At 49.6% G+C, this 255978-nt stretch overlaps 1 protein-coding gene across 4 annotated transcripts; it reads right to left on the minus strand.

The window, feature by feature from the left end:
• Positions 1 to 13598: 13598 nt before the first annotated feature.
• On the minus strand, positions 13599 to 241649 carry GRK5 (G protein-coupled receptor kinase 5). Of its 4 annotated transcripts, XM_037804840.1 has the most exons (16): positions 241395 to 241649; positions 135768 to 135863; positions 86395 to 86507; positions 73325 to 73402; positions 45364 to 45464; positions 43246 to 43338; positions 38312 to 38375; positions 37125 to 37265; positions 34530 to 34720; positions 30320 to 30357; positions 28795 to 28884; positions 27294 to 27502; positions 22240 to 22377; positions 17269 to 17406; positions 16529 to 16660; positions 13599 to 14046 (listed from the first exon to the last, which is right to left on the minus strand). In XM_037804840.1, exons 1-16 carry the CDS (start codon positions 241444 to 241446, stop codon positions 13948 to 13950), a joined length of 1773 nt encoding a protein of 590 aa, XP_037660768.1. In that variant the 5' UTR covers positions 241447 to 241649; the 3' UTR covers positions 13599 to 13947. The 4 variants fall into 4 exon arrangements, with proteins under 4 accessions (XP_037660768.1, XP_037660769.1, XP_037660770.1 ...); XM_037804841.1 differs by lacking the exons at positions 73325 to 73402; positions 86395 to 86507; positions 135768 to 135863; positions 241395 to 241649 and having other exon boundaries at positions 43246 to 43342; positions 45364 to 45431; XM_037804842.1 differs by lacking the exons at positions 38312 to 38375; positions 73325 to 73402; positions 86395 to 86507; positions 135768 to 135863; positions 241395 to 241649.
• Positions 241650 to 255978: the final 14329 nt, after the last annotated feature.

Below are 255978 nucleotides of genomic sequence, written 5' to 3' on the forward strand. Positions count from 1 at the left end.
GTCTCTAACCCGCCTTCCCCGGGTTCTTCTAGGGCCTCAGTGGGCCCGAGCGGGTTCCAACGCCGGCAGGAGGCCCGTCCTGGCTGCAGAGGACAGTGGGGAACCCAGGTCTGCCTGCAGCGGGGAGCACGGCCGGGGGTCCCGCTGACACACCCTGAAGCTCTTAACGTGGTTTTAGCCACTGGCTTCAGCTCAGAGATGGAGCTGGAAAGAGCTGGATCTACCCCAGGAAATGAAGAACACTGGGGAGTGTAATACGTGAAGGTAAAAGAAGATAGTTTTTCTTATTTTTAATTGCTCTGAAAGATAGCTGATTTTTAAAGCAAAAGTAATAACAATGTATTGTGTGATTACAGCATGTGTAAAAGTGAAACATGACATCAGTTGCACAAAGAATGGGAAAGAGGAATTGGTAATACACTTTAAAGTTTCTTTCATTACACTGTAGAGCAGTATAATACTATTTGAAGGTAATTGCAGATTATTTAAAAATGTATATTGTAAACCTTATGACAACCACTAAGGCTTTTTAAAAAGAGGTATAAATAATAAGTCAATAGAAGAGTTAAAGGGAATAATAATAAATGACCAATTAAACCCACTAAAGGCAGAGACAGAAGGGAAAAGGAAAAAAGAACAAATGGAGCAAATAGAAAACTGCTTACAAGATGGTAGAATTATTCCAACCATATTCATAAATCCTTTAAATGTGAATGCTCTAAAATACCAGTTAAAAGGCTGAGATTGAGAGATTGTCTAATTCAATAAATAGGACCAACTCTCTGCTGTTCCCAAGAAATCCACATTAAATATAAAGTGATTTTCACAAGCTTGTCGAGTATATTTCCTACTATTGGCTGAAAAATCTGCCCCCCTCCCCCATTAGTGGCAATATTGTGGGGAAGCTACTGATAATTTCCAAAATTGCTGACAGGCTGGGATCAGTTCTCAAGACTCTTCCCCACTCAGATGCAACCTGCTGCCCCAAGAGGCTATGAATATTTTGAAAGCCAAATCCAGAATGCTGATGGTGATGAGTGGGGGTTAAAAACATGGGGTTTTGCCAGGTATTTCATCTATGCTCTGTCACTTCCCAGGGGCTTATCCCTGACAAGTTATTTTACCTCTAGAAACCTCTATTGCTTTATCTGTAAAATGGAGACGATAATAGCACTGCTGCAAGGGTAGTGGATTGAGTGTGATGACACATCAAAGATCTTAGTCTGGTGCTGGGCAATCAATAGTCACTGTTGATATTATTCTTTGTCCATATCATATTTCTCCTAAACACTTTTACAGTACAGATAGAGGTAGGGGCGGGAAACGGGGGTGCACGCTGGCACAATTGGTGCCCAGGCCATGCCAAGTCCCCTCTAGCCCACAAGGGCACCCTAGGAAATCTGACTCTGCCATTGGTCCTCAGCAGCCACGGAGGAGACAGGACGGGAAAGAGGAAGTAGCTGGGAGGAGCCAGGCAAGAGTATCCTGTCGCCCTGCATTGCATCAACGCCAAACATGTGGCGAGCACACTTGCCTCTGGTAATCTGGCTGCTCACCATCTGCACTGAGCGCTATTGTCTGTCCAGATGGTGTTTCTGCTGAAGCCAACGACAAATGTTCTTTCAAGTTAGCAGGAACTTGGACAACGAGGCTGGGAACAGCTCTGTTCCAACACTCAACAATGAGTCCAAACCCAACATCAGGGTTTCTGGCTTGGCCTCATGTTCTTGATGATCACTTTCGCTGTTATTTTTTTTTATGGGGGGTGGATTAGGGAAGATTATAAGTCTTTTAAATGTCTCCCATGTGCCAGGCCCAGTGCCAGGCAAGTACACGCATTCTCAGATTTGAAGTTGGCCTCAGTTTCTCTATACAGTGACGTTATCGGGTGAGACAATCGATGCCTCGTTGAGCTTTGGGTTCTGGCATTTCCTGTCTGAGTGTGTGTCCTTCTGAAATTACTGCCTGTGGTTGGGAAGAGCAAACAATTTCTTCGTTACAGCAGAAGTATAACCCAGTGATGATGCATGCAAGCTCCAGAGTTTGAACTGCCTGGGTTCAAGTCCCAGCTCCCCCACTCATGTAGCTGGGAGAGTTCAGGCAAGTTACTTACCCTCTCCAAGTCTTGATATCCTAATTTGTGTATAGTAAATGTAATCAGCCTTCACCAGGTGGTCGAGAGGGTCAAATGAGATCATCTGCATTAAATGTGGATCACAGCACCACAGATTGTAAGCCTGACAGATAATAAGCTATTAATATTATGCATTGAGTATGGCACTGAATTTAGTGTCTGGAGGCTTCAGGGGAATCCCGGGCCTACTGCCAGTACTGCCAATAACTCTTTTGGATAAACTCTTCATTGTGGAAAACATCAAATATACCCAAAGGTGGAGGGAGAAGTATAATGATCACCCAATAAAACTGTTTTAGTTTCCTAGCTGCTAAAAACAAATACCATACAATGGGTTGGCTTAACAACAGAAATTTATTGACTCACAATTTGCAAGGCTAGAAGGCTTGTTTCCTTCCAGGGTATCTTCTGGCTGGCTGACAATCTTTGGGGCTCCTTGACTTTTCCATCACATGGCAGAGCACATGGCGGTGTCTTCTTTCTCTTCCGGGTACGACTTCCAGTTTCTGGCTGCTCCCTGCGGCTTCATCTCTCCGTCTGACTTTCACTCTGTTTATACAGGACTCCGGCAATGTGAATTAATGCCTAACGCGATTAAGTTGGGCCACACCTTAACTGGAGTAACATCTTGGAGAGATCCTATTTAGAATGTTCCACACCCACAGGACAGGGGTTGGGACCTGACCATGCCTTTTGTGGGGGACATGGTTCAACCCACCTCCCAGTTTTGACAGTCAATTTATAGGCAATCTTGGTCCACATACACTCCCCCCCAGTCACCTCGACTTGTCCTCCCTCACTTCCCAATTGTTTTGAAGCAAAAGCAAGACATGATATCATTCCATCCTTAAATAGTTCAGTGTTTATTTCTAAAAGATAACTCATTAAAAAGAAATGTAACCACACCAAAACAATCCTTAACACTATCAAATATCTACTCAGTATTCTAATTTCCTTGGTTATGTCATAATTTTTTACAGTTTATTTTCTGAATATGGATCCAAGTGAGGTCTGTGCATTGCATTTGGTTAACCTGTTTTAAATCTCTTTTTAAAAAATAGTCTCTTCTCCCGGGGATGAATCTGGATCCGGCATTGTGGGATTGAGAATATCTTCTTGACCAAAAGGGGGATGCAAAATGAGACGAAATACTTTCAGTGGCTGAGAGATTTCAAATGGAGTCGAGAAGTCACTCTGGTGGACATTCTTACACGCTATATAAATAACACCTCTTAGGTTTTAATGTATTGGAATAGCTAGAAGTAAATACCTGAAACTACCAAACTCCAACCCAGTAGTCTGGACTCCTGAAGATGATTGTATAATAATGCAGATTACAAGGGGTGACAGTGTGATTGTGAAAACCTTGTGGATCACACTCCCTTTATCTAGTGTATGGATGGATGAGTAGAAAAATGGGGACAAAAACTAAATGACAAATAGGGTGGGATGAGGGGGGATGGTTTGGATGTTCTTTTTTTACTTTTATTTTTTATTCTTATTCTGATTCTTTCTGATGTAAGGAAAATGTTCAGAAATAGATTGTGGTGATGAATGCATAACTATATGATCGTACTGTGAACAGTTGATTGTATACCATGGATGATTGTATGGTATGTGAATATATTTCAATAAAACTGAACTTAAAAAAAAAGTCTCTTAATTGAGGTATAATTACATACTGTAAAATGCACAGATCTTTAATGACCAGTTTGATGGGTCAGTTGAGGTGATCCACATTAAATACAGCCACGTGACCCATGCCCCAATCAAGAGCTGGAGCAACACTAGTATCCCAGAAAGCTCCTTCATCTCCCCAGCCAGTCTATCTTTCTCCACCCCACAGAGGCAACCTGTTTCTGATTTTTCCCCTACAAATTAGTTTTGCTGGTTTTTGCACTTCATATAAATGGGATTTTGCAATATGTGTTCTTTTGTGTCTGGCTTCTTTTGCTCCACATACAATTTTTTGAGATTCATTCGTACTGTGGTGTTAGTAGTTTATTCTCTTTATTGCTGCGTAGTATTCCATTGCACGGATATACCACAATGGGCTTATCCATTCTGTGGCTGTGTCCAGGGTGCAATAAACATTTTGACCCAGACTTTGTGTGGACATATATTTTAATTCCTTTAGGATAATTATCTAGGAGTGGACTTCCTGGATTGTAAGATAGGTTAATATTAATAAGAAACTACTAGACTGTGTTCCACAATGGTTGCACCCTTTTACATTTCCATCACGAGGAACAAGAGTTTCCATTGCTCCCCACCCCTCACCAACAGGTTAGCCTTTCTACAGGTGTGTAGTCACAGCTCATTGTGGTTGTAATTTACATTCCACCAATGACTGAAAGTCTTGACTGTGTATGCATGTGCTTATCAGTCATTCTTAGATTCCTTTTTGGGAAGTGCCAGTCCAACTCTTTTGCCCATTTTTATTAGGTTGTTTGTCTTTGTATTATAAGTTTGTAACAATTCATTATATATTCTGGATGCAAGTCCTTTGTCAGATATATGTATTATGTATATTTTCTCTCTGTCTGTGGCTTGCCTTTGCATTTTCTATACAGTGTCTTTTGGTGAGCAGAAGTTTGTGACTAGTGATGTTCTGTTTATCAAGTTTTTCTTTTATTGTTAGTGAGTTTTGTATGTGTTTGGTCTAGGAAATTTTTGCCTACCAACAGTTAACAAAACAGACTCCTTTATCTTCTTCTAGAAGCTTTATAGTTTTAACTTTTACATTTAGGTCTGTAATCCATTTTGAGTTATTTTTGGTGAATGGTGTGATATTTACATCAAGGTTCAATATTTAAAATACAGATATTGAGTTGATCCATCATCGTGTGTTGCAAAGATTTTCTTTTCCCCATTGAATTTCTTTGACACCTTTGTTGAAATCAATTGATCATATAAGTGTGCTTCTCTTTCTGGAGTTTTATTTGGTTCCATTGATGTAGTTGTCTGTCTAACAACAGTATCTCACTGTCTTGTTTACTTAGCTTTATGCTAAGTCTTAAAATCTGTGGTATAAATCCTTCAATTTTGTTCTTCTTTTGCAAAATTGTTCTGGCTATTATTCTAGGTCTGTTACATTCCCATATATCTTTTAGTATCAGACCACCAATTTTTACAAAATAACCTGCTGGGGTTTGTTGATAATACATAAAAATACAATTGATTTCTATATATTGACTTTGTATCCTGAGACCTTGCTGAATTGTGGCATTGTTTTGTTCTGTTTTTTTCTTTTTTTTTTTGTAGATTCCTTTAGATTTCCTTTGTACGCTATCGTGTAATTTCCAGGTATAGATAGTTTTATTTATCCTCTCCCAATTTTAATGTCTTTTATTTATTGTCTTACCTTATTACATTGAAGAGAGCCTCTAAGACAATATTGTCCAGAAGTGGTGAGAGTGAACATGTTTGCCCTTTTCCCTGGGTTAAACTCCATCACTATTTGGCTGACAGATGGGACTTGGTTCTTTCCCATTATTTAGTAGTTTTTCAAATAACATGTTAGTTCTCTAGAACCCTCCAAAGGTGACTGATGAGGTTGTTCTTTTTTAAAATATTATTTTGTATATTATTGTGAACTCCTGGATCTAAATGTATTTGTTTTAATCTTGAGTTATTATTGTTACTAATGCTCAAATTGTCCCTTTTGTGGCCAATGGAAACGCTTTCAAGTTGGGACCTGGGTGCCTTTGACACGACTCTAGTAGTTTTGATAGCTTCCTTGTTTTCTGGTATAACAAGCTGTCCCATGCTTAAACATTTCCTTCCCCAACCATTTCTCCAAGGACCCTGTTGCTTTTAGTGGGAAACGGTATTTGGAAAGTCACAGTCTGGACCCCACGGTGCTGCCTGCTGCCAGATTGGTCACTATTCCTAAAGGATAAATATTTTTTAAAGAAAAATTTTATCTTGTGTTGGTTTAAATGACTTTTACAGAATTTCTTTGATTTATATTTTTATTTCCTTACATCAGAAACCTTTGTTCTTAACGACATTGACGTAATTACTTGTTTTACTCTGTAATACATAATAGTTGCAGATAATAATGCCCAAATTATTGCTAACAGTATGATTAGTGAAAACAATTTATGATTTTTTGGCACTTCTTTTTGTCCCTAGGGTAAGCCCCACTGTAAGAATGCACAGTCACATTTCTGTGCTTTAAAATCACTTGGGAATGTTCTTTGTATAATTATCCTACCAACTGCATATACAGTTCTGTTTCATTTTTCTTTTGATTGTTAGGGATTTTGAAAATTTAATTTTATTTCATAATTATGTAAGACATTTGCATGCTTCCAAAGTCAAATCTACAAAAATGTACATTCAGGGAAGTCTGGCTTCTGTCCCAGTCCCTTCTCTCTCTCTCTTTCTCTGTGGTTTATCCTTTCATTTTGAAAAATATATGGCAATATGATTCTGTGTTGTATCCCCTCTCTCAGTTTGTAAGAAAACCGGTAGCCAACTGTACACAGCTTTTTCCGTTTGCAGATGAGAACATCCACCTCTTGGTCTTTCCTTGCCTGGCTGCTCTGAGGCATCAGGAGGTTTTAATGATATGAAAGCACTTTGTAAACCAGTAGTTCTCTAACCTGAGTGTGCATCCGAATCGCCCAAGGGGCTGTTAACGGGTTCCTGGACCCCAGAGTTTCTGATTCAGAGGGCCTGGGGTGGGCTCGAGGACTTGCATTTCCCAAGGATGCTGATTTGCCTGCCAGGGGGCCAGACTGAGAACTCCTGGTGTAAGCGCTCCTTAAGGCAGAGCGAATTTTAAGTGTTTCTGAACAAAACATGCGCACCTCACAAGGCGGGGCCGGAGGGGAGGGCAAGGGGAGTGTGGTCCTGGTTTAAATCAAGACCACACCTGACTTTCTGGTTTGCAGTTCAGAGGCCTTGCTGCATCAGGGAGCTTGTTGGAAATGCAGAACTCACTAGGCCCCAGATCTACTGAATCAGAATCTGCATTTTAACGTCCCCACACAGGTCTGTGCTCCTTAAGGTCTGAGAGGTGCTGACCTTACTCTCCCGTGCCCTCTGGTTCATTTACCAGTGTCAGCTGATGGCCCCTGTGGTGATGTGAGGATTTATGGACCCCAGAAGATCATGCTCTTAAAGTTAATCCATTCTTGTAGGTATAGACCTATTGCAGTGGGATCTTTTGATTAGGTTATTTCAGTTGGGGCCTGCCCCAGGTGGAGTCATTTAGAAGAGGATGGAAAACAGAGAGAAACACTGAGAAGCTGGGAGAGGACACACACACAGAAGCTGGGAGAGAAAGCCACAGAAAACAGAGAGGCAATCACTGAAGCCAGAAGCTGGAAGCAATGAAACCCGGAAGAGAAAGAAAGACCAGTGGACATCATGCACATCTGACAGAGGAGCCTAGGATCGCTGGTAGCCTGTCTTCAGAGAGAAAGCATTGCCTGTTGATGCCTTGCTTTGGACATTTTCACGCCTCCAGAACTCTAAGCTTGTAACCTAATAAATCCCTATTGTTAAAAGCCAGTCCATTTCTGGTATATTACATTTTGGCAGCTTTAGAAATCTAAAACAGCTCCCTAGGGCACAGACTCCACAGGGCAGGGGCTTTCTCTGACTAAGACAGTGCTGTGGGCAGGGTAGTTGGCTCAGTAGGTCCTTGTTGACTGACTCAACAGGGAGCGAGAACTCGCCCTTCAAAGCCAGCTGGACGGCCTCTTCCCCAGGGCTCCTCCTGAGGCAGCAGTGCCAGGCCCCGTGACGAGTGCCCAGGCCTGGGCAGGTTTGTCTTGAAGAAACACTGGGCTAAGTGGTGTCCGGATCCCTGATCCATTGCAGCCCGAGTGCCTAGTCCCAGGCCCCCAACTTGCCCCTTCTGTTCACAGCCTCCAGAATTGGCAGGCAGATCCTAAACCCCTGTAGCAACCCCAGGACAATGACCTGAAGCTCCTGGGTGCCCTGGGGATGGTCACTTCAAGCCTTTTCTGGTAATGAAGAAGCAAATCCATGGCTGTCTGGAGTGAAGAGGAGGGAAGGGGCCCTGAAAAGAGGGCTGTGAAGGTGAGGGATGGGACCCCATCCTGTCAGGGCAGGGGCAGAATGGTATAAATGGTGAGGTGGGCCGAAGGGGCCTGGGTTGGCCTGTGCTGAGGGTCTGCAATTTCTCCCTCAGATCACGTGTCCCATGGGGAGTGGCGGCTTTTGTCCACCTGGGAGGCTGGCTGGGGCCGTGGAGGTTCCTGGGGTGGTGAAGTGGGAGAAAGTCCCAGAGAAAGAGCTCCTGTGAAGAAGTTTCCTCTCAGCTCTCCATGGTGGAGTGGCCTCCCCGCTTCAGAGGCTCAGGGCACTCCCCACCCCTCCATGTTCCCCCATGAAGTCTTCACTCACTCACTGTTGTCTGCTCTGCTCTTCAGCTGACTGGGTTTCCCTGCATCCAGGAGAGGCCTTTCCCAGTCACACCCACTCCTCCTGCCTCACCCCCACTGCCAGCCAGCCCCTCATTTTCTCTCTTCAATTCTGAAGAGCACCCCCAAATAAGCAGATTTGGCCCCAACACTTTCCTCCACTTAGACAAGAGCTAAGGGGAAAATATGGTGATCCCAATCTTCTGTATGACATCATGTAAATGGCCACCCAGAGCTTCACCAAGAGTCGGGGCAGAAATGAGCCTCCGACCTTCGACCTTCGAGCCAGTCCTGCTGGGAGTGCGTCTGCTCCTGGGGACAGGGCCATGGCAGTCACCTCTGTCCCGGGCATCACACAGGCCCTCATGGAATCCTCTAGTAGCCCCAAGGTACAGGTGTTGGCCCATTTTACAGATGAGAACACTGAAGCACAGAATCAAGTGAGCTGCTTCAGGTCCTACTGCCAGTAAGGGATTGTCTGAGTCCAAAGACCTCCTCATTCCCCCACTGAGCCCAGCCAGTGGAGAGACTGCAGAAGCCGCCTAGACTGGGGCTCTGGATTCCAGGGCACCGTGGCCGCCCTCCCTTGCTGGACTGAAGTGCCCATCTCTGAATCATGGTGTCTTCCGTGTAAGATGTGCCAGGTGGCAGGTGCAAATGCCCTGTCCAGCATCAAGGTGCTAGTTTTGACTGGGGCCTTCTCATCCTGCTCCTGCTTGGCACCGGGGGCTGGAGAACTCAGAAGCCATCTACTGGGGTTGGGGCAAGACGCCATCAGGCTGGAGAGGGTTCAAATCGTGCCCTTAGGCCCTTCCCACAGGGCCCTCTGTAGGCAGTTTGGGGGGTGGTCAGTGTGGGGACCAGGTTTGGGTGGGGCACAGGGTGAACAGAAAGGGCTGCAGCGACAGGTAGCAGCATCGTGGGGGTGCACGGTACATGCAGAAGAAACAGAACCAGAGCTCAGCAGAAGGAAAGAGAGGCAGTGTTATTTTCATTAGGGAATTTATTTCTCTTAAAAAAAAAAACAACAAAAAACAACAGTGGTTTGATCTAGATACAGCAGCGCTGTGACGTATTAGACAGACTATACAACGATTCAGAACAGCAGGAGAACAAAAGCTGTTATCTTCAGAAATGACTGCATAAATGGAACTATTTTCAATCACCAATGTTAAAATTTCCCTGAAAAAAAGAGGAACCTTTGGATACTAGGATGATTATTATTTTAACGATATCAACAGCCACTAAGCTCTTGTAATTGACATTTGCTTTTGATCTACTATGAGAGTGACTTATTGAAGGGCTTATAGAGTCTTCTTTTGGGGAAGTGTCTTTCCCTCCTAGGGAGAGCTAGATTTTCAAATGCTTTAAAGTATTGTCCCCAGCAGGAGCCTTTAAAGTCAGACCAGATAAGACACCCTGTGCTTGTGCAGGTGCCCGACCTGTACACGTCTGGGCTTCAAAAGCGGGTTGGTTGGTTGGTTGGAAGTTAAAGCAAGTGCAGAAGTTGCTTTGGGGACGAGGCTTCACTCTTGTGGTCTGCTGTGATCAGAAGAAGAGAGTTTGTTGTGATTCTTGAGCTCATGCAGCTCTGTTGCTTCAAAACATACAAAGCTTTCATACCCACTGTCTTGCCATAACAAAGGATAAAAGTTAGACGGTCCTATCTCAGAGTGTTGGGCACGGAAACGGCAGACAGCCCAAAGAGGTTGCCCTTGAAAGGGTACAAATGTTCATCCAGATATGCAAACACAGACGCAGCCCCAGAGGAGAGCCAAATGCCATCCAGACCGGCGTTACCTCTTTACCTGGGGAGACTTCGGTTGCCCAGGAAGCTGCCGTTCCTTGGCGAGGCCTGGGACGCCAGGCTCGAGAAGGACATGGTGTTTCCTAGAGGCTCCCTGAGGCGCTGCCCTCTCCGTAGAGAGTCAGTACATGGGCTGGGCCAGCAGCTCACTTGGAAAAGGAGGTGGGAAACCAGAACGAGGACCCAGGCCTCTCAGGAAAGGACCAGGCGTGGAAGAAAGAAGCGCTTCAGCACTGGGGCCGGAGCTCCTCCGGCTGGAGGGAGAACCTCGGCCATACGAGGGCTTACCTGAGGGCAGGCAGGGCAGCGTCCATGTGCTTGTCCCCAGAGCTCACTGCCACCACTTGTCCCCGCAGCGTAGCCTCCCTGCTGCCTGCCCACCCTTCCGAGATCGAAGGTTCCATGTTAGGAGCAAGGCATTTCAGAAAAGAGGCAAACCCTCCTGTGGCTGCTTTTAAGATACAGTAATGATATCCATACCCTAGAAGGCTAGTGTAAAAAGCCATGTTCCCGGCCAAGGATGATGAGAGAATGAGTTTATGTCTGACGTGGATGCCATCCTCCCTGAAGGCAGGGGTTGGGTCTTTGCGACATTATGGGTGACTCTCAGTTCCCTGAGGGGGCCCGAAGTGTGCTCAAAGGTTGTGGTGATCACGGCACCCACCCCTGTCCCGCTGGGGACAGCAGCTTGTCTACTGAAAAGTGGAAGCAGAGACGCTTCTCCAAGACCCTGCGTCTCACCTCAAAGGCACTGAGCCAGCTAACGTCCGGAGAGAAAAATGTCACACTTGGAGAAAGAAAGGCTCTTCCTCAAAGAGCTCAAGTACATTAAAAAAGATTTCAATCCATTCATTGTCCAAATAAACCTCCTCCCAGACAGGTGAATGGTTGGGAAGATTTTTCTTTTTGTTTTGTTTAAAAACATCTTTAAAAAAAAAAAAAATGCAGCTATAGAAAAGAAGAGTGGAGTAACAGTAGGGTGGGGAAGGGATGGGGACAGAACCTGTGATGCCTCAGGGACTTGGTGGATCTGATCTTCAGGCACTGCTCTAAATAAGGACTTCCCTTCTCTGTTACAAAGCAATGGGCAAAAGGAAGAGGAGGATTTAAAAGGCCAAGTAACGCCTACCCCATGTCCCCTGGACACTCGCAGGAGTACAGGTGTGAATGAGAAGGAAGGCTCAGGTGATCGCCAAAGCAAGGACCTGTGCTTTAGCATCATTTGAGCCCTTGTGACTCAGAAACACAGCAATCAGATTTATGGTTTCTTTCTTGTTTCTGGGGGATTCTCTACTGAAAATGGGGGGCATTGGCTCTCAGGCATGAAAAGTGCATGCTTCTCAATGCCAGTCCATTTAGTAAGGGTTGAGTGGCTATTAATTGGGCAAAAAGAATAACTCTTCTACGCAGGAGGGTCAGATGGACCTTGGGCTAGTGACTGTTCTGGGCAGGGGACCGTCCTTCTTTTTCTTATGAAAGGAGGGTCGGCAAGAGCTTGAGGATCTTAAAATAGTGTCCAAAGCGATGTCACTTCCTTGGCAAAAACTGTATATGGCTGTGGGCATTTATCCTGCAGTTAGCCCAAGAGGCAGCCTCATGAGACCATGAGTTGGTCTTGAAGAAAATAATACTGTGGATTAAAGGGATTTGAGGGATGCCCAACTATTTCTTTTCTCCCATTTGTTTGCAAAATTACCTCAAAATCTAGCATTGGCAAAGTTTGGGGAAAGAGCACGGAGACACCTATGGGGCTTGTGTACTTGCTCTCTCCTCCCAGAAGGTGACACCCCAAAGCTGCCTGCCTCACTCAGAGAATGATGTTTGGGGTAGTCACAACTGAACCCCACTGAGGGCAGCAGTTCTCACAGTTCAGGGTGCATCAGCATGAACTGGTGAGTATTTTAAAGATGCTGATTCCCAGGTCCCACCCCCAGAGCCTCCCTTGCAGTAGGTTTGGGGTGGAGCCCAGGAATCTGCATTTTCACGAGAGGTGCTGATGCACCAGGGCAGGGCCTACCCTAGCAGAAGCCCTGGCAGCTGCTGGGTGGCTGAGCCCAAATCTGAGGCAGAGTCAGACCCTGGGGAGGCAGGCAGGCAGAGGAGTGGGCAAGGCTCTCCCTGGCCTGGACGGAGGCGAGGGCCATGTGCTCCTTGTCACCAGAGGGAGGCAGCAGGGGGAAGCCACTGGCTCCCTGGGGCTGGATGACCAGGCTCTAAGGGCCCGGGGACTGTCTTCAGAGGCCCTGGCCAAGCAAACCCACCCTATCCTTTGGGGGCTGCTCGTGCCTGGAACTGTGAGGAGCCCCACCTCTCCCTGGGACGTGGCAGTGAGTTTGTCTTGAACTTCTTTGGTGTCTAAGCCTCTCTTTGCCTGGAGAAACCACCCCATCTCCATGTTGCCTTGGCCACTGATCTGTGGGGCTCTGTGACGCTCTCGAGGCCCGTGAAAACTTAAGGACTCGCCTGCCATCTCCTCTGGGGTGTCTCTGCCAGAGACGTGTTGTCCTCTTTCCTGCAGACCCCATGGGATGTGCACGCAGGGGGTCCTCCAGGGTGACCCCACTGACTCTTGCTTCCTCGTTGGCTGTAAGGGTTTGGGACACTTGGGGTTTCATGACTTATCACCACTATGCCCCCCTCGAAAGTAAAATAAAACAAAAAAATTCCCTAAATGTGAGCCTCTTGAAAACTTATTGGCTTTAGGAGGCAGGACCTGCTTAGGAGGACAAAAGACCAGGGACCACTGGGCTGGAGGCACCCAGCTCTGTGCAACAGCCGCCTTCCTGGAGGAAGAGGAGGCAGGGGTGGAAGTGAGAGCAGTGTGGTGGGTCACTCAAAGAAGTGGACACTCAACAGAGCCAACCCGGGTGACTCCACGACCCCTACAGAGGACGCTGCAGCTGGGGGAGACGTCCCAAGTGTGTCTGAGCATTTAATTCAGTATATTATAAACCAACAGAATGGTGGTATCAATGTGAGGGAAAGGTTATGGAGATGGATGTAGGTAAATACAACCAATCCTTTAAAGGTGAAATGTGAATCATTTTCTACATTTAATAAAAACATTTTCTCATTTGAGGCTCTGGAAGTCTTAAGTCACATTTTTTTTTCTTTTTTTGGTAAATTCCCCCTCCCCTCCCCTAAAATGCCTTAAAACACATGGCTTAACAGTGGCTGCACAGAAAATATACACCCTCAGAGTCTGACTTTCATTTAAATACAAATATACAAAATGTAAACTGAGACAATAGAGAAATTTACAAAATTTTTCTTTAAAAATAATAAAGACAAAATTCAGTTCTAGTTATGACGCTATTAAAATACGTGCAAGTGTCATATCCAAGTGGATTTCTATTGCAATGTTTGACAAAGACAAATCCGATCCACACCGGCTTGAGGGCCACCTCTGGAAACAGACCTGAGTGGAAATTTCTTTGAGAAACCTCGAGGCTCCACTTCGAGGGAGTCTGACGGCCTCCCTCCCCGGCTCCTGGAGAGACACCCCGACCATCCAGCCAGAGCGGACGCTCCCCTGGTCATCAGTTCCGCTTCTAAACGAAGGGTTTGAGCTGGTTGCACTGTGGACTGCAAAGCCAGAGCTGAAACTAGCTGCTTCCGGTGGAGTTTGAACTGACATGGTTTGAATTTATGTGGTGGTTAGAACTGGTCTTGGAATTGGGCGAACTCTTGGAATTGTTCTGATGCTGGTGGAGGTGAAACAGAGAGAGAGAGAGGAATGAGTCAGTCCTGGCAGAGTCAAGCCCTGGGGCTCACCCTTCGGGGGACTCTGGAACGGGGGCCACCGGACAGGGCTGCTCTGACTGGCTCCCCCTCCTGCTTTTCGTTGCCTTTTGCCTGGACCCCCTGCAGACCCAGATCCAGAGCCCCCTCCTTGGGGCAGAGGGCTTTATCTGGTGCCTGGGAAGAGCTGTGGAATCCATAGAACCCCAAGTCTGGGAGCAGGTGTTCCCTCCTATAACCTCTGTAGTGTTTGACCCTGAAGGCCGGAGTTAGATCTCCCGGGTGCGAGCCTAAATCCACCCCCTCCCAGCTGCGTGGCCTCGGGCAGGTTATTTAATCAACAGTCCCCGTGCGGGTCGGTGGGGCTCAGAGCAGCTTCTCCACGGGGTTGTTTGTTGGGAGGATGAAATGAGGTCATGCATGCAAATGGCTTTAGCAAAGTGCCTGGCACTCCAGAAGTAGGAGCTATTTGCTCTTAATTCCCGGCCTCTCCTGGTATCCCACGGGCCCTGGAAGCTGCAGGAGAGGGAAGGAGAGAACAAGGAGCGCGTGCTTGGTAGATGCTAGAACCAGGGAATGTGCTCGGAGCCACCACCTTCCACCTCGCTGAATCTATCCCAGTTTTTCATGTGGGCAAATTGAGGCTGGGAGAGCTTCTGGAAGGACCTCACAACCAAAACGTGGCAAGACTGGGGATTTGAACCTGGGTTGGTCAGACCCCACAGTGAGTGCCCTTTCCAGGACGTAGGGTGGTCCCAGGGGGTTCTGCCGCATGGGGGAACAAAGGGTTATTTCTTCCTGGAGTTTCAATTTGACTTAACGGAAGCATTTAAAAATTATGCTTTTATATTATAGGATATATTTATATGATAGTATATTATAGAACAGGATGTGAAACCTTCAAGGAGAGGTTATAGATAAAACCACAGTTGGAGGCCCCAGTCTGCATTTTCTTTCCATGTGCCTTATCTGTGTCCCCCACCCTGTTACCCCAGACTCTTCATGTGTGTTTACCAGGTGTGTGACCCTGGGAAGGTTCCCTGAACCCTCTTGGCCTCAGTTTCCTTATGTGGGAAATGGGGAACTCTCCCGGTATTCACATTTCCCTAGAAGGCCCGGGGCAGGGACCCCGGGGGTGTTGGCCAGTGCCTCCCCAGTGCCTAGAAGGGAGCCTGGCACACAGCTGGCACTCAGTCCCTCTGGGTGAATGAATGAATTGTTGGATGCAGGCCCAGGCTTTGGTGGGGACTCAAAAGCACCCAGCACTGGGTGTGGGCCCCAGCCAGGCCCCTGCCATCCAGGAGGGAGGGAGCTGGGGTCCCCGGGGCCTGGGGACTGACCAGAGCTGCAGAGCTGCTGGGCAGGGCCAGGGGCCAGGCAGCCCTGGGGGGCACCTGCCTCCTCTTCAGCCTCTGGGGAGAGAGGCTGTGGCCTGGCCCCCGTGGGAGAGTCTGATTCATGTGTGTGCGGGGGCTGGGAGCAAGGGACGTGGGCAGATCTGGGGGGAGGAGGATATGAGGAACTAGGTGGGGTGCTCCTGGAGGACCAGGCTGAGGGGGGCTCTGCTGTGGTCCCTCGTGGCTGTGGGCCCCGGGGGTCTCTCGCTCTCCCAGGCCTGCAGGCTCTTTGGGGCAGGTCCTCGTGGGTCCCACACTGCCCCTCAGCCAGGGACAGGCTCTGGGGGAAGCATGTCTCTTCCTAAGGGGCAATGCCTCCTCCAGCCACCAGCTGGAGGACACAGTGCCAAACTAACGGGGACCCTGCCCCAGGAGCTTGACGTTTGGCAGGATCCCCTCTCCAGCTCTGTGTCTCCCTGCTCTGCATTATGTTGGCTCTTTACCTATATAAGCTGAGTCCACAATGGCCACACAGGGCAGAGGCTCTCAACTGGGGGCGATTCTGCCCCCCAAGGGGACACTGGCTGTGTCTTTTGGTTGTCACAAATGGGAGAAGATTGCTACTTGCATCCCACGAGTAGAGTCTAGGACGTTGCTAAACGTCCTGCTCTGCACAGGCAGCCCCCACCAGGAAGAATTAACCGGCCACAAATGCCAATAGTATTGGCAGTAAGAAACCCTGGCGTGGAGTAGACGTTATCGTCCTATTTTATAGAGAAGGAAACAGAGGCACTAATTTTCCAAAGCCTGTGCTTCAGCCACTGGGCACGCTGCCAGTTTCTGCAGGCCAACTGAGCTGCTGTTATTTCACCAAAGGACATTTAGGGAAGGGCTGGCCCTGCCCCTTCCGCCCTGGAGAGCCCCTCAGGTACTCAGGACAGGCTGCTTGGCCCTTCCATGGCTACTACTGCTCCCCACTGCCCCCCTCCCCAGAGCCCCACAAGTCTACAGAACTCTGCAGCTCTGGTCTCTGCTGCAGACTTTTCCTGCTTCAGGGATCCCCAGGGCTGAGGACACGCCGGGCCTGGGGGGTTGGTTGGTCACTCACCTGACGTTTGAAGATTCTCTGGAGCAGCCCTTTCTTTGGTGGCTCTGGAAGGTGACTTCTGTTCAGGTCTGGCGAGAGGGTACCATGAGGTCCAAACACGTTCAGCTCCTTAAAGCATTCTGTCTCTATCATCTGGAGAAGTGAGGCAGACACAGGTGGGTCAGGGGCCACGTCCCACCCCCTTGGGAGGACAGGGGTCAGGGCAGCAGAGCCTCTGGGGCCACCCCCAGCCCCCAAGTTGGTTTCTGAGCCACGAGCCACCCGCCCTCCATCCAGTAACTTGCCCAGGGGCCCTCATCTTCCTGCCACCAAAACCACACCCCCATCATCTCCTCCTTTCTCTCCCCCAGAAGCCCAGGCCACCCCATGTGTTCTGGATCCCATCCCCTCCACCTTCTCTGAGGTTTCAGCCTCATGTCAGGCCCCCGCACCTCACCCCATCACTCCTTTCTATGAACCAGATCCAACAGCCCTCAACTTACTTGATCCCATGTCTCCCTACAGCCAAGGCCCCACTTCCCAAAAGAGTCATCTATATGGGCCATCCCCATCACCTCCCTGTCACCTTCAACGCCCTCTCAGCGCACTGGCCCAGCGTCTCCCCTCACACACCCGTGGCCTCCCCTGTGGCCTGACCCGGCAGCCACTCTTCTGTCCTCATCACATCCAACCTCTCAGTCTGACCCGGCTGACCGTGCCCTTGCCCGCGGAGTGGAGCGGACACCCCCTGCCCTTCTCACCTCGTTTTGCCATGGGATGGACACGGAGCCCGTGGAGAACTTGGAGTAGAAGTCGTCGTCTGTGTGGTCCAAGTTGACGCCTTTCACAGTGGAGAACTGCTCGATGTCCAGCACGTCTTTACAGTACACAGCCCGGGGCTGAGGGGGACAGGGGCTCGGTCACTCATGGCCCTGCCCATGACCCAGGCGTCCCTAAGCTGGGTGCACCAAGCCCCAGGTCTGGGGATGGGATGGGGCAGCAGAGGGGATGTCTTCCCCAGGCTGCCCTCCTGAGAAGCCGTGATGCCTTCTCTCGGATCTGCCAAGGGCACCCTGGCTGGGACAGCGCAAGAACTTGGGGTGTCTGATTCTCTGTCCAGTGCTCGTTCCTTCCCGCAGTTGCCCCCTCACACACTGCAGGCCACCCCACGTGCTCTCTCCAGGCTGTGGTGACACAGCAGGCCTGTGTGGGAAGATGGAACAGCTCCTTCACTCAGCTCACACTCCTCAGAACCTCCAGGGACCCCCAATCCCCATCAGATGTTCCTTGTTACCCAAAGTCCACCTAATCAGGAAGGTGATAATGTTTTCAGAGTCATCTCTGTGGGGATAAGGGGCTGCACCAGTCACAGTTTGGGGTCTTTGGACCTCTGGTTCACTCCTCAATAGAGAGAATTGATGCCGGCTACCCAGGCCAGGCAGGGGCAGGTGAGGGGCTCTCCCGGATGGCTCTACCTTGTGGGGAAAGCACAGGAGATGGCGGGTGTCCCATTAGAAGGCAGAGAGGGGTAATGGTTGAGCACCTCGGCTCTGCAGCCAGACAGACCTGGGTTGGAGGCCCAGCTGCAAGGTTTAGGAGCTTTGGGAGAGTTGCCTGGCCCTTTAAACCTCAGCTTCCTCACCTGCAAAATGGGATGATGCCCCGTAGAGCTACTGTAAGTGCTGGCACAGAGCCTGGCCCTGTAGGGGTAGCTGCTGTTATCACAGTGGTAAGACCCTTTATCTCACTCTCCATCAAACACGCCCCGGGGCCTGCTCTGGGCCGGGGCTCTCGGAGGTGAACCTGCCAGGCCCTGCTCCACGGCTGCAGGGAAGGTTTCCTAGCGGCTGTGGGAGTCCGGGGGTCTGGTGACGAGGACTTCAAAGGGGAGGCGGCCCCAGGTTGGGTGAAGAGGGACCCAGACCTGGCCATGCCTCCTGCCCTCCTGTCTTGTCATTCCCTGACAAGGAACTAATTCAGCACTGCTCCTGGGCCTGACTCTTTCAGGGGCTCCTCAGGGAAAAAATCCAACAAATCCTGCCTTCAGTGGCCTCCTGTTCAAGGCAGGAGTAGGAGGCTCCAGGCCACAGCGTCCCCAGAAGGCGAACGGCTGGGGTGCAAGCCCAGCTGGGCAGTGGAGGGGCAGGGGCTCCAGCACTCACCGTCCCCGCCACCGTGTGTCCTGGAAGGTCCCGGAGCCCAGGACATGCACGACTATGGAACACAGCGGACTTTTAGGTGGCTTCAGAACTGCCCACGTGACACGCAGGAAGTGCAAAATGAAAACGAGGGGCCCCTTGTTCAAAAATTAAGAATTTAATGATGGCCCGAGGCCCCGTGGGAACGCACAGGCCGCACCCATGACATGCAGATGGACATTAAAAACAACAATGACAAAAAGGACAGTAACTCTGCATTTAAAAAATCTGTAATGGTGATGAAGGCACAACTATATGATGGTACTCTGAAGAGTTGATTCTGCACCATGGATGACTGTATGGCATGTGAATATATCTCAATAAAACTGAATTAAAAAAAAGAAAAGAAAAAAAATCTGTGATGGAAAAAAAATGATCTAATAAAAAGAAATCAACATTTCATAGCTACTCTTTCCTTTGATAAGTTTTTTTCTGAAATACATTTACTTTGGTTTAAAAAGAGCCAGTTGACATTAGTCACAATTGCCAAAAGAAAGATGATAACTAAGGGTCAATCAACTGATGAATAGCTAAAGAAAACATGGTAGATACACACAATGGAATATTATGCAGTCATAAAAAGCAATGAAGTTTGATACATGCGACAACTTGGATGAACCCTAAAGACATCATGTTGAGTGAACTGAGCCAGACAGAAAAGGACAAATATCATACAATCTCACTGGATATGAAATAATTACAATAGCCAAACGCATAGAGTCAGAATCTAGAATAAAGGTTACCAGAGGCTGGGGTGGGGGTAGGGAATGGGGAGTTAAGGCTTAAATTATACAGAGTTTCTATTTGGGATGATGGAAAAGTTCTAGCAATGGCTGGTGGTGATGGTAGCACAACATTGTATATGTAATTAATGGCACTAAATTAAATATTTGAATATGGGTAAAAGGGGAGATTTTAGGTTGTATATATGTTACTAGAATAAAAAATTAAAAAAAATCCATGGGATTGTACAACACAAATGGTGAACCCTAATGTAAATCGTAGACTACAGTTAATAGTACAATTAAAAAATGTCCTTTCATCAAGTGTAACAAATGTACCATGCCAATGCAAGGTGGGAATAATAGGGAGGTATATGGGAATCTGTATTTTATGTATGATTTTTCTGTAAACCTACAACTTGTCTAATAAAAAAAATTCTTTTTTTTTTTAAAAAGTGCCAATGGAAATGAAAAGTGCTAAGTAAATAACAGCAGTCATGATATCTGACTTTGGCAACAACCCTGAAGGTGTGGTGGGAGCAACCACACCTGGAACGATGGGCTGGGTCCCTGGGGGACCTGGGGGGAGAGGCAGGACCCGGGGACAGAGCCCCTCCAGCTCACGGGGGCTTCTGGCTCCAGGGCTGCAGCCTGCACCCACAGGGGGCAGCCCGGGAGCCCCAGGGCCTCGGTCACCCAGAAACGGGCCCACGGACGCCAGGGGGCGCCGCAGGACTGGGGAAAGACGGAAACTGGGATTTCTGAGCCCAGCGCGCGCAGACCAGGCACTGTGAGGGGCTCTTCAACCCAGGCCTCCTGGTGCCCCCGCGAGGTGGCAGGTCGCCCTGGGGTGACCAACCCTCCTGGTTTACCCAGGACTCCCCACGTGCCCACCGGGCCGGGCACTCCGGGCAGCTGTCACCCTGCTTATCGGCGAGGCCACCGTCTCGTTCTGGAAGGCTCTTCTCCAGCTCTATCCCTGGCAACTAACTGCTCACAGAAGCCACCCCTCCTTCCCCTCGTAAACTTCTGTTTCAGGGGCATTTGCTCACATCTCTTCTCCTCTTCAGACTATAAGTTCCATAAAGGAAACAGTTGGGTATGTTTGGTTCACCGTGGGGTCCCCCTGTCCTGGCACAGCCTGGAGCAGGCCCGGACGTTGAGAAATGTTTCCTGCACGAGTGACTGATCTGCTGCCGTCACCATAGCAAGAGGCAGCCCAGAGACCACAAGGCAGATGGACTTCCCACACCCCAGCCCGGCTGCCCTTCTCACCGACATCCATGTGCTCACTCCAGGTGGTTCCCAAGGAGGCTGACTCATGGCCACTCCCACAGACCCTCATCAAACACACACACACACAGCCCTGGCTGGTGGCATTTCCCATAACAGTGGTTCTCAGCCCTGGCTGCACGTGAAATCACCTGGGGTGCTTTGAAGGCTCCCAACGCCCAGGCCTCACCCCAGAATCTCCAGGGGGCGGGGCCCAGGATTAGTAACTTTAAATGCACCCCAGGAGCTTCCGAGGTGCAGCCAGGGTTGAGAATGAATGCTGAAATGAGTATTCTCCCCACCATCACTGAAATTTACCTGTAGGTTACATTTGAAATGACTTTTACTCTTTATATTCTCCATGGCTTCCTTGTCCCCCAGAAAGCACCCCCTGGCCACCCTCACAACAGCACCGGTTACTGCACAGAGCTGTAACCAGTGGGTGTGGGTGCACTGTCAGTGCAGCACCCGTCACCCTTCCCAAACCCGCTGCCTCCCTCCCGCCCTCACCTACTGGGGGTACCAGAGTCCCGGGTGCAGCCCTGCCCCCCCCATGCCGTGCTGTGCTGGGAAACCATTAACAACAGGCAGGAGGGGTGAGGGGGGCCTGGCAAGGGGGAAGCCCTAATTTGTAGTATTTGCCAATTTCCATGGTGCAAATACTCCACGACGGCCGATTTCATGCTACCAACATGACGCGACTGCACATGGAGGTGGGAAGAGGGGCGCACGGTCACGAGAGGAAACAAGCCCGGCTGTGGAATCCCGCTGCCTCCTGGCCTCCACAGCCCCCAGCACCCGCCTCGGTCATGTGTGAGAGCTTTGAAGGAGCAGAGGCCCAAGCAGACCTTCCTATCTTCCGACCCCTTGAATGCACACGGTGCACACCCCCGACGCCGCAGTACCACTCGCGGGGCCTCTTGCAGCGCCTCTTGCAGCGCTGACCTACAGCAGTTCGGCCCTGCCCTGGCCTGGGCTGGCTCCCTCGAGCCTCCAACACGGGCCCCTAAAGTGAGCTTGTGCTTCGCGGACCTCTCCAGATTTTCAAAGACCATTTTGACTTCACTGGATTCCCCACCTTGTGCTCTGACTTGGGGCCTTGGCTCGTTCATTACTGTACCCATTATGCCTAGCTCAGAATCTGGTGCATACAGTAGGTGCTCAGTGAGCACTAAACCGAACTGACTGTGGTGCTCCTTGATGCTCTTGAAAGCACTTCACATATGGCTCTCATTTTACCCCTAAAATATCTCTGGAAGGTTGGGGGTGGGTATCACTAGCCCCATTGGATAGCCGAGGAAACCAAGGCAGAGAGGAAGGGATTTGGATGAGCACCCAAAACTCCAGACAACCAGTGTGGCACTGCCTGGCAGGAAGTTCATTTGCAACATCTAGCAGGTGGTGGCTGCCAGTAAGGGGCAGTAGCCACTCTTTGGTCCCCATGAAGACATCTCGTCACATTCTGCCTGAGCTGGCTTTGGGGCAGCGAATGGAGGACAGCTCTGGGAAGAGGCCTGCTGGGGGATGGGAGGCTACTCACGTCTGGAACGAAGGGAGGGTCCAGCATCCCAGCTTCTAAACGCTTGAAATTCATATTCCGGAAAAAGGGGTGTCTCTTGACTTCGGCAGCCCCCTCCTCCTGGCAGCCCAGCCTCTGCTTCGCATCTTTGGTGAGCAGCTGTGATAGAGACAGTCCGTGAGGCCTTGCCCTGAAGGCCTTTCCTCTTGCCCCGAGGCCATGGGGATCAGGTGAGGGGTCAGGGCCTTTGGAAGCTGTGGTCAACTTCCTGTCAAGCATGAGTCCCTGAGCCCTCCCAGATGTCCCTCCTCTGGCCTCCACAAAGCCTGTGCCACCCCCAGGTACCCAACGGACCCTGCCTGGTCCAGCTCAGGTCTTTCGTTGCTTTCTAAGCCCCTTGGTGCATTTGGTGACCACACATTCACACTGTGGTTAGATGCCTGCATCCCCCACGGTGGGAGCAGGGACCACGACTGGCTGCCCAGAGCCCGGCACAGAGCAGGCACCTGCTAATGTTTGTGGAATGAATGGATAGAACAGTGACACCTCTTCTGCTATGGGTAAGCGACAAAGGGTAAGAACTGTCTGTTGGTCTTTCTCATTCATTCACTTGACTCATAAGATCATTGCAGACTAGACCCCATTTGGTGCAAACCCCCGCACCAATAGAGGATGCTCAGGGTCTTGTCCTCATGCAGCTTTCAGACTTAGGGGGAGCTCAGTCACGTGCAGAGGCCACTTCCTGTCAGAGCAGTATGGACACAACACCATGGCTCAGAGGTGTGCAAGTTAGCTGCCAGCTGGGGGGTCGGGGGAAGCTTCCCTGGAAAGGGGCATTTGAGTCGAGTCTTGCAAGATGAATCGGCTTTCTAAAGGTGGACAGGTGGAGGAGGTTTTCCAGGGGAGGGAACTGCCTGAGCAAAAGCCTATGGTAGAAGCAAGCAGGGTGTGTTTTGGGAGCATCAGGTCTTTGGGTTTGAGTGAAGGATGAGGGCGTGGGGATCGGTCAGTGTGGAGGGGACTGGCTGCAGGGAGATGATACAGAGTCCTGAAGGCCAGGGCAGGAGATGGGCTTTACTCTGGAGGGAGTGGGGAGCCAGCGATGATTAGGTGGGGGAGTGTCCTCATCAGAACTATGAGCCAGGAAGGTGACCAGGAGAGGAAGAGACAAAGGGAGAAGGTACCCAGGCAGGATGAAGGTGAGAATGAAGGGGCCAGTGGGACAGTCACAAGGCAGGGCCTCGACTGATGGGGGAGGGGTTTGACCAGATGACCGCAGGGTTTCAGCCCCTCTGCTGCACTCCCAGTACCCCAGCTTTGTGCTGCTTTCTTCTCCTCTACCCCACAGAGCACTGAACCTTGTACACAGTTGATGTCTACTAAGTGTTTGCTTTAAGGTGGGATGTCCTGCATTTGGTGCATAGCTACCAATGGCCCCCATGGAGCAGACCCTGTGCCAGGCTAGGGCCACAGTGTTGAGAAGAGTGGACAGGCTGTTCTCCTGGAGCTTGGGGTCTAACCACTGTCAAATCACCCTCTTGACAGGTGCCAGGAAGGAGGGTGTAGGAATGGGAAAAGGGGTGATGTGATAGGTCAGGGAAGGCTCCCTGGAGGAGGTGGCAACAGAGTGGTGGTCTCAAGTGGGAGTGAAAAGTATTCCCAGCAGAAGGACCAGCACATGCAAAGGCCCTGTGGAGGTAGGGGCCATTGTGGCTGAGCAGAGAGAGGAGGGGAAAGGGGTGTGAGATGAGACTGGAGAGGTGGGCAGGGGCAGGCAAAACCACCTTGGGGAAGCAGCAAGGAGGCTGTTGAGCTGCACTACAGGCAGCAGAAGGCACTGAAGCATGGCCTTTGGGAACTTTTCTCCCAACTGGTCTCACCAGATAGGGGTCTTCTGGGGACCGCAAACCCTGACCAGGTCCCTGGAGGAGGTGGGAGCCAATGGAGAAATGAGATGCCCCGAGTGACCTAACAACTTCTGTGTCCTCTCACAGGGGGCCTCTGGGAGGGGTTGACGGGAACTAGTGCAGGTTTATAGCCAAGCTGCTCCTACCCAAGGGACACCACCACCCCCACACACACCAAGGTAGGAGCACGCAGAGGGGCAACCCCAGGCTTATCTTTGAAGGATTAAGCTGTGAGTTCCACCCTCACGATGCCACCCATTAGTCCCCTGACCACCCGTTTGCCCGGTGGGCTGGGGGCCCCAGATTTGGGGCCTACACCTCAGTCTCCCTTCTCAGATTTAAACAAAGGTTTAAGGAATATGACTCTGCTGGGCTGGGCTGTCCCCATTCCCAGAAATCCCAAAGAGGCCAGGCACCTCCTGCAGGGCTGATCTGCCGACCTACAAGGGCTGTAAAGGAGGGTGATAAAGGTGGGGGGGTGGGCTGGGTGAGGGGCCACACTGGCCAATGGCTCCTGTGAGGCAGGAATGTCAGCCTGTGCCCAGGGCTTCTGCTTTTCTCAAGAGATGCCAGAAAATCCAGATTTTTATGTGAAATCTCTGTCTTTAGTTGTTGGCAGTGAACCCAGCATTCTTTTTGTAAAACCCCACACAGACTGTGTGTACACCCCCGACACCTGCCTGGGTGTGTCCACGGCGTCAGGTGAGGAGACGTGCGGCGTCCATGGCAGGAGAGGGGAGGGATGGTGTGAGCTGGGCTTCCTCGAGGGGCAGGGGCTAGGAATGTGCTGGAAGGATGGTGGACTGACCGGGTCCAAAGGCAAGAAGGATGGGAGGGCAGGCGAGGGAGAGGCCAGCAGAGGGGCCCAGCAGGTGCTCAAGGCAGGCGGGAGGTGAGCAAATGGGCCTAGGGCTGGGACCAGGGGAGCGGGCAGCCATGTGTGGATTTCTGAACCCTGCGGCAGGGGAGAGGGGCCAGAGGCTGTGGAGGTGAAACCGGGGACGGGATCCGGGGCCAGAGACTGGCTTCCTTGCTGTCTCAAGAGTGGCCTTCGTAGGCAGGCAGGGCCGGAGCAGCTGCCCCCAAATAAGCCCAGAGCCTGAGAAGCAGCCCCATGGTTCTGGGTCCTCCTTTTTACAAGACATCCGCTCCAAGCTGGTGTCCAGAGCAGGGGAAGGAGCAGGCAGGCCCGGCTGCTGGGCCAGAGGAGGCCCAAGACCAGAACCCCAAGACCCAGGGTCATTTGTAAAAGAAGACAGAGCAAGGCCAGGTGGCTTCCGCTGGAAACGGACAACTGGGATTGCGGACGTGGGTCTGACACTTGGTAACCCTGGGCCCAGGTCCACTCAGAACACAAGGCTCGGCCGCCCACGTTCCCTCCGTGGCCACCAGGGGGCAGCAGAGGAACAGCAGCACCCAGGCCTGGCTGCAGCCGGAGCTCCCAGCCCCAAAGGCAGGCGCCAAAGGGTGTGGCCAGCAGCCCTCCCTGCCTCTCAGTTCTCCAGGGTCCCCCGGGGGCTCTCAAGACCTGCTTCTGTGAATTCCTGACCCTGCCCTGGGGACGCTTGGAGATGTCTTGGCCAGGACTGTGTGGTCCCCGCTCCTTCCATCCCGTGTCAAGTGTGGCCACACTGGACACCTCCAATGACCTACCCAAGGACTTGCTTGACCCTTGGTTTTTAAAAGTCCCCAGGACCCCACGTTTCCATTTCCATTTCTCTGACCTTTGCTGCATCATTCTCCTGTCCCCTCTGGCTGCGATGTCTACCTTGTCTTGAGGCCCTGGGCTGGTAGGCGAGTGCCTGGCTGCATGGCTGGCGAAGGCTGCGTGGTTGGGGTGTGGGACCACCCGCCCCTATAGCATCTTTCACACGCTGAAATGGCCTATCTATGGCTCCTTTTCTTTTGGACTTGGCCACATGGCCAATCTAGCCCCAAATCCTTCCTCTCATAGCCCTAGGCCACGAGAATGAAGCTGGTAAGAGGAAGTGGCCAAGCAGGCAGTGGAGGCTGCAGGAGAGGGGCCTCCCAGATGGTTCCTGGGCCCCTGGCAATGCAGCCTCAGGTTTCTGGAAGTGGAAGCTTTGCCACTTAGGATCAACTCCCCAGGGCTGCCACCTCTCCAAACTCCATCCTGGGTGTTTAGGTGCACGATGAATCCTGCCCCAAGGCCTCTGTGGATTCCCACAGGAGGAAGAACAGAGGCCCCACCCGAGGCTCTGCTGCCCCAGGTGCAGTGTCCTTGGGGAGAGGACACCTGCGGGCTCATACGCCCAGTCTGGTGCTCGGGCCCTTCCTGTGTGTCTCAGGGGACAGCTGCCTGCCGTGGGGGTGCTTGCCCAGCCATCCTAGCACTACAGAAGGACGCTGGGGGGGGGGTGTAGATGGGGACCTGGGAATCTGAGACCCAGGTGAGGAGGAAATGGCCATGTCCCCACTGAGCCACTGGCCCTATGTCCCAGAGGAAGAGCCCGAGGGCCGGTCCAGGAGTGGGCACTACTCCCAGAGCCAACACTTTCGATGGCCCCTGTCACTCCTTCCTCTGTCTGGCTTCCCCAACTCCCAAATCTGGCCCTGTCCACCAGCCTGTCTAACCGTGGTTGCTCCCTACGTGTGCCCTGCCCATGGTCGGGTCAGATCTCACTGTCTCTAGACGCTGTCCCCCAGATCCCGGCCGGCAGCAGGGACCAGCAGCCCAGGGAGTGGGTTGAAAACTTGTACAAGATTTAAAGAATGAAAGCATCACCATCATTACCTGCTGCCCATGGCCCCAAGCCTGACCTCTGAGATCCGGAGATGTGGGGATCAGGAGGCCCGAGGTCAAAGGCAGGGGTCTGCCCAAGGCCCCTTGTATCTTGGGGACCAGCTGCTGACCTCCCCCAGTGGGGCGTGGATGTGAGGGTGCTGCACACCGTCCACCTTAGCGCCCTTCCGTGGTGCCGGGGGCTTCCTCCCCCACCTGCCCCCCTTCACCTGGATGGAAGCCTCCACCGGTTACCCCAATCTGCAGCAAGTGCTGGCTTCCCTGGCTGGGTGGGCTGCAATGCCCACACCCAAGGAGGCCCTGACCCCGTCCCTTAAACCTGTTTGCTGCTCCTAGCTGGGGTCAGGGAGGGGAGTCGCCCGCTGGTTACCCACCGAGGAAGAGCCTGGCTCCTGGGCACTCACCATTTTGCAGATGGACCTGGCCTCCTCAGAGAACTTGTGGGAGTACACCTCCTCGGTCTCCAGGACCCGGCGGTCCACCTCCTCCCGTTGCACCTTCTCCTTGCGCCCGCGGAAGGGTGACTGGCCCTCGATCATCTCGTAGATGAGGCAGCCCAGGCCCCAGTAGTCGGGGCTCAGGCCGTACCTCTGGTTGTTCAGGACCTCTGGCGCTGGGGGCAGAGGCAAGGAGTGAGGGGGGCAACACAGCTGGTGGCAGGACGGAGTCTGGGCACCTGGGCCAGGCGGCTGATCGTGTCAATCGGGCCCAGGGCATCCTGCACCCGAGAATGATGCTGCAGCTTACGGGAAGTCTGGCCGTACGTGGCTGGGATGCTCCAGCTAACCCTGGGACTGTGGCCTCAGGTCCCTGACTGCAGTGGACAGCGGCTGCCTGTTCTTGTGTCTCCCCCACTGGAACGTGCACTGTCTCACTTGCCACCGTGTCCCCAGCAATGGAAGCAATGCACATGTTTGTTTCAATGAATGAAGGTGTGTTCTCTCAAATTAGAGCAGGTGATTTTAATCTTATTTGAACTCAGACAAATTTAAATTCTAAGTATTGTTCCGCCATCACCTTGATAAATGATAAATGATAAAATGAATTCTAGAAGTGCAAAAAAGATAGTTTCATGGCATCAGTCAGGCCATAAGCATCTGGAGGCCAATGTACCCACACAGGCATGGGTATGCACACAACCAAGGCTGTACAGACAGATGCAGGCCACACGTGTGTGCAAAAGGAGACAGATGCAGACACATGGGATGCACACACAGGCACGCTGACAGATCCACCCATCCATCCACCCACCAATCCATCCACCTATCCAACCACCCATCCAACCATCCACGCACCCACCCACTCACCCATTCATCCACCACCCACCCACCTATCCATCCATTCATCCGCTATTCCTATCATCATCATCATCATCATCAATCTGCCTTTCTCTCTATTATTAGCATTCACATGGGTAAACATAGACTCACATATACATAAAACACACAGCCCACAAGTAGCCAAATGTCATAAAACCTGAAAAGGACCTTCAAGCACTCAGCTGTCCACACAAGTCTGGCCAGAGGGCAACCACACTGGAGCCCCTACTTGTGAAGGAGAGAGCGGGGCGTGTATGCCTCCAGCTGGAAGGGAGATTCTAGGGGATGGGACTTCAGCCCTGTCTCCTCCCTGCAGCCCCCAGGATGGGGGGCTCAGGCAGGCTGGGAGGTAGGAGCAGGGGGCCCATGATGGTCCATTCTGAGTCTCAGTTGGTGACACAGCAGACATGTGCTCCTCTCCTTGCTGGGTCCCCCAGGAAGGAATGCCCGACAGCCCATATGGACAGCTGCTTCAGGGCTCTCCCCACAGGGCACCAGCTGTGTGCCTGACTCTGACCCCTGACCCTCGCCACTGGCCCGGCTTTGAGATGCTGGCGGGGTTTGGCGTGTAAGCACCTGTACTTACCCATGTAGCCAACAGTGCCCACCCGGCCACGGATCAAGTCTCCCTCGGGGATCTTCACAGCCAGGCCCAGATCCGAGATCCGAATGTGGCCTGAGGGAGGAGAACGGGGTGAGCGGGATCTCCGGTCCATTCTTGTGTGACCTGGGCAAGGCACCTGACCTCTCTGAACCTCCGGGTTTTCATCTGCCCGATGGAGATCCTAATCTGCCAGCTCAGGGGTTAGATTCCAGGTGCTAGAGGATGTGGGTAAAGGTTTACTTTTTAGATGTAAAACATAAAGATCCAAAAAAACAGCTGGATGTGATTGGCCTTCAGCCTATCTGCCTCATAAAATGCCTTCACGGGCCTCTTGGAAGGCTGAGGTCATGAAGTTTAAAAGTCCTGGCCTGATTCTGGGATTGCTTCATGGGAAAAATGTGAGATTTTCTTGACATTTTGCAACATTTGCTTCCAAGGGAAAAAATTATAAAGCCACTTGGGAAGCAACTCCCTGCCCTGCCTTGTTGGTCTTTGGAGGGTGTTTGTTTTGCCCTTTGGAGAAACCAAAAGGGAGGGTGTCTTGGCCTGGCAGGGCCAGGGAGATGCAGTTGGAGCTGACAGTCCAGGGCAGACCCCCAGAGGCCGAGAGCATGGTGCTGAGAGCTGCGCCTCAGGCCTTGTCTTGCCTGGAGGCCCACCCTGGTGGGGTCATGGCCACAGCTGAGCCCACGGGAAGGCCACTGCCCCGGACACCAGGGTCCCCTGCCCGGCTGCAGCTGTGTGGATCCCAGTAGCTCAGTGGCAACCTGACTAGGGCCTGAAATTGGGAGACGAGCAAGAAGGTTTCCATGGGTCACGCAGCGGGACAGCAGTGGGGGGCCTGGGCTGTGACCCATGGGGGACAAGAACCCCGAGTGGGTCCTGGGCCTGCTCCCTCACTCTCAAGGTCACCACGGCCCCATCTCCTCGGCCCCTATTCCCCACCTGGGTGGCCTGGGGCAGGTCTGGGCACAGTCGGGAGGGGAAGCAGTTGTGAGGGGGTGACTGGCTGCGTTTAGAGCACCTGCACCTCCCAGCAATGCTAACGTGTGGATCCTGATGCAGAACGCATGGATACAGCCGACAAAACTGTACCAAGACAGCCGACAAGGCCAGGTCTGCTAGGCTATCTCCTGGGAGTCTCACCACCACCCTCTGCTCTCTGAGGTGGGCTGGGCAGGGCCCGAGGTTTCCATTTTACAAACAAGGAAGACGAGGGACAGAGAAGTTGCATGAAACTTGGGTGATTTTGCCCAGGATCTCTGGAATTCCAGATTCCTCATTCAGTCTTCCCTCTTTTGGCCACATTGCCTGTCCCCTGCCTTCCCCAGGTGCCCAGGATTGAGGAAAAGGTGTGGGGTCCTCTCTCCCGACCTGCCCAGCCTCCTACCATGGGCCTCCTGCACCCACCTCTACAAGCCTCTGGAGGCCCTTTGTGCCCCCGGGGCTGGCGTGCTCGCCCAGCTACAGAGTGGGCAAAGGAGCCCCAGGCTGCCCCCTGACTTACCGTAATCGTCTAACAGGATGTTTTCAGGCTTCAGATCTCTGAAAGGGAAAGACAACAAGCATCTGAGTCTGGGCATCCTGGGCAGCAAGGACGCAATGGCCTCTGGGTTCACTGTCTTGGCCAACCCGGCCTGGGCAGCCACAGGGCGTTTTCTTCCCAACCCTTGGCTCAGACCAGCTGGTCTATCTCTAGATCAAGGCTACTGTCTCTCCTTCCAGCAATTCAATAAGCAAATGCTGCTGTTTGCCAAAGGCCCCTTCCTGACACTGGAGAGTCACTGGGGAGGGGGTTTGGGAAAGGTCAGTCCTGGCACCTGTCCACACACTGAGACCCCCAGGACAAAGGGAAGTTTTGGAAACAGATCCTGCAGGACAGACCCTGCAGGACAGACCCTGAGGCTTCAGGATGCCTGGGAGGGACTGAAGGAAGAGCAGAGCATGGGAATGAAGGAAGAGAAGTAATTGGGGTCAAAACACCAGCTATGAAAGTGGGGGCTGAGGATTGTAAGGGGAGAAGATGGTCATCCCCAGAAGAGAGAGTCCTTTGGAGGGGCCCCCAGGAAACTGGCACGTCCCACAACTCCAGCTACAGACGGGAGAAAGCATGGCGTAGGGGTGGACTGGCTCATCCTGTCCCTAATGTCCTTCTCTTTGACGACACAATCCTGCTCACAAGGAAGAGAATCTCTCCAATCCCACCATGAGGGAAGGGCCAGCAGAAGTCTCTGGCTCTACTTATAAGGGTTTTCTCTGTAAGAACAACAGCCAGTAGGAGAGTGGGCAACTTAGGTAAACCATTGGGCAAATGAGTGCATGGCATTTGGGTTGAGGCTCCAGTTCTCTACCAAATGGTTCTGTTTATTTAACTGATGGCAGCTTTCCTTGTGGAGAGTGGTTAATCTGTCCACATCCAGTGGAGCAGCCTCGCAGAGTGATAATTGGTGTTTGCCTGTTATTTATTACAAAATACTTTGGTTATTTAAATTGCATTCTTTTGATGTGTTAGCAATTCCAAATAAAGGCAAAAGCCATCATTGCAATAAACTGGCGGCCACCCGGGTGGAACACAGCTCACTGGTGGGCACTGGCCAGAATACAAAACCACGGAGAGGCCACGGCAAGCGATCAGCGCCAGGGAGGAGGCACACGGTGGTTCTCTTCCTCCCTAGACGAGGACTTGGAACTTGGAGTGCAGTTGTTTTTATTTTTAATTTTTTTTTTTTTTTTTAAGTAAAAGGCAATCACGTAGAGGATTCTTTTTTCAACCCTCAGGGAAATTTTTCTGACTCTCTTTTTCACTCAAACGAAAACAAAACAAAACCATAAATGGTGAGATGGTGTGGGGCAGAAAGGGTATGTCCTTGAGACCATTCCTTCTTGCTTTCAAAACCTTCTTGGGCTCCCAAGATCATCTCTGCTGAGAGCTCTGCCCCAGAAGTCCTCAAACGGGGTCCATGTACCCGGGGTCAGTGCTGACAGCTGGAAGGGTACGACGTGCTGGGTCGTCAAGCCCATCCTGCTCTGTCCTGGCACCATATGAAGTCCCCCCTTCCACCTGCCCTTTCTCAAAACTCTTCTCCCAATTTACAGAAGACGAGTCCCCCCACCCCACCTCCTGACTGTTACTGTTGTGCCCTGGTCCAGGGTGTAAAACCCCAGGGCCCCCCTTAGGGGTTGAATCATGTCCCCAAGAAGATATGCTGACGTTCTAATCCCCAGCACCTCAGAACGTGACCTTATTTGGAAGCTCAGGGTCATTACTGATGGGGTCAGGTGAGTGAAATGAGGTCGTTCTGGAGGGAGGTGGACCTTTGATCCCTGGGCTGCTTTGGATATTTTGTGTCCCCGAAAACTCCATGTTCTTTGATGTAATCTTATGGGGACAGGCATTATTTAGCCTTGATTAGGTTGGAATGTATTGATTGAGTGTTTCCATGGAGATGTGACTCAATCAACTGAGGGCAAGACTTCTGATTGGATAATTTTCATGGAGGTGTTAACCCACCCATTCAGGGTGGGTCTGAATTAAATCACTGGAGCCATATAAAGAGCTGACAAACAGAAGGAACTCGGAGCAGCTGTGAGTGACATTTTGAAGAGCAGCTGCAGCTAAGAGAGGACAAAACACCCCAAGAGCAACACTTTGGAGAACGCCGTTTTGAAACACAACCTGGGAGTAAGCAGATGCTAGCCACGTGCCTTCCCAGCTAACAGAGGTTTTTCCGGACACCAATGACTTTTCTCTAGTGAAGGTAGCCTATTGTTGATGCCTTACTTTGGACACTTTATGGCCTTAAGACTATAACTTTGTAACCAAATAAACTCCCTTTATAAAAGCCAATCCATTTCTAGTGTTTTGCAAAACAGCAGCATTAGCAAACTGGAACAATCCCCTATCCCTCATAAGAAGGAAATGTGGACACAGACAGAAAGACAGACAGAGGGGGAGAACACCATGGATTGCTGGCAAGCCACCAGCCAGAAGCCAGGAGAGAGGCATGGAGCAGATTCTTCCCTGAGACCTCAGAGGGAGCCTGGCTGTGCTGACACTTCCAGCCCCCAGAACTGTAAGATGATAACTTCCCGCTGTTCTAAGCCACTCAGTTTGCAGGACTTGGTTACGGCAGCCCCAGAAAACCAAGACAACCCCAAAGGAACAATGAGGAGGGTCTGCTAATGATAGTTGGACTGGCAACTTAACAGAAGAAAAGATTTTAATACTTAGAGCCTTATATGGCCCAAGGAAAAAATGTAAAATCATATATACATACACATACATATTTTTGTTTCAAAAAAGTATGATGATGAGTAGAAGACTTACAGGCAAAAATTCTATTACATGATGATAATATTCTGTGGGAGGAGTGCAGAAAAAAAATGATAGAAAATTCCTCACCATTGAAGAAGAGCTTGTTCCTGCATTTTTTTTAGATAAATGATGGTGGGAAGCAATTTGCTACAGCTATTCGATTCCACGGAATACCTTTAAAGGTATGATATAGCCATTCAATCCAAAATATCAGTGTGTACCACTATTTAAACATATGATGAAATATTTCAGATGCTTACTTAAAATGAGTGAGGGGGCACACAGCTTTGCAAAACTCTTTAAGGAAGGCTGTGAGAGAAGTCTGAAGACACTGTTTACAGAACCTGGACACCTGCTCCTACGAAGTCCAGTCCCCTGTGGGACTGAGATCAGTGGGGAGTGTGCCAGTTTCAATGTATTACGTACCCCAGAAAAAGCCATATTCTTTGATGCAAACTTGTGGGGCAGACATAATAGTGGGGATTAAGTTGGAACGTTTGGATTAGGTTATTTGCATGGAGATGCGCCCCACCCAACTGTAGACGATAACTGATGGGATATTTCCATGGAGGGATGGCCCCACCCATTCAGGGTGGGCCTTGATCAGTGGAGCCACATAAATGAGCTGACTCAAAGAGAAGGAACTCAGTGCAGCTGTGAGTGACGTTTTGAAGAAGAGCAAGCTTGCCAGAGAGGAACGTCCTGGGAGAAAGCCATTTTGAAACCAGAACTTTGGAGCAGACGCCAGCCACGTGCCTTCTCAGCTAACAGAGGTTTTCTGGATGCCATCAGCCATCCTCCAGTGAAGGTACCCGATTACTGATGTGTTACCTTGGACACTTTATGGCCTTAAGACTGTAACTGTGTAGCGAAATAAACCCCCGTTTTATAAAAGCCTATCCATCTCTGGTGTTTTGCATTCCGCAGCATTAGCAAACTAGAACAGGGAGAGATGGCGAAAGCGCCAGACAGCTGAGGACGGGGTGGGTGGGTGGCCGGAGTTCCACCTGGCTGCTGGCTTGTGGGTGGTGACCTTGCTTGAGTCTTCCTGGGGTTGATTCCAGAGCCCACTCGCCAGGATGCAGAGAGCTTCTGGGTGCCGGGGTGAAGGACCAGGTAGTAATGGCCCGTTCTCACCAACTCTGAAGAGCCCTAGTTTGGGGACATCATTTCACATGCGCAGTTTCCCCAAACTTTGGAGGTGAGTGGCCCACCTGGCGTACCTGTCAAAGGGGGCCCTGAGCTCCCAGGGTGGGAGGATGCAGTCCCACTCACACATCTTCACCCATGAGGGCATGGCCAGGTCTGATTCCCAGGCGAGGAAGACCACCCCCTCGAAGGGACGGAGGGGACGGCTTCCCACTCAGAACTAGATGGGAGAACCCGGAGGCAAGTGGCTCACCTGTAGACGGTGTTCTCTCGGTGGAGGTCTTCCAAGCCACACAGGATCTCTGCTGCGTAGAACAGGGCCCGCTCCTCCTCAAAGCCGGGGTTGCCCATGTTGTAGATGTGGAATTTCAGGTCGCCCCCGTTCATGATGGTCAGCACCAAGCACAGCGCATCCTTGGTCTCGTAGGCATAGGCCAGGTTGACCTGTGTGCAAGGGCAAGGCCCAGGTGAGGGTAAGGGAGCTGCCACCTGCTGCCTCTTGGCCTCCTCAGGATCCCTAAAGCTGGAGTGGGGGGCAGGGCAACTGCAGCAGCCTCATCCCACTGCCAGGGACCAGCGGCCTCAGCTGCCCCTGCTGCTGCCCCTCTTGGCTGATGAAGGAGGACTCGTGCCTCGCTCCTTCCAACCCAGTAGTTCCAAGGTGAGGAGGCAAGGTGGTGGGGACAGACTGGAACCCTGACCCTTCAATGATTCCACAAAAGCATGTGCACATTTGTGCTGGTTAAAACTGAATGTTGCCTTGTTGGCTGGTCAAGAAAAGCTGGGTCCATATGCCCTTCAGGGTGGTGGGGACTCAGTATTTCAGGGACCAGTGGGAGTGGGCTGGGGAGGCGGCCACTGGGGCCTTGCCAAGTGGAGCACAGCTTGGCAAAGGCTTTCTTTTCTTGCCCAGAAGACAGACCTGGTCCACCTGTCGAGGGGATGCCAACAGAGGCCAGGTCATCTAGTCCCTTTCTAGAGTGTTCCATGATGTCCATGCCCCTAAGGCATCATGCCTTAAGGCCACAGGGTGACGGGGAGAGGCGGGCAGTGCTAGGGTGGAGGTAGATTACACTGGGCAGTGTCCCTCCATGGAGGGAGCCTGACAGATGAAATCCGGCCACCATGGACCTTGGGGATGGGCTGGGCCATGAAACTTGGCTGTAAGCATCAGAAACGGCAATGATTATTTCTGAGGAAAGAAGACAAGGTGGCAGCCAAAGGCTGAGTGAGCTCATGGGAATTGTGCTTCGGCCGCCAACCGCTGTTGCCTGCCCTTCTTCCTCCCACACCTGCCCAGGAGATCACTGAGAAAGGCTCAGGAGGTGTCACTGCCGGGGACCTCCCTGCTGGGGACAGTGGGTGGGTCACAGTAAGGAAGGTCCAGCTGTCAAAACGATGGCCCTTAAAGAAGTGCCACCCCGAATTTGTCAGGCACACCATCCTTTCCCTGAGCAGGACCCCTCACTCCTCCCCTGAAGAACACTCATTTCCCATCAAGAGCCACCACAGCCGTCAGTGGCGAGGGCTCCATGGGCAGCATTGAGACTAGGAAGGTTCCGGGCTCAAAGATGGCGACAGCTGGTGTTGGCCTCGCCCACCTCCTCCCGCATGGTGCCATTGCACAGCCCACCCCTTCATCCTGGATGGGCTGGGGGCTCAGGAGGCAGCTGGAACGAGACCCAAAGATGCCAACTTCTCTCCCCTTTGAGCTTCACTTAAAAACCACCCCCTCTCTGGAAAACAGCCAAAGTGCTAGTTGGAAAGTACCTCTCCGCACTCATGCACAGCTGGTGGGTGTGTAAATCGGGGCAACCTTTATGGGAACCATTTGGGAACGACTGCCAAGTGGAAAATGCACACGCCCTCTGACGCAGCAATTCCTACAGACAGACTCACAGAACTGTGTCAAAGGAGTGGGGAAGGACAGATAGCACACTGTTGTCTGCAATGGCTCGAAAACGAGAAATAATTTCCATCCGTGGGAACTGGTCACACAGAGTATGGTTTACCTCTTCAGGGGAAGGAGATATAGTTTAAAAAAGAAGTGGCTCTACATATTTGGGTATGCATAAAGAGCTACATTATAGCGGGGGTGGAGGAGAATATTGCCATATACCCCAATTAAAATGCAGGAATAAAATATGCCTGGAATGATTACTTAAGGTAGGAGGCTGTTTGGAATTTTACCTATGCATATATCACTTTTCATAATGTGTGGCAGGGACTTTTAGAGTTGACCAAATAACTCATTTTCCAGCCTCCCTTGCAGTTAGCTTGCCCCTGGCCTTGGCTAGTCTGGCAGTGGACCGTGGGAGGAAGTGATGAGTAGTGTCACTCCAACTGAGGAGCTGAAAACCCTCCAGCACTCACTCTCAAGACTGCAGGTGGGGTAGCTCTAAGATGGAGGAGGGTGGCCCAGTCTGACTGGGCTTGAGGTGAGGGAGAGGTAAACCTTTGTTGTTCTCAGCAGAGCATAGCTTAGACTGAGCAACACAATGTATGTAAACAAAATGGCGCCTCTCTAGGGTACCGACACACAGGTCCCCACCAAGATGAGACCAGCTTAGAGGGGTCTGCGGAAAATAAATCTCGACTGGCCCCAGAATGGACTTGTTCTGTCCACTGAAGCATTTATAAGGTGGTCATGGAGAATAGAGGCCATGGGCTCACATGCAGAGGGGAGCCAGGCACTGGCCAGCTCTGGTGACAGGATGAAGTCAGCCCAATTAAACATGAGGTGCCTTCTCTGGAGGGGACATCTGGCTGCCTTTCTGTAGCTTCCTCCTCTCACTGGCATTGTACTTCCCTGGGGAATGGGGACCTGCCACTGGGCCCTGGTACTGACCACAAACTGACTGTTGACCTTCTCCAGGATCTGCTTCTCATTGAGTGCCATCGACTCCCCTTTCCTCTTTTTGATCCTCTTCTTCTCCAAGCGCTTGCAGGCATACATTTTCCCCGTGGCCCGAACCTGGCAGGCACAGACCTGAGGGGCGAGAAAGAAGCCAAGGTCACGGGGACACAATGGAGGCCTGCCTGGAGCACCTTGAAGCCGGGACACTGGGTCTCTGGGGTTGGGAAGTGATGGGGCCAAAGCCAGCTGAGCCAGCCTTGTGGGTGCGCCCAGCCCACAGGGCCCCATGGAGCCTGGCCTTGGACCCACTGCTGCCCTGGGCCCAGCCCTCACAAGCTGGCTTCAGTACCCCCTTGCTGTCCCTCCTCCTCCACTTAGAAGACCCCTAGCTCTTGTAGGTGTGGAATCAGCCATTCACACCAATATCTACAGGATTGACCGAGGCCTAAAATACCGTCCCCTTTCAGAGGTCACTGAGTTTTCTCTGACTTAAGCTCTCAACCAACTAACTGGGGACTTCCAAGCATCAGCTGCTGGTAGGAGAGGCTTGTGTCAGAGGGGAAGAGTGTGTGTGTTGGGAGACCCCTGAGAACCTGGCATCATAATTCAGAGGAACGGGAACCAAGGCATTTGGGTTCTAGTCTTAGTTCTTCCCCTCAGTAGCTGTGTGGCCTTGGTAGGATGATAGAGCCATCCTGAGTCTCATGTTTTCCTCGTCTCTAAAACAGGAGCAACAAGGCTTGCTTCACTTGTAGGGAGGACCAGATAGAAGACAATGAAACCTGTATAACCTGGCGTTAGCAGAGCACAGTAACATCATCATCCCAGAACGAACGTGGCCGAGGTCAGTCGGCCCCCTCCGGCCCTCACCTCTCCCTCACGGAAAACTTCTCCCCTCTAGACCTGAACCCTTCCTGAGGCTGGCTCCTGACAGCCCCTCCACCTCACCCCTTTACCCATCTTAGTCACATCTAATGCTCCCAAAGGCCTCTGACCTCTGTCCTCACCACCACCAGGCTCCCACATACTCACATTACCTGGGGACATCCAGGATGCTCACGACTAACCCATTTGCTGGAGAAGCCTATTTAGAAGACCTTGTCAAGCCTCTCCAGAAGGAACAGAGAAGGTGACTAGATTATAGGAACTTTCTGTTGAAAAATGTGATGTTTACTCACCTCCCCGAAGCCCCCCTTTCCTAGCACTCGATACTGCCTGAAAGTGTTTTTGGTCACCGGTTGCCTGGAAAAAGAGCAAGAATCCAACATGGGTCTTAGTGTTAAGATCCAGAATCCTTAAGAAATAGCCAGTGGGAGGCATGAGTCCATGACCTCCAAATGGCCCCTGAGAGTCCCCAGAAATCATTGCTGCTGGTGACTGTCTCTGTTGAACCCCAAAGGACTTACTCTGGGGCCGGGTGTTGGTATCCCAGCCAATGACTCCTCAGCCCCCTGCAGACTGGGAGACGTGGAATCCTCGCCTGCTCAGGGGAGTGGTGGGTTGAAGTGTGTCCCTCTCAAAAGATATGCCAAAGTCCTAGACCCTCGTTCCTGGGAATGTAATTATTTGGAAAAAGGCTCTTTGCAGAGGTGATTAAGATGAAGCCATACTGGATTTTAAGAGAGGGACAAGGGAGAAGAAGGCCATGTGAGGATGGAGGCAGAGAGTGGAGTGATGTGGCTACAAGCCAAGGATGGCTGGGAGCTGCCACAAGCTGGAAGATGCAAGAAAGGATCCCCAGCTACAAATCTGAGAGGCAGCTTGGCCCTGCCAACACCTTGATTTCAGATTTCCAGCCTCCAGAATTTAGAGACAACAAATTTCTGTTGTTTTAAGCCACCTGGGAAGCTGGGTCCCCTGGGCAGGGAAAGGGGAGGGCCTAGGAGCCCCAGAGTTTCCATGGGTACCACTGGAGGGGAAGAAGGAGCCCACAGCCTGCCCCACACATCCGGGCCACCGACAGGCTGTCACCCCTTCCAGGCCCCAGGGACCCAGGCAACTTCTGCAGGTGTTCCTAACAGCCTCAGGCCCACAGAGCCCTGATAGCCCAAACCCGTCTACCAAAATGCTGCTTCTGCCTTAAAAAGAGGCCTCACTTAAGCTGCAAAGGCTGCTCAACTTCAAGCCCAATCAGGCTAACCTTTGACCACAGGTTCCTAAACTTGCATCACCGAGGACCCCTTGATTCTATTTCCCACCATAGATCTAGGCACTAAAAGTTCCTGTCTGCCTACAGCAGTATTTACGAGGCATAATAATCACTCTGTGTGCCCTGCTCCCCATTTTAACTAAACAAAGTCATTTACCACGTCTAATCAGAACCTTGGATCATGAGACAAGGATGTTACTTTCCAGGGTTAAAAAATAAACGGTCATTCCAGTCGCTGCGAAGGATTCAATGTCTCAGCTTAAAAATTTTCATCCCTGGCATGTCTGGCTACAAATCATCGTTATTATGTCAAAACTGGCTCCTGGCTTTCCAGGATGATTTTTCAGTGCACCCCACCCCAGCCAAGAAAAGACGAGGTGGGGGTGAGGGGAGACCAGGATGGGCTAAGAACTAGGTAAACCTGGAAGAGATCAGAGAGGCCCTGGTCCTCAGCCACTGTTTTTTTTTTCCTTTTTCAGTTTTTAAAAAATGAATTTTATTGAAAAGTTTCCAAAATTTACAAACCCTCTATACCCACCAAGCCACAACTCCCCTCCCCCCCATCTCCTGGCAGCCCTCCCCTTTCCCCCTTCCCCCATCTCCTGAGAACCTCTAATCTACTTTCTGTCTCTACAAATTTGCTGTTTGTACATAGTCTTGTAAGTGAAATCATACAGTATTTGTCCTTAGGCACCTTGTGTATTTCACTCAGCTTAATGTTTTCAAAGCTCACTCGTGTTGCAGCATGTCTCAGAATGTCACTCATTTTTTTGGACAAATAATATTACATTGTGTATATCTACCACATTGTGTTTCTCCATTCATCTACTGATGGATACTTGGGTTGTTTCCACCTTTGGGCTATTGTGAACAATGCTGCTATGAACATTGGAGTTCAAGTATCTGAATCCCCATTTTCAATTTCTTGGAGTATATACCTAGGATTGGAATTGCTGGATCGTGTGGTAGCTCTGTGTTTAGCATTTTGAGGAATGGCCATACTGTTTTCCTCCCAGCCACTATTGGATGAGTCTTCCCTGGAAAACTTTCTTGCTACTGGTTCCTGAAGAGGATTTGGATTTCACTATAAATCACGTCTAAGTATCATCAACAGCCTTGGAAACCCCAGGGCACTCTCTGGCCGGCCTGTTCCGAATTCTCGTAACTTGACTCACTTATCTCCCCACCGATGTTTATTTAGGAGACTGCCCAGTCTGGGCAGCAGCACACAGCGGCCCCTCGGCAGAACCTGCACAGGCCCTCGTCCTTCTTACGCACCAGCAGCGCGGGCTGGCTGGGATGGCGCGGGCCTGCCATGCGCCTGCGTCTGCCATGCGTCCCCGGGAAGCGTTTCCCACAGCTGCCCTCGAAACCACATGAAGGCGTCCGGGCTGAACAGTTTACGATACATGGAGCACAAACAGTCACTCGACATTACCACAGAACTCCTCTGCTAGGGGGGAACGAGTGTAATACAATTTCCAAGGAATTTCTTGGTTAACCTTGGGAAGGAAAAAAATCTCTTTAATATTTCAACAGTACAGCACTAACAGGTCATGATCTTGTTAGCAAAAATTATGGGGAAGGCCGGGTGCCATTGCTGAGGATGCCTCTAGGTCAAACTACTACTCTACTGGCTCCAGAAGCTAAATGCCCTCCAAAGGATGGACTTTTTACTTCTTTGCAGTTGGCACGCAGATTAAAAATGTCAATTTCTCCATTTCATGTGCTTGGTACAGACAGTGTAAGGATTCGATTGGAATTGGAGTGTTGGGTGGACCAAGAGAGAAGGACTTGAGTCAGGGAAACTGGGTTCAGGGTCCAGCTTTGCCAGGCCCTTGCTGTGTGACTTGGGTCCAACCCATTAACCTCTGTGAGCCTCAGGGTCTTCAGTAAAATGGAGATAATAATAACGCACATGTTTGCAAGGGCTCTTTGTAAGCTGTTGCATAAGGGTCAGATGGCATGTTTGGAGACCCCTGAGGGTCTCCATGGAACCAGTGATAATGCCCACCACAGGAAGCACCTGCCCAGGGACTCATTTCATCCACACCAGCCTTAGGAGGTGGGACTATTCCTGTCCCCATTCGGCAGCTGCTGGGAAGGCTTAGGCTTTGGGAGGTGAAATGAGTTGCCCAAGGTCACAGCTAGTAAGGGTCAGGGCCAGAATTCCAGCACAGGCAGCCAGCTACAGAGCCCACACTCTGCATCCCAGCCCCTCACTGCCACCCAGAAAGGTGGGCACAGATGGAAGTCATGCGTTAAACTCTAGAGAGAGTGTGGGAGTTCCTGGTGGGGTGTGGGAGTTCCTGGAGGAAGACATTCCCACCAGACTGTCCTGAGATCATGAGCACACAGGACTGACCTTTGCTGATCCTCCCAGTATCAAACTGGGGGAAGCAGTTTAACTCCCGGAGCCAAATGGCTGACACTGCTGAGCAATTGCCTTGTTCCAGGCAAGCTTACCTCCTCCCATCCTCACCGTGAGCCTACAAGGCAGGCATTATTACCATCCCCATTTTACAGATGAGGAAACTGAGGTGTGGAGAGGGGAGCAGTCCTTCCTGAGGTCCCTTGGGAAGAGGGAGCAGGACTCAGCCCCAGAGCCAGGGCTTCAAGCAGGACGAGTAGGCAGATCCTTCGCTTCTCTGGCTCTCTTGGAGTCATGATGTGCACGTGCAGGTGGCCAGTGTGGTCCACGGGCCAACTGGTCACCCTGTCATTTCCACCAGTCAGGGAGGAGGGCAAGGGCCCAGGCCAATGGACTACACAGCAGGATGTCTGCTGCGGGGCTTCCTGAGGAGGGCAGGGAAGGGGCTGTGAATGGGGCTCGTAGGAGTGACTGTCCTACAGCTTCGGAAGTGTCTGCAGGGGACTCATGCCTGTGGGAGGCATGGCTCATCAGGCAGGTGGGAAGGGGGATGACCTCCTTGCTCTCTAACCGGAGGGTGACCAGATGGCCATGAGTGCCCAGGAAAGGGACGTTCCCACTGTCATCTACCAGCAAGGGTGAGCTCATGCCCCAGCTTAGCCCAGCCTGCATTAAATGTGGGTATCGCCTCTTCCACCAACTCTGCACTGTCACAAGGTAGGGACAGCACTGGGCTAGGGGTCCTGGGTCAGGTCCACCTTTGGCTGCACCAGCAGTTTGCTCGGTGGCAAGGCAAGTCACATCCTTTCTATGGCTGTTTCCTCATTAGCATCTGCCCAAGTCACATGTGTGAGCACACTAAGAAGAATAAAGCAGCAAAGAAAGCATATGCAAAAACCCTCCGTCTCGTCCATTATCAGAGAGATGAGATGAGAAGCTAAACAAGAAGGAAACCCCACTGCTCACTTATCAGGCAGGAAAACTCGAGTGGTGCTGATGGAGCTGCAAGGAAGCAGGCACTTTGGTCCTGGGGTGGGATTGTAAATTGGGGCAAATGTTTCAGAGGGCAATTTAGCAGTGCTGCAAAATGTTTAGATCGGGTACTTTTGACTCAGCAAGTTTTCTGCTAGGAATTACTACAGATACACTTATAAAAGTATGTAAAGATAAATGTAAAAAGCTATTCATTGCTTATGGAAGATGGCTCAAAGAACTGAGAACAACCTCAATGTCCATCAGTAGAGGATTGGGTTAAATAAAGGCTGCTGTGCAACTATTTCAAAGAATAAGACTGATCTTTATTTGCTGGTAGAGAAAGCATTTCTGCAAAAAAAAAAAAAAGTGAACCAAAAAAGTAAGAATCAGATGCCACGTGAGCCCATGAATGTGCACATACAGATATGCTTTAGGAAGCATGGAACATTTCCAGAAGAAGACACAAGAACTTAGCAGAAGGAGGGTGGTTAATTTTTCTAAACCTGAGCCCATGGGAGGTGAATGATTTTCACATATCTTCTCAGAGGCAAAACCTGTTATACACTCTCCCAGCTGCCCCCTCCATACCCACTCGTGTCCAGGATAGGGCTGCTCACCTTTCTAACCATTTCCACTGGAGAAAGCGGTCGAAGTACATGCTGTCCAGGTATTCCTGGAACGGTTCTCCCCTCAGGTAGTCGTGGACAGATCTAGCTCAGATGGAACAAAAAGAAAACATTTTATAATCCTGATCTTGAAGCAGACAGGTGGAGCTAGACGCAGGTGAGGTCCGGGCCTCATTCATCTCCAGGCTTTGGAAATGCCAACAAACGGGGCCTGGAGATGGAGAGCACAGGTCTGGCCAGAGCCCCTCCATCCCACGGAGGACTGATGGAGGTCGGATGGTTGATTCTGCAAACACTGAGCACCTACATGTCTCAGACACTGCCCCAAGCCCTGGGCTACAGCAGGGACCACGAGGCTGACATTGTGAGGGGGAGACAAATGCTAAATAAATGACCACACAGCTTGCCTGAGTCAGGGAGCTCTCCCTGAAAACGGGGACTTCAGCTGAGCTGAGAACAGACAGAGACTTAACTGGGTGTAGGGGAGTGGGGCACTGGCCCAGAGGTGGTTGGTGGTGGGGGACAGAGCAGGGGTGCAGCCCCCAGGGGCCTAGGCTCTGGATTTGGTCTGGGACCAATGAAGCTACTGGTTTTCATCCTTGCAGCAGAACTTCCTGGACATGTGCCGCGGGCCAGGCTGTGGGCTTGTCACATCACAGGGTGTAAGTAAGGGTGATGAGCCTGGCTGCAGGCAGGGAGGGGCATCTCCCCTTTCAAACCGATTGAGTATAAATGTGTGGGAAGAAGAGGGTTCGTGGGTCTCAGCAGCTGAGTAAAGGGGGCTCATGGCTAGAGAGCCATTGGCAAGAGCTGACCCTGGGAGGTGTCGACACCTGGAGGTCACATGGCCAGTGTGGACAGATGCTCAAGACAGCAGGGGCAGCTCAGCGAAATGCTGAGATGAAGGAGAAAGCGCCCACCAGAGACGGGAAATTCTTGGCCAAGGGCCTCTGCAAATGGGATCTATTTACCTAATAGGTGTCACGTGGTGCACAGAGCAGGCTCTGGATGGGGGCAAGGGGCCGTGTCAGTCTCACCCAGAGGGAAGTCATCTTGCCTTTCCCCGCACCCCTTTGGCCTGCACCTGGGTACCTGAAACCTACAACAACCAGATCCACCTCTGTGCACTACTCCAGCAGCCGCGGGTCCCTTCCATGGCCCACTGCACACGTGGCCTGGGCATCCACGTGGCTCCCTCCACCTCCAGATCTGGGCAAACCCTTGGTCCAGGCCACGGAAGCCAGGCCCCCCCCTGAGGCTGCCGTGTCACCTCCTAGCCCCAGCAGGAACCCCAAACAGAACTCAGAGCCTCAGGCCTCAGAGCTCCTGGCCAGGGCCAGCCACCTGTCCTGAAGCGTGCAGAGCCATTTGGAAGAGGAGATGCCATCCAAGGCCTGAGGTGTGGCTTCCTGTCTCCCTTTCTGCAACATCACTGTCCTCCTGGTCCCCATGCCTCACCCTCCTGCCTGGGCCAGTGGCAATACCCACCCTACCCGCCCAGGTGTTTGGGTACCATGGCAGGGTGGGGGCACGCCTGAGGCTGCGGCCACCAAACCTGAAGATGGAGTGAGTGTCACTGCCCACGACTGGCCCCACTGTCGATCTGACCCTTGGCCATGTTTATTTCTGCTCATCACGGCCATCCCTATCACCTGGAGCAGGGCGTGGCCCCACGTTGGTGCTCATCAGGGTCAGTGCTCATCACTGCCCTTCCCGCTAGAAGCTCCAGGAAAGCTGGGCATGGGTTTTGGCGCTGCCTGGTGTCCCCAGCACCTGGTACAGTGCCCAGTGCATGACAGACCTCAATTAGCATCTATGCTGCAAAGGGCAGGGCCTAGGAGACAGTGCCACACCACCCCACAGGGTCAAACTTTAGCACATTCCTCTGTTGCAACAGCCTGCAGAGCCACTTGCTTTCAAAGCCCTTTGAAGCAGATATTTTCTTTGGACTGGGCACTCCAGTATCTTTTGGTTGGCTTGTCTGGGGCCCTTGGGCCCTGAAGACTGGCAACCAGGGGCCCAGGGCTGTGGCTGCCCAAGCGGACACTGAGCGGTCCCTGGGAGGGAAGCCGGGCCTGCAGGGGAAGCCAGGCAGCCAGGAGCACTTACTGTGCACAGGCAGAAAAGAGTTCTTTGCAGGGCCTCTGGAGGAGCTTCTCCTCTGTCTGGGAGACCAGGTCTCGGCTAACTCGGGCGACGAATACTGGGGACTGGAGGAAGGAGAAAAGAGGAGGCTGTCAGTGAGGAAGCAGGAGCAGGGCGGCGGGGGCTGTAGCGGGCGGCCAGACACAGCACCTTGGCGGGCATGGCCTGTGGGGGGTCAAAGGGCAGCTCTTCCAGGGTCCGAATCAGCCCAGCCCAGGTGCTGGGGCACAGAACAGCCCAGCCCAGCGCCTGCGTGGACAGTGACTGATGGTGTCAGAGGTGGCCGGGCTGGACGGTGGTGAAGGAGCTGGGAGTTAGGGTCAGATTTCTGGCTCTCCCACTCACAAGTTGCTGTGACCCCATGGATGTCACCTGGCACCTCTGAATCTCACTTTCATCATCTGCAGGACATAGAGAACAGTCCCAGTGTCCTGGGCTTGGGGACAGGACCGTGCTCACAGCTGTAAGGGGCTGGGCATCAGCTGAGCCCCTGCTGAGCCCCCACTGAGCTTAGTGATGTCCCTTAGGCTTCTGGGCCTGTTTCTGGGCACATACAAAGAACACTTGCCCAGCCTCAAGATTCATTTGTGAAAGGGTTTAGAATGGGCAAAAGTGCAAGTGATGCTGCACCAATGCAAGGGTGGGGTATGGGAATCCTGTAGTTTATGCATAAATGTTCTGTAGACTCACAACATCTCTAATAAAAAAAAAAAGGAAAAGGAAAATAAGTGTATGTGAAAGGGAAGGCTCAGGAGGGAGGAGAGAGAGGGGAGAGGAGGGGGAAGGGAAGGGGAGGGGAGGGGAAGGAGGGGAGAGAATGGGGAGCCTCAGTGCTACTGATAGAGCTTGGGAGCTAGGCGGCCCTGGGTTCGAATCCCAGGTTTCCTGCTTGTAGCTGTCATCAGGAAGACAATGGGGGACAGCAGCTTCTCTCAGAAGGAATCAATGAGACCTTTAGGGAAAGCATTTGGCCCCATCCTGGCACGGAGTCCCAAGCAGGCAGGGAAGGTCTCCACTGTCATTTTATTCTCCCTCCAGATGAGGCTGCCTGGCCCAAGTATTCAGAGTTTGAAAGGACAGGTCTGAGAGTTTCTGCGTCCGGTCCCGGGGCAGCCATCACCTTTGGGAAGTCACCTCTGGGAAGTCACTGGGAGCCCCATCCCCGCAGGCAGCCCTGCCCAAGGCATGTGTCACCCCTCCCCAGCCCTCACCACTTCCCCTTCACCAGCTGTTCACAGGGGCTGACTCACCAGCTGGGGCACGAGGTGGGTTTTTAATAAATTACAGGGATAATTGAGAAAATTGCCGGGAGTAGGCTTGGGGCGTAGACACATCTTTCTCCTTAAAGGATGCTGAAATCTGAAACGCCTGCTTTCTCTTCCCAGCTACTGAAGTATGACTATGGGGCTGATTACTCTGCTAAGTTCACTGGGGGTCTTTATGGGGGGCTCATTCCCAGGCTTGGAGGGGGAGGCCCAACAATGGCAGCCCAGCAGGTCTCTTGTGAATGAAATCAGGGGCCCATTTTCTCTTCTCCATGGCTCTGAATGTCCCTGCCTTCTTTCCTTCCCAGGCCGGCCCTCCCCGCCCTGCGTCCCCCTCCCAGCCCCTCAGTGGGGGAGACCTCAGGCGTGGGCTGGAGTCACAGTGACGGGAAAACGTGCTCACTGCCCAAGTGCAGGAGAAGCCTCTTACACCAAACCCCAGGCTCTGAGCACCTCGCCGGGGCCCGCTCAGGGCAACCCTGCCTCCTGGCAGCAACCTCCCACCTTCCGTCCCACGCTGTCCTCGGCCCCCATTTCCTCTCAGACTAAAAGCTCAGTGGATGAGATTGCAGAAGCGTGATGCAGGGTGTGCTAGCCTCTCTGGAGCCACAGCCACTCCTTCTGCAGCACAGACACTCCGTGTTGCAGCAGGAGCCCTAGAGTAGGAGACAGAAGCCACAAGCTGATGCAACCTCCAGCCCTCGTCATTTTGTGCCTCTGTCTCCAACTGTTACATCAAGGAGCTGCCCCCGAGGTGCCCTAAGGGAACTTCAGGATTTAAGAACTGACGGTTGGTGGTTTTTTGTTTCTGAGACTTGAGGAACTGAATTGGGAATTCTGGCAGCAGAGACTTCTCCCAAGAGAATCAATAACTCCAGGTTACTTTAGAGCAATCGAATATCAGAATAAATGCCAAGGCCTTAGGCGAATACTTCTTCTCATCTTGAAAATTGCTTCTGGAGTTTTCTGACGGCTTGGGCAACCTTCGTTTGGAAGGGCCTGGTGCTGGGCTCAGAAATGGTGCTCGTTGTGTATTTGTTAACGAGTGAAATGATAAAATGCCTTGTGTCAGGATGCGATCTTTTTTTTTTTAATAAGAAATTTTATTTTGAGATAAATTCAAACTTACAGGAACAGTTGCAAAAACAGTACAAACCCCATACACAGAACTCCAGCATACCCCGACCCCCCTCCCGATACCCTGATTCACCACCTTTAACATCCTGTCACACCACCATTTCTTTCTTTCTTTCCCTCCCTCCCTCTCTATCATCCATCATCTATGCTGTCTTCTGAACATATGAGAGCAAGCTGCACACATCCTTGAAAAAACAATATAATTCACATATACATTTCCCATGAACAAGAACATTCTTTTATGCAATCCCATTAAACACAGCTAAGAAGTTCAAGGAATTCAACCTTGATACAAAGCTTACATTCTATATTTCCTTTTTTTTTTTTTTTCCCTTAAGTCCTATCTGTGTTCCTTTGAGCCTCCTCTCCTCCATCCTCAGATCCCATCCAGGATCATCCTTGGCATTTAATTGCCATCTATTTAGACTGTCTTTTTTTTTTTTTTTTCAATTGTGGAAACATATATACAGCCTAAATCTTCCCATTCCACCCGCTCCCTAGCATTCCACTAGTGGTATTAATCACATTTAGAATGTTGCAATGCTATCACCTTCCCACCATCCCTTTCTAGAAGTTTCTCTTCACTCCAAACAGAAACCCTACACTCATTTCTTAACTCCCCATTGCCCCTTCCACCACTTCTCAGAACTCCTACTCTACTTTTCATCTCTATGGTCATATTCTCTGATACTTTGTGTTTACCGAGAGGCTTAAATTTAACATCTTAAATCTATAACAATCTTGTTTTTCTTTGATACCAACTTAACTTCAATATGACACATAAACTATGTTCCTATACTCCCTCATTCCCCCACTTTTATGTAGTTCTTGTCAAAAATTACCTATTTTACATTGAGTCCAAAACCACTGATTTATCATTATAGTTTATGTATTTTAGATCCTGTAGGAAGTAAATAGTGGAGTTACAAATCAAAAATACAGTAGTATTGGTATTTATATTTACCATGTGATCTTTAGTGGTACCCTTTATTTCTTCATGTAGTTTCAGTCAATTGTTTAGTGTCCCTTCCTTTCAGCCTGCTCAACTCCCTTTAGCATTTCTTATAGGACTGATCTACTGGTGGTGAAGTCCGTCAGCTTTTTTCTCTGTCGGTAGGGGCTCCCTTTAGTATCTGAAGTAGGGCAGGTCTTTTATTAGCAAAATCTCTCAGCATTTGTTTGTGAAAAACTTAAGCTCTCCCTCAAATTTGAAGGAAAGTTTTGCTGGATAAAGTATTCTTGGTTGGAAATTTTTCTCTCTCTGAGTTTTAAATGTTATGCCACTGCCTTCTCACCTCCATGGTGGCCGCTCAGTAGTCACTACTTAGTCTTATGTTGCTTTTTTTGTATGTGGTGAATTTCTCTTCTCTTGCTGCTTTAAGAACTTGCTCCTTCTCTTCAGTATTTGAGAGTCTGATCAGAATATGTGGGTTTGTTTGGATTTATTCTATTTGGAGCTCACTGGGCATTTATGCTTTGTGTATTTATATTGTATAGAAGGTTTGGGAAGTTTTCCCCAACAATTTCTTTGACTACTCTTTCTAGACCTTTACCCTTCTCTTCCCCTTCTGGGACACCAATGAGTCTTAAATTTGGACATTTTATCTATCATATCCCTGAGATCCATTTTGATTTTTCCCCCATTCTTTCTTTTGTTCTTTCATTTTCTGTTCTGTGGTCCTTGAGGAGGCTGAGTTGTTGTTCACCTTCCTCTAATCTTGTATTATGAGTATCCAGAGTCTTTTTAATTTGGCCAACAGTTTCTTTTATTTCCATAAGATCTTCTATTTTTTAATTTACTCTTGCAATGTCTTCTTTATGCTCTTCTAGGGTCTTCTTTATGTCCTTTATGTCCTGTGCCATGCTCTTGTTGCCTGTCTGTAATTCTTTGATTAATTGTGCCAAGTACTGTGTGTCTTCTGATCTTTTGACTTGGGTGTTTTGGTTTGGATTCTCCATATCATCTGGTTTTATCATATGCTTTAAGATTTTCTGTTGTCTTTGGCCTCTTGGCATTTGCTTTACTTGATCCCTAATTTGACAGACCTGCAGCTTAGTGGCGTATACTTCCTCTAAATAACCAGCAGATGGCGTCCGTGAGTCACCTACTCCCCCCAAGTCCTTTCTCCCCCACTTTGTCTTTGTGGTGTGTGGGGGTGTGATTCTTGTGGGTTCCAATTAGTGCACCAAGTTTGGGGGTGTTGCTGGTGCTGTCTGCCCTGAATGTGGGGCATGTGTCTGGGTGGTTAGGCAGGCAGGGCAGCTTTAATAATCAAACCTCCCAGGTGTTCCCAGAGATTTAAGGCTGTTGCAGGAGCCTAAGCCTTCATTTCAGTCTTTCCACCAATTGTCTCTGCTGCTGACCCACAAGTCCTTGATATTCGCTAGGGTCTCCGGGATTTCTGAGCAGCTCCCCCTTCCCAGCTCTGCTCTTCCAGGACCTCTGCTGAGGGAGGGCCGCGCCACATCACTAGTGCATGCCGGCCCACCAGGGAAGCCCTGGGTAGCTGGGCTGTGCAGGGGCACTCCCAGCCCACTTCAAAGATGGTTGAATGGGATGCGTTAACTTCCCCCTTTTCACACAGCTCTGCCCTCCCAGCTCCGGGACAATCAGCCGTGGGTATATTAAAGGCCACTGTCCACGGCCAATATTGTGGCTTGTGTATAGTGCTGCGGGAAAGATTCCCCATCACACTGGCTTTCTTGGTGCGGCTCTGGGCTGTGGGTCTGGCCTCGGGCGGGAGCGTCCCCCGCCCGCTGGGGAGACGGCTGCAAGGAATGTGTTTTTTTTTCTCCTTTTGGCTCCCCTCTGCTTCTCTGGTCTCAAGACAATCAGCAGCGGGTTTGGGAAGGGGTATCCTCCACGCCAGACATCGAGGCATTAGCCCAGCCCGCTCCCGCTGTGCTTCACTATGCGGCTCTCCCCGTCGTATCTGCAACCACCCCTGGGCTTTTTTTTAAAAGAACTAGTCTGTCTCCAAACGTCAGCCCACCGTTTCCCCACACCACAGAGCAGCCATGGGACTTTCAGCCGACACTTGTTTCAGAATGCAGACTTCTGGTTTCACCAAATGCACGCTCCCTGGGGATTTAGCAGACCTTGTCCGGATGGTGCATTGCTGGCAGTGGTGTTCTGGGTCATTTTCTGGTTTTTATCTAGTATTTTTCACGGAGGTGTTTTTTTGCCCTGTCTCACCTAGCCACCATCTTAGGTTCTCAGGATGTGATCTTGAACGTGGTATAAGCCAACATGGTGGGTGGGACACGGGGAGAAACAGAGCCATTTCTGGGACCCTCAGAGAAGCGGCCTGAGTTGCCACCTGTATGCACTTAGCTGCCACACAACTTTGCCAGGGTTCTGCCTTCATTTACCCGCAGGGACTCCCCACCCCTTTTCCACAGGCCCCCCTTTGTGGTCACAGTGCAGGGGATGTAATATGAAGCCAGTGTGGTCTTTGATTTCAAGGAACTTTTTCTCCAGTTAAGATATAAAGTGATACCCTAACAGAAAAGTTCCTTCACTTCTCTTGGCTCTATTTGATGATATATAAAATGGGCTGACTGGAACTCAATGGCTTCCAAACCTTTCTTTTAGCATCAAACTTTCTCTCCTCAAAATGAAATTTCTCTATAGACCCAATATTTAAAACTGGTAAAAATAACATGATCGATAACAATGGTTTATATTTATTAAGGGCTAATGCTGTGTCAGACACTCTGCTAAACATCCTGCATGCATCATTTCATGTAGCTCTTCATTACAGCCCAAGGAGGCAGGTGCCATCATGATGCCCATTTCACAGTTGATGAAACTGAGGCTCAGAAAGTTTAAGTAATTTGCCCGAGGTTACCCAGCCAATAAATGCCAGAGAGGGGATTTGAACACAGGTTGCATGACTCTAGAGTGAGACTTGGTCAGAGGTGGTGGGGTGTCTGGGGCCACCTCTGCACCCCTCTCACCATTCCCCCTCATCTGCCAGGCCACCCCTGAGGCATAACCACAGCCCTTGGGCTCTACAGAGCCCAATGTCAAAACTAAGAAGTTGTGAGGTTCTGCCTGAAGATCTGGATCTCTGTGAGAGATGATGCAGCTCAGGGCAATGAGCCCCAGGGCCCAGAGAAGGGAGAGATCATTATGGGGTGGGGACCATCCGGGAAAGGCTTCAGGATGATGGAATCAGGGGCAAAGCAGAGTCTGGCCTCAGAGCTCCCGGTCCTCATTGGCCCTCCCACTTGCGGGCAAGGACAGCCAACTGGTCACTGCAGACCCCCTTCTTGGCCACACTCGGCTTCCTATCAAGCGATGGGAGTGGCTGCTCAGGGACTAGGGTGACCCAGCTGTGTGCATGAAATCACACCACTCTCATAACTTTGGGGCTGGCAGAAGGCTATGAGGCCACTGCCCACAGTCAAAGCCCTAATGTGGGGAGTTAACAAGCAAATCATAATGTGTTTGGTTTTAACAACTATTGGTTTGAAATTCAGCACCCAGCTCATGATGAAATGAGATGAAGAGATGAAGCGATTCCAACCAAACCCCCTTTTAAGTTACTCCAGGGAGTGACACCTTTGCCAGTAAGAAGGGAGTAAGATGCTGCTGGCAAGTTTACATCCAGAACTGAAACCCAAACCTGCCAGGAAGGCAAGGGTCAGAGCTGTCACTCAAAGGTGCCTTTCAGTTGGACAACACTTTTTATTGGCATCAGTGGACTCAGAAGGTGTCATTCCAGTTCAGAACAGTTGATTTCAAAGAGACACCCATGAGAGAGGAGTGCCACAGCCGGCATGTCCGGGCTGGGAACCATGTAGGAAAAGGTGCCCCTGGAAGCTCAGGGGGCTGTGGGGTTCCCAGCAGCTGCACCTCAGCAACTGCGATCTGCCCTCTGGGTGTCTGAAGGCAGGAGAGTTCCGTACAGTTTCTGATCTCCTTCTGGGAGGCTTATCTCCTCCGGCCCCAGGAGGTCTGTGAGGTGGGTGAGAGAACGAAGGGTACATTCACAGGCCGGGGGGGCTCTGGACAGAAACAGCCCCCTGGGCTTTGGTCAAATCTCAGATAACATATCGACTCCTCTGAACTGGAGTGACACCTCCTGAGTCCACCGATGCCAACAGAAAATGTTGTCCAACTGAAAGGCTCAGGAATGTCAGAAGAGCCATCGTTGGGGAGGGCGTGGTTCTTTCTAACAGGGTCGGCACTTCTGTGATGAAGTCCAGGGCCACAGTGGGGGGGAAGGATGGAGGGCATCCTCTCCCACTTCCAAGTTGTCCTCCTGATTTCTAACCAAACAGAAATCTAACGGTGAGGGTCTCAGGGCCCTTCGATATCTGCAGGGTGAGGGTGGCCAGGAGAAGGGGTCTCATCTTGGTGGTAGGCTCTGGTAAAATTCCCCCAGGGACTGGGAGCCCCTCAAACTAACAAGCTTTGAAACATGTGAAATTGGCTCTTAGTGGCATAGCTCTGAAGGACTGGAGGAACTGGAGCTCCTAGAGCTTCTCTGCTCTGAGAGTACCACCGGGAATGCCCAGCCCCCTCAACAACCCTGGGCAGCCACAGCTAAACATCTGGTCAACTTTGATGGGACCAGTCTGACAAGCCCTGCAGGAAGTCCACTCTGACAAGTCAGGATGGTGCCCACCTACCCTTAAACCAACTCTCTGGGACAGCCCAGGACAGTGAGGAGGGCCTCTGAGTGACTGCTATGTATGTCTGAGGGCCACTGATGGGAAGGACTTGACTTCCTTGAGGAACTATAGCCTGATGAGATACTGTCCCCTCATAATTCACTTTCGCCAGCCCTTTTCCAATCACACGCCTGGGGTGCTGAGCATCTGCACCTTGATTTGCCTCTTTAAATAGGGACCCTCCCTTCTCCACTGCAGCTGGGGAGGTAAAGAGGCAGCATTAAACCAGGGTGCACTTTAGCTGTTCTCTGTGAGTCTGCACCTCTGGGGCAGAAAGAATCTGCCTCCCCCTTGGAATGAGAAAATGGGCCTTGCATCCATCTCCTGTACCAGAGGAACTTGGGGCTGCACTCTGTGGGGGGCCAAGGCTGCTAGCAGTTCTGGCTGGTAGAGGAAAGAGACTTAGCATGGGTGTGTGGACAGCAACTTCCCGCCTTGGAAAACCTCAGACAACTTGCTTCTTCCCGCCTCCCCCCTGCAGCCTAATCTCACTGTCTGCTGTTCCTCGCACTTATGCCACAGGTTTTGGGGACCCAGGCAGCTCTTGGCGTGTGTGTTAAACAGAACGTTGTAGACAGAAAGAGATGGGTCCTTCCTGGGATGTTTTTCTGGACACCACAGTGCACTGAGAAAAGCCTTCTTCCATTTCTAACGTAAGTGGGGCAGGGCCCCTCAAATCAGTGAAGGGAACCCTGCGTGGTTCTGCACCTTCTTCCCTCTCTAAGCCCTTTTCTTCTTTCATCCTCACCCCACTGTTAAGTTCTCAGTGTCCTCATGATTACTGCACTGCCTGGGACGCTAAAATCTGAGATGTGACCTCTCTCCTCCTCTCCTTCATTGGAAGCCTCCGCGATATTCAGACACAGTGTTGACAACCAGTAATGATGCAATATGCCAGGGCTTCAGAATTTCTAGAGGAGACAGGGGCAGCAGTCCCATTGGACAGCAGGGCTCGGGACTCGTCCTGAAACCGCAGTTCAATTTTGAGTGCTTGCTGGGCCTTGCAGGTTAACAGAGCCTACCTCCTGGAGACCAGAGCCCCCCAAGACCTCTTGGGGCTGCCATTGCTCGAGGCTTTGCTTCTCCTGCAGCTTCACATGGGCCTCCTGTTCTCAACCCGGAACAGGAATAACCCGGGCATTCCAGGCTCGGAGAGCAGGTGCAAACCAACCGCCCAGGGAGCCGATCGCTATGGCACCCTCAATGACAGTCCCAGGGCTGATGACTCAGCCACCGGCGGCTGCTGGGAGAGGATCAGACTCATGCCCTGGCAGTTATTCTGGCTTATTTCCCCTTCTCTAGACAAGTCCTCCTCTCTGAGGGCATGGAGGGAGGTGGTGGAGAAGGCCTGGCCTTGCCTGAGTTTCAACGGCCCAGGAAACCGGCCTGGGCAGGAAGCCACCCCTATGGAGGCTTTAGTCAGTGCTCAATCCAGGAAGCAAAGACTGATCCCACCACACCCAAGGCTCTGCCTCCCTCTGATGCTCAAACGCCCACCCTCAGGGGCAGGCGGACGGCCCAGGGCAGGCAGATGGCCCAGCTCTGCCTCTGCCGGCCACTGGCCACACAGTGGCGCTACTGAGTCCGCAGGCTGCTGTGCTGCTCTGTGCAAGGCCGCTGGGGAGAGCCCCACTGGGTAGACCTGCCTCCCAGTCCTCAAAGAGCAGGGAGGCCAGATGGGCACCCCTCAAATGGTGACCAAGTGCTTATCTCAGGTCTGAGGCCGTGGCCTTTGCAGTGACAGTGGCGAGGGAAATGAGAGATCAGTGTGGGAGGAGCCCTGGAGAGGTAGGATTTATACAGGAAGGGGAGCTGCATGGGATGGAGGCATGAAATGGTGGAAGGATGCCGAAGGATGCCTCAGAGAGCAGGACTTGTCTAGAGAAGGGGAAATAAGCCAGAATAACTGCCAGGGCATGAGTCTGATCCTCTCCCAGCAGCCGCCGGTGGCTGAGTCATCAGCCCTGGGACTGTCATTGAGGGTGCCACAGCGATCGGCTGCCTGGGCAGTTGGTTTGCACCTGCTCTCACCAAGCACTGCAGTGTCCCTCTCACCAGGGCTGGTGACAGGAGGAAGGGACGTCATTTCCTGCGTCAGTGAGAAACTCCAGATGTCTCAGGTTCCCATTCCTGAACCATCTCCCTGCACCAAAGTCTCGTTTTAAGATGTCAGAGTGGAAGTGGGATTTGCTGTAGATGGCCGGTGTTCCCGTAAGCCCGCAGGGATGGAGCAGGACCGAAGGCCGTGAAGGGCTCCTCAGAGCCATCCCCACCACATGCACCTCCTCGGAAGCCATCAATAATCCTGAACTGAGTGCCCTTGGGGTCACCCTCAGAGCCTTCTGGAAACAAGCCCTGTCCTTGTTCCAAGATTCGGGATCTGAGATGGAGTGGGGAGAAGTGGAGGTCACAGAGGGCAGCCTGGGAAGACCACTCACTGCCCAGATGGGGAAACTGGGACCCCAAGGAAGGAAGGGCCCCTCCAAGGCCACACTGCTGGCCCACGGAGAGAACGCAGAGCTGAGCTCCCACCTGCCCACAGGGGCTCATTCCTCGGACCTGACTCTAAACAGCTCTATGAGGACTTGGTTTTGGCATCACCAGCTCCACCCCAAACCAGCCAGTCCCCATTTCACAAGGCAACATGTACACACAGCAATCTTAGACCTGGTATCTCCCCCACCCGCCCCATCCTGTGTACCCTCCTCTTGCCCTGCTGTCGAAAATTCTCGTCTCACTGCAGCTTCCTCACAGGTTGCACATGACACAAAGGCCCGCCAAGGTAGTTTCTCTACACCACACAGCAGTGGTGGACCCCAGTGCCCAGGGACCCAAGTCTAATTAATGCCTTGGCATGTGGCCTCCAAGGCCCTCTTGGATCTGACCCCCAAACACCCTTGCTTCCCCCTATTGCCCTCCACTGTCCCAATGTTCTTGCCTCACACTCACCATTTCCTGGTCAAGCTCCGGTTTTCCAGCCACTGAGCCTTTGCTCATTCTCCTGGAGGGGGCCCCCATCCCTTTACGGCAGGTCCAAATCCCACCAGTCTTCAGGGCCCAATTCCCAAATGACCTCATCCAAGATGATTCTCCACGCAGGCAGGACCTTCCACGTACCCCACCTTCCCATGGCCATTTGTCCTACCCCCCCCCCCCGCCACTGCCATTTCATGAACACACACACTATATACAGGCCGTAGGAGCTTTACATGTGCATATCCTGTTGAATCCTCTCAAAGAAGGTTTTAGCATTATTATCCCCATTTTACAGATGCAGAAAAGGGAGAGAAACTACATAACTTGCCCAAGGGCATACAGCTGGTATATGAGGAGAGGTGGAATCTAACCCAGGCCATCTGACCAGAGAGCCTTATTCCCAAGCAATGTCACATCCTCCATAGATGGGACTCGGGCCTTGGAAAGATCCATGGGAAAGGGTCGGGCTGGAAGACAAGGGGCAGTGCATTCTGCATGTTTCGGCAAATGCTATTTATACAGCACTCTCCTGCGCACACACACACACACACACACACACACACACACACACACACAGGAGCTGATGTCCAACATATGCTTCACTTCAACCTACGAACACACCCCTCCAAGGGGCTCTGTGCTCATTAGCAGCGGTTCCTTCAGTGGACAACAGGTCAGCCCGGGAGACCGTCTGCTCTATCTCCACTCGAAGCAGTTAGGGCTTAATGATGTGTATATTTTCATATGTGGGCAGCTGACATTCCCCATGTAAACTATTTGCAATTTCCCAATGTGGACAGACTCAGTTTTCAGGAAAAGCTGAGCAGGAGAAAGAGCTGAGACTTTCTAGAAGAAAGAGGCTCCAGAGGGTCCCCTTCCCTCCACACGATGGGGGCTGTTCAGGGGTTGGCTCGCCCTGCCCATGCCAGGGTGGAGGCAGCTGTTTCTTGGGGGACCTCCCCCCATTTCCCCTTGGGGCTGGGGCCGGGGGAGGAGCGCTCTCCCAGCTGGGCCCTGGCCGCCCCTTGACCCTTCATGAGGGAATCTGCGTCAGCAGCGGGGAGCTCTGCACGCGAGGCTGCCGGGCTGCGGTGGGCGGGGACAGGGCTGGGAATCCAGCCGGCCCGAGACAACTGTGGGCGTCTGGGAGGGGGCCCTGAGCAGAGGGCATGTGCTGGCCTTGGACTCCCATGGCTCCCCAGAACAATCCTGTGAGGTGGGGCTTAGTGTGAAAACTGAGCGGCCTCCCCCCCAGATGTGGAAACTGAGCCACAGGGAACTCCTTCAAGGGCAGGACTGCGATTTTACCTGTTTCATTGAACACACATCTGGTGCACCACAAATGCTTAAAGACAAAATAAAGTTAGTGGATGGTGGACCTGAGGTTAAAGTCCAGGCCTGTCTGTCTCCAAAACCTATAATCTCTCCACCCCACTGTGCTGAAATGAACTGACGAGGTTCCTGGAACAGAGCAGGTTCTGTGCTCAATGTATTTGTGAATAAATGCGTGTGTGTGTGTGTGGGGGGGGGTGTAAAGCACACCCATGCATAATGGGTAAGAGGGAGGGGGAGAGCAAGGGGGTCTGTCCACCCAGAAGTGTTCATCAGGTCATCTGGCCTAGCTCCCTGCCTTGGGCTGATCAAGTTCTTCTTGGGGATTTTCTCAATTAGAACTGGGATGAAGGATCAGTCCCCATCTCAGGCAGAAACCATGGGCTGGAGGAGTGGGGGCTGCTGGCCGGGGGAGAACCTGGAGCTCCAGGGGTGCCTCAGTCCAGGGGCAGCCATGTCTGGTAAATCATCTGATTATGTAAGAACACTCCCCCATCTTCTTTCAATAAATTCTCCCTTTGTTTGAGCAACTCGTGGGTTAAGCATCTGCCAATTACCACCAAAAGTCCAGACTGGTTCAGCATCTGTAAAATCAGGGATTTGGACCAGGTTGACTATGAGGGCCCTTCCAAGCCTAAGAGGAGGCTCCCCTTCCCTGGCTGGGCTCCCCTCACCGCAAGTGAACTCAGACCAGCCCACCCGACCCCCGAGACGGGACCCAGGACTAGAGAAGGGGGACTGGAAGGAGGAGGAGATGGAGTGAGGGGGCTCGTCCTTCTCCCAAGTCCTGGCTCGATGTGAAACAGACTTGTAGGAACACTGCCAGATGACAAAGGAGAACACTGGGTGAGCCTCAGCCTCAGAGAGTGTCCCCTCACCCGAGGGTGATTTAAGGTCTGGCTGACAGGAAGAAAAAGCACCATTCTTCCACCTTCTCAATCAAAACCTAAGGCCACATGGAAAAGCCACTGCCACGTGCCCTGTGTCTGCCTGGAGCAGCCCCCAGCAGGCCAGAGACCTAATGCATGAGCCCCAAACCAGAGCAGAAGCAAGGGGAAAAGGCAGGATTTGGGGGTTTTGTTGGTTACTGGGAGAAAAAAAAATAGCATGGCCCAGTCAAACACTCAGGAGTGAACTGCTGTGGGGCTCTTGTTCTATCCTAAGGGGTCTTGGCCACAGTCCCCAACTCCTCCCAGGAATGTCCCCAAGGTCAATCCAGTTGGAAAACACTGGAAGGTCGTCTGGACAGCCTGAGCATGGTGCAAGATGTGATGCCACTGAGCAAGGACGCACGCCTGGACAGGCAGCTGGCACCTGGAGGTCCTCAGGTGGAAGCAGGAAAACTGGCACATCTCCCCTTCGGGTAAGACCTGGAACCCCTTCTCAGTTCTAAGGGAAGGTGATGCTCAGTGCGTCTCACGAAAGCAGGCACGGTCTCCAGTCACAAATGGATTCACCATGGAGCAGAGGAGACCTCAGCACTGGCCACCCCGGCTCAGCAGGGGTCACATTCCCTGGGTCAGCAAAGTGGAGAAGCAGCCCTTGAGAAACAGCCACAGCCCTTCAAGAGCTTTAAAAGCTTAAAAGAGCTTGACCCACGTTTCCTTTGCTATTCAAGAGGCTTCGCAGAAATCAGGATGAAGGGCTTTTAGTGGTCAGGAAGAGAGAGAGGACATTTTTAAACACTGGCAAAATTCAACCAGGGGCCCTGAGAACCAAGCAACTTTAATGAGAAAGAAAGGAAAATACACAAGCACCCCTGACCCAGACCTCGACCCTTTACGTCAAAAGCAAGAAACCTTCATTAAGAAAATGAAACGTGCCCCGGACGTGAAGTGAGGGGCCAGCCAAGCTCTGTCAGTTTGATAATCCTGGGTCATGACCTGCGGGCCCAAAGTGGGTGATGGCAGATGACAGGCTGTTTAACCAGGCTGAGCACGGGCTCGGGCAACCACAAGCAGCTGCACAAGCAGAAGTGGATTTTCCCCAGCAAGGGGGAGAGGGGTTTGAGCCCAGTTAGCAGGTAGCTTGCGAGGGGCTGGGGTGCGGAAGGCCCGTGGCAGGGTGCATCCCTCATTCCTGAAGGCTGAGAGGTGGGGATGGGCAGGAGGACTTCCCACCCCCTAGAAGACACCTGCTCTCCCCCCATTCCACCGCATCCAAACCAGCTTCAATTTGAAATTGGGTTTGAAACAGCTTGGCCTTAGAAGATTTTTCTCCCATAAAGACGTCACTCCATGGAGTTAGGGAGTGAAGGAGGGGCAGGAATCTCCTAAGATCCAGGGAGGTGGTTTTTCTGCCCAAGGCCCACAGACAGGGAGGCCTCTGAGGCCCATGGTGAGCCAGTGGAGAACGGGCTCCCACAGACAAGTGTCACTGCCCACCCGGGGTTGGGAAGGAAGGCAGGTGCCTTCAGGAAGCCTCTGTCTGATTTCTCTGTCTTCAGCTAATCTAAAGGGAGGAATTCTGGGCAGGAAAGACTAAACACACGAGAACGGGGCCAGCATCAAAGGAACTTCTGCTTTTCTGACCTGGAAGGCACAAGAAAGGAAAAGGGACCTCTCTGGGCCTGCTCTGTCCTGCAGTGTGGAGCCCCAGCTGGGCCCGTCAGCCTTGACGATGCCGAGAGGAGTGGAAAAGAAATCAGGCTGCGGGCAAGGGAGACTATGTTTTCCGGGAACGGTGGAGGGGAAAAGAACAGAACATACATATACTTGATTGACCGCTACCCGGGGAGACTGTGGTGTGAGAAAATGCTACTGAGGCAGTAGAAAGTGGCAGCTGAGGCCACAGTTGGGGGCCCATAGCTGGACCGGGGCCAGGAGAGACCAGGCAGCCGGGGGCCACGTCAGACGTCAGCCCCACCTCCCCTTCTGCCTCGCCACCCCTGGTGGCCCGGAGAAGCTGATTCGGGAGAAATTCTGTCTTTAGTTAACTTTTGAAACACACAGGGGAAGAAAAGACCAGACCCCCGGAACCAGACAGAGCTGGGGGACCCTAGCCCAGCTTCACCCTCATGCACTAGGTCACCTCAGGGTAAAACGGGGACGGTTACACGAAGCTTGAATGAAGGAAACGGGTAAAGCATGTGGCTCACAGAAAGTGCTCAACCGCTGCTCCTTTTCCTCCCACCCTCATTCAGACCCAGCCTCCGTGAAGGAAGGAGACTCAAAGGTGGTTCAGGGCCTGGAATCACAGCCGCCCCTTGAAGGGGCATTTCCATTTAAAAGGCACAGCTGCTCAGAGGGCGGACCCTCTGGCACCAGCTGCCTTTTCCGCCTTGCTCCGTCATCACACGCGTCTCAGCAATTACGCACTGACTGGCTTGAAGAATAAGAACCTCCGAGAAATTCAGGCCCAGCTGCAGGCCAGCCCCGGTGGGAAGAAGCAAGCAAGCCGGGAAGGACTCCTTCTGTCCTCGCTCCATGCTGTCAGCACGGGGCTGCAGAAAGCTCAGTGAGGAAGATTCCAGTCTCCTCTCATGAGCTGTGAGCCCCTGGGGGTCCAGAACTCTCTCTGGGTTTCAGTTCCCTCATCTGTGAAATAAGGAGGTTGGCTTAACTCAGTGGTTTTCCAACTGGGCTATGTGGAACCCTAAGAGGTCTCCTCAGAGCCAGGAGAGTAGGGAGGTGAGAGATGGGTCCAGCCCCCAGCCCTGGCAACCGCAGCAGTACTTTTTATCTGTGGCTAAAACTGTTTGAAGGCCCTGGACTGGAGGGCCTCTGAGATTGCCCTGGGGGGTGTCCTCCTCTCAGGGTACACTGAATGACAGGGTTCCCGGGGCTGGGAGCTCAGAGGCCTGATGCTCTGCAATTTCTGGCAGCCCAGGCCTCATTTAGAGTGGCTCGAGAGGGAGGAGCCCGCCCTAGGGAGACACACAGCGGCTGGGCCCTGGGGCGGACTTCAGATGACACAGGAGCCCTCGCAGGCCCTGCCGCTCTCTCCCAGCGGCACCCTCGTTCTCCAGCAAGGGCTCCTGGGTCATTAACAATCCCTCAGTCGAGAAGCCGTGGAAGTGGACCTGAGGCAGGGAGCCAGGCTCAGTTACCTTAGGTGAGGGGGACCCTGGAGGAACAAGTCCCAGCCACACTCCCTACCCCCAGCTGTGTGACCTCGTGCATGTTACTTAACCTCTCTTGTCTCTGTCTCCCCTTCTGCAAATTGGAGATATCAATCCTTGGGGTTTAAGCTCTGCAGATTAAGTGAATTCACATTTAAAGCCCTTAGCACTGTTTGGCACATGGTAAGTGCTGCACATGACTGCTGATTTTACCATTACTATAGGTGATTAGCGGGAGGGCCCTTTCAGCATCTGGGCAGCCTCCTCGCTCTACAGCTGAGAAAGCCGAGGCCCCAGGAGAGGAAGCATCTGTCTGTGAGGCACTGTGGGACAAGGACAGGCTTTGGGGGCTCTGTCCCCTGCTGGCTCTTCTTGGACGATTACTTAATCCCTTTGAGCCTCCATTTCCATTCATTTCAGAGGTGAGGTTATGAGAACTGAGTGTAACACGGGGTGTGAAGTTCCAGGCATGCAGTAGATGCTCAATAAAAGCTGGCTCCCCTCTGCCTTGCCCCAGGCAGCCAGTGCAGAGGACCATGGCTTTTTTTCTCCTTCTCGAATTCCTCTGCTGCTCCCACAGATGTTAGAGAAAGAAGCCCAGGACCCCTCACCCCGACACCCACCCCCATCCCCACCACTGCTGCCTGAGAAGACTCCAGAAAGTTCCTTCCTCAAGTTTTCTTTTTACTCCTCTTCCTCCTTCGGATCCCCTGGCAGGGCCATGGCAGGAAGCGGGAAAAGCCAGGGTCCATGGCCCAGCTGGCCCAGCTGCCCTCCCGCCCAGGCCAGCCGCCCAGGAGACCCTGCTCGGGAAGAGCTCACGCGAAGGCTACCTCTGACCTCGTGGATTCACTGCCAGATGCTGTTCTGTATGCGGGGAGACAAGGGCCGAATGATTCCTAGTGGAGACTAAGAGCCGGGCCCAGGGCCAGTGTCCGGGAGCCCAAACAGCCGTGGAGGATGGGACAGGCACATGGAAGGCAGGGATTTGCCCAAACTATCCATATCCTGTGCACTTGGTTAACCCTGGAATCCAAGCACAGCCTCTAAGCCACATCTAAACCACATCCTCCAAGGCCACAGACCCCAGAAAGGGAGATCCAAGAACAAGCCTGACTCCTAGTCCAGTGCTCTTTGCTGGAGGCCACACTGTCCCTACCCATGACAAGCCAGGATTTATATAATAAATCATGGATTGGGAAGTAGACAGGGAGCCCAGCACTTCCCAGAGTCGGTGAGATGGTACCCAAGGAGAAGGTCTCCCTGTATTTTTGGTACCTTGCTAACCCTCACTAATCTCCCTTTAAAACAAAGAGAAAGGAGGCTTCAGGCTCAGAGCCTTGGGCAGACAACAGAGACTCTAGCTGGGATTAAATACCAATTTTTCTGGTATTCTTTATGTAAGGTTGTCAGGCATGTTCCTGATACAAGGTTTCCTTGTTAAAAGATTAATTAGCTAATTTTTACAACAGTCATTGGTTTACAGAAAAATCATGCAGAAGGTGAGTTCCCATATTACCTCCCCTCCCCAGTTTTCCCTATCATTAACATTTTGCATAACTGTGGTAATATTTGTTACAGTTGATGAACCAATACACAAGGTTTCCTTTTAAAACTCACTTCATTTTAAGCTGAAAAATGAATTGCTTTAATGAAAACCATAAATAATCAGGAGGGAGGTATGAAAATGTAGCAAAAACAGTGAAGCAATTATGAGAACGACCGGAGGCCATGAACCCATTTGAGCACCCCTTTTATCATCCCCATTTTTCAGATGGGGAAACTGAGGCTCCAGTCACACAGCTGGGAAATGGCAGAACAGGGGGTCTATGGGGTCCTGAGGACCCCTGATGCTGGTCCTGTGGGGGAGAAGGGAGGGTGCCAGGGTGAGCTGGGGCCAGAGAAAGAGGGAACTTGGAATAAATTATTAGTTCTTTTCATTCTAGCTCTTTTTTTAAAAAAAAGTGCATGTTTTCTGGAGAGCCAAACAAGCCTTAGGAATGGATTTATTTTGTGCAGAAACTCGGGCTGATGGGGAATTTCCCCTTAACAAGAACAAACTTCCCTGCATTACCCTAGTATTCTTTATAGAAACAAAGAGGCAGCTCCACCTCTGTGGAGGGCCCAGTGACCAATCCTGCTAAGACATGTGTCTGAAGGCTGGCTGGCTGGGGCACACCCAACGTCCCACAGAGGAACGCCCAGGTGGCCGGTCCCTGTCACCTCCATTATCCAGGATGAAACTCACATGGGCCTGTTCAGCAGGACTTTCTGCCAGGGTTGAGCTTTCTGCAGCACATGCCCTAGAAAAACCACATTGGAAGCTGGTACCACCCCACAGGCTTCAGTGATCGGGTAGGGAAGCCTGGGTGGGGCAGTTCAAAGACCTGCTCATGAGCCCAGATCAAATGAACTACTGCAAAACATCCTATAAATTGCACGTCCCATCTTGGGGACTGCTAGGAAGATCTGAAAGCAGATTTGTAAGATGTCAGTGCAATGCCAGACACACAGAGGGGCTCAAAGCCTGGAGAATGTTGTCATGTCAGCTGGGGTAAAGGCTAGAATGTTCTTGAAGCAGGCCTGGCCCTGCTTTTCCTGACAGGCAATAGGACTTTAACTCTCCTGGGGGGTGGGGTGGGGGGCTGGTTCATGAGCATAGTATGGACTAGGATTTGTTTACTTTTACCCAGATGCTCCCTGTCCCCCAAAGAGCTGACATCTTCTTACAAGGGGAAATGAGAAAAGTCATTTAAAAGCAAGTAACAAAACTGAAGTCAGTATTTGATCCACATTAAACCTTTCTGCTTCAAAGGACACCATCAAGAAAGTGAAAAGACAAACCGCAGAATGGGAAAGAATATTTGCAAATCATATTTCTAATAAGATACAAATAGCCAGAATGTGTATCTTACACGAATATCTTATAAAGAACTCTTAAAACTCAATATGAAAAAGGCAAAACAACCCAATTGAAAATGAGCAAAGGATGTGAATAGACATTTCTACAAAAAGATATGCAAATAACCAATAAGTACATGGAAAGATGCTTAAGTTATTAAGGAAATGCAAATCAAAACCAGAATGAGATAGCACTTCACCCTCACTAGGATGGCCAAAATTTAAAAAAGATGGAAAAAGCATAAATGCCGTCAAGGATGTAGAGAAACTGGAACCCTCATACACTGCTGGTGGGAATATAAAACAGTCTGGCAGTTCCTCAAAAGGTTAAATATAGTTACCAAATGACCTGGCAATTCTACTCCTAGATATATACCCAAAGGAAGTGAAAACATACATCCATACAAAAATTTGTAAATGAATGTTCATGGTAGCATTATTTATAATAACCCCAATGTGGAAACAATTCCAAAGTCCATCAACTGATGAATGAATAAACAAAATGTGTTATATCCACACAATGGAATATCACTCAGTCATAAAAAGACAGGAAGTACTGATACATGCTACAACGTGGATGAACTTTGAAAACTTTGGGCTAAGTAAAATAAGCTAATCACAAAAGGCCACTTATTGTATGATTCCATTTATATGAAATATCTAAAATAGGCAAATCCATAAAGACAGAAAGATCAGTGGTTGTCCAAGGCTGAGAAGAAGAGGGAATGGGGAGTGACTGCTAATGGGTATGGGCTTCTTTTTGGGGTGATGGAATGCTCTAGAATCAGACAGTAGTGATGATTGCACAACTCTGTGAATATTCTAAAAATCACTGAATTGTACACTCTTATACAGGTAAATTTTATGGTATGTAAATTATGTCTCAAAAAAAGCTGTTATTTTAAAAAATGAAGTCTGCAGTGATGGATGATATATAATACTGTTTTCATTATCACTTATTATCATTATTATTTATTATTATAATTAGGAATATTTCCTGGTCACCTCAGCTCAGAGCAACCCTGTCGTCTTCTGAACTCCTGTCATCTGGTCTGCAGGGGAACTGGCAAGGGTGCTGCCAGCTCTTGAGAGAACTAAGCACACACATCTGTAATCAATTGTGGGGTCCCCTGGCCAGCTTCTCTGAGCTGACAAACTTGAGAATATCTGAAAGACATGCCACGCTCCTGGCTCTCCGACCAGCCCCAGAAACCACCTGCCCTTTCAGCCTGGGAACTGGAGGGAGGACGTTTTGGCTGGTGTGCTCACCCAATACTCCGTATGCCCCCCGTATTTCCTGGCCTCCCTCGCTGGCCAGTGGTCTGTGAGAGGGTGTGACGTGTCACTTCCGGGCCAAGGCAGTCAGTTGCCGAGGTGCGGCTTTCATTGATCTCTTCCTTTTTTGGGGTTTCCACAGAGGCAACTCATTCAAGATGGTGGAGCCACAAGACAAAAGCAGCCGGGAAAGGGGAGCTGATGCTTACTTTGTACATTTTTAATAAGGTTGATTGTAAATGTTTGGAAATGGATAGAGGTGATGGTAGAACGTTACTGTAAGTGTAATTAACAGTGCTGAATTATGGGAGTGATTATGGTTGGAAGGAGAAGTTTAGGATCGTGTCCGTCACTAGCAGGAGAGTCAGAGGATAAAACCCGGGACCGTATAACACAGTGAACCCTGTTGTGGATGATGACTGTGATTAATTGTACAAATATAAGAATGTTCTTACATGAGCTAGAACAAATGTATGTCACAATTACAAGGGGTTAATAATAGAGTGGTTTTGGGGGAAAATACACCTTATGCAGACTATGGACTAGAGTTAACAGTAATACTGTAATATTCTTTCATCATTTGTAACAAAGGTACCACACCAATGCTAAGTGTCAATAATAGGAAGGTAGAAGAGGTATGGGATTTTTCTTTTTGGAGCAAGGAGCATGTTCTCACACCGATTGTGGTGATGAATGCACAACTCTGTGATTATAATGAGAGCCACTGATTGTACACTTTGGATGGATTGTTTGGTGTGTGAATACAACTGTTTATTGAAAAAAAAAAAAGCAGCCAGGATGCTGAGTCACCCATGGAAGAAAACGACCCAGGAGAGTTTACGACGCAGTCAGACTGCATGGGAAAGAGAGAAAGCCCCTGCGATTTGGGGGTTGGTTTGCTGTGGCAGCAAGCATTCACCCTGCCTTTTAAGAAGTCCAGCCTCTCTGTCCAGCCCTCCCAGGCTGGGGGCCCTACGGACTCCTCCTTGGGCTCTCATGTCTCCACTGGTGGGAGTTTTATGTCTAAATGTTTTCCACACTCAGGCTGATTTCTAAAATGTTCAGGCAGGGAGGGGCAACTCAGGTAGACTGAGTGTCTAACACGCAGCATGGGCTCGGGGCCTGCCAATTTTATCCATGATCCCCACCACCGCTCCACCCACTTAATAGACAAAGAACTAGAAGCACAGAGAAGTTAAATAACTTCCCCAAGGCTATGCAGCTAAAAGAGCCAGGCCTGGCTTTGAACCCAGTTCTATCTGATTCAGAACTCACTTTATTGACACAGCACACTGCAGCCTTTCAGTTAGTTCTCCAACAGCTCTCAACCCATTCTGTGCCAGTTTGAATGTATTATGTCCCCCAGAAAAAGCCATATTCTTTGATGCAATCTTGTGGGGACAGACATATTAGTGGGGATTAAGTTGGAAGGTTTGGATTAGGTTGTTTCCATGGAAATGCACCCCACCCAACTGTGGGTGATAACTCCGATTGGATAATTTCCATGGAGGTGTGGCCTCGCCCATTCAGCATGGGCCATGATTAGTTTACTGGAGCACCATATAGGCTTAGACAGAAGGAACAAGCTTACTATGGCCAAGAGGGACACTTTGAAGAATGCACAGAAGCTGAGAGAGGAGCTGCAGATGAGAGGTAGTTTGAAGATGGCCGTTGAAAGCAGACTCTTGCTCCAGAGAAGCTAAGAGAGGACAAACACCCCAAGAGCAACTAAGAGTGATGTTTTTGAGGAGCTGCAGCCTAGACAGGAACATCCTGGGAGAAAGCCATTTTGAAACCAGAACTTGGAGCAGACACCAACCACATGCCTTCCCAGCTAACAGAGGTTTTCCGGACACCATTGGCCATCCTCCAGTGAAGGTACCCTTTGTTGATGGACACTTTATGGCCTTAAGACTGTAACTCTGTAACCAAATAAACTCCCATTTATAAAAGCAAATCCATTTCTGGTGTTTTGCATTCTGGCAGCATTAGCAAACTAGTAACACATTCCAAAGTCCATCCTTGTCTGTTGTCCTCCAATAGGTCCTGCCAAACAAACCCTGCCTTGTATGGGAAACTGATGCAAGATTTGAGACAGTGTCCAAAACTCTTCGAATGCAAAGGTTTTGCCCCTTGGGCAAGTCCCCTTGAGACTTTATCCATGGTTTAAGGGTTTGAAGAGCATTACCCCACGGGGAGCAAGAATTCAGCTCTAGGCATGGGCTGCTTCTGAGAGGGGGACTTTTCAACCTGGCTCTTAGCAAACACACAATGTCAGACCCCATGGCATATGGGCCAAGTGCTGTTTCCCAGGAACAGACATGAGGCAGGAGAGGTAAGAGCTCCAAGAAAGGAAGCTTCCCAGGGCCCCCCTCCTTGCTTCATGAGCCCTGTGTGCCCAGCACTGTGCTGGGGCAGGGGACACACTGCGGAGCACGGACCATCCCCCCGTCCCAGTGAGCTGTCAATCCTGTGGAGAAGCCCCACCCAGAAATGACCCTCAAACGTGTTCTCTGTCTTCCTTGGGGGGGCCTCCACCCACTCAGCAATTCAAGACATCAACCAGACAGGTGCTCAGTCCTTCCCGCCCCAACTGGCCATGCCCCTCCTAAGCATCGCCAAAGTCCCTTGCTCCTCCCCATGCCCCTGGCTGCAGGCCCAGCTTGGCTCGCTGTCATCCAGCTCCCTGGATGGCCTCTTGCTTGCAGTCCTTCCCCCCTTACCCTTCCATGTGGCCAGAGACCTTCCTACAATGCAAATGGCATTCAAAGTACTAGTGGTGCCCCACTGCCTTAGGACGGCATCAAACTCCTCGGCGAGTTTGCAAGGCCCTGTGCCTAAGGCCTCCCCTTAGCCTCCTGCCAGCTGTCCTTCCTTCCACTTCTCCAACAGTGACCACCCCGTGCCTTCCTACCTCAATGCCAGGGTTTCTCAACCTCATTGCTACTGACATTTTGGGCCAAATAATGCTCTGTTGTGGGAGGCTGTCCTGTGCGTTGTAGGATGTTGAACAGCATCTCTGGCCTCTACACACTGGATGCAAATAGCACTGCTTCCCTCTCCCCCGAGTTGTGACAACCAAAAATGTCTCCAAACGTTGCCAAATGTCTCCTAGAGGACCAAACGCCCCCAGATGAGAACGACTGATCTATACCTTTGCCCATGGAAGGCCTGGCTCCTTCTTTCATACTGGCTTCCTCCTCCTCCTCCTTTAAGATGTGACTCAGCAGCATCTCTACCCAGAAGCCTCCGTGGCCCACCCAGGCTGGATGCCCCACCCTTCCCTGTGCACAGCTGCACCACAGCTCAGGTCCCACTGCACTGTCTATCTGTCTATACACTGTCATCCCCTCTGGGAGGCAGACTCCTCCGAAACCTCGGGTGCCAGGGCATGGAAGGGTGGGCTGCAGGGACCTGAAGAAGCACAACAACCAAGCAGCGGGCTCTAGGACCACCTAGGGAAGAGGGATGGATTCTGACCAGAGGTGGGACAGGCTCGGTGGGGCCGGAGGCCCTAGAGCTGAGCAGGGACACAGAAGCGGGAGAGATGGAGTATGGAGCAGGGCCTACAGCCTGAATGAAGGCAACATGGTGTGGACATCAAGGTGAGACTGGGAATGGCATGGCAGGAGCCCCGAGTTTGAGGGCTCTGGGAGAGGGAAAAGTAACAGGAGATAAGGATGTTGGAGCAGATCAAAAGGCCCCAGGGACATCCTGCAGTGAAATTAAAGGGAAAAAATAGGGTTTCAGGGTCAAGTAAGTTTGGGAAATGCTTGTGAACAGTTAAACGGATTTCTTTATTGCAGGACTTCTCAGGACCTTTAATACACTCACAAGCTGGGAAAATCTTCTCCTCCTTGTGAACTGCATGCTGGTTGCCCAGTGGATCACAGAGTATCTCAAATGGTCTATGTCCTATTGTCAACCCTTCAGAAAATGCCGCTCAGAGCTGAGCTGCACCTTGAGGTAGAGGACTGACGGCAAGGACAAGCTGGCCTGGGTTTAGGGACAGTGGCTCCCAGGGTTGTTCCAAGTTTTCAGAGCCACTAGCTCAGCCCCTCACTCAGCCCCTCACCCCCTGCTCCTGGCATTGGCTGTACTGAGAAGTGAAACAGGCTCCTGAGCAAGCTACCACGGGAAGGGCTGGGAAGGCAGCACAAAATTTACTGTAGGAAAACAGTCATCCCAAGGGACCGCTTTGACCACCTCCCTCCAGGCCCCTGGGCCATAACATATGGTGCGGTTTATATTTTTCAAATTGAGGAGTACTTAAGGAAAAACTGTTGGCAGGCTGTGAGGCACTTGTAAAGCCGTCTGAGCTGATGGGGAGTCTGGGCCCTGTGCCTTCAGGAGATGGAGGCAGCTCCGGGCAGAGGTGGGGTGGCTGGAGGCCCCAGACCAGGGCTGGCTGGCAGAGGCTTCTGGACCAGGCTGGCCAGGGCAGGTGAAAGAGGGAAGCGGTTACCCCAGTGGCAGCCCCAGCGCCTGCTCCTGTCCCCCACCTTGAAAAGGACAAAAGCAACTATTCTGGCTGGCAAGGCTGGGCAAGGTGGGTACTTCACCTTCACTGCAGTCAATCAGGCAGACGGCGCTGGGGAGAGGGTGGGAAACAGTGCAGCCCAGTGCAAAGAGTAAGGGCTCCGGGATCGCGCAGGCCCAGTGCAAATCCTGCACTGCCACTTACAAGCCTGTGACCTGGATGGGGACAGCCCTTCCGAACCTCCCCCTGCTCATCTGTAAGGGGAACTGATAAAATCTACATCACATGGTGACAGCAAGGACTAAGTGAGATGGGGCCTGGCACCCAGTGGATCCCCAAAACATGCTAGTTACCATTGTTTAGGGGTACACATATGGGCGGGCAGCTCAAAGTGGTGTGGATGGGGTGGACAAAGCTGAGTAGGCAGCAGAAAACACCTTTACAGAGGGAGATTGAAGATTCTAGTAGGTGGGCAGCCTTAGCAAGTCATCACCCTCGCTGGGCCTCGTAAACAGAGCCCTTGGTCAATGGAGGAGCTCAGCCAGTGAGCTCTTATGACTTGCCTGTCCTGGGTACTTAAAAGCCTGAGAGTGGTGCCTCCTCCGAACTCAGGATGCCAGTTTATGTCCAGGGCATCCGCACCATTGCCCACAGTGGCTGGGAGATCAAAAACCCATCCGCCTGCCTCGCCACAGCATGTCATCACTGCAGCTGGGGTGAAGAGAGGCCCTGCAGACACTTCTCTTTGCCCATTTTCAACCTCAGAACTTTCAAGGCGTCTCTGGAAAAAGCAAGGCAGTGCCACCCTACGGCCCCGCCCCATGGTGGCCTTGGAGCTGGTGCAATTCAGCATCTGGAGGTGCTTTATAGCAGTGAAAGTGTTTGAAGTCCTCCTAAGGAGGGGTGTATGGTTATGATAGAAACAGAAGTAGAGAAATAGCAGCAAGAAAATGACAACTGCTGCCTGTGCAATGGGGACGGCCATTCAGTACGAGGAAGAGGAAGTGACAAAAGGAAACACCTCTGGCGTGAGGCTGGGCTCACTCTCCCTGCTCCAGGAGTATGGCTACATGCGATGCAGAGAGCCTGGGGGTGGGGGAGCCCCAAGGAGCAGCCAGCGTGTGAGGCGGGAGCAGAGCTGTCAAGGACGCCACCTCTGCCGAGAAGTACACCGAGGAGGGGCTCATCAGCCTCGGGGGACTTTTGTGTCATGTAGACAAAACTTATAAAAACCCAGAGCCTGTCTATGAGCAAGCAGGAGAGGCCTGGTTTAAACCCTGAAGGAACCACCGTGGCAGCCTTCACAGGGTACACCTGTTGCCGGAGAAGCTCCTGCATCTGGCCCGGACTCCTCCTGCCCGTAGCGCTCTCTCTGCCTCACGAGTGGAACTAAACTGGAGAATCTGGAAAGTCTATGTTCAATTGTGTCCAGCTTTAACACAATGAGGAATCGACACAAGCTGCTAGAATTAGCAGAATACCAACCCGCCTCCCCTGCTCCAAGGCGGCAGGCAGTCAGGTCCTTTTGAATTAGGAACCCACTGGGCAAATGCATTTTCCTGTCGCTGTTGTTGTTCTTAAGAATTCCAGGTGGGTCACGGGCTGTCTCTCCTCCAGGACTAAAAGTCACATCCGGGAGTCTCTGAGTTTCCTTGGCAACACATCTCTCGCTGGCTGGAAGCATCTCCTGTCTTCTGTTTTGTTGTTTGAGTCTTATCTTGTGAATCCTTGCACTCCCTCAGTGTGGGCTTGGGGAGGACAGATTCTGTGATTGCCCAATTTGAAGGCACCTTCTGAGATTATCTCAGCTCCCACCCATTTGACAGCAAAGAAGACTGAGGCACAGGGAGAGGAAGACCCAGGATTGTGGGGAGAGCCAGGTCCAGAAGGTGGGACTGCTTCCTGACCTGTGCAGATGGACAAACGGCAGGGACCCCAACAGACAGGCTGTGCTGATCTCAGTTCACCAGCAGCCTGGAGCAGCTCCCAGGGGCAGAGGCTGCTGCAGCGGCACAGGTCCGGGGTCCTGAGCCAGGACGAGGCCACTGCTGGCCCACAGGGTGCACCCACCCAACCTGTTCACAAGCAGGACTCATCTCGGGCTTCCAGTGCCGCCCAGAGGGGGACCCAGCAGGTAGGGCCACTTTCACGACAGGGTGAGTGAGACCCAGTGAGAGTGTGACTTGACAAAGTTATAGACTAGATGGGACTTGAACCCCCGGTTCCCAGGCCGGGCTCTATGAACTGGGTCGAGGATGCATTTCTCTGTCAAGCTGGAGGTAAAAGGGAACAGACCCTAAGGCACTGAGGCCTCCAGGACCCCGAAGATGACACTACCTGGACCCTTCAAACATCCAGTGCCTCCAAGATCAGGTCCGGGGAGGCCCCTCGCCCCTTGGTACACTCCCTCCGAGCCCCCATTCCTTCACGTGTTCAATGGTGCATGGAATGCTCTGTCCACGCAGCTTCAGGTGTCCGCTGTGCCCCTTGATCGCCCCCTGACCCTTCCCCTCCACACCCACCTCTCAGAACCAACCCTGCTGAGCCCTTGCTCTGGACACTCCTGACCCCTAGCTCCGTCGGGCCTCCACCTGTCCTGCCACAAACACTTGTGGGTGGGCAGTAGGCAGCAGAAGGGCCCTTCAAAGGGACCAGGTGGGTGCTCTCAGAGCCAGGATGAGACTCCCAGAGGCCAGTGGCAGCTGCCGGGCAGGTAGGTCCCACCTCCCCAGATGACGAGGCACAGGCTTGGGGCCCAGCCCAGGTGCCCGGACAAGGCCTCCATTCCTCCTGCTGCGGGGCCGGGTGGCTGCTTACCTTTGGGGTGAGGTACTTGGTCATAATTTCCTTCCCTTTCTCTCCCAGTTTCTCATCCGGAGTAACTTCATATTCTGCCTAAAACAGAAGCAGAAAAGGAACAACAGATTTGCTCGTGAACTTCTAATATCACAGAACCTTAGACTCAGGAAGGCCCTGGAGGCCTTCCCCTCCTTTTACAGGGCAGGAAACTGAGACCCAGGGAGGGGAGAAGATGTGGCCGAGGGAGGCTGGTCTCCAGCTCAAATGATTCTGTACCCTCTGTGGACACCAGCACTAACCCAGTGGTTCTCCACTTGGGCTGCACAGTGGAATCCCCTGGGAGTGATGACATACACCGGTGTGAGGGCCCCACCAGCCAGGCAGGCACTTGGGCAGCAAGGGTCAGAACAACCAACTCCAAGGAAACCACTGGAAAATAATGGGCCACCAAACTGGGAGGCCACGGGGAGGGTGCCTTAGGTCACAAACAAGCTGCACGACCTTAGACAATTTTCTCATTCTCTATAAAGTGCAGATGAGAACCACACCTACTTATAGGGCCACTGCACACATAGAATGTAATAAAGCTTTTAGCCCAGAGCCTGGCACATAATAAATACTCAGTAAACAGCCGCCATTACTATCACCAGCATCATTATCAAACCTCACAAGGAAAAGCAGTAGAACGGATGCCTTTTCTTTTTCAGCTTTTGGTTTACAAAGCAAACAAACTGAATTTTCTCTTTTTTTCAGATTCTATTTTTTTAAATTGCGATAATACATATATAACATAAAATTTGCCATTGTAACCACTTTTAAGTGTACAGTTCAGTGGCATTGACTACCTTTACAATGTTGGGCTACCATCACCACATCCATTACCAAAACTTTTTCTCATCAACCCCAAACAGAAGCTCTATACCCATTAGACAATAACTCCCCATTCTCCCTCCCACCAGAATCGGTCACCTCAAATCTACTTTCTCTCTCTGAATCTGTCGCTATGAATTTGCTTATTCTAGATTTCTCATATAAGTGGAATCACATAGAGAGCTTTGTTGACATGATCTTATCGGAACCTCGAAAGCACTCAGGTAAGTGATGTGGGAGGGCTGGGGTTACCTCGCCCCCCACCCTACCCCCGTTTCTACAGATCAAGATTGGGAGGTTCCAGATGGTAAAGAGAATTGCCCAGGGTCATTAGCTGGAGACGGCAGGGCTGGGACTGGAACCTCCAAGTCCAGAGCTCTTTCCCAACAACACTAAGGAATTTAGTACTCCAGATCACTGGTCAAGCCAGTGGGACTGAGCCCTAAAGAAGTGAGGTCTCTCAAAGACAGACTTTTTGATTTTCCTTGACCCCATTAAGCCTCCTTCACTCACTTGCCAAGTGGATAAAAAAAGGATTTGAGTAAACGAGAAGCCTGGGTGAGCTTACCTTTCTCACCAACACAAGGGATTTAACTGCAAATTGTTTAAAACCATATCAAAATCTACCACCCAAGGATTTGTCAGCCTCAGTCCTGACAAGAGACGGAGAGGATGACATCAGCACAGACAGACTGAAGCTCTTCCCCCAGGCAGATTTTTCACTGTGGATTGGGATCCCCTTACACCCACCCAACCAGCTCTCCTCATCTGCTTCAAGACAACGTCACCGCTCTGTGTCTGCGGCACGACTTCTCCCCAGACCACAAGACACTCCTGGCAAAAGGGACAGCACAGGCAGCAGCTGGGAATGTCCACAGATGCAGCCAGTCACATTTCCACCCCAAGTGTACAAGTTCCCTTGTATTTCTGTCTCTCTCCTTCTAATGGAAAGACAAGATTCAGTGATTTTCTCCCATGGAAGAGAAGAAACATCAACACTATGATCATTTGGGATCCATTCCAGAGGGCTACAGAATGGTGGTTCTGGAAGGAAACCAACTTCTTCCTTTCACAGACCAGGACACCGGGGCTCAGAGAAGCGAAGGACTTGCCCAAGGTCAGGGGTCACTAGTGGCGCCAGGCCTGACACATGGGCCTCCTGTCCTCCACTGAGCCACCGAGTCAGAGCCGCTCTCTCCAAGGGCCAGTTCTTCCTCGCCAGTGAGACGAACCTTGTGGGACTGATGATTTCTTGAGACCCTTAAACGAGAGAAGGTACTTTTTCCTCTTATTTTCTCCCTCTATGTTTCCCAATCATTCCCCAAATGGTCACATACACCCATGCACACACTTACACACACACACGCTGTATACTGAGCCCTGAATATAGGACTGACCTATATGGGCAAGTATTACCTATTTCATTGACCCTACAAGGTAAGTATTACTATTCCCAATTTACAGATCAGAGGCCAAACGGCTGGTAAGAGACAGAGCTGGGCACAGCGTCTCTAAGGAGCTGAGAGTTCTAGAGCACAGCTGCCCATTCTTTCCCGGTAAGGAGAGAAGGTGCCTCGTGTCCTGCTGCTCCCGCAGCCCTGCCTAGTGGTCTGGCACCACGGGAATTTACCCAGACTGCTTTGCAGGGTGCAGGCATCGGGCAAATGGCCGACCACCATTTGGAGTAACTCAATCCCATTCAGAACCCTGGGTTTGCAGCCTCCCAAAATACAACCATGAAGGCGGCTCTATTTAACCAAATGGAGGCCTGAGACTCACTAATCAGCCTCAATAACTAGCTGAAAATATTATTGCTCTCGGTACTAAAACCCACGTTAAAAAAAAAATAACATCACTTTCAGGTCAGTTGCCTCCAAGCAGAGCCCTGGCTGGGTGGACGGGAGCCACAGTTCCACAGGCAGGCAGCCGGGAGCACGCGGGGACAGCACCACCAGCCCGGGATCAAAAGGCCTTTCTTTGAGAGTCCACGTCAGGTCACCGCCACTTGAAGAGCATTTGTGTTGGGAGGCGGAAAACCAACATGAGGCTTCCAGCTTGGCTCTCCACATCAATTAAGTCACCTGGAGTGACAGGCTGGGTCTCCACAGTGACCCCTGAGATGGGCTGGGGCTCGTGGGGGCACAAGTGCCAAGAGGCCACCTAGAGAGGGAAGGCCCATTGACCAGCGGCACCAGGGTGGCTCAGACGGGTGGGCATCACTAAATGCAGATCAAACTCCCCGCCGCCTGAGAAACCACTGCTGTGGGACACCCTTGCCCAGACAGTGGGTGAGAGGTACTGAAATCAGCTTAAACCAGAAAAGTTGAGCAGACAAGAGGAGGTTATGCCAATAGCCTAGGATTTCACAATTAGCTTCGGCTTGGGAAATGGCAGCAAGACAATGACTTCTATGAAAAGAGAGGTAAACCATATGCACGGAATGCCCCTGTGAGCCAGAGTTTCCCTACGATCTGGCAATCCCACTCCTAGGTATATACTCAAAAGAATTGAAAACAGGGACTGGAACAGATACTTGTGCACCAATGTTCACAGCAACATTATTCACAGCTGCCAAAAGGTGGCAGCAACCCAAGTGTCCGTCAATTGATGGATGGATAAACAAAATGGGGTCTAGCCACACAATGGAATATTATTCAGCCATAAAAAGGAATGAAGTCCTGACACATGCGACAACATGGATGAATCTTGAAGACATCATGCTGAGTGAAATAAGCCAGACACAAAAGGACAAATATTGTATGATTCCACTTATATGAAATATCTAGAATAAGCAAACTCGAAGAGACAGAAAGCAGACTAGAGGTTACCGGGGGGAGGGGAAATGGGGAGTCATCGCCTAATGGGTACAGAGTTTCTGTTTAGGGTGATGGAAAACTTTTGGTAGTGGATGGTGGTGACAGTAGCACAACATATGAACGTGATTAAAACCACTGAAGTGGACCCTTAAAAATGGTTAAAATGGCAAATTTTATTTTATATGTATGTTACCATGATACAATTTTTTAACTTAAAAAATAAAATAAAGGGAAAAGATTCAACAACACTCCCCCCCACCAAGAATAAAAGAAAGAAAGAAAAAGAATTAGCTCTGTGATTTCCATCTGTAAGACAGTTCCTTCCAACCAGAGATGATGGTGGGCCTTGTCCCCCAACCGCAAACGGAAGGACACACTGAGTCCTCTTTGCTGTTCAGCCCACTTGGAACCGTCACCCAGCCCAGAGCTCAACCCCACTGCCCAGCACTACAAAGAGCACCCGTGCTGACTGACACAAGGGGCACATCTCTTCCCAGATACACCCACAGTGGCAACCAAAGAAGGTATTGTTTAATCAGTCTTCTCCTTGCATCATGACTTATGCCAAGCCCGGTAGTGACCTTCTAGGAGGAGAAGCCACTCTAAGTCAAAGAGCCAAATTCTACATTAAGCTGAAGGAAAAAACAATTCTTTATATATCTGAGCCCGCCAAAGAGTATAAGTATTCATGTGCACCCTAGTTTATAAACCTAATATTTCATTCCCTTGGCCTGCTCTCATTGCGTCATCAATCTCAGAAAATGCCAGTGAAAATATGCCTCCTCTATTAAGGCACATTCCCTGCAATGATTTTTTTTTTAAACTGTGACTCTTGCAAGCTGGTAAAGGGAACCCACCATGTTTCAGAGAAGCTGGCACTGGTTTAAATAGCGAAGAGGTTGAGCCAAATTCCTCCTGGCCTTTGACTAACTTTAGATGCCACCTCCTTCTCCCTGGAAACTTTTCTCCAGCCCTGACAGGAAGATGAAGTCAGAGAGGCTCTGAGGTCTTACCACCTCCAGCTGCTGTAATTATCCATGCAGTCAGCTTTTCCAGAGTCCATGCGGCAGGGACGGGCGATGCGCCTGCTCAGCTGCGCTGCTCGCTGCTGCACTTTCTGGAGGAACACCTGAGTCCACCCACTGGCCTTGGCATCTGGCATGGCCTGCGCTGACCGCATGTGCTGGAGAGTCTCCAGGGGGCCCTCCACAGCCCCCCACCCCACCTTTCCCCCCCTGCTGTGGGGCAGGAGTGTGTGAGGGTGGGGTCAGTAGCTCCTGGCTCCTTCCCTGCCTGGCCACCAGGGATTCCTGGGTCGCTCTTCCAAAGCCCCAGCTCCTGCAGGCTGTCTTTCACCTAAGCCATAGCTCCCACTGGCTCCTGTATCATTCCCTTCTCTTGCCCCTGCAGGCATAGGGGTCTGGAAGGCTCCCTGCTGTGGCTACTCCAGAGGTAACACAGCATCTGTTACTGGTTTCCTCCGCTACCTATGACTTTGTAAATAGCCCCTCATTAAACTGTCCTTGATTAATGCCACCAGTGGGCCATCCATCTCCTGCCAAGACCCTGCCTGACGCTCAGGACCCTGGCTGCACTGTCCTGAGATGGGTGGATGCTGACCTGGCTTCCTCTCTGCTCTCCAGCTAGAATGTAGAAGAACTGCATGAAGGGATGTCCACCAAGGACCCCAGGGTCAGGTGGGCCTCCAGGCCCCCACCAGCCAACACCAAAGCCTTTGTCTGGCTGGGTGAACAGATTGTTTGATCTGGCTCCCATCTGAGGGGCCCTCTCAGGCCTGGATTGGGAGAGGCTCCATTGGCCCATGTTTGGACAGCTGATGGGAAAGGACCAGGAGAAAAGAGAGGAGTGGATCCCTGTCCATGTCAGGTTCTAGAATGAGAGTGGTGCAAGTGACTCCACGGTGAGCCCAGACCTTGGTGACAGCACCAGGAATGCCAGTGGGTGAAACATGCCCCAGCCAGAGGCAAATCCTGAATAGCAGGATGGGAGAAAGGGGTACCTCTCTCTCTCAGGTGGAGGTGACAAGTCACTGCTGCTGTCAGAGAGAGCCCCGTGGCAGAGGGGCTATGCTGTCCCACCTCCTGTTCTGTCCCATCATTCTTCTCCCAAGAGTCACACCCTAGTGGCTCTCCTGCCTAGATGCTTATCCTCCTCTACAATGCCCAGAATCATTTCTCTGTCCCCCACATCCACCAAGGTCCCACCATGAAAAGTCTTTGACTGTCCCTGTTACTCTTCAGGTTATAAAGAAAGAAAAAAAAATTCCAACCTTTCCTAGATAAAGCAAAAGTGTCACCTCTTGGCTCTTGGAATCCAAGGATGAGTTGAAGAACTGAGTTGTGGGGAGAATGGAAATGCAGCTGCGCCCACAGCGTCAGGAATCAGGGACATGGGCACTTCTGGATCCCACTCCCATCCCTGCATGTGTGCGTGGGTGTGTTGGCTTCACTCTTTTGCATTGCAGACTGGTTTCCTCCAGTGCTGGGAAACGTGGCAGTCATCAGTTTCCAGGTTTTTCATTGTACCAGAGAATGTACCAAGTCTATAAATCCCAGAAATAGGTTTTCATTGACTCAATCCCAGAAACAGGTTTTCATTGACCCAATCAACTGGGGATACCATCACTTAGAACATGGCAGCTTCTAGAACAGCCATGATGTTTGAGAATAAGGTGGAAGCACCCAGGAAATTGGATGACCCTATTAGATGTCCACTATATTAACTCATTTTAGAAGTGGCAATGTTTTACTCAAGCAGCCCCATGGAGAGAGCCACATGGAGAACAACTGAGGCCTCCTGCCAACAGCCAGCACCAACTTGCTAACCATGTGAGTAAGTTGGGAAGCAGATCCTCCAGCCACAGTCAAGCCTTCAGATGACATAACCTGTTGAGAGACACTGAGCCAGTACCATCTGGCTAAGCCATTCCCAAATTCTTGGCCCACAAAAACTATGAGATAAATGTTTAGAGTAATTTCAAGCCACAAGTTTTGATGTAATTTGTTACATAGCAATAGATAACAAATACTTAATAGGTATCTGAATTCCTGGCTGGTGTCACTTCATCTTTAAAATGTCCTTTTTGTACTCTTCAATGTTTCATTTAACCAGAAAACAAGCCTCCTGAAGGCAGGAACCTATTTGTTTCCTGTGTCATCCCCAATTCCTGAACAGAACAGAACCTGATAAACAGGAGACATCCAATAAATATGTGCCAAGCCTTCCCACACCCCAAAAAGAAGAGACTTCAAAACTCCCACCCAACTGTAGTGATGGGAGAGTTTCAAAGAAGCCAGCATCTGGTCAAGTCTCCCAGAGGAGTCCATCGATCTTGAATAAGTCCATGACAAGACCGTCATAGCCTGAGGGGATGACACTAGCCTGAACCCCTTTCAATCCCTGACAAGCTGGGCAAACCCTCTTGCCCTCCAGAGGCCACCTGATAGAGAGCTTTGCCTTAGGTCATCGACTCCGTTTCTCTGAGGGAGGCAATGGGGGCATTTTCCTCAGCCTCCAGGAAGCCCCTTGACTCCCAAGACTAAGCACTGGTTTACCCCAGCAGTGTGGTGAGTGATGCACAAACAGTTCTGCTGCCCAAAAAATCACCCAGACCTCATTTAAAAACAGCCACAGCCTTTTACTTTACTAAAGAAATGCAGACATTAAGACTGGGCAGGACAGCAGCCTTTCCTGGAGGCTTACGTCAGAACCCATCGAGGATGGGTTATTTTTGTTAAACTCCACTTGGGAGAAATGCAGCATGGAAGTGGGAATGGTGTGGATGGCATTGGCTGAGCCTAGGAGCACCTGGGATACGGCAACTCCGAGGACACTGCCACTGCCTCCCTCTCCTTGAGTGAGTTCTAGTCAGGATGGAAGAAAAACGTATTTTAGATGAGAAATTGTGCCAGCCCTGGAAAACTCAATAAAGTCTTCATGCGTCAAAGAGGTGTTCCAAAGACTGGTCATCTGACGTCAAGATGGGCAATGAAAAATCCTTGCTGATTCCCAGGGAGAGGACAGGGTCAGCCTCCCGTGAGTGGCAGCTTCATTAAGGCACCAGACTCACATTTCCTTTCCATAAAAAAGCTCCTGGTACAGGCCCAGTGAAAGAGAACGTCTGCACGACCAGAATGAAAATCGGCATCCACTGGGCTTTTTTTTTTTCTTACCCTTCTCAAACTGACTATAGGCATTTAACAAAACACGCGGCTGGAAAATTCCACAGGCTCCTGGGCTTGGTCTTCCCCTGCTCTGCCTCATCAACTCTCTAGACAGGTCCCAAAGCTGCCATTGACTCATCTTTTCCTAAATGGGGACCAGTCCTTGGTCTGGGGCTGAGACTTTGGTCTCCTGGGTGACCTCATCCAGTCCCATGGCTTTAAATCCCAGCTATACGTTGACAATGCCCATATTTTCTATTTCCAGTCCAGAACTTTCTCACAAACCCCACGCTTGTATACCCATCTCCTCTTGAACATCTCCACTGACAGGCATCTCCAAGGAAGCATGCCTAAAACGGGGCTCCTGATCTTACCTCCAAACATGACGCACCCACAGCCTTATCCTTCTTCCACCTTTCTGGATGCTCAGCTCAAAACTTTGAAGTCGTCCTTAGCTCCTGTTTTTTTTATCCCCAAACCATCAGGAAATGCTAACTCTGCCTTCAAAACATATCCCAAATCCAACCACTTGTCACCACTGTAAATTGCTTGCACCTTGTCTTGAACCACCATCACTTCCCACCTGTAGGTCTCCCTGCTTCCCCCCTTGCCCCCACAGCCTATTCTCAACCCAGAAGTCAGAGGGATCCTTTTAAACTTAAGCCAGACGGTGTCACTGTTCTACTCAAAACCCTCTAGGGACTCCCAATTTCACTTAAAGCCAAAATTCTTTTAATGGCACAAAATCCTACATGATCAAGCCTTCCTTACTCCTTCCAACACTTCTTTGACCACCTCTCCTATATGCCCTTTGACCCTGTGGCCTCTACTCCAGCCACCCTCCCCAACACATCTCAAACTCCCCCGCCCTCGGGCCTCTGCACTGGTGGTTCCCCTGCCTGGGATGTCCCCCACTGCATCCTCGCTTAGCTAATCCCTTCGACTCCTTCTAGTCTTCAGTCAAATGTCACCTTTTCAAAGACACCTATGCTGATCACCCTACTTAATAAGACAAATGATCTCCCCATTTCCACACTCCCCCCTCCCTTAACCTGCTCTAGTTTTTCTCTTGCCATCCATTTATCACCTTCTAACATTCTACACTATTTACATATAGTTTATGCCTACATCTCACTGGTAGAATGCGAGCACCATGAAGGCAGAGATCTTGTTCATTTTACTAATTTATCCCAAGGACCTAAAACTGTGCCTGGCAAAGAGTGCTTTCAAGTGAATGAACAACTGAATGAATGGTTAGGAACACAGTCCTGGGGCTTCTTTTTCTGCCCCAAGGGAAGGCTTTCCATGATCCCAGCAGAAAAGAAACCAGGACCCTAGTCCTGCTGGGACTCATCAAGGCCACATGTGCTTGTAAGTCCTCCACATACCCACGAGGTGGGCCACGCTGGGGGCTGAGAATGCATTCTCAGCCAGTAGCCCCCAAGTTGGATGGCACAAAGACCTTTATAGAGATGAACCCCCCTGCAATGTGGAATGAGCCTAAACCTGCCAGTTCCTAAATGAAACCAGCAATCAGGTGCTCTTGCAGCCTTGCTCCTGGAGCAGGATGGAGAGCAGGATCACAGGGATTTTGATGTTTAGACTTCTTGGAAGAAAATCCAACCTGGGAAAAATACTGCATAACCAGACAGGCTCGTGGTGGGGCTGAGGGTTCACTTTGCAAGAGGGTTCTACTTCAGGGAGGTCTACTTTAAAAGACGAAGCCCACCCCCTCCACAGACCTTAGAAAGCCTGAACCAGCTTGCCAGAATCCACTGCTCTTCCAAGGCAGCATGATGTGCAGCAGAGACTACTGGCCCAGGAGTCAGGAGGCCTGGGCTCTACTCCTGCCACTCTAGTGATGTGTGACTCTGGGCAAGTCTCCAGCCCCACCAGGCCTGGTCCTGAGCATCAAACACCTGTTAGGTGCTGTGCTGTGGGCTGCAGATTCAGAGACGAAGGCCCATGGCTGTGCCGCCAAGACATTGCCAATTACTGGAGGAGACAGACACACAACCAACCCCTCAATGGCCAAAATTCATGAGCATCTATATCTGCCAGACACTGCCCTGAGCAGTAGGAACTCAGCTACTCTCTACCTAACACCTCTACTCTCATCAGGCACACCAGCAGAAGAAGACACGAGGCCCAAGGGAGTTAAGCATATGTCTGGGGTCTCGTCACAAGCTGGCAGAGTATCCCTGGAGGCTGCACCAGTCTGCCAGCACAGGGCCATAACAGAGTGCAGGTACAGGTCGAAGTGAGAACCTGGGGCAGAGGGGCATAGCAGAAGGAGAGGGAGAGGACTGGAGAAGGTTTCTGAGAGCCGAGTATCTAGAGATAAGCAATGAGCAGGCATTTGTCAGGCAGATCAAATTGGGGAAGGAGCGTTTGCTGGCAGGGAGGGCAGAGGGAGCCAGGGATAAGAGGCCTGAACAAACTGGCAAGTCAGAGTCAGGCCAGAAGGCAGGGCTCAAGGACGACCCCAGGGAAGGCTGAGGATGAAAGGGTGGGCCAAGGCCCAACGTGAAGATCTTGTAAGTCAGCCTCAAAACTTGGACTTTATCCTTCTCAACCCTGAATGCACATTCCAGCCCTGTGGAGACTTTTTTAAATGCCTGTTAGAAACAAATGGCCAATCTAGGGGTAACACACACCCCCAGTGCCAAACTGTGGTCTCCAAGTACCATTTCCCAGGAAAAGTAACCAGGGGTCATTGAAGAAATAACTGACTCTGAGGGTCTGGGGCAGAAATGTACAAGATGAGCCCGGAACATCAAATCATACCAGAGAGCAAGAAGGTCCCTTCAAAGGACCCAGGAGCTGGCCTGAAGGGGCTCCCACTGGCCAATCATTCAGCCGTCAAGGGTCAATAACGATAATAACTATCATTTACCAAAATACATCCAATATGTTTAAATCCATGAGTTCAAAAATCTAATTGGTCACTATTAGAGGTTGCTAGAGAACCAATTTGTTATTTTGAAAACATAAATATAGGGAATCAAGCATTTCCTATATGAACTTTAGGACTGAGTAACCAAATAGTAACAGAAAGGAAGTGTTCCATTTAACAAATGAAGAAGGAAAGACAGAATTAGAATGTCACTATTTGCAATCCCTAATTAATTAATAGACCTCGGAATTGAGTATCAATGGCTGTTGCCTTATCCAAAAGAGAGACAACCAGATATTATATACCGACTGACAGAAGAACAAGAAACCACTTAAAAAGTCAGCCAACATCTCCCCACCCCCAAAACAGAAACTGAGTCCGACCAAGTTTGTAGATCCAGCTAGCAATTTATGAGAAATACAGAGGAACCTATTAAATGACACATGGGGATAGGATCACAAAATTCAAACTGTGGGAAATACTTCTGGATGAACAAAATAAATTACAAGGGGGAAAACGGTTGTGGGGTAACCTAGAATCAAGCAAAATATCAAGCAGTGACAATGTGTGGATCTCATCCAGACCCTGATTCAAACAAGCAAACTATTAAAACATATAAAATATATGAGAAAATTGGGAATTTGAACACTGCCTAATATTTGATGAAAGCAAAGAATTTTTTTCAGCTGTGATAATGCTGTGGTTATTTTAAATAAAAGAATGCTTATTGTTTAGAGATACATACTGAAATAGTCACAGATAATATGACATCTGAGACTTGCTACAAAATTCTACAGGAGGGGAGGATGTGGAAGGGGGGATGAGTTCATAATTGTTGAAACTGGGTGAAGAGGAAATAGAAGTTCGTTATGCTATTCTGTCAACATTTACTTTTTTATAGTTTGAAATTTTCCACAATAAAACAGTTATAAAAATACTGGGCTCCATCTCCAGAGATTCAAATTAATAGCTGGGCTTCAGCTCAGGCATTGGTATTTTTTTAAGACTCCCAGGTGTTCCTAAATGCTCAGCCAAGGTTAAAAACAACTGTAATTGCGTACACAAGAGATTCCAAGAGCCTGCACTAAGGCCAAGGCAGGGGTTTTGGAGGGGAGGGAACGGGTCTGGGAGAGGCCCAGGAGCCCGACCAATTGGGATGTCATGCTTGATCAGGTAGGGGAACAGGTGAGGGACAGGGAGGTCAAGGACAAGGCAAAGATTTCAAGCTTGGTTGACTGTGGGGTGCTCATCACTGGAATAGGGAACATGTCAGAGCTGGTAGCTTTGGGGACCAAGGGGAAGGTACTGGGTTTGCCTTGGATTCACTGGCTTTGAGGGTGTCTGTGACTTCCAGGAGAGATATCCAGCCAGCAGTTTGGTTTGTGAATCTAGAGAACCACGTGGAAACCTTCAAGTAGACAAGCCCCACAGGACTGTCCCCCACACTGAAACAGAGATCGAGATGGCTGTAGCTAATGATGGCATTAGAAATCAACAGCATCTTGGCTCTCTTGCCCGGGGTAAGAAGGGCCTGGATGATCCCATTCTTTTCACTACTGGTCTCCATTCCTTGTGTCCCCACCCCTTGTCCACCTTCCTCAGATAGAAATCCAAAGGGCAGTAAGCCAAGCCGGGATGTCCTGCCTTCCTGGGTGCTGCGTATCTACATCCTGTCTCAAAAGCCCTTGCAGATGAATCAGCATTTGTTAAACAAATAAATGGCCAGCACATTGGAAGGAAGTCACAACAGTGTCAAGCACTGGTGCACCTGTGCCAGTGGCCAGTGGAACCAATGGCTGACCAATTGGCTCGAAACAGCCAAAACATGTTCCACCAACATATTGAGTACCGATATGTGCCAGGCACTCTGCTAGGTGGGTGAACAGGAAGCCCAGGTCCCTGTCTTCAGGAAGCTTGCATTCTAATGGGGAAAAGAGACAGTAAACAACTATATAAACAAACACACACTTTGGAATTTTAGAGAACGGGTTCTCAGCTGGGGGAAGGGACTACAGAATCCAAGAATCCATAGAACCCACAACACCCCGCCCCCGACTTTCACAAGTGCCAGCTTACCTGATAACCCAGGTTCATGGAATCAGAGAGCTGAAAGGGTCTTTATAGCAGCAGTGACCCAGGCCCAGAGGTCACGCAGCATTTAGAGCCCAAGACAAATTTATATTCTCCAAGTCTGCACTAGAAGTTTCTTAAGGAACAAGTTTATTCTTCACCCTTCTGAACCACGAGGTTTATCTTCTCCTTTGGGAAAAAGCAACTGCTGATCACAGAAGGCCCAAGGGCCCCCCAGGAGCAGGGACTTACCACCGAGTCCAGAAACTGGATGTAACACGGCAGCCCACGTCTGGTCTCGCAGAACTGCCGGAAAAGCAGCCTCCCGATCGGCTGCTTGTCACATAAACTGCAGTAATCTCTGTCTGGAGACAAGCGAAGAAGAGTGTGGTGAGACTTGGGAGAGGGCTGGGCAGACCTGTCCCATCAACTTACACCTGAATCCTGAGCCCCGGATGGATGACGCAAGGTGACTGGAAAACTCCCAGGACCCCTTATTTATCTCACAGGCTCTGGGCACTGAGGGGAGATGAGGTTAGTGGAGCGGGAGGCATCTGTGGTCTCCCAGCGTCTCTTCCCCACCCCATTCCTCCTTCCCAAGGCCCTGGTCTCTGGAGATGCCAGAAATTCTGGGGACTCTGACTCCACCCTTTGGGTGACCAATCAGCACGTCACCTTGCCCTGGCCAGGTGAGTGGATCAGGGTATCAGGCATGTGACCTAAGTCAGTCCAATCAGAGCCCATCTCAGAATGTGCCCGTGAATGCTGGGGCAGGGGTACTCTCTTCTGCTGGGTATTGCAGTGTGTGATTTGAGGCCAGGTTCTACTGACTGTTCTTTTTTTTTTTTAATGCAATTTTATTGAGATATAGCCACATACCATATAATCCATCCAAAGTATACAATCAGTGGCTCACAGCATTCATCACCAAAATCAGTTTTAGAACATTTTCATTACTCCAAAAAAAAAAAAAACATCCCATACCCTTTATCCTCCTCCCCATTACTACTTTTTTTAACAGTTTTATTCACACAGCATACAATCCATCCTAATCAATGGCTCTTGGTATAATCACATGGTTATGCATTCACCACCTCAGTTTACATGAGAACATTCCTGCTGAGTGTTCCTGACACTAGAAGGGAAGCTACTCTAAGGGGGAAGACACAAGGAGGGAGTCAAAGCTGGGAAAATTACAAGAAGTGAAATTGGTGCCCTGTTGATGTCATGAATCTCTGGATCAAACTATGCCTGCAATCCATCCTACATATGAAAAGCTTATTTATGAGGCAACACATTCCCTTTGTTTAAGGTGGTTGGAGATTTTTCTTTTTTCAATTACCTGTAATTCAAAGCATCCTAATGGATACAGTCAAAAGAATTTCCTTTTTGCCCAAGTGGAGCAAAGCCCAGTCTTGGGATGCTTCAAGTTATGAAAATACCACATTTTCCAGCTGAGGAGCTAGAGGTACCAGGACAGGAAACGATCTGCCCTCAGCCACTCAGTGGCTGAAGAGGAAATGCAGAGCAAACCTCCAAGCCTGGAGGCCTGGAGACCCGGCTCCCAGCCACTACTTGCTGTGTGAATTCGAGCAAGTCACTCACCCTCTCTGAGCCTGTTTCCTCCTCTGAAAAATGAAGGGACCTGGGGTGTGGAGGTCCTTTCTCACTTTTCCTGCAAGGACACTAAAGCCAGCTGCCTCAGACCCCCTCAGTAGGGAACATCAGGACTTCAATTTTGTAGCTGCACAGGAGACCATTGGGTGACTTGGTGGGGAAACATGGAAGAGGGCGAGTTAGACCTCGGGAAGGAGAGCTACTAGGATGGAAGGAATGACTATAACCTCCTGAGTCCAGAGGACGAGCCAGAAGAATCATCCCTCTGGAAGGGGTTTCTCCAGAGATACAGAATATGCCAGCTCACTCTCATGGCGAGTCCCAAAGATTCCACCCACGGGAGGTAAAGCTAGTACTTGCATGGAGGCGATTTCACGTGGTGGCCGTGAGTGTGGCTGTGGAGCTGAACCCCCTGGGTTCAAATCCCAGCTCACCGGGTGAGCCTCACAGCTCTGTGACCTGGGGGCAGTGACTTGACATCTTGTGCCTCGGTTTCCTCTTCGTATACGGGAGCTATAAATACATCTACCTCCCTGGACTGTCGTAAAGATTAAATAAGTCGTTGCCCATAAAGTACTCAGACCAGAACCAGATACATATGAAACGCTTTTCAAACACCGGCTATTATCATGGGTTTTGGGTCCGTCCCAGTTCCCTTCATTTGCGGACACCCCCCGTCCCCAGCCGAAACAACCAGAGCGGGCCCTACGAGAATGGCGGCCTCCCAAGGCCCAGGGATGGGCACGTGACCTAGTCCCAGCCAATCACATGCCTCCCCATCTCCCGGGCATAGCGATTGGTCGAAGGCAGGCACGTGACCGGAGCCGACCACTCAAGAGGCCTCCCGGAGCCTTTACCAGAACTTCCAGGGAAGGTGCTCGCTACCCTATGTGGCCAGGAGGTTGAGGACCCTTCAGCCTGGAGCTGCAGGGACAGTCCTTCCCGCCGCAGCGAGAGCCACCGGAGAGTGATGCCAGCACAGACGGCAGAATGAGCAGCGGGAAGCCGGCCCTGAGGCGTTACAGCAGCCCCTGAGGCCAGCCCCGGCCACCTGACTCTGCTTAAGCCACTGGCCTTGGGTGTCTGTCCTTGCAAATGTGTGTCTAGGCAGCCCGGCCAAGGGTTTTACTGTCGGCTTCTCCTCTTAGGGGTAAACTGCCTGAGGGTGGGGACGATTTTGATAGGAATTCACTACAGTTCTAGGTATAGTATGTATAACAAGGCGCTCAAAAAGTTCTCTTGCGTTCCAGAGTAGAAATTTTGATCAACGTGGACAAGCCGCTTTCCATAATCTCCTCTTGGCCCCCGCCCTAAGCGGTTTGAGGTCTGAAACTAGCCTGGGACTACATTGCCTTAACTTCTCTCCTCCGCGGTGGAGGCAGGCGCCGCCTCCAGGCACAGATGGCCCGCGGACGGCCGCTCCAGCAAGGGGGCACCGGGAGGAGTGGGACGCCGTCCCGGTCCTCGGGGAGCTTGGGCTCTGTTGGAATGGGCAGCTGGGGTATGTGTGGGTGAGAAGGCAAGATCCCAAGTGACAGCAATAAAAGGTCAAATTAGATGAGTGTTATTGTCAGCCACAGCGGGGCATTTGTCACCAGAGGGCGACAGGTCTCAGCGGCCTCTGTGACAGGTCTGTACCCCGCACCTGTTAGCACGAGGCCCTGCAGACACAGCCTGTGTTCTCACTGCCTCCCACTCAATCCAGTTCCCCAACAGGAGGAAAACAAACCTTTGTATCCTTTCCCAATGAGCTGAGCTTCCCCAGCACAAACACAGAAACAAAGTAAATTGCCTTGTGTTAAACTCCAGTTTTATTGAATTACTGGAGAGAGTGCTGCAGCGCTTATAGGATTTGGGCATGGTGGCTCCTCCCGCCAACAATTTCCCAAAGCAATTATGAGATTTCATGTACCATATTGTGATTCCTTAAGGGTTCATCTGACAGGATTTTTTTCTCTCCATATGGTGTTTGCTGTCAGTATGGAAACAAGGCTGTTATAAACTCATAGCACAGTAAACACCATGTGACTCTGGCACAAGCTGTCAGCACCTCAGTTGCAGGCCTTTCCCTGCTGTACAGAGGATCCCAGGAAAGACAGCCACTCACGAAAGCCAAGGAAGAAATAAAAGGACCAGTCATCAGCCATTCAGAGCCTTTTCTCAAACCTGAAATAAAGATGAATAGGCCCATCTTCTGAATAAGCACCCAAAATAGCAACATCAAAAATCAAAGTGCAACATTGGCAGTTCTTTTGGAAATGGATAAGGAGGCCAGAGAGGGGAGCATATGAATTTGAGAACTGATTGAGTTGACAGGAGGAGCTGCAAATCAAAGTTCTTGATGCGTCAAGTGCAAACCCAAGGCGCAGGTTGCTTCTGGACAGTCAGCTAACACCAAAGTTGGAAACATGAGGGGCTCTGCAATACATCCTCAGAACAGACCCTTTGTGATGGTGTTGCTGAAATCCAGCTTGGAAGGAGCCTGCCATGACTCTCCGCCCAAAGGTGGTCTGCTAGGGGAGGAGAGCGTCTGGGACTAAGGGCAGAAGCCTTTTGTCTCTGTCTCTGACTCTGTCTCTGACTCTGTCTCTCAGGCATGTGGTCCACACAGGTATAGATGCACCATCCACACCCCCTGCAGCTCTTCCAGAACAGGAAAGTCCTGCTTTGAGCCACGTGTCTCATTGGTCTCCTCCAAGACAGAAAGAGGTCATCGCTATGTAAGGTCCAAGGGGGCACCAGGCTTCCCTGTCCCGAAGTATCCACCACCATCCAATCATTCTAGCTTTACTTTGGGGGTCCTCCATTCAGTCATTCAACAGATTCTCTTCCAAGGTCTCCTTTTTGTTCTAGGTTTCTTCAACTTCAAAGCTTTCTTCTTGAACTCAACACCTGGGAGTATGTGGATGGGAGGAGAGAGGTGACACACCTTATACCCACGGGCAGGCTAATGGTCCAGCCAGTCTTGGAGTTAGCAGCTGGCTGTCAGCTGATCCTAAAAATGGGGATGTGGACTTGGTGATGAGATGTCTGGCTGCAGTAATAGAGGCCTGGTGGTCACAGACAAACTGAGCATGTCCAGAGGAAGGTGACCAGGAAGGGTCTAGAAAGCCCACCATAAGCTCTAGGGTCCTGAGTTGTGCCCTCGATCAAGGGGCAAGGTGTAGACCCAGGGAGGGGCTGTAGCCTGCTCTGCACACAGGAGGGTGGTGGCAGATGACACTGGAAGGGCAGACTGAGCCCTGGAAAGGGTTGGACTCCCAGGCTCAAGAGTCTGGAATAGATTCAGTGTCCCACCAGGTGATTGATGATTTTAGAGTAAAAATGATTCGAGTGCACTCTTAAAGATGATGTGTCACTACAGGAAGGCAGGCACAGATGGGGGGTGGGGGAGGAGGTGGGTGACTGAGACACTGATGAAGGAGCCATGGTTGCCTGTGGTCTTAGATCCCAGCTTTTAGGCATGGAAGGCATAAGCCACCTACAGTGGGATGCTATTTTTGTGGGAAACTGACTTTAAGAAAATAGCATGTATTTAGTCTGTTCAAGGGCTGGATGACTCCTCCACCTCCCAAGTATGCCCATGGCTGGCCCGGGAAAATGGCTGCCACATTTTTCTGCAACACACTTAATTCCAGGCAAGCCCTTGGACAGAACTGCTTCTTCCTCTTAGCAATTTACGACATGCTTGCTGAGCCCCTTCTGTGTGCTGCCGTGTCCTGGGCAGGTGGGAGACACACTCCGAGAGGGCTGGGAAGTACAGCCACATGACAATGCTCTGGAACAAAACTGCAAAAATCAAAACTGCTGGGAGGTGGCTGAGAGGTATCTGAGCAGAGGATACACATGCTCCTCTTGTATGCTGGGCAGGTTCCCAGGGGTGGGGGAGCTGACTGGGGTAAGGGAATGGGAATGCTGGGTAGGTGAAGGCAGGGTAGCCAGGGGAAGAAGCTGAGTCCACGTGAAGAAGAAAGGCAAAAGTCAAAGCCAGAGAAATGGAGCCAGAGGTCAGGGGGAGGGGCAAGGAGCAGCCACAGTGGGGAGGTGAGTCCCCAAGGGGGCAGGCCAGAGGACCAGCAGGGCTTGGTGTAGCATGAGGCAAGTTGTCCTATGGCCAGGAGATCAGGGCTAGGTCCGTAACCACTGCAGGGTGCCAGAGGCAGCCCCTGTGTGTGCCTTCAAGAAGGGACAGAGAGAGAGTTTGGAAGAAAGCAGTAAGTTGCTTGGCGATGGCAGGTGTGAACGGTTCACCCTTCACAGAAATCAGCAAGTAGTGTTAAGTGAGGGGGTCAGCAAGTAAGGCTACTTGGTAGTAGGTAGGACTGTGTGAAAAATACTAGTGTAAGCACATGTGAACACGCACAGCCAGTCACTTCCAATTTCTACCCTTCCCAAGTCGAGCATGGTACTTGCCAAGTTGCCAAACAAGAAAGGACACAGCAAGACAAGGAGCCCCCCCATCCTCACCTCCATCACCCTGAGTTTGGGGTGCCTTGCTGGGAGCCTCCCCTTGTCTCCTTGCCTGTTCTCATAATAAGCCACTGACAGCACCAACATTTCAGCCATAGTCAAGGACAGCACCGTGGGAGAGTGGCCAGGAAGTGGGAGACGCTGGGTTCCAGTCTCCTCTCTGCCACCAATTCTATACAACCTTGGGCAAGTCACTTCCCCTTTCTAGGCCTCAGTTTCTTCATCCACAAAATAGGGAAATTCAAGTAAATTTCTGGCAAGTCCCTTCTCAGCCTGGAGAACTTGGGGTACCAGCTTCACAAAAGCAGATGATTAAAGGGACTTGGAATCCATTCCAGGGTCAACTTTGGGGCTCAGTTTTAACCAGGATTCCAAAGCTCTGTTTCTGTCCAGCCCCACTGGGGATACCTGGTCTGGCATCTTCTCCCCTGGCTGTAAGACACAGGTTGGCAAACTTTTCTGTAAAGGGCCAGATAGTGAATTTTTTAAGGCTTTGAGGGTGATACAGTCTTTATCACAACTGCTCACCTCTCCTGCTGTTGGGCTAAAGCTTCCATAGATAATATGTAAACCAATGGGCATGGCTGTGGGCCAATAAAACTTTATTTGCAGAAACAGGTGGAGGGCTAGATTTGGCCCACATGCTGACCCTGCTCTGAGGGGTTGCTCTCCTTTTCCTAGGCTCCTGCACAATGTGCCGCTGACCCAGCTCCCCCCATGCAGCCTGTCTCCTACCTGGGGACAAACATAACATAGATGAATCCCAAAAGCATTATGCAAAAGTAAAAGAACCAGACACAAAAGACTATGCACTGCAGATCCCATTTATCTGAGATTCCAGGAAAGACACGCCCAATGATGGAAATCAGATCAGTGATGGGGAGACAGTGGAAGGAGGGGACTGATTGCAAAGGGGCATGAGGGAACTTCTAAGGGTGATATAAATACTCTATATAGTGATTGTCATGGTGCTTACATGGCTATTTATCAAAAGTCACTGAATTGTGTTCTTAAAATTGGAGAATTTTATCATATGCAAATTACACTTCAATAAAGCACACCAAAAAAGAAGAAGAGCATTTAAGTCATGTGACCTCGCTGCTCTGTGCTTGTTTCCTCATCTATAAATTAGGACAGTCTTACTCAAAGTGGAGTCTGCCCATGGGTGACGTCAACATTACCTGGGAGCTTGCTGAAAATGCAGAAATCCTCAGGCCTAGTCAGGCCTGCCAAATTAGAATTTCAATGGTGGACCCAGAAATCTCTGTTGCTGTATGCTTTCCAGTTTACAGCAGGGCTTTTCAAACTATCTACAGTGAAGGATCAGTTTTTAAACTTTCCAATCCATCACAGACTGATTTCTTTATAAAGCTCATGCCATTTGCGATTTTCCAGGTGAGTCTGACAACACCCAACTGCGCTATACCCTGTTCAGTGAGAGGAGTCTGCTGATCACACCCCTGGGTGCTACGGCAATGTCAAACTGCAATGAACTTTCCAAACATGTTCTGTGGATTTCTGTGCTTATCCTATCATGGACCAGTAAAAACAGTCCACAAATCACACTTTGAATAACACCGCTCTAGAAGCACAAGTTATTTTGGGGTCTTGTGTTCCTTCCTTGGGAGAGCCACCCTTCCCTGTATTTATAGTAATTCTTCTTGGTCCATGAGAGCAACCCCAGCCTCAGAGACAGAGCAGGCCTGGCCAATATGAGTCTTTCCCGGGACTTTTATTGGCACTACAGGGAAAGTCACTTTTTCTTTCTCTAAGATCTTCAAAGCTGAGAACCACATCAGCGTAGAGTTGTTGGTGGCTACCTTATGGAGAGAACTTACCTGAGGATGAAGTCAAAACTACAGAAATTAGAGGACTTGTGTCCTGGTGTTGTTATTTTAGGCCTGGATCCAGCCATACCTGAAGCCACGAAATCTATCCCTGGACTTCTCAGTTATGTAAACCAACAGACTTCCTTTATCCTTAAGCCAGATAGACTTGGGCTTATGTCACCTGCAACCAAAAATGTGCTAATAAGGCTCTCAGCCTTGGGGAGTATTTGGAAGACTCAAAATGAAAACCTATATGCAAGTGCCTTGTAAACAGTAAAGGGCTACACTGGAAAGTTACCAAAATGAGCTGCTGCATGCAGTACAGTTAAAGAACTCCTGTCCTCTACCTCCACCACGCAGCTCGATCCCATGTCTACAGCTGAGTAGCATATCTCAGAAACATCAACACACTCTCCCCCTGCCTGCACCCCAGAGATGGGCTAGTCTCCCTCCCTTGGGTGCAGACTTCTCCAGAGCCAGCATGGGTGGGAAACAAATGCAGGCTTGGGATTTCCACAAATACTGGGCCTGAATCACACCTCTGTCCTCTAGCTCAGCGGTTCTCAACTAGGGAGAATTTTTGCAATTTTTGCAATTTCCAGGGGTCATGCGGCAATACCTGGAAACATTTTTATTTGTCAGAATGTTGGTCTACACCCTACAATGTACAGGTCAGACTCCCATAATACAGAATTGTCCGGTCCCAAATAGCAACAGTGCTGTGTGTGAGCAGAACCAGCCCAGGATACAGCTGTCGGCAAGTCTCTTAACCTCTCGGAGGCTCAGCTACCCCATCTGTCAAATGGGTAGTCAGAGTTAGCCTGTTGTGTCCCAGGATTAGCAACCCAACCCGGTCTGGGCACCAAGTAGACCTTAAGTAAACAATAGCCATTCAGACGGATCCTATCTTCTCTAGAAGACTCAGGAAATGACGGCTTTTATTTCTCTGAAGATTCAGAAAGAAAATGGGGTGTGGCCGTGGAAAGGGGATTTGACTCCACACCAGCACCCAAGAAGGCGAAAAGGCTCCACCGCCAGTCATTTGACTGTTAGCTGTAGGAGGGCGGGAACTGGGGCTCGCCCGCCCTTCTCCCCCTCACGTCGAGCCACAGACATGCGTCCCAACAGCAACACACCCGAGGTTAAAATCTCACAACCCACACTCAATTCCTCCAAGACTCGTAACCCCCAGTCGACTTCAAAACAGGAATGGTATTGATAGTGAAGATAAATAAATGCTGTCACTGTTTTCATTCTTTTCGAGTGACATGAAGTGGGAACATACTTTCTTAATTAAGAGCCTGTGGGATGGAGATGCCTGGAGGTCAACCAGATTTTCCCAGTTGAAGGCCCAAACCCAGGCAGACGGCCACAAAACCCCAGTGAGGAGGGCGCCTCGCCCCCCACGGCCGGGCTTGGCTTCGCTCCCCGGTGGATGGGAACAAGAAGTGAGGGGTGGTGGTGGGGGTGACTGAAACCTGCTCCGGACTTTTTTTATTGTTGCCTCGGGCCCTCCTTGAACCGGGGCCAATGAAAACGCACTTTCCATTTCAGTAGTAAGAGCAAGAACGAAATGCGGCTTCCTGAGGAAATGGAAAGGCTAACACGGGAGCCCTTGGAAATGAAACCACATGTTTATTGTAAATGGGGAGGGGGTGGGGGGTGCAAAAGTGATTCCTGGAGTCAACTCTCTACCAACTGGAGTTTTATTTTATTTTACTTTACTTTCTATTTCCAAAATACCAATTTTCTTGGGGAGATGGGTGGTGAGACAGAGACCCGCGTGCCCTTCACTCTGCCATATTCCGGATCTAAAACAATCACCAAGAAAGTGATTTGAAAACAGCGTCCTCTTAAAAATTCCAGCCAGAGCTGGAAAAAACAATGAGGCATTTGCTCTGAGGAAAAAGCTCTCTGACGTTCGAAAGGCATGATAGCATCACGGATCACGGCAATTCTTCACAACCCACCTCTTGGAAGAAGCAGGGGAGGAAAAGGGAAACATTTGGTATTTGGCTGGCGACAGCTGAGTGGGTTCTTACTTCAAGAAAGATGTTTTTATGTTTATAAAAAATGACATAAGACACATTGCACAAACACACCCAAACCAAACCCCATCTTTCTATGCCTTTTGTTCCCCTCATTCTGGTCTCCGGTTTTACTGAATGTCTTGTACTTGTCACATGTCTTTGTATCATTAAAACTACTAAGCCCGAGTCTTACTGAGGTTGGTGGCACCTGGACAAAGCACGAGTTAATAAACACTTGAGTTGTAAGGTGTTTGGGCCTGGTTGCCAGGGAGGGGAAGGGAAGGGAAACAGGGGTGGGTGCAGGGGACAGTGGGGGTATCTTGTCTATGGATTTGTGAGGGGAGAGAGCAGTTGAAGTGTGCTGTGGGGGGAGCCCAGTTCAGCAGCCCTTCCTATGCCCCCCTCTTTGACGAGGGCCCAGGTCTCTGGCTTGAATACATCGGAAGCAGCCAAGACCCAGAGAGTCTGGAAGAGGGCTGGGGGCTGAGAGGAACAGGACATGGGCACACTCCATCACCACTGGGCCCTCTGACAGTGATGGGCCCTCGTGTCAGGCAGTGACCTCTCCCTTATCCTCAAGGCCACAAAAAGCAAAGAATTTAAGACACTCCCTTGCAGTGGGAAAGAAACTGGAATCAGAAGGGTAAATGGAGGGTGGGATGGGCTGGGGGACCAGGGCCACGTGCAGATAGTCGTGCCGTGCAAGCAGCGACTGAATGGAGCCCGGCATGGGACAGAGTGGGGGATGGAGGTGGGACCCCCGTTCCAGGCCTGACTCTTTTACTTCTGTTTCTGAGAGGTCAGAACCACCGAGCTCCAAGCCAGCCTCCATGTCTGAAAGCCTTCAGGTCTGGGATGCCAACCTCAGCTTCTGCGCTCACGTGGACGGCTCAGGACCACTAGGGGTGGCAGCAGGTCAGCCGCCTGGCACAATCAGAGGTGCTGGCTCTTTACAATGCAGCAGCCAAAGGTAACACACCAAGTGTTACCTCTGTTTATTTCTATTTTTTTTCTAGGTTTTCAATTTTTTACAAGTGAGGGAGAAACAACTATTCTAAAAATATATCTGCAAAAATCACTGTGATTAGGAAGGAAGGCCTGGAGAGCAAAGCAGCTGTGACCGCCAGACCTCTGCTCATTCTGGGGCAGGAACTGGGTAATATGCGTGTGCCCGGAAGAACTTCCATGCTCACCAGGCCCGCAGGTGCCCCCCGGTGAGCGGGGGCCAGTCTGCAGGTCCCCTTCACCCCAACTCCCACTGGCTTGCAGCAGTGCCAACCCCCTCACCCTGTGAGTTAGAAACACCTACAGCAGTGCCCAACTGGTGAGCTGGGACTGCCCTGCAGTGGTGTCCAACCAGCGAGCTGGGCCTGGGCCTGTAATGGTACCCAGCTGGCGAGCTGGGACAGGCCTGCAGCGCTGCCCCCCATGCCCTGTGAGCTTGGGCTGGCCTGCAGGTGCTCCTCCACGGTGAGCTGGGACCAGCCTGCTGCAGTGCTAGGGCACCTGGGAAAGCCTGGGCCAGTGGTGAATGCTGCTCTCGTGCAGGCCACCCAGCGCCTTCCCTGCTCACGCCCTGCTCATGACCATCCAGGGAAAGCTAGTTTTATAAGAACATTCTTTTTACACCTTTTTTTCTCCTTGAAAAGAAATTTCCATGTGGATCCAACAATTTGAAAAATCAAATCACTGGGGGGTACACAGCAGATTAATTGCATCAACTTGCTGGGCATGGGACCCAGGCACCAGCATTTTGTAAAGCTCCCCTGGTGACTCCAGCATGCAGTCCACACTGAGAAGCCCTGTGTTAGACCAGAAGTGCCAAGTTCTGGCAGGCTAACCTTCTGGCAGTACAACATACTAGTCCCAGCACCTGGAGCAGCGCCTGGCTAAGAGCAGTAGTAGTTGTAAAATGAATGAATGATTCAACAAATGAATGAACAAATGAATATAATATGGAGGCCACATGCTTCCAAAATGGGGAGTATAAATGGTATAAATACTCAGACCCACCCCTTGACACACACCCAGTGGTTAAACTGCCAGAAATGAAGTTCTCTCCGAAGCAGCTGGATGATAATCGATTGCTCCTGACCTGTAACGTGGAAAGAGGCTTCCATTCCCGAGGAGCAAAGGCCACTGCGGCCCTCTGGGCTCCAGGTGCCCGGCTGAGGCCAGGTGGGGCCAGGCTGGACACTGAACCTGGCTGCCCCATGGTGAGCCCATAGCCACCAGAAGCAAGGCAGGGGCCTGAATGCAAGAGTCCTGACTCACCGCTTTCCAGAAGGCCCAGCCAGGGACATGGGGCTGAAGCCAGGGACCCAGACTTTGCCTTCCACCCCAACCTCTGACTCCTGTGTGACCTCAGGCCCATCATTACCCTCTCTGGGCCTTTTACAAAGAGAGTCTGATGTTCCAGGGGAGTCCCTGCCTCCCATTTTGGTAGCTCCACAGGGAGGTTGTGAAGAGAGGAGGAAAGCATCAGAGGTATGGGCCTTTCCCCAGCCTCCGAGTCCCACTGGGGTCTTTAACCTAGAGCTGTCTTCCAAGGCGTCGCAGGAGCTCGGCAGGCATGAAACTTGAAGGCAGCACCGCTCGAGGGCCTGGGATCGAGGCCCTGGGCTTCCGTCTCGGCCCTGCCAGTTTGCTGCGGTGCCCTGGGGTGGTTTCTTCCCCTCTCTGGGTCTGGGTCCCTCTCTGGTGGTGCCCTCTGGGTTTGCCCTTGGACGACAGGGCCCAATCCCCCTTTACTGGAAGCTGTCCCTGGGCTGCAGGGAAGGGAGCAGGGAGGAGTAGGGGCTCTGAAGCCGCCAGAGTCCATGCCCACCTTGCCTTCCAGGGCCCCAGGGACTGGCTTCACCTGAGCTATGAGCTCATAAAGTAAAAGCCACAGGAGGGCATGGCCAGGAAGCGCTGGGGGAGCCCAAGCCAAGGCAAACAGCCTCTGTGCAGACGCGGCTGCTCCTGGCCCTGCTTCTCCCGGAGCCAGCGGCCGGGGCCCGGCAGGCTCAGCTTTCACAGCCGCGCTGGCCGAGAGCCGCTTGAGGAGCACGTGCCAGGGAAGGTGGAGGGCCACTGATGGTCTCCTGAAAGTCCCAAGATGGGCTGGGGTTGGGGTACTGAGGAAGGAAGGGATGGGCACATTTCCAGGCCTAATGGGGCTCACCCGATGCCCACAGGGGAGCGGCTCGTTGTTGAGCAGAAACAAGCAGAAGGAAAGCTGGAGTCTCGACTCAGACTTTGCTTAGTGGACTCATTTTTAAAGAGCTTGGCAAAGTTAGTTTTCAGAGATGACCTTTGGGTTGGACAGTGACCTTCCCAGCCTTGCCACCTGCTCTACAATCATAATAACTGAAACAAAAGCAGCCAACACGTACTGAGTGCCTACTGTATACCAGGCACTGTGCTAGACCTGGTATGTTACATGCTTGTCCCAAGCAAGCCCCACCACAGCCCTATGACAGGTGCTATTATCAGCCCCATTTGTCAGATGGGAAAATATGAGGCTCTGAGAAGAACCTAGCACAAGGTCACAGGGCTAGCAGAAGGCAGAGTCGGCATTTGAACTCAGCTCTTCCTGACACCAGACTGACAATTTTGCATCTTTTGGTTTATAGGGGTACAGGGCAGCAGCAGATGAGGACTGGGGACCCCGAGAGGTGGATGATATCACTTCAATGGCACCATTTGGCAACCTCCAGGAGCCAACAGGAGAGAGGGGCACCCCTGTAACTTGAATGAACCAATGACTTACTGGTCATTCAGTTTCCACGGGCCCAGGGCTGATGTGCACTTTCGGTCCGGCAGCTGAGGGGCGGGCACCACTGGCCACCTGCGCCCCAGTGGCTGGGCCAGCAGGAGAGAATTATTTGGAATGTCCTTCTCTCATCTCCTCTTCCTCTGATCACAGATGTGTAATTTACCTGCTGTCTCCTACCTTCAGCTGCTGCCTTAGGAGTTGGCCTTCTTTCTCCAGCTAAATTGTTGATTCACTCTTTCCACCCCACCACCGCTTTTGTCCCCTACAGAGCCTGGGATGGCCCAGGCATCTATGAGATCATCAATAAATAGACAATTGACTTGAGCAAGAGCAACCATGAGGAAAGGTATTCACTAGGATCCCGTTTACACTTCTTGCATGGAAACAAATCGGCTGCTTCTTTAAGGGAGAAGTGTTAACGCCCCTGGTGTCCAGAAGTAAATGCCTGGCTTTAACAGTGTGTTGGAACTGCATCTCACAGCACATTCCTCTGCTCAGACCTACATCAAGGCAAGTCCTTAAGATAGCAACAGGACACACAGGGCTGGATCCAACTTGGAGCTAGGCAGGAACCAGACCGTCTTGCTCCCTACCGTATCCCCAGCACCCAGCAGAGTTGGCACAAAGCCGATATGCAGTAACATCTGATGAGCGAACAGACAAATAAATGAATGACCCAACTCAACGATTTGCTGGCTTTTGGCTGTCTTTTAACATACTTGCTATATTACTTTTAACAGACTTGTTTCCAAATTTTCCCCAGTGCTGGGCCAGGTTAATGAGTGGCTCTACCACACAGGGAATACAGCCCCTTCGCACACAGACACCCCCCTTACCCTGACCCATCACAATGCAACAATGTCAGTGTTGGAGAAAAGGCACGTTCAAGGGAACCCAGGCAGAGACCTCGAAGGAAGGCTAGTCCAATGTCCTTGTTTCCCAGATGGGGAAACTGAGGCCCAGGCAGGGAAGGGGTTTTGTCCCCTACAGAGCCTGGGATGGCCCAGGCATCTATGAGATCATCAATAAATAGACAGGGCTTGTTTACTCTGCCCAGCTGCTCTCAGGCCCTGGACCAATGGGTGCAGGGAGTGGGTGAGGGAAGTCCTCTATTAAAATGCAAAGACCCTCACCCAAGTGTCCTGCCTAGGCCTAACACAGAGACACCCCCCCTCCCCCAACACCACTCAGGCCTTCCAAAACTCCCTCCTGCAACTTGGTGTTTCAAACTCCAAGAAGTGTGGTGGCTGCTTCTGCTGCTCCCGAAGGCCTGTGATCAATGCCACGCAGGTGTCTCATATAAATGTTCGAGGGCTGTCTCCCCATGGAGCCAAGCAGACACTTTTAATCATGAAGGGGAGAAAAAGCAAAATGCCTCATGCGTTTTCATTTTTATCTAAGTGAAAGACTACAATCAATTTGTCAGCATGCTGTACCTCTTATTGCCAAATACCACCCATTTTAAATGGACGTTTTCGCAGCCACGCAAATACAGAATAGAAGCATGCAAAACCGAAAACACATGCTTTTCTTTCCTTCCTTCTTTCTTTTTTAAGAGTCCCACATATCTCATAACTGTCTAGACCTTGTAAATTGTCTTAGCCTGGAGCTCTGCTCTCCATTAAAGCTTTCTCTTTTCCCTCTGACTGCCAGGCTCTAGAAAGACATTTTGACAGATATTTAACTGATGCTAAACTTAATTGGTCTCATCCTCAGCCACTCAGTTCAAGATAGATAACTGGGAAAGAGGGGGAAAAATTACTGTGATGATCAAAGAATACCACTGTAGTGAAAGCCTCACTTTCCAACTGGTCTAAAAATGTAACCCATAAGGACTGTTTGTTTTAAATTATTCCTTGCCAAGAACAATGTTCAGATGATTGAAAAATTCCACACTGGAAGAGCCGATGCTTACTTATTTTTCCTTCTGAGCACCTGCATGGAGAGAAGCTTTGCTCAGAAAATATAACTAGCAAATGGACAGGCACCCTCTCGGCTCCTCATAATCAGGAAACTGCCTCAAAAAAGCCCTCCCGAGGATTTCTTTATGGGGGCCTGAGTTCTGAAAGGTCAGACTGTGACTATTTTGTTCTAGATGAGTCAGGGCCAGTTAAAGTAGGCGGCTGGAGTGCAGTGGGGGGTGGGCTGGGAGTTGGAGACAGAGACCCATCGTTGCAGGCTGGGTCCTCACCGGGCCAGCAGCTGGAAAACCCGGGCGTAAGTGCAGCTAGTACCAAACTAGGAGACCAAACAACCACCTCCAGGAGAGAAACTGCTCAAAGCACACAGTTCCTCCCAAAGGCGACTTGTCATCAGGTTTCCCTTCTAGAAGCACAGCTCACAGGGATGCTGTTCAAAGTAGGAGTTGAGTCAGAGGGGACCAAAGGATACCCTAAACCTCTGGCATCTCAGAAATGAAGTAACAGCCTAAGCCCACTTGTGGTGCTCCACCTCCAGAATGTGACCCTTCTGGCTGTGGGTCACCTTAGTTTCTAGCTCCCTGAGATTCACATCCAGGCTCACTCAGCTCACTTAGCTGGGTTGGATCAGGTGGGCCAGCTCCCTCCCTCCCTTCTTTTCAGAGTACTTTATTGAGCACTTACTTTGTGCCATGCACTATGCTAGGCCCAGATAAGCAGAACACCCACCACCCCTGCTCAAGGAGCTTATGGTCTAGCTCTAGACTCTTGTACTTGGTGCTGACCTAGAACTCCGCCAGGGGAAAGGTGGTGGAAAGGGCAATGGCACAAACTCCGAGGACCACCTGGACTTCCGTCCCAGCTCCACTCCTGGGGCAAAAACCACTAGCTGTCACCCTGTCACCCAGGGTATGTTCATCATGGTTTTTATAGTAACAGAACCCCCATTTTCAGCTGGACACATGGCCATCTAAAAGAAAGACTACATTTCCCAGCCTCCCTTGCAGCTAGGTGTGGCTATGTGACCAAGTGTTGGCTACTGGAATGTGAGCAGAAATAACGTGTTTGAGTTCTGGGTTATGCCCTTAAAAGGAAAAGGTGTGAGCCCCTCCCTTCCCTTGTCCCCTTCCCATAGGCAGAATGCAGACACAGTGGGCTGCTAGGTTGGACCATGCAGATGAGAGCAATGTGCTAAGGACAGAAGGAGCCTGGGAATCAAATGACCACATAGACAGAGCTTCCATAGCAGCCCTCAACAGCTACCTCAGCACTTTTCCATGAGAAAGAAATAAGCTTCTACCTTGTTTAAACCAGTGGTAATCTGGGTCTTTGTCAAAGCAGCTGGACCTATACTCTACCTGACAGAACCAGGTCCCAGCTGTAGGATCTTTTGTGAGACTCAGTTTCTTGGTTCTAAATGGAGATAGTGATGTTATCAGTGTACTCACCTGAAAAATCACGGTGCTTGGCACAGAACCTGGCACAAGCTAAGCCCTCCCCTGGTGCTTTCTGCCTACTATTTTGACAAGGAACAGTCGCTGGACATTCCTGCCCAAATCCCCTCCACCTACCCCCTTCACTTCCCAAACAGGAAAGAGCTTGAGCCAAGGCTGCCAACAAGGGATAACCGGAACCAGCATTCATCCACCTGAGTCTCATCTACCAAACAAAGCTGAGGTTCAGATGCTCCTTTGCCATCGAGCGGGAGCCCGAGGCTGGCAGCATTCCTGGGCCCTCAGACAGTCGATGCTGTGTCATACGTGGCTTTCCCACCAGCCTCCCTCAGTGACACACATGGCACTATTACAAAGCTCCAGGGCCCCTCACCCACATTTGAGTGATTCGTTGATTAACTTCTCTTCCTACCTTCAGCCTGGAAGCAGAGCACAAGTCCTGGTCTGCACTTGACCAAACACAGGGCTTGTCTCCCTGGTGGAATCGAGTCACCCACACCCCAAAAGCCCATGTGCAATTCTCAAGCGGTGTCTCGAAAGGAAGAACATTTTTCTCTCTGTCAAACACTATTTAGTCTTCCTTCCCGGTAATATCCCCAGTAATCCACTTTGAAAGAATATCTTACTAAGAGTTATAATTTGGATGCTGGGAGGTTCTGGAGTCAACAGAACTGTTTCTGTTGTACATTACATGAAATAAACACCATGGTTCCAGGAACTCCAGGCAACACGTTGGGAATCTCATGTTTTCCCAAGATGCAAGTGTTGTGCAAAACTGCCCTTGTCTGGGCCACATCAGGTGACTCAGCCCTGCAGCTTGCTGGGGTTCCTGAGGGACATGGCAAGAGGCAAGCCCAAGGCAAGGGACAACGCCAGCCCCTGGGACAACACCCACTTCACTTCCATGGGACGAGAAGGTGGGTGATGTGCAGGTACTCCAGGGTGCAGGCATCCAGATGGCCTTTGACCCCAGGTTCCGGCTTTATTTAAATGGCTACACACAAGATTGTACACAGAGCTAGTACGGGCTTCCTAAGAATTTATGGTTCTCTTTTTTTAAAAAATATATACTATTCGACAGGCTGTCTTCTTTCTCACAGCACCTTCACCTCCAATGAGCACAGAGCACACAGAGGGTTGGTAGCCTGCAGCTGGCACCCACACTTCCTAAGGGCATGGGCTACCTGTCAATTCTGAACTCCTCCGAGCCTCACCCGGGGCTGCATACTCAGCACGGACCCCATAGCTGGGGCGCCTATCACCTCTCTCCGAGGCATTCAACACTGCTGTCCTTTGAAATCTGCGTGGGTGGTTGCTTGATTAACTTCTCTCTCCACCTTCAACCAGGAGCACGAGTCCTGGTGGGTCTTATTCATGGCTGTATTCCCCAGTGCTAAGAACAAGGCCCAGTAGATGGTAGACTCTCAGAAATGAGAGAATGAGCGGATGGATGGGTGGGTGGGTGGATGGATGGATGGATGGATGGACGGATGGATGGGTGGATGGACAGACGGATGGGTGGATGGACAGACGGATGGGTGGATGGATGGATGGATGGATGGGTGGATGGATGGATGGGTGGATGGACAGACAGATTTGTAGATGGATGAACAGACGGACAGACAGATGGTGGTTGGGGTTTGCTGAATAAGGGAATGTTTTAACCCTAATTAGAAGATGAGGCCTCCCCATCCAGGTGGTTAGCGAGCAGCCAAGGCCGTCTAGACACTGGTGACTGTGTGTGGGCATGTGCTCCTTCACCCACCTGGACACCTGCACACTCACAGCTTAGGGACCTCAGGCTCATTTAGCACCTCCGAGGAGCTGCGTGCTTGTACTTAATCCCATCAGCACCCTGTGGAGTGGAGAGTGCTATCCCATCCCGCTGAACGGAAAACCAGGGCACAGCCAGTTCAGGGAACTTGCCGAAGGTCACATAGCACCAGTGGGGAAGCTGAGATTTGAGGGCAGGGCTTTTTGACTCTGAGGCCCGTGACACTCCAGCCAGCACTGGGCAATGGGGACAGAGCCAGCCTGGCAGGTGTGCTTTCCCCGGAGGTCCTCTCCAAGGCCCCAGAGAATCGCCTTTGTGAACTGGAGGAGAGGGAACCACTGTTCGCACCAGGGAAGCCAGTGGGGCCGCAGGCTCAGAATCGCTCTCAGGTGTTCCTCGGGCAGGAAGGGAGCCCCGGAATCCCCGTCAACCCCCACAGGGGCCTGGGAACAGAACAGAACCCAGAGGGAAGGGCTGAGGGCCAGGTGCAGAGGAAGACGGGGGCATGGAGTGGGGCAAAGTATATTCCCTCTTCTCTTAACCAGTTTGGAGAGCTTTTGGGACTTTAATATGGAGCTGCAAGATGGGCATTTTCCCACTCAAACAGCCTGCCATCTAAACTCTGAAAAGCAACCTACTGAACACCTTTGGAGCCCCAGCAGGTGCCCAGGGTGTGCTGGCCCAAGGGACAGATGGAGGAGACAAGAAACGGATCAGGGACACAAATGAGCTGCAGCCCTGCCCAGAACCAAAAAACACTGTGGACTCCTTACAGGGCTTGGGCGTGAACCTCCTCTGAATTGCAGAGATCCGGGTACTGCAGAAATAGGAATTTTGTTAACCTGGCAGTGAGAATTGCCTTCACCAGCCACATCCAGCGTGGGGTTCTAAGAAGAGAAAAAGGGTGGGGGAGCCATTGGATGAGGACATCGGTGGCAAGCAAGTTGATACCAAGGGCTAACATAGGGCCGCTGTTCGGGCATAGCTCATCTTTGCAAAAAAACCATCTTCATCCAGCAGCAGCCAGGGTCATGGGCAGTGGGGTCTGGCTACCATGTGCGTCTGACTTGTGGCCATACCTATCCCCACTGAGGGAAGGCTCCACGGGGCTCAGCTTGACCCTGCCCACATTTGCCTGTCTCTGCCCACCTGGGATTTTGTTCCCTTCCGCATTGAAGACCTGGGTGCCCTACCTGATTGGCTGTGTCAAACTACAGCTGCCTGGCTAGGTCAAGCAGGGACCAGAGGGTTTCCTCAGGCCACACCCACAGAAAGTGGCTCCTGGGAGACAGCCACACTTATATGAGTTGAGGGGTGGGGGTGGAGACTACATGTGGGACTGCCCTGAAAAAGGCAAGTGTTCCCCTCAGTGCATGCACCACCCAAGAATGTGTGCAGGACACATGTGCAGGACATCAGACCTCCTCCAGGAAGCCTTCCCTGATTGCCCCACATCCATCCAAGGACTCCTGCAGAGCCACTCTTTGAATGCACAGTGGCAGCCATCTCAGTGTGATGGCAGGACGGGGGGTGGGCAAAACAGGAGAAGGGACTCAGGGTGTATAATCGAAAGAGTGAGGTTTGAGGCTCGAGGCTCAGCTCTGCCATTTACAAGCTTGGTAAGTTCTGATGAATCACTTGGCCTCAGTTTCCTTGTCTGTAAAATGGGGCTACTAGCTCTCTCCACCCTGCCAGTCTCCTTGAGAGGGCTGTTGTGGGGTGTGCAGATGAGAGCACAAGAAGATTGTGACTTGGGAGATGGAAATGCATCATGGCTCCTCCCCACACCCGGCGAAACAGGAGAAGGGAGCCAGGCTGTAGGATGGGAGGGCCTGCGCTGGGCCATGAGACGGATGTGGGATCTGTCCTGGCCCCACTGCTCACCATCTGTGTGACACCCAGCAACTGACACCATAAGAGCAGCTACTGTTCCCAGAGCCTTCACTGTGTGCTGGGCAAGCTCCTTCTGTTTCCTCAGCTGAGCAATGGGGGGGAGGACCCGCTTCTCAGGGGGGTGACAGTTCAGGGGCACAGCATCAGATCCAGGACCAGCCATGCCCACTGGGCAGCCGACCCAGAATGCTGCCTCCCTGTCCTCACTCATGCCAGGCCCAGGGGCACTGGCTGGTGCTCCAGGAACTCAGACAGGCAGGGCCTTGGCTCCCTCCCTGCTGCACAATGGGGAAATCAGCTGGGGCCTGGGAAAGACGTTTGTGCAAGGCCCACATACTTTCCATGTGGAGACCTCTCTCCTTTGGGTGTGATTGATGCAGCCACCACGAGAGGACACGGATCTGCTGGGCAGATGCAGCCTGGCCCGGCTCACGAGGCTGCCCTGACATCTGGTCCAAAATCCAGCCCCCACGGGGCCAAGCATAAGAGCCACTCCCTGCTGGTTGTGCCGGCCACTAAGGGTGGAGAAGCCCCAATACAAAAGGGGGCACAAGAGGGTAGACAAAAAAGAGGGGGTGACACATGGCCAAAAGGGCAGGCAGCGGGGCAAGAGGTGGGAGTGAGGGTGGGACACTCAGAAAGCATGATATGCAGTGCTGAAAATGGCCTGATTTTGAGCTGCTATTGCTATCATTGAATGGACTTCTGTCAGAATTTCTCTGGCACCTGGACACAGGTCTCTGGAGGGCAGCCAAGCCAATGACAATTCAGATTCTAAGGCTTTTCCCTGAGGAGCAGGAATTCAGAAGGCAGTAGGTGAAGTGTGCACCAAAACAGAACATTCCCCACCACTAAAGGATCCCTTGGTTAGCAGCCTTGACCTCTTCAAACATTTCCCTGACCCCAAGTGCCAACCTGTATCACACGCTCCCACTCAGGGTCTTGACCACTGGTCCTTGGCCTCCACCTTGTAGGGGACAGATTTGGAGAGACGACCCAGGTGCCTCTGAAGGCACCTCCTTGTTGTGCCAAAACGGTCTCAGGCTCGATGGAATTTACTCAGAGCAAGGGAACAGCTTCCAGAGGCAGCAGAAGGCCACAGTCCCCCGCCTGCCATTCGTTGCTTTATCTCTGGAGCATGAACAAGCTTCGCCCATATTTATAGTCAAATCACTATTCCTCACCCAGCCCTGCTCTGTCATTTGAAAGGAGAAAACATCATTTTCGGGTGACTTTCATTACCTTGGACAGGGAAAGGCGTTTGGCATCACTTCACTCCATTTGGGCTCCAGGCTCCAGCTGGCTCCCAGCCCTTTCACACCTCACTAGTTGTTCAGAATTCTTCCTTCCCTAGTCTGGACCTCGTCCACAAGCTGTTCTTTGGTGGGCATGGAAACCCCCTGGCCACGGGGCTGGGTCTTCTTTGACAATGCCACAGAAGTACCATGAGATGTCCCAGCACAGGCAGGTTGAAAAGAGGGGTTCGCAGAGCACATTTTGGTAAAGCAAAACCCTTTTTGTCAATTTTGAGAAGGGTTCACATATGAGAAGTCAAGTCCTCCTATAAACTGTGCTGAAAACTTGTGAGAAAAGGGATAAATGGTGGCGTGGGCTGAGCCCATGGGGTGCTGGAGCGTGGAGAAGGGTTGTGTCAGCCTGGGGAGCGGTTCTGTTTTTCTGTTGTTTGTTCTTGAGAATTTTCTCTAGTCTAGGCTCTTCCCTTTTGACAGCCCAGGGGCACAAATGGAGAGAGGCCTGAGGGCACAAATGTGAAGAGAAGGAGCTGGAAGAGCCCAAAGCCTGTCCAGAATCAGGTTTAGGCAATAGTGGGAGTGGAAACCCAGGCACAGCTAAGCACTGATTTGACTGGGTACCAGCAAGGTAGAAGACAGACTCTAGCTCAACCTGGGAAACCAGACAGGACCCCAGAAATCAAGGAGGCATGGTCTAGAGTCCAGAGTTCACAGCCAGGAGCTGGACATCAACAGCAGTGGAAGGGATAAGGCAGCATCGACTAGAAGGGCTTGGGGCAGGCTTTGGCATAGATGAGACTCAGATGTTCAGCCCTCTGTAACAGACTCAGATCAGCAGAGCCAATCTAGGCCAGAGATTGTCAAATATGACTATGTTCTCAGGAACTTTTCAAAAAATATAAAATTCTGGGCCCAGAGACTTTAATTCTGTAAAGCCTTGGAACTATTCATTGTTGAAAAGGAATCACCATTAAGTCTCTCTTGAGTTGTCCTCTAGACCCTGGGAATTTCTGTTTTGTCTAAGCCTATTATAATGCCATACCCTACCTGCAAGAATTTTCTCTTTTCTACATCCTTTAGCCAGCCCTTTGTCCCATAGAGCTGGGGTGTAATATCTCCTCTGTCCTGTAGGTGTCATGCTAACACAGGATGAGTATGACCCAATCTATAAATTCCTCCAGATCAAGGGTCCCAGGCTTTCAGGACATATTAGTACCTTCCTTTATCAGTTCTCTACATGTAATAGTTTCTTTCTTGAATTGTCTTAGAATAAAGGATAACTATATAACACCAGTTGCTTCTCAGGCCATTTATAATCTGTCAATATTTACCGTATTTGAAATTAAAACTGAGAAAAATTCAAGACATAAGAATACACAAGCACACACTCCATTAACCATCAGAATGATGATGTCATCCCATGTCTAGCGGGCTCTGGAAAACACCACTCATGAGAGAGTGGAAAGGGCAAATAACATCTTTGTATTATTATGAAAATAGTTTTGACCTTGCCGTACCCCTGAAAGGGTCTCAGGGATTCCAAAAAGTCCAGAACCATAGATAGAAACTGCTGCTTGACTAGTTTGGAAGTTATCCTGTCTATTCTTAAATACAAACTTAATCTTTATTTTCCTTCCAAAAAGATATAAGAACCTTAGAATGCTTTAATTCTAAGCATCTCTTCCCAACTTATATGTTCTGGTGCCTGGTATTTTAGTTCTACCTTGTTGATTTTTTAATCCCTCAATGAGATGTTATTTTATATTTTATATAACCAGCATTTGTTTGGATTTAGCCAAATATTTACCAATTTTTTTGCACAGCATTCTATCTTGCATCTTAGACCCACCAGCCTGTATTTTCTTTTGCCTGAAGTACATCCTTTAGAATTTCCTATTGGGAGGTAAATTTCTCCAAGCTTTTGTCCTCCTGAAATATCTCTAATTTTCCTCTTGTTCTTGAAAGATACTTTCACTAGGTATAGAACTGTAGCCTAGCAGTAACTTTCTCTCAGCCCACTGAAGATATTTTTACTTTTTCTGGCTTCCATAATTGTTGTTGAGAAGTGATCTAACAGACTAATTGCCATTCCTTGATAGGGAATCGAGCTGTATTTTGAAATCATCTCTTTCTCTTAGGTGGAATGCAGGTTTACACTGATGTGTCTAGGGGCAGATTTATCTATCATTCTCGGGATCCATTGAATTTCCTAGATCTGAGATTTCACACCTTTCAAAGACCCTACAAAATTCTCAGTCATTATCTCGTCAAATATTGCTTCTCCCTCATTTTCTCTATTATTTTCTTCTGAAAATCCAATTAAACATGTGTTAGAACTTCCCACAGTGAAACTTATGCATCTATTAACCTATCTTTTACAATTTCTAAACTTTTATCTCTCTGAACTGCATTCTAGTTCATTTCTTGGAATATATCTTCCATTTTTCTATTTTTCCATCAGCCTAGTTTAGTCTGCTTCTTAATGTGCCCACTAAGTTTTATTATTTATTTATTTTATTTGAGAAGTTGTAGGCTGTCCACTGAGTTTTACTTTCATTTATTTAATTTTCATTTTTAGAAGTTCTATTTCTTTTCAAATTGCTTTGCCAGTTATTACAGCTTCTCATTCCTTGTTCATATTTCAAGTCTCTGTTATATTTCTTGAAATAGCCACACATCCCATATACAGGTATAACTTGTTTTATTGTGCTTTGCTTTCTTGTCCTCTGCAGATATTGCATTTTTACATTTTGCTGTGTTCAGCAACTGTATCGGAGCCATTTTCCCAATAGTATGTGTTCACTTCATGTCTCTGTGTCACATTCGGTAATTCTTACAATATTTCAAACTTTTTCATTTTTATTATATCTGTTATGATGATCTGTGATCAGTAATCTTTGATGTTACTATTGCAATGCGGAGGGCACCTTGACCTGCACCCATATAAGATGGCACACTTAATCAATAAATGTTGTCATTTATGTGGCCATTCCCCCATCTCTCTCCCTCTTCTCAGGCTCCCTACTCCCTGAGACACAACAATATTGAAATTAGGCCAATTAATAACCCTGCAATGGCCTCTAAGTGCTAAAGTGAAAAGAAGGGGCAATGGATGCAGCAAACTTAATTGTTCTCTTATTTAAAGAAATTGCCACAGCCACCCCAACCTTCAGCAACCACCACCCTGATCAGTCAGCAGCCATCAGGCAGGACCCTCCACCTGCAAAAAGATTATGACTCGCTGAAGACTCAGATGTTCATTCTTTAGCAATAAATATTTTTAATTAAGATATATACCCATTGTTTTTTTTTAGGCATAATGCTATCGCACACTTAATGGAGTACAGTGTAATGCAGACATAACTTTTATATGCACTGGGAAACCAAAAATTCATATGACTCACTTTATTGCAATATTCACTCATTGCAATATCACTTTATTGCAATATACCCGCAATATCTCCAGAATATGACTGTTACTCTCCTTACCTGAGACTGACACTTCTCTCACCAAGAGGGAGGGTCTGTGTCCCCTCCCTTTGAATTTGGGCAGGGCCTTATTACTACTCCAACCAAAAGAACATGGAGAAAGTGATGCTTTCTGCCTTATGAGACTGGGTCATAAGGAGGGTAAAACTTCCACCTGCCTGTCTGTCTCTTGAGATGCTCATCCTTGGAAGCAGCCACCATGCTGTGAAGACACCCAGGCCACACGGAGAGGAACTGAGCATCACTTGGCAGACACGCCAGTGAACAAGCCTGCGAGCCTTGCAGCCGAGGTAACATGGAGCAGAAATAAGCCATCCCCGCTGTAGCCTGTTTGAATTCCTGACCCACAAAAGCCATGAGCATCATAAATGGCTGTTTTCTACCACGACATCACTCAGCCATGGTAACCGGAACATTCCACAGTGTATCTCCAGTGCCACATAGTGGGTGCTTAACAAATAGTTGTTGGATTTTTAATATATGTATCAGCTAATGTATTGTTCTAGAATTTACTGAAAAGTCCCATGCCCTCTGCTGCACATCTTCAATCCCTGGAACAAGGGATCACTCTTCTGTTGGCCAGCAAATGAAAGCCCCCAGCTCCGAGAGGGCTCCTGCCCTGCCCAGTTCCTCAGAAAGCCAAGCATTGGGGCCCACCCTGTTTCCTGCTCTCTGAGATCCACCCTCAAAGCAAATAGGGTGATCATCCTCCAGTTTCCCAAACAAATATTGATATTGCCCTTGGCTGGGTGGCTGCCATTTTGTTTTCCCTACAAACCAGGAACTTCCAGGACAAAAGTGATCTGGGGAGAAAAGGACATTTCCCAAACAGCACCTTCATCAACCAATCTAAAAATAAAGCCAGTAGAACTAGTTTTAGGAGTGAGTGATGCCACTGCTAAAAATAATGCTTAGATGTGCAATGACACAAGCAGGAACTGGCCTGAGGCCTTTAGGGCCCCAACATCTGCCAACATCTCTGAGGAGCCGCCTCCTTTCCAAAGAGCATTAAGTCTTCCTTACCTCCTCCCACCCAGCCTTCACTGCAGGGGCGGGCAGGCCTGGACCTACTAAATCCAAAGAAAAGAGCCAGCTGAACATTGGGAAAGCCTGGATTTAGAGCTTTCATTAAAAATAATACAGAGACTGGGGGTGAGGGGGGAGGATATGGGAGCTCTGTATTTTCTGCATGAATTTTCTGTAAACCGGCAACTTCTCTAATAAAAAAATAATTTGGACTTTCCATTTCAAGAAGAATTCTCTAACAGTGTTGCCAAGGAGAGTCTCTACAGGGTGGCCTTAAATGGTAAATAGACACCAGTTGTAATTAGCATATTAATAGCAGTTTGATTTCTTAAGTCCTATGAAAGCATCTCTCCAAGCTCTTCACAATATTATTTGCTTGGAGGTAATTGCAGAATAAAGTCAAATCATGGGACCAGGCGTGTACAAATTTGCTGTCCCCAGATCCGCCTCCAACCAGCTGTGTGACCCTGGGCAGAGGCCTCACCAGCCGGAGCCAAGTTCCCTGATCAGTAAAATGGGCCAAGTGGGGGCTGGATCCCTCTGGCGTCCGCTTCAGCCCTAACATTCTTTCCAAAAAATCTAACAACTTGATTCACAAAAAAAGTGACAAGGGAACATTTTGGGCAGATGAGCCCAAATCCTAGCATATCACCACATGAATGAGGTTTGATCTTTCTTGATCAAGTCCCTGGAACAACTTTGGCTATTCAGAAGAGCACGCTGATTTTAAAGAACTCTCCCAACTCGGTATTTCTGGAGGCTAGCCAGCACGCACCCCATGGGGATAAGAAGTGAAAAGCAAACCCCGGACCCAGACCCGGGAGGCAGGGGATGGAGGAGGATGATGCAGGGGCTTCGGAGAGACTCAGACGCCAGCCTCACCAATGAACAGCACAGACTCCCACTCAGTACCACCTTGGCTCCAGTGAGTCTAAATGGCAGCCCAGGATCTGGGTCAGGGCCTCTGAGAAAAGCTAGCTCCGTGGCTCCTGCTCTCATTGCACCAGAAGGTGGAAGGACGGGGGCTGGATTGTTTTGTACTCAAGAGTGGCTCTTGCCTTTTCATAAGGGTTGACAGGACGGTGGGCAGGAACTGCCTCGGGCAGCCTAATTGTTGCAACTCTATACTCTAATTAAGCACTAAAGCAACATGCTGGACAGACTACAACAGGCCAAGGAGCTGACTGGAGCCACTCCAGAAGCAATTCCCAGGGCAGAGGAGGCTTTTTCCTCTCTCCAGCTCAATGGCTATCCCCTCTACAGCCTCAAACAGAAGCACCCTGAGGGCAGGACTCTTACCCTCTGCTCACCTATGTCTGGTAAACAGTGGGAAGTCTCCATAGCTAGGACTGGCCAACAAGATGTTGCTAGGTTCAGCTTCCAGGAAAACTCCTTAAAGATGGCTTCTTTCTACTGCCTGGATCAAGAACGTGATGGCTGGAGCTGCATCAGCCATCTTGAACCATCAGATACTTTGAGGATGGAAGTGAGATTTTAAGGATGGTGGAACAGAGAAGTAGAAGGCATCTGGGTCCCTGATGATCCACAGCCTACTTAAAACTTAACTTACGTAAGGAAAAAATATGTTGTTTAAGTCACTCTAATTCAAACCATCCAGCCAACAATCGCAGGTATATGATCCATGAGACACTGCGTTACCACGCAAACTCCTCTTGCTAAATCCTACCCCTCAGTCAAAGTCACCTCCTCTAGGAAGCTCTTCTAGATTACACCCCAGACAGAAAATAATCTTTATTTGACCAGATGCAGTACTTTGTCATATAGCATAGTGAATGGTTAACAGTTCAGAATCAGGAGTCGGACCAGGGTTCCAATCCAGCCTCTCCCACTTACTAGTCCTGAGACCGTGGGCAAATCATTTCACCTCTTTGAGCCTCAGCTTCACTGACCCTCAGGTGGGATGGCAACACCACCACGTCCATGTTTGCCTGGTGATCAGAAGATAATACAGGTAAAGCCCCTGGCACCCAATCAGCACACAATAAACCTGAACTTCACTTTTACAGACATCAGCCATTCGTGAACCACCTTCATGATTTTTACTATAACTTGTTTCCACTATTGTACTATTTACTTGATCTTTTTCTTTTACTTTGGTTTTAAATGATTCCCCTTCCACATGCACACTTTAGAAAAAAAACATAACATATGGGAAATCACTGCTGCAGGTCATTTTTATGATACACATTAAAATAAATGCATAACCACAGTTCATCCATGTATGGCCTAAAATCATCTCACATGTCGTAGGAGGTGTGCCTACCACCCTTTCTAATGGGGTTCTGATGTATTTAGGGATGTCTATGGTGTTCTATTCCCCATCCACTAGGCTCCTTGAGAGTGGAGTCCGGGCTGCACTTATCTCTCTGATTAGCCGGCATCTGGGACATAGAAGGAGCCCATTAAATAGTTGCTTAATGAGCGGATGAACATTCTCTCGCAGCCATATCAGACTTGGAAAGAGAGCACAGCCAAATTCCATTCCAGCACATTCTGAGGGCTGTCCAAATTCTTCTGCTATGCTGGTTGCATGTTCTATCAAAAATTACACACAATAAGTGGGCTGTCAGCAGAGGAGTCTGCAATTGTTTCCACAAACTTTTCCATGAAATGCAAACGGCTTTTGCAGTGATGGGATCTGACTCATTGCAGGGTGCTCTGGCGAGACCTGTGCCGGCCAGTGAAAATGTGACAAGGACTTCAAAAAAAGGGGTGCTTCTCCAAACTGGACAAAGAAAACCTTCTGAAGGAGTTGTATACTCCTTCAGCAGCTGAAAATATTCTTGCGAAATGTTTCCATCACGGAGCACGGTCCTTACGCAAAGCAAGAGGTGGTGACATTCTGCAAACGCCAGACTCCAAATAAAATGTGAGCTGTGACAACGATGTGGCAGGACACAACTTCTGCATCAGAGACGCTTTTGAGCGATGGAATGTTTTGATGGAAAGTAGTACACCTGGCCTGCTAAGCGGTAACCAAGTCAAATGCTTTTTGGCATTTTTAAAGTGTTTTATTTGGAAAATTCATGCCGACTCAGACTTGAAGGAAACTCCCTTTTCCCACCATCTCACCCTGCCATGGCCAAGGGCCTTGCTGGGAAAATGAGATGGTGTAGACAGCAGAGCACTTGGGTGCAGGAATCCCAAGGTCTGCACACAAAAGGAGGGGAGTTGCAGGCTCCCCATCTAAGATGGCGGTGGAAGCTCAGCAGGCAGCTCATCCGGCAGGAATGGGCTCACCCCTCCAGCCCATCTGGACTTTTGTCCTGTCCCCATCATGAGGCGGGCCTTGTAGAAGTCACAAGCCATTAGGCCCCAAGAAGCAGCCATGAGCTGCTGTGGGAAGCAAAGGAATTCAGAAGGCCGGGTCTTGCCTGCAAATGGGCGACTTGGGCAACGTCTCGGAGCCTTGCGTATAAAATGAGAATGAAAATACCACTTACCCCCAGGATGGTTGGGAGGAGGAAATGAGCTGAGAGAGTGTGAAAAGAGCTTTGCAAGCTGCGCAGCAGCCCACACCCTCCACAGGGAGTGAAGGAGGCACACTCAAAGCGACAGCAAATGGCGTGCGGTGGTGCGTGAATAACCACCAAAGGCAGGTGGCGGCTTTGGGGATTATAGGAATCCCTGGAACTCGGAGCAGGAGCTGAATCAGTCCTGGACGGACAGCTGGCCTTCACCATCAGACCTACTGGGAAAAGAACTTGGGTGCTGGCCAATGACCCCAGAGGGAGCAGTCCCCAGGACCATGGGGCAGCAGACCCGAAGCCTTGTTTTAATGACCATCTCGAGTCCTGGAGAGATGTACTCCACTCCCGCATGGGCCAGGCGCCAGGTACAGGGGCCTCCCCCAGGTGTCCTGGTTGATTCTCAGAGATTCTCTCTGGGGAGGTGTTATTTGCCCCCTGGTGCGGGTGAGGCTCTGCCTCCTGAAGGTGAGGGCTTGTGCAAGGCTGACCAGCCAGCAAGAGGACGAGCGGAGAACTGAACCCCGGCCTGGCTCAAAAGGCTCTGCACCTCTTCGGGCACCACGGGAAACTGAGTCTTCTGCAGCATCCCTGCTGCCTGCCTCCCAGACCCATTCATTGCTTTTAGCTGTCTGCATCTCTGTAACATTTAATCCCAATTAAGACGCAGCCTGGCCCTCTGCAAAGCCGACCCCAGCAGCTCCCTCCCTGCCTCCTTCCCATGCTGAGCCATTACACTGCCTCCTCCTTCCTCTTCCACTTCTGGTTGGGAGCAAATGTCTTTCCACAGGGCCACCAGCTCTTCCCTGAACATGGAAGATGGACTCTGTTTAACCTCCCCACCTAGAGCTCATTTCCTCAAATACGCTTTAGGATGGCCTGGTGGGCCGATGGGAGGAGGGAGAGTGGAGGCTGATGGGAGGCTGCTCTACCTCTCATCTCTTGCCAGTGTCTTGAAAAAATCTGCCTCCCGCTGGTGGCCGGAGCTACCAGAGCTGCCCTGTGGTGGTCGAGGGGGTGAGCAGGGCAGGCTCATCATCTGGCTACCCCCCGGCCCCTCTGGTTATACCTCTCAATCGAATCACTCCCTTTTTTGGACAGTGTCACTGTGGAGTCTCAGTCACTCTGTCTTTTCCAGGGGTGGAAGAAGAAAAGCAAAGCAACAAACACAGTTGGCTGGCCCCCGGTGCCAGAACTTGTGACGTCTAATTCCCCCAGGACACTTCCCGATCACCGGTCTGGGAAGCCAGTGTCCCCGGAGTGGGGTGCAGGCCAGCCATGCCCCACCAGGCTGGCTGCTCCTTGGCCAGCTCCACGGAGACAAAGGCATCTTCCGGCCTGAGGAACCCCATCTTCCAGGGCCCGGAGGAGGGCTGGCCTGGCCCAGCACGTTCCTCAAAGTCCGCAAGGCCCGCATCCCTTTGCCCATTCCCCAGACTGGAGGAAGGACGCTCAGACACACCCACTTCCCAGGTAGGGCAGGGAGCATCTCTCGTTGTCACTTTTAATGTACTGACTTATTCAGTGATTGCTCACTTTCCAGGAGTCATAGCATCTTCCAATAAAAGCACACATTCATTCAACTGTTCAACAAAAGTTAAAGGACAGAAAACAAGTTCCAAGGAAGGGGCAGGAATAAAATCAACTCCTTCCAGGACATCTGACAAAGGAGAATTACCGCTTTTGGCATAAAACTTGGGTGAGAGCTTCCTACTTTTTCAAAAAGAGAGTGACGCAGGTGGGTATTTAGTGAAGGAGCATAAACAAAAATCCAGGTCCCTTGACTCCTCACTACACGAACACTTGATAAGTGCCTACCATGTGCCAGGCACAGCACTAGATGCTGGGAACAAAGGTAATTAAGACTCAGGCCCTGCCTTTGAGGGAAGTCAGACAAGGGCTAGCCAAGTAGAGCTGGAGAGAGAAGAGCTCGCTAATGGGATAGTGCTTGGCTACCCCACACTTCCATCATAGAAGGAAGGGTGGACACTGGAACAGAAAGGGACAAGTGACAATGCCACCCAGGATTGGCCTGGCCACATTCTCATCCATCAAATGGGGGTGGGGATAATGGCTCTTGACCCATAGGTTTGGTGATGATTCAATGACTGGAGGCCTGCAAAGCACATAGCCAGGAGCTGGCACCCAGAAAGTGCTCAGGAAGTGCTTGCTGGTTGTCCAGTGCTGATGACGCTGAACCTGCTGACCCCAAAAGTCTGCTCTTTCTCCCATCTACTCAACTGGCACCTTTTCATCCCACAAAACTGTCTCTTCCCCACCCACCTCTGGGGACTTGGTTCTGAGAACAGACTTTTGGCAGTTGCTCACCTACTGGCAGTTCCATCTTACGTGGCTGTCCTCCAGCATCGGGTGTGGATGTTCTTGGCCTTGTCTTCCCAACTAGGGGGGAGGCCCTCTAAAGCACAGATCTAGCCTCCACTCCCCCTCGAGACCCTCCACTGGGCCTTGCCCAGAATGAAAGCTGAGCAGGGCGTGGTGGATTGAACCTGCCATCACCCAACATGTCTGCAGGGGTTGAGGCCCCTGCTTCCTGGAGGTAGAGGATGGATGAGATGGCCTTTAAGGGGCTGGAGGACACCATCAGAGCTTCTGGGTCAGCTGAGAGTCAGTAAATAGGCATGAGGCGTGGAGCTTGGGGAAGAGGGGTTACATTCAGGTTACATAAAGGAAACAAATGCCAAGAGCCACTGCTGAAACCTGGCTCCCCACCACCTGGCAGCACCCTGGGTCCCTGGCACAGAGTAAGGGCTTAACAGATGAATGAACGAATGAATGAACAGATAAACTAAAAACCAGCAGGACCTGGCAACCACCACCAGGGGGAATCGAGAAACAAAGCTCTGAACTGAATGGGCATCGAGAGCGACGAGGACAAGCAGTGATGACGAGCGGTGATGAAAGAGGAAGATGACGATGAAGCAGCCGCCACCTGCTGAGCTCTCCCTGTGTGCCAGGCCTGTGCAGAGCCCTCCCTATGCATTTATTCATTTACTCCTTGCAACACCCTACTTCCATTTTGCAGATAAGGAAACTGCAAACAGGTGGCGGGGGTGACATCTGTACTGACAGGACATGCCCCTCCCTCCAGCTCCCTCATGTTCCTCTTTTGGGTCAGTTGGGAGCTTGGAGGGGAAGACAAAAGTGGGGTCACTGCCCTTGGGGGGTGCCATTGGACATGTGTTCCCAGAGACCCTTTCTGATAAAAGCAGCAACTTCAGAATGGACAAGGCGACACCTATTCTCTCAGTCTCGCTTTGGGGCCTTTGACATCACATTTCCAAAGTCTTTTAAAAGAACTTGGAGAGAAAAATAGCACCTCTCAGCAATCATTCTGGGCTTTGGGAAGATTACGTGTTTTTTCTATCTCCAGGGGAGGACAAAACTATGTGATGGAGGAAAGAAAATCAAAATTTGAAAGAGCCTGGCACATGGCTGTCACTTGTTTGGTGCTGGGGAAAGAGACGGGGCCAGCAACTGGCACCTTCCCTCTCTGAGGGGTCATCAGCAAGCCCAATGGGATCTGGAGGAGCACAAGGGTGGGACAGGTCCCCAGGAAGGCTTCCTGGAGGAAGGGACCTGCTGGGTAGACTCCTGAGGTTGATTCTATTACCAGGAAGGCTTAGGGCAGACCCAGAGAGCAGCCAGGGCTGGAGAAGAGAGAAAATGTGAAGGAGCAGCAGAAACGGCAGAGAGGGGGTGGGGAGGGGCAAAGCTGGAGAGGAAGCACTGCAGGGATGAGGCAGGGCCTTGTCAGCTGGGGAAGAACTTTGATCCCCATCCTGACAGTGATGGAAACTATTGAAGCTGGAGGTGTCCTGAGCAGATCTGCATTTTGGGAAGAGCCTCCTGGCTGCTGCATGGAGCATGGTCGGAAACAGGTGTGCCTGGAGGCAGAGGGGGAGCAGACATGGAGTTTAGGCTGGAGAAGACAGTGGCCAGGGCTAGAAGAGTTCAGATGGGGAGAGAAGGGCTGATCCAAAAAATGCTGCAGAAGCAGAGTGTGATGGTTGGAAGCTGTTACGTACTCCAGAAAATCATGTTCTTCTTAAAGCTAATCCATCCCTGTGGGTGTGGACACACTGTAAGTAGGATCTTTCGGTGAATAGGACCTTAAGTTAAGATGTGACCCACCTCATTCAAGGTAAGTCTTAATCTTCTTCCTGGAGTCCTTTATAAATGGGATGAAAGCCACAAAAGCTGAGCGAGAAAGCCCCAGAAGCCAGAAGCTGAAAGCAATGAAACCTGGAAGAGAAGGGAGAGACCAGCAGATGCTGCCATGTGCCTTGCCATTTGACAGAGGAGTCCAGGATCACTGGCAGCCAGTCTTCAGGAAAAAAACATCGTCTTGGTGATGCCTGAGTTGGACATTTTCATGGCCTCAGAACTGTAAGCTTGTAAGATGATCGCCATTGTAAAAACACAACCCACTCCTGGTATGTTGCTTCTGGCAGCCTAGCAGACTAAAATGCAGAGTCAGCGAGATGTACAGATGGCGTGGGAGGGGGCTAGGGGTGTGGCAGGGGCAGAGCAAGAGGGAGGCTCCAAGCCTCTTGGCAGCTGGAGGGAGGGTGGTGATTTTCATCGAGATGGGAGGCATGGGTGGCTTTAGAAGAAAGGGTCTCACCAGGAATTCGAGGAAGTTACTCCAGGCATTTGTCCCAACCAACGAATCTCACACCCCATGGGAAATGACCAGCGACACTTGGCAGAGCAACCTATGAGGCACTTTCTACAGTAACTCCTTTGACAACTTAATCATCCACTAAGGTAGGCATCATGGGGCCCCATTTTAAAGATGAACAAATAGAGGTTATGTGACTTCCCCACGGCCATAGAACCAAGAGGATGGCATGAGGATTGGGTCTTCTGCCTCCTCAGTCCAGTGGGATTTCTACAGCTATATGTTTCCATTTAAAATGATATCTGACAGCTGGGCAGGGAAGCAAATGATAGTCAGGGGACGGTATGATTTTCTCTCTATAAGCAGAACAGAACACCGAAAGGCGACAAACGCAGAATGTTAACAGTGGTTATCTCACAGACAATTTCTATTTTCCTCTTTTAAAATTATGTTTTGGAAATTCAATGAATGAATGAAATTCAACACAATTTTCATAATGAGAAAACCGAAAAGATAATTTAAAAAATAATTTTCGAAGATGAGGCAGGCACAGCACAACCATGAGACTGAAATAAAAAAAAATCAGCACTCAAAATGTTTTTTTATTTTAAATTTTCCTTTCAAACACTGGCTGGAAAGGGCCAACAGTAGCTCATGGGGCCCCAGGAGCTCATTAGGGGATAAGTTTGTTTTTTGTTCTTTGTTTTTGTAACTTTGCAAAGTTCACATTGGCCCTAAATATCCTTCTACTCACATTTTTCTTCTCTCTCTCTCTCTCTCTCTCTCTCCCGGGTGCTAGCTCTGGGGTGCTCAGAACAAGTGGTGTCTAACATGGTGAGCAGACGCTGTGTCCCGAAGGGAGCCGGGCATGGCAGCTGTGCCGGGCGCCACCGCCAATGTACCGCAGGATGGAGCGAGCCCCGTGGAATAAATTCCGTAAATAGAGTCTGGGCAGAGACCGTTGAAAGTGTTGTCCTAGCGTCTCCCGATGGGGCAGAACACTGCCCGGCTGCTGCACGTCAGCTGCCCCCTTTGTGGGTCCCCGTGGCTGCATAAAGCAGCTTGTTTTTCCCCCGGTTTCAGTCTTTCAGTGAACCGGGGGTGTCAAATCGGGGCGCAGCAAACATTCTTTGGTTTGTGCAGCACCGTCACGTCAGGCTAATGGCATCTGCGGACACAAGAGCAAAGCTGGAACAGGACAATTCCAGAGGAAACAGAGAGGGGACTGCACACTCCTTGTGTATCATTAAATCCTTTCTGGCCTTCAGAAAGAGAGGATGGGCTTTTCGGAACCACAGGCTGAGATGTCGCAATTAAGAACAACGCGTTTCATCTGAACGTTTGCTGTGAGGGCAAACATCACGTGGGGAGCTGGGGGTACGCCAATGAACGGTACAGTCAATCCAGGTGAATGCCCACAATCTGAGCGGCTGAGAACACAGAAATCTATCTAATCTGGGCGGCTGAGAACACAGAAATCTATCTAATCTGGGCGGCTGAGAACACAAACTATCCGCTCATGATTCTGGAAACTAGAAGTCTGAAACCAAAGTGTCAGCAAGGCCACCTCCTTGGAAGGACCTGGGGAAGACACCTTCCTCACTTCTCTCTGGCTTCTACTGGCTCCGGCATCTGTGACACCCCTTGGCACCCCTTGGCCTGTAGCTGCATCATCCAATGTCTGCCTCCATCATCACATGGCATCCTGTGTGTGTCTCCTCTGCAGCTCTGTGTCCAAATCACCATCTCCTTTCTCTTAGAAAAACATCGGTCATTGGATTTAGGGTTTGCCCCACTGCATCTGCAAAGACTCTATTTCCAAACAGCATCACATTCTGAGTTTCCAGGTGGGCACGAATTTCAGGGGGATGCTGCTATTGAACCCAGTGCAAATATCATGAAGCCTTTTAAAATCAGACTTATGCTGCTCTATGGGAGAGAACTTATTTTCAAGATAGCTCAAAGGAAGAGTGTGCCCACAGGAAATAAGCCCTATGTGGGGACTCAGGCCAATGCTGGGCTGAGGGCAGCGGCTGGTTCCAGTCAGCCCCTGGTGTGCTGACTCTCCCGGGGAAGGTCAGCCCAGGGAGGGCAGGGATTTTTGTCTGTTTTGTTGGCTGATGTATCTCTACTGCCTCACGCTCAACTATGTGTTGAAAGAAAAAACATAGATGAAGTTTACGACGTGGGAAAATATTTTTGATACGCTAAGAAAAAAGGCAAGAAAAAAATCATATGCATGTGCATAGGAAAACAACTGGGAGGAAATGCATGAAAATGTTAACTGTGGCTATATCTGAGTGGTAACATTGAGTAATTTTATTTCTTTCCTTAAAATTTTCTGGATGTTTTTATCAAAATAGTTTGCCAATTACTGTAACTTAAACACCACCAATGATGATAACATTGTGCAACACGGTTTGGAAAGCAATGATGCCTCCTCCAGACAGGCCTCTGCCTGGTGGGGGAGGGGGCAGCCTGGACGGGAAGGGAGTCGGGATTCCCCAGCCCCTCTATCCTCTATCCACGGACCACAGAAGAAAGGCAGGAAAGGCCTGCCTCGGAGCCGGGTCTCACGGAGACCCCGGCAAGTCACTTCTCTCCCAGCCAGTCAGTTTACTCATCTGGAAAATGGGACTCCTGGCCTAGAGAAGTGGATTTCAAACTTGATTTTAGCCCTGGAATAAAATCTTATGCAGAAGTCCAAATACAAAAGGCAAAAGAAGGCCCAAAGAGGTGGATCACGCACCCTCCCCACAGGGCAGCCTTTGAAAATCACAATTTCAGGTCATCTGTGAAATCCCGTTCTAAGAATCTCCAAACAGATACTCGTTGACTAGCATCGCTGAGCATCTCGCATGCACCCCGTCCTTGCAGCTCCTGAGCACCCGGCCCTGGGCCTTCAACCGGCTACCGGTCTTGGGGGAGAAAAGACCAATGCCCAGAAACCAGTAGACAGACAAGCCAGGCCACCCTCTCCTCCTGAGAGCTCTGGCTGAAAACAGGTCACCTGATGTCCTAAATCTGCCACGTCTAAATTTATCTTGCCCTCCAAGGACGCACAGATGCTGTGCTTTATCAGAGCATGGTAAGTGGCAGAACGTGACACGCCCCATCACCCCAAGGGCGGGAATGACGTCAGCAGAAAGACTTGGTTTCCCAGGCGATGAAATCAAGTGCAAGCATGCCAGCCTTGCGTGAAAGGGCCTGGGTCACGCAAGCCCTTGGGTGGGGTGGGACCCATCCCAGGAGCCCGGAATTCCTTTCCAGACCCTGACACATGCCTGGCCATGCCAGCCATGCCAGGAGGCCAATGCCTTTGAGCAGGGGTGAGCAGAAAGGGAGGCTGAGGCCATCTGCACTGGGCACGGGCCCTGTCACATCTCCAAGGAAGGACCCAAGCCACCCCATTCCAAGAGGGAAAGGGAAAAAGGAAGAAAGAAAACACTTAGTTCATTACTTTCCTAGCGTTGTTGTGCAAATTACCACAAACTGGGTGGCTTAAAACAACAGAAATTTATCCTCTTGCAGCCCTGGAGGCCAGAAATCCCAAATCCAAGTGTCGGCAGGGCTGGATCCTTCTGGACGCTCTGAGGCATCCATGGCGTCCCTTGGCTTATAGACCCACCATGCCAGGTGCTGCCGCTGTCTGCACATGGTCTGTCACTGGATTTAGTTCCCTCCCTAATCCAGGAGGGTCTCAACTCGAGATCTTTAACTTAATTACATCTACAAAGATCCTTTTTCCAAATCAGGTCACGTTCCCAGGTTCTGGGGTCAGACCATGGACATACCACCATTCACCCACACTCAGCACCTGCTGCATCCAGACAGGAGATCTCCATGGGCTGGACCGAGGAGCCACGGCCAGTCCTAAGGGCAGAGCTGAGCAGCTGGGCAGGCCAGAGGCTCCAGGATAGGGGAAGAGGGTCAGCCTGAGCCAAGACCAGGCCTGCGTCTCCCTCCAAACCTGCTGAAGACCACGGGGCGGCTCCTGCCTGCCAGCATCCCAGAGGGACCCAGCAGGAGCCCCGTGGCCAGGGCCTGTGGGGTCTGCAGAGATGGTGGAGACTCAGACATCCTCTCCGAGCCCAGAGACTCATTGGTCAACATGGAAAAAGGGAGACAACATCACCATCCGCACTCCTCCACTGTGGAATCAGGCAGCAGATACAGTCTTTAGTCATTTAATTTTTAATTACACAAATAACACGCCTATTTGTTCTCCTTTTAAAAAAATTACCTTGGAGATAAAAGAATGTCCCCTCCGATTTCCATGCCCTTTCCTAGGGGCAACCACTGTTAGGACCCTGGAGTGGAAGCTTCTAGAAGGTACACATGTGGGAGTTTGTCCTTTCAAAGCAAACCCACCAGGCCAGAACAGGAGTCTGGTCAGAATCCATGGCACTCGGCTCATGCTGTGGGGCTGAGGCAAGCAGGAGAGTGGAGGGCACCAACGATCAGGGGAGAGGGGGCAGGGGGTGGTTGCTCGAGGAAGGGTAAGATGTGGACGACCCCAAGGCTGGGTCCCTGGGGCATTTGGAGCCCCTCTGTATCAGCATGGAAACAGCTGGCGCATTCATCATTTTACCCAATTCAGCTTCTTTGGGAAACTCGAAGGCCCTCTCTAAGGGTCCTCAATCTCCCCTCAAACCACTAGCACAGTGACGATGGTGATGATGATGGCAATGGCCAAGACGATGATGTCATGAGCTCTGTTGGCCCTCCCAAGGGTTCTCTGAGGTTGATATTAGTGTTTCCTCCATTTGGTCAGCAATGAAACTACAACCCAGAGATATTAAGCAACCTGCTCAGCGTTACACAGCTGGAAGCACGGAAGCTGCCATTTGAACCAGATGCTAACCCACGACGTCTCGCCTACACCACACTGCCTCTCCACGGAGGCCAAGGGTACATCTAGTGCTTGCAACAATGCCTGGCACACAGTAGGGGCCTGATAAGTATTTGTCAACTGATTTCTGGTCTAAAGAACATGAGCAATAGCGAGTGAATAACCATGTACAATGGGAGTTTAAGGGAATCTTCACATTACTGCAGTGTGTTTTTTTTTTTTTAAATAAGATCTGACATCTTCCTCTAGGAATCCCTCACAGCCCAGAGCTTCTGCTCCTGGAAAGAGTTAAGGCTTTGGCAAGAGGCTTTCCCACAAGGCCAACTAATCTCCCCTCATCCATGAGGGCACGGGGCACCAGTGACATGGCAGAAACAGCAGCTACTTTCTGTGAACAGCCTCCTCGTAAACGTCAGTCTTGCTTGGGGGTGGAAAGGGGCCTTGATTTATTATATAGCTTTTGGACAGTTCCTACAGAAATATTGCCAAACAGTGGAAGAATCAACTCTTTCATTCAAGCTCCCCCGTATGGAGGTTTTTTTTTTTTTAAATGAAAGAATAAAGTACGCAATGAGCCTGAGTTAAATAAATGAAAATGCCACACTTTTACCCAACAGAACTTTCTGCGTCACTGAGAAATATTTGCAGACCTCAACAATCTTTTGTCTTCACGATGACGTACCAGCTATCCAAGTTTGGGACGTTCTGAGAACTTTGATTTAGGTCCTCTAATGGTCTTAAGTGAACAATTAGCTTATCAACCAATAATGTTATTATTTGATATTTCACCAAGCAGACATGAGAGAACCTCTTCCCTTTCTCATGGTCTGTGTGCTCCCCCCACCAGTACTGTCCAAAATCAGTTCTGGGGCTCACACTGGAGGCAGGTGTGCACGGCAGGGAATCTGTCATGGTACTTATCTCTGCCACCACAGTGCTGGTTTCCAGGCTGGGGAGGAGAGCAACATCTACCCAGCTAGTTGATCCATCCACCCATCCATCCATCCGTCCATCCATCCACCCGCTGTGCCATGGAGAGGACATGGCCCTCGGGGAGCTCACATAAAGAGATACCCCTGGAGGCTCAGCATTATGCCACCTCCTCCAGAGGCCATTCCTGATGGGTGGGGACCTTCACCATGTTCTCCAGCTCAGTGACCTGTTCCTCAGCCTAATGGTTTGGAGCTATATATACCCCAGTAAAGGATGTTCTTAATCTATTCCTGTGGGTGCATGCTGTTTGGATGTATTATATCCCCCAAAATGTTCTTTGAAGCAATCTTGTGGGGGCAGACATATTAGTGTTGATTAGGTTGGAACCTATTGATTGTTTCCATGGAGATGTGACTCAATCAACTGTGGGCGACACCTTTCATTGGATAATTTTCATGGAGGTGTTACCCCACCCATTCAGGGTGGGTCTGAATTAAATCACTGGAGCCATATAAAAGAAGGAACTCAGCACACCTAAAAGTGACATTTTGGAGAGAGCTGCAGCTAAGAGAGGACAAAACATCCCAAGAGCAACACTTTGGAGAATGCCATTTTGAAACCCAACCTGGGAGCAAGCAGACCCCAGCCACGTGCCTTCCGAGCTAACACAGGTTTTCTGGACGCCATTGGCCATCCTTCAGTGAAATTACCCTATTGTTAATGCCATACCTTGGACACTTTATGGCCTTAGGACAATAACTTTGTAACCCAATAAACCCCCTTTATAAAAGTCAATCCATTTCTGGTATTTTGCAAAATGGCAGCATTAGCAAACCAGATCAGGGTGTGAACCCAGTGTTAAGTAGGACCTTTTGACTACTTCAGTGCTTCAGTGAGGGTGTGACCCAGGATGGGTTTTAATCCTGTTACTGGAGTCCATTATAAGTGGAATAAAATTCAGACATACAGAGAAAAAAGCCATGGGAAGCAAGAAGCTGAAATTCAATGGAACTCGGAAGACAAGAGGGAGGCTAGGAGAGGGCACCATGTCTATTGCCATGTAAAAAAGGAGCCCAGGACCAAGGATCACAGGCAGCCAGCCGCAGAACAAACATTAATCTTTGGAAGAAAGCATTGCCTTGATGATGCCTTAATTTGCACTTCCCTTAGCCTCAAAACCATGAGCTAATAAATTCCCATTGTTTAAGCCAACCCACTGCATGGTATTTGCTTGAGCAGCCTAGGAAACTAAAATGCTCAGCATCATTGAACTTTCTTAATATCTACTTCTCTGCTCACGTATCCATCTATCTCCCGGCTCAGCCAAGAATGAGCTCCCTAAGAGCAGGAACCAGGTCTGTCTTATTTGTTGCTGTTTCCCCAGTGGGTGGCACACAGTAAATACTCAAGAAAGGCTTGCTGAATAAGTAAATGAACATGCAGCACATACTTAGAAAAAGAAAAAGGCATATATAGAAACAGCCATCCCTTTGGGAGCCTCCTGAGTCTGTTATGAGTACTGTCTGGGGCCGATGCCCAAAATGTGTATGAGTCAATGTGCTGCTGGGGAGAGGAGAAAGACCTCAGGATTAGGGGATCAGACAGGTCCTGGGCAGGTCAATTCCCCCTAGAGCCTGTTTCTCACCTTTGAAATGGGTGGTTAGACAAGATGCTCCCCAGTTTCTTCCAGGATTCTGTAAAAAGCCTAAGGCAGCTGTGATATTAGGAAAATAGGCCTGGGGCAGGCATCCCCAGCCCGGCTTCCCCACCTGTGGACAGTGACCAGGGCCCCAGGCTTGGAATTGTGCTGGGCATCCTCATCTCTGTGTAGCATGGCAGGGGGTGGGGGGAGGTTAAAGGAGATGCTTCCTAAGGTACTTCCTAAGTCTAAACTTCTATTACTTTAAGTTTAAATCATTGGCTAAGATTAATTTTGGGTCTGGCAAACACACGTCATAAAACTTTTAAAAAGAGGCCTAATTTCAAATATTTCAACTCATCCATCCATCCATCCATCCATCCATTAATTCATTTCATTCACCCAGGATTTAATGAGTCCCTACTGTGTGCCAGGCACTGTTGTAGTGGTGAACCAGGAAAAACGCCAAGACACAGTCACTATTATCACAGCACATCCAGTCCAGGGGGGAGCGAGAAAGTAATCAAGTCAACAACTCAAAACAAACAAAACTTCAGAGGTTATTTCATACAAAAAAAGAACACTAAATAAACAACACCACGTGAAAGAAAGCGAGTGGAGGCGGGGCATGGTCCCTTTTAGAGGGTGGTTGGGGATGGCTTCTCCGCGGAGGTGATAGATGAACTGAGATGTAAAGTTCTCCTGGAAAAGAAGCTATGGGGAAGAGCAGGTGCAAATGCTCTGAGCTGGAAACCAGCTTGGGATATTCAAAGAAGACAAAGGCAACCAGAGCCACTTGTAAAAGGAGGAAGGGGTCAGCCAAGAGGAAGGCGAGGGCCGGATTATGCTGGGCAGGCAGAGGTTTTTCACTTGGGGCCGGTGGATTGCCAAGAGATCAGTGGAGAGAATTCAGAGGGTCCATGGACTTTGATGGACAAAAATGTCATCATTCTTTTTCCCAAATTCTAGGTGAAAGCACTTCCTTCAATTATGAACATAGACGATAAGCCATGGTATTGCTAGCTGTACCTGGAACTGGTCACTGACAGAAATCACATATCCACTCATATCACCCTACAGTTGTTGCAGAAATTTGGAATTATCACTTATGCTTACCATAAATTCAAAATTCCAGTAGCTACTAGACCAGCTGCTAGATCTTGTTATTTAAAGTCTTAAAGAAGTGCATATATTACTATAACATGTTTTTTAAAATATTTTATAACTATTTGAAAAAAATTTCATTTCCTTTGTACCCCTGTGCATTTGATTCTATGCACGTAAAAGCATTATTCCAAGAAGGGGTCCCATAGGATTCCCACAGTGGCCTAGGCTTATAAGTGGTGGTAAGGAGTTGGGGTTTTATTTCAAGTGGGATGGAGAATTATTGGAGTGGTTATAGCAGAGAACTGATTCACAGGGTCCAGTTCTCACTTTCCAAAGTCAACCCAGCTGGTGGGTGGAGGGTGGTCTGTGGTTGCTCAGGGAGAGCTGAAGGCAGGAGACGGGCATGGCTTTGACCACTGTTCCGGATCATCCAGAATGGGCAGCCTCCCCAGGTCCTCGTGGCTCAGCCCTTCTCGCTGATCAAGAACCTTCCGACCCACCTTCTTGACCAAAAGGGGACGTAAGATGAACAAAATAAAGTTTCCATTGGCTGAGAGATACAAATGGAGTTGTGAGGTCACTCTGGTAGGCATTCTTATGCAATATATAGATAACCCTTTTAGGTTTTTAATGCATTGGAATAGCTAGAAGTAAATACCTGAAACTATCACACTCCAACCAGTTGCCGTCACTCTTGAAGATGACTATATAACTATTGTAGCTTACAAGGGGTGACAGTGTGATTGTGAAAGCTCCCTTTATACAGTGTATGGATGGATGAGTACAAAAATGGGGACAAAAAACTAAATGAAAATAAGGTGGGAGGGGGGGGTGATGATTTGGGTGTTCTTTTTTACTTTTATTTTTATTCTCATTTTACTTTTTCTGGTACAAGGAAAATGTTCAAAAAATAGATTGGGGTGATGAATGCACAACTATATGATGGTACTATGAACAGTTGATTGTACAATTTGGATGATTGTATGGTATGTGAATATATCTCAATAAAATTGAATAAAAAAAAAAAAAGAAGAAAAACCTTCTCACCATCCCTTGGGCCCAAACAGAGAGGGAGCCCTGTCCCCTTGGAACAAAGTCCACCCCGCCATCCCCTGCAGCGAGCTTTAGAAAGTGAGCTCAGGTACCCACAAAAAAAATAAAGGTGGGATTTACCACTTTTTGGTTTTTGTACTGGTCCAGAAATGAAAGGAGATTTTTATTGAAAATGCTTTCCGGCAGGACCCCAGCGAGGCTGGGCCAACATGGCGGAGCCTGGCTGTAAACAGGCGGGAGGCCGGCCCTCTGGCTCCGCCACCCCAGCCACTGCCCCTCGGTTTATGTCGGCCTTCCTGTTTTCCCCCGGCCTCTCTTCACACTGCGCTCACAGACACAGAGTCTTTTCAATACCCTCTAGGAGAACAGAAGAATTCATTTTCACACGCCAGCATGCACGTTTCTCAACACTCCCCCGGGGGAGCGGGCCCTGCCAAGAGGCCTGTTCATGGACTGAGAGGGACAGACGGGGATGGGGCCACACCCGTGCATGTGGGGGTCCGCGGGCTGAGAAAAGCTCCGAGCCGAGTCCTGGGCTCCTGAGCAAAGCTGCAGGGAACAGGGCAGGGCCAGGGGAGGCCTGTTGCTCCCGGGCCCCAGCTGGTGGCAGCGGGCCTGGGGGGAGCCCAGGCTGAGGGCCCGGGTTTGGAGGCAGGGGCTGGGAGGGGCCGCGGCCTCAGCGGGGCTCGGAGCACCTGCATCGGCATGTGGGAGGAGGAGGAGGGACGTGGAGAGGAGGGACGTGGAGAGGAGGGGCCACGCCAAGTCTTGTCCACTGTGAGGACTGAGACATTTATGACATTTTAATAATTCCCCTGCTGGCTCCCTTGGTGGTTCATTCCCTCAGTTGACTTTTCCTTCTTTCTCCAACATCCTCACTCACCTCCATCCTGCTGGCAAACGTGCCGAGTGCTCCCAGTGCCTGCGCCAGCCTTCCCTCCCAGCTCTCCCTTCTGTCTGCTGCCCAATTTCCTTTCCCAATTTCCAACGGTCACAGCCAAAGATCCGGAAAGAGTAGAACACACCTGCTGTTGGTGCCCTCATCAGCCTGCAGTCTAGCTTACCTGCCCACTCGCCAGACAGACAGACAGATACACACTCGTCCAAAGCCTCCAGAACTGCCCCAGGAAGGTCACCAGTGGCCTCCTGAACCCCTAGTCAATGGCCTCCCCTCCCTGGTCATTTCTCCAGCATGTGACCCCCTAGAGCCCCCTCCTTCTCCTCCTCCTGGGACTCCCTGGCTCAGGTCTATTTCCCCTCCTGCTTCTCTGATCAGGGCTTCTCAAAGCCCTCCCCACAGCCTGCATGCCCTTCCCGCCATGCCTCGTCACCCCGCCATCCACAAAGAATGTGCCCACAAGTAACGATCACTTGAAAAAGGTTGAATCCCCCACCCATATCACAAGCTCTTAATTCTTTCCAGATATGTGTTTCTAATCACATCCTCACTCAAGGGCCCCAGGTCAACTCCAAACTTTGCATCCCCTGAACCCTGACCCTATTCAGCTCTGCATGCCTGATCCTACCAGTGCCCCCATCGCCGAAGCTCAAAACCCTGGAGGTCACACTGATTCAGCTGGCAGAGGAGACTAGTTCTCACTGCATCTGGCTCTTCAACATTCCTGACACTTTCCATCCCCCTGGTCAAGCAGTGCTATTTCTGGCCAACAGGATGTGAGCATAAGTGGTGCATGTCACTTCAGGGACAGGGTCCTTAATTGCTGGTATGAGACTTTCCAGTTCTCTCTTCTCCTGCCTTGGTGAGTAGGCCCAGGGTTCTAGATGGTGCAGCTACTGGACCCCAGCACCTCCACCAGCCCAAAACGCTGCTCTTGCAGGGAGGACTGGGGCCCTGGAGTCTCCCTCATACATAACAGGCTTTGAATAAGCAAGAAGTAAAATAACTTCTTTGTAATATAAAGCCAATGAGATTTTGTTGTTTTGTTACTGCCATCATAACCTTGCCTATCCTGACGAATACTCATCCCCACATTCAGTGAGGCCTTCGGTTCTTCACTGTGCTCCTGGGGATCCTTGCTTGTCTGTTCCTGTAATTACCACCCCATCCGCACCCCCTGCACCATGTCAAATCATGCCTGGACTACAATCCTAACTCTATTTTCTAACTCTAAATTATTCTAAACCCATCGATCTACCTCCATTTTCTAACTCTTTATAAATTATTCCAGAAATCCTAATCAGACTTTTCTTCCTATGCACAGCTTTTCTTCATAGTTTGCATATTATCTTAATAAATACGGTGCTCATTAATATTTATGTTTAACCACAAAGTGTCCAAGATTTCATTGTTTAATAAAAATTATAACTCATGGTTAATAAACATGTAAGAGGTACTCAGCCTGATGAGTAGTCAGAGAAATGCAAGTTAGAGAAACAAGATATCCATGTCCCACTTACCAGTTTACAAACACTTATAAAGTCTGGCAACATCTGCAATGGGAAATCCTATTCACTGCTACTAAGAGTGCAACTTGGTGCAGTCACTTTGCAGATAAACTTGACAACATCTGGAAGATGGGAAGACTCTGGGTACTGTTGTGGGCTTGCTACCCAGCATCTCCTACCATTGCTTTCCAGGAGGGCTCCCTTGAAGCTCAAAATGGCACTTCCCAGATTCTTCTGCAGCTAGGATTCTAGGTGTGATTTTGGTTCCTCTAATTTGATGCAATCATGTAAGATCTCAATCTGGAACTAGGTTAAAGATGCAGAAACGAGGCACCCGTGTTGCTGGTGTGAACTGCCGCAGAAGTGTGACTGTCCTGGGGTGCCCAGCCAGCTGCCCCCTTCCAGTCTTGGGGGAGGGTGTTTTCATCTATACCCACTGGCATTCCCAGGGTGCAGGTTTCTTCAGCACCCCGTCCAAAAGATGTCGAGGGCAAAAAGAAAATTCAGGGAACTTACTGCCAGGTCCTTCCTCAAGTCCCAAGTCCCTAGCCAGTTTGCTTTCTTCTACCTTTCAGATCTTATGTTTGCTCTGTGTATAAGGTCCAGAGTTTTTTAGCTGTATCTATTCCATCTTGTCTGGAGCCACAAGTCCAATAGTTCACATTTTTATGTTTCTTATTTTTAAGAAATACAAGGATCAAAATATAGCAAAACATTAAGTTTTCTTTAATCCAGATGGTAGGTACATGAGGGTTCCTTATGTTATTCTCAATACTTTTCCATTTATTTGAAACACTATAAATTCAGTGTTCACGTAATCACATCTTTCCCTCCCTCCCTCTCTTCCCCCCTTCCTCCTCCCTTCCTTCCTCCGACATCTTTTGAGCACCTCCTGTGAGCCAAGCACGGGGTAAACAATGTGAATTTAAGAGATCTGGTCCCTTCCTGACGTGCTTCCACACTTGTGGGGCAAACAGACATGAAATGATCAGTAGGTGATTACAGCTGGGGAGGGCTCCCCCAATAGAAGGGACAGGAGGCTTGGGGGGTGCTGGCTGGGAACCTAATTTTGACTGAGGGGCCAGGGAGGCTTCTCCCAGGAAGTGGCCTTTGGATGCACAGGGTGTCCCTGCCACCACCACCACCTCCAGGCATTTTACCCAAAGGCAGAGCAGCCGGCGGCCGGGACCCTCCCACAGCCACCGCCTCTCCCAACAGCTCCCTAGTCTCACAATTCTGAACAGGCCCAAACCAGCCTGAAAAACAAAATAGCCCCAGGGGAGGGAATGGCCAGAGACACGCGAGGGGCACATCCTCTCTCCCTCTCCGAAGGCCCTCCCCAGCGCTCCCCCAGCCCAGGAGAGCGCCCCTTCCTCTCTCGCAGCCCCCAAGTGCCTCTGGCAGAAAAACCGATCACCAAGGGCCAGCATGGGCACCCAAGCCCCAGATACAGACAGGGCCAAGCAGAGCAGGGGCTGCTGGGGAACCCCAGAAAGAAATCTCAAGAGCTGAGGGGAGGGGAGGGGGTCTCCGGCTCCTGAGGAGAGATCCAGCCAAGGCCTTTCCACACATCGTCTCAGTTAATCCTCTCAAACCCCCCACCATGACGGAGGCCCACAAACACCACTTTACAGCCAAGGAGATGGCAGCTCAGAAAGATCAAGTAACTTGTCATACGGTTAATAGAAAAGGTGGGGGCCCGGGGGTGTGAACCCAGGGCTGTCTGGATCCAGGGACCCCGACTCCTTAGCCAGCTCCACTCTGGGCCCCAAAACACCATGGGGTTCCAATCTACCTAAGAGGGTTTTCAAGGCTGGAAGATGGGTCTTGAGGACATTTTCCCCATTCTTCTTCACCTGCCCACATCTGCCAGCTTGGGGCACAGGGCAGGTGGCTTTCTTCTATTTCATAAACACCAATTAAGCATGCACCTCCCCCACCCCGGCACTGCACGGTGCACAGAGCAGAGTCATCCACCTGCCATCACGGTGCAAAAGAGGCCTCGGGATGGTGGGTAGAGCGGCCAGGGGCCCAGGACTGAGCAAGCCACCCGCAAGCCTCCAAACGGGCAGCCAGGAGCTGTGGCGTGGGCAGCATCGGATGGGGAACTGTGGAGGGTGGGCCCCACTGAGGAGGGGTGGCCTCAGATTCCAAGGCAGGCACAGGGCAGTGCACCCAGGGCCCTGGGCAGGGGTCCCAAGGCCAGCTGAGCCCGGGGAGCTGTGAGCAGCTGAGCCCTCCTCTGCCTGGTCCTAAAGGGGCCTGGCTGTGTGTTTAGCAGATGCTGACCAGGACCCATCGTGAATAGAAAAGGAGGCTTCACTCAGAGCCGGCAACACCTACTCAGCTCACACAGGGGAGAAGGGTCAGAACGGAGGATGTCACATCCCCTGTCCTCCCTCCATAAATCTCTGGGGATCCTCACCGGTCACTCTGGCCTCCCCACCACAGCCATGTGGCAAGGGACAGACTCCACTCAGGAGATGGCCCACTCAGCTGCCAGAAGTGTCTGACTGGGTGCCGGATAAAGAGGACACAGTTGCACCACTGAGCTGGGTACCTCCTCCAGCAAGAGGAAGGGGGAACCCTGAACGCTCACCTCAACACTCAGTTACCAACGCCCAGGTCTGCTTCCCGAGGGCAGGACTCTAGGGCTCCAAGAAGGAAAGGCTGCCGAGCAGGCTTGGTGCTGGGCCTGGTTGCCTCCACCTCCTTCCCAGGAGCTGGGTGACTTTTGGTGAGTTACAGAACCTCTCTGTGCCTCAGTTTCCCCTTTGAAAGGTGGCAGTAATAACAGCATCTGCCTCAAAGGATTATCAGGAGAAAATTGCTTTACATCAATTAGCAGAGGTGTCAGACCAGAGCTCCTACCAGGAATCATTTACCGCGGTCGGTTGTGTTTAAGTACTTGCACACTACTGATTGGTGGTGAACAGGCTCCTCGCTCCCCTCCCATCCCCTTGCCGCCCCCTCCGAGGCAGGACAGCTTACCTATGGTCCTCCGGAGGTCTTCACACAGGCTAATGTGAGGGAACTTCAGGATTTCCTTCCACTTCTTGCTTTTCCCTTTGCGCTTTCCTCCACCCCCTACAGAGGAGAAAAAAGTGTTTGGTGATGTTGTCCAAGACTCCAGAGTCCACGTCCCCTCCCAGAAAGCCTGTCCAGCAGCTTCCCCGGCTGGGAGGCAGCTGGGGTAGGGGTGGGGGGTCCTAGGTCAAGTCAGTGACACCCCAACCCCCATGACACACCCGGGTGCCCTCCCAGGCGGCCCTCCGGCCTGGGTTCACCCCCACTGGCAGCCACTGTGAGTCCCTGCACTCGCAGATCCTGTGCCGGGAGCCCACGTTCTCCTTGTCACTCCCACTGCTGCTCAGCCCTCTTGGCCCTGGTATCCGGCCACCCAGACTAGACTGTCACCTTCCAGCACCAGGGCCCAGGCCTGTCACTTCTTCACGTTCCCTTTGGCTCAGGAGACTTTTATGGTACAAGGCAACAGGCGGCTGGACGATGGCCCCTCGCACCCCCTCACCCCCCACAGCCTCACCTCTCATTTGGTTCTGCTCTTTCCTGGGGACGGCCCCCTTCCCAACTGGATGTCGGGGCAAGAACTTCACTTCCCACTTGTCGTGGGTACCCCCCTCTCTCCCTCCTTACAACCCCAGAGCCCGAGAGGACCCATTTCTCCAGGCTGGAGGGACACCGCTCATGTCCTCCCCAATGTGCACATGCAATGGACACTAGAACCGAGTGAGGCGCACGCACTGCGCCTTCGCACTGTCCCTCAGATTTTCAGGGGTGCAGTCGGGGAGCTCACTGGTGCTTGGGGCTCTGTGTCCTGTGGCTGGGGCCACCCAAGGGCCGTGATACTGACACCCCCCTCAGGGTGCCATCGGTCACCAAAGAGCCGTGCAACTCCCCCCAAAGGCCCCTCAGTATCGTGAAGGACTTTTTCCTTCATTCACGTGATCAACACCCATATACGGCGAAGCCCGAGGCCTGATCAAGGAAACCCGATCCTGGGCCAGGCCTCAGCACCCCGGGCCTGCTCTCTGCTCTGGGGGTGAGCAGCCCCTCCATTCTCTAACCCTCTCAGAAAGGATCTGGGCAGGACGAGGTCCCTTCTCCCAGCAGCAGACCCGGGGACCCTGGGGGAGGTGTTTCTGGGTCCCCTCAGGCCAGCCTGCACAGCTCACGGCCCCTGAGCCATCCCTGGGGCCTTACCCCGCTTTCTGCGCAACCCTGGGGGAGCCCCTCACCTCTCAGTTCTGTGTCTTCATCATGAACAGGGGACAGTGATGCCCTCCCCACAGTGGATATAGGAGGATAAGGAGGAAGTGGGTTTGGGGGAGTCTTGGAGCTGGTCTCAATGATAGGGATTCTTCTCTGTCCTGGTGGCTCTGGAAAGCTGGGGACAGGGCACTGACGAGCAAGCCGGCTTCTGAGGATGGGGCCAGGACCCCTCCTGGTGGCCGGGAAGGAGGAGAGGAATTGACGGGGAGGGGCAGGGCACTGGGTTCATTTCTCTGCCCTCACTTGTCCCCCTCATCCCAGCTCCCAGCTTCCTCCTCTCAAGCCTCCGCAGATGGCGAACACCTCAGACTCCACCCTGGGCCGAGTCCCTCATGTGCACTCTCCTGCAACCCACGTCCTCTTCCCACTTGACAGATGAGGAAACTGAGGCACAGGGAAGGGGAGCAAGTCGCCTAAAGCTGCGCAGCTCATGAGTGCCAAAGCCAAGACCGGGGTGGGGCGGAATCCAGATCCCAGGCGCGCACGCTCGCCGTCTGTCTGGAAAGCCTCCTTTCTGGGTGCACGGACAGCAAAGGATGTTCTCAGACGACCGAAGAGAAAGCTGGTGTCAGACCTCAAAAGCGAAACCAGAGCCCTGAACTGGGACCAGGAGTGAGCCCTGGAGTCACCCTGCGCGGCCCACACACGCCTTGTTTGTTTGCATGCTTGTTCACAGAGCCAGGTGCCAACACTGAAGCATTAGGAGATTCCACACCCATCCAGATTTCTAACGCTCACATAACCAGGCGTTCCACATGGCGGGAATCGGACAGAACACGTGGCCTCCAGACGAGCCTGGACGAGCCCATCCCCACCCAGCCAGGGCCCTCATGCACATGACCCCCCCCCTCGCCTCTGTGCGGGTTTGTATGTGCACCCCCCAGAGAAGGGCTGCCCCCTCGAGCTGTCGGCCTGGAGCCTTGGATGGGCAAAGTCAGGTGCTCCCATCCCAGGCGCTCCTGGGCTGCCAGGCCTGGAAGGAGCTTCAAAGTCATCTGGCCCACCATCCCCACCACCCATTCTCATACCCAGACTGGATGAGCTGCTCTTGATAAAACAGATTCCCAGAATGCACCCCAAGCTCACTGAATCATCGTCTCTGCAATGGGAACTCAGGGAAGTCACTTCCTAAAAGGCTCTGCTATCAACTCTCAGGTGGCCAGTCTCTGAAAACCAGGGATCTATTTCACAAACACACACACAACTTTATAGATTAATTATTCATTAATTTTTAAAAACTAACACAAATTCATTAACTCATTCAAATGTGTGTCAGGCCTCTCGCATTCAAGGCTGAGCACACACGGTGCTGGCCAGTCGGTGATGGCAAGGTGGAGGGTCTCTGCCCCCCGCGGCTTCCAATCTAGCAGGGAAGACAGACATGAAATGCTTGATTTCAGCGGTTCTCGACCTCTGGCGATTTGCCCCTCAGGGGACAGTGGGCAATGTCTGGAGATATTTTGGGTTGTCACACTGGGAAGGGGGTGCTACTGGCAACCACAGAGGCCGAGGATGCTGCTAAACCTCCTCCAACGCACAGAACAGCCCCTCACAACCAAAACCTTATCAGTCCAAATGTCAATAGCGCCCTGGTTGGGAAATCTCGCTTTATTACTAACGGTTGTGGGCAATGCTCAGCAGTGCAGGGATTGGGGGGCCTTGTGAGCAGTGGGAACTAGGGAGTGCTGATGGAAGTTGGGGGAAAGGGAGGCCAAGGTCAGCTGGAGAAGGTTAGGAAGGGAGGGGTGTCCCATGCAGCCCTCTGGAGGCAGCCCAGGCTGCGGGATCGGACTCCCCAGCTCCTGTCCGAGGCATCTGCCCTCCTATTCCTCAGCTCCCAGAGCACGGTGATCCCCAAATGGCACAAGGGGCCTGGAAGGCCTCCCATCCACCTCTCACCTCCAGTTCCTCTGAAAGTCCCGTGAAACAAACCCAAGGCCCTCCAGACTCAGACCAACTGGAACAAGATTTCTCGTCTTAACAACAAACAAAACCTGCCTCAGAGGTCACCGCGTCCAGACGTGATCTGGCTCTGAGGCGTGCTGTTGGGTTGTTAAACTGCATATCTGATGACTGAAGGGTTGATGCTGTTTATTATTTCAGTTGGACTTGATTGTTTCTCAGTATCCTGAGAGGTGGCCGGGCCTGGCCACGCTGCCCTGTGTCCTGGCCCTGTGGCCCCAGCTGCCCCAAACCTGCCTCCCTGTCTGGATGTCAGGCTTCCAGGGGGCTGGGGCCACCCCCTCCCTCCTGCCCAGAGCCCAGCCCGGCCCCACCAGAGGGCATGGCCGCTCCCCAGGCCCATCCAGCACCCACAGACTCAGCCCACTCCTCAGCCAGGTGCAGGGCCCTTTGCCTCCTGCTCATCTTCTTTCCAGGGTTTATTTCCCTCTGCATTAGCCCCCGGGCCTTTGCACTTGCTGTTCTAGCTGCCAGGAACCCTCTCTCCCTACTTTTCTGAATGCTTCCTCATTGCGCTTCAGGTCTCAGCCTCACTGCCGTTCTGGAGGGGACTTTCTGGCCCTGTTAGCTGAAACAGGCCCCATTCTCTGCATTCTCCACATGCCATTGAACAGTGTTTGGGAACCACTGACCGGCCATCTGTCTGTCTGTCTCTCACATACGTGTATCCTTTTACAGACCCATTTATCCATTCTCTCGACACATTCAGCATGTGTCCATTGATTCACTCAACCTCAGTGTGTTACGTGATTACCAGACCCCAGGCCGCCCACAGCTCTCACCTCCACCTGTCTGCTGGCTGCCCATCACTCATTGGTCACTGCTCTGGCATCAGCTCCACAGCAGCAGGCACCTGGGTTCTTTGCTCTCTGTTACTCTCTCCTCGTCTGCCGAGTGGAAGACAGGGCCGCCCGTACCTCCTGAGTACCTGTCTACTCCTTTGACCCCCGCATGCACCATGTGTCATTCTTCCCCCACCCCCAGACCCAGCAGACCAGTTCTCTCCACCAGGAATGGCTTTTCCCATCCACTCCACCTGCTCATTCTTCAAGCCCCAGCCCCAGAGCCAGCTCCCCTGGGAGGCCCCATCCAGAGCCATCTGTGAGAGGCAGAATCCCCTCTCCCCGGTCCAGCTCCCAGAGCCCTCTGCTCACAGCCCTCTCCCAGCTCAGGCCAGACCTGCTCACAGTCCTTCCAGTTAATTGCAAGCTTTCATTAATTGTGTTGACTCACTGGATAAATGAATAAATGATTGAAGGAATAAATGACAATGGCCTGAGTCCTCTGGGCCTAGCATAGAACTAGGTACTGAACATCCAATCCTCGTTATGGTGAGAGACTAGAGGCTCAGGGAGTGGGGTTAACAGGCCTGATGAATGAACCACACCCCCAAACAGGAGCACATATGTCCCCCCACCCTGCATTTGTAGACATTTCCTATCCAGAGCAGCCTTCTGCTTTGTTTGCTTTCTCAACCGATTCACTGCGGCTCACAGTTCACCTTTTGCATTCTGGAAACAAGTCGGCAAAGAGGACACAGTCGCTGCTTTCGTGGACACACAGCTCAGTCCATGCCACAAGGAACAAAGACGAGCAAGAGGGATGGGAGTGTGGCCAGCAAGCAGGGGGGGGCTGCATGGAGGAGGGGTGGCTCAGGCCAGGGACGGGACAGCAGGAACCAAGGTCCCTCACCTTGAGAGGGTGGGAGACCAAGGAAAACCCTGGAGAAGGGTGGCCATCAGGAAAGGGGCTCCCTTAATTCATGGCCTCAGGCTCCACCTGGCCCGTGAGGTGGGGGGGCAGCCTCTAGGAAGGAAATGGCTTGTCAAATCCCACCTGTTTCACTTCTGCCTTCCCCAGTCACCCCCTGCTCGGCTGGGGGAAAGGTGACAAGGGGGTGGCAGTGCCAGAAAAGGGAGAGTGGCCACAGACAGGGGTGGGGGCCCCTCTGGCAGGAGGCCATGCCCTCACAGGGACCGAGCACAGGACCTAGGGGATTAAAAAAAAGCAAAGTAACAGCAGCAGAGTGGCCGTTTCTTACCTGGAGGCCAAACCCTCCTAACAAGGCAAGCTAGGGGCATTTTCTTCTATTCCTGTGGATGCCCCCAGGGAAGGATAAAAGGATCGCACGACCCCTCCCCGCAACCACGTAAAACACGGCCACGGAAGAAGGGGCTGTCACTGTTGGGGAAGGATGCGGCTGGCTGTTATTCTCGTGCTTTCACTGTTTCCGGGGGAGGCGTCTGTGCTTTGAAGGCTGCGCACTGGATGAGAGGGCACTGAGAATGAGGGGGAGACGAGGAAGAGGGAGGAGAAGGGCTGTACTTGGGGGCGTGGGGGGATGTCTGAGCTCCAGGAAGGCGTTGCCTTGTGGCAGCTTGATCCTGGGGATGCTGGGAGAGGCGGCAACTGTGGGGGGTCTCAGCACACAGTCCAGCAGCAGGCCTGGCACAGTAGAGCCACTGGCAGAGCTCCCACCCTCCAAAGGACTTTGGCAAGAACGGCCACCGCAGTCACCCCAAAGGACAGACAACCAATACCCTGGACTCCTCGAGACCTAACACATCTTCCACCCTCCTTGGGAGGGGGCAAGGCAGATCTTTGCAAAACCACTGAGCCTGGACTTCTCATCAACCTTACAGTGTATTTGATTGGGATATTAAAGAAATGTAGCATTTCTTACACTCACTGGGTCAAGAGGCAATTTGTACTGTTAATACATCATTGTGTTTAACCCTCACATTCAACCTGAGTAGGGCCTCTATTGTACCCATTTTACAGATGGGGAAACTGAGGCTCAGAAAGGCCCCAAATTGCCCAGGCAGTTTGTGTCACGACCTGAATGAGGACCCAGGTGTTCTGACTCTTAGTCTAACATCCACTTCCTCCCTGGGGACAAATGAGCAACTGATCAGAGAAAGGTTCCTTCCGGGGAGCCGCGGAAGGTGCTGTGCTTTGTTGGAAAGGCCTTTCTTCCTGCCCTTAAATCGGTGGTTCTTGGGATGGTCCCTGGGCCGGAACCATCAGCACCACCTGGGAACTTGTTAGAAAGGCAAAATCTCGGGCCCCACCCCAGACCTACTGAGTCAGAACCTCCAGGGCAGGGCCTAGCATTCTGTGTGGTGACAAGCCCTCCTGGCGATTCTGAAGCACACTCGAATTCGAGAACCACTGCCCTAAACTAAGAGCAAGTTCCTGAACACCACCTGGGAAGTAAGGTGATGAGACCACTCTTCTCAGGAATTCCTCTCTCTCTGGTTTGTTTTTTTGCTGCCCTGACTACCCCAGCAGACCACAACCTTGCACAAAGCCTCGAAGGACCATCGAGGCCCCCAAGTGCTCAGGACCCCTCAGCCCAGTGCACTGTCCACCTTCCAGAGTCCTGGTTCTCAAGTCCCAAGGAACAAGTCTGATCAGCTACCTCGTGTCTTCTCACCAGGCCACTCACCATGGGACAGTCTAGAGCCTGAAAGGATCCAATCAGTCCTGGACCCTGGGGACAGGGAAGTCAGGGTGGTGGCCCCAGCAAGCAGCAGCCTACCCACGCATGCACGGGCAGCAGGGGAGCACATGGTGTGGGGCCTAAGCAGGGGCAGCGGGGGCGAGGGTGGAAGCAACCTCCCTTGCATCCTCACGGTTTTGGGGTGCTCTTGGTCACTCAGAGGCAGGAGGACGTGGAGTAGAGAGGCACAGGCTGCAGAGGCCCCAGACTGCCCAGCAGGGAAATGGCTTGTGGATTGCTAACACAAGGGAGCGAATTTATTAGAAATCCACGTTATGTTGGAAGCAGGTCTTTAGAACATACATTTGGTGGGGCAGGGGAGAGAAGACGAGAAAAACAATAAAACGATGATGCCGGGAGGAGCCGCTCCCAAGGCATTCTGCTCAGCGTCTGGGAGGTCTGGTGCATCTGAGTGGCCCCTGCGTGGGAAGGAGCGCTCCATAGGGTCTGGTCACCAGTGGTCGTGCATGACTCACCAGCTCCCAGCTGCTCCAGTGTAAGGCAGAGCTACGGATTTGCCTGTGACATCTGTGCTGCTAAAGAGTCTGTTCAATTCTTTTTTTACCCAGGTGAACTTTCAGAACTCAGCTTCCACCTCGCAGCTGGCAGGGCTGGTTTTCCAAAAAAATATCACCATGGGGTGGCTGAGGGGTTCTCAGAGCCAGATCTGGCCACTGGCAAAGGGGAGAGGGCTGGTTTTCCTAAAGAGAACCCCAATTTCCCAAGGTCAGCTGCCTCCCCACCCCCCCACCCAGCCACCAAGGCTGCAAAGCCTTTGCCTCCACCTAAGTGGCACCCCCACCTGAAGCCCTGAGGGGCGGCGTCTGGCTGACTCGGTGTCTATTCACCCAGCCCTGAAGGTGAGATCCCAATTACTGGTAGGATCCGGGGTGGCGTCACTGAGTGACTCAAGCCTTTTCAGAAGTGACACGACTTCAGCCAACTGTACTTGAGGTGACCTCAGTCTGCAGAGAGCTTTCAACAACCCAGCGCCCTTGGCAGACGCTGAAAGGGAGGCAGGCCCCCCAGGGAATCAGGAGAGCCGAGCCCGGGCCGTGCCCTGCTGCAGACTGGCCACCGCTGCGGCCTGTTCCCTCATCTGCTACCCAGGGGGCTGTGCCAGGACAGGGCACCAACTCTTGTGGTCAAGAGTTTTTATTTAAGATCCCACGGAGAGGCCAGGTAATAAGGGAGCTGCAGGGGTGGGTGGGGCCAGGAGGGGATAGAGCTTGAAAACAGGGATCCTGGGGACCTCAGACATGTCTCAGCAGTTCCCACTTTCTGCAAAATACCCAGTGCTGGGCAGAGCCCCTGCCTCGGGGTACCCTCCTTTGTGACGTTTTCCTAGATGCCCCAGAATCAGGGTGGCTCTGTCTCAACCCGCACCCCTGCCCTGGGCTGAGCCCCTGCGTCACCACACTGTCTAAATGCTTTCTATAGCATGGCTGGAGCTGGGAGGCCAGGGTCTGGTGGGACTGGGTGGAGAAGCCCCCATAACTACCCGCTGGTTGAAATATTCAGAGAAAACTTTGCACAAGGGGCCACCAAAGACCCCTCCAGCTCCAGAACCTTCTGAGTGGTGACTTTGCCATTTACTCCAGATGGCCCATGTACACTGTTCCTCGGGGTGGCGGCACTGGGAGCTTTTAGGACAGTGGCCTGATGTCTGGGTGCATGTCCAGTTTCTGCCTCACTGGGCCTAGGACCCCAGGGAGATGCAAGGGGGGAAGCGGAGAGCTCTGCGGGAAGGGAGGGCACTGAGGCTCTCCCTGCCCACGAGGATTTCCGTGGATAGAACACCTCGTGGTGGGGACGGACCCCTTTTACAGCTGGAGAACCATTTCAGAGACAATAAGGAATGAGCCCAGAGGTAGCCAGGATTAAATCCCAGACTCTGTTTGGGCACAGCCTGCTCAAAACTCAGTAAAGCCGGGAGGTGGGGAGGCGGGGAGGGATTTAAGGCCTTTTAGCCCCATTAACCAAACCTGGGAGCAGTACTCGGCTGCTTAGTTGGGGGTTTCCATTGTTCCAAAGGACCCCACCAGGAGGGGGGCAACAACCCCGGTGGGCAGCTGGGAGCAGGGGCGTGAGTGCACGCCCAGCCCTCCCAGCCGCCCGCCCTCTGTAGGACCGGATGTGAGGGTGTGAATATACAACGGTTCCCTGACCCCAGAAGGTTCTGCGGTGCTGCAGTTCTCAGATACAATAACCTGCATCCTCCCAGGACGCCCTCAAAAAGGAAGTGCACATTGGTGCATGTGCAGTGTGTGGGGTGCTGCAGGGCACGTGGGGCCTGTGGCCTGTGGGCAGTTCCACACCACCAGGGCCCACCTCATGCCCACACCACAGTCAGGGTTTCCAGAGCGGAAAAACCTCAGCTACAACCAGAAGATCCCACAACCTCAAATTAGGAAAACCAAGACCAACGCCAGGCCTGGTAACTGGTGACCACGGGGATGGGCAAGCTCGCTTCCTCCCCGGCCCACTGAGCCTGAGAGAGAGGAAGACTCTGGTGTGGTTTTTCTACTGAGGGCAGAGTGCTGAGACCGGGCCACCTCCGAGCAAAGGCTGCCTCCCTTGAATGAGGGCTGAGCTGTTTACTCTCTTGCCCACTGCCACACTGCCTCTTCACTGCAATAGAATAAGTGGGTTTCACTGCATCCTCACCCCAGCCCTGCCACATATCCAGTATGTGGTCTTGGTGAAGTCACAAAGCACTTTCTTCTGCAAAGATACTGCCACCCAATCTGCACTGCTGTTTTAAGGATTAGAGCCATGGATGTGAAGCACCCAGCACAGAGTAGGTGCTCACTAACATAGCCATTATCGTCATCACCACCATCACCACCATCACCACCATCGTCACCAACACCACCACCTTCCTTGCTGCCTTTATTGCCACCACTACCATCACCATCACCTTCCCCGCTATCACCACCATCCCCATCATCACCTTAGCCTCATCCCCACCATCCCCACCACCTCCTTCCTTACTACCAATACCACTACCCTCACCAACGCCATCACCACCATCAGCACTATCACCACCGTTACTGCCATTACCACCATCGTCACCATCATGGCTATTTGCGGATGAGAGAACCGAGGCCACAGGGCTTGCAAGAGACAGATGGCAGGTCTTAAGCCCAGGTCTTCTAACTCTAAGTTCAGCCATCTCTCCACCCTGCCCTACCCCCAACTCCTACACACACACACACACACACACACACACACACACACACACACACATTCTACTTCCCCATCAACATAGTGCCGGCATTTGTCCCAATATAGGGCCAAAGGATGACAGAGAGAAGTCATGTACGGTCTACATAATCTGGCCCCTGTCACCTCACTGACCTCACTCTCCCCTTCCCTCCCCTCCAGCCGACTCACCTCCTTGGCTGTTCCTCAAAAACCCCAGGCACGTGCCCACTTTGGGACTCTGCTTAGCTCAGGGGTCAACAAACTTTTTCTATAAAGGGCCAGATAGGGTCTCTGGGCCATGGGGTCTCTGTCCCGACTATTCAACCCTGCCCTTGTGAAGGGACCATAGATAATATGCAAATGAATGGGTGTGGCTCTGTTCCAATAACACTTTATTCACAAAGTCAGGCAGCGCTGGATTTCCCCTGCAGGACAGTTTGCCTTAGCTTGTCTGCTCTAGCTGCTCCATCGGCCTGGAACCCTTTCCTTCACCTTGAGAGAGGAGAGTGCCAAGACCCATGCCCTCTTCTCCAGTAAGTCTTTGCACGGATCTCACTTCCTCCCTGAGGCTGACCCTGAGGTCTTTTCAATTCTACAACCTGCCCCAGGTCTCTTGATCCCCCTCAAGTCCTTTTACTTTCAAATTTTAATTTCCATTGGACATCTCACCTGGTAACTCTGCGCCTGGCCCATTTGGTTATTCTGTTATAGCTTATCACCTCTTTGCCCCACCCCACCTCCCATGACAATATAAGGTCAGGAGGGCAGAGATCCTTGTTTCATTCTCTGCAGGATTCAAAGCACCTAGAACCCTGCTTGGCATGTAGTAAATGCCCCATAATCTTTGAAGCATGGATGGATTAAACTGTTGGAGAGGCAGGAGCAGAAGGGAAGAGCTGGTTTCCAAACGGGCTTAAAAACAAAAAGGCCACACCACATATTGCGGTCTTTTCTGAGCATTTTCCTCTCTGACGTGGGGCCACGGCTACCTTCCCTGCGAGGGACAGCCTCCCCAGGCCTTCCCCGGCACCTCTTTTCTCTTCTCACCACATCAGCTGCCCTGACCAAGAGCCCCTTCTCCTGGGGCAGCCCTGGAAGAGCAGGGACCTGTTCTCCTTCGAGGGCAGGGCTGGACTTCTGAGTCCTCCACTCATGAGCTGAGTGACCACGGGAAACTTCATTACCCTCTCTGAGCTCCAGCCTCCTGTCCGCTGTGAGGCTCAGTGAGAAAGTGTGTTTAAAGCACTCAGAACCGCACAGGCCCCCGGCTGGCCCCACACAACTGATGCCCTTCTCTTGCTCCGCTTTCTCACCCCCAGCCCCCACTGCCCAGTGGCTACTCTCCTTTTCCCCTATTTCTCTGTCTCTTCAGGAGCTCAAAGAACATTTCCTTCAAGAGAGAGCAGACCCCTGTCCTCTTGCAAACACTACTGTCCTTCTTAAAAATATCCTTTCCAAGTAAAATAATTTTTTTAAACGTTATTTGTGCACTTACGATGCCTTCTCCCACACTGGTTTTCACAGTTGAAAAAGTCTGGCCACAAAAATTAACTTTTCCCTGAAAAAGTAATCCCCTTCTCTCAGCAGAGAACAGACTTGGTCACTTTTGTCTTCATTATGTTTTTTCTCTGGGTTAAAGAACACGGGAGGGTTGGTGGAGGGGAGGTGAACAGACCCCTCAAAAAAGCCACAGGCAGTTGTAAGTTGGCCCCTGCAGGACAACTGTGGTTATTTTGTTGGAGAAATAAACAGGACTATTTACTCATGAAAAATGCTCCAATTTTTCAGAAGATATTCACAAAAATATTTGCATTTCCCTGTGAGTAATAATTACTTCTGCTCTCCCCAGAAATTTTGCATCACCTTCTTAAAAGAAGTTGAACAGACTCTTTAGAAATCCTTCCCAATGAAAACCCTCCCAGAGTCCCCGGAATGTTGTGATGTAATTAGGACTGGGCAGGCAGAAAGCCTGGGGAGCCAGGCCCCCGGCTCAAGGCTTCCCCTCCACCATCTCTGAACCTCACGACACCACAGCCAAGCAGATTTATCTTGCAGATGAGGAAACAAGCCCAGAGATGTTCAGCATCTAGCCCAGGGTCTCACAGCTAACAAGCAGCTGAGCTGGGATTTGAACCTGAGAGCGCCTCGCTTTTAACCCCCAGTCCACAAGGCTGACATGCAGTTACTCGAGGAGCAAAATGAGAGCTGCAGCCCTAAGAAAGAACCCCCCAAAGTCTGAGGCCACTGAAGCCCCAAACCAGCACCCCAAAGAGGGATCTGTAGAGAAAAGAGTTTGAAGTCCCTCAAACTGGAGCTGGAAAGAGAGTTCTTGATTCCCACTGACCTGAACCCCAAACCTGCTCCTCCCAGGACTCCCCATCTCAGTAAATGGCACCACCATTCACTGGTCACTCAGGCCAAAATCCCAAGGGTCACCCCTGAACCCCATCCCTTCACAGCTTCCAAGATGGCCCCTGTGACCGTTCTTCCTGGTATTCACAGCCTTTTGCACTCGATGTGGTGGAAATGATGGAGCGGGACACCCAAGAGTAAGTCTTGATGGTCAGTGCACCTTCTCTCGGATCACTTGCTCTGGGGGAAGCCAGCCACCATGCTGTGAGGGGCGGGGGGGCAGGGAGGAACCAGGCCCTTCACCAACAGCCACATGAGGAGCCACCTTGGAAGCGGAGCCTCCATCCCAGTCAAGCCTTAGAGTAACGACAGCCCCCCGCCAACATCTCAGCTGCAATATCATGAGAGACCTGGAGCCAGAACCTCCCAGCCAAGCTGCTCCTGATTCCAGAACCACAAAAAAAATAAGAGATAATCCATGGTTATCGTTGTTCTTTCTAAGCTGCCAAGTCTTGGGTAATTCAACAGTTATCTAACACAGCCCTCTACCCCACAACCAACCATCAAGTCCCATGGATTCTACTTCCCCATGACACACTGACCCTGCAAGTCCCTTTCCCTCCACGGCACTGCATGGTCCAGGCCACTGTCATGTCTTACAGGGAGACTCCCGCAGCTTCCTAACTGGCCTCCTTGCTTCCACCTGCCTCCCATTTGATCCACTGTCCACATCTCAGCCTGAGGGAGTCATAAAAGCAAATCACTTCCAAACTCTACAGTAACTCCCTGTTCCGGTTTGCTAATGCTGCCATTATGCAAAATACCGGAAACGGATTGGCTTTTATAAAAGGGGTTTATTCGGTTACAAAGTTACAGTCTTAAGGCCATAAAGTGTCCAAAGTAGGGCATCAACAATAGGGTACCTGTTCTAGTTTGTTAATGCTGCTGGAATGCAAAACACCAGAAATGGATTGGCTTTTATAAAGGGGGTTTATTTGGTTACACGGTTACAGTCTTAAGGCCATAAAGTGTTCAAGGTAAGGCATCTACACTAGGGTACCTTCATTGGAGAAAGGCCATTGGCATCCGGAAAACCTCTGTTAGCTAAGAAGGCACGTGGCTGGCATCTGCTCCAGGTTCTGGTTTCAAACTGGCTTTCTCCCAGGACATTCCTCTCTAGGCTTCAGCTCCTCAAAAATGTCACTCTTAGTTGCTCTTGGGGCATTTGTCCTCTCTTAGCTTCTCCAGAGCAAAAGTCTGCTTTCAAAGGCCATCTCCAAAATGTCTCTGTAAGCTGAAGCTCCTCTCAGTTCCAGTGCATTCTTCAAATTGTCTTTCTTGCACTGAGTTCCTTCTGTTTGTCAGCTCATTTATATGGCTCCACTGATCAAGGCCCACCTGGAATGGGTGGGGCCGCACCTCCATGGAAATATCTCATCAGTTATCACCTACAGTTGGGTGGGGCGCATTTCCATGCAAACAACCTAATCCAAATGTTCCAACTTAATCCCCACTAATATGTCTGCACCACAAGATTGCATCAAAGAATATGGCTTTTTCTGGGGGACATAATACATTCAAACCAGCACAGTACCTTCACTGGAGAAAGACCACTGGGGTCTGGAAAACCTCTGTTAGCTGGGAAGGCATGTGGCTGGCATCTACTTGCTCCCAGGTTGCATTTCAAAATGGTTTTCTCCAAAATGTCAGCTTTCAACGGCTGTCTTCACAATGTGTCTCTCAGCTGCAGCTCTCTTCAAAATGTCACTCTCAGTTGCTCTGAGGTCCCACTGTTTGTGAGCTCTTTCTATAGGACTCCAGTGAACTAATCAAAACCCACCCTGAATGGGCAGGGCCACATTTCCATGGAAACATTGGATCAAGAGGTCACACCCTAATCAAAGGTGTCACTCACAGTTGGGTGGGTCATATCTCCATGGAAACAATCAGAAGGTTCCAACCTAATCAACAACCAGTACGTCTGCCCCCACAGACGTATTGGTGTTGCATTAAAGAACACGGCTTTTTCTGGGGGTTATAATATATCCAAACTGGCACACTCTCCACCGCCCTTAGGATAAACTCCAAACTCTTCACCCACGAAGCCCACCTGCCTCCTTCCCCAGCCTCATCTGGCTGGCTCTGCTCCAGCTGCACTGCACCAGCCTGCCTTTTGTTCCTCAAATGCACCAAGTTGCTGCCTCCTCTGAGCCTCTGGGCTTGCTGTTCCCTCTGCAGAAACACTCTTCCCTCACTCATCCCATGACCAACACCTACTCTTCCTTTGGTTTCCAGTTGAGAACTCACCTCCTCAGAGAGCTTTTCCCTGATTGTCCTATAAAACGGATACCCCCATCTCTGTACCCTTTATAACCTGTACTGACCTGAAATGGTTTCATTCATTTATCTGTTAAGCCACCATTCCCACCCACACAGTCACTAGCATGGAACTCCCCAAAAGCCAGCACCTTGACCTGGCACCAAACAGGTACACAACAAAATGTTGTTGAATGAATGAACCCCGTCTTAATGTGACCCCAGAAAAGTACCCTATGAAGGGGACTTTCCTTCAAGGAAACCATGACCTCGCTTGCCTGTGTGACCCTGGGGAGTCCTCCACCCCCACCCCTTAGCCTCAGTTTCCCCGGACGAGGAGCTGGGCTGAGTTCTCAGGTCCCAGGGGTCCTTGAGACAGACCGTTAAGCCCTTAAGCCACATCCTCAAGACTGTAAAGGAGGCTCATACCTGGTGCAGCCGGTCGGGACCAGAGAGCCAGCCTCCCCCTGGGCTCGATAGCGCTGGCACTTTATCCTTAGAGGTTACACACGACAGCATCCCGGGGAAAAGAACTGCTTTCTTCAAGGGGAGTTTAAATTCTGGGGACCTACACCACCCCAACAGTATCAGGGCCAAGGCCCAGACTGTCCCTTCTGGGTCTCCTTCAAAGCCCACTGCAGCGTAGTGTGATTCCCAAGAGCTCTGGACCGGGCAGCCTAGAGCTCACATGCCAGCTCTATGTTCATGGCTGTGTGGCCCTGGGCAAGGACTAACGTGGACATACTAGTCTTCTCCGAGGGCAGTGTTCCAGTTTGCTAATGCTGCCAGAATGCATAACATCAGAAATGGACTGGCTTTTATACAGGGGTTTTATTTGGTTACACAGTTAGTCTTAAGGCCATAAAGTACCCATCAACAAAGGGCACCTTCACTGGAGAAAGGCCATTGGCATTCGGAAAACCTGTTAGCTGGGAAGGCACCTGGCTGGTGTCTGCTAGCTCTCAGGTTGCGTTTCAAAATGGAGTTCTCCAAAATGTCTGCATCAGCTTCCAACAGCCATCTTCAAAATGTCTCTCAGCTACCACACTGAGCTTCTTATGTCTGAGCTTATATAAGGCTCCAGTAAACTAATCAAGGCCCACGCTGAATAGGCGTAGCCACACCTCCATGGAAACACTGAACCAAAAAGTTCCAACCTAATCCACACTAATACATCTGCCCCCACAAGAATGCATTAAAGAATATGGCTTTTTCTGGGGGGCATAATATACACAAACCAGCACAGCCTGTTACAAGGACTAAAGGAGATGGCGAACAGGAAGTGCTCAACCCGGGAGGTGCTCAGTCAGAGTGAGCTGTTACCATTACTCTCGGTTCCACCTTGACCCTAGGAGGGTCCCAAATTCTAGAGATTGGAAGGGTCTTTACTTGGCTATAGTTCAGCCTCCTCCCAACATCCCCTTTTGATCTTTGCACTCCCCAGCCCACTTCCCTCCCAAGGCCTTACTGAGTGCAGCTCTGCCTCCCCAAATTTCTTCTGTCCATTCAGCAAACTCATACTGAAGGATTACTTAGTCCCTGCCCTACAAGGGCTTACAGGAAGTGGAGGAGCCCGGCAAGTGCCTGGTAACAATAAATTGAGGAGGCAAGGCTCTGAGAGGAGGCAGTGGGGGCAGAGGGAAGAGGAAACTGGCCTAGCCTGTGGAGTCAGGAAGGCTTCCTGTAGGAGGCACCCTTGGGCTCCTGTGTTACAGCCACACAGGCCAGCCTTGCAGGCTCAAGTGCTCAGGCTCTGGGCCCTGCAGAATCTAATGCCTGGGCTCCTGGCACCAGCCCTCCTGGCCTCAGCTCCAGCTCCTTCCCTTCAGCTCTGCTCGGAAGTGAGACTCCCAGACCCCACAGGGACACCTGCCTCAAGATCGGACGACATCCCCCAGGAACCAGCTCAGTACCAAGAACCTTCCAGGCCCACGCCTGGGCTGGTGCTAAGATGCTCCTGCCGGTCCCCAGGAATCAGGAAGCAGCTGGGCCTGTGCGGTCGCAGTTGATTCGTCTGGGGGGGGGGGGTGGCGGCCAGTTGCTAAATCCTAGGCTCCCAGGATTGCTCGGAGGGTACCGGCGGCGGGGGCTCTTTCCCGGAGGCGAGGGCGAGGCGGGGGACTTGGCCAGGTCCCCGGCGGGGTGGCGTGCAAAGTATGGAGGGCGGCGAGAAAGGAACAGGCGGGACACGGTTCTTTTTAGGGTGAAGAAACCAAGAGAGTTTTTTTAGGGGAGAGTACAAGCTTATATCGGGCGTTTAGAGGGTGGGGTAGCTGTAGAGGTTAAAGGCTTGGATTGGTTCTGAGAGGGCGCGGAGGTTGATTGAAAAGGGGCGAGAGTTGCTCCGGTAACGGTGTCTGGCAACAATGTATGCGCACTGGTGGTAATGGGAGTTGCACTGGCAACGGGGAGTGTCCGGGCAAGATAAGGGGGTGGGGAAAAGGCGGTTCCCTCCGGCAAGCCTCCCCTAACAGTGGTATTTTGGGTGAGGAAATGGGGCCTGCCTCCGGCCTCACTTTCCCAGGCCCGGGGGGCTGCGGAGGGCGCTGTCGCCCGTGCCCACCACCCTCCCCAGGGGCTGATCAGGTCCCCCAGCCCAGGCCCGCCAAGTTGAAGCACGTAATCAGTGTCCCGCAGGCCTGGTGGATGGAAGCAGGGGCCACACCCCATCCTATACAGCCATCTTCTCTTTAATTCTCAGAGAACTTGTAAGCAAGTACCTCCTCCTCCTAGTGTCATAGGGGAGGTCACTGAAGCTATAAAGTGAGGTGACCAGCCCGAGATCACCCAGAGGAAAGACTCTTGGGTCTCATCAGCTCCCCTCCCACAGCTCCTTCCGGCACTCACCTGCCCCCTAAACTGCTTGGGGCCGATGGAGTGGGCCACTCCTGGGAAGGAGTCGGGGGGGCCAGGTAGGATTCTGGGGGGGGCCCACGAACCCAGCTCACAGATGGCTGGGTAGCAGAAGCAGCGAGAGCCCCAACCACACGCAGTGTTCTCAGCCACAGGCTACTTCTCTCCTAAGCACACGACTCAGGAATGGGAGGGAGCCATGCTTACAAAACCTCCTCTAAAATGCTTTCTTCATTGTAAAGTGGCCGAGGAGGGCTCTATATGGCAGATTCAGTTTTTACCCATAGGAATTTAGACTCTCATTTCAATACAGAAACGAGAGCTGGCCACAGGCACAGGGGTACGCAGAATACAGTTGTATCACTTTCCTACGGCTGCTGTAACAAACTGCCACAAATTTAGTGACTTAAAACAACATAAACGTATTCTCTGACAGTTCTGGAAGTCGGAAGTCTGCAATCCTTTTCGCTGGGCTGAAATCCAGGTGCTGGCAGGCCTGCACCCCACGGAAGGTTTCTAGGGGAGAATCTGTTGTTGTGCCTTTTCCAGCTTCTAGAGGCTGCCTGCATTTCTTGGTTCGTGGTCCCCTCCTCCAATTTCAAAGCTGGAAGTGGATGGCTGAGTCTTTCTCGTGCCGCATTCTTCTGACACTGCTCCTCTGTCAAAGCTCCCTCCACCTCCCTCTTATCAGGCCCCTCGTGATGTCATTGGGCCCACCGGATAATCCAGGATAACCTCCCCATCTCAAGATCCTTAACTTAACCGCATTTGCCAAGTCCCTTTTACTATGCAAAGAAAACATTCACATATTCAGGATTCAGGGGTTGACGTCTTTGGAGAGAGTCATTATTCAACCTGCCACAGTGGTGACTTAGACCTTGTGCTCCAGGCTTAGACCTGGATTCAAACCCCAACAGTGTCATCTGCCAGCTGTGTGACCCTGGGCAAGTTACAAAACCTCTCTGCACTTCAACTGACTCTGCATCCTCATAGACATAGGCATCAAGGAGCAGATGCATGTAAATAAAGCATTTAGCACCATTCCTGGTGCACTGAGGAGAAAGCAATGAATGAGGGCTGCAGTTTTCCCTGTCCCTCCACCAGACTCAGAACAAACAGACCTCAGAGCTGGGGGAGGGACCCTGGCGATCACCCATGCCTGCCGCTCACGGGACAGCTGGAGACATAGAAGCCCAGAGAGGAGAAGTGAGCCAGACAAGACACATGCCATTTTTCAGGCACCCACCCAGTACCAACTAGCCACTGCCTGGTACAGACCAGCCCGAAAGAGGCTCTGGGAAGGTGGAGCCCACGGAACCCCGGGGCCCTGCCAACTGCCCTGCCCCCAATGGGAGCTGGAGGACCCCGCAGTCAGCAAGTCCCACGGAAGGGGAGGGCAGTTTGCCTTGCAGAACGGCTGCAGGAAGCAGCTGCAGGTGCAGCAGCCCCGTGACCAGAATCTCACTCCCGCGGTTCCCACCCCACCCAGCAGGCTCAGGGGCCAGGGCCACACAGGCCCCAGAACAACACACCTTTCCGCAGGTGAGGTCGGCAGGGCTAACCCTGGCCAGGAACCCTGAGACAGAGAGGGCGTTCAGGACTGAGAACGGCAGCCTGAGCCCGCTTTCCTCGTGGTGGGACTTCAGACATCAGGCTCCCCTCTCTAGGCCTCTGTTTCCACATCTGAAAAACCAAGTTCTGCACCAGAGCAGGGGCTGTCTGTCTATAATCCCTGCCTTCAGGATCCAGGCGCCCCTGACCGAGTTTCAGCAAGTGCTGAAAGAGCCAGACACGGACACAAAGCAAAGCACACGCCTGCTTGCTCACTGGGGTCTGGAAGTTCATCCATGTGTGCAGATCAAGCTGTCTGACCCACCTGGGCACCTGGGATTGACGAGGCCTCACTGAAGGGTCTTCCCTATTGCCTCAGGGGCAGCAGGGAGCAGGTTTTCAAACAGGCAGATGCCCACTGTGCAGAGGCCTCCAGGGCAAAAGCCAGGCCTTCCCTTGCTTCCTCCTTGGAAAGTTATTACCTGCCTCAGGGCCTTGGCACAGGCTTTTCTCACTGTCAGATATGTACTGCCAGAATCATTTCTTAATGAAAGATCCCAAACTTACGGAAAGACAGGGAATTTTTAAAATGTTTTAATGTATACCCACTGGCTTTGTCAAATTTTAACAATAATTCATCCACTCTCCTATTGAGAGACATGCAGGTTATTATTTCCAGATGTATCCATTACCAATAATGCTGCCCTGAGCACACTGACCCACATCTCCCGGTCAGTGGTTCTTTATCCTGCCCTCACGTCACCTGGGCAAGCCCTGCCGAGCCGCAGGTCACACCATCGGGGTCCTTCCTTGAGACACCCCCCACCCAGTCTAAGTTATGTCCCCCAGATTTCTCTTTCACTGCTCCCCCGATCTTTCCTTTAAAACAATTCTCATAATTTGTCAGTAGATACTTGTGTATTTTTGGGGGTCCAAGAGGTGGCCAGTGCCTCCCTGGATCCCAGGGCAGTGCCTGGTCACAGCAGATCTCGCTGTTGATAAAACGTGAAGGTCTGAATGAAGCCTGAGCAGGGACGTCACGCCAGGGGCAGGCTAGGCTCTGGGGCCTGCCTGTGGGAGGCGAACCGAACACATTCTCTGCCTGCCCCTTGCTCTGTCCTTAAAGGGAGTGGACGAGAGGCCTCGAGTTCTGGCAGCTTCTGAGAGTCCTGAGCTCTGCCCTCAGACCCTGAAGCGTGGGTCCTGGGAGCTGGAAGTCCACAGGCACTGGTCCAGGTCCTCACTACCCATCCCAAAGTGATGCTCACGAGACCCTCCCTCATCGGGCTTTCCCGGGGCTCCCGTAGGCAGACCCCCGGTCCTGCTCAACCAGGGCATGTCTGGAGAACACCTTCCCCAAGGCCCCGGTTGTGAGAAGCAGCTGCCCTGGTAACTCTGAGCCGGGCCAGGGGTTCTCACCCCACCCACCCAACCCTGTATGAATGGAACCAGCCCAGCCCCCACCGTGCTGACCACACGTGGAACTGGGCCAAAGACCAGGGCTGGGCAATGCACCTTTCCTCACTACCAACCACTGAGGGTCTCTGATTCTTAAGTTTCAAGAGAAAGCACTGGGTCTGGAAAACAGAGAGGGGGAGGAGCGGCAGCCAAGGGGGTAAAAATCAGACCCGTTATGGGCTGACCTCTCTCAGTCCTCCCCTCAACGTGCCAAGGAAGGGACTGCTCTTAGCCCCATCTGACAGGTGGGAAAACGGAGGCACGGAGAGACGTACCAGAAAAGGGCAGAACCAGGACAAAGGCAGAGCCAGAGCTCATGTTCTCGATCACAGCACCCCATAGACAGCAGCTAGGGGGACACCTCCGCCTGTGAGAGGGAAGCGGGGCCGGCTGCGGCGCTCTGAGGAAGAGCCTATGGGAGTCAGAGTCGTCTCCAGGGCCAGGAGGAGCCATTCTCGACTTGCTTTGGGAGGTGCCCGGGGCTGTAACCAAGCAGGCGTAGGGACCGACCAGCAGAGCAGACCAGACACAGACAGACAGACGCACGTGGCTGGACCAGACACAGTCAACAATGAGATTCCGCTGGATGGTAATGGATGGTGATGATGGTAGCACAACATTCCGAGTGTAATTTATGCCACCGAAGTGCACACTTAAAAATGGTGAAATTGGGAAAGTGTGGGTTATGTATATGTTACCACAGTAAAAACAAATAAATGTGACAACAATAATAAAGCAGCAGCACCTGCCTGAGCCCCCAGCCAGTCCTTTGCGCCCAGCATGGAACCTCTGGGTGTGCGCCTCACGGATCCTCAGGTGCCCAGTGCAGGCCTGGGTTCGAGGCCTGGCCCCCCACCTCTGGAGCTGTGCTGCCTTCAGCAAGTCGCTTCCCGCCCTGGCCTCTGATTCCTTACCTGTGAAATGGGCTGATGGACGGGAAAGCTGCAAGGAGGGCTCGGGAGCACCATCCTAGCCCCTGACCTGCGGCCGCACCCCCTTCTAAGGGTGAGGCAGGTGAGCTCGGGGATGGCAGTGAAAGGAGCCCCCCAGCCCCCCCACCACACACACCAGATCCGAACACTGAGGGGACTGAAGGACAGCCAAGCCCCCACCCCTCACTCTCAGAGCCTGACTGCTGGGGTGGGGGAGGGAGTAGGGGGCCCAGGGATGGCGTGAGGGTGACAGCCACTGCCAGCCAAGCCTGCCTGTCTCCACGCAGTTGTGCATTCTGCCGTCCTGATATATTTGCTTCCTCTGTAATGGTGATTTTTTTTTTTTTTTTTTTTAATTTCACTCTCCTCCAACTCATCATTGCAGCCTGTGTCCTGAGTCCCAAGAGTGGGGACCAGTTGTGAGTCACCCCAAAACTACAGCTGGCCTCCCTGAGGTGGGGAAGCAGCTGGCACGTCCTGGGCTGAGCTCGCACAAGGCACCCACGGGGCGCTCCCTATCTTCTCTCATTGAGATCGGACGCTCGCCCCTTGAAGTCTGACCCCCACAATCCCATTTCCGAGCTGAGGAAACAGGCTCAGGGAATTGCTTAAGGAACATGGCAGGAGTGGGAGAGGCAGATTCCCACCCCAGTCTCTAAACACCCTCAGCCTGGGCGAGCGCCAGCCGATAGAAATAAAACCGGAGCCACGGAGGGCACTGCAAACTTTTGATTAGCCGCATTAAAAAGCAGAAAAGGGAACAGGTGAAATCAATTTTAACAATATATTTTAACTCAGTATATCCAAAATATTATCATTTTGACATGTAATCAGTATAAAAATTATTAATGAGGTTTTCTATATTCTTTTTTCATACTCAGTCTTTGAGATCTGGTATGTATTTTACAGATATAGCACATCCCAGTTCATCCCTTAGAAATGTAGAAGGTGACCAGGGGCAGCTCATTCATTCATTCATTCACTCAGCCTCCCAACCAATATTGGCTGTGTCCCTACAAAGAGCCAGGCCTTGTGCAAGGAGAGGGGGGTATAATTTGGACAAGGCAGAAACAATCCTTGCCCCATGGGGTTTACTTTTCAGCAGAGGAGACATGAAAGAGCACAGCGGTGGGAGCAACACCCCACTGGCTCGGTTCAAGGCTCTGTTCCCATGTGGGCATGGATGGCCACCTGTTAGGAAGCCTGAGCTGAGGTTCAGGAAACGTGGGCCCTGTGTGCCCTCTTCCCCTGGGCATCAGAATAAATGCCATGTCTCCCCTCCTCGCCCTTGCTAAAAGAAAAATTGGTACAATAACCTTCTAGGGTGATTTTCATCCTCAGACCCTGGAGGTGTCCCTCAAATTTGTCCAAATGTGCTGAAGGAGCTTTGCTCCCCACTGGCTGGCAGGAACTGGAGGGAAGTTTGGTCAGGTGTGCTCCTGAAGATGCCAGGGTGTGCGGCGGGCAGGGCTGGCTGAACTCCCCTCCCTGCAGCCTCCCAAGGTCCCTGAGACCCAAGCAGCTTGGGGAGCCCATGGACCTGAGCCCAGCCGCAAGCCCTCTTGGTGATTTTTCCAGCAAGAGGTGTCAGCAAAAGTAAAACTTCAGGGGAAAGATGAAAAGAAAGAAAGAAACAAGTGCCCAAACATCCCTCCACTGAAAGAAGAACTGCTCTTTCTGCAGATATCCTTCCAGGCCTCACTCTGCACGCACAGGGCTAGCATCCCTGGGGGGACCCTGTGTGGAGTAGGATCCATGGCCCCACCCCAGGACAGGGGCAGGGCGCAGCAGCCCTCCGTGAACCGCTGGTGAGTGGACGGTTTGTCACTGGCCACAGTGCTGGGTGCTGAGAGCTGGGGAAGATGTTAACATCTGGGGTCAGGGATCCGGCCGTGAGCTGGCTGCTCACTAGCTGGGTGACCACAGGCAGACCACTCTGAGCCTCCATCTCCTCATCTATGAAATGGGAGTAATGACAACTACTTTGTCATTCAGGGTTATGAGGAATAACTGCAAAAATGCACGTAAAACACAGCACGCTAGTTACACATTCTGCATGTATTAAGCAACTCCTCCCCATTCTTTAGCCTCATTCTATATCCTGGTAATTTATATTCTAAAATTTATGTCTGTGAGTTTACATACAATAATTAGCTCATATCAGTTAATAATAGAGGGGTATATGGGAAAAATATACCTATTGCAAACTATGCACTGTAGTTAACAGTAATATTTTAATACTCTTTTTTTATGCAATTTTATTGAATAATCACATAACATATAATTATTCAAAGTGTACAATCAGTTGTTCACAGTATCATCATATAGTTGTGCTTTCATCATCACAATCCAACTTTGAACATTTTCATTTCTCCAAAAAGTGAAATAAAAATTAATATAAAAAAGAACATCCAAAACATCCCATTCCCCTCCTCCCCTCACTGTTCATTTACTTTTTTTAACAGTTTAATTGAGATACATTCATACACCCTTCAGTCGTCCACAGTGTACAGTTATTCACAGCACCATCATATAGTTGTGCATTCATCACCAGAATCAAATTTTGAACTTTTTCCTTACTCCAAAATAACAATAAAACTAAAAAACGAACCCTCAACTCTTTCCATCCCCTCCATCCCACCCTATTCTTCATCTAATTTTTGTCCCCATTTTTCCACTCATTGTCCATACCTGGATAAAGGAAGTATGACCCACAAGGTTTTCACAGTCACGCAGTCACACTGTGCAATCTTCACAGTTATACAATTGTCTTCAAGAATCAAGGTCACTGGGTTGCAGTCTGACAGCTCCAGGCACTTCCCTCTAGCCACTCCAACACTATTTTAATACTCTTTCATCAACGGTAACACTATGGGTCAATGACAGGGGGGAGTAAGGAGTATAGGAGGATTAGGGATTTCTTTTTTCTTTTTATTTCTTTTCTGGAGTAATGAAAATGTTCTAAATCTGATCATGGAGATGTATGCACAACCATGCGATGATACTGTGAGCCATACTTCGGATGGTTTCTTGCTGTGCAAATACATCTCAATAAAACTGCTTTAAAAAACCAGCATGGCATGTGGCAGGCATTCGATAAATATTGTATTATTATGGCTATGTTATAAAATCATAATTATTATGATAAATAAAAATCTCACTGTGGTTACATAGTGGCTGTCACCCAGGACTAACAGCACACACTTTTCCACTTGCTGTTCGGTTTGGATAGGGGTTTTACCCTTCCACAGCCACATCCCACTTCCCCCAGCCCATCAGCAGAGCTGCCCAAAGTTGCCTCTGGCTGACCTCTTGGGTCGTGTCCCTACATTTTTGCTGACTTACTAAACACAGTCAAGAAGGATCCCCCAGCTCTGAGTTTTCCAATATCTCCAATTCTGGGTAACACCACAGCCTCCAGTCTCCTTCATCCGGAATGGCAGGTGCCATAGGGAAGCCGGCGGGGACCAGGCCCTGGGCCGGCACCTTGGGGAAAGCAACAACCCTGGGTGGCTGGGGAGGGGTCACTGCAATGGGAGACGGTGGTCAGGAGGAGCCTTCATTGAGCCCAAAGCAGAGGCCACCCTGCAGTACCTGCTCTCCCTTCCCCGCCACTCCTATCCCACATCTGCTCCACGGCAAGTCCAACTGCTGCAGCACAAAACCTTTGTCTGTCCCCTCCCTCGGTCTCCAAGGCCACTTCCCTGGACCTTGCCAGTGTCCTCCCTCATTCTCCCATCTCTGTTTTCACTGCCCTTCAGCCCATCTCCACCAGCAGCCAGAGAGAGATTAAAACCCTCATCAGAACATGGAATTCTCTCACCTCAAATTCTGGGGTGACTTTCCCAGAGGCTCGGCACACAAGTCAGCCCACGATTCTGGCCCTGCCTGCCTCCACTTGCACGGGGCTGTCTCCTCTGCTCATCTCAGCAACTTTGCAGCGCCCGTCACTATCAAAAAGTATTACTATTTCTGGATTATGTATATATAAAATTATCTTGCTTATTTCCTGGTTGACCGTCCACCCCACCCCTCAAGGGGCAGGGACAGTGTCTGCCCTTTATCCCGGCTGCATCCTCGGGGTCTAGATCAATGCCTGATACAGAGTTAGCCCCCCTTAGGTACAGGAGCCGTAATCTCAGGAGGGCCACAGACCCTCCCTGAGCCTTTAGTTCCCCTTTTGTAAAATGCTGGGGATTAGATCGATGACGCTTTGCCCCAGGGATCTGTCCACGTGCAGGGGTGTGGGGTGTGGGTCTATTTACTGGCCACCAGTAGCCCCTGCAGGGGCACCTGGCGGAGGGCCCCTGGGAACCCCAGACCTCTGTGGGGAAGGAGCCTTGGCGCCCCCGCCCCCTCCTGCGGCTCCGGGCCTCCGCTCAAACACCTGGATGTCCTCCTTTCTGGCCCAGGGAAATATTTACATTTTGATTAAGTCTGGTTTTAAACCACGTAAACTGGCCGGGGCCTGGTATACCCCATCCAACAAAACTGCAATAACAAATCGAACTGGGGAGCAAAAACAAATGGGGGGCTGAGGGAGGAAACAGCACCATTCCCAGTGGCCCCCGGCCCCTGCCTTAAGACACCAGCTTATGGAAAAGCAAAGCCAGCCCTCGTGGGCAGAAGGGGTCACCTCTCCCAGGAGCCCAGGGTTCTGCTCCGGGAATAAACACAGAGGGAAGGAGCACAGGGCACCCCACCAAACCCGCCTGCAAGGAGAGGGACCGCTTCCCTTGGGCTCTCCTCCCCCCAGAAAAGGCTTCCCTCCTGCCAGGTGGCAGCTCTCCCGGGAAGCAGGAAGTGACTCTGACAAAGTCTCATGTCTCTCTTGCTGGGTGCATTTTGCGGACCCTACTGACAATCTTCAATTGTGAGACCTCAGTTGTCTGAGGGTGAGTCCTTTATTTATTCTCCTATCTTCAAGTCTCCTTGAAAATGTGATTCTGGAAGCAGCCAATGATCCCTTCCTGTACTTGAAATTCCCACTGGGTAAGGCATGCCCCATCACCCACTCCCTGCTACCCCTCTTGCAAACTAGGAAACTGAGAAGCTAACGGATGTTCAAAAAACCGTGTGCACTGCTCATTTCCAGATCCTTTCATAGGAAACCAAGTCTTCTCAGCAGAAAGCAGGATTCTGGCTGTAATGCCTAGAGCTGCAGAGGCAAAAAAGATCTCACTAAGCACATGAGCTCCAAAAAGGGTCATGAGCACTGGGGGTTCTGAGACTAAAGACAGGGTCTTGGCTCAGTGGGAAGGCGTTGCATAATTGATTAGTAATGTCTGCCCCTGGCCAGGGCAGGGAAGATAATGCTATGAATGCTAAACATTTCCTTTTCAGGAGTTGGGGTGGGGTGTGGAGACCAGCATTGGGAATTTTAAAAACACAGGTTTCAACTGATATAGAAACAGTCATTAAAAATGAGTACCAGTGGTTGCTGCAAGGAGAGGCTAAACCTGCTTACAATTGTGCCTAAGAATCTCCCCCTGAGTGCCTCTTTGTTGCTCAGATGTGGACCTCTCTCTCTCTAAGTCACCTTGGTGGGTGATCTCACTGCCCTCCCCCCATGTGGGACCTGACTCCCAGGGGTGTAAATCTCCCTGGCAACGCAGGATTTGACTCTCAGGGATGAATCTGGACCTGGCATCATGGGATTGAGAACAACTTCTTGACCAAAAAGGGGATGCGAAATGAAACAAAATAAAGTTTCAGTGGCTGAGAGATTTCAAATGGAGTCAAGAGGTCACTCTGGTGGGCATTCTTACACACTATATAGATAACAGTTTTTAGGTTTTAATATATTGGAATAGCTAGAAGTAAATACCTGAAACTACCAAACTCCAACCCAGTAGCCTTGACTCTTGAAGATGATTGTAAAACAATGTAGCTTACAAGGGGTGACAGTGTGATTGCGAAAACCTTGTGGATCGCACTCCCTTTATCCAGTATATGAATTGATGAGTAGAAAAATGGGGACAAAACCTAAATGAAAAACAGGGTGGGATTGGGGGCGGGTGGGGGGAATTTGGGTGTTCTTTTTTATTTTTATTTTTTATTCTGATTCTGATTCTTTCTGGTGTAAGGAAAATGTTCAAAAATAGATTGGGGTGATGAATACACAACTATATAATGGTACTGTGAACAGTTGATTGTACACCATGGATGACTGTATGGTCTGTGAATATATCTCAATAAAACTGAATTTAAAAAAAAAAAAAAAAGGAGTGCCAGGATCTTTTGGAGGTCCAAAGAGAAAGTTACCGGCAACTTCTAGGACAAAAAGAACAAATCACTTCCAGAAAGACCAAGTTACTTCCTCAGCAGCTGCTGGATGGGGCTTGCCACAGAGCCACTTACTGTGGCACAGTAACACATCCATCTGGGATGTCACTCAACCCACAACCCACTTCCAGCCCTCTGGAGAGACACTGTTCCAAACGTCTGCCAGGAGACAGAAGGGTGTTTGACCTTTAGAGCCAGAAATAAATACCCCAAGCTATGAACACAGTTTGCTGCTACAGTGGGAGGAGTGGGGAGAGGTGGCGTGGGTTTCCCTGGTGCAGACACCCATTTAAAAAGAGCAGCGGAGTGCAGAATGAACAATGGCTTCCATCAGTCAGAGGCTGCGCAGAAGTGGGTCCATAGCCGAGAAGGACGGGCCTGCCGGCAGAGCATCTTTGGCATTTTTCGAGGACACAGGAGGCAGCTTTGCCTTTAACTGGAATGTATGACGTTTCCACCTCAGCACCGAGGCCTGCGGAAGAGGTTCCCAACGTGACGACATGGGGCAGTCTTCCCACGGGAAGCTGAGCCCAGCTGGAGTTCTTCTAGCTGGTTCTGGGTTTGAAAAACGGCTAACCAGGGAAGGGCTGGGGCAAGCACATGGATAATCAGGGGTCTGGGAGAGGGCATGGGTGGGTGGGCGGCCACCACTTAGCCTGACGTCCAAGGGGTTGGGTCAAGAGAACAGAAGTTATTTCCTGGAGGAGGGGAATGAGAAGTTCTCCATTTATACAGAAGATGTGGAAATTCACTTTGGTGGCAGCACAGAGGATTTCCATTACACTTGAGGGGAAAGTTCCAGAACACATTACGGTAGATTGGAGGAGGAGACTCAGTATAATGTCATGGGGTTTGGAGCATGGAGATCTGGGGCAGATCCATCTGGGGGCAGTCCCAGCACCACGTCAGGGGAGCCACATGGCCTCAGCAAGCTGCTTCACCTCCCCAAGAGTGGGCTTCCTCCTCTATAAGCCAGAGCTAACAATCCCCCCGAAGATCAAATATGTGCAGAAGTCAATCGAATATTACAGAGCAGCGAGAACCAGTGTACTGCAACCACAGACAACCACTGGCTGAATCTGCAGTGCTGAGTGAAAGAAGCCAGGCACAAAAGAGAAACATTGTATGACTCCACTTAACAGAGTTCAAGGTTGGCGTTGGCCAAAGGAACCCATGATATTAAAACTGCTTGAGGGAGACGGTGACTCACGGGCGCCCGAGGGGGCTTCTGGAGTGCTGGTGACAAAATTTCTTGATCTGTGTGCTAGGTACACAATGTGTTCACTTTGTGAAAATCCATCCAGCTGTACACGCATGACTTCTGCATCTTTCCATATGGGTAGTCCTCCTCAGTAGAAAGCTCATAAAAAAGCGTGTCTGGAAGTCCTCTGTAAACATCTAGGTCAAGATATTAATATAAGGGAGAGCAGTTGAAACCACAAGTACTACTGATCTCTTGGAACTGGAAGACAGGCAGGATAATCTCCCGAAGTCCTAGGTCACCCCATGATTTGGGGGAAACTGTGGGGACTGTGTCCTCTTCTCCAGGACTGAGTTTCTAAGCTGGACCTCTGGGTAAGTGTCAGAAGGAATAACCTCTGCCCTTCACCAACTGCACAATGACATTGTCTTCCCCCCACCATCATTATCTATCCTCTGTCCCCACAACACACAGTTTGCTCTCTCCTGTCTTACACCCATATTTGTCCCATATTGAGACTCACTCCATTTTGCAAGCAACTACTAGCAGGGTTCACCCCAGATTGAATGAGTCTAGTTCTTTGGAAGGTAACACACTAGTCTTCGAATAAACCAAATGTCAATTGTGCACCTACAAAATGATGTTTCTACTCTTTTCCCTTATAGGCCCACTTCTTGTCCATCTCTACATTTTAAAAGACATTCCCCAACTCTGGTAAAAACAAAAAGTGTGTGGTGTGGTGGCACCAAGCCTCAGAGGGCATGCACAGCCTTCAGTTCTTCAGCAGCTCCGTTTGTTAGGGAGAACTAACCATGCTTGAAGTTTAAGGAAACATCTAAACTGCTGGTGACTGAGCCTTTGGAAAGAACCCCCCGAGGATCCAGGCCTGCTTCCCCTTCAGAACATCTGCCCCAGTGGGGGGCAAGGTGGCACCCAGAAAGGGAGCCGGGAACAGTGTTCTAGTCCTGGCTCAGCCGCTTTGAGGATGGAGGCGCCTTCAACCCATCCCTCCCATCTCTGAGCTGCAGTTTCCTCGTTTATAAAGGACTAGTTGAGCTAGACCAGTGGTTTTCAAACTGCCTCCCTACAACCATGGAGGGTTCCTTAGGAACCCTCTCGGGAACCACTAAAGAGGGGCAATTTCATTTAAACAACAGGTTTCCAAGATGTTTTTTAAATGGTTGGGAATTACCAAGTTAGATGAACTTAAGGCCCTTTGAAGGAGACCCAGGATTCCACCGTCTCTACTGGTCTGAAAGATAATTCTAAGATCCATATTCCGCATCTACTCTCAGAAACCTACTCCAACTTTCATCCATTCATTCAATTGGCTGACGAACACCCACCATTCTGGGCCCTGAAGACAAACAGGGGAAAAGGCCTGGTCCTGCGCTCGGGGAGCTCCCGGGGGTGGGAGGTGGCCAGGCCGGCCTTTATGGAAGGTCAGACTCCAGGAGAAAAGAGTATGCGGGGCGAGGGAGCACGCAAGTCTGCAGGAGAGGAGGGGGCTCCGTGGCTGGGGGCACTTGTGTGGAGGCAGGAGCAGGGAACAGCATGTGCAAAGGCCCAGTGCCCAGAGAGCACGGCGTGTTCAGAGGACGTGAGGAAGGGGCCCAAGACGAGAGGGGCTGGGACCACGCCAGGGGCAGGGGGAATGGGGTCCCGGGGCGCACTGCAGAAGCCCATCTGCCCATTCCCGATCACAGGACACGGGGAATAAGGGAGAGGGGCTTCTGGACTGACCCCAGGCCATTTGTGGAGGAGGACGCAGAGGAAGGTTCTTTGAAGAGAACAAAACAAATAACAATGAGGTCCACCTGGAAATGCCAAGTCTGAGAGGCAGGCGGTGGTGTGCGGACAGAACCCAAGGGCGATGGAGAGATAGGTGCTCATGCCGGAGCAAAGGACAAAGCTTCCCAGAGCCCAGCCTGGGGCTCACCAGGAGTGTGGCTTCAGAAGAAATCTCAACAACCTGCTCTGTTTCCTGTCACCCTTGAAAAATTTCCTCTAGGGAAGTAGGAAGTTGTCTGTTGTGTTCAGCACCCAAAATAGAGCCTGGCACATAGTAGGGAGCGACTCAGTAAATTTGTTGAATGAAAGAGTAAAGATTCAGTGAACAAACGAGCAAACAGTACTGGCCTCAGAGAGGTGGATATGGGGGTTAAATAAGGTAAGCATGACACCCACACACAGTAAGTGCTTGATAAACAGTGGCTAGGAATAGATCGTCAGAGCTGCAAGAGGGAGAGAAGGGGGTCCAGGGCTGAACCCTGGGGCTGCCAACCTTTGAGAAGTTGGAGGAAGGAACCGAACTCAGAGAGCAAAGGGAGGCCCCACTGAGGGCAGGCCCAAGAAGAGGATATCTTGCAAAGCCAACAAGGTCAATGCCAAATGCTGCGGAGAGTCACAAGGTCAGAACGAGACGCTCCACGTGGAACCAACCAGGAAGTCCTTTGCCAGAGGGGCCCAGTGGACGGCAGGGACAGACGTCTGCCCACTGTGAGATGGTGAGGCAGACTCTCCGCCTCTCTGCAGCTGCAAGTTCCTCCTAGGAACAGATGATGACAATGATAATGCCAACAATGCCAACGAGAGTGATAATCACTGCAGCTAACGTCTATTAGCGCTTTCTTCATCTCATTTAATCTTCCTGCCATGGCTGGGAAGTTACACCCAAGAAAGAAAGGGCTCTCTGGTGCTAGCTTCTATTTCCAAACCAATCCAGTCACAGTCGCCTGTCCACAGAACTGCAAGCCCCCACCTTTGCCCCTGGTTTCCAGTGGTCTCCAGTGGGGCTTATTTCTTAGCACCAACCCCGCTCCACAGCAGAGTGCAGTCAGGACTGAGCTCTTAATGACCCCAGTGACTCAAATCCCTTTGGAAACCCCTTGTCCTTCCTCTCCAAGGCCCCTGGGTCCCCAGAGGGCCCCTAGACCAGGCCCCAGGTGGCTCAGCCACACCTCACCTCCCGGGATCCTCCGTGTGCATGGCTGGGAGGGGGGCTGCCAGCCACAGCTGCAGCCACCTGGATGCAAGCGTGACTCCAAGTCCTCCCGGATCAGGTGGCTGACCACAGGTGAGCAGTACACGCCTCTGTGCAAAGAGGACCGGGGTGAGCCCTGCACTTGGAACCAAGCCATCCCAGGCTCCAGCCTATGGAACTTGCTAGTTATGGACAAGGCACTTCGTTTCTTGGAGCCTTGGTTTCCTTGACTATGAAATAAGGATAAAGTAGCCTCCCTCAAAGGTCATTATGAGGATAAAGGATGTGAAATTGATTTTAGGAGGGAAAAAACAGAGCATGAGAAACCCATGGGAGATGTTCCTCAGGATTTATCACCAATGGTAATTTGTTCCCAGCAAGAGCCAGAACTAACGATTCCCTGGGGTCCTGTGCGCCCACCTGGACTTGACTCGTCTTCCCAGGCCCTCTCAATGAAGTCTTCTCTGCCACCTCTGCCGTCCCCAGGATTTACACATCACCCCCTTCCAACCACAGCAGAACTTTGTGGCAGACACCAAAAGCACTTGCCCTAGAGCCAGACGTTACCCTACCCCTTTAGACAGAGCCCACCCCAACTACAGAGGCAGAGAAAGCCCATCGTTTATTCCCCCAGCCTCCCTTCCAGCTAGGGCGAAGACTGAGGGAAGTCTGCTGTGGAGCTTCCAGGAAAGGCTTCCCTTCTTCATACAGACAGAGAAGAGAGGAGAAAAAAGCCACTTCCTTCTTTAAATGAATGTCTAAATGGGTCTAGATGTGAGGCCTGGAACTGTGGCAGCCATCTTGGGGCTGGAGGGGACAAACCTGAGAATGGCTATCCCGAGGCTGCTGGCGGGGAGAGAAGAGCAGCCTGAGGCCTTGATGGCTAGCCCCGGGGATGCCTAGCTCCGTAATTCTTGTTGTGTGGGATAACAAACGTTTTTTTATTGTTGAAGCCACTTTCAGTCAAGCTTTATTTTGTGAAGCTCAGATCATCTTGACAGGTTTTCTACTTATTTATTCAACTAATATGTATGGCTTACCCACTGTGCCCAGCACAGAGCTGAGGCTAGGGCCCCACAAACTATTAGGACAAGGTCTCTACCCTCCAGATGCTCATAGCATAGTTTAGGGGCCAGCAAACTTTTTCTGTAAAGGGCCCGATAGCAGATATTTTAGGCTCCATGGGTCACACAGTCTCAGTCACAACTACTCAACTCTGCCATTGTAGCTTGAAAGTAGGCGTAGACAATATGTAAGCAAATAGAAGAGGATGTGTTCCAATAAAACTTTACTTATAAAAACAGAAAGCGAGGGCCATAGTCTGCAGATCCCAGGCCTAGAACCTCAATAGTTCTAGAAATTATGCCGTGGCCCTCTTCTCCACCTCCCCTTGCTAGGCCAGAGGTTCACCAAGAGTAGCCCCATGCATGGCAGTGATGTCCCTAGTCACACAGGGACAGGCCTGGAACCACGTCTCACCACGTCTCCCGACAAGTAACTAGCCCCCAGGCCTGCTTCCTGCTTACACTGTGCCCCAGGTGTGAGCTCTGGACCTTTCCTGAAGGCGAGTCTGCAAGGAAGGAAAAAACCTAGAGGCCAGGCCCAACAGGTGGCTGGAGGCAGGAAAGTCGTTCCCTTCTGGAAGGTGAATCAGAGCAGTCCCCCTGCCTGGGAAAAGCCCCTTCAGGAGTCACACAACTCTTTATGGAAACCCAGACCCTCACCCAACTCCTGGGGAAGGGAAAGGACGAACAGGAGAACCAATATCCAAGAATGTCCACTATGTTGGGCCAGACCGCTACAAACCATCCACTAAAAGCTGGTATAATCCCATTGTACAAAGAAACCAAGACCAAGAAAGGTTAGTGGCTGAGCTGGGATTCGAACTTGGGTCTGTGCAATGTTCTCTTCTCACTAACACACACACAGAGATCACCCAGATCCAGGGGCCCTGTCCTCCCTCCAGTAGGGTGAGAAGAAAATATGAATGCGTCCCCTTAAGCCAAGAAAAATGAAGCTGAGAAAGCTGAATCTACCCCCTCCTGCTGCTACCCGTCTCAGCATTTCCCCAGCTCTAGAAGGGAGGCGTGAGGATGAAAAAAATCTGCTCCCAGGCCTCAGGGGATTAGCAGGTGATTGTCAGGCATCTGAAAAGACAGGGAGTGCTCTATGTCAGTATTACACCATCACAGACTAAAACGTGTCCCCTCCATCCAAAGAGCAGTCAGGTGTCTATTCTAGGTTTAACATAACAATAGACTAATTGTTCCTACTCCAGACATGGATCCCACACTCCAGAGACGTTTAAATGAGGGATGGAGGCAACATCTCTACCACAGCTGCTGGAAAGAAGCCACAGGACTGGCTGCTGCCCTCAGGCACAGGCCACCCTGCCAGGCGCCTGGGTCACTGTCCACACCGAATCTTCTCAGGCAGCGAGGAGGGCGCAAGGTCTGACTCAGGGCGAGAGGTCGGGAGAGGGAAGCAAACTGACTGCTCTTGCCAGAAAGAGGCTGCTTTGCTTGTGCCTCATGCCTGGCACAGGCCACATCAACCTAACCTGACCTCCGGTGCCCGTCGTCAAGGGCCACCAGAATGGCAGCCGCGTGGACAGTGCTTCTGGGGCCCAAGGGACGATGAGCAACCCCAACCATCACTCACAACCCAGAGAGCACCTGCGTCATTTCATGTCCTCCTCACCAGCCACTTTAGCACAGAGGCACAACTATTATCCCAAATTTTCAGCTGACAAGCTGCCACACTGACAAGTAGCTTGGGGAAGGGCCTGCAGCCCGGGGTGGGACCCGCATTTGAACCCACGTGTCTACAAGAAGCGCTCATTCCAGTCTTTGCCCTTGAGCAGCTCAGTCTCTAGGGGAAGGGATTAGACTCGCATCCAAACACCTATGAAAAAAGTGAGAAAAATCTTGGGAGGTACTTTGGATGCATTGTGTGGTGTGTGACTACATCACAACAAAATTGCATTTAAAAAAATCACAGGAGGAGGAAAGCTTCCAAGGAGCCAGGAGACCAGAGAAGGCTCTGGGAGCGAGTGATGTGGAAGATGAACTCTGAAGGAAAGGAGGATTCAGAGGGGGGTGAAGGAGGGACCCAGACAGACAAAACAGGGAGAGCAAAGGTGTGGGGGTAGGAAAGCGTGGGGTGTGCTCAGGGAATGGGGGCTTGTTCCCTTTCACTGAATACTGGAAGGAATGAGGCATGAGGCTAGAGTGGGGACTGTCATACTGCAGCCCTAAAGCCAAATCTGGCCCACTGCCTATTTTTGTGAATAAAGTTTTATTGGAACACAGCCACACCCATTTGCTTACACACTGCCTAGTGTTTCCTGTAGCTACTGTCGAGCGGTTGTGGCTGTGGCCTGCAAAGCCCCAAGTGTTAACTATCTGGACCTTCATGGAAAAAAAATTGCCAACCCTTGGTAGAAACCCAGACAGGAACCAGACTGCAGGAACCCTTGGATGCCAAGCTGAGCAGGGGCCCGTGAAGCCACAGGTTGGAAGCAGGGAGGGAGCCAGAGGTGGCACCTGCCTGGAGGATGAACAGGGAGGCCCGAGGGGGAGGCCCCCACAGCCCACCAGGGTGACCAGCAATATGGGAAAGGTGAAAGCCTGGGGGTTCTCTGGACCTGGAAGGGGGTGGGGGTGGGGTGGTGCACAATGTCCCTGATGTCAGCTCTATTCCCCTGGAAGCCTGAAAAGTGGATGACACCATTCCAGTGATGAAAATGTTTTGGAACTAGAGTTGGTGGTTGCACAACATTGTGAAAGTACTAAATGCCACTGAATTGTTCACTTTAAAATGGTTAGTGTTATGTGAATTTCACCTTCATTAAAAAAAAAAAAAAAAAAAGTGTGCATAACTCACCACCACCAACACTGTTTCCTTGGCCTCCTGCTGGCTCCAGACATCTCCCCAGATTCTGACAGTGGCCAAGGGGTGGACCCATGTTTGAAAGCAGCACCTGGCGGCAGCAGGTGTCAGTCAAAAGCCAGTTACCAACTCTAGCGTGGATGCCTGTCAGGGATTTCTCCCAGCACGACTGAGAAAAGAAGACTTGAAACTGAAACCTGCACTGCAGGACTGCAGATTCAACATGGCGGCATCAGCAGGAAGGACCCGGGTTGTTGGTGACGATGACGATGCCTCACACACTTCTCACTCTTAACGGTTTACAAAGCACTTTCACAAAACTGTCTCCTGAGATTTTTCAAATAACTCTGTGAGAAAGGAGGAATAACCAGCCCCATTTTATAGGAAAGGGGGCTCAGATGGAACGCAACCTGCCCAGGCTGGATGGCCGGGAGTCTGACCGGGACCTTCCATCTACAGACGGGAACACGTGCCCTGGACTCCACCCAGTAGTTCCGGAACAGTGCACATCTCAGACACTCAACAACTCCCAAAAGGATAAGCCTAAATAGACCCGTACCACACCACATTATAATCAATCTGTCAATGCTAAAGATAGAGAATTCTGAAAGCTGCAAGAGAGAAGCTATGTGTCACATACAAGGCAGGCTCAATAAAATTAAGTGATGATTTCTCATCAGAAACCATGGAAGCAAGAAAGCAGTGGAATGACATTTAAAGTGCTGAAAGCAAAAAATAGCCAACCAAGAAGTCTATTTCTGGCAAAACAAAAATGAGGGAGAAATCAAGACGTTTCCAGATAAACAAAAGCTAAGGGAGTTCATCACCACTAGATCTGCCCTGCCATAGATGCTAAAGAGGGTTCTGCAGGTTGAAAGGAAAGGACAACAGACAATAGATGAAAGCCACTTAAAGAAATAAAGATCTCTGGTGAGGATGTAATGACATGGGTAAATATAAATGCCAGTACTATTATATTTTTGGTTTGTAACTCCACTTTTTACTTTCTAAAGGATCTAAAAAGCAAATGCATAAAATGTAATGACAAATCAGTAGTTTTGGACTCATGATGTATGAACATGTAATCTGTGCTAAGAACTACATAAAGGTGGGGGGGTTGGAGGGGCATAGGGACATAGTTGGTGTATACCACTGAAATTAAGTTGGTATCAAAGTGAACGAGATTCCTATATATTTAGGATGTGAAATTTAAGCCCCATGGTAACCACAAGGAGAATCTCAAAGAATATGGAAACTCATAGAGACAGAAATTGGAATACAGGATGCCAGGGGTGAGGGTCAAGGGGAACGGGAAGTTAATTCATAATGGGCATAGAGTTTCTGTTTGGGATGAGAAAGTTTCAGTGACGAAAAGTGGTGACTACCACAATATTATGAATGTCATTAATCCCACTGAATGCCATGTTTGGGAGTGAATGAGATGGGACAGTTTATGTTGTATATATGTTCCTACAATTGAAAAGGGGGGAGGTAGGTAGGTAGGAGGGAGGGAAGGAAAGGAAGGAAGGAAGGAAGGAAGGAAGGAAGGAAGGAAGGAAGGAAGGAAGAGCAACTAAAGAGTCAATGACTATTAAATGCGATCCCTATATGGGATGTAGCAAGGGAGGAAAGAAGGCTCAAAGGGGCATTATTGGGACATATGGAAAACTTGGAATATAGACTGTAAGCTTTATGTCAATATTAAATTTCTTGAACTTGATTATCCACACTTAAGGTGGTTACATGAGTGGATATCCTTGTTCTTAGGAAATGGACATGGAAGTATTATGTGTTCAAGGAACATGATGTATACAATCTATATACTCAAGTGTTCAGAAAATGGATTGACAGATGGACAGAGATAGAATGACAAAGCAAATGTGGCAAAACGTTAAACTTGGTGGATCTGGATATTCAAGGAGAGGAGTAGGGATATGTTGGAGTTCTCTGTATGGGGTTTGTGTTATTTCTGTAACTATCTTATAAGTATGAGTGTATTTCAAAATAAAAAGCTAAAAAAAAAATACACCCTCCCCCCGGCCATTTCACAGGATTGCTGTAAGATTTAAAGGAAAGAATCCCACACTCAGTCACGTCCTAGCTGCGTGACCTTAAACAAGAATTTATACATAACTTCTCTGGGCCTTAGTTTCTAGGCCTGTGAAGGGGAGACTTCCTGCTCGAGGGCTGTCAGAAGGATTAAATGAGATGATGCCCCCGAAACGCTTAGAGCAGCGCCTGGCACAGGCTGTGCCATCTGGTAGCCGGAATGAAGTCATTAGAGACACCCAGAGTCGATGTAATTGCAGAGCCGCGCCCCTGTCCCTGTCCCTGTCCTGCCAGCCGCACCCTTCCATTGAGCACGACTACAAACGCCGACTTATTCCCTGAGGGTGGGAGCTAGGCTCGGGGCTTATTTTTCTTTAGAGTTCTCTTAAAGACCCCCAAAATAGCTCCCCGTGAAGGCAGCAACCCAGCAACAATGAGCGGATGAGCGTGGGGGCTGCCCCCGCGCAGCCCAGGCACCGGGCGATTGTGCAAGCCAAGGCGGCCCGCGAGGCAGTTCCTTCCTGGCTCCGGGAAGCTGCCCGTCCTCCAGCAGTGCCCGCCGGCCGTGGTCACGCCCGCACCCACCCAGCCCAACAAACCACCCGCCGACAGCCAAGGGGAGCCTGCGCCCGGACAACCGTTTTCCCCAGGGCTCCCAGGCTAAAAGAAGGGGACGCAGATTTCATTGAGTTGTCCTGCTAAATGGGTGACACTTTGGAAAGTACACGGAACACTGCTTTGCCTCCAAGGCCAGCGTTCAAAAAAGGAAAAAAACGATCCACAAAAATACGTGAAGGTGCTGCAGAAAAAAATACCCGCTGGATCACCTGCCAGCGCTGCTCACCGCAGCAGCCTCGTCCCCAGGCCGTCACCTGCCCCAGCTGGCTCCAGGGGCTTCTGTCACTTTGTTCCCGCGGCCGAAGACCCTCCCTCCCCCGACCTCATGTCTGCTTATCCTTCGAGGGCCAGCTCGGGGCTCACCGCTCCGTAGTAAGCTGTCCCCAACTACTCTAAACGCAGTGGAACAAGCTTTCCTTTCGCTCCTGCTGTCCCCCAGACCTCCCCCTGTAGCCGGGAATTCATTCACCGAATAACCACGCTCTCGTCTCTGACTGGTGCAGGCCCCAGCTGGCTGCCAGGAACGCAGGGAGGAAAGCAGCCCCCTCCTCAGCCGAGCCTGGTCCAGAAGCAAGACAGACATGACGACTGCACCCCAACAAGGGAGGGCTGAGGGACCCACGTGAACAGAGGGCTGTCGAAGCACACAGGGTGGCAAGCAAACCCAAGGAGGCTTCCCAGATGAGGGGCGTCTCTGTGGGACCTGGAAGGGCAAGTCGCTGTCTGCCAAGCAGAGGAGGGCAGGAAGGCATTCCAGGCAGAGAGGCTTTAGGGGACCAGGGGTCCCCGGGAATGGCTGCATCATGGGGGGCCTGGGAAAAAACAGGAGACTGGAGGGAGACACTGGGACTAATCTGTGGAAGGGAGGCACGGTCAGATGCGGGATTTAGAACCAGGAAGGAGAGGATTTCAGGGTCTATTGCAAGAGCTCAGGCGAAAGAAGAAATGAAACTCTGAACTGGGACAGTGGCAACAGAGGTGGAGGGAAGGGGAAAGAGGTAAGAGAAGGGGACAGAGAAGAGAGAAGGGGACAGAGGTGGAGGGAAGGGGACTGTGGCGGTTGGAAATTGCATGTACCCCAGAAAAGCATGGTTCTGAAAATTAATCCATTCCTGTGGGTGTAGACCCATGGTAAGTAGGATTTTGGGTGAGACTACTTCAGTTAAGGTGTCACCCACCTCAATCAGGATGGGTCTTAAGCCTCTTACTGGAGTCCTTTATAAACAGGAAAGAGAGAGAGAGAGAGAGAGAGAGAGAGAGAGAATGAGCACGCGCTGCTGGAGCCAGAAGCTGAAAGCAACAATACCGAAAAGAGAAGGGAGAAGCCAGCAGACACTGCCATGTGCCTGGCCATGTGGCAGAGGAGCCAACGATCGCCAACAACAGGTCTTCAGGAAGAAAGCATCACCTCGATGATGCCTTGATTAGGACATTTTTTTCTCAGCCTCAAAATTGTAAATTAATAAATTCCCAGTGTTAAAAGCCAACCCATTTTATGGTATCTGATTTCAGCAGCCTAGGAAACTAAAACAGGGACTGAGGAGAGAGGAGGGGAAGAGGCCTTCTTCCAGAAAGTTCATCATGATTCAACCACCCCTGCTAGGCAAATGCTCCTTGTAGACAGTGACCAGCTTTTCTATTTCTCTTAAGCACAGAGTAGCCTCTCAAAAGGAAGTACTCATAAAACTAAAAAATTTAAGTTCTGAAGTATGCCTGAAATGTAGGGTGTTTGGCTACCCTGACCCTGAAAGGGCTGGACAAAGAACACGGCTTCACAAACTGAAAACAAAAGAGCCTTGGTGAACTCCAGTCTCCTCAACCTGGGCAACCCCACTGCAGGCCAGAGGTTGCTGAGCTGGTGATTAAAAGAAACAGCTTCCAGGAAATCAGTCAACAAGCCGTTGCTGGGGCCACAGGGAGACAGAGAGACTCAGGAATAGGGGAGACCTGGCACAAAGCCGAGGGGGCAGGGAGCCACGCTTTCCTCTTGCCGCCACTCATTTGCTGAGTAGCTGTGTGACTATGGCCAAGTCACTGGCCCTCTCTGGGCCTCAGGTCCTATATCCAATGAACAAAGAAGGATGAAAATTCAGGGACCACAAGCACACCCGCAAGCTGCTGCTACCTCTGTGCTCCAGACAGGCTCCCCAGTTGGGGGAGGAGAGACCCAAGTCAGAAATGCTTGTTTATAGCCCTCAGGTGGTCCAGTCCTCCACCAAAACACCTGTAGGCTCAAAATGCAGACAGCTCTCAGAAGAGCTGAGAAGGGGACAGAAACCCAAGGCTCTGGGATTTTTCTGCTCAGGCAGAAATTAGCCCCAAGTAGGCCCCACACCACCACCACCACCCCAAAAACAACAAAAAGTACCCTTTACTCTCTCCACCCTCCAAAGCCTTTTTCAAATGAAAAGAATCTTAAAAAAAACTGATAGTGCATGAAAAAAAAATTCGCTCCCTTGCCATTTTTTCTCATGAAGTTAAAAATACAAGTGTAGGGGGAAAAAAGTTTTGTTTAAGGTCAGATGGGGGAAAAATGCATGTTTTTGAAATCTCAGATAATAAATAGACTCAAGCTCTCATCGGCAGGCTCTCTGGGAATGTGACCTGAGGTTCCACTGGGGATCGGGAAGACTTGTTTAAAGAAAAGTTCAAGCACACACCGAGGGCTGGGATTAGTAGCTCGGACACTGCATCCCTCTCCAGATGGCCAGGACGCCGGCCACCTGGGAGACGAGTGTCCAGCCGGCCGCCCTGAGAAACGGCCTGGGGGCAGCGAGTGCTCCCTCCAGCTGGTGCTCCCTCCGGCTGAACCTCCCTCTGGCTGAACCTCCCTCTACCTGATCCTCCCTCCGGCTGATCCTCCCTCCAGCTGATCCTCCCTCCGGTTGGTCCATACTGTAAGATGCTTGTCCAGCAGGCGCCAGGCTGTTGGGACACATCCCAGCCAGGGCAGGTGCCCCCAGAAGCCACATCAGGAGCACAGTGACACCAGGGACTGACTGGTGAGGGGCAGGGCAGCTGCTGTTCACGTGGTGGGCAGGGTCACACTGGACAGTCCCTTGGCTTGGCCCACCCATGTCTTAGCACAACAAATCCCACTCCTAGGAAGGCAGGAAAGCAGGACTCCCAGGTCATTCATTCATTCGATTCACATTTATTAAACACCTACCATTTGCTAGACCCTGTACTGGGCACTGGGACTACTGTGAGCAAGGCAGACAAGGCCCTAGACCCTTTGGAGTTAATATTCAGGGCTCAGAGCCCCCTTCTGTCAACGTGTTGAGCTTATAAACTCTTGGGGGCTCTGCAGGCAGTCGGGGTGAGGAGGGGAACAGACCCATACAACTGTCCGTAGCCTGGGGCACCATGTGGCCAGCCCTGCAGAGCTGTGCCTCCCTCTGATTACTGTACACCTACCACCTGCCCAACTCTGGGCTCACCTGGGAACAGGGGGCACAGGCCTGGGCCCCACCCCTACTTGCGAGGACCACCCAGCTGGGAGAGGGGGAACCAAAAGCAAAGGACTACACAGCACTGAAGAGCAGCAGGGGAGAGTTGGGCTGTGAGCAGGCCCTTTGGGACCCGACAAGGCTCGGTTGGTCGGCTGGTTACCGGCTGCATCCACCTGGGCAAGTCACTTTTCCTCTCCGAGCCTCAGTGATCTTGGTAGCACAGTGCAGCTGATATGACCAGCCTAGTAGGTGCCCGTCAGGGGACCAGTACGCTGCTGGCAATGGATAAATCCGAGCGAGTATCATCACCGTACGCCCACCCGTGCTCCAACCCAGGTGTGGCAGCACAGTGTGGGAGCTCAGAGGAGGGCACTGTGAATTCTGCCATGAAAGAAGAGTCCAAAACCTTTTCAAAGAAGAAACGTCACTTGAGCTAAGCCTCAGAGATTGCAACCAAATTTCTACAGGGAGAGAAAGTAGAGAACGGCATCGCAACTATCCTGGAGTCTTTCTAATAACATTTCCATGTCCTGAAATGAATGATCGGTGGGGAACTATTAATACCAGATAGAGGGAGGTAGCTTTTCCTTCCCTTTTCCCTCTCTTCTCCCCTTTGTTCTTTCCTCCCTCCCTCCGTCTTTCTCTTCAACGTGTATCTATTGAGCACTTCTTACGTGCTCCCTGTTCTAGACACAGGGGTCAGCTTGGTGAAGAGGACAGGCAGGAGGTCCCCTGAAGCTGACACATGAGCCTCACAACCACCCCAGCGCGAGTTTGGCCAAATATCATCACAACCCCATCTTACAAACAAGACAATGGATCTCAGGCTAAGCCACCTGGATTTCATACACAAGTGCTTTGAGCCTGACAATGACAGCAAGTCCCGGCCGCCTGCATCCTCCCCTCCTTTCCCGCAAAGGCCTCCACATGCAGGCAAGTCAGTGGGTGACACTTCCCGGAGTGGCCACTTCCAGGGCTGAAATGACAGAGAAGCGGCCGCCGGGAGATGGCAACTTCCCAGCTCCCTTGTTATTCCTGCCAGCCACACCCAGATTTCTTGGATAAATAGTCATTGTAGACACCAGAACAACCTTTCCCTTCAAATGACAGCAAGTGGAAAAGCAGACTCAACGGAGGCCCCCCACCCCCTTCAGGGGTGCTGTCATTTCCTTGGAGGCCCTCGAGGGTGACTCCACACTGCACAAGGAACATCTAACCCAGGTAGAGGGTCCCAAAAAATCCAACCACAGGTAAGGCAAGAATGTTAGTAGCCCACAAAGCCTAATATATAAAAACGCTCTTTTCCCAAACAAGGGGGCAGATTTCATGGCATTTTTGTGCAATGGGTTTTTACTTCAAAAGACTTAAAGTGCTTGGTGGACTCAATTAATTAGCAAGTGAGCTAAAAATCACCCTGATGAAACATTAAAAATTGTTGAAACTGACTGAAGGGCATGTGGGGTTCATTAAACTGTCCTCTCTGTTTCGGAAAACATTTGAAATTTTTCATAAGGAGAAGCTTTTAAAGTCCTGATAAAACAACTTGATACCTTAAGGCGATAGATGAAATAAAAATAAAAATATTCGCAATAGGGTTAATAAAAATAATATCCCCCTGGATTTGTGGGATGCTTTGATTTATAAAGTGCTTCCATGTGTAGCATCTCAGTTGAGCTTTCAAGAAAAGGAGGGATTATTACCACCACCCACCCACCCCTGTTTGTAATGGAGAAGTTGGGACACAGGCTTAAGGCTTCACACAAAAAAGTGGTACAGTGCAGACTTGAACTTGGGCCTCAGGGTGGTTTACATGGAGTTCATTCCTCCTTACCCTGCCCCAGCCCCAGGGACCCCAGCGCCTTCCACTCTTCAATTGCTGCCTCGGTGGATGTTGTCTTTATCAAATAGTTGGGTTTTTTTAATGTTAAAAAATTTTGCCTGCCACCACCTCTATTCCCGCACCACAATGCAGGATTTTAAGAATGGTGCCCAGGATTCTCACCAGTCTTGCTGACTTTACAGTGAAGTCACTGGTCAGGGCTTCCCCCCCAACCCAGCACCACCCCTCCCTGCTGGACAGCTATCGGTGGATGAGCCTCAGGACAAAAATGTTTCCATGGCGTAAGTCATCACACGGAACACTCCCCACGGTCAGACTCGATTGTTCCAAACCCCAACCTGCCTTTTCAGAAATCCTGGTCTGGACCAGGGCAGGCCACAGATTCCTGGTTGTCACTGCACACCCACCCCCACCCCACCCAGAAATCAGCACTTGGGGAGCAGCTGGCCCAGGGAGCTGTCTTCCCACCGTCAACCCTCTCACAGTGGACCTCCAACCAGCCCAGGAAACGTTTTAAGTGGCAGCCTGAACCCCTTTTGGTTGAGAGTCATTCGAGAAAACACCAGTTTGGGGGTGGGCCCCCTGCCCACTGCCCCCAAGTTGCAGGTGCCCTGAGATGCTTCAGCCCACGGGAGCCCCAGGATGGCTTCACACCCGGGCCCAGCCCTGAGCCCTCCTCTCTCTCTATACTCACAGTCTGATGTGTCTGAAACCTCATCACCTCTTCCCAAGAACACATCGTACCTGTTCTGTGCTCCGGGAGTTTTGCAACAGCCTTTGGCCAAAAGCAACAAAGCTCGGGGCCAGACCCCCACACAACTGGGGGCCTGGAAGCCCCGGGCCCTCCCGCAGGGGCAGGCCAGACATGCGATTTTCAGGGGCAGCCCCTGCTGAGGCACCCTCGGCCAAGGTGGAGGCTTTCACCCAGAAGCCACACCTGGGGAAGGACCCAGTAAGCGCTTTCAGGAGCTGGATCCACATGCCTCGGGCCTGTCATGCAATCTTTTTATTTTTTTTTTATTTTAATTTTATTGTAGAAACATAAATCTCACATAAAATTGGCCATTTTAACCATTTTCAAGGATGCACTTCAGTGGTATTAACTGCATCCATAATGTTGTAGTGCCATCACCACTGTCCATTATCAAAACCTTTCCATCACCCCCAGCAGACACTCTGTCCCCATTAAACAATAACTCTCCATTATGCCTCCCTTCAGCTTCTCCCAACCTCTAATCCACTCTCAATCTCTATGAATTTGTTTATTCTAGATATTTGATGAAAGTGAAAACATACAATAGCTGCCCTTTTGTGTCTGCTTTCTTTTGCTTAGCATGGGGTTTTCTAGCTTCATTCATACCGTAGCATGTAGTACTCCATTTTTTATGACTGAATAATTTTCCATGTCAGTTGACCTGTTATCTGTTATTGCTACCCTCAGCCCACAGGGTCAGTGACCCCCATGCTCATTAGCAGAGTGGTCCAGAGCTGTGCTGTCCAACCGCAAGGCACTCACCACCCGCAGCTGCTGAGCACGTGAAATGTGGCTGGTCCAAATGAGATGTCCTGTAAGTTAAGTAAAATCTCAATGTTTGTATTGGTTACATGTTAAAATGATAATATTTTAGATATATTATTAAAATAATTTCAGCTGGGTTTTATTTGCCTTTTTTTAATGTGGCAACTAGAAAATTTAAAATTGCACACAAGGCTCACGTTATATTTCTATCGGACAGTGCTGGTCTACACGATGGCTCTGATGTAAACTGCGTCCAAGCCCCAGCTCTTCCATTTTCTGGTTGGTTGATGTTAAGCAGATTTCTTTCCCCAGTCTGTGCTCTAGTGTCTTCCTCTACACCTGGAGGGTAAATGTACCCACGGCCCAGAACCAGTGGGAGGATTCGAAGAAATCCCACAGATTAGCACTGTCATCACAGTTCCTGGCATTCATTAAATGCTGGCTGCTATGATTCATTCAACAAATAGTCACTGATCTCCCTGTTACATCCCAGGCTCTGTGCTCAGCCCAAGGTTGTGAGATGAGCCTGGAGCAAGTCCTGCTGGCAGGGATGGGGGCTCATTGTCTGTCTTAGGCGGGCAGGGGTGGGACTTGGAGCTCAGATACTTGAGGACTCTTGGATCTCATTGAAATGAGAAACCGTCAGCTCAGTCTGGCCCAAATGGAGCAGGCCCTTTCCCAAACCGCAGGAATCAGCTCATCTCACCCCAAGAACAGGCCCATCCAGGGTCCATCCAGTTGTGTCCCGGGCCCGGGAGCCCAGGGGCAGCTGCATTCCAGAAACCTGGCAACTCACAGCCCCAGACGTGTGTGTGACTCGCTCCCTCCCCTCTACCTGGGGCGGGAAGGTTTCCCGCCTCACATTCCCACAGATGCCAAGCTGAAATCCTTTCATCCTCCCTGCACTCAGCCGCCGGAGTGGGGACACATCTGTCCCGTCACAGGTCTGTCCTGCCTGGAGCACTCTATGCATTAGTATGCTTGATAAATCCCGTAATTAACTTGTTACTAGAATAATCATATGGTTTTTGTTTAAAAAGAATTATTTTGATAAAGTTAAATAGTTTAAAATACTATAAGGCTTGCAATCTTGTTGTGGGGACATTTCTTTATTTTTTAATGAACCAGGGAGCCTCAAAACAAAACAAAAGTGCAGAAGCAGACCAGGCCCCTTGGAGAGGCCCCTGGATGGGGTCCACCTTTGCAGAAGGACCAGCCTCCAGTGGACAATGGGGACTGTCCAGGCCCTGGGTAACCCGACCAAGCCAATTAGAATACTTTCTGGCTTCTCCTGGCCCTCGATGGACCTGCCTTCCTACAGGAACCTGCCTTTTAGGCTCGACACTCATGCCACTCAAGAGAAAAGCAGCTCAAACGCTTCTAGAAAGTCTCCCAAAAGCCTCCAGGGCCTCCACCATCTCTGGACCCCACCTGCCAACTCAGACACTCTCCTCCACTCAGTTGTGTGCTCAGCCAATGAAAGCAAGAGCGGGGAGCTCTGGGCTCACCTGGGCCAACCTTCCATGCTGCAGGTGAGCAAACCTGGACCCAAGGGGGCGTCCATCCATAGCCATCAGTCCATCCACCGTCAGTCCACCCAATCCTGCATGCATTTCTCCAGCCCCCACAGGCCCAGGCCCTGGTCTAGGTGCTGGGGACAGAGTGGTCCACGACAGGACAGGGTCCCTCCCCTCACAAGCTTAGCCAGGCTAGGGAGATGGAGAGAGACTGTGAAAACAGAGCATCATCATGCCGCATGGTAAGGGTGGGCTGTGAAGGCAAGCGGGAGTACAAGAGTGGGGACAACAAAGCTGGGGTCAAGAAGTGTCCCCCAGGAAGGGATACCTAAGCTGAAACCTGAGGCACAAGTGGGAACTGGCTCAGCAAAAAGCTGAGAGAATGTTCCAGGCCCAGGGAATGGGACATACAAAACAAGACAGTGAGAGAGGAAGCCTAATGCACTGAAAAAATGAAAGCTCAGAGCCTGGAGTATGGGGAAGGGCAAGAGCCGTTAGTAAGGTCAGATTTGACCTCTAGAAGGACTGTGCCTTATAAAAAGGCAAATTCAAAGGAGGCAAACTGGAGGTAGAGAGGCCTCAGAAGCTGTGGCCATCATCTAGGCAAAGGACGTGGGCCGAGGCAGATGGAGAGAGACAGACAGATATGTAGGGTGTTGATGGGAAGCAGGATGAGCTCAAGAGATGACTCTTGGGTTTCTAGCTTGTGTGACCAGCTCCTCCAGCTGTTTTCTGTGCCACAAGGCAACCTCTTAGAAATAAGAAGCTTGGTCTCCACCGATCTATCCCCAAAGCCCGGTAAGAGGCTGCCCGCCTCTCCATCTCCAGCTCTCAGTAGGAGTGTTGGGTCAGGCTGCTCAGCCACCTCAGGGAATCAAGTGACCTGATGGCCTGGCTCAGAGATGGCTGCATTTGAGGGCATGCTTCCAAGTGGGCAGGGGTCCAAGAGCACAGGCAATCACCACCCCGGGAGCACAAGGCAACCTGCCAGCATCAGAGGCTCGGCTGTGCCAGTGCCCTGGGAGAATGGTGCCACTGTGGGGTGGGGGAGCGGCTTGGATTCGGGCAGGGCACAGTCCCTGGCCAATGCATGGAAGCCCCCGGGGTGAACCAGGCCCTGGCAAGGCCAAAATGAATCATCCATCATTGCCTCCGGGTGCTTGCAATCCAGCAGGGGAGTTCAAGAGCAAGAAGAGGGGAGCAGAACGTTCAGAGTAGAGATTACCAACCCCAGGCAATTTAGGATCAGGGATCACAGGAGCCAGGCTGGCGAAGAGACGCCTTGGGAGCAGCAGGGAGGGGCAAGTATTTCCAAGGGGGGCAGTGGAGGCAGATTTGCCCTAGGTCTCTGTGCAGGATTTGAACCGAACGTTCCAGGTGAAACAAATGACCCGAGCCAAGCAGGGAGACAGGACATCTTGGCAAGTCGGTCTGGTGGGAGCAGATTCTTGCATTGGGGCCAGAATGGGAAAAGCCCTGAATTCAAGAGGAAGGAGTTGGTGCTTTAGCCTGGAGGTGATGGTCGCTTGCTGCCTCCAAAGCATTTTGGGAGTCTCCTCACCCTGCTAGGTGGCAAATGGGTCTACCTGTTAGGAAGCCCTGATGATCAGGTAAAAAAGATAATCCACCCAGCACCCAAAAGCCTCAGGTACATCCTGGCAAACATGTTGGAACCAAACACCACCTGTTTATCTCCACTTCTTCCCCGGGGCCCCTAAAATAACAGCAAAAGAATAAAAGAGGTATAAACCTACAAAAGCAATGAGAACTGGAGAGCAGCTGACAGCAGACGAGAGCTGTTAAAACCGCTTTTGTTGGCAGGCCAGAGAGAGCTGCCGTTCAGGAGCCTGCAGGTGGTGGAGCCAACGAGAAAAGCCCCATTTGTGAGCTGGAGGCAATGAGCAAGCAGGCCTGAACACTCAGACAACTGATTTTATATATGCTCTAGGGCTAACTGATTATCAGTATTGCCTGTTAACACTCAGGCAAAGCATGCTTGGGATAATTCATTGCCAAACGTAATTCATTCCTGCACGCAATTTTTTTTAAGTCACTTTTCACTTGACCACAGTCATACTGCGTAGTCAGAGAAAAACCTCCAAGAGTTAAACATTCTCATGCCTTGAACACCTGGGTGCAGGGCAGGTGATTTTCTACTGCCTGCAAGAGAAAGCCTAAACGCCTGCCTCTTGCAGCCAGGGTTTTTCCTGCCTGGTCCCCACACAACACCCTAGGCACTGGGCTTGAGGGGTTCAGGACAGCAAGAATCCAAGTGAAAAGACAGGCCATGGGTTCAAAATGTCCAGCGCAGCCAGGTCGTGGGGTTCACAACCCCTTCTCCCCATCACCAGGAGGTGTTCCTGAACCAGGCAACGAGGTCTCCAGTAACAGAACAAAGACTTCACACTTTCCCGAGGCTGCTCCACTTCCCACATGCCTCCCTTCTACCTCGCTGCCCACCGGAAGATGGTGTGCGCTCCTCTGGCAGGAGCACCTGCTGGCGTGCCACACAGTTATCAGTGTGCATCAGCACTGGCACACGGTCTAGAACACAAGCCCTGCCTGCTTCTTACCCTGCAGGGCTAGGGCTGGGCTTCGCCGCAGAATGCCATGAGGCTGCGGGCCATCCCTGCTCTGTCTGCAAACCGTGGCTTCCACTTATGGCTGATCCACAGGCGGGGATGGAGAAGCCCCTGCTGTTATCAGTGGAGCCAAGACTGTCTGAACCATCCCACCTCCCACCAGCAGCACTGGGCCCACTCCCTTCTTTCATCAGAAAATCTGACCCTCCTCTCTTCTTCCCCCCAAAGGATGCTGAGCTCCATAAGAGAGAGGACTCTCATCCCAAGCACTTAGCTCAGGGCTTTACCCGTATCATGAGTGGAACTGTGTCCCCCTAAAAAAATGTGACACCCTAACCCCTGGAACCTGTGCACATAACCCTGGAAATAGGGTCTTTGCAGATATAATCAAGTTGAGACCAGACCATGTTGGATCTGGGTGGGCCCTAAATCCAATGACTGGCACCCTTCTAAGAAGGCCATGTGCAGACACAGGGACCTGGAGACACATGGAGAGAAGGCCATGTGACAACTGAAGCCAAGACAGGACTGATGCAGCTGCAAGCCAAGGAACACCAAGGATTGCCCGGAGCCCCCAGAAGCCAGGAGAGAGGCATGGAACACAGTGTCCCTCAGAGCCCCCAGAAGGAACCAACCCTGCTGACATCTTGATTTCAGATCCAGCCTCCAGAGCTGTGAGGCTGCACTGGATAAATTCCTGTTGCTTTAAGCCACCCAGTTTGTAACCCAGTTGTAACCCAATTTGTTATAGCAGCCCTAGAAGACTCATACAGCACCTAATAGGGGACAATAAATGTTGAACGATGGGTTGAAGGGCCGGGAGGAGAAGGGGAGGAGGAGGGAAAAAAAGGAGCTCTGACCCACCTCTTCAGGCAGATCAAATTCCAGCCTGTCTCCTCGGTGGTCCCATGTCCTTCTGGTGGTCAGCCCAGAAATGACCCCTGAGGCATCCAAGCTTTCCCAAGGGGGCCACAGGAGTTGTCTGCCCCTTTCAGGCCTCCATGAGGGACACTGTGGCACTGGATAAGGCAGTTCCTTGCCACATGAGTGGCCAACCCTAAAGAAAGTCAATGCATTGGCCATGGCCTTGGGTGGGCTGAAGGCGGGTATGGACAGAAAGCCAATCTGAGCTGCCCCGGGGCTTCTCCAGCACCCCAAGCAAGGCCACACCAGCCCTAAGAGAACAGGTGGGGGAGACTGACTCACAAGACCTGCCAAACACAGGGCCATTAGGTTATCCCAGGAAGGAAGGGACAATAGGAGAATAGCTGGGGAAGCTTATTTTGAAATACAGGTTCCTGTACCATTGTACAACCACTTTGGGAAACAGCTTGTCAGTTTCTTAAAAAGCTAAACCTGTATCTCCCATATGATCCAACTATTCCACTGTTAGTATTCACTTAAGGGAAAAGGATATATATGACCACAGAAAGATCCATACACAAATGCTCAGAGCAGCTTTATTTGTAATAGCAAAAAACTGGAAACAACCCAAATATCCAAACAGATGAATGGATAAAAAAAAAAATTTGGTAATATCCATATAATGGAATCCTAATCAGCAATAAAAAGGAATAAATTATCGCTACATGAACAACATGGATAGATCTCAAAGTCATTATGCTGAGTAAAAGAAGCCAGGGAAAAAAAAAGAACAAACTGCATGACTCCATTTACATAAAGCTCTAGAAAATGCAAACTAATCTTTCGTGACAGAAAACAGGATGAGTAGTTGCTTGGGGTATAGGGGAGCAGGGAGGGATGGGAAGGAGGGATCATAAAGGGGCACAAGGAAACTCTTAGGGGTGACAGGTATGTTCACTGACTTGATTGTGCTGGTGGCTTCAAAGGTGTGTGCTTATGTCCAAACTTCTCAAACTGTATACTTTAAATATCTGTTTAAAGTTTATTGTATGTCAATTATACTTCAATAAAGCAGTGTGAAAAGAATCCAGATTCCTGGAGAGTGGAAGTCAGTAGGTTTAAGCCAGTGTTTGTTTGTTTTTTTTGGTGGGGGGGTGGTTACAGAGGAGAGTGAAGGGGGTGGGGGTGCAGGCCATCTCCCACACTCCGGAGCAGAGCAGTGAGGACCAGCCACGGAGACCCTGGGCTGCTGCCTCACACTTACTTCTTCTGTTAGTTTACGGAATATACACCAGAATCATTTCCCAACAGTGTCAATTATCCCTCCTGGGCAAGCGTGCACCCATCATTACATTTATTTTGACACCTGGGAGCCCCTTCATTTCTTCCAGAACCAGTTTGGACAACTGTTGGGAAGTAAAGGAGTCACGCAGTCAGCCAGTTGCTGGGTCTCTACAAACCCCAGATGGTGCCTGTGAGTCTCTCTCACAAGTGGATCCAGGAAGCAAAACCCACAGATACACAGGACAGTACAGGGTCCGCCACGAGAGTCCCTACCAAGCTTACAGGGCATGCACTGGTAGGCAGCCTTCTGGATGCGTCACCACCTAATTCTTCACTTGGGCTAAAAACCTTCTCACTAGATCAGGCTAAAACCTGTCACATGATCCAGAGGTCTGGCCAAGGAACCAAAATTCTCCCCAGGTCACGAGGATAAGAGATGGAGATGTGCAGGGAACATCAACTTGATTTCTAGTATACCTCAATGTCAAGGAAAATGACAAGTCAGCCATTATTCCAGTTAGGTCTGTTTGTATATTTTCTTTGTGTTTCTGTCTTTCTCTCGGATGCATTCACATGCTCGTGCACAAAAAAATGGCAGGAAAGAAATACACCCAAATGCTAATGGTTTGTGGTGCTAAGTTGGTGGACGTAGGGGTTGTTTTGCTCATTGTAAAAAAAATTCCGCAACTATGTTATTTTTATTATTAAAAAAAAATTATAAGATATAGACTTCATTTGCCAATATAAATTGGTACAGAAATGATGAATAAGATAACCACAATTGATGACTGCACAACTCCTGTGAACTGCATCAAGCCACAGACCAGGGTTCAGACCTGGGTTCAAGTCCCACGTTGGCCCTAAATTGCTGTGTGCTGCTGAACCCTCCAAGAGCCCTCTCTGAGCCTTGGTTTTCTCAGATATAAAATAATGGGACTGCACTTCATCCTCCCAAAGTCTCTTCCCACTTTGACTTTGACAGTCTAGAACTCATCTCATGTCAATGTCAAATACAACTTCAAGAAAACCAACAACACCCCTGATTTCACTTTAAAAATTCATCCTTTACAACAGGTAGAGCCCTGGAGCTGAGCTTCATGCTCTTCCAACAAAAGCCCAGTATTGCCCATCTCTGGGGATAAAATGTATGTGCAACTTTAATCTGGCAAACGGAGGAGGAAAACACCAAGACTGCCATTAAACCAGAGAGAATGAAATTCAGACACAGAGAGAAAAAGCCACAGATGAAGCTAAAATCAACAAAATCTGGAAGAGAAGGGAGAGACCAGCAGACACCACCATGTGTCTTGCATGTGACAGAGGAGCCATGGATCACCGGCAGGCGGTCTTCAGGAAGAAAGCATCACCTCGATGATGCCTTGATTTGGACATTTTCCCAGCTTCAAAACCCTGATGCTCTGCTTGCTGAAACCTTGTACCTGCCTGAAGTTTCCTTTCTGGATACAACTGGATGGACTTTGCCAGCGCTTCTTCACACAGGCAACCCATCCATTCTTCCAATTATAATGACCACCTAATTAATTAGATGGCTTTCAAATATAAAATCCTAGCACACAATTCTCACTTTCCTCCAGATTTATACTACCAACTTCTTAAAAGAGCATTTCATTTGATTACTGACACCTGAAGCTTTACATATCAATACTCAGCTGAGTCATCTTCACCCACCCTCTTAACATTTCCACTAATTACTAGCATCGCTATCAGTCTGGTACACTTGATATAAAACCTTGGCATATATGTTTTGACTCATTCTTCATTTACAGTCCAAATGGTTCTTCTTTCCAGGTTCTTGGGAATCTTCCCTGTGCTTGGTATTTCAGAATCTCATCATCTCTTGCTCCAGTCTCTTGTTTCTAATAAACCATTTTTCCATTTCCTCTATGCTCAATACCTCAAACAGTTTTCATTGTGGCATTTCTTGTTTCAAAGTTCTAAGCAGCATCTGGCAAGCCTAATCATGATAGATTTAAAAAAACCTCCAACTAAATCAAACTGCTCATTCACGTCCCCCTTTATATGCTTATTTTATTTTCTACCCAATTCTTCCACTCCATCCAAAACTATAGACTTGCCTTCTCTTGCACTAATACACAAATATTATTCCAGTAAAGATCAAATACATTAATGATCTCCACCTGGGTGATTATTGTGATGGAGAACACTGGGGTCAGCAGATAAAAATCTGTATACCAGCCATGCCATTTACTTTATGACTTTGTTGAGGCTCAGTTTTCTCACTTACAAAATCAATGAGTGATCCATAGCACCAGTGCTAGGCTTGTTGTGAGAATCACCTGAGATAATGCAAGAGAAAGTGTTTTATAAACCATTAGGCAATATGCAAAATAAGGCAGCTCAGTGAAACGGACAGCCATATATCCAGAAAGCTGCTGGATATGATTTGATTTTGGCTGGAGAAGTATGTATCAGAGATCCCCCACTACCCCCAAAAAGGTTAAAAATAAAACAGAGCCTTGAATAAAAACAAACATAAAACCCCAACCAGTGGGATTCTCTCAACCTCCTGGGGTGCTGGGACAGCTGTGGAAGACTGCTCTCCAGTCTGCTGGTTTCGTGCAGCCCGCTAAGAAGGTCCCCAAACTCCGGGCAGCCCTTCCTTCCCTGACTGATGTTGAGTTCAGACCGCTAAGTGCATAACACTCATTCTTGCACATGCTCAGACCGCCCCCCAAAATGTTGCATTTTTATTCCAAGTAATTTCCAAATGCCTTCACCCATCTAATGCCTTGCCTCTCGTTGGTGTCATCAGTCAGAAACAGCAGCAGCCAAAAGCACAGCAGGTCATGACTTTAAAACCACTGCAGCAAAAAGATGCTGCGTGGGCGAATTCAGACTTGACTCCAGTTCCAAAGGTCATCATTCATCATCAGAAATAAAGGTTCACCGTATGTTTTCTTTCCCCTGAATCAAGTCTCCTTTGCAGTAAAGTTTAAGTAAATAAAACACAAAAGTGAAAAGACTGGCTGTCTCCAGGAAGTGGTAATGCAGCTGTGGTTTCCACCTGCCGGCGTCCCTCCCTGCCCAGTTTCAAAGAGCCGAGGTGGACCCTATCTCTGGCTGCCCTCATCCTGTTTCTAACAGGTCAGGACCAGGTCACTGCTTGCAGATGGGAAACCAAAGACGCTCATCAGTTGTGTGTCCTTGTATCATCGCTCAGGGTGGTTACCCTGGCTGTAACTGCAGCAGCTTTCCAAAAGCACACCCCTCTGACTGAGGGTCACCCCCGTAATAAGAGTGATGATGGTAAACACTACCAGCCTGACAGTGAGTCCTACCGATATGCCAGGAACCAGGCTCCTGCATGGACACCGTCTCATTTAATCTTTCCCAACCAGTGGGAGAGGGAGGGACTATCATCAGACCCATTTCACAGTTGGGGAAACTGAGGGTCTTAGGAGGCATGTAACCAAACACAGATTCAAATCCCAAGTTCCAAACTGCTATGCAATATTCCTCTCTCCAAGAAATGTAAAACTAGAAGGGTCTTTGCATTTTCACAGTGAAAGCCACCCAGTGAGAGCCGGAGATCAGGCTGCAACCCTTGGGTGCTAACTCCCAGCCAGGTCCTTGCAGCTGCAGCTCTGGCTCCCAGAGTCCACCCAGAAAGCCCATCAACCAAGGGGAGACAGAAAACTAAAACTGTAATTTCATTCAGCAGGCAAAAATGCACCCTCCATGCCTGCACTGTATTCAGCGGTCTGGAGAGGGAAGTATCAGCCTATACTTCAAGGGCACATTAGTGCCAGGAATGAAAGAGAACCACCAAGCAACAGCCACAGAAGGAAACTGTCCTGAGTCTCCCAGGTTTCTAACAATCCTGACACCACCGGATGTCTGGTCACCTGGGGCTCGATGGGCTTCCAAAGGGCACTCAGGCAAAGGCCCTACGGAAGCCACTAAACAAGCTACGCTGGGAAGCTCTCCACACGTCTCCTGCTGGAGTGTTTCTTCCTTCAAACTTTTATCACTTGCTAGCTCATATTTTCCAGCCTTGTCAGGGTCAGACGTCTGAAAGATACAGTGTGGTTTGTGTTTCTGTGAAACAAGGGAAACCACTGGCCTCCCCTCTCCCCGGGTCAGTGTTGTAATCAGAGTGCAGGCCCGTGCCCAGAGCCCCTCCAGAAAACGCCAGTAGCCAACCCAGCTTTCCTCCAATCCATCCACCTGGGGGCTTGTTCACTTAGGACATAAACCCCACTCTAACTAACTGAAGACAAGAAAATACAGAGGATCCAGGGAAGGCTGTCCAAAATTTGAACAAGAGATGAATGGTGCCACCACTGAAAAATCCTAAGTATAGGACTCTGCCATTTCCCAACATCGAACAAATCCCCAAATCAGGGTTGAAAAGTAGGTGGCCAATGGGGCAAACCCTGGGGGAATAAGCCAGTCTGAAAAATGTTACCTACTGGTTCCAACCTTAAGACATTGTGGAAAAGGCAAAACTATAGAGGCAGTAAAAAGCCCAGTGGTGGCCGGGGGCGGGGTGGGGAGGGGGATAGGAGGCATGAATAGGTGGAGCGCAGGGCATTTTTAGGGCAGTGGAATTATTCTGTATGATACCATAATGGTGGTACTTGATGTTATGCATTTGTCAAAACCCATAGAACTGTACAAGACAGAGTAGGAACCCTGATGTAAACTATGGACTTTAGTTACTAATAATGTAGCAATATAGGTGCATCAATTGTAACAAATGTACCCATTAATACAAGATGTTAATAATAGGGGAAACTGGGGGGGTGGTGTATATGGGAACCCCTGTGCTTTCTGTACAATTTTTCTGAGAGCCAAGCAAAGAAGTCCATGTGGGCAAGCAAAATCCATGGAAACACACTGTTTCAGCAAGTCTCGGGACAGATAGGAGGGAAAAGGCCATGCGGAAGGAAACAGCCCCGCTGTTCCCAAGCCTGCATCCCTTCCACTTGGGTTTGCAGCTCAGGGGATGGAAGCACCTAGAAGGAGGCCAGTTAGGCGGCTGAGAGGGGCGGCGGCCGTCCAGGCGCCTCGCAGCCACCCGGAGGGCGTGGAGGATGTGGCTGTCCACAGGCTGCCGGGCGGGGTTTCCGCCAAACGTCCCAGCCCTCACCGCGGTGTTAACGGCTCCGGCGCCTCCCCTGGCAGGGTCCAGGGTCCTATCTGAGCCGTGAGCCTCCTGAAGGGGCCTGTCAGCTGCTGAGTAACTTCTAGGAGGTCCTGGCATTATTATCAACAAAGATAAGATTACCACGAACAATAACACTTGTGCTGTTCAAATTGTTTTGTCCTCTCCCTTCAGTCCCGCTCTCTGAGGTAGGGGAAGGGTGACTCGGTAGAGTTCAAATTCCACATCTGCATCTGCCACAGGCCCAGCATGCCAATTTGTATGCAGGTGAAATTGCCTTCTTGAGAACGGAGCGATTTTTAGTTTGAATCAGTGTGCCAGACACACTGCCATTTGAGCAGCTGGAAGGAAAATGCCTACTGTTTTACCTTCTTAACCGCAAACCTCCCAGAAGAAACATCTGAAAATCTCCCTACGGACCACCCTCCTCATCCCCCCAACTAATCTGTGCATTCGCCCAGCAGCTGCGGGTCCTCCACCAGCCAGACAGCGGGTGCTGGGGATTTGGGAGTGGGCAGCACAGACCAAGGCCCAGACTGAGCCACTTAGGGTCCGGTCAGGAGGTGGATGACCCACAAGGAAACCAACAAATGCACAATTACAAACTCATTACAAACTCGAGTGAGTACTGGGAAAGAAAGAAATGAACAGGGGGCTGTGATTAAAAATACGGGGCTGGAGGTGTTACACAAAAGAGCCCCGCTGTTCAGGACGGCAGGTGAAGGCCCCCCTGAGATGAAGCTTACGCCCAAACCTGAGGGTGAATGGCAGGGAGAGAGGAGAAGGGATTCCAGGCACGGGGAGAAGCATGTGCGAAGGCACATCCTAGGACGGAAAGGAGCCCAAATGGCTGGGGAGGGCGGCGCGAGGGGCAGCTGGCAGAGCAGACGGCAGTGCAAGCCAGGCCTCCTCCCTCCGATCAATACTGAAGGTTGACACGCCAGGCCTGGGGCTGGCGAGCGTCTTCAGGACGGGAACATGCATCCGCCGTGGTCACCACTGCAGCCTCAGACAGGGCCTGCCCACGGCAGCCTCAACCACACGAGCCACCGTTAGTCCAATCACAGCGCTAAACACAGTGAGCACATCTAGGGGCCCTGGGACAGTGTCAGGAAATCCCGTCCCCGGGGACCCAGGCCTCCGGACACCCACCTGTACCCATTCTTGCTTCTCACAGGAAGCAGGCCATGAGGACTGTCTATTGTTCCCGAGAAAATCACCCTGATTGTCAGAGAACAGGCCACGCTCTACAACAAGCAAAGAGAATGTGTCAGGTCTACAAACTTCCTGTGAAAAGTCCCTGTTTGTTTAGAAATGATGCTGGCTTGTTCCTCTGTTTCTATTAGAGAACCAACGGACACCTGCCCGGAAGAGTCTGGAATGAGGTCAGAGAGCCAGGATCGGCTTGTAACCAAGGCCCCCAATTCTACCCCGACGAGAGTGGTCCAATCACCAGCGCCCTTCCCCTGGAATGCTGGCCTTTCAGTCCTGCAGGGACGCAGCTCCAAGATGAGGGCCACCTGCTGATCCCACCCAAATCACCCCAGGAGTGATGCCAACTGGGGCCCAGGCCCTTGTGGGTGATCGATGAACCCCACCTTCAGGCCACGGCCTGGAGGCAGGGCCAGGGTGGCATGTCAGGCACTATGGACTGGTGGTCTCTCCTGAACATCCTAAGATGGTGATGGTGATGGTGATGGTGACGACTCCAGGGACCCACAACTCCTAAAGCAACGGCATGTTCTAAGGGCACATGGGCGTTAATGATTTAAATCTCAACAACCCTATTATTATCCCCATTTTACACATGAAAAAAACAAAGTCTCAGAGAAATGAAAGAAGTTGCCCGCAGGCATATCCTAACTGGTGGAGGAGCTAGGCTTCAAGTCCAGGCAGCCTTCTAAAACCTTCCAACTTCTAAACCTTCTAACTGCTAAGTCACACCCCTTCTTGTGCAACAAAAGTAGCCGAAGGAGGGGTTAGTCCAGGGACCAGGCTTGGCTAATTCTATTAAGTCCTGAGACATCAGGACCATCTGTTGAAGCTCGTGAAGACAAGGGGTCTGTCCCCAAGGGCAAATTCAGTTCTTTGTACAGTGAAGCAGGCCAGGCTGCGTGGTGTTTGTTTTTCAATAATCCAATTCTTTCTACTCACAAAGGTTGTTTTAAAATTGACTTTACTCATCCAATTTTCCCATCTGCTGCTTCAGAGGTAGGTAAGAGAGAAACAGCAAATAAAGGGAATTTCTCCATCTGTGAGCACACATGAGGGTGCAGAAAAGGCCAGCACACAGAACAGGGAACAGAGCTGGCATGAGTCCCCTCCCTTCAGGTCCCCAGGGGGCTCCAGAGAGGACATTCATTTGGATATTGGCACAAATGAGGGTGCTCTGGCCTCCTCTTCCACATGTCTGCAGAAATTCAGTGGTTTTATTAATCTCCTCAGGGACCCCATTTCCTGTGTGGTGCTTCTAGGGTTTGGGACTTGGCTGGCAGAAGCGGTGGGAAGAGCCTCCCAGCCCCACATCACCATCCACGTGGCTGAGCCAGGGTGAAACTTCACCATCAAAACCACAGCTTTGAAAACACGCCCAGAGACCATCTAGTCCCACCGCTTCATTTCATGGAGGATAAAACTCAGGACCCCACACTTGCTGGACCTGACTGCTGCAGAGCCCAACACTGTCCAGGGCTTTTCTTCTACACCACAGTGGCCCCCTCTAAGACCATCAGGATGGACACAAGTCGGTTCTGCAAAACAGCAGCTGAGAGACATCAGCAGCTCCTCCTGGGCAGGGAAGAGCCTAACTATCCTCCTTCCCCTCGCGTCTACTTGTGCCCGTCTTGATTTGTCAGTTAGATAGGTCAATTGTGTGTCTGCGTGAAAGGAGACACCTGACCCTAGAGACTCGCATCTGGCAGGTTCCCATAGCCAGGAGAGGAAAGTTGAGCGGGTCACTCAGCTTCATCTCACGGTGCTCTGCTCCAGGGACCCCGAGAGCTGAGGGCACTCAGCTGTGGGGACAGGAAAGCCACAGGGTCATATAGCCTGGGGGGGGGTGCCATGTTGGGTCAGGTGCTGAGCCAGCAAGCAGCCCCCGAAGTTTGGAAAGAACAACCTTCATCCCTGATTTCCCAGTTCCATCCCTCGTCCTTGAGAGGCCTGTAACATCTGTGCAATAAAGCCACTTCACTGAGCTGGCTTTTGTGGGGTTTTTGCTCCTTGAAATCAAACCGGGCTAAAAGGAACTCAGTCAATCCCCGTTAGTGCCTCAAAAGCCACGAGTGAGTTCAACTGGAGACCAGAACAGGGAGGAAAGTGGAAAGAGCCCCTGCTGTCCCTGCGGGTCAGGGCTCAGTAGTGGCCTTTGGAGACACACTCCAAGCCCAGCTCCTCCAGAGGAACCCTAACGAGAGGGAGGGTCTGCGGCACCTGCACGGAACCAAGACCTGGACTAGAGAAGGGAGAAATCCGTCTGAGAAATGCTGACGTAAAAGCAGCCTGCCACAAAAGGGAGATAAAGGCCATCTCATGGTTTGTGGGGCATGGGTACACAGCTGGTGAGGCTACCTGGGGCCACAGGGTCAGCTTTCTAAACCACAAGCTGCTCCCTGCACCAACACCATCCTTGGCTCCCTAGCACTGAAGGCCTAACGCCTAACTGAGGCACCCAGGCCCCGGCTTGGCTTCCCTCCTTTCTGCCCCCCACCAGCCTGTAGGTCCCCCAACAGCCCTGCTCCTTCACCCCCTAGGGCCACCCTTAGGTGGTTGTCAAAAGACTCTGTCTCTCTATGCCCCGGATACATTGCTACCACCAACCCCTAAATCAGGGCAAGTCGGCTCAGCCTCAGGCCCATTGCCACCCTGTGGGGGTCGCCCACCCCAGCCTGGAATCCCCTTCCCGGCCGAGGGGAGGAGCCTACACCGAAGCCCCCATCTCAGTGAGGCCTCATTATTCTCCCCACTTTGCAGATGAAGGAACTGAGTGATTAAGGGAAGTACCTATTACCTAATTACCACTAGCTAGTAAGTGGTGGGTGGGAACTCACACCCAGGTCATCTGGCTCCAAAGAGGACACCGTCCTCAACCCTATGGCCTCCACTCCAATGCACCTGCTGCCTCTGCCTCCATCTCTTTCCTGTTTGTCCTGTTTGACTTTTCTCCTCCCCAGCCCAGGCTGTGAATTGGATCGCCTCTTGCAAACGTAAAGCACGGTCTTCCTGGCAGGCCTCACACTCTGGTGTCCTGGAGCTGGCTTGGAGCAGCAAGTGCCAGTCACCAGCATCTCTTCCTACCTCCCTGTTCAGTGATGTCGGTTGGGAGCTTGAAACCAGCTTTGGGGGGAGTATTTACACCATGGCAGTGGGCAAACACAACAAATCAGGACTCCCCCACCCCCACCTGAGTGTTTACTGTATCTCTGGACTCTCAGCTACATAGGTGGCCCAGCTTGGGCCTCTCTCTCGGGAGGACTCCAATCTGAAGTCACCCTTCAGGTTTTTCGTTATGAATTCCGAAGCCCAATTGTAAAAGCTGAAGATCAAGGAGACACGTCACATCCAGGCTGCTCAGGGGGAGATGGGGGGCTCTGCCATGGAAAAGCCTATTTTAGTCTGTCCAGGGTGCTGCTTTCTGCTGAAGATTTGCCCTACCCCCACTTGTGGAGCTATGCTAGGCTGCCAATCAGCACCCCACTCCAGTGCCAGTCAGCACCCTATGCTACTCATAGAACCCCAACCCCTGTCCACAGTGACTGGTTCCAAGAGTGGACACAAACCCAGGCACATCTGATCAGTAGGCTTTAATGTGTTTGAGATATGGGTTTGGGGGGATGGAAGGCTTTCTTCTGGGGGGATGGCAGGCCTTAAGGACATACAGCACCAGCCACCTTTCCCACAGTGGGAAAAGAGGTGAGCTGTGGCAGGAAATAAAGAGACCAATACTCAGAGAGAAGCAGAGCCAAGAGATTTGAGAAGAGGAAAGCAGGAAACAGAGAGGGAGCGACACCAGATGACATGGTTTGAGCCCCACCCAGAACTTCCCAAACACATGAGCCAACAAATTCCCTTTTTCTGTTTCGATTTGTTTCTGTTTGTTTGCTTGCTTGCTTGCTTAAGTTAGTTGGAGTTGAGCTTCAGGCACTCATAATAGAAAGAAATGTGCCCAATCAGAGTTGTTCTGCTGAAATTCAAAACAACCAGCCTACAAAAGGCTAATGCCAGTGGAGAGTAGCCAAGATGGCAGCAAGCAGCTCTTTCGCATAACAAATACTCGGTCTCCTGGGGCAACTCTGTGACCCTCCCTCTGCCTTGCCTCCCGCCTGCCATCTGCCCTCTCTCTCAGAATGTATTATGGAAAAGGAAAAGACCCACAATTAGTAATCAATTAGGTTTTAATACTTTTAATAGTGGGTGGGGGGTTGGAGAAGAGGAGAAGCCATGAGCTTGATGAAAAGACTTAACCTCCTCCTTAGCCAAGGACTCAGACTTTTAAGCTAGAAAAGTTTAAGAATCACCTATCCCTGTTTGCCAACCTGATGACCTATGGAACAGTATTCCAGATGTCAAGAGATGTTCCACAAAAAAAAAAAAAAAAAAGGTAGGAGTCCATGCTCAAATGAGCTTGGTTTATACATAGTGGGAAAGACGTTTTTTTATTCCTCTGCAGGACTTCTCAGAGCCTTCAATAAATGAATGTGCAATATGTGACTGTGAATATCCAAGAAAGAGACACAGGAAGCAATACTTCCCAAACATATTTGATCATAGAGCCCTTTCTCTCATATACACCTATTAACATCTCCTGCAATGGCATTCCTTGGAACATCTATAAATTGCACATTTAACCAAAATTCTTCATTTACTGCTGAAGACGGCAATGCTCAGGAAAGTACAGATTCTTGCTTAAGGTCACAAAGCAAGCAGCTCAGTGGCAAAGCGAGCAAGAACCCTCGTCTCATGATTCCCTGTCCAATGCTCCTTGAAATTCCATGCCGCTAGAATGGCTCCAAAATAATTTTAATCAGCCATCTCTTGGTAATTTTCTGAAGCCAAGGCAAAATAATTTTAAAACAAAAGTTTAAGACATTTGTTTGTCATCTTCAGGCTCTAGGCACCTAATTTGGCTCTGACTTTAGAAACACACGACTTGGGCTGCCACCTCCACCGCTTGTGCTTCCAAATTCCAAGAGGCAGCTCCAGCTCTATTTCCTGGTGGGTCTGTCAGCTGTCAAGTGCCTCCATGAGTGAAGCGAAAACCAGTAACTCACATACTATGTTTGACAGCCGAAGTAGGTGTAGTACAAGTGTCAGAGTGAGTTACAGAATTTAAGTGAGTTCCTTAAGAATAAAAATGTTACATATTACCCCGACATGGGACAGGACCCCCCAGGTGAGTGAGTCTCCCTGGCAATGTGAGACATGGATTGAGCCTAACCCTGGCATCAAGGGGTTAAGAATGCTTTTTTGACCAAAAAGGGGAAAAGAAAGGCAACCAAATAAGGTTTCAATGGCTTAGAGATTTCAAATAGAGTCAAGAGGCTGTCCTGGAGGTTACTCCCATGCAAGCTTCACCTAGATATGCCAAATGACCACAATATGATAAGCCCAAGTCAACAGTAGTCCTGAAAACCTTAAAGAATACCTGGATCCCTATCTGAGACTCTATAAAAGTTTCACTCACTAAATTTATTCTTCAGAATCATAAATCCTTCAGGGAACTCCTACGCCAGTTGAGCCCCAAAACTCAGAGGCAACAGCCTCTTCAAGAACATCAACCAGATGTGTCCCCTTTTCGCATAAAGTCGACACCTCTTCTCAACATCAACAAGTTAGGGTGGTCACTGCCTAGACATCCCTGAAGACTGGGGAAGTGATTAAACTAGAGGATGGGGTAGCAACAGACAAGATAGAATATAATAAAGGATTATGAACACTGAATCTCTATATAATTTTCTTTTTCTTAGTTGCTACAGTATTAGAATAGCTAAAAGGAAAGAAATGAAACTGTGGAAATGTAACCCATAAATATTCTTTGAAATTTGCTATAAAGTTACTTGATAAATTGTAATTTGAAAGTTATCACCTTTTTGTATATGTGTTATGTTTCACAATAGGGAAATAACTGAAACTCTGTAATTGTAACCCATAACATACTTTGAAATTTGCTCTCTAATGACTTGTTAAATTGTACTTGGAAAGTTATCACTTCTATGTAAATATGTTATATTTCACAATTTAAAAAATATGTATTTCAAAGGTAGCTTTATAATAAGAATCACAGCAATGGATCATTGGGTCAATTTTAACACAGATTCTGAATCAGGTATTAATTGGCTTTTTAAAAAATTGGTCTCAAGAGAGTGTTATATCACATAAGCCAAGGCCCCTTCTAAACTCATGTTCTAGAATTATGCTGTCCAATACCAATAGCCACTGGCCACATGTGGTGATATGCATTTAAATCAATTAATTAAAATTAAATTACATTAAAAATTCAGCTCCTCAATTGCACCAGCCACATTTCAAGTACTCAGGAACCACATGGGGCAAGTAGAATATTCCAATCTCTCAGCAAGTGCTATTGGACAGCAGGGTGCTAAACTATCAGGCCCACCCCCTGGTCACAGCAGACTGGCCCAAGGCAGGCCACCTGACCCCAGGGCTGCCGATGGACGGCCAGCGTGTCTATAGGATGCCTTAAATTGAGGGCTTTGCTGGATAGAAAAGGCAGTGACTAACTCACCAACCAGTGTCTCTCTGGGGCAGATGAACTCAACAGAGTCAACTAGTTGGCAATGGGAACAAAAGGAGACACACAATAAGCAGAAGTTCTGTCCCACAAGGGGACAGATGTTGAAAAGGGAGCATAGAGAACAATTGGAAGGGAACATGTACTACCTGAGAGTGCATCATCACGGACGCGGGTCAGCCAGATTTTCAAATGCCCTCCACCCGCGACTCTCTGGATGCCAGGGTCAGCTCTCCCTACACACAGGGCAGGCTGGAAGTGCCAGGGAACCACCACCCCGGCAACAGCCCTCAGCCAACGACTGACAAGAGAAACCCCGCGGGTTGGGAGCAGTATGAGGGAGGCCTGTGTTCTCCGCTGTTTATGACTCCCTCAGTGGGATTGAGCTCCAGTGGCCCAAAATGGTAGCCTGCTTGATAACACACTCTCTATTGGCTTCCTTCCTTTTCCTCTTGCTTCCCCAACCACCACCCCCCCAGCTGGTGTTTCCTGGGACCACCCCCCAAATAATATCCTTGCACTCAAATCACTGCCTCTAGGTCTACTTCTGGGCAACCCAAACTAAGACAGGTAAGGTAAGCAGAGTGAGCCCCTGTTCCTAGCAACTAAAAGAGCCAAGCACACATTGGCCCTGGTCAATTTGGGGAACTAGAACAGAATAGAAAGTAATGAAGGCTCTGACCTCACTGGTGGGAACACACAATGGAACATCCTCTGTGAACACAGCACAGCCGCTTCCTATAAAGTTAAATATACACTTAACATATGACCAGCAATCCCATTCCTAGGTATTTACCCAAGAGGAATGAAAACTTGCATTCACATAAAAAGCTGTTAATGACTGTTTATAGTGGTTTTATTCCTAACCGCCCAAAATTGGAAACAACCCAAATGTCCTTTATCTATTGATAAACAAACAATATGATACTACTCAGAAGTAAAAGCAACTGATACACATGATAGCATGGACAGATCTCAAGTACCTTATGAAAAGTGAAAGAAGCCAGAAGGAAAAGGCAACATTCTGTATGACTGCATTTTATGACACTCTTGTAAAGACAGAACACAGGGAAAGAAAACAGAGCAGTGGTTGCCAAAGGTAGGGGAGGAGCATGGAGGAATTTGTGGGTGATGGAAATGTTCTATATCTTGATTGTGGCGGTGATTACATGACTGTATGCATTTGTTAAAATGTGTAGAGATATGCACTTTAAAAGGGTGAATTTTGCTGTATGTAAATTACTACTTAATTAAATAAGTGGGGAGAAAAGACAATGAAGGCAACACTCCAAGCAAGGGCCCCAAAATTTGCCAGGTTCTGCCCCAGCCTCCGACGTCATCACGGCCAAGATGCGGCTGAAAACACTTGCAGCCTCGTCTGCCAGGCAGCCCGAGCTGTAGCATCTTCTCACCACTCCTGAGACAGACAGTTGCCCACCACCCAGCAGTAACAGGGCTGCTGCATGGGGGCACATGCCCGGGAGAGTTAGAGCACATTTGGGGAGAAGGGGGACAGTCTCCTTTCAGTTGACAACCACTGTTATAGTCCAATCAGGCACGTGGAAAATATGTCACATAGCTAGCCTACCAGGCAGAGAATTCTACCAAATTTCCATGAAAGAAACGCTCATCAGTGAAACTTGAGGAATTCAGAGACATCAAGGGGCTATAATTGGAATTAAATGAGAAGTCCGTTAACAGATGAATGAATAAACAAAATATGATCTAGCCATACAGTGGAATAGTATTCAGCCATAAAAAGGAATGAGGTTCTGATGCATGCTATGGTGCGGGATGAACCTTGAAAACATTGGGCTGAGTGAAAGAAGCCAGACACAAAGGACCACCTACTTATAGGTGGACTCCATTTATATGAAATGTCCCAAATAGATAAGTCCATAGAGAAAAAAGTAGATTAATGGGTCCCAGGGACTGAGAGGGGAACTTGGGGAATGACTGCTAAAGGGTAGGGGGTTTCTGCTGGGGGTGATGAAAATGTTCTAGAATGAGTGGTGATGCTTGCACAATCTAGTAAATATACTAGAATTGTACACCTTTAAAATGGTGAATTTGATGGTGATAACATCTCAGTTTTAAAAATAGAAAAGAAAAGCAAGGTGCTCGAAGCATAATACTCAGCAGCAGCAACTGCCACGGAGAAAGAGGAAAGCAGCTGGGGGTTGGGAGTGAGGCTGTGGCCCAGGCCGCCTCCTGCCGGGGGCCATGCACCCAAGAAGCGCTGCAAACACCTTCGTGCAGGAGGCAGCAGGGCCTGGTTGTTTACCTTACTGTGTGACCTCAAGTAAGTTTCTGTTCCGATTTGCTATTATGCTTCATGAAGAAAGGCCGATGGCGTCCGGAACATCTCTGTCAGCTGGGAAGGCACGTGGCTGGCGTCTGTTGGTTCTTTGCTCCTGGGTTCTGGTTTCCAAATGGCTTTCTTCAAAATGTCTCTGGGCTTCTGCCTCTCTTAGATTCCCTCTCTCAGCTCCTGTGCATCTTTGCTTGTTTTCCCGGGGCATATCTCTCTAAGTATCTGGAGGTCCTCTCTCAGTTTCTCCAGGGCAAACTCTGGGCTTCATCTCTTAGCTTAGCATCTCCAAACATCTTTCTGTCTGCACCTCTGAGCATCTGGGTCTGTGTCGGCCCCCGAGCTCTCTTAAGGACTCCAGTAAACTAATCAAGACCCACTCTGAATGGGTGGGGTCACACCTCCATGGAAATAATCTAATCAAAAGGTCTCACACACATAGTTGTAAAATTATACAACTTCATATAAATCTAATTGTCTAAAATTTTACATTTCCTGGGGCTTATGAATTTTTAGTTGTATACTAGAATCCAAGATTTTATACCATCATGTAAACAGAATTCAAAACCAGTGACCACGCCGTCCGAGTGCATGACAGTTTCATGGTGCTACATGCGAGGAATCAAACTGTCAGTCCTAAGTTCTCTTAGTTTTTGAGAACCTAACTACTTACTTCATTCTTCTCATGTTAGTGACTTAGTCTGCTAAAAAGGAGTAGTTATATTTTAAAACAGATTGAGCAGCCTGCCGTTCAAAAACAGACAAGGCTTGTAGTATTTACTGGGATTTGTTGATTAATAAAATAAAATTTAGCTATCAATCTAAATGATGTCTGTGATTTGTGAAGCTAAAAAAGGTCTCACACACAGTTGGGTGGGTCACATCTCCATGGAAATAAACTAATCCAAAGGTCCCACCCACAATAAGTCTGCACCCACAAGACTGGATTAAAAAAAAACATGGCCTTAATTGGCACAAAGGGAAAAAACAAAAAAGAACATGGCCTTTCCCGGGGTACATAACAGTTTCAAACCAGCACAGTTTCCTAAATTCTCTGAACCCCAACGATGCTTTCTACAAAGAGAAGAGGGAAGCCGGAGTACAGAGATTGGGAGGAGTGGAGGGCTCGTGAGAAGTAGAGGTAGTTAGTATATGGGAATTGAGGTCAAGAACTGCACCTTACGGAGGGTCCAGCTCAGCCCCATTGGGAGCCCTGTGACCCTGCTCAATTTTGAGGCTTAGGGTGGTCCATTTGCAAAGGTTCCAAACTGATTTGCTTGGATAATCATTCTACTGCACAGGTTCCCACTGCCAGAACTCCCAGTCACGCTGATACGACTTACTGGGAAATGGAGGTAGCAAAGGGAGGGGCTTTGGCCCAAGCCAGCTCCCATATCACGCCTCCGAGAAGCTTTCCTGGCCGACCTCCAGCGGTCTCCCCTGCCCAGAGTCCCCCCTGCACCCTGGCTTCGAGCACACGGTGAGCTCCTGGAGGTCACAGGCCCGGCCTTGCTCTCTATCTCCAACTCGTAACCCAGACCACAGTAAACAGATGAGGTGCATGAAGACAGAATTCACCATCTCACACCCCTCAAGAAGCAAAACATCGCAGAGAATGAGCAGGAAACACCCAAGAGCAGGGAGCAATACACACATTGGTTAAGGCCACAAGCTCTGGAGTCAGACCTGGCTTGACCCTGACCTTGGACAAGCTACGTAACTTCCCTGAGCCTCAGAAAAACGGCCCCTGCTCCATGACACTGTAACCGCATGGTGTGTACCCCAGAGGGAGTGGCTCAGGAGGAGTCGGCGCCAGTGAAAATTGGGTAAGAGATTTTCCAAAGCCACACCTGTAGTTCAAACAGAAACAGCACTAACTACAGGGAGACCCAGAAGAGACGGGTTATTGCAGTTGGATAGAGTCAATCAGAGGAGGCTTCCTGGAAGAGGTGAGTGATGTTTCAGTACACCATGAGCCACTTTTGCTGCCCAAATCAGAACTGATCAGTGCACACATACAGAATTTGTACAGGAGGGAGGCCTGTCTCAGAGCACTAAGAGTCTCCCAGGGAGTTGGAGCAGACAGAGCAAAGGGGAAGTTCCAACATAAGCCACCTATGCCCAGAGCTGAGGGTCAGGGCAGCTCAGGGGCCCAGACCCAGCATGGGATGGAGTCCGGGAAGGTGGAGTCTATACTTGAGTCTTGACAATGGACTCAGATTTAGATAGAGGTGCACTAACGACTCCTGGCGCCCTGGTTCTTCCCTTCCCAAAGAGACCCCTTCTTAATGCCACATCTTTTCAGAGCAGCCCCCGCACAAGTGGGTCACCCCTCAGCATGCAGCATGCCAGGATGGGCCATGCCGGGCGAGGCATCAGCCTTATTGCCTGTGCAGCCACAAGGGCAAGAGGGGTGGTAACCCCAACAGAAGCTCCTGCTTGACCTGCCCTCCTACAACAAGTCAGCACTAGCTTCTATCCCGTGGCCACCAAGGCCCCTGCTGCCTTCTGTCCAGGGTAGAAAAGGCCTGAGCCCCAGTTACACCTGCGAAAATCGGAGCACACTGCTGTCATTCTAGAAGCCGCTGCTACGGCCTCCCCTGGAATCTGCGGGCACCGAGCAGCTCTCCCTCTCCTCTCCCTCCAAGAAGCTGAAGATTCTTGTCTTGCCAACATTCAACCCACCTCCAGGCCCGAACTCACATACACACACTTGCCTGCTTCTCGTCAGTTTTTCCATTTTTTAAAATAATAAAATACATCAAACATCCCGATTTCAGTATCTCTCTTCCTTCCAAGTAGCTCGTCCCTCTGGAGCAGCAGGGCTTGCATCTGATTCTCCCAGCTCTTCCTGGTAAAGGAATGGTCCAGAAGCATCCATATATAGACTCTTGGGCTCAGCACCTGACCCGAGTCCCAAAGCTGGAAGGACCCACCTCCTACCCCCTTACCAGATGCCACTCCACTTGTCTCCAGTGACAGCCCTCCCAGAACAGGTTGGGGCTGGCTGTTAGCACTCTCACAGCATCCTGCTCTGCTCCCGGATTGCATCCCACTTTAAGTTCATGTTCAAAGCAGCCTTCCCCACTACACTGCAAGCCCCTGGGCACAAGGGCCTGGAATGCCTTGCTCACCACTACATCCTCAGCACCTAGAACAGGTGACACTTGCACTTGTTGAATGAATAAGACCAGAGTGGAGAAAATGTACTGTCTAAAATGTGTCACAGTATACTGTCTGAAAACTGAAACAGGACAGAAGAGTCAAAAACATTTCCTGGACATCAGCAGACAAACTTCAAGTTCATGGGCCTTCTCTGGCCCTCAGTTTCCTCTTCTTTTGAAATGGGATGTTTGACCAAAAAGACCTTTCGGGCCCCCTCCAACTCAAACATCAACGATTCTGAAATTGTGTTTCAGTACACCGTGAGCCACTTTTGCTGCCCAAATCAGAACTAAGGAGGTGTCATTTCAGGGGGATGGTCAAAAGCCCAGCATTCCCTACATGTGGTTCATCCTCCCCCTTAGTGGTTTGGTTCGATTTAAAGGTAAGAGTCCTCAGAAACACATCAGCACCATTGACTAAGTCATAATATTTTCCAGGGGGTGTCACACCTTTCCATACTTTCTCCTTATCTCCCGGGGACTCTCAAAAAGGGTCCACACGACTATCTGAAAATAAGTATGCCCTGTGAAAGCACACATACACACACACACTCATACACATCCCTAGAGCAAAGGACTACCAGGAGCCCAGACACTAACACCCTCAAGCCCCCCTCCTCCAGCAAAGCTCCAGAACCCTTAATCGGGCGACGTTGCATTTTTCTGGAGTGTCATCATTCACAAAGTTCACACTCAGGACTCTCACTGATCTGAGAGCCGGCTTTGGCTGCCCAGAGCCACAGTGGAGAGAGAGCTGGCCGCTCGCACCATTTTTATGGTGAGCAACGACCTCCAAATGGGCTGTGTGCGTACAAAGGCCAGAGCCTGGGCTGCGAGTCCAGCCCGGAAAACGCCACCCCCTCCGAGCCCACGGAGAGCTCTGACTCAGCCAATCAGGGTGTATAAAGTAGAGCAGCTGCATCTGGGCATCCACGCTTCTGGTTAAAAACACAAGAAGGTAGCCTCGTCCATCTTCTTCCTGGGAGTAGACACCAGTGACCTGATGTTGTGACTGGTTTTCCGAGGCAATGTTGAGCCTGAAATATTTCATGGATGCCCCGATCCCCTCTGTCTTTCCTTGGAATCTGGGGACTTCATGAAGGGCCACTGTAATCTCAACAGACCCCCTGAGCTGAGCTCAGAGGGGTGCCAGGTAGTGGGCCCTACTGCATCACCCCTGGGATGTCACCGCTGAGCCTCGGGCAGCGGTGAGGGGTGTCAAGGAGAACCAGGCCATCCTCCCTCTCAGGTGTGCAGACAGGCCTGCAGACACGCAGGCCATCGCCCTTGGGCTCTGGTGGCTGTCATCTTTTCCAAGAACTCCTGGCTTTTCTGGATGCTTGATTTACTGGTCCCAGGGGAACAGGATGACTTACCCGATAACAAAATCTGGGAAGAATAAATTAGGCAAATTCCAGAGTTCAGGCCTTCAACCTTGGCCTCATCTCTTAATCTGTTCAGGGAAGAGGAATGCTATTTTTGGGGGTCCTCTCTAAGACCCCATAAACATTAGGCAAAGGCCTTGGAATGAGTCCAAACCCCCTCATAGACACTTCCTACCCCCACTCCCCAAGTCAGGATCTCATGGCTGAAAACAAACTTAGGAAGGCCACATTTCCATCTCTTAACAGTACCAACTATGCCTGTAAGTCAGGAGAAAAACAGGAATGTAGAATGTTCTATTGGGAGGCACCTTAAAGATGATGGGAAACGTGAGGACCAGAAGGAGGACATGACTTGCCCAAGGTCATGGTGCTGCCTGGGGTAGAATCAAAACCATGCTGAGGCCTCCCGACTCCTGGTCCAGTGCTCTTCTTCCACCCGGCTCCCCTTCCCACCTCCCCAGGGGAGCCACTGCAGCCGGACCTGGGGCTCTGGACCCCATCAGCTGTGGAATCCGCAGGTCTCAGAGAGACCTTCCTACGGCCTCCTCCCAGCCCCTGGGGAAGGGCTCCAGGACCTGCCACTGGGATCCAGCTGAGCCACTCCCAGAATCTCTGCCCTCCCACGATCCACAAGGGGGGACATCAGGGGGCTCTCTGCCCATCACAGGCCCGAGCACAGCAATCCATCCCCTGCAGGCTCCTACCACACCAACCCACTGTTCCCCCTTCCGCACATCTCAAGGCATTGAGGGGGGGGTTAAAAAAAGAAAAAGCTCCCAGTCCCGGGAGGCCTGAAGGTTGGAGATGGACAGAAGCAGCCCCTCAGGGCGCAGGAGCAGGATGCAGATTTGGGACTACAAAGATCTAGGCCAGTGGGTCTCAACCAGAGGCAATTTTGCTCCCGAGGGGACATTTTTGTTTAGTAATCATAACTTATGGGGTGCCAGTGGCATCTCGTGGGTAGAGGCCAGGGACACCGCTGAACATCCTACAATGCACAGGACAGCCCCCCATGACAAAGAATTATCCACCACTACTGACGTGGTGATACACTCATAGTGCTGAGGTTGACATATCTTCTGGAAGGTTTTTTTTGCTTTTATTTTCTTGCCCCTAACCTTTCACTATCACACTATAAGAAAGCAAGAAAAAGTGTGCTGGAATATGACAATGCCAAATCCAGATACATGTTCACAGCCTATCAGAATGAAGCTTTGGCTTTTCCTCTGCCACAATGGCTATTAGTGACTTGACTGCAGACAGGAAGGCGAACCCTTTGGGAAAACAGCTCAGGGTAAAGGACAGGCTTAAGAGGAAGTTCTGAACATGTTCTTAAAAAGTTTAAGCATCATGGAAAGACCTCAGTGATGCTAATAAGCATCTAATTCATGCTACTTTTTAAATCTGATTAAATAAGAAGCACCATTACACAGTCTTTCTGATAGAGCTTTTTGTTTGAACTTGGTTTTAATCATAGAATCACGGCTCTTAGTTCCTCCAGGAAATTCTGTCAGGATGTTTCACATTCCTCATAGAGGACTACTGTCTATGCATATTAAGAGCCCAAGTTTTAAATTCAGATGTTTTGGGGGCAAGCAGTGTTTTGTCCTTGCTGTTGCTTAAACTCAAAAAAAAAAAAAAAAAGCAAGGGGAGGAAAGAACGCAAACGTTCATCATTGAAAACACACATAAAACCAGAAACGTTACTCCCCATGCACAAGGTCAAGAATATCTGGGTGAAGTTGCTTCATGTTTCGCAGACGCCGTGTTGCAAAGGGCCTTGACAGGGGTGCAGGGAGATGCCTAAAAATAGACATTTCATTCAAAGGAGGGTTATTGGTTAGAACTGCATCATTCTCAGCATGACTGAGCAACACAGACTATGACATCAGGGTATGAAAAATATAGTACCATGAGATGTTACAAATTCTCTTTACTATGAACCAGAGTCAAAAAACACAGGCCATGAGCAGGCCGCTCCCTTCAAAGCTGGCTTCAAATTTTTCATGAAGCTCTTACCAAGGTTTCAAGATGCTGATACGGAAAACTGCAGGTAGAAAACTGTAGTAGAACTTGTGCTATGTCTGACATCCCCTTATCCCTTCCTGTAAGCAGGGAGAGTAGAGTACAAGGAATGTTTCCTGCAGCCCACCAAACTGGACTCAAACCCCAGTTCTGCCATTACTGGCTTTGTGATCTTGAGCAATTTATTGAATTTCTGCGAGACCCTCAGTTTCTTCATCTGTAAAATAGGGGTGGTTGTGAGAACTGAAAAGGAGAATTTACAGGTCAAGTGCTTGGCACAGAAGAGACCCTCACTCAACCAAAGGCAACGGTGTCCTGACTTGGGGAGGCAATGCTCTAGGGAGTCAGCACGGAGGACTGGGGTGGGGTGCTGCAGGGAACTTGGACTTGGTAGAGCCTTCATGGAGGCTGGCACCCAGCAGGCCAGGCAAGAAGCTCACCAAAGGGTTAACAATGAGGGAGCGCAGAGGGGTTGTGGCCGTGAGAGGACAGGCTTCCCACGTATGTATGCTGCTCTCTAATTTGAACCTTTTACAACTGAATCGCAACCAAATCCTTGACACAATGCATCTGTCTATTACTTGTGCAATAAAAGGAAGAAAAAGGAGGCCCTAGTTACAAAACACCACTGGCTAACGTACTTTGATCATTCTAGCAGTTTCCATGTACCCCAATCTAAATAAAAGCTAGTTACAATTAATCATGGCAAGACAAAGGCATCTTCCCAGGGGGAAATGTAAACAAACAAACAAAGATGGCATAAATTACAGCAAGTAAAAACAGCTATGTCTGTCTTTGACTATCAACAGTCATGTTTTAAAAATTGCATGTGTGCATAATCTAACCTTCTCCAGACACCATTAACCTTCAAACCAAGGATGTCAGTTGTAAACAAAGCCTTCAAGGTTTTCATCTGGTGTGTGATATCCCAGGCATAGCTTTCTCAACTGCACACACTTAAATTTATGAAGTTATTTTGGTTTGCTCCACTGGCATGCACATAGCTGAAGGGAGAGTCATCGACTGCGGAAATAAGATTTCTCTCAGTGCTAATTTTTAAATCCAGCCTCCAGGTCATCTTATTTTTTTGGATGCTTCCCACAGTCACATTTTTTGTTTGTTTGTTTTACATGAAAGAGTACATTCCCATTCCCCAAGCCAGATTTACCGTTTTCCATTGCTCTTATTAAATACATCTTATTCAAATGGAATGTTCTCAAAGTTTCTGCCCTTCGACGGCCTGGGTAAGCCAGGCCTAGAGTCAGATGCTCTACACGGTCGCCCAGACCCCACGCTCCAGGTCGCCCCAGACCCCATGTTCCAGGGAGTCTCCGTGCCCTGCACAATCACATTTGGTCTCTGGGTCAAAACCTATCTTCCCAGCCCAGGGTCAGTGTGCCCGGGGTCTGACCCCAGGACCCCAGCCTCACTTTCAGAGAGGGAGCAGACCCCAGGGGGGCCCTGAGCCCACCCCTCGGTGCCAGTTAAAACAGCAGCTGGCCTGGGCGGAGTCTGGAGGTGGTGAAATGCAAATCTGAGGAGAGGGGTCCTCCTCAGGTGACATTCCAATCAAAGCTGAGGGCCTTGGTGACCAAACAATGAATGTGTTCTAGCCCAAACAACACCTGGGTTGGAGGTACAGGAGGGATCTTTAAATCGCAACCAAATCCTTGACACAATTGCATGCGCTACCACAACTGTGGAGACAAAACTATCCTGACTGCTGTGGTTTGGGGATGGGCTTTTTTTTTTTGGTGGAAATATACATATAACATAAAATTTTCCATTTTAACCATTTTTACGTGTATATAATTCAGTGGCATTAATCACATTTTCAACATTGGGCTCCCATCAGCACCATCCATTACCCAAAACTCTCATCACCCCAAACAGAAACTCTGGACCCCTTAAGCAGGAACTCCTCGTGACTCTGCCCCCACTTATTTCATTTAAGTGGACTTATAAACATATTTGTTCTTTTGTGTCTGCCTTCTTCTACTTAGTATAATGTTTCTGAGATTCACCCACGTCATTGCATGAATCAGTACTTCATTCCTTTTCATGGCTAATATTCATTGTGTGTGTTTGTGCACGTGCACATGTATATATCACATTTTGTTTATCCGTCCATCTACTGATGAACACTTGGGTTGTTTCCCACCTTCTGGCTATTGTGAAAAATGCTGCCATGAACATCAGTGCACAAATATCTGTCTGAGCCTTTGCTTTCAGTGCTTTTGGGGATACACCCCAGAATGGAGGAACCACCAAACTGTTAGCAGATATCCTGATCTAGGCCATCTCTATGCCCTCTGGATGCCATTTCTGGAATGTGGCCATGTCTGACATCCTCAGTAGATTAACTTGCATTGGAATACTACTTGGCCCCTTTGGACAAGGCAATTTTAATCCCTTGCTTTTAGGATGAAATCAATTTTATGTTTTTCCAACTATTCCCCACCACATTAGGAAGAGAAAATAAACTGTTATACAATTTATTACAGAACAGTGTCTCACAGCCTATTAAAATATAAATTTCTCTGTCACATCTGTATCGGGGGTTGGCAAACTATGGCCTGTGGACAAAATCTGGCTCACCACCCGTTTTTGTAAGAGAGTTTTGTTGAAACTGTGCCACACTCATTCATGTCTAATCTATGACTGCTTTCAACCTACGACCGTAGAATTGAGTGGCTGCAACACAGACAATATAACCTGAAAGCCTAAAATATTCACTAATGGGCCCTTCACCAAAAAAGTTTGCCAAACTCTGGTCTTTATGATCAAGGCTTAAAAACATATTTCTATTTTGGCCCCAATGTTCTCTTGCAAGCACTTAAATTTTTGTCACAGGAAACAACTTTAAAATCCGTGCTCCCCTGTGGATAAATGTATGGTATGTGAATATAACTCTATAAAATTGTAGGAAAATATATATATAGGAGTAAAAGTGTTGGAGAAAACATGGTGAGAGCGATGATGCCTCACCAATATGGACTAACTACAATGTGTAAACTCAGAATTGAATCTTAGAACATAGCCTAACATGGACATAATAATTGTAATAGTCCCTAGATTGTAAGCTCTTACAGCAGTTAACTCTATCCCTGAATTGTAAGGCCTATCTCTAAACTTTGAAATGCTGATCCCCTAGCATATGTTGTTACAAACATTGGGACTGGCGGTTTGATGTGCTGAGCCCTCGAGCATGGGACTTGCCCTTACGAAGCTCATTATCACAAAGGAGAGTCTAAAGTTGTATGTAATGGTGCCTAAGAGTCTCCCCCTGAGTACCTCTTTGTTGCTCAGATGTGGCCCTCTCTCTCTCTAACTGAGCCATCTCGACAGGTGAACTCGCTGCCCTCCCCCCTACGTGGGACCCGACTCCCAGGGGTGTAAATCTCCCTGGCAACGCAGAGTATGACTCCTGGGGATGAATGTGGACCCGGCATCGTGGGACTGAGAGTATCTTCTTGACCAAAAGGGGGATGCAAAATGAGACGAAATACTTTCAGTGGCTGAGAGATTCCAAATGGAGTCGAGAGGTCACTCTGGTGGACATTCTTATGCACTATATAGATAACACCTCTTAGGCTTTAATGTATTGGAATAGCTAGAAGTAAATACCTGAAACTACCAAACTCCAACCCAGCAGTCTGGACTCCTGAAGACAATTATATAATAATGTAGATTACAAGGGGTGACAGTGTGATTGTGAAGACCTTGTGGATCACACCCCCTTTATCTAGTGTATGGATGAGTGGAGGAATGGGGATAAAAACTAAAGGACAAATGGGGTGGGATGGGGGGATGATTTGGGTGTTTTTTTTTCACTTTTATTTTTTATTCTTGTTCTGGTTCTTTCTGATGTAAGGAAAATGTTCAGAGATAGATTGTGGTGATGAACGCATAACTATGTTATCATACTGTGGACAGTGGATTGTATATCATGGATGATTGTATGGTGTGTGAATGTATTTCAATAAAACTGAATTTAATTAAAAAAAAAAAAAAAAAAAAAATCCGTGCTCCCACCCCAGGCATATCATATACTAACTCTCTGGGGACACCCAGGAGGTGCCTCGGAATGGACACTCATGGCTTTCACATGATTAACAACTCTTCCTCCTCTTGTACTGGTAACAGCCTTTCCATGTGACCCCTGCCATCCTTCCATCCTTCCTCCCCCCAGTGCTAGCCACAGAATAAGCAGGTGATATGGTCTGGCCAAAAAGAGTCCTTTCCAGGATTTTCTGATTTTCAGAAAAGATGCTCTCTTTAGCACTGGGGATTGCTAAACTGTCATTTGACGCCCTGATGCTGCCATGAATTAAGTCAAGGAGAGACAAGCAGAAATGAGAGGTGTTGGGGAGGAAAAGATCTCTATGGGCAATGTTTGAATCCTTGGATCCAGAAATACCCCTAGATTCCCAGTCATAAGTCCATAAATTCTTGTTTTTCTTTAAGCTGGTTTGATCTGAGTTGCTGTCACTTGCTACCACTTCTGAATACTACAGTCGGGATTTTTTATGTTCTACTCCCCTCATTTAATATTTCTTATATTGCATGCCTCTACATTATCTTAATAATTTTCATTTTTAATGGACACATAACCTATTAGATAGGTTACCTCCTGACCTGACCACCTAGTCTGCGGTCACCAGTGCAGTCCTCGCTGGGCGCCCTAATCCGGACTCGGGAATAGCATGCCTACAGCAGAGGTGGCTGGATGCCACGATGTAAGGGAGCAGCCCATGTACACAGGAGACCACCTCCAACCACCTCCAGCCAGCCAAGGGCCCACCAGACAAGCCCAGATATGTGAGACTATCTTTCCCATGTTAGGAGAAATAACCTGTGGGCTTCTGACTATAAAAGACCCACCTTGTTTCTCCCCGACCCTCCCCCAGACCTGTTCTCTCTATGCTAGCTGAGGTTCCCCACCTGGCAATAAGATGTTTCCACTCAGTGCTCAATCTTTGTTCTCTTAGTTTTTATTGATTCTGCCTGGCTGCCACCCCCATGGTCCCAGAGCCTTAGCACAGAGCAGAGCTCAATAAATCTTTGTTGGCTGAATGAATGAATGAATGAATGAGTGAATACCTCCTTTGTGCCAGCCACTCTGCCATTTTTCAGAATTCAATACAACACTGCTCAAACCTCTTTCTACAGCGATGCCAGCTTCATCTTGCCAAAAGATATGTTCCCAGGGAATTTTGTGGTTAGCAGTGTGTGGGACAGGGCTTGGAAACCGTGTTAGGAAAAGCCACTTGTACACTTTGGCCAAGACTCACTGAGCTTGTCAGCTGCTGGCAGGGGCAGGGTAGAGAGTGCATGGAAGGCCATCTGTCAGGCATCCTCGGATAATGAAGGTGTTTGGGGGTCACTACCCTCTTTGGCCCACAGGAAACAGGAGTCCTCATGACCACACAGGGACATCCAGACCAATCCCTCACACTGATGTGGCCTGTCCCAGCTTATCAGTGCCCTCTGCCTCCTCCGTTTGGTTCTCCCAGGAATAGGTAATGGGACCATGCCCAAATTTTTACAGATGGGGAAACTGAGGCAGACAGATGAGAACTATTTCCTAAAGGCCACTTTGCCAGTAAGTGGTGGATGTGGGACCCAGAGCATAGAATTTTCCAACCTGTAATCCCCTCTTTCCAATAAACTATGGTTGCAGATGTGCCAAGTGGCCCCAGCTAGGCTTCAGGACTTGGAGCCCTGGCACATTTCCACTCCCTCCAGCTCTCAGTGCCTGTCGGCCTGAGCATCTGCATTTCTGGGAGTCATGGCCGAGGCTCCGTTACCAGCCCCCACAACACACAGCATGGGGAGAGCCCCTGAATGGGAGCCCCCCATTGTTGCTGTTGTTTTTCATTTTATTTGTTTTTTTAAATGAGCTTCCCAATAACAAAACTTTCTTCCTCTCTTTCCGGCAAGAAGTCAGACTCTGAAAGCTATCCATGTCATTTAGATTACAAAAAGAAATAAGAGATATTTAAGTGGAAAATCATGTTTTTTCAAATGTATTGGTTTCAATGCCCCCCTTCCCAAACAAGGTTTTCTGCCGAGCTTTTTCTGTGCTTTCACAGTAGAGTGACCATGTAATTTATTGTCCAAACAGGGACCCTTTCAAGGATGAAAGGGGACACTATTACTCCCTACCCCGGCTGTCCGGTCACCCTTCTTTGGGGTCACCGTTTCTCGCCAGTGCCCAGAAGAATGTGGCTAACCACTTCCAAACAGCAAATTAAGGTAGATTCCTCCCAGGCCCGGAGGGTCAACAGTAAGATTCTCTTTGCACTGAAGCTCCAGGCATGGGGCAAACTCCTTGCCTCTAAAGCGGGTGTTTTCCTGCATTTTTGCCCAAGAGGCCAAAGGATCAAAGATATTTTTTCTTCTATCAGTAATTCTAATTTGCTGCTAGAAAGGTTAGAAGGGTTAGTACATCTGAACCGAAGGGTTAGTAAATCTGAACATTTCTAGTCTCAGAAATGTCTCCTGCGGGCGAGGAGTGGGGTGTCTAGTCTCAGAACAAAGACGGCTGGCAAGATCATTTGTTCCCTCCCAGGCAGGACCACACCCAGCATTCCAGATGCAATTGAATCTCTGCTCTTTATCTTAAAACCTCCCGAGGAAATCCTGACACCTCCCTCTGTGAGCCAGTCCAAAGTTTAACTGAGATCTACAGGGCAAGGCACTCCTCCTTTGGCCCACCCTTCACCCAGGAAACCCATAAAGTTGGAAAGAATGGTCAGGCCATCCTCTGGAAGGGGTCTCCTCTCCTCTTCAGACAGAAAGCCCCTCTCTGAGCCCAGAAAATAATCACAACAGGAAGGAGAAACACACACACACAGATCTCCTTCCTCCTTACATCAGCACCCTCCCCACAGACCCTTTAATCCCCGAGCAGACTGTAAATGGCAAGACAGGAAATGCAAGAAGCAAAGCTTAGAGCCCCCTCCCCGGCCCCAGCCTCTCTCGGACAGATGGACAACTAACTCATTAAGAGCTAGCCCACAATAGTCTTTCCTGTAAGAACACGTAAACAGCATCATTCTGGCTAAATTGGGGTATTTCCCAGCTCACTTGCTTCCATTTCCTTTACGGTGGAATGTTCGCTGGGGCGGTGGGGGAGGCCTGCTGGGAGGGTCCCTCCCCGCCCCCACCTCCCTCCCCCGCTGAGTCTCCCTGAAGTTTAAGGCCTTCCCCTTGAATTCTGCCTCTAGTACCGGTGTTACTTCTCAGTGCTTTGAAGGAAGCCCTTCCATTCAGTGTGACGGGGACTCCAGTACTGCCTGCCAGCTCCTTCCAGCACATTCCTACTGCTAAGTATTCATACAGGGTCTTGCCTGTTATCGGCATTAAATGAGCAAAATCAATGGCTGTTGAGATTACATTCTAAATGAACTCTGCACTTGCAAAATGGTCTATCTGTTTAAGGAGAATTCATTCTTTTTATAGAATTTGCACAGTTTGCAGGCAAACATACCATGGGAGACGATAAGGGTCCCCAAATGTCAAAACTCCCAGGGCTGGCCAGGTGACTTAAATGAGTAAAGGTGTGAAGCGAGAGGGAATAGTGGGGTCTGTGGTAAAATGAAGAATCTGGGACCTTGCCTCAAAGAGAGAACAAATATTTAATTTCAGACAAATGTTACTGTGCTGTTTTGTATATATTATGTCCCCCAGAAAAAGCCATATTCTTTAAAGCAGTCTTGTGGGAGGAGACGTATTAGTGTTGATTAGGTTGGAACCCTCTGATTGAGCATTTCCATGGAGATGTGACCCACCCAACTGTGAGTGACAACTTTGAATAGGGTGTGAGCTCTTGATTGAATGTTTCCATGGAAATGTGCCCCGCCCATTCAGGGTAGGTCTTGATTAGATCACTGGAGTCCTATAGAAAGAGCTCACAGAGGGACTTCAGGGCAATTGAGAGTGACATTTTGAAGAGCAGCTGCAGCTAAGAGAGGACAAAATGCCCCAAGAGCAACATTTTGGAGAATGCCATTTTGAAACGCCACCTAGGAGCAAGCAGATGCCAGCCATGTGCCTTCCAAGCTTACAAAGGTTTTCCAGACGCCAATGGCCACCCTTCATTGAAGGTACTCGATTGTTGATGCCTTACCTTGGACACATTATGGCCTTCAGACTGTAACTTTGTAGCCAAATAAACCCCCTTTATAAATGCCAATCCATTTCTGGTATTTCGCACAGCAGCAGCATTAGCAAACCAGAACAGTTACTATGCAAGGTTTTTCATATGATATTATCAGAAATTCCAATTTTCTAAGAGAAGTCTTAAAGCAGGAATTTTATGGAGAATTTTTTAATTTTTAAAATACTCTGCACCAAACACTTTCAACCCCTGGTTTAGATGATAAGTAGCCCCTGCTGCAACTATTGGGCTCTGCTAATAGCTGCACAAAAGAACGCAGTCCCAGAACCAACACCTACACCCACTCTTGGGGAAGAGCCGTGTATGGGGGGTGGGGGATAGCAGATCCCAGAGCCTGGAAATGCACAGTCTAGGTCCACTCTTCAAACCCCAGCCCCTCCGGAGCCCGTGGTCTTCTCTACACCCAGCCCAGTGAGCAATGCTTCCTGAGGGCCATCTTTTCAGGAAGAAAATAATTGGGAAATAGGATTTTACAGAAACTTACTTTACCAGAATTACTTTACAGAAATTCACCTTACAGTCAGCTTTGTTGAAACAGATCTTTGACATATACGATGGGCAGTGGCCCTTTCCCAATAAAGATGTAGAAGATACCCTGAGCATAAAGCCCTTAACTAGTTCATCAGCCCCTACGACTGAGGAAAAACCAGCAATTCAAATAACCGCCCTACAAAGCAAAGACGTTCCCAAATTCACTGTCTGGGGAGTAGCCTTTAGAAAGTGCAGAGAAGAAAAAGGAATTTAAGAGTCATATCTCTTCCTTGGTCTTGACAACTGAGAAGACAAATGATGGGCAGGTTACTTACTTCTCTAAGCCTCAGTTTCCTTACATGTGAAATGGGGATAATGACAGCACAATCCTAATAGGATCATTGTAAGGACTACGATAGAGCATGCCATGCTGGAGAATGGTGGGAAAGGTATTAGGTTTTTGTTTTGTTTTGTTTTTTAATTCAGTTTTATTGAGATATATTCACATACCATACAATCAATCATCCATGGTGCACAATCAACTGTTCACAGTACCATCATATAGTTGTGCATTCATCCCCCAATCAATTTTTGAACATTTTCCTTACCTCAAAAAGAATAAAAATAAGAATAAAAAAATAAAAGTAAAAACGTACACCCAAATTATTCCATCCCCCCCATCCCATCCTATTTTTCATTTAGTTTTTGTCCCCATATTTCTACTCATCCATTCATGCACTGGATAAAGGGACTGTAAGCCACAAGGTTTTCACAATCACACCATCACACCATATAAGCTACATAGTTATACAATCGTTTTCAAGAATCAAGGCTACTGGGTTGCAGTTTGATAGTTTTACGTATTTCCTTCTAGCTATTCCAATACACTAAAACCTAATAAGGGCTATCTATATAGTACATAAGAATGCCCTCCAGAGTGACCTCTCAACTCCATTAGAAATCCCTCAGTCACTGAAACTTTATTTGGTTTCATTTTGCTTCCCCCTTTGGTCAAGATGTTCTCAATCCCACGATGCCAGGTCCGGGCTCATCCCTGGAAGTCATATCCTGCATTGCCAGAGAGATTTACACCCCTGGGTGTCATGTCCCATGTAGGGGGGAGGACAGTGAGTTCACCTGCTGAGCGGGCTTAGAGAGAGAGAGGGGCCACATCTGAGCAACAAAGAAGTTCTCTGAGGGAGACTCTTAGGCACAATTATAAGTAGGCTTAGCCTCTCCTTCAGTAACAAGCTTTATAAGGACAAGCCCCAAGATGGAGGGCTCAGTCTACTAAATCGTTAAGAGGTTTTATTAACACCTGTGGAACACAAAGACAAAGAGTAAAATGGAAGACATAAAGAAAAGGAAACAAAAGCCATGAGAATGTATAAAGTATTTAATACAGTGTATGGCAGACTTTAAGTAACCAATAAATAGTTAGCACTTCACATTATTGTGAGTATAACTGACAGCGCTGAATTGTGTGTGTGATAGTGGTTGAAAGGGGAAGTTTTCGGTCACGTATATCACTAGAAGGAAAGCTAGAAGATAAAAGATGGGACTGTATAACATATTGTCATGAACGATGAAGGTGGTTAATAGTACAAATATAAAACTGTTCTTCCATGAACAAGCACAAATACATGTCACTATCATAAGGTGTTAATAACAGGGTGGCATATGGAAAAAATACACCTAATGCAAACTAGGGACTATAGTTAACAGTAATATTTTAATATTCTCTCATCAACTGTAGCAAAGGTTCCACAACAATGCTAAGTATCAATAATAGGGGTGAAAAGGGGTATGGTGTTTTTCTTTTTGGAGCAATGAAAATGTTCTAAAATTGACTGTGGTGATGAATGCACAACTCTGTGACAATATATTGACAGCCACTGATTGTACACTTTGGATGGATTGTATGGTGTGTTAATAAAACTGCTTTTAAAAAAAAAACTAAGCTCTTCATTAAAACAACTCCCCATGATGGAGGCCAGAAGTGATCTGGAGGTCACAGAGGGTGACGCAGGGCCTCCCTGGGTAGGTCACCACAATGGCCAGCCCTACTCTCTAGCGACAGCAGGGCCCAGTGGTGCCATCGCTGAGGCTTAAGCCAGCTCCAAACCAGGGCCTGGGTTCTCTCCTGCAAATGCCTGTGTCTCCCAGGCTCTGTCTTCTCCTTCCTGGCTGGCTGGTGAGAGCAGAGACTGGGGCTGAGCCTGCCGGTGAAAGGGGACACTCAGTCCAGCTGACCAGAGCTTTGCCCTGGACTGTGGGCCCCAAAGCGGCTGGAATTTTGCAGTGAGGGTCCATTAGCCTTGGCCGTCTGCCCACTCCCTCTGGGAAGTGGGCACAGGGTGGGGCAAAATCCAGGTGGATCCTGGATTCATCGTTCATTCAAGATATATTTATTAAGCACCTATCGCATGCAGACATGTGGCAGTTAAGCAAGAAGCAGACGCAGGCCCTGTCTTCACGGAGCTTATAGGCTGCCAGTCCCCAAATCCAACTTTATTCCCGACAGTAAATCTTAAATAGAACACATTTACAAACAGAAAAAAAAAGTGTCAGAAATTGTTCAAGCAGATGTCCCTGTACCTTCCTATTAAAATGATTCATGCTTTTTGTTATTGAACCAATTCACGAGCTTCGGGGAGTCTCGGCAGCCAAAGTGTGTCTTGTAAAGGGCCCTCAATGAAAAAAAAATTGTCACATACTCCCACGCCACAGCATTTGTAACACGGCCAGCCAGCCCACAAACAGTAGGACATTTGGTTTTTTCCTTCACCAAGGAACTAATTTACATAGACTTAATGGTGTGATTTTGTTTTTCAACCTTGCTCTTTTGTTTAATATTTTCCAATTACTTACATGTTAGTGAATTCCAGGATACGATTTTCCAACAGTAAAAGGCAAATCAAGTTGCTATTATTTGCTGCCACGATGTTCACTCTCCAGAGTTCTTTCTTTAATACAGATCCACACATGAAGAACATGACAATCGATGAGAGCTAGATTTAGAAATTTGTGTCATCACCCATCCTGGGCTTCCAAGTTAAACGGAAGGCACATTATCATTTCAAATGCATCTGAAAAATACCCTCAAAACATACCTCTGTCTCTTACTGACTATGTGGAACTTGGGCAAGATTCTTAAGTCTTCTGTGCCTCGGTTTCCTCATCTATAAAATGGGATTAACCGGTTGTACTTATGTCATAGGGTTGTGGTAGGGATTAAATGAGATAAAACATGTAAAGTAAGATTAGCTACTTTGTTACTATTTTTTTTCCAACCCCAATACCAGGTAATAGAGCGTGGTGGTTAAAAGGGCTCAGACTCAGGGACCCGGGTTCAAATCCCAGCTCTTCCATTAATAACTGGCTTGGGCAAGTTAATGAATCTCCCTGAGCCTCTATGTCCTCATGGTACCTGGATAAAAATAATATCTACCTGAAAGGGTGATTGTGGGGAAGGCCCGGAAAACCAAAAGCACTGTGTTGGTTACGGCTACTTACTTCAGTGATGGGAAGCCCATGGCTGATTGGAGGTGCTACCTCCTCCTGGGGAGCTGGCTACATAATGACTATATGAATATGTCCAGGCTTCCACAGGGAAACAGATTTGGGATAAAACCAATGACTGTGTGGACAGAATCCACTTCCGGATTCACAGACTATTGTTCCCAACAGCTCGGGTTCACATTTCCTTGGCGACCAGCATGTTTGTTTACTTGTTTCCAGACTTTTTTGCTAACACTGAAGTACGACAAGGGCAGCTGAGTCAGGGATTGCACTGTTTGTGGCAAACATCAAATGCACCTGCTGTATGCTCAGGCAAAGCTGGAGACACAAGTTTACACCCAGGGCTTGCAAGGGCTGAGTCTCCTCCTGGCCCTGGCCCACCCCTCTGGACCTGCCTTCTCGGGCTCTTGAAGGAAGGTGTCCCAAACCAACCTGGCTTTTAACATCTGAGTGAGTTTACCCTTTACTGGAAGTGTCAAATTGTCGGTTCCCCAAACAGAAAGCCTAGGGGGTACAACTGGCTTCAAGGACAGCTGGAAACCAAAGATCAAACTATTTGCTGAGGAATATCAATCTCTCAATCTCCTCCACCCATCAGCCTCTTGAGTGAGTGTTCTACTGCATTGGCTTTATTCTCAGGCATGCTGTTGGACCATCAGCCGCTCCCAGCTTCCATTACACCAACTTGGCCACCCAGTAGAGGAAGGGTGGCCCTTTCTAGGCCCTTTTTTGAGAAAAAGCTCTGGCCTGACTTGAATCTCTTATTAATCCTGAACTGATCCCTGAAGCCAAAGAGAAGAGAGCTCTGATCGGCCAGGGCTGGGTCCTGTGCCCACCCATGGAGCTAAGGGAAATCACTCCGACCCAACCACCGGGACTGAATATGGGGCAGGAGCAGTTTCCCAAGAGAAATGGAGATGCTGTTATCAGAAGAAGGGGGATTGTGTGCTGGGCAAGGGAAAACAGCAGACGTCATCTTCTCCCACGATTTTCAACAGCTGCTGCTGTGCAGGTCCCTCCCAAATCCTCACCTCTGGCCCGAAGCCTCTGAGGTTCCATGCTGGTGAAGCCAAAACCAAAGTCACATCTTTCCCCAAAGCCAGCAGCATCTCCTGACTGTCCTGCAACGTCACCTGGGCTCAAATGGAGTAGTTTTCATCCTTCCACTTACCTCCATGTCCCATTAGGTGCCAAGTTCTACAGACTGAGGCTCTCCAAAGCCTCTCCCCACAACCTCATCCCCTCTTTTGGGCAGGACACCGGTCAGCCCGCATGTACCAGCATGCACATCACAGAACTGCTGCCTATTTGGCCTTATGCCTCTAACGCCAGATCAGCATCTTCAAGCACAGATAGTATTAGCGCCTTCTACTCAGATCCTTCAGTGGCTCCCTTTTGCCTAAATAAATTTAACCTTTGCCTTCTCGGGATGGCTTTCAGGGGTCTTCCCATATGACCCTCCCCTTCTCCAGCCTTCCTGCCCCTGCTACCCTGCAACTACTCCATGCTCCAGGCAAACCACTAGGAGCCATTTCCACCATCAACACTGTTTCACTCTTCTCTCTCCACTGCCGGAAGCCTTTGTCTCCACCGCAATCTACCCTGTAACTTCATGAGCTGAAATCCTCCCTGCCGTGCAGGCTTTTAGGTCAAATCCCAGCTCCAGCATTTACCTGCTGTGTGACCTTGGACAAGTCCTTTAGCCTCTCTGTTGGATTTATCATCTGAAAATGACAATGATACCTCTAGAGTTGCAGTGAAAAATCGATGTCTATAAAGTCCCCTTTACAGGGCCTGGTACCTGGTGGAAGCTCCGTTATACTATGGCGGCCACACGATCAGCCACTGACCTTTGAGGCTCAGTCCAAATGCCACCTTTCCATGAAGCCTTTACTGATCTTGATCACGAATGCCTTTTACCTGGAGTTTACCTCTTAATGAAGCTGGTCGAGTACCTGTCCTTCCCCCAACTAGACTGGAACTTCCTGGACAGGGAAGAGCAGTATCTCGTCTTTGCATTCCTGAAGCACCAGGCCCAGGAGGTACTTGATACTCATTAAATTGGCTCTGGTCCTGTGCATCCCAAAGGTATCCAGCTCAGTAGTTGGTCATTAGTTCACTAGATAAAGCCAGCCAAAATCCAGTTCCCGCTGGGTACATCCGTGGTTACACAATTCCTGACAGTCACTGAGTCCCTTCCTAAACTCCCCTGCTTGTTGAAGAAGGATCACAGTGCTCACCTCCCACCAACCTTCAAGAGTAAGGAATGACACATGAAGATAAAATGAGACTGGCAGGTGGTTACTGTTAAAGCAAACACCCAGCACCTACACACCCAGAAGCCCCCAGCCTGACGAAGCAGGCGCCCTGGGAGAGGTCAGACACGTCCCACCCTCCACAGGGCACTGGTCTCATTGTTTGTTGTATTCTTCATTCTTAGCCCCCACTCCTCACCTCCAAAATTGCCACTTAGAGGGACTGCCTGCTTTATGCATCAAACCTGACAATAAAGGAATGCAGGCTTTGCCCAAAAATCAAATTCATACTTAAAAGACAAAGCTTTGTCACCCTAAGAGGGTCCAAAAAAACGGGCCAGAGGCATGAAGGCATTTATTCACACATCAGTCAGCTGGTCAGTCCACAAAGAGGTCCAGGGAGATGCACAAGGCCTGAGTTTTCATTTTTTAAAAAGGATTTTATTTCTTTATGGTCTCATCAATTGGCCTTATATTTGCAAGGCACTGATTGCCATCCCCCATCCCACAAGGAAATATCTTTCTTCTTCTAATTATAAGTGTAATGCATACTCACTGCACAAATCCAGGCTTCCCTAACCTCTTTTCACTATGTTATAATCATCTCTCAATGTCAATAAGAACGGAATTCCATAATACTTAATGGCTACACGTGAGCCCATTATTTGAACTTGCCAAAATTCACTTTACCAATGTTCTACTAATGATCATGAAGTTGATTCCAATTTCTCTCTATTGTAACAACCCTTTACTGAACAACCTCCTGCATATGATTTATACGCTGATTCTTCCTTAAGATAAAATCTTAGAAATGGAATTTCAAGGTCAACAGCTACACACTTTTTTTCTTTTTTAAATGCAATTTCATTGAGATATATTCACATAGAATACAATCCACTCAAAGTATACAATCAGTGGCTCACAGTATCATCACATAGTTGTGCATTTATCACCACAATCAATTTTAGAACATTTTCACTACTCCAGGGAAGGGGAAAAAAAAAAAAAAAAAGAGAAAACCCAAAACATCCTATACTGACATAACCCCATCATTGGTCCCCATCCCCCCATCATTGGTGTGATACATTTGTTATTGTTGATGAAAGAATATTAAGATATTACTGTTAACTATAGCCCGTAGTTTACAAAAGGTGCTTTTTTCCCCACGTACCACTCTATTATTAAGTCCTTGTAAGAGTTTCATACATTTGTTCTAGTTCATACACACATTTTAATGTACATATACTGCTGATAGCAATGGGAGTGTTATGTATGAAATATTCTTTTTATCCACACTTTCTTAACTAGGCACTACCAATCTTTTAAATTTTTATTGGTCTTGTATAAAAATGTAGCTTATGAGGGGTGACAATGGGATTGGGAAAGCCATAAGGACCACACTCCCCTTTGTCTAGTTTATGGATGAATGAGTAGAAAAATAGGGGAAGGAAACAAACAAACAAACAGACAAAGGCACCCAGTGTTCTTTTTTACTTTAATTGCTCTTTTTCACTTTAATTATTATTCTTGTTATTTTTGTGTGTGTGGTAATGAAGGTGTCAGGGATTGATTTTGGTGATGAATGTACAACTATGTAATGGTACTGTGAACAATCAAATGTATGATTTGTTTTGTATGACTCAGTGGTATGTGAATATATCTCAGTAAAATGAATATCAAAAAAAAAATTTTTATCGGTCTAACAGAGGAAAAAAGCTCTCCAAATGGTGTGCACATTTTTGTGAGACTGAGCATCCTTCCATGTGTAGTGGATCCCTACATACTTGCCTGCCTGACCAGTACTCTCCCCTTTTCCCTAGAAACCACGTCCCCACCTACCATGCCCCATCCCCTCCGGCTATCGCAGAAGCCACCAAGTGCTTATATCACTTCACCCCTATGGTCCACAATCTAAGAATCTAAAAATTGTTGCCTGCAACCTACGTTAACTATTCCAGGGTGGCCCGCTGAAGCAAGAAAGGTCAATCAGTCATTTCCTGGGACTTTTGAAATCATAATTGAGGAGGAAAATGCCAGTCTCACTCCCCTGCAGGGAGTTGTAAGACGTAAAATCTTGAGAGCTTGCCCATGGCCGTGTTTCCCACCAGGTAGAGAGAGCAGTGAGAAAGTACAGAACTGGTAGATCCGAGGCAGGCCAGAGAGGTGATGTTGTTCAAGTTCCTGACTACATTTCCATCCTGGTTGCCGCACTCCCCACCCAGACTTTGAGATGCAGAATACCCCGTATCCTCCCAGCTGAGCTCCTGTGCATCTAGTTCAGACTGAATTTCTGTCCCTTGCCATCAAGACCTCTGTCTAATATATCTTGTTTACTAGCTCTTTCTTCTTTTGTGTATTACCTCCTCATGTTCTTTGCTCAGCAAAATTAGATGTTTCCTCTTTCTCTGATTGATGTTACATATATATACTAATATAAGTACAATTTCTCTACCTTGTCACTTGACTTTTAACTTTTGTTATGATCTCTTTTGCCATAAGAACTTTCCTTTTTTTTCTGTCAAATGCATCAATCTTACTTCTTGTGATTGTAACCCCAAAATGACAAGAAATATTCACCTACATTTCCATCTAGAATTTTTATGCTTTCATTTTTTAAAAATCTAAATCTTCAATTCTTTTGTAATTTATTCTAGTGTGAGGTAAGAATCTAACATTATTTCTTCCCTAATAATTAGTTAGCCAATGTTCTAGTTTGCTAATGCTGCCAAAATGCAAAACACCAGAAATGGATTGGCTTTTATAAAAGGGGGTTTATTTGGTTACACAGTTACAGTCTAAGGCCATAAAGTGCCCAAGATAACACATCAACAATCGGGTAACTTCACTGGAGGACGGCCAATGGCGTCTGGAAAACCTCTGTTAGCTGGGAAGGCACGTGGCTGGCATCTGCTCCAAGTTCTAGTTTCAAAATGGCTTTCTCCCAGGACATTCCTCTCTAGGCTACAGCTTCTCTCCAAAATGTCACTCTCAGCTGCTCTTGGGGCGTTTGTCCTCTCTTAGTTTCTCCAGAGCAAAAGTCTGCTTTCAAAGGCCGTCTCCAAAATGTCTCTGTAAACGGCAGTTCCTCTCTCAGCTCCTGTGCATTCTTCAAATTGCCCCTCTTGGCTATAGCAAGCTCCTTCTGTCCGAGCTTATATAGTGCTTCAGTGAACTAATCAAGGCCCATGCTGAATGCGCAGGGCCACACCTCCATGGAAATTATCCAATCAGAATTATCACCCACAGTTGGGTGGGGCGCATTTCCATGGAAACAACCTAATCCAAACATTCCAACTTATCCCCGCTAATATCTCTGCCTCCACAAGATTGCCTTAAAGAACATGGCTTTTTCTGGGGGACATAATATATACAAACTGGTACAACCAGTTACCTCAATACTATTTACTGAACATTTTTTAATGCAATTTCATTGAGATATACTCACACACCATATAATTCATACAAAGTATACAATCAATGGTGAACAAGCGATTCTTTCCCCTACTGATTTGAAACGGTTCCTTCATTATAGACTAAATCTTTACATTCACCTGGGTCTGTACCTGGACTTCATATTTCATTTATATTCTTTTGTTAGGTCTCCATAACCATCCAGGCATTATTCCTAGGTAATGATGAAGGTGCAAAGAGGCCAAGTTACCAGCCTTCTGGCCTCACACGTCAGCCACCACGTAGGTCTAGAACCCCAATTGCCAGTCCCTACCATTGGCCACTGCGAGCTGTGAAAAAACTAAGCCGAAGGGAACCACCAGTCCTCCAAGCATCACTGCCAAGTAAGGCCAATGTCTAGACGGAACTTTGCAGAGTGAAGAAGCAGATCAGGATTTCCCAGGATCCCACAAGAGGACTTGGCCGTGCTGGTTTCTATATCCTGCCTCTTCCCCAATGAGAAACAACAGTGCCCTCAACCACAGGCCTGGAAAAGCAGGGGATGCTGCTCAATCTCTGACTCCTTGGGGATGTCTCCACAGCCTCACGGCAATGTTCCCATCACTCATCTCTAGATTAAAAGTTCTTCCACTTTCTCAACGATATTTACTTATTGTTTTCTTTGGCCAGACAGAGCACTGCGTATTTTTAAACTTCCCAGGAAGACTTCTTATTAAGATAATATAGTGCAGAACAATCAAAATGTGTTTATTTTTGAAGCTTTGATTTAATTTTCCTTTCTATAATCCACTAAAGAAAATACTAGAGTCATGTATTTGCCTTTCTCAAATGGCAGGCACCCATTAAATTAGCAGCAGCAGGTTTTATTCCTGTTTGTTTCTATTACATGTGTAAGCCCTCCTGGTTCCAGTTCTTTCCTTGGGGTAATTTCCTACTTAAAATGCAATGCTTGCTCTTCAAATTCACATCAAATTTCATTATGAAGTTCCCACAGGTGAATTACTATCAACAGAAAAATATAGCAGCAAATTCTCAAAATTTGAAGGGTGAAAAGGGACGCAAAGATCATCTAGACCAAGCTGCACATTTAAAGGACTGGCTGAGGAAACTTTGGCTCAGAGAGGGCAAGCAACATGCCTAAGCTCACATAGCATGTTGGTGGAGATTCTCCCTTCAACCTCTTCACTATAACCAGTGATAAAGCTTTATGTGGGAATTGAAACAGCCTGGCTTGGTCCACTTAACAACAAGAGAGGATACCATATTACTTTGAAAAGAAAAAGTTCTGGTGTCTTGATTCCACCTTTGGCAGGCTATTAACTTCTATGTTCTGGAGCTCTCCCAGGTGTTACTGACACCCCCAGTGCCATCTGCTAACAGATTCTGAGCCCAGGTTGAACGTGTCTGGTTTCAGTTCTACAGTGGTTAGCACAGTTGTCCTCTAATACCAGAAGAGCACCTACAGCAAAGAGTGGGTGCATTGATTCTTGATGGCTCCAAAAAAGCAGAATCAGAACCTGATGGGTTGATATTTCCACCGGGCATACTGGGGTTTACCTTTAACATTTTTGAGACCCAGGGAGCTAAAAGTTTGCAATTTAGTGGGTGAGTCATGGAGCCTTTCTAATCATCACAGCATTTCAAAAGGGAATGGACTGCCTTGGGAGAGGAGGTGAGCTCCCCATCACTGGAAAGGTTAATGCTCTAGAGACCAGGAACCAACTGCAGAGAAGTTGGCTGTCCTATTTGGGGAGCCAGGTTAGATAATCTCTGAAGAGACTGAGAAAATCGACTAGCTGGAAGGTTCTTTCGAGCTGTGGTTTCCAAACCTGGCTGATCTCCTGGAGAGTTTTAAAAATACAGATCCCCAGGCTCCACCCATGAGTTTCTGATTCAGCGGGCAGGGTTTGGGAATCGGTATTACTAGAGCTGCCTTGGTCTCGGAGGAAAATCCAGGCCAGGGGACCTGTTCAACTTGGAGACTGTGTCTGCCTGTGGGCTTCCCCAGACCTCAGATCGTCCTCTTGGGGAGGAAGGCGCTGGCTTCGTGTGGCAGAGCTCCCTTCGGCGCTCGGAGACAACGCTGACCACACAGCCATGTTCAGGCTAATCATCCAATTAAGTGGCTGCCTTTCTCCATTTAGTCATCCTGCAGCTTCCAGGCATAAGGGCAGTGAGCCTCCGAAGGAATGCAGGCTAACACATCTACAGATGTTTCCAGGCAAGAAAACGCCACTCTTTCCTCCAATAGTTATAAAAATATTGAAGCCCTTAGGCTTTGGACGAGACACTTACATCACAGCTTACATCACGCTTATCGCACAGGAAGTCAGGTGGGAGGGCCAGTGACTTGTTCTGTATTGGATGTTTTTTTTATCTGTGCTTTCGATTCTCAGTGTTTACCAAGGAGAGACTCACGTAACCCTCAGGTAGGGAAACGACATGCAAACCTTCATTCAAAGTTGTTGCTGACGGAAGGACCCACAGGATTCCAGAGGAGAATGTTGCACCACAAAAAAGACAGGAGCAAAACATATGAAGGGAACCACCATGAGCACATGCAGCAGCTTCCTGAGAAACAGGAAAGGCTGCCACTTCTTCCACTTTCTGACATCTGTCCTGATTCATTTACAAATCCACTGTCTCTGTGATGTGAGCAATGCCCCCTAGAATTGTGCAGGGTACAACCAACCGCAAAAGCCCTTAGACACGGAAAAGGAAGCAATGGGTTAGCACCAGAAGAGGAAGTGGTATGTGACCCTGACCTTGCTGGGTGACCTTGGAAAACTGGTTCACCTTTCTGAGCTCAATTTCTTTCTTTCTCAGACTGGAATAATAAAAAGATTAGCTACCAGGTCTACCTCAAACAGTTGTAGTGAGGATCAAAAGAGAGAAATACGGAAAGGCCTTTACAAAGCTGTGGCCTTGTTATTTGAACCTGTATTCCCTGACTGACTTACACATGCAAAATCCAGGGGTAATTAAAGTCATTGATAAGTAAAGCCTTGGACGGAAGTCAGCCTTGACTTTCCTAATCCAAGCTTGGCCTAACATAGACAAGATGACCAATCACTCAGTGGGGAGGGCTGTTAAATCCCAAAGGTCTCAAAAACATCCCGGTATGTGTCTTCATACGTATCATGCTTCTGGCCACATGAGAAAATATACTTTGTACCTTCCTAGGATCATTTAACTCTACATCAGGAATTATGACTATTCTTCACAAAGAGGGTGGAAAATGTGATTGGGCAGATATGCCAATGGGGGGGGTGGAATAAGTTTTTAGATAAGCGCATAAAGATGTATATACAATGGGAAGGATATTTCTACATTGTTGGTAATATATTTAAAAATTCGAAAACCTAAATGGCCCACTATAAGGGCTTGATTCAATAAATTATAAAACTAGTCCAAGATAATCAAAGACCCAGATCCCTTTAGAATCAGATAACTCCTAAGGGCCTGCTAGAAAACACCCAGCATTCCGTTGAAATGACACTCCATTTCCAAGGTCTTTCACAATTCTTCCTAACCACCCATCCATTTCATGGGAAACTATAAACACAAATATGGAAAGGCTCTACAACATACTGTTGACGGAAAACAGCTGTAGAACAACATGCATCCTGGGATCCCATTTGTATAAAATCACATCTTTATGTTCATATGTGCATATATACATAGAGTCCCGGAAAAAAATGTCCACCTATATGCTGACAGAAATTATCCTGAGTGGTGGAATTGGTAGCAGAGGCACCTGGGAGGAGATTTTAAATTTCTTCTTGAGGCTTTGAATTGTTGTTGTCTGTATTTTCTTAGCGAGACTGTACTATCTGTGAAAATTTTTTTCATCTTAAAAATTAGATAGAATGCCTAGTTAATTATGCATCACACCTGCACCCTTAATTCATTCTTATATGTCTCCTATACGTTAGGGTAGGACCACTGAGGACGACAGCTGTGATGAAGTAGAAAGAGCATCACTGACTTGAGCTCTGGAACCAGCTGGGTTCACTGGGGCAACCATTAATTTATTTACCTCTCAGAGCCTCGGATTCTTCACCTGTAAGAACGAGGAAGGGAAAAAAACCTGCCTCGCAGGATTATAAAGATCAAAAAAAGAAGGACCCAAAAAGGTGTTATCATTCTTTATTCTTTTAGAAAAACTTATTTTCTAGAATGTTCTAAAATTCTTTTAGGAAGATTCCATTGCTTACCGTATCCTCCTTTGGTGTCAAGGACACAGCAAACCCCAAATCCTGGATTTATGTCACCAGAGAAGAGGGAGAAATCAATCCAAGGCTATTCCCTCGAGAACTCTGCTTCTGCTGAACCCCAAAGCCCTGGTATTTATGAACAAAGGACCACCCTGGGTGACAGAAACCATAGCAGACACAGGTTCCCTTCTAAGTGCCTGCCCAGGAAGAACTGTGACTCCGAAGAGGCCTCTCCGTTCTCTGCCCCCTCACAGTCATTCCTGAAATGCTTTTAGGCTACCAAAAAGCCTAGAGAGAATAGCAGACCCCGTGGTATAAAACAATTAGTCACCCAGCTGTATCTGAAATGTATACTAAGGAGTGTGCTTTGAAAGGTTCAAGAGGAATCCTCACCTTCCTCACCAATTGAACCATCTGAGGAAACCGGGTGTTTCCTTCCTTAATTTATATTTTGCTATAGGTTTTAGAAAATTAAGCTTTAATTTTAAAAATCCCTCTAATTGGATACTACTGATGGGAAGACATCTGGGGAAATATCTGGGCCTGCTGCATTCCATCCCAAGCAATGGTTAGCGGTTTGGAGAATGAGCATGCGGCCAAATAACCAGTGCTTGCTAATTATTATATATCACAGGGTTTGGCTTCATTCAGAAAGCCCATCAGGTTGGCCTCTTCCCTTCAGAGAGGATTACAGAAGTGACTGTTTAGAAATTTTTCCTCCGAGTTAACATAACGTTTTCCTTGTCTTAATTGGATCCAGTTTCCCTGTTCATGGGCAGAAAAGCAATTTTTCCTTAACGATTACATCCTTCAAATACCAGGTCACCAGCCATTCCTCCGTCTGGAAGGATCAGTGCTTGGCTCTGTAGTTTCTTTCCATTTGCTCAGTCTCTTTCTAGTAGTGATGTGAAAAGGATGCGAAGATCGTGTCCTGACCTACCTTAATTTGGCCAAAAAAGGCATATGTTATCTCCTCCAACTCACACAGGTCCTCAAACCTGGGGAAAACTGCCTCAAACATTTGGTCTAATACAAATATTTATTTCTTCCAAAACAACTAAAACGAACCACTTCCAAATTGGGGGAGATGAGGGGAGTTTGCCAGCCAGACATTTCTCACAGCTAAGACAAACATTTGGAAAACATTTTCCAATTTGCCCTGTACTCTTAGTTAATCTTTCTGAACCATGCTGAATCATTTCCTAATTTACCATCTTCTGTGACATCAAGGCCATTTCTTGGGGATCTTACTTTCAGCGCTCTCCCCCCTTCTCCTTCACGTAACATAAATATAGCATCAGTCACTGAGTCTGGGAATGTTTGCGGAACATCTACTCATCTGACATGCAACCTCCCTAATTCGTGACTGCAGGCTTGGTGGCATCCACACTCAACAGCACTTGGCTTGAGAAAATCTGGATCCTGAGCAATCCTTCACCTTTCCGATCAACAGCCCAATTCTTTGCAGAGCCCGCCCCTCCCCCCACCCCCTATTCTTCCTAGAGCTGGGGGTTTCTTCTACTGGGGGGTTATCTGAACAGCCCAACAAGCTCTGCCTGAGTGCATTAACAGACAACGTGAAGCCAAGGCACAGCACATTTCTGCAGCAGTCACCATAAAGCTGTTTTTCCCGGGCCATTTGTTGACCCTTCTCCAGCTTGTTTCCATTTCAGAAGTGGTGCTGAGACCCGTGCCAAGATGGAATTCCATTTTCAAGTGAGGTTTCACAAGACCTTTTATCAGATATGCAGACCAATTACACTGGCTGCGTTCTCTCCATCCTGGAGTTGGGTAATTCTATCCCTCACCCCCCCCCCTTTCCCTTCCTGCAGCAGTTAAGGACAGAGCTGCACCTTCTCTGCAGGGGCAGATCAAAGGCCCGACTTCCTGTCCCCTCATTACCAGGCGGTGACATCATGCTGACTTCTCTCCTGCATCTCCAACCTGACGGTGACCCCCAAGGAAGTCCATGGTTCTTAAACTCTCTCACCTCACAAAGATCCTTGAAAAGTTGCTAAATTAATGAGGCAAGACGCCACACACCCACAGGGGCTGATAGGGTTTCTGAGTGCAAACACCCATGAGGTTACTATGCAAAACGGAAAGGGGCTAACTCTAGAAAACTCTTCTGGGGAGAAAAGCCTCTTCACACTCTCTTTAGGAGGGAGCAAGACACCCCAGAATCTATCACTCTGGCAGTTTCCCACACACATACACCCCGCCACGCCTGTTCTTGCTTATTAATAAAGAAAGGCTGCAGAGACCCAAACATAGACATCAGGTGCCACTCTCAGGCAGAGGTGCTCCAGGGCAAGTGCCCACATCCGGCCCCACCAAAGAAAAGAAGCAACACTGCTGCCAGTGATGAGGCCCACACTGAGCCTATCACTGTCCCCACTACACTCTCCCCATCTGGCTTAATGCCCTGAACCTTAGAGGCAATTCTCTGGCTACTCAAGATTGGTTCTGGCAGCTCTCCAAGCCCTGAGAAGAGGAAGAATGCCAAGAGGCTGACCTTGCTCTTTTGAGGTGTTGGGGTCTGTGGGGGTGGAGGGAGCACTACAGGTCATGGCATTCCAGAATGGTCCACAGCATATGTAAATATGTACGTGTCTATGTGTGTGTGTGTGTGTGTGCACATATATAGATATACATGTATATACCCCACCCTTTCTCAATACAGATTCACTTGAGCTGATTAACAGTTCTACTTTTAAAATGTAACACCTACTGGGAGGACTCACCTATCAGTCATTCACAACCTAGTAGGAATTACTTTACCTCACTTTACCCCACTGCTCTCAAACTGGTGCTCAGTTGAAATCAGGATCTGGAGGGGAATTATATTTCCACTTTGCCCCTCTCCCCAGGAAGGGTTAACCTCTTTCCCTTTCACAATTGCAACCTCATAGCATTTACATTTGGAAACCATACCAACCTGAGAAATGGATTTGTGGTTTTGGCCTACATTATTTTGGAACATTAAGGCACTTTGGAGGGTGGGGAAGTCTGCCTCCAGTTAACTCTAGACAAGTCCACCACTGAAGTGACCTTGGACAAGGGACTGGCTGCCTTTCGCCTCAGTTTCCCCCTCGGTTAAACCAGGAGACAATCTGTTTTTTGGCAAGTGGAGGACAGCATGGTTGACCGACTGGGAAAGCCTGGGCAGCCAGAGCAGTGACTGCCCCCCCCCCCCCGGGGGGGGGGCTCTGCCACTCATGACCCAGGAATGTTCTTATCTGTTTATCTCATTTTCTTCTGCTTTCTGCACAAGCCCCAGAAGCCGTCCTTTGAGGTTCATTTCATCACTGCCTTTTTTCAAAATCTTGATACTCCACAGATTACGAGTTCCTAGAGACATAGCAGGTCCTATCAAAACTGGCCTTAATTTATTACTGACTTCTGTCAAGAGGATGTTACCAGTTGACCCTTTGGCACAACTTCAAATGGAGTTCCTTTGCCTCAGACACCAAAGAGCCAGCAACTAACAGTTTTATTGTTTCAAATGCTTGTGTTGCTTTCTAAGTGTGTTCTAACTGGGTTATCATTAAAATGTTTTTTCAAATCTCATAGGAAACCATTTTTAAGAAGTCATTTTAAAGTGTGTACAAGAACAGTGTGTCTGACATCTTTAAGAATACCTTTTGTGATCCTCTTTTAGTTTGTTCTCTTCAGAAGAAACAGAAACCCTTGACATTGTTTTACCTATTCTCACCCTCATTTCAGAGCACCCTTTTGAACTCTGTGGCAACACTGTTTTCTTCCTTCTGTGGATACAACTGTACTTATATAACTTAATACTTTTCCTTAATGTAGCATTTGTTTTTAAATATCCCCACATCAGCAGTTTCAAGAAGGAATGTGGGGTTCTGTCTGTATCTGTAACATGCACTTAATTTGAATCAGGAAAGGCAGTTGTTCAATTTAGGCAAATTTCCCAACAAGATATAAAAATAAATCTATTTATCTATATATCTCTGACGTCCCTGAACTGAATTTTCCTTAGGTGCGTCAGTCCCCACCCACCCCTCCCCCTCTCCTTCCAGCCCTCCCTGGCCTCTTTCCCACCCCTCTCCTACCCAATCCATCTGCCTCTCTCCCCTTTTCTCACGCCCTCCCCCGGTCTCTCCCTCTCCCCATCTCTCTTATTTTTTTACCTTCCTCCAATTTTTCATGTCAGAATTTATGGGTTTATCACACTCAATGTTTAGAGCTCTCGACAGTGACCTTGCGAACTGAACTTTCTAGACGATGGAAATGTTGTATATCTGTATACACCTTGGCTACTGAGCACTGGAAATGTGGTTAGCACCCCTGAGGAACTGAATTTTTTATTTTAATTAAATGTAAATAGCCACCCGCAGCAACTTTATAGAGGACTAGATGCCTTGAGGCCTTTCAGGACATTTCCAGTGACAGGAAAAGGAGCCAGCAGAGGCTGTACCCACACCAACTCCAACAAAAAGTGGGAAGGGAAGGCAGCCTCCACCATCTTCACTCCAGAACTGCAGCCAGCAGCTCTGCCCAGGCCTCCGCCCCGGAAGGACCACCAAAGTGCCGCCTGGAAGGCACCACTGTGCACACCAGCTTTCCTCTTGGATCCTGTCATTCCTCAACCAAGGGTCCTTCTGCCATTCCTTTAGGGCTTTCCATTTGTAGGACAGACCTTCCTTAAAACCACAATGTCCTGGAAAATCAATAGCTGTCTTCTAAATTCGAGCCTACCCCTCAAGTGTGACCTTTTAATTATCCTCAAAGCACATACTGGTCCCTCAGGCCACTGTCCAAATTCTAGGCATGGAAGAGTCAACACGACATATGTGTAAGGATGCCATGTGACAGTCTACCCAGGCACAGGTGTCCCACCCAGCCTATGCACTGAGGGCACACTACAGTCAGCTTTGTTGCCATGGTGATGCTGATCTGTAATGGCGATGCCCAATTCCATCCCTTCACCCATATCTCGCTGCAGACACCAAAAGGTCACTCAGCTCAGGGTCCTTCAACCATCAGATATTGAATGAATGAATGAATGAATGAATGAATTTTACTCTCCTAAGAGTTTCAGAGTTTCAATTCAAAAATGGTTTTCTCAAAATGATAAATGGGGATGTGGGCAAGGTCCAGTCAGAAGTAACTACTCTCTCTTTAAAACATAGCATGATTTCTAAAAATGAAACACTTCCTCCAGTGTTTGGCTGGTACTAAATGGGACAGCATTGTCTACACCCCTAAAAACTAAAATTTTAAAATGCTGAATGTACTGATTAATTTATTTTCAATATTTAGGCTATTTTTATATAAAATTTTTCAGTGAAGTGTAACAGAATGTATTTTAAAGTAGACATCACCCCTATTATCTGAGGCCATAATCCATTTTAACTATTTAAAGTCATATATTAGAATCCTTTGCCTTCACTATTTTATTTTGATGAAAGAGGTCAGGGCTGGGGGTAAGTAGGATTGAGGAAATTCCTGATTTTCTTCTCTACATGTCACCTACTTGTAATCACTTTCTGTTGTTCTTTCTCACTTGTCACCTCTGAGTTGCATCATCTACTGCAATGATAACCTTTTTGAAACCATAAGACTTTTTTATTGCAAAACGTTTCAGATATTATAATACTTTATCTGGAGCCACAAATACATTGGCAGCAAATATTAACTTTAAATGTTGTCCACAGTCCTAGATGGTTTCATAAGAATATTGGAAGTTCCAGACATGAGTTGAATAGCCCTTGGTAAAGGTGAATTTAGTCATATATTGGACCTGTTGCTGAAGTTCACTTGGGCATCCTTGAAATCTTCATCCCAGACCCAAAGGGTATCATTTAGCAAGCCACTACAAGAGTTCACACAGCTTTCGAAGATATAATTTAAACAGGGATTAGTTTGGGCACTGGAAGAACTGGGCTCTTTGGTTTAGAAGCTGACAAGCAGCAGCTCTGCTGCTGAAAGATGAGAGAGTCTTGTGGGCATTCATCTGATGATTTTGAAAATAGGTAGCTAGATTAACTAAAATCATCACTTGCAATCTTTCTATAGGAAAGCAAGTCCTTCTGAAAACAGTGCTTTTGGTTTCTCTACCTCCAAGTTGTCAGTGCTGAAAAGGAAACTTACAAAAAAACAAAAAAACAAAAGGCAGCTTCATTTAACGGTGCCGTATTTGATGGGACAAGCTGCTTTCACACGCACTGGGTGCCTGGGCCAGAAGGCAAGCTGTCATTGTAAGTTAAGACTGAAGAAAGAGGCTGAGTGTAGAATAGCAGAAAGAAGGCTTCAGAGACATGCCCATATTCTAATGGCTAAATCACCAACTTTTCGGTTTCATCATCATGAACAGGGGTGCAGGAAAAGAGGTAAAGGGGGGACACTGGCTCTCAGCTCTGCTGTGGAATGCTCAGCCTGTCCTGAAAGGGACCCGCCCCTTGCAGTGCTGGGTCCGGGCTCTCCCTCCTCCTGCCAGCCCAGCCTCACCTTTCCCCAGGTCAGCAGCGATCTGGACCATCAGGAAGACCCAGGCAGCCAGGCCAACAAGTCACAGAGGTACATGAGTAAAGAGTTCTAGTGTATTTTGGTTTTCAGCAATTGGGACAAATGGCAAAGCCAATAAGTTCCTAACTTCTCAGTTCCTGTAGTAGGCGGCTGCTAGTAACATGTTCCAGAAAGTGTGATCAATTTTCTCCCCCACATCTTTATTGATCAGATATAGCAACTGCTGGCCCAGTGAAGAAAAGGAAAGGTGGGCCCTTGCACAATTTCTTCTCACAATTGTTCACTCATGAGTGAAGCAACAGATCTAGAATATGAGAAAAATACAAAAACCTTTACTACAACAATAAAGCCAAGAAGAAACAAGCAAAAGGCACTCTGCAAACACTGTTTCTCACTACTATTATTTCAACACTAGCTCCCCTGCCAATTTTCTGAGATTCTTAAATGTAAATAGAGAGATAGATAGAGTTAGTCTTGGTTTCTTTTTCATTAAATGCTTAATCGCTTAGCTCATTTCCATAAACTGGCATGAATTCAGTCTTAACTTTTTTCTGTTTTGCCTTAACCACTTTTTAGGAGAGTAATCTAAAGCACCTAAGAGTGAAAAAGTTGCTATTTTTCTCATGAGACCAGGTCAAATGAACAGCCCAAAGTCCATTTCAGTGGTTTAAAATTTTGAACACTTACCTGTATCTTTTCTTTTTTCAAAACAATTGTCACAAAGGTACAACTTGCTTGCTATGTTTTCTAATTAGGAATACCCACGTGAATCATTGTTTGCTGTGATCCACTTAAGAGTTACTCTATTTTATTGCTATATTATTTTTCCCACGTAATACATGTTTTATTAGGGTATGTGCATTTGCAATGAATTTAGAAGCCATCTGCCTTTAAGAATGCATAATAATAATAAAAGATAGGCCCGCCAACTACTACCATAAACCCCTTCACAGCATTTGCAAAGTGTGTCTGTCTTTCTTCAAGGTCTGTTTCTCTATTGTGTGGGACAAATGTGACTTGTACTTGAAGCCACATTTTAAACTGTTTACAATGTATTTTGCTAAGCGAACTAAATCAAATTTCACTTTTGGCGATTACATTTCTCATCTCTAACCATTCACAAGAATCTTTAAGAAGTACTTTTGAACATTTTCAACAATTCAGATTTTTAAAGATACTATCATTTCCATATTAGAAATGTCACCAAACTGACTGGAACTCCATTTCTGAATATGTGGATAACATGATTATTTGGAGAATTACTTAAGTTAAAAGAATGATTTCAAGTAAATTGCTTTTATTTCTAAAAACCTTGACACGAATTACAATATATGTGCTCACATCTTTACTAAAGGCCCACCCAAAAGAAAGTGGAAGTGCTTAAAATCGTGGACTCTCTCTAGACGTAAGAAGAAAAGAGGGAAAAACACGGACTAAAAATGAGGTCTCCATGTAAGTGAAGAAGTTTTCTCTGGGCCTGTCTGGATTTCTCCCGTTTCCTTACATGCAAGGCCCTCTCCATTTCAAAGACATCCTCAAGGGCTTTCTCACCAGGAGATGACTTTCAAACTCTTAGAGAAATCGAGAAGACTTTAAAAGGAAAAGGAAGCGAAAGGCACATTCTTGCGCCCTTTTAATCACTGTCCTTCTCCCCGGATGGAAGTGGTCGCTCCACACCAGCCTCCAGCCAGCAGGCTCCTCGCCTAGGGCTCTGGGAAAACCGATTTGTTAAACCCGACAAACAAAAATACCAGGTGGTAAATTCATTCCGGTGAGAACACTATGGAGACCGTTTCTGGAAACGGGGAGAAACTGCGCGCTTTGCCCACTCTCAGCAACATATTTTAAAAGAAGCAACCAAATGCTGGGGTCGGGGCGGGACGGGGGAGGGGGTCGACGCGGGAAGTGTCCCCCAGGCCAACGAAAGCCTAGAGCAGCCAGTCGTGGGGAACAGAATTCCTTGGGCGACACGAGGAACCCAGTGAAACTCGAAAGGCCTCCAGCACCCTCATACCTAGAGACTTATCAAGAAATAATTTCAGAATGGAGGGAGGGTGAAAACTTCCCCGACCCCAGAACCCTGACATGCACCACCACGTCTCACCGCTAGGTGGCCGGCTGCAAAGGCAGCGAGCGGGGGGCTCTCTGCTCCCCCTTCTTCCCCTCGCATTGCCCAGTCCCAACGCACTGCCCAGACCAAGGGAGAGCCCACCAGCCCCCCACCACCACCTTGATTCAGCCCTATAAAAATGTCAGATTAGAAAAAAAATAAAAATACCCCTTCTGTCTTAGGACCTAAAGTCACCAATTAACAGTCTATCCTAAAACCCTGTTCACACCAAAGCTGAGCGATTGGGGCGCCCCAACCTGCATATGTAAACTCTGCTTGGGGTTTTCATAGCACAGCCTTCCACGGGAGCTTTCAAAGCAAACCTTCCCGGCGAATGCTGTGGAGCGACAAGGGACGACGAAATTACACCGTGAACGTGGGTTGCATTGCTGAATGCCAGTCCACAGTGAGTTGGGTATCACCTACCCACACAGCGCGACCGGAGCCACAAGGTAATGGAAAGGGCTAAATATGAATGGTTTTATTCCTCGCCGGAAAATCTTCCTACATTCATCAATGCGGGTGAATGAAAATATTAAGGAATAGGTAAAGGCGGGTTGATGGGCTGTTCCCGGAGTGTAAAACTCAGGCAGACCTGACTTAGGCGCCTTCTACCTTGGGTGTCAAATAAAACAAGCCTCCTCCCATGAAAGGGAAAAAACACTTCCCCTTTTTCAAAGAGGCTGCACATCAGAGCTCAAATCCTGGCAGAAGAGATGTTACATAAATTCCAGGTGTTCCTAAATATGTATGTGTACAAGAAGTACATAATCATCTTAGGAAGCATCTAAGTTTCTAGACTTTTTTTTTTCTCCCATCTCAAGGAAGAGTCAACATTTGTGTTTACAGGTTCGACTAAGATCTTACCCACTCTATTTAGACAATATTTCCTACCAGGCTAAATGCAGGAAATCTAATGATCGGCACCCAAAACGCATCTAAGCACACTTGAGATTCTTTCCTTAACTAAGCCAAAAATCAGACAGTTCAGTCATCTCCCCACCACTCTTCCCCCACCTACACACAAAAAAACCCACCCCTGAAATCCTAAATCATTTTCTAGGTGATTTGTACAGGTTTCCTTTCGTTATTCTATGAACGGGCTAATTCCTCAACATCTTACTTTGCCTTTAAAAGGCTTCCTTCCACATGACGGGATTTCCCTAAGAAACATTCCCAGCGGATGGTTTCCAGCAATAGCTTATATCAACTCAGCCTGCGCAAGCAAAGACTTAGCTTTGCTAATTCCAACACACACACACACACACACCAATTCACACAGAAATATCTCCGGCCGCCTCGAGAAGATTATCTTATTTGAATGTTTGCCCATCTCTCCCTGAATCAATGCTTTCCCAGCCGACCTTTCAAAAGCTGCCTAGATGGCACGATCCGTAGGGTTAGTGCTGGAAACTGGGGAATATTTTAGCACTCTAATCTCTGCAGCCTCGACATTTCTTTCTCCTCCTCTCTGCCCAAGTCCAAATTTTCTCAGCCAAAGGGCAGAAACCCTGAAGCATTCTCAGAGCACGTCTCCGAGGTGCCCTGGTCCGCACCAACTCACTGCGAGCATCCTGCACACTCAGAGCCCCAGCCCACACGCCACCAGCACCCCGGCCCGCGGCGAATGCTCCAGGCACGCTCTGGCCCTGCCTCTTACCTTCCCTGGCTTTCAGCAAGACCGTGTTGGCCACGATGTTTTCCAGCTCCATTGACAGTCGGCAGTCAGCGAGGGAGCCGGCCGGCGGGGCTGTCAGCGCCTGGGGGTGCTGCCGCTGCTGCTGCCGCTGCTCGGGCTGCCGCCGCTGCTGCCGGAGCCGGGAGCGAGCAGCCCGCCGTGCCTACCGCATTATTCCTGCTTTTATCCTTCGGAGTTTTCCCCCTCTGCAAAGAGGAGCCGCCGCCACCGCTTCTTCCTCCCTCTGTGTCCCCCCTCCCCCCCTCCCTCAGAAGTCTCCCCCCCACCCCCCACCCTCCGCGTTTCTCTGTCACTCCATTCTCCTCCCCTCCGGCTCCCTCGGATGCTTTAGTGCCTCGGATGCTTCTGCCTCCCCTCTGTCCCTCCCGGGGGTGTGGTACTAGCCCGCTCCGGCCTTAGCACTGCGCAGGCGCCAAGTCGGGACCCGCCTCCTGCCTCGGCGCTCGGGGTGTGGGGCCTGCTGGGACTTGTAGTCTTCCCGGAGGCACTGCCCTGCGGCCCGGCGCGCGCTCGCGCTCAATGCCGGAGTTCGAGACCAGCCCCGGGACGCGAGCCCGCGCCGCGAGTCCGACGGGAGGCAAGGAGGGCACGGCCAAGGCCGACTAAGCACCCGGGGCTACGAGGTTGCGGCTGGCGAATAAAAGGCGTCGCAGCCGCGTCCCAGGGTCGCGATCCTCACGTCCACGTCTCAGGCTCCCTCTCGCCCCCTTCCCGCCTTGCTGACACCCCAGAAACGGAGTGGAGGGGCGACGGCGCCCGGCATTAGCGGGTGCGAATCCTGGGCCGCCCCTCGGAGCGTGCTCCCGGTGGAGGAAGGTAGGCCCGGCTGGCTGCGCGGGAGACCCAACCGGCGAGCACCGCTTCCCGCTCCCTCAGGGCCACGCCGGGCCCACGCGGGGGCTGCAGCCCACGGCGGCCGGCACTGTCCGGCGTGGCACACGCTCCAGGGCGCTGACAAAAGTGCACTTTGTTTCCTCGGAGGGCGCGAAAGGGTCCGCGGGTCGGCAGCGACCCGGGCGGGCAGCCCGCGCAGCCCGAGCGCCCCCCGGCGGCGGCTGGTCTGCGCGAACCGCTCACCCCAGCGTCGCGGACCTGCCGATGCGGGTTCCCCGGGCGCCCTGGGGCCATTATGCCGGGTCCGCCGGCATCGGAGCGTGGGAAGCGGCTGGTTCTGTTAATACATTGCATTCCGGCACGCCGGGCCCGCAGATCAACGACCCTCATTACAACCAAACTCATTCAGACAGGATAGCTCGTGTCTGCTGCGGAGAGCTTTGAAGAGTAACAACAGCCAGGCCAGCGCAGAGCAGGCGTGGAAATGCGTTTTCAAATCCTGGGTTTATTTATCTAGGCGCTTTTAGCGTCTTTTTGCTGTTATGTTCAGAACACCAGATTCCAGATCTGTGCTCAGCCCCTCTTCCCTGCTTCCTCTGAAGGCCCCACTCCTGGGAAATAGGCCCTCCTTGGTCACCGGGCTGGGAGAGGGGCAGGCTGACCCCGAGGAACAATGAGGGCTTTGCCTCCTCTGCACCCTGCGGCCGGATATCCGTCCATAAGCCGCCTCTGGACCTTCTCTGTCTAAAGTAGGAAACTTTCTGTCCCCAGGGCTGCCAGGAAGTCACAGGGAAGTGCAGAGAGAATGAGGAACAATTATTACGCATTCGAGAATAGAAAGAAATTATTAGACTTTTCTAGGCTTTGGAAATCGAAGGTTGCTGATTCTAACAGCACAGGCTTGTCTTGTTGCACTGTCATGCCTACTAAAGTCCTGACAGCTACAGACTCAGTGTTCCGGTTTGCTAATGCTGCCATTGTGCAAAATAGCAGAAATGGATTGGCTTTTATAAAGGGGGTTTATTCAGTTACAAAGTTACAGTCTTAAGGTCATTAAGTGTCCAAGGTAAGGCATCAACTATAGGGTACCTTCACTGAAGGATGACCAGTGGCATCCGAAAACCTGTGTTAGCTGGGAAAGCACATGGCTGGCATCTGCTTGCTCCCAGGTTGCATTTCAAAATAGCGTTCTCCAAAATGTCAGTGTCAGCTTCCAACGGCCCTCTTCAAAATGTGTCTCTCAGCTACAGCTGCTCCAAAATGTCACTCTTAGTTGTCCCTCTGTCTGTCAGCTCATTTATATGGCTCCAGAGATTTAATTCAGACCCACCCCAAATGGGTGGGGTAACACCTCCATGGAAATGATCCAAAGTCTTGCCAGCAGTTGAATAATATCTCCATGGAAACAATCAGTAGGTTCCAACCTAATCAACACTAATATGTCTGCCCCCACAAGATTGCATCAAAGACCATGGAGTTTTGGGGGACACAATACATCCAAACTGGACACTCAGTGTGTGCACATATCCCTGGTGATCTGCTTATCACAGATTTTCCAGGAATAAGGCACAGAAGGGAAGGAAGTAGGTGACTAAAATGAATGTACGTAAAAAGTAGAGTTTTGACACCTGAGCTGGTGGAGTAAACCCATGCCCACCATTACCTTAGTGTGTGGATTTGTGTCAGTGGGTTTCCCTGGGCCTCAATTACCTTCTCTGCAAAATGGGGATAATAACAATTTATCTGTCAGAAGACAGGAAACTGAGCAGATTACTTCTTGAGGCACCTCTACTCCAGGAATTACTGTTCTATGTATCCCCAGTTTACCCTTTGCTGTATGTCCACAAGCCCAGAGACCCTAACATAGAATAAAAGGGTCTGTCGCAGAGAGAGAAAGAATCCTAGAGCTGGCAGCATCTTAGAGCTCACTAATACAGTGGTGTCTGGCAGCCTAAGGCCTGATACAGCCCAACAACTTATTGTTTGTTTGGCTAACATTAAAAACAAACAAACAAACAAAAAAAAAAACTAAAATTTGAATGCCTTTGGATGGACTGTGTTCCATAGCAGCCTACACTAACTTTCATGTACATGCAAGTCACCCAGGGATCTTGTTAAAATATGCACTCTGTTTCAGTAGGTCTGGGATGTAGCCTAAGATTCTAACAAACTCCAAGGTTAAACCAACCCTGCTGCACAGTGGGCCACCTTTTGAGTAGGGAGACTGTATGACCCCCACCACTCTTTATTGTCCTATACCCAGTCCAAGTGACCAGGGCACTGTCTGGTCTCTTAGGACCTTTTGAGTTTGCAACTCTGGAAAAGACTTGTCTGTCCTCCTCATTTTACAGATGTGAACAAGTACCACATGGTTACTCAACAAGTGACTGAAAGCCTAGCTAGTCTTCTCTCCAATACACACTACAGGGTAGTAAACCCTGCCTACAAAATTAACTACTGCACTGCATCTCTGTAAGAAATTAGGACACTGCAATGCAAAGAATTGAACGATAATGGCTAGTATTTACTAAACACCAAATGTGGGGCAGGCCTGTGCTAAGTGCTTTACATGGATTATTTCATTTAATGCAATATCCAGATAAGGTAGGGAGCAACCCGATTAAATGGATGAAGTTACCAGGTTAGGAGAGGTTTTATATGACTTGCCTGAGGTCTCACAACCAGTAAGTAGAAGACCCAGGATTGGGATCAGGCAGTCTGACTCTGACTGTGCACCCAGGCTTCAGCTTGCTCAGGCTGACCATCAGAACTTAGTTGTAATTGTTCTGGTTGATTGCCAGAGTGAATTTAAATTGCATTGTAAGAAAGCAAAGCAGGCAGTTGACTAAATGATTAAGATTTGAGGGCATTTTCCATCCCAGTCCATTATTCTACCATTATAGCTTCATTCCTTTCAGCTAACTGCATTAACAGTTTGCAGTCCTCTTGGAAAATGGATTTAATTCAAGGAAGAGTACCAAGTAGTCTATTAAGTATCAGTAGCTAAGTAAGGAACTATAGACAGCCAGCTGAGAGCAAGGATGGAAATCCAAATGGAAGACCAGGTGAGTGAGAGAGGGATGGAACTAGGTGGAAGGTAAAGGTGGCTGCCCTCCCAGGCCACTCAGGGTCAGCTGAACCAAAGATGCAAAAACAACAGAAGATCTTATTCTTCTGTCGGCATCTGTATTGCCTATGGATAAAGCTGCTGGGTTAGATTCTTGTAAATAGAAAGTTACTCTTCTGGAAAGCCATAAATCTCTCTTCATCCTAAAATATAGATTCCTTTTGCCTGAATAATCAAACTGGTTTTCTGAATAGTGCCGAAGCTGGGGTTTTCATCCCTTTCCTTGCCCCTTAGCTTCCCATCAAGAAGCTGCTAGAAATAGTACTTACATTCTCTCATTTATCTCCTCCTTCAGAGTTTGCCATTATGTGCTAAACACTGCAGAAGTATAAAGATGATTTTCCAGAGAAGTTCATGGACTAATAAAGCAGACTGGGAGGCATACCATCTCAATGCAATGTAATAAGGGACACTGTGGAGACATATACAAAGGGTTTGGGGAAGACAGGAGAAGTGATTTCAGCACCTAGGAAGATTTCAAAAGAGGACAAATATGAGCTGGAGGTGGGAGGGATAGAGGGTTGTAGGCATGATAAGTCCCTTCATCAATGGACTACAGTGATTACAAATTTGCCATTAAAAATTTTGCCTTGCTATAGACTGCCTATCATTCTTCTATTTACTTAATATTTTTAAGTCAACTTGCCTTAAAAACTATTTATTCATCCTAATCAATAATATTTGTGAATTGTGGGAAGTCAACTTGTAGTAGAAGTACCACAATTTGAAAACAAAACAAAACTGACCTGTAAGGAACACACGGTGCATTTGCAGCTTTAGGTTTCAAGATTGATTATCTGCTCTTAATCTGTTGAAAAGGTCCCTCCTGTTGTTGCCAGATAATTTTTAGCTGTAGATATGTAAACACCCAGCTTGGTAACAAGGCTTCACAGGGCAATCTGCTGGATTCTTAACTGGAAGTTCAGAAAAGCAATTCCTGCTGATATGCAAATGCTTGCTGACAGTCCCTAGCCACACGTGGCCTGCATTCTCCTGACACTACAACAGTTTAATTTTGTCTTCTTCAGTGAGAAGGAAATTCCTTTTCCGCTGGGTGCCATGTTCAGTTAGGAGGGTTCGCATAATTGAGTTGTTTGGGCCCCGAATTGTAACAAAGGTTAGTGAGAGGGCTTTTTTAGTCTACATACAGTCCTTGTCCCCAGTCCCAGTCCCAGTCCCATTACCATACCCAGAACCCCTATTCCTCACCAAATCCTATGAGGCATTTCGTATTTGGATATTGTCACTTCCATTATATAGAGAGGAAACCGAGCCTCAGAGAATTAGATCAATTGCCCAAGGACAAATGGTAAGGGGGTAGCAAGGCTAGTTATTTTCCTAAAGATCTGTCTTCTCTACTTGGAGGCTGAAATGTGGCTTTTTCATCTTCTCTATAGAACCTAGAGTAAGTGCCTTACACAGAGTGAGCATTTGTCAATATTTGCTAGTTCAGACCAAATATGGCTTGATTCAGCCACTCCTAGGAAACTGGGGTGCTAGTTAGACCATACTAGTTAGCTATCAATGTTCCCACATCACTGCAGATCAGAAACTAAAAGGGAGAAGTGGGACAGACTGGCCTCCTGGTGGCAGGGGTCAACACCTTACAGAAAGCCAAGGACTGTCTCCCAATCCCGGGAGTTTCCAGCTCTCTGATTGTACTTCCATCCTCAAACTTGGCTGCCTCCTGCAATCAACCCAGTACTTAAACTGATCATGCAGTTTTAAAAGAAACTAAGCAGACCAATTTCAACTCAATTTTCAAACTGAGTGAAACGCAAGATATTTACCCCAAAAATGGTACATGGACAGCTGGGCATTTTTGTTTGTTTTGTGCTGAGCAATCGAAAAAATAGATTTAGATGGAGGAATGATGTTCAGAGAAGCAAGGAAGTTGCACAGTAAGAGTTTTAAAATTCTGCATTTTTAGAGTGGGGGTGGGGGTGGGAAACAACCATCACTGTTGGTCTTTTTTTTTAAATTCAGTTTTACTGAGATATATTCACATACCATACAATCACCCATGGTGTACAATCAGCTGTTCACAGTACCATCCTGTAGTTGTGCATTCATCACCCCAATCTATTTTTGAACATTTTCCTTACACCAGAAAGAAAAAAAATAAGAATAAAAAATGAAAGTAAAAAGGAACACCCAAACCACCCGCCCCCATCCTACCCTATTTTTCATTTAGTTTTTCTCCCCATTTTTCTACTAATCCAATTGATGATCTTTTTATTGACCAGCCTCAAACCATGACATGACCAAAGCTGGGTTTTATTCATTTGAGCATGGAAGCTTATGATTGAAATGTAGGCACCATCTTAATAACAAAGGCAGAACTGCTTCATAATAAAAGAAGGAGGAGGCAACTGCACCGAATGCAACCTTAGGAACCCTTGTAACCAGATGACTCATGCATGGGTGAGGTGGGCTTGCCGCGTTTCAGCCTTAACGCTGCAATAACGTAACACACTTGCTCATACTCTAGAGATTCTGGGCCTAATTGTCTTTGAAACCTTAGAATGAAGCTTTTACTGTTCTAAGGCCATTGTAGGGATGTGAATATTTAATATTTAATGGGCCCAAAAAGAGAACAGACTCTCTCACTGAATTCTCAGCTCGCCAGTTACATGCTAAACGAAATCTAACGGATATTTGGAGTTTAAAAATGTATTGCTTTGCACAGACTGCTTTCCCGACAGATAAAATAGGATATAGTATCTAATTTGCCCAACTGATTGGGAACAGCTTAACTCCCTCCTAGAGTAGCCTCCAGGAGCAAAGGTGCAGGTTAATGTACCATAGAAACGAGCTGGTGCAGAAACAGGCAGGCACAGTTGGAGCGGGAGGTGTGTGAGGCTGTCATAGTCTCCTCAGGGAAGAGAGGATGCCATCTAGCCCAGACTCCCGAGAGCTGCATCCAGCCCTCAAGTGACAAAAGTGAGCCTCGGGCTCCACATTTGACTATCCAAATGGATCCGTGAGTGGGTGAGACCCATTCATAAACAATTCCTACTTGCTACAAAGGGAATGTGCTCACACAGTGGTTATCCAGTCATAGAACTCGTCCATTCCTTACATCTCAAGCTCCAAAACACTTGTGAGCCCCAGGATCCAATTGGGATCCCAAAGAGTTCCGTTCTCTCCAGGCTGAATCTGACCTCTCTGTGTTTTAGGGGGGTTAGACTAGAGAGACACTGGTTATTGTTGAATGAGTAATTAAAACACTTGATGCAAATTTCAGATAGCACTAACGGGTGCTTGGTGAAGGATAGGTTTCTTCCCAACCCTTCTTCCCCAGTGGCCCAATTCACTCATGCGGGGCAGCCAGCCATCTCACTTCTGTGTGCATCATCCCAGAGATTTTTCTATGCGTATATAAACATATCTTGTTTCTACATACAAACAGCAGCACTGTTGGAGATTGTTCCAAACCACATGGAACTGCCTCGTTCTTTTTAAGGGAGGTGGGATATTCGTTCCATTGGATGGCTGGACGCAAACCATTTAACTAGTCACCTCCTGGGGAAGACATTTGTTATTTCCAAGCTTTTGCGATAACAAACAAGGAAGAAAATGATTTGTTTAAAGACTTAATGAGCATTTTTTTCTACTTTTAAATTTACGTATGGTAAAATCTACTTTTTTTGGTACCTAGTTCTGTGAGTTTAGACAAATATACTCGTGTAAGCACCAGCACAACGAAGATAAAGACTAGTTCCATCCTCCTGATGTTTCTAACATTCTTTTTTTCTTTCATTAAAAAAAAAAACAGTAGTAATTGAGGAACACCTGGATTAGACTAAGTGATGGATAAAACCAATGTTGTGAACAATCAGTTACAGTGCTTTAGCCTACCTGATGGGTACATAGGTATTATTATTCCAGTTTAATAGATGAAGAAATTGATGGAGTCCAAAAAGGCCCATGACCAGAAAATTGCAAAGTTGGGGCTCAAGACCAGTTTCCTGATTCCACATGCAGCATCGGTTCTACTTCTTGCATGGTCTTCTCGAGTGATGGGAAAGGTGAAGCATTTTTATTAAGTGGTACCAATATTGCAGGAAAGAGAATAGGGCAGAGGCCTAGCATCCATGTGAACAGATGTATGGGCAGAGGGAGCAAGAGAAGAGAGGAGGAAGCGATCAGGAAATAGAGGCTCTGAACATTAGCCGTCAGAACAGAGTGACCACAGCAGGGAGACAACAGGTAAACAGAATGTCTTGCATTCAGGGTTTTTCAGAGAAACAGAACCAACAGGACATATGTATGTGTGTATATATTAAGAGATTTATTATAAGGAATTTGTTCATGTAATTGTGAGTGCTGGCAAGTCTGAATTTCGAAGGGCAGGCCGGAGACTGCAAAGTCCAGTAAGAGTGACATTGAAGTCTTGAGTCTGAATTCCTTAGGCTGGAAACTCAGAAGTAGTGTAGGCTCTAGTCTTGAGGCTGAATTTCTTCAGGGAACCCTCAGTTCTTTGCATTTAAGGTCTCCAACTAATTGGATGAGGTCCACCTACATTATCTAGGGCAATCTCCTTAATGTCAACTATAGTAGGTGCTAATCCCATCTACAAAATATCCCCACAGCAGCAACTAGGCCAGTATTAGATCAAACAACGACACCAGAACCTAGCCAACTTGACATGTAAAATTAGCCTTCACGCTAGGCCTCCCTGTATTTGTGCCTAAGAGTCTCCTCCTGAATGCCTGTTTGTTGCTCAGATGTGGCCCTCTCTCTCTGGCTAAGCCAACTTGAAAGGTGAAATCACTGCCCTCCCCCCTACGTGGGATCAGACACCCAGGGAAGTGAATCTCCCTGGCAACGTGGAATATGACTCCCGGGGAGGAATGTAGACCCGGCATCGTGGGATGGAGAACATCTTCTTGACCAAAAGGGGGATGTGAAAGGAAATGAAATAAGCTTCAGTGGCAGAGAGATTCCAAAACGAGCCGAGAGATCACTCTGGTGGGCACTCTTATGCACACTTTAGGCAACCTTTTTTAGGTTCTAAAGAATTGGGGTAGCTGGTGGTGGATACCTGAAACTATTAAACTACAACCCAGAACCCATGAATCTCAAAGACAGTTGTATAAAAATGTAGCTTATGAGGGGTGACAGTGGGATTGGGAAAGCCATAAGGACCAAACTCCACTTTGTCTAGTTTATGGATGGATGTGTAGAAAAGTAGGGGAAGGAAACAAACAGACAAAGGTACCCAGTGTTCTTTTTTACTTCAATTGCTCTTTTTCACTCTAATTATTATTCTTGTTATTTTTGTGTGTGTGCTAATGAAGGTGTCAGGGATTGATTTAGGTGATGAATGTACAACTATGTAATGGTACTGTAAACAATCGAAAGTACGATTTGTTTTGTATGACTGCGTGGTATGTGAATATATCTCAATAAAATGATGATTAAAAAAAAAAAAAAATTAGCCTTCACAATTGGAGGAGCTTCTTGGTAAGGGAAGAGGCTTTGAAAAGCAAGAAAGGGCTCCCCATTAGAGCATTCCAAACCAGGACATCTGCCATCCACCCTCATGCCACCCCCTGAACCTCCCCTCCAACACCTCTCCCTCCCAGCCTCCCTCCTCACGCAGGTATGTCATTTTTCCCACTTGGGAGGGATCAATGACAAGGCAAAAATTGAGCAACATCTTTATTTTTAGCACAGTCTCCTGCCCCACCTCTACCCAATCCCTCGTCCTCTGCTCCCCAGCACCCCCAAGCCCTTGGGGAAATGAAAAGCAGCTTCTTATACAAGATTTGGGGCTCCAGACCCAGGCAGTCTTTACAGAGCAGGGAGATGAGATCCATCAAAATGCTTTGAAGACTAAGTTTTAGTGTGTATGTTACGGGCTGTGTGACTTTCTGAAATATTGTTGGCCAAAAGAAGGCACAAACTATTTAAGCAGACAGTATTTTTTTTTGTCTCCTGTTACTGTAGAGGTGGAGGAAAAACTCGTCTGAGTGGGAAGAAATTTCTTTAGTTTTGGGAAACACTTTGGGGGGCTTTTTGTTATTCAAAAATCAAACCAACTTCCTACTCTGGAATGGAGACATTGACAATGATGAGTTAAACTCTACTGCATAATACTGTCCTCATCGAGGGAGAGCAGATCTCTGGAGAGTATTCTCTTTTGAGGGAGAAGCAGGGAGGAGGGGGCTGGGGTGGGGAAAAAGAGACCAGCTCAAGGGCACTTCATGTAGTGTCCCCCAGGTGAAGCATCGCTGCAACTCATGGGAGTTGCATTGCAAAGGAGAAAAATGATCCAAAAGGGGTCCCTATGGAGATGATAAAGTGTTGGGATCTACAAACAGGATAGCTCACATCCAGCTTTATGCTTTGTCTACATTATAATGCCTGTGGGTTATCTCTAAGCCTTCAGTTTAAAACAATTGCCTGTCTGTTAGGTGGCCTTGGGGAATCAAGAGAAAGACATGGGACCACCCTGGGACCCAGAGGGATGTGCAAAAAGACCAGCAAAAACTTGTGGTAAGAGGTGAGCTGAGAAGCCCAGAGCAGTTGTTTGCAGTGGAATGGATACCTGAGGTGAAGAACATGTCTAGGATCAATATGGACAAAATGTAAAGATTCTTTAGGGATTCCAAGAGGTCCTGGGAGTGGAGAATTTAAAAGGCTGGACTGCTTGCTAATCTGGGCTAGTAGGGGCTCTGGTTGTTGGACTTTTGGGCACCAATGGGTAGTGACTTTTTGGTAGCTCAGGGTGTCGAAGCAGGACCTGGTGATTATATAAAGTATCATCATTCCCTCTTTCCTTCCTTCTTCCCTTCCTCCCTTCAACATTATTGAGTAATTAAGAAGCATACATAGTTAGGAACCATGAGAGAACACCAAGGTGAATGAGACATGCAAGCCCTGCCTTTAAATGGCTTCTGGGCGCGTAGGAACAACCAGTCACACATACAAGAAACTGGAACAGCAGACAGATCAACAGACGTACGGAAGTACAGAAGGATGTTTTAACCTGTTTGGATCAGTGTGAGCAAAGCAAACCGCTTAGAAACAGCTACTTTCACTCACTGTGGAAGGAGTGTAAATTGGCACAGCCTCTCTGTAAGGCAGTTTGGCTAACATAATAAAAAATCATAAAAATACAGACAACCCTTAGTCAGAGCAATTCCACCTCTAGAAATATACTCTAAAGAAACAGATAAGAACGTGTGCAAAGATTTGAGTACAGGGATTTGTAAAGATTACGTTATTGATAATAATGTGAAGAAAACATTGAAACAACATAAATGTCCCCAATGGCAGATTAAGTAAATTATGGACTGTCTATATAATAGAGTTCTATTCAGCTTAGATAAGATGATAAAATGTGAGACTGATTTTTTTAAAATTATTATTATTCTCTTTTTCTGCCTGGTTGAAGTTTCTTATTTTTTAGTAATGCACACAAGTTGCTTTTGTCATTAAAAAACAAAACAAAACATATATGCATGATACCTGCAGTTTAGAGGAGGAAGCAGCCCCTTGAATCCAGTTGGGGTTTTGGAGCCTGAGAGGAAAAGCGCATTTTGGGAGCCTGGGAGGCTGAGGCTGGAGGCCAGCAGTGGACGTGAGGGCAGGGCAGGGCAGGAAAACAAGGGTGAGCAACTGCAGGCAGAGGGAAGAACGGGTGCCTGGGGAAAGGGGAGTCTTCTGGTATAGCAGGGTTGTTGCATTTAAGGAAAGCCATGGGCTGGAAGCCAGGGGTGCGGTGGGGTGAGTAGGGATGTAAAAGTGGGAGACGTGTCAAAAGGAAATAGGAGCCATCTGGAAAGGCCTCCCACTGGTCATATCTGAGCTAATCTGAGCACCAAAACAAAGAATGATAGTAGTGGATTATAATCCATTGAATGAAAGAGAAATCCACATGTCCATATTGTAGAAAGAATAAAGCCTTACATTCTAGTAAATATGGAAGGAGCAATGGAGTTGGAAAATCATCAATGGGTGGTAAAATTACTGGGTGAGAGTTTGATAAGCACTCTGATATTTATATAGTCTCAAAGTTTCTCCCTATGAATTGATTGCAACACCACCAAAAAAATAGTAACTTTACAGTGGAGAACACCACCTTAACCAAATGAACAAAGCTAGCATCACCAGTACGGGGACAATCTAACATCCTGAGCCGCCTGAGATGCCCTGAGAAGGACACGGCATCCCTTCAGTAGTATTCCCACCAAAAATGTTTAACCCAAACCAATCCTGATGAAGTATCACACAAAGCAACTGAGGGACAGTCTACAAAAGAGCCAACCTGCATCCTTCAAAAATATCAAGGTCAGGGGCGATAAAGAAAGACTGAGGAACTGCTCCAAATTAAAGGAGACCAAACAGATAAAAAAAAATTGAATGCAATGTGTGATTTTGGATTGGATCATGGACTGGGGGAGGAGGGTGGTGAGCTATAAAGGGCTTTATTGGGACAACTGATGAAATTTGAATATGGACTGTGGATGAGATGATAGTGTTGTATCAGTGTTAATGTTACTGATTTTGATCATTGCAGTGTGCTTCCTAAAGAAGAGAATGTCCTTGTTCTTAGAAAATATAGTCTGAAGTATTTAGGGACTTGAAAAGAGTGAATTAGACAGTCATTCAATCTGCAAACTAGGACAGGCATCAGAAATGATTAAGAAATGAAACATGATTTATATAAGAGCTTAAGGCCACAGTAGAAGGTTTGTGATAAAAGTCACAGGATTACTCACCAAAAGAATCATGTTGATGATACTGTCATACACGTTTAGGGAAAGGAGAGGTCACTTGCAGCTGGAGAGTCAAAAGAGGCCGCATGTGGTGTGAGGTTCTAGCTGGGTCTTTAGCGATATTTATCCACATTTACTAGATGTCCACACCTGCAGGCACTGTGCTAGGGGCTGGTGAAATACTGGCTGAGCCAGACAAGCAGGGTTCTTGCCCTATTAGGGCTTCTGTTTTAGGGGAGAGGCTAACAAATACGCAGTCACCAATCAAACTGACTTTAATTATAAGGACCAAGGCAGAATAATGGCCCCCGTGATTAGGGAATTCCTTTCTGTGGCCTAACTAAGGAGGAGCAGCTAGCCAGCACTCAGTGAGGGCCGGAACATTCCAGTCAAAGCACACAATGTACCAAGCTGAGGGTTGAGTGTTGGAGAACTGAAAGTAGACCATTATGGCTGGGGCAGGGAATTGGGGGTGGGGGGAGCCCAAAACACATTGTCTTAAGAGTAGGCAGGGGTGCAGACTTGCAGGGGTGCAGACTGTATGGGGCCTTGAAGGGATTTGGGTTTTACTCTAATGAAATGGGAGGCCACCAAAGAGTTTCACCTAAGATGAAATGATCTGGTTGGTGTTTTAAGAATCACTGTTGAATGGAGAATGGATTGGGAAGAAGGCAAGAATAGAGGCAGGGAGACCAGTTAAGAAGCTACAGGGCCCAGCAAGAGAGGGGAAAAGGGGAAGCAAACAGAGTAATGAACTTCTGTAATGGCTCCAAATAAAGTTATATGTACAGTTACAGAGAGAGATGGAAAGAAGACGGCATTGGTCTTATAACTTTGAACCTGGTCCCCATGGTCAGATTCCTCTGGCTGGAGTGTGTTAGGAGTAAGTATTGCTATCAAAATCCTGCAATTCGCCTGTGGCTAGCATTTGGCACTGCAGCTTATGCAGTGCTGTGTCTTACTTGGGGCCCCAGAAGGAGACCTTGAGACAAGGGTTCAGATGCAAGTAATTTGAGGGATTCAGGGAGCACAGGGAAGAGAAAGGGAATAACATAGGGAAGGCAGCCAGTGAAAGGCGTATTATTAAATTACCTCTGTGGGTGACTGGAGCTTGATCTTGGGGGAGACTCAGGGAAGTACTTAAGATGTCCGTCCTCTCCCTGCCAGAGGAGGGGAGCTGGGCTATTTCCACACCAACTCCTTCCCCTCAGCATTGCTGAGGATGGGGTGTTGATTCTCTGGCCCTCTGACTTGCCGTGGGCAGGGGCAGAGCAGCTTTCCACAGTTCTGAAGAAAGCCCTCAGCATAGAGACGTAGATAACTGGCCGATGGAAGTTTCTGGAGCCCAAAGAAATAACAATATCGGAGGAATTCCAGACAGACACAGTCTGCCCTACTCTGTGTTTCCGGTTTTAAACATGCCTCTCATGGCAGAAGTGACCCTAAACTTCTCTGACCCCCAAGAGACCCTGAAAAACTGTGAAAGAATTCCAGGGGAGCCTGGAGCTGGGTGGTGGCAGTGGAGGTGAAGGGTTTGGGGAGAGAAGTGGCTGTTGGGGAGAAGGGAGGGGTTGGAAACCAGGACTTCTCTGAGTTTCTGGTTTGAAGCATTATACATGGAAAGCCATTTACCAACCTGGGGAAGACTGGGGGTGGGGAGTGAGGGGTGGCGGCAAGGAACAGGTTTGAGGGGAGAAAACAAGAGTTGGGTTTTGTGCTTGTTAAGTTTGAGATACGTGAGACACAGCAGCAAGTGGAGCTTGGCAGGCCAGTGCTCAGAGGACAGGCCTGGGCTGGGACACAGGCCGGGGACTGGCAACAAAGAGAAGGTGGAAAGAAGCTCAAGGCTAAGAAA

The sequence above is a fragment of the Choloepus didactylus genome, chromosome 15, assembly GCF_015220235.1.
Source record: "Choloepus didactylus isolate mChoDid1 chromosome 15, mChoDid1.pri, whole genome shotgun sequence".
NCBI lineage: Eukaryota > Metazoa > Chordata > Mammalia > Pilosa > Megalonychidae > Choloepus > Choloepus didactylus.

What these genes read in the sequence shown, in the direction of transcription:
- GRK5 (XM_037804840.1), bottom strand. Translation starts at nt 241,446, where the DNA reads ATGGAGCTGGAAAACATCGTGGCCAACACGGTCTTGCTGAAAGCCAGG. An exon ending in TCCAGTTTCTGGACTCGGTG is followed by an intron (nt 73,403 to 86,394) that starts GTAAGTCCCTGC and finishes CTTCTGTTTTAG; the next exon opens with GCAGAATATGAAGTTACTCC. An exon ending in CAGTGGAAATGGTTAGAAAG is followed by an intron (nt 38,376 to 43,245) that starts GTGAGCAGCCCT and finishes CTCTTTTTCCAG; the next exon opens with GCAACCGGTGACCAAAAACA.